Raw genomic sequence first — 235,894 nt, forward strand, 5'->3', positions numbered from 1 at the left:
TAATTGAGGAAAAAAATGTAACCACATGTTTTTGCATGATGTGCTGCTGCACTTATCATTTATGCTTTTTACTTTCACATCGTTTTACTGAACAACCAATATGGCAGTGGTCTGTTAAACTAACACCTATCGCCATGAATGCAAAGATATATTTTTATTAGCTTGGTTCAGTTAGAGATATGGCTCATATAATATATTATAGACCACCAGGAAGGGGAAAAAATGACAGGTTATGTAACTGAATGTTCCATTAGTTTTAATAGTAGGTGTTTAGACCATCAAAGCACCACTAGATGGAGTCCTAACATCATGTTATTAAAACTATAGCCTAATCCCACCAAGATGATTTTTGTCCAGGGAAGTATCATCATGGTTTACGTTCATAGATAAATCAGAGATAAAGACTCTTGAAACTTGTTCTCTCTTCACTGAAGACAGAGTTACCCCACCAGATGGTCCCAGAGATCCTTTTTCTTTTAGGTGTAGGCCTACCAGTAGAACCTGAACGGAGACGTCAAGGGCGTCCTAATCGTGATAGTGTCCTGCGCAATGGACTTCACAAGGTAGGGATGGAGGAATTAAGCCTCTTAGATCTTTGCATCTTTTCTCTCATTGTTTCGGGAAAAGATTTAATTTCTAAGCATTAGAAGTGTTGAAAACAGTGCCATATTTTGGCATGTCAAATTTATAGCAGCCATAAACCCGAGTGCAGCTCCGTTGTTTTATCTATTAAGCACAAATAAAAGCCTGATAACGCTAAATGTGTTCAGTTTCTGAAAATATAATTCACATATTTAAGTAAATTCAATGTAATAATAACAACAACAACAACAACAATAATAGTAATACCAACAGAGTTGTTTGAGGCAAGTATGGTGCATAATATGAAAATGTTACAACACACACGCACACACATACATATAGCCTATTATATATACTTTCAGGTGTTTGCAATGAACAAATCAAACAAAAGTAATTGAAATTTAACTCAACACAACAAATGTTTCAAGTGGTTTCCCCCAAATTCAACTGAAAATGCAACTTTTAATGACTTCTGCAGCCTCAAAATTATTCAACCCCCTGAATAGAATCCCTCACAACAGCATAAATCTGCAAAATAGGTGTTGTTTCAAGCACACCTGATGCAACTAGTCAAGGCCTTCATTAGTTGCACCAGGTGTGCTTGAGCTAGAACACATGAAATATCTGAACTGGCTAGGTTTGACTGCATGTTAGAAATATGGTCAAAATATAAGTCAAAATAATGGTCCAAAAAGTTAAGAGAAGATATCATCGCCCTTCACAAACAAGGAACAGGATACAAAAAGATAGCGAAGGCACCAAATGTTCCTAGAGACACCGTTGGAAGCATAGTTTGCAAGTTCACAGTTAAAGGAACAGTGGTTACACTACCGGGACGGGGCAGAAAAAGGAAACTATCAACGGTTGCAACCAGATTTCTGAGAAGGCAGGTTCAGAAAAACCCTCAAGTGACTGCAAAAAACCTGCAGAAAGACTTGGTGGCAACAGACAATGAGGTTTCAGCTTGCACAGTAAGGTGCGTAAAAAACGCATGCCAGAACTCCAAAACGTACACCACTACTGACCCAAAAGCACAAGAAAAGTCAGCTCCAATTGCTCAAAATCATATAGATAAACCACAGAAGTTTTTGGATTCTATTCTGTGGAGTGATGAAACAAAACTTTTTAAAACTTTGGAACTTTTTGGCCCTATAGCTTCCTGTCACTTGTCACTTGCACTTCATGTCACATGTATAGTATAGCACTCTCTGTCTGCAGTGAGGGCTTCACATGTAATAAATGCAGGGAGATAGTCAGGCTGACGGAGAAGATTTCAGAACTAGAGACACGCATCCAAACTTTAATCGAGGATAGTAAGAATACAAGGGGTTTAGATACTGCTTTGTATGCGACTAGCTTAGTGATCTCTGTACATTGTTCGGTTCTGGCTGTAGAGCCCATGCAGCAGGGCAATTGGGTGACCGTGAGGCGCTATAGTCGTGGGACAAAACACCACTCTTCAGTTCCGATTACAATATCAAACAGGTTCTCCCCACTCAGTGAAACACCCACTGAGAATCCTGTTGAATGTGCCCTAGTTATTGGCGATTTTATTACACGGAACGTGTACATAGAGACACCAGCCACCATAGTCACATGTTTGCTGGGAACCAGAGCGCCTGACATCAAAGCAATTTTAAAAGTGCTGGCTAATGCTAATCGTATTATTATTCACGTCGCGTGTTTGACTTCACCAGTCGACAATATGTGCAATAAAAATTCATGCTCTTATACGCTTATAAGATAATAATTGTGTTGGTTATTAGTGCATTAACACTGTATATGGCATTTTGACAATATTCTGAGCAACTTTGAATAATTTGTATGATGATTCTGTTTCCTTAGCTTTTAAATTGCATTTATTTATTGTATTGTTATGCTAATGGGATACATGGGTTAGTTCACCCAAAAATGAAAATTAGCCCAAGATTTACTCACCCTCAAGTCATCCTACATGTATATGACTTTCTTCTTTTAGACGAATACAACTGGAGTTATATTAAAGGAGAACTCCGGTCAATTTTAACATTGAGCTCATTTTTTTGTCAATTTGGAGTGCTGTCAATACAGAGAACAACGACAAAAATCGGTGTTGCCTACACCATGTTATCCTCTTTTTAAAATTTGCACCCTGTTGACTTCAATGGGGCAATATTTAAACCTGCTTTTAGCCTCTTAACATCCTTGATGTGTCATTACAAGTGCACAGGTCATGTGAGTGATTCCTTCAGAGTGAACACGAGTGAATCTGACTGCAGTAGATGTGAAAGAAATGGATAAAAATTATGTTATTTAAGCCAGCGCAAATACCTGTATTTACATCCTGTTTTCGGTTGAAGTCCAAAGTAGTCGATTGTCGAGTTCACGCGCATAGGTTTAGTTACCTATGATCACGCGCGTGAACTCGACAATCGACTACTTTGGACTTCAACCGAAAACAGGATGTAAATACAGGCTTAAATAACATCATTTTTATCCATTTCTTTCACATCTACTGCAGTCAGATTCACTCGTGTTCACTCTGAAGGAATCACTCACATGGAGTTCTCCTTTAATAAACACCCTGACGCTTCTGAGCTTTATAATTGCAGTAAATGGCCGTTTCTGTTTTGAAGTCCATAAAAGTGCATCCATCCATCATAAACAAACTCTACACGGCTCCGGGGGGGTTAATAAAGGCCTTCTGAAGCACAACGATGAGTTTGTGTAAGAAAAATATTCATATTTAAAACTTTATAAAGTAAAATAACTAGCTTCCGGCCAAACGAACATACATATTCGACTATAAAGTATAAAATATAGTCTAAGCGGAACTTATGCGAGTAATGCGACGTACTGCTGATATTTCTGCTACGCCATGACGCACTACGCAACTTCTGACGTCATAAGTTGCGTAAGTTGCGCTTTATACGCAGTACACTGTGTATGGCCGTTTGGCCGGAAGCTAGAATTTTACTTTGTAATGTGTTAAATATTAATATTTTTATTACACAAATGCATCGCTTCTCTTCAGAAGGCCTGTATTAACCCCCCAGAGCCGTGTGGAGCACTTTTATGATAGACAGATGCACTTTTATGGACTTCAAAACAGAAACGGCCATTTACTGCCACTGGACTGCTGGCAGTAGATCCTTTTCCTATTTAGCACCTAACCTTTGGAACAGTCTTCCTAACATTGTCTGGGAAGCAGACACTCTGTCAGTTTAAATCTAGACTAAAAACACATCTCTTTGACCTAGCATACACATAACAACACAATATCAATTTTTATAATTCAATGTTAGGCTACATAGATTAGATCAGCCGGAACCGGGAACACATCACATAAATCAGAAGAATGGCATCTACGCTAATATTAGTCTCTCTGTTTATCCCGAGGTTTACTGCAGTTCGCCGTATCCAGGCCGTATCCAGATCTAATGAAGGACCTGCGCCGTCCTACAACGACAACACAGTCCTGAAGTGTCAACTAGTCTCTCCCCTATGAAGGCCTCCTTCCATTCCCTTTACCTCTGTACAGATAAAATGTTGTCAAAATGATTCCAGTTCACATTGCTATGCGGAAACGAAAAAAAAAAAATATATATATATTATGAATTTTTAACGCCAGAAAAGTAATTTGGTGAGGTCAATTTGTAAAGAAAGACTACATGCCTGCGTATATACATATATATTCAAACGCGCATACCTATAGACTAAACACGTAATACGCATGTGCACGCCATCAGCGTTTTCACAGATTTGCGTTTTTGAAGTTTACGCGGAGATGATAACGTTTTTCAAAAATTTTCACCGCTTGCACCTGGGAACCTATTTCAAGGTTTGCGTTCTCGAGCCACCAGGCACTGTTGTTGTGCAAATGAGCAGGCTCGAGCCGGCTGAGCGTATTAAGTGTTTTCTGTTAGAACAGTGTTGTATTAGCAGCCCCTTAGTTAATAAATAATGATCTTTGCAACAGAAGTGAATCAATCAAAACTAAATTTAGCTGGACAATTACTTTATTCTAGAGCTGCTGTAAAGCCAAAACAATCTCTGTTACTTTAATTTCCTATTATCACTGTAAATCTGTTTTGAAATAATCTATATTGTTAAAAGCGCTATATAAATGCGCTGACTTGACTTGACTTGACTTGACTTGACCATGGATCAACCATGTATGTCTGGAGGAAGAAGAATGAAACATGCTGAAAAGAACACCCTGTCTACATAGCATGGTGGCTCGGTGATGCTCTGGGGCTGCTTTGCATCCTCTGGCACTGGAAACCTGGAGCGTCTGGGCAAGATGGATTCATTCAAGCATCAGGAAATACCAGGAGAAAATGTCATGCCGTCAGTGAGGAAGCTGAAGCTTCGGCATCATTGGACCTTCCAATAGGACAATGATCCCAAACATACCTCAAATTCCACCAAGGCTTGGTTGCAGAAGTAGTTCTGGAAGATTCTACAGTGGCCATCATAGTCACCTGACTTCAACCCCATAGAAAATCTCTGGTGGGATTTGAAGAAGGTGGTTGCAGCACGCAAACCCAAGAATATTACTGAACTGGAGGCCATTGCTCATGAGGAATGGGCTAAGATTACTCAGAAACACTGCCAGAAGCTGGTGTCTGGTTATACACATTGCTTGTCATGACAGCAAAAGGGTGTTCTACTAAGTACTAAAGATGCTTGCCATGAAAGGGTTGAATAATTTTGAGACTGCAGAAGTCATTAAAAGTCGCATTTGAATTTGGGGAACCACTTAAAACATTTGTTGTGTTGAGCGATTTCAATTACTTTTGTTTGATTTGTTCATTTCAAACAGCTTCATCATCACTATCACAGGGTATAGACCTTATGCGCCACAGAAACAAGAATATTTTTTCCATCTTTAGAATATTGTATTTGAATGAACTTATTTTTATGGCATGGCTGTCTAGGTCTAATCATCTAGTGAACTTATTGTAGAGTTATCTTTTTTAAAGCAAAAATTATGAGCATTGGAATATTTGAAGCTAATGTCATAACAAATGTCAGTAGATCGAGAAGATTTTAAAATTATTTAATTCATAAATCCATCAGATCTTACTTTTATGCTGTGGAAATACAAACCAGAAGACTAAACAACGAGCAACAGTGCTGAAGAGGGGCGGGGCTACACAAGGGCTGCGTCTGAAAACGTAGGCAGCTGACTTGTTTCCTCGTAGCAAAGTGACACGTCCATGAAGTTAAAATAATAAAAGGGGAAAACTTTTTATAAATATGAATTCACAGCAGGAAAATTTTCTAGACCTATGTGGTTTGTTGGCAACCTTTAAAGTACACAAGATGCAACCGTATTTTGTATTGTTTTTATTTACAAATAAAAGCATAATTTTATAATAAATATAATATTATATATAATATATATATATATATATATATATATATATATATATATATATATATATATATATATATATATATATATACATATATACACTCATTACTATTGGTATTTTAGTATTATATACTCAAAATGCAAGGCATTTCAACTTACAATTTTGAGAATAAACCCCATATCTTCACAATAAATGGAAAAAGAGGTGAAAATTGTAAACATTTGATTGTGCAGTAACAAACATTTTGATCCACTTGTCTTAATAGGCTACTTGCATGAGTAATGGCAGGACCAGCCTGCAGGAAGCCCTCTTCAACATCCAAGAGTTAAGTGCCTTGCTCTGGGGCGCAATGACGGTGAACAAAGGAAGGCCAGTGACATTAGAGAAACAGCCGTTCTCGCCTGCAGATCCAACATCTTTATGGGTACACAATGTCAACATCCTCATAGGGCCCATTTGGGACTCTAACTGGTAACCTCTGCTGTAAACTGTATGCTTTGAGGTTAACAGAGAGTGTGTTGGACTAGATAAAGAATGAGAGAATGACGTGTGTAATGATGTCCGCACTTTTGTGTAATCAACCATCTCTTTACATGTGTGCATGGCATGTCTGATTGTATTAGTTATTCTGTGTGTAGTGGCAGTTTAGTAGTTGTATATTTCAAAGTGTAATGAGGTGATGTGTGTATGTTTGGGTGTGTGTGCCTGATGTCTTGAGTTTTGTCCTGTTTCAGACCCACGCTATTGTTTCCTGCGGGACGTCCTCCTAACTGGCTGACTGATGAAGCAAGGGCCTGTTTGCGTAAATATCCATGAAGTCCTGTGTGAAGGGGCAGAGGTCAACCGCCCATTGCAATATTTCAGAATGCGTGCTATTGTTTCTTTTTCTCGTTTACTCTCTCTCCTTCTCCCCTGTCCTCCCTGTTCCTCTCTCCCCTCACTTCTTTTCAGGAAGGCTTTCCTTCTCCTTCTACCCTAGAGACACTATAAATTAATGCATGACTCTAAGTCACAGACATGTTTTTGGCTGCGCTCAGCTCTCAGGTGGACTGTCAAAGGTCATGAAAATGGCGTATGTGTTTGAGTTAGTGTCTGTTTACTTTCAATTTTCAGCCTCTTGAATTCATCCAAGGGAACAAAACAAAAGGTCTTTGTCAGGATAAGAGCTCTTCCAAGTTTATTCTTTAGATAATAGGTCCTAGAATGTTCTAAGGACAGTAAAAAAGAACCAGCCAAAACACAAACCTCCTGCTGACCTCGCTCTTCCTAATGACCAACTACATATTCAGATTGCTCCATTAAACTCCTTAAGTGTTTACAAGCTTATTGTCCTCAGTATCTTTTTACCATTTGTTTCCTGTAAACAATCATGTTTAAGTGCTGAAGTCATTGATTTTTGTCTGTTAGCCCAATCTTCAAAATTTCATGCCTAATTCTGTCATTAAACTCTAGATGCTGCAGGCTGATGGGTCCTTAACACAGCTGAGGATATCTGCAGCGTTAACTACTTAGCACACACTGATTGGTTCATGTCGCATCTGCAGCCAATGAGCTTGCTGCTCAACATTTAAATGGCTGGTTACCATTCACTATATAAGTTTGCAGTGCTTTTTCAGAGTTTATCTAAAACCCTCCACCGGTAGCAAGTTCCTGTACTTGCTCTGCAGCAGCGCCAGCAATAATCAACAGCAGAACTAATTCAGCAGCAGCATAGCAGATCTTTTTCTGCCAATACCAAATACATTAACATTGTCATATCCATTACCATGCTAAAAATCTTCCAAGAGTTGTCATGATAGAAATTATATTTTATTTCTTGGAATTTATCTGCCTCAACCTGCACACTGGGGCCCACTAGGGCCTCAAAAAAACGTTCATGATGACATCAAATTATTTCAAATAAGATAAAACACGCATTGAAATAAACCAAAACCAATAAAAAATATTTATAAATATTTCTCATTTTAATTTACCCCCTTAATGAAAAAAAATATTTGTTTTGTCTTTGAAGAACCAGGATGCCCATAGTCTTGGAAAACCTGAATATATAATAATATTTTTTTATAATTAATTTGTTACATTTATATAGCGTTTTTCTAGGTACTCAACACTCTTTACATATGGAAGGGGGAATCTCCTCAACCACCACCAATGTGCAGCATCGACTTGGATGATGCGACGGCAGCCATATTGCGCCAAAACACCCACCACACACCAGCTTATTGGTGGAGAGGAGATCAGTGTATATGGGGGTGATTAGGAGGCCTGATGGACAGAGGCCAATGGGCAAATTTGGCCTTCTCTTTTTCTGAAGGACATCCTGGGATTTTTAATGACCACAGAGAGTCAGGACCTCGGTTTTACGTCTCATCCGAAGATATGAACATATAAGAATATATATATGGATATATAAGCTTCATTTAAAAAGTGTTATTAAGTCAAGTAAATTAATAAAATCAAACTGCATGAGTATATTTAATATATATATATATATATATATATATATATATATATATATATATATATATTTAAAATAAGTATATATATGAAGAGTTCAGATGCAAAAGTCTCTAAGTGCCATCTGAAATTTTCTTCTAGAATGATCATTTTTATCAAGCTTGTATATTTAAGTTAAATAATTTCACTTAAATGACAACTAATAGGTAATTTTCATTGCCATTTAAGTGAAATTACTGAACTTGAATATACAAGCTTGATAAAAATGATCATTCTAGAAGAAAATTTCAGATGGCACTTAGTGGCTTTTGCATCTGACCTCTTCATATATATACTTATCCAGTAAATCATAAACAATTGGAGTCATTCATGGACAAAAGTCAGTCAAATAAATTAATAACCAATTCTTTACTTCAGGTAACAGCATCTGTATCGATTTAAATCATTATAAAATTATCTGTATTTCATCTATTCTGTATTTCAATTAATGTGTTGGTCAGTTTGCGTCAAAGTCCTGATCACACCTTATTTTACGACAATGACCGGCTGACAGCATTATTCCCGACGTGTTGTACGATTCTGTAAAAATTATATTACGGTCTGCTCGTTCAAGTAGTTTTAATAAACAGTGAGCCAACTGTCCCTCTTCTTGCAGGAGTTCAGTGGGTTTGGGTGTTTTCTGTGTTTTTCGAGATGTGCTGATGACGCGGTCTGTCTTCCTGTAGATTGACAGAAGACAAACAGTACACAGATTCATCTGCCTACAGGTGTAAAAGGGGCAAAGGCCAGTGCACAGAAAGGAAAGGGAGATAAGAGAGGTGTTTGTTGTCTTGAGACTGAGAGAAAAGAAGGGAAGTTCTACCAGTGCTCTGTGTGAGAGAGAGAGAGATAGTTTGAGAGGACAGTGCTGTACTCCATAATTTCTTGTTGACTTTAAACTAATGTGAAACTGACTTTAGGGCAATCCATTTAAGGTGATCTATTACTCAGTTATATAATATTAAGAGTATTCAAGAGCTAGATTATGCCATTTGGCATTCTCACATTTGTCTGTTCTAAGAAATCTCTCCAGTGGGAATTTCTGTCAACCGTTATACACACACACACACACACACACACACACCCTTAACTTCTTTCTTCAGCAACATCACCTATTTATAGGATCTTCAAGTAATTTTTCTTGGAGCTCTTGTGTTGTTTTGCAGTAAGTCATATACTGTGACATCCTATACCAATAATTTGTACGTTTGTGCATTGTTGTAGAGTTGGTGTTTATTAAAATAGTACGTGGCATATTTCAGAGGCGGGTGTTTTACTTCCTGTGTGAATACAAGTTTGTTGCCCGCCAGGTTGGCTTAGGGGATGTGTTGTCATAAATAAATCACTTTGTGCTTACACAGAGACATAAACCATTTGTGTGCTGTATTCCCATGGTTGTTCAGATGTCACCACTGTTTATTCAAAGGAAGAGACTCATCAGCCACCTCACCGTCTGTTTATGGTGTCTCTGACATCACCATCAGTATTTATGGAGCTCTTGTCTGTTAAACGCCCAAGCAAGTTGTGCTGGTGTTAGTGACTATTATTCCTGTCTTTCAAATCTAATCCATCAGAAAGGGATGCATGTCTCATTCAAGAGCATTAAAGGATGTCCTGGAGAATGAATCAGATTTAGTTGGTTTTCAAATCAGAAAACAAAACAATAAAACTTGCTTCTAACTAATTCAAAAGCCATTATCTCTTTGTGATCTTTGTTTATAATGTAATATTTAATTTTCTAATTAAACAGTAATAGTTGTTATAATTATTTTTTTTATATATATATATGGCATGAGTACATAATTTAACATTGGTTATATAATCCAGAAATATATGATTTTGTCAAGATAACCTGTATGAAACATGTATATGAGGAATCAGTGCTGATATTACAAAGCAAAATGACTGGGACTTCTTTATAGTCCCTGTAAAATATTTGCAGTCTGATATAGCCTATGTGCAAATGTAAAAAGCACTCATTTTTAAAAATACTTTGTACAGCAGTAACACAGTATGCCGTACATAATACACAGTATGCTGTACATAATACACAACATGTGTGTGTGCAAGTGAATTTCTTTCCCTGATAAATAAGGATGTCCTGTTTGCTTGAATACACACCTCCATTGTTCAACATAAGTGGTGGCACAGAGGTGAACGACTGAATGACTTTTTAATCCTCAGGAGAGTGGAGTGGATGAGTGTGTGTGTGTGTGTGTGTGTGTGTGTGTGTGTGTGTGTGTGTGTGTGTGTGTTCGCGCGCTTGCATGTGCAATTGGTTATATCATGTCATGTTATTCAACACGCTTGTTTGGGTGTTCCTGTGTGTCTGCATCACATGTATATGCGTGTGTGCCCCTAGAAGGGAAGGAGAGTTCATGACCAAGCCTAAAGGTGAGCAGCACTCCCAAAACAAACACACGGTAGGTACTGACAGTTCCTACAAGCCATTCGTAATGAACGGAACGCTGCTTCTGGGAAATCCATTGTAATATTCCTAAAATTCCGTTGCCGCTATAACAGCCACTGATTAAATTGTCAGATGAAGTAACCTAATTAACTTGTTGTCAGCTGGAACCAAAGGCAAGGATCCATTAGAGAGGGCGGGGCTTAACACTTTAAGGACGAAAGGTTTCTATAGTTTAAACAGCATCATGTAACAACAAAAATTTAGACCAGATCAGAGGTCTTCAACCCTCCTCCTAATATATAATGTTGTATGATTCTGTAAAAATTATATCACTGTCTGTCTGCTAGCGTTCAAGTAGTTTTAATACAGGGGTACACTAAGTAGGCCTACAGCTTTTTTCATACCCACACAAAAACAAGATGCTGATATATTTCCTTTGCTTGTGTACTAAAGTATCAATATTAATAAATCAATAATGTCCAAGTTTATATTTTCCACAATTAGCTCATAATCATAAGGTGCATTTTTGTCTCAACAGTACCCATAGTGTACAGTTGAAACAGTACCATGGTACAGTTGAGACATTTTTAATGCTCTAAAGTTGGCTAACCATTTATTGTAAATGTAATACATTTTCAAATTCATTCATTCCCTTTATTTCAGTCAGATTCAGAAATAAACCAGGGACAAAATATTTAACACTGGAAAATATAAACAAACAAACAGTACAAATGTAAACATAGTTATAAGACTATAAGACTACAGTAATGGTAAACAAGAAAAACTATAGTGGCATATGTAGCTGTGGCCACCAGGAGTACAAGCGTTTCTGTTCCACTCTCAGTATTGTTGGAGCGGGAGCATCCTCCTCTTCTTACTCAAGTGAGTGCTGTCGGCTGACACGTATATCCGGAGCACCTTCCATGGGGGTCAGCTCCATGACCATGTACCACCCACCTATGGACCTCCTATATATATATTTATATACTAGCCACTTTGGCAGGTTGAATTTTATATATAATATATACATTTTTCAAGTGTAGTCTTTTAAAAAGGCATATAAAATAATAAACTAAATGCAATGTAGTGTTAACGATACTGAAATATCGCTTCCAATTCTCATTTTCACAGAATAGATACACGATACCAGCTGCGCTTTCTCGCTTTCTCATCTTTCCGATAGCGAGTTGACACACAAACCCGCCTCCCCTCACTCACTCGTTTCATTTGCTCCAGATGAATATTTTCGTTGTTACAGGGCTTGAATTTTGACGTGGGATTGTGCGTATTGCGCATAATTTTTCTCATTCCAGAAGATTTTGTGCTCAGATCCAAACTGTACACATAAAGCCGCCTCTCAGTACTATTGAGTGCTTTTGCACTGCTTATTGCACTTAAACAGTCAAATACACACAAAATAATGTCAAAATGCCTGTCTTGGTGAGTATTCATGTAAACACAGTCAGTTGTTTTAAGTAAACGTAAACAGTTAAGAAAGAAAATGCTCCGATTACTAACATAACCTCGGTTCCCTGAGAAAACTGGAGCGAGCACTGCGTCTATGACGCATATGGGGAAACTCCATTTTCTCTGAATACTGAAGCCTGATTGGTTCACGTCTGTACTTTTCACAGACAAATGGCTTTTTAGCCCACCAGAAAGGGACTGCCTATTTAAGTTGTACAAAAAGACCATTTAGTCAGAATTTCTTGACTGAATAGCAATAGCGTCAACTCGCGCATATTTGCAGTAGCACGGCAGGTTAAACACTGCTCGTTCCCGTTATCTCAGGGAACCGAGGTTACGTTAGTAACTGGAACGTTCCCTTTCGATACGGTTCACTCGCATTGCGTCTATGTTTGACGCATATGGGGAACGCACTGGAAAACAATGAAAGCGTAAGTGTAAGTTCTACCAGAAAGACTTCACTGCCACGTCATTAATTCATAATTCCAAGCTACCAATCACAGCTTGACATCAAATATAAAAGACTGATCTTACCGTCCTATTTTGTTGCCCGCAGGTGTCGTAGCAAAGTTTTCCCCCATCCTCCCCACCACCACCAGGATGGCTTCCGTCCACTTGTCAGGGGGTAGGCTCCGCCCCTGTCTCTATCATCAGGCAGGACCTACAAGCTAATTTTCAGACCCGGACGGAGGACTGGGCCTACGCCAAAGAACTCTGAGACGGAGCTTGTCGAGCATCTACTTTTATTTTCGTCTGTAAAATCCTTTCACAAAATAAAATCTATTTCATTCGAGAATCCTCCTGAGTCTTTTTGGTAGAACAGTGCTACCAGCGCAGAATGAAAGATGTCCTGTGAAGCCGTAGCCTGGGGTGCTCAGTGACAAGGGAGTCTAGAGTCAAGTACTTAGAATGCCCCGGAATGGCAGGCTCGGGTTCGGGACCGGAGCCTGTAGGTATGGTTTCTTCTTAGAAAAACTCCTGAGGGCAGAGACTGATTTAGACAGACAGAACCCGTTCCTGAAGGGATGGGACATCTAGGTTATAGAACCTGATAAAGGTGGACGGCAAGGACCAGCCAGCCTCCGCACAGATGTCAGCCATGGATATTCTGCTAGACCAGGCGCAGGAGGAGGCCATTCCCCTGGTGGAGTGGGTCCTCACCCCAATAGGGCACTGCAAGTCCAAGGACTTGTAAGCTAGCGCTATCGCTTCCACTATCTAGTGGGACAGTCTCTGCTTCGTAACTGGCAGCCATTTAGAGTGACCTACGAAGCACACTCCTGCTCCGTTTGCCTGAATTGGCTAGAGCGCTTAATGTACACCCTACATTAACATTACAATACACCCTACATTGGCCCGCACCGGGTAAAGAGGTGTGGTGTCTCTTCACCCTCAGCAGAGGGGAGAGCAGAGAGTGAGATGACTTGTGCCCTAAAGGGCATGTAGAGCACCTTAGGCACATAGCCTCGTCTGGGTTCAAGGACAACTTTGCTGACTTTGGGCCCAAACTTGAGGCAGGAAGTGTCCACTGAGAAAGCATGCAGGTCACCAATTCGCTTGACCGATGCTAGAGCCAGCAGAAGAGCAGTCTTTAGCGAGAGAGGCTGAAGGTCGGCTGTCATGAGCAGCTCAAACAGAGGGTCGCTGAGCACCCTCAGGACAATGGACAGGTACCAGGAAGAGACCATGTTGGGGCAGGTTTAGCCTCCTGGCCCCTCTGAGAAATCTGACCATCAGGTCATGTTTCCCAATTGACTAACGTTTTTTGACCAATTTTTAAAGCCGCACCTGCCCGCCATCCGCTGATTGTTTTAAGGTCTATGGGCGATGCAAGGCGCTGCTGACGCGAGCCGCGAGGCTAGAAAGCTCTTGCCTGTTCTAGAAAGGATACTGATCCAATGCAGCAAAGATATTTAAAGGTTAAAGTCCCTACTAGAATTGCCTATTGGCTATGTTGTATCCCCAGAATATCAGCAATGAACTCCGTCTCCGATCGGCGCACAGGGACAAAAATAAATAAATAGCCTAAATAAAACGCACATTGGCAAACCTGACCTTACCTGACTAGGCTACTGTACAATTTTATCATTGTAATAAAAAACGCAATTTGGCACATTTTTTTCAACATGCTGCTATTTAGCCTACTACTAATTAATGCCTATTGCACTTTATTTTTTTTGCAAAAAGAAAGAAAGCTCGAATAAAATAACAAGTCATTCACATTATAGGCTAATTAACTACGCACTGTCAGGTCAGGGTGACGACTAGGACGAGCCTGTTCTGAAGACTCAGGTTAATTTTGACTGCATGGGAAGAGAGCGCATCTTTTTCAGGCAGACAGTGCAATTCATTTTATACTGTCAGCACAATCACCACTTCATAAAACTTATTCCAGGCAGCACTTTTCTGACCTTCTTTTTCCTTGGCTTTTAGTTCTTCTTTATTGAGTTTGTCACGTACCACCTTCGCCAGCATTGCCATCTCTTATGATAAACAAAGCAGCATGAATAGACACGACGGCGACTAGGCCAAATTACTGCCTGATGAAAATTTGACTATTTCAAAGTGTGCTCGTATATTTTTTTTTCATTTGATTGGTTCAACCGCCACCCGCCCGAATTTAATTAAAATATTATTTTTCTTCACATCATCCGCCCGATCCATGGTTTGTCCGCGGAGTCTGCGGCTGTAACTGCTAACCGCGCATCTCTACTGGCCATCTATAGGGGCTTGGTACGCTGCAATAGCTGCCATGTATACTTTGAGTGTGGACGGAGTGCGTCCGCCATCCAACAGTTCCTGCAGAAAAGAGAGAATGGAAGCGATCTCACAAGACATGGGGTCTATATGCCAGGCCGCACACCAGCCGGAAAAGATAGCCCATTTTTGCATATAAAGGCCCCTGGTAGGAGGTGCCCTAGCCTCAGAGATCGTGTTCATGACCCTCTGAGGGAAGCTTGAAATGGGTGGAGGCTCCACAACTCAGGTTGTAGATGCCAGATTGACCCCGACGCCAATTGGCCAACGCTGTTCACGTGAGCACCACGATGCATGCATGTGATGCTGATGCAGGAGCAGGCCAATTGACCCTTCGCAGGGAGCTTGATTGACAGGCGATCTAACCAATCATATTCCGCCATCCGCCATTTTGTCCGACAAAGCAGTCAGGAGAGATAGCAGATTAACATGGGAGGATTTGAACTTGAAAAACGGAATGTACTGACGCCTTTCCGCGGTTTAAAACAACATTCCTTCTTATGTTCATTCATGTTTATTTGATGCTATAAATGAACTAGAAGGAAGAGATGATCGGTTCACGAGCAGCTTTAACTGATGCTCTACAGTGATCTGTCAGACACATTTAAGAGCCACAAAACGGTAGGCTATGTATCGTTTAAATTTCTTTTAAAAAATGATCAAATTTGAAAGGTGAGAATTTGTTTAATATGTTTAATATCAAAAGTAACCGAAAAGTAAGCTGGTCTGTCCTGTCTGTCAGCGTGTTGTCAGTCTCCTCTCTGCTCCGCGATGTATTTTTCACTGCGTGAGAACATGGTGTGGCGTGAGAGCAGCGTAGCTTGTCGGACATAGCGACAGTAACTAAGGGGGGCGGATCTTTGCGAAGGGTCAATTGGCATCTGCGTTCTGACTTATAACCCGGAAGTGTTGCTCTGTGGTTACAACGTAAACAGCAATAGTCGTTATTCGCTTCATAAATTAAGGTTGAACCACTGTAGTCACATGGACTATTTTAACAATGTCTTTACTACCTTTCTGGGCCTTGAAAGTGGTCGTTGCATTGCTGTCTATGGAGGAGTCAGAAACTTCTTGGATTTCATCCAAAATATTTGTGTTCCGAAGTTGAACAAAGGTCTTACGGGTTTGTTGTTTGTTAAAAAACAGCTTTTGTTCAGATTAAGTAATCAGTTTTTGTTAAAAAATAAAATTAAAAATGTATTTACAGTTTATTTTATTGTCTTGACTAAATGTTTAATTATAATGCATAGGTGTTAAAAGGTACAGTTTCTCAGTGCCCAGGTAAATTCAAGAAAACAGCATGCCTCAACATAATTTGAGCAATTTGAGATTTAAATTGACAGTTTAATTTTGAAATACATGTTCTTTAGGGAGCCTCTGTACTCTTCAAATAAGATTCACTGATTGAGCTATCTATAGTCTGATTTTTTTTTTTTTTTTTTTAAATCTGGAATTCAAAGAAAAGGAATCTGCAATATTTTATATTTAACTTATGTGACATTAGAGGAAAATCCTGCTGACTTTAATTTCCTTATTCACGTGTGTCTATTGTCATGAGTGTGTGTGTTCATTACTCTTGACAGCAAGCATGTTTGGGATAAAACAGGGTTGTTGTGTTGAAAAGGAAGTGACCGCCTGTGGTGGTGTGTAGACTTGGCTCTGATAAGGGGACTCGTTTGGCACCTCTCAGAACAACAGGAATAGACCAGTTACCCAAAACATCCTCAGCTGATGGATGTCAGTAGAACTCAACCAGTACAAGTCTTTAATTAGAAGTATTAACGCAACATGTAAAATTTAAATAGTGTAGATTAAAATGTACACTACTGTTCAAAAGTTTGAGGTCTGTACGTTTAAAAGAAAGAAAAGAGATACTTTTTTTCAGCAAGAATGCATTAAATTGATCAAGTGACAGCAAACACATTTGTCTTTTTTTTTTCTTTTTTTTTACATTTTTACAAAAATGTCTTTCAAATAAATGCTGTTTTTTAAATGTTCTATTAATCAAAGAATCCTGGAAAAAAAACAATAAAAAAAACAATAACAATAATACTAAGCAGCACAACTTTTTTTCGACATTGATAAGAAATGTTTCTTGAGCAGCAAATCAGCATATTAGAAGACTGAAGACTGGAGTAATGATGCTGAAAATTCAGCTTTTCCATCACAGGAATAAATTAAAATTTTAAAATATATTAAATTATAAAGCATTTATTTTAAATTGCAATAATATTTCACAACATGACTGTTTTTACTGATTTTCTGATCAAATAAATGCAGCCTTGGTGAGTGTAAGAGACTTCTTTCAAAAACATTTAAAACATTTTACAAACTTTTGAATGGTAATGTATAAAAACAGCAATTTAATTACAATGTAATTAATTTCCCAGTCAATGGGGCTTTATTTCTTTTTTACCTGAAAGAATATCAAATACATTTAATTCCTGGCAGTTTTTTTTCTCAGTAGCTCAGATCTGAACAGTGATTAGACAGGAATGAGATGAACAGAATCCTAAACATTAGCACAAATACAAAATCTCATTCACATTCTTTAAATGTCACAGACAACCATGTTTAACCCATTTTCAGATTTTCACTTCTCAAAATAACACTCAAGAAACGTGGCAGTTTATGCATTGTAGAACTGTACCTGGTGTTTGATACATCATATACATGCATTTGTTCTGTGTGTGATTTAGTGTCAAGCTAAATCAGTGTTCTGAACACAGCCAGCACTAATAAAAATTTCAGCAAGTCCCCACTCCTCTCAAATCATGTGGCTGTTCACACGACAGAGGTCCAGCTACAGCAGTCCACTAGCCTGTTTTAAAGCGAGAGAGAATTATGGACTATTTCCCGTCCTTTGAAGTGTCCACTGACTTGTTCCGCTCCAGCTGTGTACTGAAGGACAAGTATTGTTGTGATTTTACTTTGCTGTCATGAACTCATCTTATCGTCCCTTTTGACTGGGCTCCGACCACATTCATCTATTCTGAAACAACTGACTGAGTAAAAATTGACAGAGCACAATTTATGCCATCTTTAATCTTTTCAATCTCTGCAATCTTTGCTTTATGTTATAGCCTACTGATTTGATTATGTTATATTTGTTGTGATGCTATGTATTTTTAGCATTATTGTGTCGTTTTTAAATATCAGGATGCTATGCGTTGTAGTTATGCTGTATTTCATTATCTTTAAGGTTCAGTAAAGCGCTTTGCATGGCTTGACAGTGGTCTGTTATCTGCATGCTTTTCATTCCGGCTCCTTCTACTCTGGCTACGGCATGGCCGGGCACTGGCGACCCACGATGACACAGTCAGACCAAAGCGGATCAGAACCAGCCCCAGACAGGACATGTCTTTGGCCACGGCAATTTCAGAGAAGAGGGCACGATCTCGGGGCAGATTGATGGAGCTGTCGCTGTTCTCTAAGTCCCGGACCACAGCTAGAATCTCCTGACGGTCCGTCTGATGCACCATCCCACGAACATTCAACACAGCAGAGATATGTCTTCTCCTGTGAGAGGAGAGAATGAGGGTGAGAGGGCATAATGGTTCATATTTTGTGTTGCATAATCAGAAAAGCATATCACTCTAGTTGCTTTTGTACAGAACAAGAACTACATTATTCGTGGTTGAAAACAAAGTATATGAACCTAGATAATAAATAAAAAATGAGAGTAGAGTCAATTAAAATATAGAGCTCACAAGAAATGGAAGAAAAACGTACCAATAATAATCATCATTATCTTACAGCTATAAATGGCTGATATTAAAATTCTATACCATTTATTAATAAAATATATAATTTTTTTATATACAAAAAAAAACAATTAAAGCAGTAAAAATGCTACAAGTGAATTAGAGCATCACAACCAGAGTTATTTCTAACTATTACAGTATTTATTCATATTTTCTAATTAATACAATTTTTGTAATTTTTTATTTAGTAATGTTTTAATTGATTTTTATTTCAGTTTTAGTACTTTTCTAGTACTTTAGTAGAACAACCTTATTTTAGTTTTTTTCTAAGGCAATATTTTTTATTTTTCAGTTTTTCATCTAATATTTAAATTTGGTTTTATCTATACATTACTAAAAATATCGTCTGATAAATATGGAACTGATATCATGCATTTAAAAAGATCATGTTGTCTTTCTCAGTAGTTTTCAACAAATTACCATTTTTTAAAGAATCATTCATACCAATCAATTTCCATTATTTAGATAACTTAAAAGAAACTTTAAGATATACATTATATGATAATATTACTTAAAAAAGTAATTTGAGCAATGTAGTCCAAATGTGTTTCTTTGTAATGATCCCTTGACAGTGCTCATGGCTCAAAAAGCCAACTCAGAGTTAGCGCTCTGTACTAAGATGGCATGTCCTGCCTATAGATAACAATGTGACAGTGTTATCTGTGACAAACTTTAACATAGACAGACAGTAAAAAAACAGGAAACTACACTGCAAAGCACAAAGAGAAGTTAAGTAGCCTCCACTTTTTTGGCTTTTGATCTTTAGTTGGTGTGTGTGTGTGTATTTGATTGGAGTGTGGCACCAGTCAGTCTCCTGTGACCTGGCAGGAACAGGAAGTACTCCACAGCCACTTCCTGTCTGCTGAGGAGGGTCGTGCGTCAGCAAGCAGGAGCACTGCCAGCCAGTGACTGAGCGCACACACTCACACATTTCTCTTCATCCAAACAAAAACACAACTAAAGTGGGGTCACATCTCACCCATTCCCCTGTTTACTGTCTGCTGTTCCCTCCCGTCCACATAAAGGAAAGTTGGCACTGAGATGGAGCATCACGGTAACTATTTTCAGTCAGACATTCTTAGAACGACCTCAGGAAACAGAGAGGTGTTGTGAAAAATAGTTCTCAAGGAAATAAGAGGGGAATTTTTCATGAATGAAAGCACTTTGAGATGACAGAGTTCAGGTTCTACCCTTCCGCAGGTCTAAAAGTGTTCAGTAAAATTGTATTAATGCAATTGTAAACTGACAAAGTTACCGAGTGCTCTAGGAGCTAATAAAACACTTTCCTTCTGGTTCATGCTATATAAAATCAACATCCGGTTCTACATTCGGCTTCAGTTTTATAGCAGTTTTTAAACAACACTTGGTTCTGGACTGGTCATCAAATTTCATTGGTCAAGTAGCTTTCTAAAGGGTCATTCGCATTTTTACTAGACGGATGTGTTTGACCATTGTAGTTCAACTGTTCATGCATTGAGGAGCATGCAGTGAGTGCATTTGTCTAAAGCATGGAGAGGGTTTATGAAAGTCAGAAAAACTGTATTTTCTCTCACTCCGCATTCATTTTGAGCGGATTTATGTCACTAGTGAGGAAAACCTGGAATGGAGTTGGAGCTGATCAGAAGGAGAGAATGTTAGGACCCAACCATACATTTGCCATTTCTTGGTATCCCTGCTAGTGCTTAAACCCTACGCCGTTTCATCACGGGCCTCTGAAAATGGTTTTGATGCTTTTGCCCTGGCGGTCTTACCGTATATCTGGAAATTCCTTCACCAAAAGCCCAACTTCCATCTGAATAGAGGGAGTGTCCTCCAATGCTATGATGTCAGCCAGGTGAACAATCACACTGTCCAACCAGGAGGATGTTGACTCCTGAGAAAAGAAAAAGACAAGAGTGAGGACATCATTTTCATTAACTCATTTTGGTGTTGGCATTTTTGGTTAAAATAAAATAAAATACTTCTGTTTCAACCTGATTTGAAATGGCTTTTCGCAAATCACAAATGCTTTTATTCTATTCACAGCCATGGTTTTATGCTTAATGATTATATACCTAACAGTTCTCTAATGTTGGGATGAAAAAAAGATAGTGTCAGCTTAATAGAAAGTAAACATTTTCCACATAACAATTTAATCATCTATAATATTTGTATTTTTCACACTATAGATGCATCTTTGTACATTATATTTTGAGAAGAAGGTCCTTTGCATCATATTTGGGGGTCATTTGGAGTGATAACTTTAAGATAATGGAAGGCATAATATGAAAGCTAGTGGCACTGACCAGATCTTTAAAAAGAGCCTTCAGCTGTTTGGCCTCATCCTGCAGACGGAAAGCCACTCTCTTCCTCATTTTGAGTGACGTACAGATGACCCGCCCCCTCATGATGGCACGAACATATTCAACCAGGACCCGCCTGTGCACCTCATTCACCAATGCCTGTCAGCCAATCAGATAATCAATCAACCGACCAACCAACCAATGAGCCTGTGAGCATGCGTGTGTCCTAGCATGCATGTACTGTATGTCATACCTGATATGGAGGGCAGTCCATTCTTCTGAACTTTTTAAAGTGCTGTTTAATGGTCATCTCAATGCTCTCATAGGCCTCATTGTTATCCAGCCACTTCCTCTTCACCAGCTTATCGAAGAATGGCTGGAATCATGCCAGAAAATCATCAATGAATGCATTGGGAAACATTTCTAGGCCAGATGTGAACCTGTGCATATGTCTCACCCTGATGTGTTCAAACAGTATGTCTGAAAGAACTCGCACTGACTGGTTAACAATTCGCTCCAGAGAGGATTGAGCTCGCTGGGAGGCGTCCTCACTGCCAAGGGTGTCACACAGATGACAGCGCTCCACAAAATTCCTACACAGTTCAACACAGTTAAGTCATCTTATAATTTATTTCTTTTTAATCTCTGTGCTATTTCATTGCATTATTCTTTCTATGGTATTTGTATTATTCATTGATATATTTTACAAAGTGAAATCCTTCACAAAAATGTTTTTATGAGTTTTATATGTACATTTGGTTTACTGATGATTTGAGTTATGACTGTCCTGACTATCTACAGAATCATGATCTATTATTTTCTTTTTGTTATAAAAATACACATAAAAAAATAACTCCGTATAGCATTGTCTTTAAACGAACGCTGAATATCTAAGATGTCAGATGTTTTACCTGTATTTTGAATTATACATTGCATTGTGTTTTACAGTTAAAGGAAATGTCCTGGCAGAAAATTACCATTTCTGTTTTTCAAGTTTTTTTTTTTCTTACAGTGTTTTTTTAGAAAAAATCTAACAGATATGCCCAGTGATTTCTAGCCTAGCAAGAGATCTGCATCTCTCTGAAGAACATCCATCTTTAAAAATATAAAATGTAGAAAATATAAATTCTAAACTTATTTTCTTACAGTCCTCAAATTAAAAAAAACTCCAAGTTGGGAGAGATTGGAATAAATAGACATGGTGAATAAGATGAAAAACCTGAATGGTGGAACACAGTTGACAAGAGAGATGGTCCTGGAGACATAACCATCCCCATGATCCCCAAACTCTGACTGGGTGTCATGAAACATCTCAACCTTTCTCTGGAAACTAAATACCACACAGACACACAAACACACACAACATTCCATTATTTTTAGATTTCCCCTATTTAAAACAGAAATGAATAAGACACTTATAGAATATAACAGAGGAACTTAAATGGTTAGTTCACCCAAAAATGAAAATTCTGTCATTAAATACTAACCCTCATGTTGATCCAAAAACCGTAAGACTTTCGTTCATCTTTGAAACACAAATGAAAATATTTCTAATGAAATCTGAGCAATTATGTCCCTCCATTGACATTCTACGCAACTGACACTTTGACCCTTCGAAAAGATCGTAAAACTAATCCATATGAATAGAGCAGTTTAGTCGATATTAAGACATGATCACTTTATATGATGAACAGATTTGATTTAGGCTTTTATTCACATATAAACATTCATCAATTCACACATCATTTATGGTAAAATGAAGCTCAAGCATTTTCGCTTGACGTGCAAGAATCAATGAGCTTAAGTCGTGTGTGTTACGTACACTGATCTATTATTAAATATTATATAGATCAGTGGTTACGCAGCATGGTTGAGCTTCGATAGAACCAATGAGTTTTGTTCTTGCGCATCAAGAACGTATGGTTAAGCTTCTGTTTATGTTCGTTGATCAATGTTTATATGTGAATAAAAGCCTAAATTCAGTCTGTTCTTTATATAATAAAGAATATTATATAATATATATATTATATATAATATATAATAAAGGATAATGCCAGCAGCCATATCACCCTGTAGCCCAAGGCTGGTTGCCCACTGAAGCTAAGTAGGGTTGAGCCTGGTCAGTACCTGAATGGGAGACCTCCTGGGAAAACTAGGTGGCTGCTGGTAGAGGTGTTAGTGAGGCCAGCAGGGAGTGCTAACCCTGTGGTCTGTGTGGGTCCTAACGCCCCCAGTATAGTGACGGGGACACTATACTGTCAAAAAGCACCATCCTTCGGATGAGACGTTAAACTGAGGTCCTGACTCTCTGTGATCACAAACAATCCCAGGATGTCTTTCGAAACGAGTAGGGGTGTAACCCCCGCATCCTGGACAAATTTGCCCAGTGGCCTCTGTCCATCATGGCCTCCTAATCATCCCTATATATATATATATATATATATATATATATATATATATATATATATATATATATATATATATATATATATCCTCTCCACCAATAGGCTGGTGTGTGGTGGGCGTTCTGGCGCAATATGGAATGCTGCACATTGGTGGTGGTTGAGGAAATTCCCCCTTCCTTGTAAAGCGCTTTGAGTGCAAAGAAAAGCGCTATATAAATGTAATGAATTATTATTATTATTATTATAAAACGATAGAGTCTCTTTAGAAAGTTTCGACAAAACCGATCAATTCATATGGATTAGTTTTACGATCTCTTTATGAACTTTTTGAACCGTCAAAGTGGTAGTTTGTGTGGACTGTCAATAGAGGCACAGAAATCTCATAGATTTCATTAAAAAATATCTTAATTTGTGTTTTGAAGATGAACAAAAGTCTTGAGGTTTTGGAACAACATGAGGGTGCGTAAATGGTGATGGAATTTTCATTTTTAGGTGAACGAACTCTTTAAGACTAAGACACAAATTAAAAACATTTTACCTTTACATTTCTGAATTTGGCAGACTCTTTTATGCAAAGTGCTTTACATTTTTTAAATTTATACATTTCAATCAGTTCTGGCAAGTTCCTGGGAGTCAAACCCATTACGTTGGCATTACAAACACCAAGCTCTACTGTTTGAGTTACTAGAATGCAAAAAAAAGTGCTCAACCTTAGAAAGTTAGTTATTATTATAAAATTATTAGTTATTGTGTTGACCATGTCAGATTCTCTTATGAAATAGCTTTAATTGTGTGGTGAAAGGTTTGACTACAATGCATTCTAACGTGAATATATTTTAGGAGCTTTATGAAGTAAATATAATTTAAACATTTACTTATAAGATCAATTAATACGAGTAGCCTACTTAAACATGATCATAATTTTTGCCATGGGTTTTTCATCATCAGCATCTTTATGATCATACTCTTACGTCCAGGGGCGCATTAATGCATGGGCTTCCATGGGCTGAGTTTTGTGGTCTGTGCGTGACTCAAATTCTCCGCTCTCACAAAAGTATTAAAGCTGTTAATTTGATGGATGAACTTGCGCCTCGACTTTTGTCGTATCAAATATGATAATAATTTACAGTTTTATTTATGTCACCATCTTTGATATTACTTTAGTCCCTGTCACAATGGTTAGAGTTGATAGATCCCGTTGTATGTTCATACAGACAGTTTAGGAGACATTGTAAACCACTGTGTGAACAGGATATTTCGACACTCAAATTCTCCATTTTGGACAGACATTCTCCAAAAATGGGATTTTACTGACATTATCAAGGACTTTTCAGCTAGAAAAACAAGGAAAAAAACATTTCCATAGCTATGTCATTTGAATTTATTCATACATGAGCACAAATCTATGTCTATGTATTGAACAATGGGCCTAGTGACATTTTGTTGGGGGGTCTCTGGTTATATAAAGGCTCCCCTGCTCATGTCCCCATCTCACCTGTGCAAGAAATCTGCAAGTCCATTCAAGGTGCAGCGAGCAACACGAGCTCCTAGTGGCTGACTGACAGCTGTCGATCTGTCCAAATCTACCTTCAGCCTCTGAAACACATAAAAACACACACAGATGAATGAATATAATAAAACATTTTTATAAAAAAAATATAAAAAGATATTCACAAAGACCGTATAAACACACTCACTCGCATTCACCAATATTGCTAAAAGTACAAAGTTTGAAGGCATGCATACAGTCAGACCATATTCAGAAGAATCCAGTAGGCTAATACTTGTACATGTGTAGGATTGTGAGTATGTTACCTGTATAACAGAACGGGCGAGGCCAGACTGATACTCTTCAATGTGCAGTGTCTGAGCCCATCGCTTTTCTTCATCATCCAAAACTTGTGAGAGCTCCATAGTCATCTTGTCCTGCAGAAACACACACAAAGTGGATATTATTTTAACTCTTTGTTTCCAGAAATTAATAATTAATGCATAATTTGATTATTGATAATCAAGTGTTACCCAAACAGTTTCGACACAGTCCTGTTCCAGCCGGTCTATGACATCTTCAGGCAGGAGAGGATCTAACGCTTCACACACTATCGTGCCCATTGCTCCAACTGTAGCCAAGACGTCCCTATGAGACACTCACAGTCAGAACTAGTGCACGTTTGTGTGTCCATAAGTGTCTAGCATGTCTAAGCTATAGCGTATTTGTGTTGTGCCGTGTTGGGGAACCAACAACTAGACACCGGTCAAGCTACTGTTTTAATTTTTTTAAGAAGTTCGTCCCTACAAGCAATAAAACAAAAAGCTAAGTAAGAGGACATATATAAAATTCATTTTACTTCATATATAAAAAAATATAACTACCTAATGACATTTAATTGAATCAGAGCTGTATGTTTGCTGGTACTAAAACATGAATGAATGAGCAATCTCAAATAGGGTGACATTATCAAACTAGAAAAGGTAAATCTATACTAGTAAACAACAACTTCCTATTTTACATAACTGACTCGAAAATATTGTACAGGTATTTGTTTACATGAATGGTAAGATCAAACCGATTCACTACAATAAATCACACTTTCCAATGCTATACAAGGTCATTAACTGATTCACTAGTCCAACAATCATATGTGGGTGTTAAGGGGCTTATTTCCCTACATACAATTTAATGACACTGTGACAAGCTCTTCTTTATTACTTTAATCTATTTTTAATTCTTTTTGAAAACTCTTCGATGGCCCCTGCACTTTCCGCACTCAATATAATATTCAACAATATATTCCATTACTGAAATACAGGATCATTTCTTTACTTAATTCCAGCAATATTTACTCAACAACACAAACAATATTTCATGTATTTAGCTCTTCATGCATTTAACTCTTATGCTACAAATGAGAGAGATAGAGATATGACCAATTAGATGAGATGTACTGTTTGGTCACGCTATACAGTCACTCATTAGGATACGTAGCTCTAAAAGATTAATTACTTAAAGTCACGATGAAACGGAAGTAGCGACTTCCATGGCATATTGTGACACATCAGAGTAATGGATTTTCAAAGAATTTAAAATGTAGGGCTTGGTTCTATCCATTGGCTGTTGATTGGATTTTGAGATGTGGGTGTCGCGCTCCAAAATAGAGGCAGATGAGCGTGAGCTTGCAGGGGCGGGTTTTAAGCAGACTAAATGATTGGAGAAGTCCTGCATACATCATCAGAGAGAACGCTGTAGTTTTCACCAGAAGGTCCAAAAATTACGAGGTCAAATTTTTTTGAAAGTGGATAAATAGAGAAATACATAAATCGTTCACAATATGGTCTATAACAAGCGTTTAGAAAACAGATAGGGTGAGTACCAACTACTGTCATGCTACTGAAAAATTTAGTTAAGTTGATAGTGTGGCTACTTTTAGTACACCAGACCATCCATGTGTGTACAGTAATTCTCCCAGGTATTCTGTACCGGTGTTGTTCATTCTAATAAACAATGCATCTCATATTAATAGACGTGAGCTCATTCTTCCACTGGGTCATTAAAGCAAGAACCGTGTGAAATGTGATTGCAGGAAAGGTGTGTGAAAAAACAGAAAACACACCTCAGTGTCTATATACATGTGCATATACCTGTTGTAAATGTTGTAGATCCAGTCAAGCAGCGAGTATGTATCTGTGATTTGAATCGGGCCACAAGTGACAGTCTTCAGTCGTTTGGCAACAGCCCTGTGATAGCTCTGCATGTAGACCTGAAACACAGCAAACTCCTCGGGATAAACCGCCACCACATTCCGACGTGCCGCGTCCATATCCTCCACCACCCTGCCCCTCAAACGCTCCAAGTACATGCCCATCTGCCCTGCAGCGATGCCCCCCGGTTGTGGAAGACACCAGTCAGCTGCCTCTCCCACAGCCTCCACCCACCTTTGACGCAGTCTCCTGGGACGCTTGGAGGGCCGGGAATGGTCTTCAGATTGGTCACTGGCTTGGGCGTTGGATTGGGCCTCTTGTCGCAGGGCCCAAACCTTATCAGCCTGCTCTTCCTGTTGAATGACCAGCACCACCAGGCCAAGCTGAGGCCCGCTGCAGGGCTGGCGTAACGACTCCCTCACCACATCCCACATTTCTCTCTGAAGAGCCTCGTAAAGCAGCTCTACATCTTTCACTTTACGCAACCCAGCATCCCACATGCTTGGGCCAGAATCCTCACTGCCTGAACCAGGCAACAGGGGGAGCCAGAGAGGCGAAGTGAGTGTGTGAGGAGTTACATTGTTGGGCGTGGTTGAAGTGGGTGTGGTTTGTGTCCAGAAGGAGGGGTCAAGTTCACACTCTCTCTCCAGCTCTTGGATGTGCGTGTCAGCAAACAGCAGGTCTCTCTGATTAACTAATTGTAGGATCTCCAACACTGAGTGAGAAAGAGAGAGATTGAGTAGTGTTTCATTTCATTTACAGCCATGTGTTTATTCGCTTGATGTGTTGTTGCCTTTGGAACAGGCAGTAGATTAACACAGTTTTTTCTCCTTGCGGTGAGCTTATCAGGTTGGATCTTCTGTACAAAGAAAGTATGTAATTTCCTGTCTCTGTGAAAGTGTTTGTTAATTGGCCAATGACTCACAGGGACCTTTGGACCTTGTTACTTCTCAAGCAAGGTGTTATGGGTCAATCATGGAGACTCTGTGAGCATAATAGTTACACTCTGTACGTGCCGTAAAATGTACAAACAATTACAGACAATAATAAAAAAAACAGTTGTACCTGATAGTGGCTCCCTGCGTTTGACCGGCTGTTCTTCTTCTACTAACTCTTGCTCGTCTTCCTGCGAGCTGCGGTTTGTTAGCGAGTCTCCTCTGAGTTTGCTCAGACTGACCATGCGTAGGAACGAGGGACGCCTGCGACTGTCTTCATCAAATTCAGTGGTCAGATCACCTGTAGGTAGACTATCTCTTCGCTCACTTTCCTTACGACGACCTGCCAACCTGAGGGTTAAAAAATGGGTTAAGTAAAACTCCCTCTACAACAACAGCTGTGGAAAAGATCTAGTCTCAGAAATAATGATCTATATAACAGTGATTCTCATCTGCTGGGTTTCAGGACTAATCTGAAAAAAGATCACACACACATCGTTAGCCTCATAGCATAATTGCCTAAGTTATATTAAAAAAAATGACTTAGGCAATTATATATTATTATATATATATATTATATAATTATATAATTATATATATATATATACACACACACACACACACATACAGAATATATATGTATAAATATATATATATATATATATATACACACAGTACAATGTGTTTTGTGTAAAATGCAAAAAGAATGATGGCATCAAAATTAAAGTCGGCATTAAATGGAAATTCACCTTTTTTTCCAAATGCATGTTACTCTGCATCTTTAACGCACCTCTCTGGTGACATATACTGCTGATTGGATTTCTCGAATCATTTAGTCTGCTTAAACCCTCCCACTTTCTTATGGTCAATTGCAAGCTCGCATTCAGATAAAATCAGATCTGCCTGATTTTAATCATATTTGAGTTTAATTTTGTTTGATACACAATTGTAAAGACCAGTTGAAATGCACTGCTATAATATGCACATCCTAAAACACGTCACAGTCGCATTCTCACCTCAGTAAGGTCATGATCTCCTCAGAGGCACGTCGATAGTTCTTTTTTCCCTTTCCTGAGGAGGGTGTTGCCGGGAGAGTGGCACTCCGTAGTGAAGGAGTGGCACCCCACACATTTCTTCCGGTCATACGCAGCCCTTTGCCTAATTTGCCAAGGGTCTTCAGTGGCGATGAGCCACAGATTCGCTCCAGAGTTCCTCTCTTTTCTTTTGATCCCTCGGTGACCTTTGACCCTCCACGCTGCTCTGCGTTTGCCTCATTCTCTAGTGCTTCGCTCACCTGAGAGGACCTTTGGTAGTCCTGTCCATTCTTCCAGACCTCGTCCTCTTCATTATTCCACCCTTTGCCTGCCCACGCCCCTTCAAACGGATTCAGATCGGATGGTGGCAGAATGAGTTCCCCGTTGCTATGGCTGCTCTTTAGGATGAGCTCTCCATTAGTTAAGTTACTTTTTTGGAGATCACCATTGCTGTGGTTACTCTTGAACCTCCTGGGCAGCCTCTTGAGGATGGGCATTCTGGCTCTGGTTAACTAGAGGACGAAATGGACATCGTTACATTGGTCATAATTGTCTTGTTTCTAATTTTATTGAAATACTCATTCTCTATCTCACATTACAGGTTTTTCCAAACAGTTTGTCACATCTGCAGAAATAACGGGTTTTTTTTGTGTGTATTTATAATTTTAAAGTGTATTTATTTATTTTTTAATTTTTTTCCCCAATGAAATATATTTACATTTTAATACATTCATTTTTTATTATTGTTAAATGCATCTAAGTCATTCCAATTTGCAAGATTTTCTTGTATATTGTGCCATGTCACCAAGCATGTCCGTAGTCCATGTGTCCAGCTTAAAGGTAACCAGAGTTGAAACCCGTTTAAACCGCCTTCATCAGGTCTGTCTTAAATGACTTTGCCTTGTTGCATTCTCATTGTTCAGTATTCCGGTGAGCGGAGTGCATTAACAGCATATGTATGTGTGTATGTGTGTGTTCTTTGAAGACGTTAGCAGTTTTTAAGCTCCTATAATGGAAGCTCCCATCCAGATGTGTCAGAATAGTTTCCTGTCCTCAAAGTTTCTCAAAACATACACACTCTTTACTCAAACACAAAAACTACACGCACTCACTTTCTACAAAGTCTCTTGTGGGATTAAGAACGTATCTACCAACATATTCTACGCAATCTGCAATCTATATGTTAAAAATTGACTACTTTAGTAGTAAACCCTATCAAGATGTTACTATTGTGTTTAAGAATTTCTCATGCAATTTGAACAAAGCCTCTTAAAATATATATGAAGAAAAATAGGTAAAGACAGAGCAGGGAGGAAGGGAGAGGGAGGAAGGTGCTGTTGTGTAGCACACAGTGACCCCTGTGATTGTGTTTCAGCATCCCTGCCTTGCATTATTTCTGAGCAGAGTTCCCCTGGCGTGGCGGTTAAAGATCTGGGCTAGGAACCAAAAGGTTCTAGGTTCAAATCAATCACGAGCCATTACCATTGTACCCTTGAACAAGGCATGCGTGTCAGCTAAAATGACTACTTGCACCCCTAACCTATATTAAACTGACTAATTTGGTTATTTACTGTCTGGGTTCCAGGTGGACCTTCTGTCAGTATTTTTGTTCTTACATAATTCCCGGTAACAGAGGAGAAAACATCACTTGTAAATGTTGTTGTTTAGAACGGAAGAGATGTGTATTTCTCGAATAATATGTTTATGTTTAGAGACAGATAAACATTAAACAGACGGGGGAAAAAATCATTCGTTTTTTCGATAAGCACTGTAGAAACAGGGCTGCAACAAAATCTAATTGTCTGGACCAGATCTTTATTGCCTAAAGGAAATGAATTTAAATTAATTGCTGAGTTTTATCAAGATAAAAATGTGCCTGGCAAAGGATTTCATCATCATTATATAAACATCATATATATATATATATATATATATATATATATATATATATATATATATATATGGATTCTTTGATGAAAAGAAAGTTAAAAAAAAAAACAGTATTTATTTAAAAAAAGATATATTAATATTATATTAATATAAAAAAATAAAAATATTACTTTTTTTTCAGCAAGGATGCATTAAATGTATCAAAAGTGAGAGTAAAGACATTTATAATGTTACAAAAGATTTCTAATTCAGATTTTGAACATTTTTTCAACATTGATAATAATAATAATTAATGTTTCTTGAGCAGCAAATTCCCATATTAAGAAGATTTCTTAAGGATCGTGTGACACTGAAGACTGGAGTAATGATGCTGAAAATTCAGATTTACCATCACAGGAAAAAATATTTTCAAATATATTAAAATAGAAAACAGTTATTTTAAATCTTAAATTGAATCACTTATGTAACTTATCTGTATTAAGAAAGAAAATTGTAAAACTGAATTTATGGACTCATATTTCATTGACTGGTATGAAAAAAATGATAAAAATCCCAATATATGTATTGATTATAACACAAACGTACAAGAATGACATGCATCTCTTACCTTCTGCTGTAGTGGGCAGTCAGTTCAGGGCAAATCCATTCCAGTGTCTGTGCGAGTGATAGAGAGCCTATCAGTAAGAGAGGGCCGAAGTGTTTGTGTGTCTGTCTCCAAGAGTTTGGGGCCTTGTATTGGAATGTTGGAGGCAGCCGTTCAGTTTGCTACCAGATGATGATGCATTTTCCTGAGGAAAAAGAGACACCCTCCCTAAACAAACACACACACACACACACACACAAACTTGCCTACACACATAACACTTCATATACACACACACACACACACACACACACACACACACACACACAACAAATAACATAACACAAGTACAGCTTCAAATACACAGACATGTACAGTACACATACACTCATATATACTCGAGAGTTGAATGCACATAAACATGTTTAATTGAATGTATATGTGTGTATAGCAATGTATGTTTGCTTATTACATTCAGGAGATTTTAACTCTCCTGCTAGGCTGTTGTTGAACATAAGAACTTGTTCTTAAGTGACTTGCCTGGTTAAATAAAGGCAAATAAATAAATAAATTCACAGAGATAATGTTTTGACAACAGTTTTGATATCCACAGTTACTTGGTTTCACTGAGGTCTCAGATCAGTACAGTGTCACTAATCTTAAGGTTAATAATCTTAACCTTAAACAGTTGACATAGTAACTGAAACTTTTAAAGGTATCCTATTAGAACAGCTGGAATAGGCTGTTCCTGTGATTCTCATGTGTTACATTCTAATTATGTGAATTTATGAATTAACCATCAGGTCTTGTACAGCAAATGCAAGATTTCATTAGGGTTGGGAATCACTGCACTAGTAGATTCATTTAGTGTTGGGGTTTTCTTATTGATCCTGGGACTGCACATTTTGGACGCTCCAGAAACAGTATGAAAACCCCTGATTAAGCACAAGCTGTGCAAAGGCTTCCAAATACCCAAAAGGCTTCTTGGATGAGTGGTCAAACACAACCAGTTGTCCAGAATGAATCTAGTAGAACAGTGGTTATTTACCAGGGGGCCGGACCCCACTATGGGGCCTCTGCAAAACTTCCAGAGAGGCTCTAATAAGTCTTACATATATTCAAATTTATATATGTTAAAACAGTATTAATAAAATTTTGCAAAGAAAACACTAAGGCCTGGTTTAACAGACAGGCGTAAGATTAAGCAAGGATTAGGCCTTAGTTCAAATAGGACATTTAATTAGCTTTTATAAAGATGCCTTAGAAAAAACATTACTGGAGTGCATCTTTTACATATTTTAAGATCAGTCATTTAACGTCAGTGCAAGTTCCTTTCAGTTAGAACAGCTCAATAATTCACTTTAGTCTGGGACTAGGCTTAAGCCTTGTCTGTGAAACCAGGGTAAATAAAAATGCACAATGTTTAACTGGCATCATATTTTATTAGTTTATTTTAATTACAACTGAAGTACCAGAGGTACATTTCAGTTTAGACAGGAGGGCCTTCGAATATTGTCTTGAAAAGGTTGAAAACCACTGTATAGAACATTCTAATATGAACAGGATAACTAAGAATCTTTAGCCTTTTCACAGACATTTTAGCATAACCTAAAACAAAATTTTATATATATATATATATATATATATATATCTTTTTTCTAATTTTGCACTGAGTTGTACAAGTAAAAACACAGACATAAATAAAAGCCACCCCCCTTTAATACCTGCCTTCCTCATGTAGGTCTAGTTGTTTAGTCTGTATACAGATGAGAGGTACTAACGTAAAATACAGAGAAAGTGCACATCTTGTATTACTTCTCCCTCTGGTGGACAATACATTGTAGCGCACCTACGATCAATGTGATGCTCTGTTCACCTGCCATTAACGCCACACACATTCAAAAACTTGTTACATTTATTAAACTTTTATTTTATGAAATCTACCAGTTCATAAACACCATTAAACTTAATTAGTATGTACTTTCCTGTGATTGTTAACATGTTAGTATATTATTGTGAATTAAGCTTTAAATGCAAGTAAACTTGCATACTGCAAGTTCAAACATAACCCGGTCAACAAGCAAGAAAGAACCAAATATTTACCATACCAAGAGTGATGGCAATTTGACAACTGAACACTATTAAATGTACTACTCTTATGAGTTTGTAAACAAACACCTCACAGTTACTGAGTTGCTAAACTAGTTGGATACTGCACGTTGCATGTGTGTCCTGAGTGTGTTAGGGAGCTCAGTCCAGTGACCGCAATAATCCGGAACAGATACAATCACAGTGTCTGATGTGTTGGATGTTGATGGTTGCCTCTGTCATGATGGATGTTGCCATGGTGATGTGGGTATGTGTGGAGACAGGGATGCTCAATTCCTTCATTCTGCAACTGTTCCTGTTTGTGGAGACCATGCAGCTTCTGCAACAGCTCAGCAATGAAGGCCTGAACACACACACACAGCTTAATCTAGCTGTACACACTTAAAGTAATTGTGCTTAAGCATGTAAATGTTTGTTTTTTTGTTAGAAAAAAATATAATTTATGTAAAATATATTACCTGATTACATATTTTTTTTAATTGCTTATACACAATTTCTATAAACTACACAGGACACTATAGACAATAGTGGATTTAACATACAAATTTTACATCTAATGTTAAAATGTATTTTTTTTTATGTAACCTTCTCCCTAGTTCAAATAGTTGTCAGTTCAAAAATAATTTATGCAATTTTATAATATTTATTTTAAAGAATTAAAAGAGCAGTTTCAGGTCTATCCTTGTATTGTTCAACTGGTCGAGGTTTAAATGGGATTTAGAAAGTAATTATTAATAAGTAATGCAATACTTTTTATAGAGAGTAATTAGTACAGTAATCCAATTACACTGCTGAAGATGTAATTAGTAGCTAAAAGTATTAATTACTTTTTAGAGCAACTTACCTAACACTGAGGACAACTTTCTGTAAAACTTTATAAATACTTAAGATAAAGTGTTCCTATTATCTTAAAAAAGGGTCAGTGCAAAATACTGGTTTATCATAATCTTGTGGTCTGTTAAAAAATTAGAGAATATTAAACAAAATTAAACAATACTTATTATAAATTAAAAATGTATCTACTGGTTGTTGTGTGTAAACTATATAAAGCTCGTAAATATCTTCTGCAGACTGTATGTGTACCAGTCAGCAGTTTCTATGTTTACTCTTTTAAGCTTCACAATCTTAAACAATCAAATGAAATTCTCAAAATGAAAATGGTGAGAATTGTGCCCTGGTGTGTATCACACATGAAAATTGATTACGTTTTTCAGATGTCAGTGTTCTGCGAGTGTGAGTGTGTGTGTGTGTGTGTGTGTGTGAGTGTGAGTGTGAGTGTGAGTGTGAGTGTGAGTGTGAGTGTGAGTGTGAGTGTGAGTGTGTGTGTGTGTGTGTGTGTGTGTGTGGTAAGTGCCACATTCCTCTCGACTGATTCTCCATGATGTGTCAGCATTTCAACACTAGCTTACCCAGAGACACACAATCTTCAGCACATACACACACAGTAACAAACATGTACACACACACACACTAATCAAAAGGCTGAGAGTGTACATTGTTAAAGAGCCCCGATGAAAGAATGGCTTTGTGCTAACAGAGAGCAATAGGGGCAAAGGGAAAGAGAGAACAAATCAGTCATTGACAGTGATCATTGTGAGAAACGCGTGGAAGGGAGTGTCAGCCACTGCAGTGTCCCTCAGAGAGAGCAGGAAAGAGGATGAGAAAAAGTCCATAGAGGGGTAATGAGGGTGAGTAGACAAAAAAAATTGAAAAGAAACAAGAAAAATGTTAGGATAGAAAGATGATGACAAAGAGAAGGATTTAAAGATGGATGGAATGATGAAAGTACCTCAGTGTTCCTAGTGCAGGTTTGCAGAAGAACCTGTAAAACAAATGAAAACAAATTAATAATTTCTAATCTTTAAAAAAACAAAAAAACAAAACAAATGCAACTCAATTAAATGAGCCTAAAAAGTCAGTAATACTTATATTAACAACTGTGTAAACTAACATGCACTTGTGTGCAACCAGTGGAGAATATGAAGCCTTAAATGGTTATATATTGTGTAGAGCATTCAGACAAATGAGTCTACAAAGTTCTCATTTCTGAGAAAAATGTGGAGTCCCTGCAAATACTTAGGTCAAGGGACATGGTATAAAAGCTCTGGCATCCACTCATCATCTTCATCTAAAATTAAAATGGCAGACAGTCCTCAAAGTCAATGGATCTTTTACAAGTCATTTTCATGTGAGATACAAACTTTAAAATTTGAATAATTAAAAAGAGCCTTTTTTTTTTTTTTTTAAATGTAAAAAAAAAAAAATGTTAATGTATTATTTGAGCACTAATGTATTGGGGCGGAGGAATGCTTACTAATGTATTTTCTTCTTCTCTAGAGGGTCATTTTATTTACCTGACATTTGTAAGAGATTTTCCCAGTGCGCAAAAAAATCTAGTTGTCTAATAAACCTGCCATTGTATATTATGAATATTACTGTCTCTTTAACAAATTGCTTGTGTTCCTCTTTTATAAGTTGCTTTTAAAAGCATCTGCTAAATTCATAAATGTAAATATGGCTAGAAATACAAGCACAGGATGTGGTGTGAGTGAGAGAGGAGGATTATGGAACCTGTAGTTTGTGTGTTCGCTCTTCATCACTTGAGAGATCCAGCAAATCATCAATGTTCACTTCCTCTGGCATGTCCTCCAACATAAACACACACACACACAAAAAAATTAGTAAGTGTGCTAAAAGAACTAACTGTTTCAGAAATACACAAGACAAAATACACAGGTATGAGAATTTAAAAATAAAACACTGCAGAAAGTAGTAGACCTATGAGAAGCTAAAACCATATAGGCATAGGACAAACTGTAAATCTGACATTGTAGACATGAAGTCCAATGTAAGACATCTCCAACAATTACAGCATACTGAACCAATTATGGCACCGCTGCACTGAACCTCATTTGTTTATTCCACTTCACATCTCCACTGCCTATTATATCTCAACTCTTCAGCAGCCTTCAGTTTCAGTATCTCAGAATATCTTCAGTCTCAATATTCCATAATCTCAGTGGGAAACTTTTGCGTACACATAAGCAAAAGAACAAATCGAGATAACAGATCGCATAACACAACTCCCGAGAGACATCTCTGTCGTCTCTTACTGTGGGACAGCGTCTCACAACAACACACAGCTTATGTTTAAACTTCCTGCCTGTTGCTGCCGCAGACGGGTTCTCAGGGGTGCCCATGTAAGGTAGCGATAAAACCAAGTGATCCCCCTCTGTAATTGAGGGACATTAACAAAAGGCTGTTGTTGTATATAAACTTGAGACTCACAGTCTCCTCTCACACCATTTAAAGGTGTATGAGGAGATAATTGCATTTAATCTGCTTTATACAACCATATTATATATATATATATATATATATATATATATATATATATATATATATATATATATATATATATATATATATATAACCATATTATATATACATTTTGTTGGATCTTTGATTAATTGCTTTTGTTTCTATTGTAAGTAGCATATAAAAGTATCTGCTAAATGCAAAAATGTGAAATTTTCATTTGGGAAAATGCAAATACAGACAGATAAAACAGAACTGTGTTGTCAACATAATGATATTGAAAATATTTAAATGCAGAAGCAGCCTTTCATTGAGTGGTGTAAAATATTTCAGAATTATTTATTCAAATGCATAGTGTCTCATTCTTATTATTTTGGTGCTTCTTCTGTCTACAGACACTTTTTAAAACCAAAATTACCAAACATTCATGAAAGATGATCCATAAATTCATGTTTATGGACAAAATAGTTAACTGTCTATACACTACTGCATTCAACTATGCAAAAATCAACACACCTGTTTACAATAAGAAACCTGAATTAAAAGTACAAAGGTGAATATGCATTTTTTTAAACTGACATCGAGAGTAGTGTGTAAACGTTTGTGGTCAACTTCTTAGGGAAGGAACTGTTACACATTCAGCAGTCAAACATTTCAAAATAAAGCATGAGACAGCAGAGTTTGGAAATGCGGCGCCCTCGTTCATTTTTCCATCAAAATTGACTTAGCCTATTTTTTCCGAACTCACCAACCTGTAGTTTTGAGCGTCAACACTGCACCTGTGAGGAGGATGAGCATGAACACTCACCTTGCCCTCGTACAGCCTCTCAAGACCTTCATCGATCCATTTCTCCACGTCCAGTCTTTTCTGAAGCTGTTTGCGGTTGTATTTTACAGTAACGCGCGCTTGACGCTTATGCATGTTCATCCCGTGCTCTGGACTAGTATCTAAATCCGGGGAATGACCGGTATGTATCTCCTCAGTCATGTTTGCATGCGCCTGTGCTCGTCTGAGAATGAGCGCGTGGACAGAAGAAGCTGGACGCTGAGTGGCGCGCGCTCTCAACTTGATTGGAGGTAACGTCAGACGCTCGTGGATTTATGGGGTAGGCCCACATTTAATGTTGTAACAGAAAAAAATGTTTAAAAATAAATTACATGATATTACAGTTTTGTAATTGCTTACACACAATTTCTCTAAAATACACACAAGACCACAAAACATCACACACCTCTTGCAAAAGCGAACACTTCATTCAAAACTCTTCTAAAAATGGTGTTTTTGCACAGAAAGTCTGCACACAACCCATCAAATGATTAGCCATAGGGTGAATGCAGATAAAGTGGGCCGTTTCAGTTTGGTTGTACTGTACTCAATGGGTTTAAATTTTACACTTTAAGCGCATGACAGTGGTCTTCAATCAAAGAGACACTATTTCTTTAAATGATAAAATAGTTTTGGTTGATTCAATATGACACTGGTGGGTGTGGCCACACCTCAAAAGGAGGACACCCTCAAGGTTAAATGTAGAAACCCCTGATAAGGTTGCTCACTAAATGTAAACAAATATTATTGTGACATTTCCTGTTTTGTTTGTTACTACAGTTAACTGATTCCGGCCCACTTTATCTAACACATTGAGACTGAATGTGTTAGATAAATGGGACAGTGGGATTCCGGTAAAGTGGGCGGTCTTTAACCTTCAGTAATTATACTCAAATTTATTATATAAATTGACATTCACTGGTTAGATGATATGTATAATCTACTTTTTTAGAAAACAGAACTGAGTGTGTCAAAATTCAAGTCAGATATGGAAGAAAGGAAAGAAAGAGCAGCAAATAAGATGAGGCATTAAGTTCAATCTGTGGGGTGAAGAAAGGATGAGAAGAGCAAAATGTAGATTCAGAATATAAAGCTTTTAAATATGGAAACACAAAGTTCCTTTAAAGTGCTTAAAGAGAAAACAGATTTTTACTAAAAGTTTTACTCAATTTTTACAACTATTTGTTGTAGAGGTCATTTGATCAAATTTAATGTCAACACAACATGTTCTATCAGTTGTTTTGAATTTTGCACATGCATTGAGTATGAATTTTACTCATAGTCTAGGCTATATGCTTTTGGGTTTGTTAAATATGTTGTTGAATATGTTTGTTTGATAATATGTTTTAATAAATCATGTGTTTTTACAAGATACAGGATAATTTTTGATAAATCAGGCATGGCCCACTTTAACAGACCAGCTGGCCAACTTTACCTGAAAATAAATTTGTCTGGAGCGCATGATCTCAAAATGTGTATTGTATATACCTTTCAAATACAGTAACACATTATATCAACTGTATTCAAATTGAATTATTACAGCTGGACCTTAAAGTTAACAAAAGTTAAAAAACAAAATAAAATAAAAACATCTAGGCATCTAAATTGCACGTTTAACAAAAAATGGCCCACTTTACATTCACCCTACACGCCAAACTACACACAGATGTGAAAAACGTGTCTTTTGCACATCTGTGCACTCACACGTACATGTATTTGCACAAATACACTGTATATAGCCTACAGTATGTATGCACAATTGATTAACTTTACAGTTATTGAATTGAATCAACTCTGAACTGACTTGAGCTGAATAATGATAATAGAAATAAAGGTGACTTAACTTGTATGTATATTCAGTACATATTTACAGAATAAACAGAAATGCAAAAATGAGTTGTTTCTCAAAACATTGAGTTTTGATTTCGAAGTAGGTATATTTACAATATTAACAGAAATGCACAGAGGCAAAAATCATTTCATTATTTTTCAAAACATTGAGTTTTGATTTCTAAGTGAACAAGTTATGTATAGTAAAGTGTTTTCACACATGATCATTGGGTGTAAGTAATTGGTAATTGATTGTGGCATTTGAATGGCAGCGTTTTCAAAATGAAACACAAGAGCTGTTAGTTTTGAATAACGTGTCTAATGTAGAGAACTGTTTGTTTAACAATGGTGTACAGCATGCTTGCAGTTTTGCAGACTTGGTCTGAAGATTAGGTACATGAGTGAATGGTTTCTCTGAGTGTCTCTTGAAGTGTGTAAGCAATTAAAAAAAACTAATCCAGACATTGTAGAAAGAATAGAATTGAAGAAATTTGGTGTTTTTCTCATATAATTTACTTCATTTCATTAAAATAACAAACACATATACAAAATAAATTAACATAAAATCTTTACAAAGATAAGACAATGATTGAAAGCAAAAGTACAAAAATGCAAAATAGAAACTTAGGCGTAAACTTAGGTTTAAATTAATAGGAAACATCTGGCAAAAGAAATAAACATTCATTAGACAAACCCCATTGAAGAAAATCTGATTTTTATGTAATTTAACATAAGAACCACTGACACATATTTCCCCATATCATCCGAGGAAAAAAAACACACTGCTTAATACACAATACAAAACTGGAGCAAAATCTTCCCATTTTGGTCTTAAGAATATCATTTGATATTCCTGACTGTGTTCTGCTTGCTTTCTCTTATTTATACCTTTTTTATTATTATTAAACCTGTTGCTGGCAACATCCTAACAAATGAACAAAGGTGATACTCTCACCCTTATGCAATAAAAAAAGTTATTGTTTTCATCAGTCTCATACAGAGCCCAGAGTTTGACAAGAAAGCACCTAACTTCAATGCTCTTCAGTTGAACTTACTTCTTTCTCTTTCAATAGAGGTATTTCCTTACTTAGTTCTCTTTGTATAGAGCTATTTTTCACTTTTTTATCTTTGTATAAAGATATGAGTTCTCTTCATATAGAGTTCTGTAACCTAAGTCTGTTTCAGCTTTCAGCACTTGTGTCTGTCTTCATATGGAAACAGATTGACAGAGCCCAGCACACAGTAGTGTGAGTGTTTGTTTCTTTTAGTTTTTGGTTTACGGAGTCTTCCACCTTTACAGATGGCAAAGGTCCAATCCCTTATTCAGCTAAGACATACTTCATTCTTTCATTCATTCATTCATTCATTCATAAAAATTAAGACAAAAGCAAGTGCTACATCCAAATTCTCATCCCTGCATATGCGTTTGTGTGTTCGTGTAAATGCTCATGTGTCTACATCAGTGTATGCATGTGTTTGGGCATTTACACATCTCATCTAAGCCCTCCTCCAGCACTCCACAGGAAGTCCTGCCCAGCAGGCAGCGTGTGAGAGGCCGCCAATGAGATGCGGCTCTCAGTGTTGCTGGGTTTCACCTGACTGAAGTCTCGATCATAGGGATAGTGCTGCCTGTCGAAATTATTCACTGTCTCCAAATCATTAAACACAGAATCGCACAGCTGTTGTCTGCGCAGTCTATGCCTCCTCCTCCTGATCACCACCAGTCCCACACACACTCCCAAAAACACAGCCAGCACACCTAACACACATGACACAGCCACAGCTGAAGGCGAGGTCTGCCCAACCCGGGGGGCCATCATCTCCAGACCTCCCTGCACAGGAAACTCACAGGTCGAACCCATGAACCCAGGCACACACTGACACACTGGCCCTGAGAAGTGTGTGTAGCACGTTCCCCCGTTAAGGCATGGGTTCGTGAGACAAGCGTCTGCTCGGAGGCTGCAGTTTTTACCCATAAAACCTAGAGTACAGGTGCAGGTGTAGTCGTTAATGGCGTCTTGGCAGGTTCCGGCATTTTGACATGGATAGCGGGCGCAGTCGTCAATGTTTGTCTCACAGCGAGGGCCGGTGAAACCAGGGCGACAGCGACACAGAGCACTAGCACCCAGATCCACACACTCACCACCTACAACAAAAGAGAGAGGAGGTTACATATGAGTAGGTGTAGAAGAGAGGAACTGTAACAGTAGCACATGAAAAAATGTTTAGAACTATGCTCTTTTCAATACAATGAAAGTGAATGGTGACCACAGCTGTCAAGTGAATTAAATGTAAAAAAAATTCCATGCATAAAACTTCTATGTGTTCAGAAGACTTAGTGCATTTGTCATATGTAATATGTTTTTTATCTTTTTAATGTGCTTTTACTTTTTGGAGCATGAGAGGCTGTAGTTGCCATCCACTTTCATTGTATGAGCAGCATTAGCATTCTTCAAAACTTCTTTTGTGTTCCACAAAAGAAAGATATCTAACATGAGGGTTAATACATGGTAAATGTGGGTGTTTTGTTCACAATTCTGTTATTGCATTTTTTCAATCAACACAAAAACTCACCATTGGCACATGGTTTGTGGCTGCAGCGGTCCAGTCTTTTCTCACAGTTGGATCCGGTAAAGGCTGGGGGGCAGCGGCAGACGTAGCCACCGGTGAATTTCTCCTCACATGTCCCTCCGTTAAAGCAGGGGTCATCAGCGCACGTCATCGCAATAATCTCACAGTTCTTCCCATAGAATCCCTGAGGACATGTGCAGGAGTAATCGTTCTCCAAATCCTGCAAGGAAAAATAGGTATCAAATCATTTTTGATCTCCACAATCCATTGATCTGAGCATACTTATTTATCCTAAATCACATTCATATAGTTTGGAAAAATGTATCGATAGATAGATAGATAGTTTTATTAATAAGTGAGCTTAGACTTACGTTGCAACTGCCACCATTCTTGCAGGGGTTGCAGTCACACTCATTAATCTCCAGCTCACAGTTTGTGCCCCCATATCCCGGCCGGCAGGTGCAAGTGTAGCTTCCCTGTCCAGTGTTGGTGCAGGTGGCGCCATTAGCGCAGGGTTTGTGGTTGGTGCAGTAGTTGAGGTCCTGGTTACAAAAGAGGCCTCCCCATCCCTCCTTACACACACACTGCCACGGCTGCGAGCAGGTCCCATGCAGGCATCCTGGGTAATGCACACACTCGCTGCAGGACGGCCCCTGCCATCCCAGACGACACTTACACTCTCCGGGTGACTCGCAGTAACCGTGTCGCTCGCTGCAGTCTGAAGAGCAGATGGCTGTGGGGGGAGACAGAGAAGGGGGGTAAGCACACCACACACACACACACACACCACGCCCCCCGGAGAGGGCAGATGAATGGGTGTGTTAAGTGTAGGGGCCAGCAGCTGGTGAGCTGACAGAGGTAATGAACTCTTTTGTATTTTGAGCTACGGCAAGCGTGCACACACACACACACACACACACACAGAACGACCCTCTAACATGTATCTGTTGGGTTTCTTTGTTAGGCTGAACAAAAGAAGTGCAGAAGCTCTGAAGGAGCAGCTCAACTTCCATCAGACACACACACTAAGATATGAGAGATAAGAGGGACGTAATGCTGCTGCTCAGGTTCCAACACACAAACCACAATAGCACATAAATACAGTGATCAAGAAAGAGATAGGACTGCTTCTTTAGGACCCAGACATACTATCCCAAAGGACTTAACAGACCTCTGACCATCTGACACACACATAGGTTGTAGGCTACTCACGATCGGAGCAGTAGTCTCCCTGCCATCCCTCTTGGCATTCCCTGTTCCCGCTCTCATCGCAGGTGTAGTGTCCCAGCGTGTCGTCACGGGGACGGCAGTAATCCGAACACGCCTCGCCGTAGTAAAACTCATCACAGAAAACGTGATACGAGTAACGGAGCTCGCTCTGATCGCCGAAATGAACATCCTGAGACCAGTCTTCCCCAATCGCCAAGCGCCTTCGCGTTGCTAAACGACTGATCAGGTTGTTTTGATTCTCTGTTGGGGAAAATTCAAGGAAAATGAAAAAGCTGTGAATTAGTTAATTAAATAAATAAAAAAACTATTAATTTAGTAATGCATCATGTCTGTATCTTTATTTTGAATTAAATTGCTACAGAGTCTCTGAAACAGGGCCACTCACCTGTGTAATCATGATGCTCTTTGGGAGACTCTGCATTCCATGCCTCAATAATAAGAGAAAATGTCCCCTGAAAAGAACAAGAAGTTATTCCAGATCCAAGGAAAACTTTTTTTCGCTCAAACTGAGAAGCTAACAATCTCTCTGTCTTTTTTTTCTCTCTCTCTTTTCGACTTATAGGCCTATTTGTTACATTTTCAGATTTTTGCATGGTCTTTTTTATGGTCTTTTGCACTTATTTACATGTAAAATGTTTAGTTAAACTTAAGGGAACCTGAATAAAAATAATAATTTTGCAGTAATGCAAAAAAAATCAAAATAAAATGTAAAGGCAGCATTTGTCTAATTAGTTATTTTCTCAGATCAGCTTAATTATTACACAATGAAGTAATGAAATATTGTTTGCTAGTGTTAATCTAGTGTAATGTTACTTTACCGGCCACTTGAAGTGGAAAGGCACCCGGATGGCTGCGCTGCCGGCTATGGAGCTCTGGTCCGCTCGCAGGACACTCGTCTGACCGGTTCCGAAGGTGCACGGAGGCTCGGCGGAGATGACGTCCTCGGAATGCTTGAGACAAATCCTGAAAAAGATGTTGCAGTCTCGCGTCCTCCTGCACAAGCGCAGTGTCGTGCTGAACGAGTGAACTTTCAATTCAAACACACCCGATGAAACCACCTGTTCAAGAACAGAGAACCCGTAGTGTGACTTCTACATAGCCTATTTTAATTAAAAAAATAAACAATGCTAGGAGACAAATATTCATACTATAAAAGGCACATTAAAGAGAAAATTAAAATATAAATTAAGTATAGACAAAGCCTTAAACTGGCTCCTTACCAACTGGAAAAGCGACACAGACAGCAGGCAGTACAAAGACAGATGCGCCATCTCGCTCGGTTAATCCTAAACTTTATTACAATAAAACGCACGTATCTTCATCCGAAGCTTTAAAGTGTTTAGGGCTACAGAAGAAGAAAAAAACAGTTAGATGTCCTGGTAAGAAATCTCTGGTACGTCCATGAAAGTCCACTGTGTCTTCAGAGGGAACGCGCACTCGTCTGTCGTCTCCGTTCTTCAGCGCGTGCGGTTTTACTTCATTGAATGTCTTGATGAATGGACGCCGTTATATAGGTCTTGCCCCCCTCCACGTGACGTCAGAGGGGACATATGCCATAATATTGGCCTGATTAAATTGATCTGCTGCTGCGTGTGGCAGTTGTGTTGATGGAGTTGAAGGGTCAGGGTTGAAGCTAGCCACACTGCTGTCTATATCATTTAATATTTTTCAACACAGTGATGTTGGGCAGATGTGCACAGGAGTTCTCAAGTATGAAAACTTGATGAATATTTCTTTATTTTGCGAAATAATAAAAGTAAATTCAGCAAACAGGCGCATTTGTCACTCGACTTTCAGAATTAGCTTATTATTCGCACTACTTGAATTATAAATGAAAACATCTGTGATCTGTAGTGATTTAGATTTGATTTGTTTACTTAAAGTTTGTCCAAGCAGGCAGAATAATTAACGGGAATTTTAAATGACACGGCTATTAGACTATTCGTTGAACCAAAAATCATATGCGGTGCAATATTGCCTTTTTAATTAGGACTATGCTTGCATCCTTCATAATGCGAGCAGTAGTTAGTTATGATATATACTCTCAGAAAAAAACAGGTACAAAAGCTGTCACTGTGGCGGTACCTTTTCAAAAGGTACACCTTTGTACCTAAAGAGTGCATTTAAGTCCCTCAAAGGTATATATTGGTACCAAACATGTACATATTAGTACCTAAATGGTACATATTAGAACCTTTTTGAAGGGTACCAGTGACAGCTTTTGTACCTTTTTTTCTGAGAGTGTATAATAAAGGAAGTTTGTGTGAAAGTAAAACTTATAGTCTAAATCTCTGCAAATATTTTGACAAATGTTTTGACATTGAAAAAAAAAAGTTTTCTTATTAGGCTATTTTTTATATCAATAGGCTATATATATATTAAACATAAAATAACGTTGTATTAAAACATATTTTTCATTTAGTAAAAATATATTTTTCCAATTATGGCTACTGTTGTTTCCACCAGAGTGGTTATAATGTAGGCTACTTTTACATCGAACTCACGTTTCAGTTTTTAATTATTTCCTCTGCACCCAAACACACACACACACACTCACACACAACCTTGGACTGTGTGGTCGATCTGACGCGTGCGGGCAGTGGGAGGCCATAAGTGTTTGTTTGTTTGTTTGTTTGTTTGTTTGTGTCAGTCAAAAGTGTGTGTGTGTCCTACTACATGGTAAACACGTTATTGGGACCAGACAAGGATATAGAATCAATTTTTGACCTTATGGTGATTTTTTTTTTTTTGAACATGTAAAAATGCAGAAGGTTTTCTGTGATGGGTATGTTTAGGGGTATATTTAGGGTTAGTGTAAGGGGATAGAATAGGCCCTATACAGTTTGTGCTGTAGGCCTAGGCTATACAAATCATTACACCTATAGATTGTCCTCATAATGACAGGAATAGCCTACCAGGTTTTTTTTGTGTGTGTGTGTGTGTGTGTGTGTGTGTGTGTGTGTGTGTGTGTGTGTGTGTGTGTGTGTGTGTGTGTGTGTGTGTGTGTGTGTGTGTCTTTTGTTGTGCAGTATGCAGAGACGCGCAGGCTGCTCTGTCTGGAGGATGGGTGGGGAAATATCATGATGACGCTTTTGTGTGGGTCAACTCCAACAGCTGTATGTTAACATGCGGCACATGGTCACTTATTGTCCGCCACAAACCGCCCGAACTCACCCAACCGGCATCTGTTGCGGTCGGTAAAACACTTGCAGCCGTTCCACTCATATAACGTAGGCCTAATAGCCTAATATGTTATTACATGCCTGTAAATTATTTTCCAAAGTAGGCCTATTAGGTCTGCGTGATTAATATAAAATAAACGAACATCGAATAGTAAAGAACACTGTACCTACAGGCTTATGTAATTCAGTGTTATGCGAACTGAATGGAATTTTCTTTTTTTATATCAATTTATTCACGAGAAGAGCAGAAGTTGTGACGTGTGGTTGTGTGCTTTTGTGGTCTCGTCTCGCTCGAGAGCTGTTGTTATGGTAATGAGTGACGCGTGCCTCAGAATCCTTTCATTAAGCCATAACCACAATGCACCACTTATAATGTATTTTAAAAGACCTCATAAATATTGTCTCTAAGACCCCAGATATATGCTAAGTGTACATAAATCTAGAAAGTGTGTCAAGACAACAGTCAGGAAATATTAGCTAGCCTACTTGACACTGTAAGCTAACAAAATCACTTCATTAAACCAGATTCTTTATACTTGATAACTTGTGATTCCTGTCAGTGATGCTGGGTACTAAGACACATTGTATGCCACACAATGTGTTGTATCATCTGTATTGGCAGAGATAAACTCTTGTTGTGGGTTAGAGCAGCCATTCCCAAACTGTGGTCCGCGGACCACTAGTGGTCCGTGAGGGTACTGCAGGTGGTCCGTGGAAAGGCAAAATAAAATATAAAATAATATTTATTTTTACCTTCATTTTACCAGGAAATTCCCATAAAAAAAAAAAAAAAGTAAAAAGAATATGTAGGCCTATATTGATATACCATTTTAATTAGCACACAATTAGTTCGGTGGATAGCAACAGGTTCTCTGAAGAGAAAAGGGCAGAGGCAAAATGTTCTCATTATCACATCACACGCATAGCCTTTAATGGTGCGTTCACACCGGACGAAATTTCGCTTCAAACTTTTGTTTTTACGCGCGTCAATTTCGCTCTTGACGCGCGAATTGATACAAAGTGGTCAAGCGTATCACTAGACGCGGCAGGCGCGAATTTGACATATGATCCCTTTTTGAATTTGACGCGCGATCGCGTCCGGTGTGAACGCACAGTTAGGCATAGGCAGTTTATATGAAACGAAATGTTTATAACATTAAATGGAATGAATAAGGCTTGTTATTATTTTAATTTCCAGTTAGTTTCTTGATCTCGCGTTTCTGAAATGTTTTGCGGATGTGCTGAAGTGGACAAACTCAAGCCTAGGTACTTTTTGAGGACTTGTAAAACTCTGAAGATTAATAATCCCCTAAAATCGCCAAAGGTTTTGATATGTTGACTATATTCCAGTGTTCTTATTACTGTATAGATTTCATACTCCATTGCTATGGAAATAAGCCTGTTGTTCAAATGAACCTGATTATTTGAACCTTTGCTTGAGTAAATAAATTAATTAAATATGTGGCAGCCGTTGTGTGCAGTAAACTTTCTTTTAACAAGCCTGTTGTACTGATGTGCTGACCAATGATAGTTTTAGAGCTAGCAAGCCTATTTAGAGGTGCAGATTAATTCAGGTAGGACTCTGTGTAGACATATTTTATTATGTGTATTATGAGGTGGTCCGAGAAAATTCTTGATTACAAATTGTGGTCCACACACACAAAAAGTTTGAAAACCCCGGGGTTAGAGGACAGATGACCTGAGGAAAAACAACAATAAGCGTATTGCATGCAAGCTTGAGATAATGGTCATGTCAATGATATTCTACACTTGATACAACATAAGTTTCAGTAGCCTATGGTCAAGGAATGGAGTATCTAACTTTAACCTCAAGCTGTTGTCGGTTAGCAAAAACATAAGCGAAAGAGCAATTCAACAATTAAATACCTTCCCACATAATGTGCTGTCCAAACATATGTGCTGAAAAAGCATACAAAAGTATTCATTCAGTGTGTTTTTTAACCACAGTAAAACAACTAAAAACAACTAAAATTTTATTAGAAACTGTTGTGGCTATGGCATGCAAGAGCTTCCTTAAACGAAAGCTTTGCGAGTGCTAACAAGTTAAGGTTCAGTTAAAAGCAACTGACACATGGTCTGGGCTAAAGGCTGTTAGCTAGATTTAGGTTTTTGAGAGCCCATCTGCACAGAGAGAGAAAGAGAAGCACTTATCCAAAGAGAGAATCTCAATATAGCATTCACATGTAAAGGTAAAGAAGGCAATAAAACAGTAAACACTTTCTTCAGACAACAGTGAAATGAGAAAAGGTTTTTTATAACAGTTAGGACTTTTTTATGCCTATATAATGGAAGTCAATGGTCACCAATACTGTTTGGTTCCCTATACATTATTCAAAATATCTTCTTTTTGTGTTCGGCAGAAGAAAAAGTCATGCAGGTATGAATCGACACCACTGTGAGTAAATGATGACAGAATTAAAAAATTTGGGTTAAGTATCCCTTACTGCCTCGGGTCAAGCAAGGTGACACAGACTCTGTTAAATTTAACAGAGTCTGTGTCACCTTGCTTGACCCGAGGCAGTTAATATATGAAAACAAAAATGAAAAAAGGACCTTCTGGATGTGACTGTCAATGATATTGCCTGACTGTTTTCATAAATGTTTGGCAGTAAGAAGTTAAAGGAGAACTCCGGTCAATTTTAACATTGAGCTCATTTTTTTGTACATTTGGAGTGCTGTCAGTACAGAGAACAACGACAAAAATCGGTGTTGCCTACACCGTGTTATCCTCTTTTTAAAATTTGCACCCTGTTGACTTCAATGGGGCAAGTTTTAAACCTGCTTTTAGCCTCTTAACATCCTTGATGTGTCATTACAAGTGCACAGCCATGTGAGTGATTCCTTCAGAGTGAACACGGGTGAATCTGACTGCAGTAGATGTGAAAGATATGAATAAAAATGATATTTATTTAGCCAGGGCAAATACCTGTATTTACATCCTGTTTTCGGTCAAAGTCCATAGTAATCGATTGTTGAGTTCACGCGCATTGGTTTAGTACCTATGATCATGCGCGTGAACTCGACAATCGATTACTATGGACTTCGACCGAAAACAGGATGTAAATACAGGTATGAGCGCTGGCTGAATAAACATCATTTTTATTCATATCTTTCACATCTACTGCAGTCAGATTCACCCGCGTTCACTCCGAAGGAATCACTCACATGACCTGTGCACTTGTAATGACACATCAAGGATGTTAAGAGCCTAAAAGCAGGTTTAAAACTTGCCCCATTGAAGTCAACAGGGTGCAAATTTTAAAAAGAGGATAACACGATGTAGGCAACACCGATTTGTGTCGTTGTTCTCTGTATTGACAGCACTCCAAATTTACAAAAAAATTAGCTCAATGTTAAAATTGACCGGAGTTCTCCTTTAAGGAACACCTGTGAAATTGATATACTGTATTTATTTTCCTCTTTATTTTGTCATGACATAGTAGTATTTTTACCTAACATATTTATAGTATATTACCATTTTAATTTGATATATTTATACTTCTGTTTCTCTTAAGTTTAAAATGTTTTAATCAATGTGTAGTCTCTGGTCTAAGAACAAGTTAGGATAGTGAGTGAAAATGTCATCATTTTTATAAAATAGTAATTTTAAGTCATTTTTCAATTTTTTCACGATTTCAAGTAATCGTGGGGCATGTTTTGTCATATGTCTCAAGAACCAGTGACTAATCAAAAGATGAATTTTAATATCATTATGCACATTTTTCTTAAACTTAATTTAATAGTAAGGTGTTAATCTTGTTATCTGAGTAAGAGAATGTTGTGTGTTTGCAGTGAATTATTGCATGTGTGAGTGTGTTGACTCATCGTCTGTGAGATGCTGATGCAGATGGGCAATGACTGATTTGTGTCTTGTAACATGGGGGGGATGGTGGTCCCTTGAGGTGGGACACAAGCGTGGCAGGAGCATGGGAACCCCAGAACACCCTTCACTCCACATGCATATATACATATTTATGACCCCGCACCCACACCTCAAATCTCACATATGTGCAATCAAACAGGCCTGCATAAAGGGACATACACAAAGACTTTCCTCTCAGTCATTTGTAGTCATTGTCCAGTACCTCAAGCACTATTGTTTCCATCTCAATTAAGATGATTTCTTTAACTGATTACAATTAAAGAAAACATTTCACAAACAAAATGAGCTTGCACATTCATACAAATAAACAGACTGATGTCTTGTCAGACTTTAGGTATTCGACTGTACACACATACAACTTCACACATTCATTTACTCACATCGCCATATCCTTATTCGAGCCTATATAGATGACACCCGACCCAGGATTTCCACACACGTCATGACATCTGCTCGCCCTGGAGACCAGCTCCCATAGGACATAGTTCATCTGCCTACATTAGTGACCCACACCAGACCAGCATCCTGAGGACACACACTCTCTATCTGCATCTGTTGAGCCTTGAGCCCTTTGGGACGGCAGACCAGTCTTTCACACACACACATGCATATACACGCGTCCAAAATCAGCATGGCCTTGAGGAAAGTACTCAAGATACTCTGCTTGATGGTCAAACTATGTTAATGTGTCGGAGCTGCTCATGTGGAAATGACAGCAATAATCTCACAGAAACAGATCACACTGGAAAACACATTAAAACAGAGCAGTGGTCTTGTGGTCCGCGTAAGTCCTCATGGGAGATTCGCTTTTGAGTCTGGCCTGGTTCATGTTCTCAACCTATTCCCTTGTCTCTCTTTCTACATCTGGGCCCATCAAAAATAAATCCCAACACCCCACCCCACCATCTATATACCTTAATTTTATTTTACAAACCATACAATAATAAATAAATATTATTAATTAATATTTATTTGGAGTGTTTAATGTTTTATTCCAAGGTGCAGACATCTCATGCAGATAAAAATAATAAATATTATAATTTTATTAACAACAAAGTAAAAAAAAAAAAATATATATTAATAATAAGAGTTAGACATTACATGTCAGAACAGGTGCACAGAACACACCGCAACTACACAGCCACACGCCTGGCTCATGCAGTTGAATAGGGGGGATTGACACGGGCCCCACGGTGAAGCTCTGAACCTCTGAAGAGGAAAAGAGGGCCTCACAGCAGAGGTAGCGTTATGTTATTAGAGAACCCAGAGTGACAGATGTAGGATAAAAGAGAGGGCAGGAGAATCAGCAGGGGTGAAAGAAAGAGATGAAAAGGTGAAGAGGTCAGCAGACCAACAGAAGAAGGGGAGGAAAGACAGAGTTGTACTTGAAAAAAGAAGGATCGATAAATCTATCCGCTGTTGCTTCACAGTCTGCTTCTTTTGTTCCAGATGGCAGCTGATGTGTGGCAGGTCCTACAGAGAAATCACATCCAAATACACATACACTACCGGTAAGATTAAGAAGGAAAAAAAATAATTTTTTTGAAGGAAATCTCTTATGCTCACTGCATATATTTGACCAGAAATACAGTAAAAATAGTAAAATTGTGGCATAATATATAATAACTGCATGTTTTCTATTTTTTTTAAATAATATTTTAAATGTTCAGCATCATTACTCGTCTTCAGTCACATGATCCTTCAGAAATCATTTTATTATGTTGATTTGTTCAAGAAACATTTATTTTTATTGTTATTATCAATGTTTAAAACAGTTGTACTGCTTAATATTTTGTGGAAACAAATATTTTTAGAAATCTATATTTAAATCTATTTTTCTTTGATAATAGAAGGTTCAAAAGAACAGCATTTATTTAAAATAGGAATCTTTTGTAAAATTATAAATGTCTTTACTGTCACCTTTGATCAATTGAATGTTCTTTCTTATTAAATTTCTTTCAAAAGGAGAAATCTCTTTCTGACCATAAACTTTTGAACGGTAGTGTATACGTACACAAAATCACAAAAACAGTAATTTAGTCCTGGAAACTTGTCTTTTCATTGTTTTGTTTTTCTTCCCTCAAAAAAAAAAAAAAAAGGTTTCAAGACCAGCTTTAACATGAACTTAAAAGTTTAAAAATTCAAGCGTGAACAGATAATCAAGTAATCTATCTTATCTATCTGCCAAATAACAAAATAAAAGCAAGACAACTAAACCTGTTTTCAAATAATCAAATGTAAAAAAAACCCCTGCAGTTTAATGTAACCTAAACCAAAGACAAAACCCGATATTGTGTTTTCTGGTGCGACGCCCGGTGAAGATGGCTAATATGATAAATGACTGATACATTATACAGACATATTCACAATCTGCAGACAGCCACAATAAAGTACATTTTTTTCAGCAGAGGTCCCTAAACCACACAATAGGGCTACCAGCTGCCGTCTTACACATGCACAAAGCATTCCCCAACCACAGCTCTACATCAGCACACACACATACACACACATATACACAACGGCAGCTGTTTAAGCAGAGCTCTTCAGCCCTGGAGAACCGGAGAACAATACTTGAGCTCTAAACACTCCTGTCTGAAACTTAGTGAGAAGCTAAGTGTCCATGCCAGTATCTCAGTAAAAGCACAGGCATAAACATGTACGAACATAATATCAGCAGAACATGAAATAAACACTAGTCTAACCATTCAGTTCAAATTTATTGAAATATCAGGCTCACTTATGGAGCGGTTTTCATTCATAAACCAAACATACACACATGAAACTCACACTGCTGAATGAAAACCCAATGATTTTGAAGAAACACATGCAGTAAAATAATCATTTGAGGAATACACTGTGTGAAAATTAAAATACACACTGCCCTCTAGTGACAAGACAACAGCATTAACTTGAAATATGAAGAAAGAAAATCGGTTCCTGAAAATGTACATTTGTCCCACTTTTTTAAATCAGTGAACACAGCATAAAAAAATAAATTGAAAAAGTTCCACTGGAAAAGAATCAGACAAAATATGAGACCTATTTTAATGAGATTCAGATGCCTTCTTTTACACCATATATACTGGTCCTAGAAAGGTTTTAGTTGTCCCTGAACACCATTAAATGTGACTGCAAGTTAAAAACAGTTAATATTACAGAGGCATCGTCACTCACATAGCTGTAATAAATATGAAATGTACGTGTTTGTGAGTAAATTAAAAACACGCTCCTTACAACAGCTTTCAGATGATAAACTCGCTACAAATAAAATAGAAGTCAATGGTCACCAAAACTGTTACCAACATTCTTAAAAATACCTTTATGTTCCACAGAAGAAATAAAGACATAGGATTGGAAAGACATGAAGGTGTGAGTAAATGATGACAGAATTTTCATTTTTGGGTGAACTATATCTTTAACTCATCGACAGACGTTGCATAAAAGCATGTAATTTATACATTTTAAAAGTAGGTCCTCTGATGTTAATCTCAAAATTTCCTATGTGACTATGTTGTGAATGAAGAAAAAAAGTCATATTTTGTTGCGGAAGATCATATTACTTTAGGCACAAACAAAATCTCTTTCGTGCACGGTTTCAGCTAACATTTTTGGAGTGGCACTTCACTATAAACAAAAACCTTAAGTGTGCCCTATTGATATAGAGAGACCAGATACAAAAGCATCTTCTCAAATAGTTGTCTTTGTCCTTGCACTAAATCACAGTATTTTGACATCTTGACATTGCGCCCTCTGATGGTCACCAACGTTCCAGTGAAAAGTTCCTCATGATTGTTGTCTGACTGCAGTTTCTTTTCAACAACGGGTCATGCTCTGATGCTTGTTGGTCATCATCTGATTGCTAAACACACATTTCACAACGCAGGTTTGCCGTTGACCTTTTCATGTAGTATCGTTAGCGCGCCGGAGGCAAATTCTCGCATCACCTGCACGGTATCCCTCTGTATCTGCAATGACTCGCGTGCAAACTCCTGTTGCGTCTCTGCTAGCTGCTGCACTGACTCTGCAAGAAGCTCAAGCGAGCGGGAGACCGTGGCCAGAAGAGCGTTAGTGCTGTGCTGCTCCTGCACGCTAAGGCTTGCGTTGTGTGCTAATTGCTCACGTGAACTGTCTGGCTCCGCCCCTGAGAAAGTCGAGGGTCTTTTAGTAGAGGCGGTGGCTGTGGAGGAGACGTGTCCAATATTGCCTCTAGTTGCAACTCCGTCCTCCTCAGAGTAAGAGTTACTGACAGATGCCATAGAGGATGATGGGAAGAGGTCACGGTTGTCTTCATCTGAGTCTAAGTGGGATTCGGGATCTGTGATCAAACAAGTAAACAGTCGTATCATAAGTTAAACTTCATATCATCACAAGTTTCCGATACACCATTTTTTTTTTTCTTCTTGAACACATGGGATGTAAACATTATACACAAATTGTTTTGGGACATTCAGACATTACATTTACAACTTGGTTGGAACAACAAACACTACTTTAATGGCCGGTTTCACAGACAAGGCTTAAGCCTAGTCCCAGACTAAAATGCATGTTTGAGCTGTTTTAACTGAAAGCAACATGCACTAACATACATCTTAACATCTTAAAATATGTCAGTGCCATAGTTTTCTCTCAGAATTCAAACAAGTAATGTTTTTTTCAAAGGCACGTTTATAAAAGCTACTTAAATGTCCTAATTTAACTAAGGCCTAATCCTAGCTTAATCTAAACTCTGTTTGTGAAACCAGGCCTAATAGTGGAGTGGCTAAGTGATATAATCGTTCAGTTTATGATACAAGCGTGAAAATTGGCATGAGCAGTCTCCATGGGTCACTTGACAAGAAAATTGTCCGAGCCACTTGAAATTTCAAGATGGCGGCCATTTTTTAAGATGGCCGACACCTTAGTGGAGCAGTTAAGTGATATAGTGGTTTATTTGGTGATACAAACATGAAAATTGGCATGAGCAGTCTCTGATGGTCACTAGACAATAAGCCACCCACAGCTACTTGAAATTTCAAGATGGCGGCCATTTTTCAAGATGGCCACCACCTTAGAGGAGCAATTAGGCTCATGACAATTTTCATGCTTGTATCACCAACTAAATGATTTCTTAAGCCTAATTGCTCCACTAAGGTGGTGGCCATCTTGAAAAATGGCCGCCATCTTGAAATTTCAAGTAGCTGTAGGTGGCTTATTGTCAAGTGACCCATGGAGACTGCTCATGCCAATTTTCGCGCTTGTATCATAAACTGAACGATTCTGCCAAACATAAGCACTTAGCCGCTCCACTATAAATGTTTGGGGTCAGTTTAAATTATAATTTTTTTAAAAGATATTCATACTTATTCTCTGAGGATGCATTCAATTTATCAAAAGTTACAGTAAAGACATTTACAATGTTACAAAAAATTGTATCTCAAATAAATGCTGTTCTTTTGAACTTTCTGTTTACCAAAGAATTCAGAAAAAATGCATCATAGTTTCCACAAAAATATTAAGGGGCACAAAGGTTTACATTGACAATACTAATAAATGTTTCTTGAGCAGCAAATCAGCATATTAGAATAATTTCCTATAGCCTAGGAATCTAGACGCACCCTAGCGGCAGCAAAAATGTGTTTTGCAGCCAGGGTAGTCTAGCAACTCTCCGTTGACTTTCGGAGCTGTAAAACCCTAAATTGGGTCAGGCCAATCACGTCGTGTATAGAGTAGGCGGGGCGGGCTTAACATAATGACGACAGAGTTGCGACGGTTCCCTGCTAACGTTACTTGAAAACAAAGAATGGCGGCTGCTGCTGGCGAACAGTCTTTCGAATCGGCTTTGGCCGCGACTCTGGAGGACTTGGAGTTATGGTCCAATGTTTATGGTGAGTTGCGAGACCTAACATCTTGATGTAGGTCTGTAGCCTGGCAAGCCAGACCTACATCAAGATGTTAGGTCTGGCAACTCACCATAGACACGGCTCAATCCGAGGGGCGGGATAAACGGCTGTCTTTCAAATTCCCTCTGCACGCAATAGGAGCGCTTCAACCAACCAGAGCGTTTTCCCAACAGCGGAGCTAACGTTAGTTGATAGATTCAACTTTTGAATCTGGCCGGCAAAACTACGAACACATCTTCCTTTATAAAGAATGACTTAGGTGCCGTTCTTTGCTCTTTTCTCAAAGAAAAACTTAACTCCAAGTCCTCCAGAGTTGCGGCCAAAGCCGATTCGAAAGACTGTTCGCCAGCAGCAGCCGCCATTCTTTGTTTTCAAGTAGCAGGGAACCGTCGCAACTCTGTCGTCATCATGTTAAGCCCGCCTTGCCTACTCTATACACGATGTGATTGGCCTGACCCAATTTAGGTTTTTACAGCTCTGAAAGTCAACGGAGAGTTGCTAGACTACCCTGGCTGTAAAATACATTTTGCTGCCGCTAGGGTGCGTCTAGATTTCTAGGCTAGTAGGTCTGGCTTGCCAGGCTAAATTTCCTTTGGATCATGTGACACTGAAGACTGGAGTAATGATGCTGAAAATTCAGCTTTGCCTCACAGGAATAAATTACATTTTATAATATATTAAGAACGGTCTAATTTTAAAGTTATTCTAAATTGTAATAATATTTCACAATATTACTATTTTTATTGCATTTCTGAGCAAATGCATCATTAGAGAGCTTAAGAGACTTCTTTCAAAAACATTGAAAAATCCCCAAACTTTTGAACAGTAGGTTTTGAAAACATAGCTGTTTAATTTTTGAGATCAAAGCAAAATATGTATATATATATATATATTATATGTATATATATATATATATATATGTATATATATATATATATATATATATATATACAGTGCTATGCATAAGTTTAGACACCCATGCTAAAGTTGACTAAAAAGAGGAATAAAAAATCATCTTTTGGAAATTGAACTTAATGCCTTAATTTAAAAAATGAGGAAAAATCCAACCTTTAAGGACACCAATTTTCTTTGTGAATGAATAATGTATGGTAAATAAATAAATGTTCTTCCTTAAAATACAGGGTGCATAAGTGTGTACACCCCTATGTTAAATTCCCATAGAGGCAGGCAGATTTTTATTTTTAAAGGCCAGTTACTTCATGGATCCAGGATACTATGCATCCTGATAAAGTTCCCTTGGCCTTTGGAATTAAAATAGCCCCACATCATCACAAAGCCTTCACCATACCTAGAGATTGGCATGGAGTACTTTCCATAAGATCATCTCTCAATGCAAATCAAACTAGCTATTAGGCTAACTGAAATAAAACCATGCCAATCTCTAGGTATGGTGAAGGCTATGTGATGATGTGGGGCTATTTTAATTCCAAAGGCCAAGGGAACTTTATCAGGATGCATAGTATCCTGGATCCATGAAGTAACTGGCCTTTAAAAATAAAAATCTGCCTGCCTCTATGGGAATTTAACATAGGGGTGTCCAAACTTATGCACCCTGTATTTTAAGGAAGAACATTTATTTATTTACCATACATTATTCATTCACAAAGAAAATTGGTGTCCTTAAAGGTAGGATTTTTCCTCATTTTTTAAATTAAGGCATTAAGTTCAATTTCCAAAAGATGATTTTTTATTCCTCTTTTTAGTCAACTTTAGCATGGGTGTCTAAACTTATGCATAGCACTGTATATATGTATGTATGTATATATATATATATATATATATATATAGTGCAGTCAAGTTTCTTGCAGTGAACTTTCACTAAAATGGATCTCTAGTGTGTACAAAACCACAGTGCAGTGCTAAATCTAATGAAAATTCTAATGGTCCAACTTGAGTATTTTCAGTTTGTTTACCTCCAGCTTTGGATCCGTCATACTGCATCTCACTAGCACCTCCAGCTCCGCTTGTAGTAGCAGGCATTCCTCCCACATCCATTCCTCTGCTCGGGGAACTGTTGACCGACCCCATCCCCACAAACCCCCCATCCTCCTCTTCCTCATCCTCACACACAGGCTCTTGTTCGTCACCATGACTGCGAGATCTGGACCGCTGTGTAGCTTCCCATGGTTTCTTGTCCAGTTCAAGTATGGACTCCACGATGACTTCCATCGGGGACAGTTCAATATTGGACCGTGCCAATCGCTGGGACACTGTAGCACCAGTCCGCAGAGCAGCCACTTTGCGCTTTGTGTCGCATTTGAGGTCGGACCATTTCTTGATCACCTCCATGATCTCTCTGTCACACTCTCCGATCTCATTAACACGCGCCGTGATCTCGGCCCATTTCCTGCGCTTCACGTCAGAGGGAATGCCTGCGTTAAACTTGCCTATGCACAGACACAGAAAAGTATCGGAACATTTATTTATGTACAGTTTGTCCATTTTATAGGGACATGAAACACAACCGGTGGTTGTCTGATCTGAGCAAACTTATTTAGTTTATAACAGACTGCTTACTTGCTAAGGAAGGTTTTGCCTGTCAAACGGAGGTAAAACTCACCCACAACAATGTGGCGATTCTTCCGCACTTCGTCCAGCAGGATGTGCACTTCACTGAAGGAGAAACGTGCTTTTCTCCTCTTGAAGCGCACCATATTGTCTTGTTTGAGGTAGACCGAAGACACGGACATCTTCACGGCAGAAGGATTCACTCAGTCCAATTAGGAGTCTGTGTAAAGTGTAGAAATTAACATTTACATTTTTTTTTTTTTTTTGAATCTGATTGCAGTATTTACTAAAAATGTCATTTGTCATTCAAACTTATTTGTTTCTACAGAACCCTGCCATTTAATTAGCTTTACGAACCGGATTGCAGCAATATTTGAGTGCTGGGACAAAACAGGCTGCATAAAAGAACTGTTAGATTAATATGTTCACACAGACGTTTGGGTGAAACCTCTTTAGCTTCTTTCTTTTTTCTCACAAAATGTGTATTTCCTTGTCACTTAATATGAGGCAATGCCATCAGAAATGAAAATATTTGTATTATAAATATGGACAAATGTTGCATTCATTTCAATAAATGAAGTGGTTTCAAACTGATTTGAAGAGCAGCTATGCTCATTTTCTATTTCCTGTTTCTACCTCAGGAAGCACAGATTGCAAAAATTTCAGATGACAGCAACACTTGTGAAACTGGATAATGCCAACTTCAGATCAACATAGAAAACTGTTAGGTATTATCCTCATATTGTAATCATTAAGAGCACAAGCTGTAATCGCTGCCTAACAAATTCCTTGTATCTGCTAAACTGAATACATGATGTCAGATAACCACATAACCTGTATTATCTTATAGCTGTATATTACAGCCATATGGACTTTATTTTGACACACTCAGAATACTTCAAAATTGTAACACTGAAACAAGCATTTTCTGTAAAGCTGCTTTGAAACAATACGTATTGTGAAAAGCGGTATAAAAAACTTGAATTCATTTTTAGCTCCATCTATTAGGGTAAGTGTACCTACTAAGCCCACCAAAATCTATTTTTTTCCTATATATTGACATGAAAAATCATTTGTTAAAATGCAAGATTAACAATTAGTTTATAATTAGTTGATGTACATATCAGAATATAAAATTAACATATTTTATGAATAAAGTCAGAGAAGTCTGGCATGGGCTTAAACGCACCATTCAAGCCTCCATGTGTGCCAAATAAGAGTGTTCCACATCATGATTGATTCACAAAATATGAAAATGTATTTAAGTAAAACATCAATATATTTATTCAGTGACAGGGAAGTATTTAAAAAATTACTTTTACAAATGTTTGATTAGAGCCCTGTGTGGGATGGGTTGGTGTTAGTGGCCGGTGGTCAGGAGCCAAGCCGTCCTAAGGCTCCATACTCTGGGCTTGGGGGGGGGGTCTCCTAGGTCCCAGGGGCTCGGGACTGTGGGGAAAGTAGGGTCCCTCATGGCTCCCAAGTTATGCCAGGTTATACATAAGGGACTTTAGGACAAAACGGGCTCTATCTCATTTGAATTAATGTGTAATTTGTAGGCCTATCTAAATATAGGCTAGTTCTAAATTAAGGTAGTAAGGTAAAAGGTTAGCAAGGTAAAAGCACACAAAGAAATGCTATCATTAAACACTTTCACCTCAGAAAATGTATCAACGTTTAAAATTAGAGGGATTCCTCATTGAAACACATAAGGTGGGTTTATGGTTCCGCAGTGAGTAGGCCTAATGGTGAAAGAGACCATGTTTTGTTGTGACAATGTTTACAAAGTCCCCTGAGACAGGATGCACACTGACTACAAACAAACTGACTATGACACTGAATACAAACAATTATGTTAAAACACATAAATAACACTACAGAACTTATAGCAAATTAAATATGGAAAGAGGACTCAGCTTTTTATTTCCTTCTGTTAGGAAATGTTTCTTTAAAATACAGACATTTTTGTTTTTCTTAAGCTCAATACATAAATTAATCAATATGAAGTTTTGTGGTCTGGTTTTAGGGATAATTGCATTATTTTGCACTCATTTAAATTGTACATTCATGTTAAAGAATTCTATTGACCACCTCTGATTAATGTCAAAGTTGAAAGGTTGCCATTTTAAAAACTACTGGCAGGCAAGGTTATGAGACATGAGACACAAGACGTCTCACACACCAGCTGGTGAACGTCAGCGTCACCGTGAGTGCGAATTTCTTTTACATTTCATTGTTCAGATCGACAACTCACTTGATTTCCATCTAACGTTACAAGATGATCTTAAGTAACAACACACGATGGATGTCCCGGAAGGAAGAGCAACTAAAACGCCGGCTCATTCATTCATCCAGCTATTAGCTCCAGACGAAAGAGCGCATGTTTCCATCGAGGTGTAGTAGCTACAACTGTAGTTACATAAACACATTACGATCACGCGTTCTCTCTCTTTGTGCCGCGAGGAAGCGCCATCGTGTTAAAGCAACTGATTAAAACCAAACACATAACGTTACATCCCCAAGCAGCACACAACTGTTGTCGAGCGAACATAAATAGAAAAATGAAAAGAAAAAGAATACCATTGTTATCATAACGAAACAAAACGCTTGAATCGGAAGAACATTTCGCCCCCATTTTCTTATTACCTACAATCATCACTGACTAGCTATTTAAGCTAGCTAACGTTAGCTATTTTACACGATGTGTGCGATCACATTCACTTTAACGATCAGTTTGTAAACTCCAGGAAAGCCGTAACCGTATAAAGTACTTTAAGACTACAAAAGCTTGGAAAATACCTCAGAATGGTCAAATGTAATCAATATTTTGCGTTGCGTCCAGATATCCAGAAACTTCGTAGAAAGCGGCGTATGCGCTGCGCAAGCGCACTTGCTAGCCTGTTCTCCGTGGCGTAGATGGGTGGGTGCAGTTACCAGGTCTGACCACTCCTGTATCCGTGGCGCTGGTGCTCACCTAACAGCTTCAGCACACACGCTTTAGCTAACGCTGACGGCAATGTCCTCCTATTAGCTAACATTTTCGCGTTTTTATTAATACGTTTATGCTTTATTTATAGTAATTGGAGTTAACATGCTAGATTGATATATAATATATATAGAAACATGGAAAATATTACTGCATCAAAACATACATCAATGATGATGGAATTAATCAATAAACAAACTGATGAAGAAAACAAAGTGTATCACTATTTTTTTTATTCAATATAAAATTGTATTTGACACCAGATTTTCATGATAAATTCGTGGCACTATTTTTATCCCTTGCATCCCCCATTGGCTTCGTGCAAAATTGGCTCCAACTGACAACATCAATATGTAAAACAGTTTTGCATATTTGTGGCTGAACCTAAACCCTTCATAAAGGCATATTTGTTCATTTTGACACATTTCTTATAATTTTCTTTCTTTGGTTAGTTTTCTGTTGAACAATGCTATTAATGGACTAAATGACTAAAAATGGTAAAAGTAATAATAAAAATAAAAAAAAACGTATAGAGAAAGAGAATGGCATAGTTGAGTGACACTCATAACCCCAGAGGTTGAAAAGCTCCATGCTGGCATTTCACTAGAATTAGTGCTATAGTGTGTGGAAAAACAAGAGAGGGAGCTGTGTAAAGCATAAAGTCATTATTGCATATAACTGATTTGACGTCATCGCAGACCTTCACATCACTCAGGAGTACATTGTCAGCTGCAGCCACTGTGAACAGACAGAATTTCATTTATAATTATATATTAGAGAACCTTTTATACCCAGTAAATTTGATACTATTTTTAAGAGAATGTAACTTTGTGTCATTAAGTTGTAAAGATATCAACATTTTCTTACCTCCTGAATATTGACCTTGATTGTGCCATCATTGTCTTTGTCAAGAGTCTTGAAGGCACCTGAAGTCAACAAAAAAACACGGATAAGTATCTTTAACACTTTATTAAATAAATAATAATTTATTATTCTGTATAAACTTACTGACACATAGCTAAAAGGGGTTGTATAATTAAAAAAATACGCGAACACTAACTATCTGTAACTTTTAGATAGTAAATAGTCGTTTTTGACTCTAATGCTGGGTACACACCAAAAGATAATCGGGCTGATTTTGGGCCGATTTCCCCCCTTCCGACAATCCTAGCTATGTCCCGATTATCTTGATGGTTCAACAGATTATCTTATCAGATTTTCCCTTGGTGTGAGGTGTGTTAAGAGTGTCCGAACCTGCTCGGAAGAACGTCGGAGCCGCCCCGATCGCGAATCGTAAATATTAAACATGTTTAATATTTACGATCAGAAATCCTGATGTGTGGGGGGAACCCCGAGGACAAACGTGCGAACGTTCTGGAGATTATCACGTGAAGCGAAACAATATCCAATCAGAAAGTGAGATGATGGAAGACGGTCATTCTCACACACACGCACACACGCAGGAAGCTGAGTGTTATAGGCTAAGGGTTCAGTGAGGGATTAAATAGGCTAACTTTTTCTAAAGAGAAAATAAATACAATAAAGAATAAATTAAGACAATAAAGAATGAATATATTTCTGTATAAAAGGTTATATATAATGGTGGGTACAATGTTTTTTTTGTTGTTGTTTTTTTTTTATGTGAATTTTCTGTGAAAATCATTCATCAAACACTATCATCATAATTTCTTCCTGCATATCATCCGACATGCTTATTCTGAAGTCTCGCGAGCTTTTGTGAGATTTCCTGTGTTCACAGTCGAGAATCTGGTTGAAAATCTGTTTGTGTGTGGTGTGCTGTCTTTGTCGCATCATGGCACACCACACACTATAGGAGCAAAATGCTTAAATCTAGGATTTTTTGTCCTCATGTTTGTGGTCTATCACATTTTGAAAATCTTATAAGATGTAAAAAATCTTTTGGTGTGTACCCAGCATAAGTCAGCTAAAAAATCTTATTTTGAACTTGTTTGCTCTGAGACATCATATATTATTGATGATCTTAATATATATATACTGAAGGAATTCACAAAATGGCTGAATTTTCCAATAGCCTACAGGGGGAGCAACAAGTAACCAAACTGAGTAAATTTGATAAAATACCTTTACTCCCTCAACAGCTGCTCATATAGCTTGCATGAAATGGACTGATTAACAATGTTTTCTTTCTTTATTACAGACATCCCACCTTGCAAAAAACTAATTTCCGGAAGGTAGTGCATATGAATGCGTAAAAATAAATAATATAATATTCACATAAGCCGCGTGTTACGGGTTAATAAGAGATTTCAATGAAATCAGAATTTGAAACGCATCTTAGCACCAGATGTCACCGATAATGCGTCTTGGCCGACCACTTGATCGGATTACCAAAAAACACATCTTAATGCTGGGTTGAAACAGGGCTTCTCTCTCGCTTGCTCGATCTCTGGGATATTGTGAATAATTTGCGGGCATCAGGGAGCCACTATCAAAATGCTGGGAGACTTCCGGAACTTCGTGGAGAGGTGGGACGTCTTTTATTGTGCTGATATTTTCCAGTACCCTTCAGGTTACACACCACACTCATGTTTTGATATTTGCTTTTACTAATCAGAGACGTGGTATTGGGGGTAGGGGGAATTCTTATTATAGAAAGCATTTTATTGGACAAACATTTGTAGTGCCTGTGAGTGCAAGCTGAGTCATCTTCCAACTCAAGCAGTGCACTAGCACATGGCTTCAAAGCAGACATGGACCAAAGGGCACAAAATAAGAGTAAGAGTAAACAATAAACTTGCCTTGTAGCTGTCATTTTATTTAATGACTACTAAACAAGCCATCTTTCAAAATAGGGAAAATAAGATCAAGTCAGTGTTTACATTTCCAGACCATGTTACTCATTTGTTTCCTCATTATTTCCTGTACTCTACTCTGTGTACTCCTAGAGCTATTACACACTAAGAAAGAAACCATTTCACTCAGCTAAAACTATTTAAAAAGTATTTTTTCCTTCATTATCAACTTACGGCACATGGCATCAAGTCTCACAAGGCAGCCGATGTAATTGTCAAAATCCATGTTTCCACTCTCATCGCTATACCTGCGAATAAGCATCTGAAAGAGTTGCTCATTCAGTGGGAAACCTGATGGAGGCACAAGAGATAGATTATACAGAGGATGAACATACAGTTCAAATGTGATCAGCACAATGCATATATATTAAAGGACAAGTGTGCCCATTTTTAATCTGTTTCATGTCGGTAGTATATGAAGTGTACTCCTCCATGTTACTAGCAACCTAATCTCCTGGTTTATTTGAAAGGAAAAGCAGACTTCTAACAGCTCCAGGGCTACTGTTAAAACTACAGACTGTACTTCCACATTTTGTATTGCTGCTCACGGATGGTCAGATCGAACCCAGTGCATTATGGGTGTTGAAGTTTCTTTTTGGCAAAAGGGAATACCACAGCCCTATTCTCTGTTTTCTATAGTCATGTAGCACCAGTTTTTTTCTACTGCATAGACAGCAAAGTTTTTATTAAAAACCTATCTTGTCAGTGGTGAATTACCCCTTTAACATCACTGAAAACAGAGCTATTGTGCCAGCCTTGTTTAGGGACCAGTTCCCACTGGACTGAAAATAGCACAGGACTAATATTGGCCAAGATAATTTTTCACCAACCAATTCCAATCAGTCCTATAATCAATACAGCGTACATCCATTAATTGGGTTTTGTTAATGTTATTATTACAGGTGAGGATGATGTAAATCCACAATGGGTGTTTACCTGCAGCTTTGAAGGCACCTGGAAGCTCATCTGCTCCAATAGTTCCTGAGCGATCCCTGTCATAAGCCTTATAAACTGCCTATAAAACAGACAGTAGCTTAGATATGTTAACTTCGTTCTCTTGTTTTTTTGTTAACTGTCTCAATGTTTTACTCTTAATGCAGAGTTCCTTTTTCTTTACATTCATAAGAAAACATGTAAATTCAATCAGCAATATGAATAGATCAAACACAACAACAACATACAAATACACAGCGTAGTTAAATCACATCTCTAGTTTAAAAGCCAAATCTTCAAGCTGCCGTTGTTACATTCTCTACTCACCTGCCATTTCTTGATGTTGTTCCAGAGGTGTTTAAACTCATGGAAGCCCAATTTACCTGTGCTGTCACTCTGGAGCACAATGTCAAGATTAAACACCATAAAAAATCTGAACATCAGACTCAAAGATTTAAAAATAATAATAATGGTATTGTACATTATAATGTTGTGATGCCTAAATTCTCTTGTACCATCTAAAATAATTGACTTTGTTTTATTTTTAGTCAAGACAAAATTGTATATCCATTTACAGCCAATAAAATAATTATCGCCCTGTCAGTATCGGCCAGAATTATTGTAATAGATTTTCCACTAAAATCAGCGATTTTGTATTAAAGCAATTGTTCAGATCAAACAAGGAAGGATACATCCATGACAGCCACCATACTTCTACATGACTCGATGGTAAAGCCATCTGTCTTCAGATCACCATCTGCAATAACATACAGGGCAGAGGGAATCAGCATTACACAGCAGCAAACATCTGACACACACATACCCCCACATTCCACTCACGTTTGGAGATGATTCTGTTGAGGATGTTCATCAGTTCATTGGGGCTTACTTCCATGTCCTGAAACAAAAGGAAATGTTTACAACAGCCAGCGTTTATTGTACGTATCGGTGTATAATATATGAATATTTGTTCGTGTAATACTAACATCGCCAGCGAGCTGCTGGAACACTTTCCGGAACTGCTTCTCTTCCTCTGACTCGTTGACCTCAGCATAAGCCAGCGGTCTGCGGGGCGGGGGCTGGGGAAGGATCTCAATACTATCAGCATCTCCAATGCAAATATGCCTTAAAATTACTAAAATATTTAAAAATTACTAATATATTACTCTAGAATGGTCCTAATATAGAACTCTCCATCGTTCATGTTTTAACTAAGCTACCAGATACACACTGTACAGTGTCTTTTATGATACAGGTAACACTTTGATTAATTTTTAGCAGTTGGATTTATTTACTAAAACATAAAAAAGCATTTGACAAAGAATAAATCATATTGGATATAGCTCTTCAAAAGTCTAAAAGGTTTTTCAAGCCCAGTTTTTCAGGAAGCAACGTAAATAGGTGACACCATAATCTTTTGGGAAATTGATAAATGAATAAATTAAGAAGATCAACAGAGAATTAAGCACCATTAAATCAAATTATGAATACATAAATGTAGCAATACTAATATAGTTATAACTATATAAATTAACTAAAATATTATTATTACTAATAAATAATTCAAACAAACAATAGCTATTATTAATATGTGATTACAAAGTGATTGACAAATGCATTTTCTCAATTTGTCAATTGCCCTATAATCTGTTCCTCGACAAAACATTACATTTTTTTAATCATTATTGTCCGTAATTGCCAAACTGAATATATCTAATATTAATATAATATGTATGTACTTTAAATGATTTATCTATTAATCGATTTTTTTTATCATTTTGTTTTTTCAAATAATTCATCAATTACTTAGTTAATTGATTTATTAATAACCCAAATGATTGAGTGCCACAATTGAGCCCCAAATATATTATTGCTTTCCATTCATAATTCACTTTTCAAAGAGTTCTGTAGAAACAATACAGATATTTTTATTATTATTGAGTGTACACATCAAAAATAAGGGCACTACACTACACAACACTGCAGGATTCTTTCTATTGGCTTTTTTTTTTTTTAAACAGATCAGAGATGACTGACAACCATCAGAGACTCTCTCACACTGAGAGCTCCTGTTACTCACAGGATCAGAAGGCACAAACTGGCCGGGGTCGATGTTGCTGTGGAAACAGGATGAGAAGGCATAATTATGATTTCTAATCAACTACACATTTACAAGAGGTCACAGTTGTACACTTTGGTACAGTGTTTCCATCTTATTAATAAACAAATATTACTACCATGACAGCAGTACTACTGATCCAAATTCTAAAAAAATAAATAAAATATTACCGCAAAGTTACAAGACTGTGTCCTTATTATGATTTATAAAGGAATGAACTACAATCCCACAAAGCACTTAAATTAATTAAAATGGCAGTCAATTTAAATCAATTGATTTATAGTCATTAGATAAAAGTTAAACAATAACACATTTTAAGAAGTATAACAGAAGCAGTAATTTAGCCTCTCTTCCATTCTTAAGTGTTATAGACAGAAGAGGATGAAAAAACAGTAGATGTGACATCAACCCATGTGTGGTTTAGAGCAGAGCTGCACGATATATCGAACTAAATTTGATATTGTGATATGGTATAGCGTGATTGTCAAATTGCCCAGGCTACCATTTAAATAAATAAATATATGTGCTTTTCAGAGTGAGGTACATCATGTATTTCTCAATTTTTTGTTTTACATGTTTTTTGTTATTATTTAGTTTAATATATTTAATAATCACAATAAAATCATAATTATTATTTTATGGTCATATTGAAATGGTCAAAAACTGAATGTGGCCTATAAAATTCACGTGGAAAGATTTTTCTTTTTAAAAAAACTCTGTTCATGGTTTGAGTTGGTTCTTGTAAACCCAAGTACGACCACCCAAGTTGTCAAGTTTCTCAATCCGCCCTCAAAAGGAATTTTCAGCTCCTTTTTAAAATTATTTTTATTTTAAATGCAGATGCATGTGAGCTGCTCTTGTCATTGCAATTGGTATCTGTGGCCCAACTTATCTGGCATCGTAGCTTTGTGAAAGGGCTGTAGAGGAATGTGTCTATGTTTATTGTTGATCAAACTTGTCCAGATTTTGTTTTTTGAAAATGTAATGTTTGGTTATTTAAAGCAGTGTTTCTCATCTTCAGCTACCTACCAGAATGTTTTAGGTGTCTCACTAATTTAAACACCTGATTCAGAAAATCAGCTTCTCAGTGTGTTGAACAGGAAGACATCTAAGCGATTGTGTTCATATCAGCAGCAAACTGTACCGGAGTTCATAGGAACCGAACTCTGGTGTGCACCAGAAGTGCTAGTGTAAAAAGCATCCTAAAACATTCTGGGAGGTGGGTCCCGAGGACTGGAGTTGAGAAACACGGTGTTAAAGTATGATAACAGTGTTAAAAATCAGGGATATTTAATTTTATAATAATTTTAAGTTAAATTTTACATGCATAAATGTAAACTTTCCAACAAATACCAATTTTCTCCCTACAGGTACATGTGTTTCAAAGCACTAATAGGAAAGCTATAAATATTAGCTTGGTCTCTTTTTAAGATCATCTATAATACCATAGTTGTGTTTTTATTTGTAGGATTTATTTATTTTTTCCTGTTTTTGTTGTTTGAAGCATAATAATAATAATAAAGCAAGATTCCAGCCTCAGAGGCTTGCTTGCATATGGATGAAAGAGAGCAGGTTTGTGGTGAAATATTGCCTCACCTGACCACATCAATAATGCCTCCAAGGAATTTCTTGGCTAGGAACATCTTGTGGCACAAATGGTTCACTCACTTCCTGAGAGGAAGAAGAGAGCAAGAATAACGTCTCTGAATTGTTACATTATAGTCACTAACAGAACCACACCAAACTTAAATACATTAGTATACACACATTATTCATAGCAACACAAATTACATTAAAAAGCACGTTTGTTGAAAGGTTTCACAGAAATATGAGCTCACATGGGGTTTGTGTATGTCAATCACACAATGTTAAAACAACTGCGGACACACCTACTACAAGTATGTCCCCCATCCATCCACCACCCACACTAATTAAACCGCAAGAGAGAAAAAAACTCACACATGTACCAAGCGAAGTATGTATAAAACGACGTTTAAATAGAGTTTAGATTCAATCCAGGGGCGTTTTCATCTTGGCAAATCGCATGAAATTCGGACGATAGGTTTGTTTTCTGACTGTGTTTTTTTCGTCAGCAGAAAAACTTCTCCTGGTAACAGTATTTGTTAGTCCTCTTTAAAAAATAAGGCTTGGCAATAAAATAATAATCAAGCATGAGTGTGTTTTTAGATGCTCAACCACATTTGGAAGCGAGTAAAACATGCTAGCACGCTAAACAAGCTAACGTTACCTGGCATGTATCCGCATTAATCAAGTAAAACCCGCAAATTACTTACATTTACTGGGCAACATTTTTGCTAGTAAACGTGTACGAATATTTTTAATTAGCTGTTAAACGCGTAGAAAGAATACTTACCAGAAAAGAGAGAATGGGGTAAATGTAAACTGTCGCCTGTCACACGGCAGTACAGTTCGCATCTGACAGGATACGCGGATTCTAAAACGAGTTACGCAAACAGCGTAAATGTCAGAGTGAAAACCAGTCTATGGTGAAAACACAACCCACATTCCAAAAGAGCTAAACGCAAACATCGTAGAGAAAGACCATCCCATATTTCCCAGAATTTAAGGAGGGGAAGGCGCGACACTTGAGCGACTATTTCTAGTTTGCAGGCCAGACCGGTACAGGATTATACAAAGAGAGTTAAAACACTACAACAGTCAGAAAATACAGCAATACGCTTCATTTATTTAGTTGTAAAATAGCCATTTGTTTATCTTTTCACTGAAAATGGTCAATGTAGATGTGTTTGTACAAGATTAGATAACCCTGTAGACCAGGGTTTCTCAAACTCGGTCCTGGAGGGCCACTGTCCTGCACAGTTTAGCTCAAACCCTGATCAAACACACATGAGCAAGGTAATCAATGTCTTCATGATCACTAGAAACTCACAGCTAGGTGTGTTTGATCAGGGTTGGAGCTAAACTGTGCAGGACAGTGGACCTCCAGGACCGACAAATATTTCAAAGGCTGCTGCATAAATGGCACCCATTAAGATATCTACAGTAAGATATCCTTAAAGACACTACTAATGCTTTGCATGGACAATAATATATTGTAAGTTGTAGCCACTTCTGTGTATTGCATTTACACACTTTGCTTTAAGGGTGTGAACATGAATAACCTGTTTGTCTAGTTCAAAGTTTAGTCAAGTCTTTGTATGTGTTACTTCTTGCCAAGCAACAGATTGGCCCGGACAACTTTGGGAACGTGGCGGATGGTAAGGGAGACTCTGGTGCTTCGGGGCAGGGTGTTGCCCACGTGAGCACCCGTTGATGAGAGATTTACCACATGCTCTGACAAAATATCCTCAGAAACTCCTTGAATACCGTGCAGGTAACACTTGTACATATCATCCTGGAGAATCAGCAGACTTTTTCGTTGTACCAACAACGATAGTATGTAGCGGCTTTTTTCTGTTTGAGGAACTTCAGACTGTAGGGAGAGGAGGATACCATTAAGAGACTGCTGTTTGATAGTTAGATGAGATTGATTGTGTGAGTCTGTCTGCTGCTACCTGAGTCTCACAAACAGGCTTGTAGAAATCTAGAACCGTATGAGAACCTAGACTGATAGTTGTTACCGTGGGGTGATACAGTGGTCCATCCACATGAGGCTGAGGGAGAGAAGGTTGAAATGAAAAAGGGTGGGTTAAAAATGATAACTACAGGAAATTAAAAAGAAATCCACTCACTCTCCTTACCATAATTCCCTCCCCAGGCTTGTATTCATTTACAAGCACATGATTAGCTGCCTTTCCAGCAAAAGCTCCAAGAGCAGATATTTTCTCTGTGTACTTTAGCAGCCAATCAGGGAGCTTTTCAATGAGCATTCCTTTGGGATTTGGCAATCCACCTGTAAAAGAAAGAAAAAAAAAAAACATCATTTTTTATATATATATCCCATATTTTTTTTAATGTCATCAAACAGAAATAAGATAAAGTATATCTGACTATAGTGATTAACCCTATGAAGTCTATTGTGCAGTTGTGTCAACCTTGATTTATTGCAATATTTATGTGTTCAGTTTTATTTTGATTTTAGAAAATAAACATGTGATTGCTCTCCTCACAAATAATCAGTTTCTTGTTTTTCACTGGCAAGTCAAGTGCATATTTATTGTCATTCCTCCATATAACAGGTATACATTGGAACGAGATGGCATTTCTTCAGGATCATGGTACAACACGGAACATTTCACAAGACTACATAAGTGTATGTATGTATGTATGTATATATATATATATATATATATATATATATATATATATATATATATATATATATATATATATATATATAGGCTCCCTCGCGCCTCAGACCAAAGAGAGAGAGAAGCGAGTGCGACCGCCGGACACCGCCCCCTTACCTGGACCCATCCCATCTCTTCACTACCCGTCCTTCACGATTCCCTGGCACGACGAGGACACCAGATCCCCTTTTGTTTTAACACATTATTTCCCCCATTTTTGGACATTTTTATGTTTATTTACTTTAATAAATGCCTCTCTGAAGCCTGACACCACTCCCACTGTGTCTGTCTATTGCTCCTCCCGCAACAATATAAATATATACATACACACATATATATATAAAATAAATAAATAGTAATACTGAATATGACTATAAATTGTAAACATGGAATATGAATATTTTATGGCATAGCAGCACAAGTATAGCAGCAATACTAGTAAAGTGACTGATGCAGCTACTTTATGCAAGTGCAGTTTGCAGTAGTACTGAGTCTTACTGGGTAAGTGTGTGTATAATGATATGAATGTTTAATGGATTAGGTGTTCGACTAACCCAGGTATGAACCTTACTAGGTATGAGTCTTATTGGGTTAGGTGTTCAACTAACCCAGATGAGTATTGGGTAGGGCTGCACGATATTGAAGAAAAATGCGATAACTCATTAAATAATGCGATATTCGATATGCGATGATGCTTAAAGTGTGTAAAATAAACTTAATTATCTTTAAAATATATTAAAAATGATATAACCTACATACTTGTTTCACATTCTTTTTGTGACAAGAAAACATCCCTACAGCTTCTGAAAGTGAACAGCAGTGTTTTACTGTAGCATAAGAAGTGTTATTTTAACATCAGTGTAAACCACGGGGTTCAGGGTTTCAGGTTATCCTATCCTAGAGTTTAGGGTTATTTAACAACAGAAATTGAATAATCAAATAAAAAAAATAAAACACTGCTTAGTTTTTTTAATGTATGAATTAAATATATACTGATTCTTATTAAAGCTACAAAAGTTATTCAGCCAAGAGCAGTGAGCAGTGATTTTCTCTTTGTCTTTTCTTCATGACCCCTGTTATTGCAAGCCATTGCAATATGCATATTACAATTTACACATTTGCAATATTTCGATACTTTCAATATATTGTGCAGCCCAAGTATTGGGAGGCAGCCGGGTGTTCTGAGTAATCTGACTGTCTCAGGGAAAAAACCAGATGGCAGAAGGGTGAACAATCCATGAAAGGATGTCTCATAGTTGTTGAGGACAAGTGCATCTTTGAGCCTACATTCAGTACAAGTAAATTACTGTCTAACCCTGTCTGTGAAACCAGGCCTAAGACTTTTCTCAAGTCGTATTGTCATTTTTTCTGTAAGGTATCTGTACATTTACTCAAGTATGGTATATCATTTACTCTTTAAACCTCTACTATTGTATCATATATTTTAATACATTAATTTTTAAGGTCTCTAAATTATTAACTGGATTGAAGCTTTGCTGAAAATCCTGTTCTGCATAATATACTACATGTCTTTTGCCCTCTGATTGATAGATCATACTACTTTTTTTATAAAGTAGAAGGCCTTTTAGTATAATTCTTAAAATGGCCACCTTCTAGTCATGATACATGTCTTTTTGCTGTGAAATCTGTAATGATGAGTAAACGTAAGAATAACTTTTACATTGTTAGTAATATTTCAAAGTGAAAATTTACTGGACTGAAGCAACTTGTTTACTTGAGTATCCATACATAATGTTTTAGAAAAATGTTAAAATATATCAAATATGATACTACAGGTTTTTGAGGAATGTTTGTTTGTACATCTCAATCACCATCGTATTGTATTCCCTTATAGGTTTGTGCCCCACAATTTTAACTACAGAGCTTTGATAATAAAAATAAGCATTTAAATATCATCTTACTAAGACATATTATTGGGAGATATATAGTAAGTGACAACTGATATGAATATGCATTTTATGTAGTAGTCTGCTATTCTGCTGTAAAAATCTCATTGATTTACATCACAATCGATCAGAATTTGATCATAGTTTTTGGACATATAAATAACATCTGCGCCAAATTGCATAGTTTGGGCCTCTGAAGAAAATTGAGTCCATATTATCTCTAATTCTCTATATCATACTATATAAGGGTCAAAAACACCTGATGCATCAAATATGATACAAATCTTTAAACACATAAGCACTTATGTAATAAACTGCACATAATAAACTGTTCCATTAAAAAGTGCGTATGTAGTGTGTGTCAAACAGCCTATACTGACCCCAGTTCTGTAGCCTCCTCCCTGACAACTGTGTCCACTTGGGTTTGGGAGCTCTGTATACCTTACAAAAGAGACAGGCCAGAGTGTAAACTACAGATGACATGTTATGTAGGTGTAGAAAGTAGGATTGCAGGCAGTCCAAACCATTTTAAAGTCCTACCTGCTGCAACAGATACTCCTCCTCAGTCTCCGTTATAAAATTTGGAATATAATAAATAGTTGGAGGAGCCTAAGTATTAACATTGAGTAAAAAAATTAAGTAAAAAAACAATAATATGCGTTCATTCAAACATTACATTCATGACAAATTACCTCTTTCACAATGAATTTTTCCAGGTCAGTAGCAATGTTACATGGATTTGCCATCGTTCTTGTGAATATTTAACCATCGCAGATTTATTGGCAATGCAAGCAAATGACTGTCATTCCACGAGTATCTAAACAAACGCTCTTCAAAAGCAACTACGTCTAAACATAAGATGACAAACATAAAAAAAAACATTCGTTAATGTTTACAGTGGCATCTAAGTTTTAAATCACTGAACTGTTGCTGAATGAGCAGGATGTGTTTGGTATGAAGTTTCCTCGCGTACTGTCGTGAGTAAAGCACGTGACTTCACCGTCGCCGCCTGGAGGTTCGGAGCGGTACTGCGCATTCAGAGGAGGGCGCTGTGACCATTGAGATGAATCGCCAAGAATGTACGCATAAAGCATAAATCTTCTCAATAGAAGACCATGATATTTAAGTGAAAAAAGTACACGAACGCCTCCAAGACACCAAAGACAATACATATATATATTTATTTACAAAAACAAATAAATTCATTAATACAATTAGAAAGCCAGAGATGTTTTGCTTAAGTAAAGTGATAAAAGGATCATGAAACACTTGCATTTGTGTTTGTAACTATCTATATGGGGGAGACTACCTTTCTCCCCCATTCCAGTTGAAATACCCCCTCCTTCTCTATCGCTTTTTTTCCTCTCTTTTTCTCCCAACTCCCAATTTGAGCCTGCAGCGCTGCAGCTCCGGTTTCCATGGCAACGGCAGAGCAAGAGCCACATCTTGAATCAGCCATGGTTTCCTTCATTAATAGTTATTGATCAGGTGTGATAATGCTAACAATATCAACTCCAGGAGCACAGCGCGGACTGCATAAGCCTTCATCACTCTTGACCACTGCAAGCAGAGAGAGGAACAGACCAGCATGTAAATGGGGAAACCGGCCACTGCAGTGTGTGCTGCATAAACTGAGCGAGACCAACAACTGTGAAACACATCATAAAAATCGGAAGCATAATAAACATCATGTAGGCTACTCCTTGTCTTTAACCAAAGTGCATTATAGAAATGCTAACAGCACACAACTGTTCTGATTTATGAACCGTTATGGTTGAGTGTTGTAACGTGCATTTACCTGGTTGTAGTATTGCGGTTTTTGGGGAGTTTGGGTTGCCAGGGTTACGCAGAAATAGTGATGAATTCGTGACAGGAATACGCCTGTGTTCTTCTGACACACTCTCCTCAAAGCCACACTCCACACAAAGTTGTCGCCTTGACAACATGGTTTAATGATGAGATCCTCCCCTATACAACTATCTTTGAAAAACAGACACATCTATAGGAGAAAGCAGCAAAGCACAGTAATCTCACAGATTATATCCTTCTCCTATGATCAGACAAGACACTGTTCTGCCATTTGAAACGTGGAAGGCTCGATATGTATTGCTCACATTTTTCCATAACGGTGTTTTCATGCAATTCTGATGTCCTTGAATGCCAATTAAGGTGACAGAGCATTACATTTGTTTAAATAAGTTGCATTTACAGCTGAGCTCTCCAGATGAAACTGGACTGCTAATGGCACTAATGTTATAAATCATTTATTTTCTATTATTATTGTGGTCTCATACAATGCGCTTTAGATGCCTATGATGCGTAAACAATATTTTATTATTCACATATATTTAATGATGTCTTTGAGATTTGAAGATGCTGTATACTGTAAAAACAAAGTTGCTGTAAAATTTATTTTTTAAGTACAATCAACTTGGATGTTTAAGTAATTTCAACTTAATATAGGCAACAATAAACTGACTTAAAGATTAGTTGAATCTGGTATAACTTTAAAAAAAAAATTGCTTCACTTATTTTAAAGTTAAAGCAAAAAACATATGTTTTCGTAACTTATTGATCACACAGAATGCATTTCTCCATTCCAGTGCGCTACTTTTCCATTGTTTTTCTTTGTAAAAATGCGGCTCTCATGTTAAAATCATTTCAACTTTTTTTTCAAAGCAAAAGCATACTGTGAAAGAGCCCTAATGCTGCACTGAGCTTTCCTGGGTTGCTGCTACAACGTACACGCTTGATATCCCAATGTGTCTAATGAAGTACTGATATATGTGACATGTTCAGTAATGACTGAGATGTGTAAGAAAAAATGTAAATGTTTTGTACTTTAAAAAATCATGTCTTATGCTGCCAATATTCTGGGCCCTCTGTATTTGTGTCTGTGTAAGCATAAAACGTGGAATGCATGGAAAAGTGATCATCCCATACACCTTCAAAGGCTTTACCCATTAGAGCTTTGGAGGGTTCAACACTTTTAATGCATCATTTATGCCGTTTGGAATGGCTGCAAGAGAGACTGATAAAGAGAGACATAAAAAGACTGACAGATGGTTGTGGAATCAACATAATCAAAAATCATCTTTACAAAAAATGAAATACAAAATTCTTAACACAGATATGAAGAATGAGAAGAATTCATCTTCTTAAAAAAAAAAAAAAAAAAAAAAAAACACCAATTTGACACCTAACCAATTAACTGTCTTCCAATACAACAGGTGTTGAAATATCAACAAGTTTAAAAATTCATGTCTGCGAAACATTACACTCTCTTGTAGGCCACTTTTCTGTCACAGATAGCAGATGCCTGATTTATCGGGTGAATAAGACATGCTTTTAATGAGGGGTTTTGTGCAGAGAAAAGATGTACTTGTCTCCTGTGGGACCTATGAAGTCATTGTACAAGACATAGTAAAATAACACATCGGCATATGTGAGTTTGAGCCCTCACACTTTGGCATTAGGCCACCAACCTTTTACATTCATTTTTGTCTGCATCATGACATTTCTGCATGTAGAAAAAGATTGACTTAACAGTGCATGTCTTATCACAAAATACATGCTGCGGTGAGACCAAATGTAGCCTATCCAAAAGTATTAATGACTGAAGTCTAAATTCCTGAAGTTCTGAAGGACTGGAAACACTGGGATCCTTAACTAAATTTCATCATGATAAAGAACCCCCTATGATCTTTTATTTTCATCATACATTGGATTTAATAAGTTGTCATGAGCCTTGTGCAGAAAAAATGAGCCCTTGGGTCTGTTGTAATGAAATGTGCCTCTAAACACCAACAAAAAAAACAATTGATTTTATGACCCACAGAGTTAGTACCTCTGGGCCTCTAAATTAATTTTAGTTGTCCAGTGATGTCCCACTAGATGACACCCAGGCTTATTTGGTTAGTAGCCTAACTAGGAATAATAATTATTATTAAAAATGCAGCATACATGCAGCTATAATAGTCAGTACAATTCAAGTCTTATAACTGGTAAAATCTTAAAGAAAAAGAAAGAAAACATCAGTATTTTTACTTTCTTTAGACAATGCGCAATTTCACTCAATATTACTATTAAGTACTATGGTAATGCCGTAAATGAGTCCTACCTGTCCCAATAAAAGTATTGTTTAGTGTAAAACATGTTGAAGATTAGTTGACAGGCAATCGATTCATTAAATGATAAGCTATTTCCTCACAAAAGCAGTTTGTTCAGCGTAGTGAAGCCTCTTCTCCATTCACATCCATTAAAACAAAATGGCATCTGGTCTCCTTTCCTGCGTACCACCCATAGACAGTAAAAGAAATGGACACAGCGACCCCATTGGATTCAACGGAGAAAAGTGAAGTCAATTAGAAGCACTCACTTCCTGATGGCTGAGCGTACTGCGCAGACTCAAACTGACCTTGGGGACGTAGATGTGACGTGAGCAACCTGTCTGTCTTCTAGTAGCTGTGCCAAGAGAAATCTGAATCATTCCCTTCCGAATCTTGCAGAGACGGAGAGTGTGAGTAGGAGGTGTCCATGAGCTAGGAGCAGGAGCAACTTTTGCTAAGTATTCTGATTAATTATTTTGTCATTTTGCCTCCACGTCCACCCGATTGCCTGCGAGCTTCTCCTCCTGTCTATACAGTAATTTCTCTATACTGTGCGACAGAGAGTCGCGTGATTATGACGCAATCGTTAGCCTATTTTTACAAAAACTGCTTCTAAGGGGCCATAACGTAAGATACAAGGTAATGGAGCCTTTTATACATTTTCATGTTTCTTTAGAAATAAATAATGGACAAATGGAGTCTTTAAACACCTCAGATGTAAAGTTATTCGCTGTCAAAGTGACGCCAAAATGTCAATGGAATGCTAACAGCAGGTGATGGTCTGCTAATCAATGGCGGCCCCGGGAAGCTTCAGTTTTTTCTGAAAGATTACCCCCTTGGTACCACCCTATTTTTTACAGTCTATGGTACCACCACAGCTGCAGCGTTAGCATTAGCCGTTACACTTTTTTTGGCTAAAGGTTGCAGGCTTGTCTTCTAGTGCTTTGATTGGACCCTTTTCACATTTTATCATAGTTGGGTAAATTTCTAAAGCGGTGAATGAGAGACTACTTTAATATATTTTTCGTGTTCCCATTTGCTCAAATAACAAAGGAAAAACTCCAAAATAATGTTTTCACAACTTTCAAAAAGAAGAATAAATAGAGAGAGATTGATAACGCCAGTCAGAAGAGAGAAATATGTAAATTTTACCGTCACTTCCACAGCCGCTGTATAAGAAACATCCAGCAGCGTTAGTTTCTTGTATTTTGATGCAAAGGTAATTTAATGCAAATTATAGTGTTATAAATGTACATACAAAAAAATAAAAAATAAATTAAAAAAATTAAAAAACTGGATGGATTTAAAACTGGATGTTGGTGACTGTTAAAACGCGTCATCACAGTCTGTGTAAACTGAAACGGTTAGTTTTTAGCAATACTACTGTATACAGTGTTAGGGAGTAATTAACTAAAACTAGCGCCACCAACATAAGTAGTCTAGTCTACAATTTTAAAGGCATGTTTTAATAGGCCTTTGTCTGAGCTCAGGGAAGAGTCAAATCCGCTCACCTTGATGGTCCTTTTCTCTTTCTTATTTGAAGCGCTAGAAAGTCAGTTGATTGGTTCATCCTAAACGACCGTCTTTCTCGTAGATATTGTTGGGAAGTCAGGTTTATTATAGTGAATCGATTTATCCTAAACGGGCAGCTTTATTCTATGTTGGTTTGTAAATTCTTATAGTGAATTCTTCACACACTCGCACGTTGGAAAAAGCCCTATGCATCCTATGAAAAGCGATTCAATAATCCGAGTCACTCCATAGCCTGTGTAGCTACCGTTTTCACCTCAGTTATGTAAATTAGGCTGTTTCTGTTGTAGGCTATTTAGCGCAAGTGTGATAGTCTTGCCCTTATAAAGATTTTTAATACATTGATTGAATAGCTACTTATTAAATTAGATTATTAAAGGTGCAGTAGGTGATCTGGAAAATGTTAACTTTAGCCTGCTAGCATTGAAAACATAAGCAATCCCTGCAAATCGCCGTCCAAAGCCACGCCTCCTCTAAAACACGTGAACGCACACAGACCAGAAGCGAAACGACCAGAATGTACGGATTACATCCATAGCAATTCGGATTACATCATGTGTCATTCCCTTGTGAGAAAACATTACAGTACAGTGAGGGGAGAAGCAAAGCAATTGCTTGCATACATAAGTATGTGACTGTGAAATGACTCCAGTTCAGAAGATGACCTGTTGACATAAAGGGAAGAATGCACTGTATTTCAGCTTTATTTAATATGCAATTTCAGGACATAGCGGCAACACACTCGAATATCACTGAATTATCTGCATAGGGCAATGTCAGCGGTACATAAAACTACTGTCTGACCTGAAATGTAGGTAATTGCCACTTGTTGTCGGTTCAGATGGAAAGGTTGTTAGGTTGTCGCTGATTGCCTGCCATCTTCGCTTTGTCTGCACAGTGTACGTGAAATGTGCTGATGACGTATGATGTCTGAGTGAACAGGCCGTGCAGTGGTAAGCAAATGCACGCTGATTGACAGGGAACACATGGTATCATTTCTTTCGGACCGAATGCAATGATTGAACGAACATTTTATGGTCCCATGCCTTCCACAGACGATATATAGCCTATTTATAAAAATACATTTAGACCGGTTAACATAGTGATTGCTATCAGGATATACAAGGAGACGTTCAAGCAGCATAACAATTTATTTTTCTAGAGAATCACCTATTGCACCATTAATTAGGTCTATATCAGTTTTATTTATAAAGTAGCCTAAGCTTAAATTCAGCTATAGCTACTTTTTGCTTGTAGCTTGTAGCGTATCTAACTGTATTTGCAAAACAGTAGCTTGACTGAACTGTAGTGTAATACAAATGATAAGTTTGGCAAGATAGTCTACAGTTTCAATGTAGCCTCCCTCCCCAACACTGCAGAATATATACACAATCAGTATCTGAGATGTGTGTTCATCATAGGCTTATATAGCAGGCTGGCACACTGCAATCCACTTTACAATCTATAACCACTGATGTCTAGAATTAATGGCATTCTGGGAAACATTCTTTTGATTCGTTATTTACAGGCATAATCAAGGAAACATACCACGTATAAGGATCCACAGCAATTTACAGCGGACTCACTGCCATGGCAACTGCTGGGGCGGTCGAGAACAAGTGATCACCTTAAATTCTTACCTCACGGATATCTCTTCATTACTATATTACAGATTTGGTAAAGCTCAAATGGACGAGAAAATGTAATTAATAATAATAATACTAATAATAGTGAAATTGAGGGACACTTTTAACTGGTTTCTTTTATGATCATATTATAAGTAGCCTATAAAATAGAAAATCCCTTTACAAACCTCAATCTTAATATTTATTTTCAATATCTTTTTTATTTTCAATATCTTACTACATATTGTAGAAATGTGTAATTTCTAATAACAAGAGAGAAGATCTAGGAATAGTTTGGCATTGAGTAGATATGTGTGTGTTGAAGAGGAGGGTTAGAGCAGGAAACAGGACATTTGAGGTTTGGCTGTAAGAGGTATCCAAGGCAACCAGGTAGCCACTTCAGCTCAGCAGTTCCTATATAAATCTTACATCATTCACATAGTCCCTCCTGATACTGCGTATTGCCTAAATTTATTAAGCTCAGTCTTTAACAGCCATACAGTTGTTTTCTGGGCTATGATTTGTTTGTTAGTTCATTACATAAATGTTGTTCATACATTTCTTATTCTTTATGAGTCTCAAGCGCACACACATTTTGGCTTTTAGCGACCTAACAGCGTCACAGGCAGGCGTTATGATTCACACTGATCTTGCTATTCATCATAATGACACTTCAACCATGCCGTCAAACTGCTGCACTGCAGGACTGCACTGCTTCCACACAGCATCACCACAAACAACTGTGTGTGTGTGTGTGAGAGAGAGTGAGTGAGTGAGAGAGAAAGAGAGAGCTTTAAAAGCAGTAGGTTTTGGCTTTGCAGCGAATGCAGTATGCTATGTGAGATTTGGATGGTTAAATGGATAAATTATGTGTTTGCGTGTAATATATTGGTTAAATATACAACCATCCTCAACTCCATGAATATTACTGCTATAAAATTATATATATAATTAAATGTAAACATGTATTTAAATGGACAACATAATTCAGTAATTCCAAACCAGGTTCAATTGGTACAATTGCTTTGTTAGAACCTATAGAACAGACAACTGTTAAAAGACAACTAAAAGCATTATAAATTAATATATATATATTTTTTTTTATTAGAATTTTTTTTTTTTTTTAAGAAGTTTGTTCAAAACAAGTATAAAATAACCCTATTTTCCCGAGAGAAAACTATGTGTGAAATGTGTGTAAGTTTTATACATTTAGATGACAGAATTTGCTGCTTGGTGTGGCTATTTTTACCCATTAATTGTCCCTTTTTTAACTAAATTAGTGACCATAGTAATATTAAATGGATAGTTCACAGAAAAAAAGGAAATTCTGTCAGTTTATTCACCCTTGTGTCAATCCAAACCTGTATTCTTTTCTCTGTGGAATGCACACACACACAAAATATATTTTGAAGAATGTTTTAAAGAATGTTGACAATGCAATCTTATTTTGTGAAGAAACTAAAGTCCTACAGGTTTGGACTGACATGAGGGAGAGAACATTATGACAGAATTGAACTATCCCTTTAATGATAATACTAAATAAAATCGATGTAGGGATACTTGAATCTGTGGAGTACCTAAGGCAGAAACTGTTGGAAAACACTGTTTCAATTAATTGAGAACACAAACTTTTCAGAGGTTTCTGCAATTTATTTTCCATTCCTCTAAACTGAACAGAACGTACAGTTTTGAAAATCAAAAATAACACCTTTCACTTTCAAAGCACTTCAGCTTCACACACAGTTGGCAATTACAATGGTAACAAGAGTGTCTGTGTGTCATTATCTAGACACTCACAAACAAACACCCATGCAAAAGGATCTCGCGCGCACACACACACACACGCACACACACACACACGCACACACACACACACACACACACACACGCACACACACGCACACACTGAAGGGAATGTAGTAGGAATGCAGGACAGATATCATACACACACACACACACACACACACACACACACACACACACACACACACACACACACACACACTCTCTCTCTCTCTCTCTCTCTCTCTCCTTCTGACCTCTCCTCCCCAAAATGAACAGAAATACAAAAATAAACACACTTTAAAAAATTACAACTCATTTACAAACACCAAAGGAGGAAAAGAATAAAAACACAACAACAGGAAAAACAACAATATATCTGTCAAAGTTTTCCATGTTAAAAACAGGTTGCTTGGTTCAGGTTTGCATCCAGTAGAAGGTTACACTGTGTGTGTTTGTGATGGGACCTAATGCTCAGTAAAGTGCATTTGATGCATCAGCAGACAGGAAGAGAGAGAAATGAATTTGGGTGCTAATGTGGCTCTGGGCCTTCCTAACACTGACAGATATGATCGAGCTACATGAACTTTACAACCTCCGCCGTAAACATCACACCTAAAAGACATTTAACATTGAAATAACATTTTGTTTCAGTTTATGCAAATGTAAATACATTCATAAATTACATGTGGGGTTAGGAGAATCAAGCTGAGAAACTAGAGAAGTCTGAAAGCGATGAACGCAACTCCTCGTATGAATAAACACGACCGTAGCCAAAAAACTGAACTCATATGACGTTTCCATGCATGGGTATGTTCCCCTGAAATTAGAGGCAGGGAGATGGAGTCTCACACGTAAGTACGAACACATTCCGCCGTCGTAAACTGGAATCCTCTCGCTTTTATGAATTCCTGAATGACTCCAGTTCCCATGGTTATGCTGCAGTTCTTAGGCCTATATGTACTGGCCTTTAGAAGACCACACCCATCTGACCGAGAAAAACAGTAGCGGTACAAACCAGAGAAAAACAAATGAAGTGGTAGAAAGAAAGAGCGCTCCGTTCGTGACACATGCAGAAGTGTGTCTCGGAGCGACACAAGACGTTTATTTTTTAAAATGTTTGTCTGTTTTGATTTCCCACCCCTCAATAATTCACTTGGATATCATGCAATAGAGACGTGCAAAAAGATAACACCTAAATCCACAAAACACACTTTCATAAATGGCTGTGTTATGAATGCGTATAACATGTGTATGCCTACTCCATGCCGACCTACAGAGACAATATGACGTAAAAGCAGTGCGGAAGCCACAGGTCAAACGAATGCACAGGATGCCTCTACTGAGTGCATTAAAACCATATGGATGCATAAAACAATTTTTTCTCTTAGTCTATGCAGCTATGGGGTCAAAACAATGCTAACGTTGCGCTATGTCTTTTTTTGTTCCTTCGCTGATTATCTTTTCATTGGAACTAAAAGATATTGATTAATTGGCACTTGTTCAATGCTTCTAAATAAGTTATCGATATCTAATGTTTCATCACACACCTACATGTCGAGAAGCTGTGAAGGTCTAGTTTGGCACAGGTTGACTATTATTACTGCGTCTATGTAATTAATATTGATACACCTCGTTTATACCCCTGTCGAAAAAACGAGCACAATCCTAATCAACAGACCAGACGTTTTTTTTCTCAACTAAAATATTTCTGTATATTTCACTTATCAAATAGCAGCATTTTTTACTTATTTTTTTTTAAACTTACGGTATTACAAAAAAGTACATGTAAACCTATTAATTCAAAATTTGTAGTAAATCCAAAGGCTCATACAACAGACATAACAAAACACAAAACTTGACAACATGCTACAATATTGCTTCCAATAGTTCTTTACATTTTAAGTCGATCTAAAATTATCAATGACGTAGATATGGACACCAGCACTCCAAAGAGAGCAACTCTAATGCACAAACAAATTGCAAAGCTAATCTTAACCAGGCTTGATTGGCACTTTCATCATCCACACGAGTATAACGGATAATCACACACTGAAACCAACAGCGCAAGACTGCATTTAGACCACAAACTAGAGGAACTACACCAAAATACACAAAGAACATGAGACGCGACGGATTCCACAGTTTCATTTTTTTTTTAAAAATGAAGGAAAAATGCAGAAATGATCTTCGATAGTTCTCAGAGAGAGGAAAGAGAACACAGAGCACAAACGACGGTGACGTCATCGTTTGAGTTTGAGGTGGCTATCACATCCATCTCCCTTAGGTTATTGTTTTTTTGTTTGTTTTTTTAACCAGAGTTCTTTTCTCTGGGTTTACACCTCTATGTTCTCACAGAGCACAGATTCCCTGTTCTAGCTAGTTTAAGGTAGAATACTGAATCAATCAGGCAGAGAGCACGAGAATCTGATCACATGTATTAATGTTAGACTATGTCGTGTATTAGTCCAGAGGTACGGTGTTCGCGACACGGCAGAATACCCATCAGTCGCTGTGCAGACACACACACCCTCTGTGATAAACACACACACACACAACACATCCGTGGCGACCGGCAGCCTGGAGGGGAAGAAAGCGAAAGGGGAAAGGAGAGACAACAGAAAGTGGGAAAAGTGGTGACAGAGCAAGACATGTGGGGGTCTAAGTCAGAGCACAGAAAAAGGAAGAAAAAGAGGTAGTGCAAAGACAGAGGGAGGACACGGAGAGAGCGAGAGACAGAATTAACCCTAATGTCATGAGCATCAACAAATTTGACCTGTTTTACTACAAATATAAATGACATCTTTGACTATAATCATATTACCCTCATATTGCTGCACCAAGTGCTTGTGCTTCTGAAATCAGGTACAGTTTGATCTCCAAACAGTATTGAACAATTTATACTTTGAGAACTTGATATCTCACGGCTGGTACTGAAATACAGTAACTAGTTTGGAAGTAGATTAACTGAGTGTATGGCATGTTAAACTTTGAATGGCATTTAAACAGCAATCATGAGAGATGTGGAAATGTTAATATTCCTCACAATTATGCAATGGATATAAATAGGTTACTCTCTCACCCCCTCTCTCTCCCTCTCTCTCTCTCTCTCTCTCTTTCCTTCTTTTTCTACGTTTCCGCTTCGCCTCTAGCGAGTAGATTAGAGGCCTGGTAGTTGGAGGGAGATGATGAATGACTTTTAGAGTGTGCATGTAGGTCAGCAGTAGATTGGGCTGTGCAGTGTTGTTATATATAGAAGTCCAGGGTTCAAATGGAGATCTGCTAATTAATGACAGGTCTGGGCGCCGCGGGGGGGATCGGACCCTCGATGACCTCTGGTTTGGCGAAAGAGCAAGGTAAACTACAGGTAGACGTTCCTACAGCGGAGCCTCGTGGCCCGTGTTCTTGTGCTCGCTTGGTTTCATTGCTTAATTCCGTCATGCCGTGTCTCAGTGGACACACTCTCGATGGTGTGAAATATGTACAGTACATTCCATAGTTGCGATGGCGTCAGGCCGCTGGATTCACAGTGTGGTTCAGAGACGATTGCTCGCCCTGTACGGGAGCTCCTGCTCACTCTCCATGCAAGAGCCAATTGCTGGCAAGACCGAAAATGCTGTTAGCAGCAAACGTTTTGATGCAGTGTACAACTGTGGAATTAACTAATGAGTAACTATCACCACGTTCTGTGCAACTGATGACCTGTTGATCAGTGAAAAAGGTGGAGGGCTCGTGAAACTCTCCAGCAATGGTTTAGAAATGTTGGGCAAACGGAGCTGTGCGTCTGACGCTACGGCCTGCAGTTTGGTTTCTCAAAGGAAGCAGAATTACGATCAGTTAGCCTGCAAGAGTTTGCCTCGCAGTGATGCCGCTTTACAGAAGAAGGCTGAAGATCGACAGTAGTATCCTCCGGCCTTCAAATAAGTTCAGACAGGTTACAAAAACTGTGTGTCATTTTATTCTCTCGTTCACTACCTCAACCGCACCTCTGCTGCCATCCTGCCAAACTGCGATGTGAACGAGGTGGAATCTGTAATGCACCCAAGACTTTGCTGCACTGCATACAAACTGGAAATCTTTCTCCTTCTTCACAAACATGAGGTATGACAACCTGAGCTCCTTTCAACCGAAACAGGCACGGACATTGCCTGGCTCCTCCAATCAGGGGAAGAGGAGGAGTTAAGAGGTACATCTGTCTAAACAGGTCCAATTATTTTTCAAGTTCAGGATTCTAAGGACTTCAATTCCTTGGTAGTGTGTCCAAAGTTTTTCTGTAGTAAGAGTTAAAAGTCAGTGAGACAAAACAAGCTTTTAAGATCCTACCGTCTCTTCTCTAGCAGGATCTTTTGAATATGCACTCTGTCTCGTGAGTAAATTGCAAAATGCCCCCTAATAATTCACAAGGGCTCCCGAGAAACTCTCCCATAAATACTAAAATCAGTATGTATGACAACAAAATCTCTTCAAATGTGTTTTCTTATAGCACCAAAATGGGATCCTGTGACTAAACTGCACTTGTATGTATGTGTTACATTCCAGTTCTCTAATGCAGAGTATCTGAACTTTGACGTATGATGTCTGTCTCTGTCTGTCTGTGGCTGAAGATTAGCTATCTACTTTTGACAGCATCTCAATTTGATACTCTATTTACATATAAAAAACGCCAACAATATCAGGAAGTCTATACATTCAGGTCAACCTGGAAATCACAGGTTTGAGTAAATCTAAAAGAGACTGAGTGTGAACTGACCATAATGGAGAATAATCACAGAGATATTAGTAATGTAATGCAGATCAAAAGCTTTCAGCAAGTGTTTTGGATTAAGTCTCAGTTGAAAACAATAAGGGGGGAACCAAGAGTACCTAAGGAAATGGTTCACAGGTATCTTTGTTTTCATTTCAGGCCTACACTTGTGGAGACTGAATTTACTGATATCAAAAGGGGGACCGCTTCAAACTCTAATTCTCCTTGCTCAGGGTGAGGATCAGGTATGAACTAAACTGTGAGGGTTTAGCAATGGAAGCCAAAAGCAGAACATAGAATTCAAAAGACCCTGGCTAAGAGAGAGGAAGTGAGGTTTGAGCTCCTCCTCCTCTGAGTGCCCCAGGGCACATTACTCTGACCTACACAACGTAACAACTTTAAAAATACAGCAGAATTTCAATCACAAAATATCTTTTCCCACTCAGATTATCTATCCACAGTTCCATCAGATCTTTTTTTCATTTGTTTTATAATTGTCCTTATTTTGTGTTTAAATATTTGGACACGTTTCTTGCTCCAACTCATCCTGTTCGCCATCGATTTCATTCATTCAGTCATCTATCAATTCTCTCTGGTTTCCTTCGCTTTCGTCGTTCCCCTCCCCACTCCTGTCCATCCCTAGCCCACCTTCTGAGGGTTGGTGGCACGGACGCCTTGCTCGTATGTGATTCGCTGGCTGATGAGATACTGGGCGGCCTGTGTCGCTGCCGGCGACCCCGTTATGGTCACCTTGCGATTTCGTGTGCCTGGAATGAACTCTCCCTTTTTGGAGATCTGAATTCGTGCCCCCGTCAGCTCCTGATACTCCACCAAAGTCTTGCCGCCTTTTCCCAAGATGGCACCGACCAAGTTCTCAGGCACAGCGATCTCCACCACCTCTTTTCCACCTTCTGCCAGCTTCTCTGTGCCCAGCAGAGATGATGCCACCAGCGGTGATGAGGGATTCAGGTACCCATTAGAAGCCCCTGTGGCGGCCGCTAGAGACCCCAGCGTGAAGCCTCCTAAACTAGGTCCGACAGGGTGACCGCCCCCTCCAGAGGCCTCGCTGGCATATGTAGCAAGCAGATTGGCGGCAGCTGCAGCCGCTGGATTGGCGCTAGCCGCAACGGCAGCGAGCACCCCAGATGCGGCGGCCGGGTTAAGGCCAAGCCCCAGTGTATTGGTATTGTAGCCATAACTGGCCAGAGTGTTCAGGGCAGACGTAATGGCAAGCAGATCATTACCGGAAAGACTTGACATAGCCGTAGGGAACCCACCCATGCCTGCAAGACCTGCCTGGCCAAGGAGTGTGGAGGCTGTAGCTGCTGCGGCGGCGTTGGGTAACACCTCTGTAGAGTTGGCAAAGGGGGATCCTGTCGGGTTGGAGTTGGCCACGGGGCCGGTGATGTTAGAGTAACTGATATTCAGACAACTGCTGCTCTGTGGGTCCTCCTGGATCTTCTGGACAATGATCTCCACTGCTTTGCGGTTCTGCTCTGGCTCCCCGCTCACTGTCACAACGCGCTCCTGCAGATTGATGCCCTCAGGCTTCTGAGAAAGCTGTACCCAGGCTCCTGACTGCTCCATCACAGCCTTAACTGTTGCCCCACCCTTACCGATGATAAGTCCTGCTGTGCTGTTGGGCACGATCAGTTTAGCCTGTGGAGGAGGGGAAGTGTCACTTTGATTGAGGAACAGAATTACATGCATGAGACTGCATACAGCCCCAAAAATAGATGCTGCAATAAGCTCAAATGCATCTGTGCTGGTTTTATAGATGTTTGTTTTCTGTCCACACTTACACAGTAAAAAATGTTCGCAATATATTAAAGAGAGTTGCATTTACAATATCGAACCCTGCATGCTCGTATATGTTTAAGAGTGTATAATAGTGTATGTGTGTGTGTGACTGTGTAAGGTCTGGCTTATAAGTCAGTGCTTATTTCAGCCATTTGTTGATCCCCGGTCTTACATTGCAGCTGCTCGCTCTCACTCCCTCTCTGTTTCTCATTCTGCAAAGATCAAGCAGGTAAAAATAACCCACTGCTCTCACACTTTGCTGCCCCTCTCAGCCACTCTTTCCCTGGGGAACAACCACCAGCCTGCCCTGCCCTCTGCCTCCTCTGGGCTGGTATATTTTCCTGTCTTAATTGTTGCTTATCACTGTCAGATAGCTGACAATAAGTACATTTGCATGCACCTTAGAAATTGATTTCAGTTAGACTAAAATAATTCACCTTTTTGAAATGTCATGTAAACGCTCTTGTACACATCCAAACTGCTTGAATAATTATAACTGCACATGTAAAAAGTACTCACTGTCTTTGCTGCCCTTCTATTAGCAAAATAATCACAATATTACAAATATTATAAACTAAGCTATGCTTCAGCGGAATAACTGATTTGCATGTTTAATTCCTAAACTGATACGTTCAACTCTTCATCACCCATTTAATAACTAGGAACTTCGGTGTGGATTTGGTGGTGTAGTAGTAAAGCAACCTCCCAAACTAACCTGTTTAACACGGTCAGGGTTAACAGTAGTCTGTGGCTGGAGAATGCTGACAGGTTCGGTCTTCTGACTGCTCTGAGGCATCTCACGAACTTTTTCAGCGATGAAGTTATGTACTCCATTCAGAGCTTCCACTGTACCCTGAATCAAACAAACACGCTCTGTTGTACCTGATCACGCACACACACACACAAAAAAAACACAATGTTAGCATATAGACAAAATGCACATGTAAAATTAAAAGTATTAGGGCTGGTTATTGATATAAATTTCACGACTTGATTTCGATTCACAAGCTTGCAGTTCAATTTGATTTCGATTCATATCAGATACAGTACATGGCAAATTTTCCCAAGGGAAATAAATCTCATCTAATGCTATAACCAGTGTTTCTCAACTGGTCGGTCGCAACCCAAAAGACAGTCTTGCGACCCTGTTTTCGGTGGGTTGTGGAGTGTGTAGAGAAAGAAACAACAACCGGAAAAAAAAAAAAAAAAAGTTTTTCTGAAGCAAGACTTTTATTTTGAAAGACGTGCTTGAAAGCTGTTGACTTTTCTGTCAGACGCAGTTTAAGTAAAGAGTGCCAAAGAAAAACGCGTTGTCCTGATTCAGTATCTGCTGTCAGATGAGATGTTGTCAGGCTATATGTCAGTGTCATTATTCTAACATTATTTTCATCTTGCTATAAAATAAAAAGTCTCTCACCTCAGAAAAACAAACTGCCCTGTCCTGTCAAACATTATTACAAGAGAGGTGTCAGTCAATAAATGGGAAAACAAAGTAACTTGTGTTACTAATTAAAAAAAAAATTTGTGACATTACAATGTCACATAATGTCACATTTACCTCAGAAAAGCCATTTTCTGTATAAACTTATTGGTCAGCTAGAAAAATGAACTCTAGAGATGAGCATTTTGCTTAATATTTGCACTATATTGCATATTCATTCCATTGATGTCTTTCCACGGCTAAAACACTGATTGAGTGATTACCTTAGACACGATACGTAAGTTGTACTTTATATTTCCAAATTAACTTTTGATGTTCAATCAATGTTTATTTGCTGCTGTAACTACTAGTAAAGAGGAAGAGATTATCAGTTCTTGTGCCGCTTGATCTGAGGCAGCAACAGCAATCTGTCACGCCACATTAAAGAGCACCAAAATGGTATTTATTGTTTGAATTTCACAATAAAATGGACAGATTTTGAAATCTGAAACTTTCAAAAGTAACAAAGCACAAAGCTTTTTCGATTTATTGGATCGGAGGCAACGTTACAAAGTTCTGTTCTTCATCAACTGAAAACAGCATAGACTAAAAGATTTATTCTTGGGATTTAAGAATTGATATCGGTTCATAAAAATGAGAATCAATTAAAATTGAGAAATACATATTTTTATCCAGCCCTAGAAATTATGTATGCATAGTACACTACCATTAAAAAATTGGGGTTGGAAACTTTTGCTCACCAAGGCTGCATTTATTTGATCAGAAATAGAGTAAAACAGTATTGAGAAATAACATTGTGAAATATTGTAACAATTTAAATAACTGTTTTCTATTCTTATATATTTTAAAATGTAATTTATTCATGTGATGTCAAAGCTGATTTTTCAGCATCATTACTCCAGTCTTCAGTGTCACATGATCCTTCAGAAATCCATTCTAATAGGCTGATTTGCTGCTCAAGAAACATTTCCAATTATTATCAATGTTGAAAACAGTTGTGATTTTTGGGGGGATTCTTTGATGAATAAAAACTTCAAAAGAAAAGCATTTGTTTGAAACAAATCTTTTGTAACTTTATAAATGTCTTTACTCTCACTTTTGATCTATTTAAGTATTATTATTTATTTATTTTTTCAACTTACTGACACCAAATTTGTGAACGATAGTGTATATGTATAAAATCTGGACATATATCAATACAGTACAACGATTTGTTAGTAAAGCTTAATATCAATCAAGTAAATACAAATACAGTAGATACTGTACATTCATGTGTTTAAATTAAATGTATGCATTTGGCAGAAACTTTTATCCAAAGCAACTTGCACTGCATTTGAGCCAAGGTGTACATTTGGAGTTGCAAGCACCACCATACTCACCAAACACACATTACATTTTCAAAGAAGCAATTTCTCCTTTCAGTATAAATGTAGATTGAAAATAATAAACCAAGATATTTGAAATGAACAAAGACATTTGCTTTGCTGTTTTCCACCCCCTCTTTCTACCACAAGGATCATTTGGAGTTCCCAAAGGCACAGGGGGGCTGATAGTGATCAAGGCCTGTAGGTCAAGATGTGTGTACTTCAGGGGTCTATGAATTGTCACACCTTTAGTACAATGGGGGAAGGTGTAATTATCTGATTGGTCAGTTTAAACGTCTCACATTTGGGTCAAAGTCACATGGTCAGGGAAAGGATAAAACAAGATTGTGTAACTGTTTCTCTGCCTCTTTTATTCTCTGGGTCCCTTTCTTGGGTCTCTCTCTCTTTACCTCCTCTTTTCTTTGTCTCTCTCTCTCTCTCTCTATCTATCTCTCAGGTAACATTTTACATGCTGGGTACAATTAATGGTATAAGTTATCATCTTTTTATTCATGTTTCCACCGAAATTACCCGGAACAATTTGTCCCAGGAACTTTTTTACCAGGAACTTTTTTTACCCCAGACCTGTTGCTAGCCGCGTTTCCACCGCGGTCTAAAGTACCGTGAAGATTGGGCAAATAGTCCGGTGACGTAGGACTGCACGCGACTTTATAGTTCCCACTGGATTTCATCCTCTGAATTTAAGCTTAATAAAGCCTGAACCTCGTCGTCGGTCCATCGGAAAAAATCCGTCGGTATTTTTTAAACTCCATTGGTGATTCGAATAGCAGACAACTGTTACTGCACGCACCGCAACAGATGGTAGCTGAATGAAATGCATGGAGTCAACCAATCAAAATGCGGCATGAACTCGACCAATCAGCATGTTCAGTGCCCAAGTCCCACCCCTTAAAGTTCCTGAACTTTGAAAAAGTATTTCTAAATAAATATTTACCCAGAACTTCATTTAGACCCTGGTTCCTGCGGTGTAAACAAACCGAGTGCCACCCCAAAGTTCCTAGTTTCTGGGGAAAGTTCCTGCGGTGGAAACGCGGCTTATTTTGTAACTATTTTTAGTGTAACCATAACCATATTTTGTCATTAAACCTTTTCAATTACAAAGGATGTGCTAACTAGTTTTGATTTGTTATTGACTTTAAATTGCTATCTATTGCAATACAATATTGTCACTCTATATAGCAACGCTCTCCCACATATTAAGCTATTGTAACTGCGCTTATTTCCGTCGTTGGTATAAGTAGCAGTGGGTGGTAATAGACAAGTTTGCTACCATCTACAACAAGTGCATCTATTAGAAAGAATGAAAAGGGCTGTTGTAACACAGGGGGAAAAGACAGATGAACTTATGGCTGCATGATGTAATTCATTCAGAATGCATTAAATTCTGAACCTGTCCTCTCTAACCACATCACTCCTGTGGGACACCCCACAAAAATGTCTAGGACACACATACAATCTCCTAATCTCTGGCATCTCACTGCCCTGAAGTGCATGGACTGTCTGAAATACTTTTGTAACTGTGAGAAACCAAAGAGCTCACATTGGACTGGACCCTGTTCACTATGACCAGAGAGATGAAGTCTACAATGAGTTAATGTTACAAAATCATCTGTGTATTGTGTCAACCTGAATTCAAGTTTGGATTTGTTCAGTCTTGTGGTGGAAAGTATAATTCAATGTCCTAAATATACTGTCATGATCATCTATTTTTTTGGAGGGAGAGAGATGTGCGAAGCGGGGGCATGTAGGTTGTTGGTAGTGTGTGTTTGTTTCTGGGCAACAGTGCATTGATATTGCCTTGGATGTGTGTGTGTGTGTGTGTGTGTGTGTGTGTGTGTGTGTGTGTGTGTGTGTGTGTGTGTGTGTGTGTGTGTGTGTGTGTGTGTGTGTGTGAGTGAGTGAGTGAGTGAGTGAGTGAGTGAGTGAGTGAGTGAGTGAGTGAGTGAGTGAGTGAGAGAGAGAGAGAGAGAGAGAGAGAGAGAGAGAGAGAGAGGGAGCTCCAACACTGAGTGTTTGTTCCTCGGCTGTGTTTTTTTTACCACTAGATTGAGTATCACACACTTATTCGTATCTGAAGCACAGCACAGCTTAGCACAGCACAACACACACACACGCACACGCACACGCACACGCACACGCACACGCACACGCACACACACACAAACAACCAGTTTCTACATTCGCGCTTCAAGATGTTGAAGACCTACAAATAAATCATCCTTGAATAAAGCACACACTGGTGGTCATTTCAGTCCTGCCCTCTTTGAGGAGGTGTGGTTTGTGGTAAGAATCTGCGTTTAAAAGACTTTTAAGAAAATACTGAATTGTAATTTACTTGTGACAGACTACGGTGTGTGTTAAAGCACTGCTGGCTGGAGTGAAACCGCTCAGCTGTAGGTGAATTCTTTTTATAGCTCTCTTGCGAGCCAGAGAGAGTTTAAATGTTTCCCTTTCAACGTCTCATAAGATAAATGAGGTTTGGAAGAGAAGCTGCTATTATATCAGAGACCAGAATGATTGAGGATGTGCTGGTGTTTGTGCCAGAGCAGCACTGCTTGTTATACGCAGGGTTTGGCAAAATTCAGTATTTTATGAATTAACTCAGTTTAAATGTATGAGTTGGAATTTGAATTGAATTGTCCACAGCACACAGGAAGCTGAATTTGAATGGGAATTACAGAAAGAGGAATTTATTGATGATTAATTTAGATGAAATCAAGTATCTATCCATCCATCCATGTATTATGAACTTTCAAATTTCAAAACATTTTTTTTTTATTTAAAAGTAAAAAATAAAAACAAATCTTTGTTAAGACATCTTTACATTAAATTCAAATTTCAAATTTCTGCATCCAGCTTGCTACCTCAATTTAAATTTAGGATTCAATTCAAATTCAGGAAATGAAATTGAACAAAGTAATTCTCATTTCATTTCTGATTGGTGAATAACTGTGGTTGTATCATATTGTGTGGTACTACAACATTGTGCAGTTAGAATAAACACAGTGAAAAGAAATGATTTGAAATCTATAAAATATTTTTAAATTGGTGGGATGATGAAAGGTGAATTTGCAAGATAAAAAAACTGCAAAAGCAAGTGAGAAGGCAAATGAGAGTGAGAATATGTGTTTGTGTGTGTTAGTAGAAGGGTGAAAGGCAGAACAGGTGGTCTCAGGATAGTTTGTAACAAGTGTGTTTAATGAATGAAAACATAGCTATTCACAGACAAATTATGTTCACATATTCAGCTGTACGCTTCACAGCTGCGACACACACACACACACACACACACACACACACACACACACACAATTTCTCACATATTTCCTCTCCCTATGGGCACATTTTCCACTGTCATTCTCAGCCATTTTTATTTTTCACGCTACAACATAAAGCAGCTTCTTAATGACACATGGTGGAAAAGACACTATAGTCATTGACACAAACCAGCCAACATCTGTAAACGTCCTCGTACACATTAATCTACCTCCATGAGACCTTATGCATAACATTGAGAACACTTCCAAGATTGCTGTTTTCTACAATTCTAGAAATTTTAGCTCTCAGTGAGAGTAAAGATTGTTTATTCTAAAAAAATGCACAACTTTTATCCTTCATTCCTAAAAATAAAAATGGTTTTACAGCTTGATGGCATAGAAGAACTTTAAGTACCTTAGAACCGTTTATTCATTAAAAAACACCCATGTGCTTAAAAGAACCCAGAAACCAAAATACTGAACTGAGGAACCAATCATCATCATCAAAAATAAATAAATAACTGTCTCTAAGAATCCTATAAAGTGAAAAATAGTTACTGATAAGGAGAAGAATAAAACATTGAAGGATCTTTATTTTCAAGAGTGTTTAGTCTGAAAGAGAGTTATGCATGGCACTATTAACTCCACCATTTGTTACACAGTAAATCAAATGATTTAACTGTGAGGATTTATAACACAGATCTAATAATAGACAGATCATTTTTTTATTTAAAATAAAATAAAACATATGTGCTTAGCACTGAAATAAGTAATGTTCATCATCATTAAAGCCAGACGGAAGATGTGATGCATACCTGGGTAGAAGTCTTTAGATTTGGACAGTTTGATGGTGGCTCCAGTCTCTTTCTGAAGCTGGACGATGGTTTGACCCCCTTTACCGATGATTGAACCAGCAGCATAGCTGGGAATCAACACCTTCAAGAAATATTCACCCTCCTCTGCACACGCACAAAAAACAAACACAAAGTTAGAGATAAAAGGGGGGGGGGAAAGTAAATTAACAGCATCATTGTATATGTAATAGTAAAATTATTTATAATTGTACAATAATAATAATAATAATAATAATAATAATAATAACAGTCTCTGAAGTCTCTTTCCCGAAATTCAGCCTTGGTGCAGAATTACAGCCACTACGAGCCAGTCCCACAATAAGCTTTCCTTAGGACGTGCCATTTCTGTGTCTGTAGCTTTAAATGCTAACGATGAGGAGAGAGGTGGGGCAAGGTGGAGTGTGGGGGTGTGGCCTTGACCAGCCTGCGGCCACGGTACCAAGCGCTAATGTTTACAGTGGATGTATCGCAATGGCTCGTAGACACGCAGTCGTTCAAGCTTTCCAGTGTGACCCAGAATCTGATCCGGATGGAGAAGCACCTGCAAGTTGCAACTTGGACGTCTCCGAATGCTTAGTTTAAAATATTGTGTCTGGATACGGTACTTTAGTTGGTTTGTTTATGTATGCTGTTACAGTTATTATCATGTAGCTAACGCTAGCCTACGGTGTTGTCTTTTCATGTTGCTCTGATTTGCTATCGTTTTAAATCTGCATTAGCATCTATATCAGTAATCTTTGTAGAGAAGACTGTACTCTGGCTCATTTTTTTATGACAAAGTTCTCCATGTCCACGTATATTGAAGTCATGTTTTCCAGAGAGAATAAAATTAACCCACTGGTTCTTCAGAGGCTCGGATGAAGGAACTAAAAAAAGACTTTTGTGTTCATTTGTACATCCAAACACTGAGCAACTGCCATGCTTCGCTCATTTGCAAGCCATGATGTCTCTCGAGGAAAAACCAATATCGCGCTCGCACGGTCATAGCTAATTTTCTCATGGGCGGGCCAAATTCTCTGGGCGGGCAAAGCAGAGAAAGGGGAGGCAACCTTTCCCCATATGACGACATATAGGGAAGATTCCAGATTGGCCCATCTGAGCTTTCATTTTCTCAAAGGAGCAGGATACCCAGGGCTTGGTTTACACCTATCGCCATTTCTTGCCACTGGGGATGAATGGGACCTTTAAAATATCATAATATGTCTTTTTGTTGTTAGTCATGTGCAATCTGTAGTCATATTTAATGCATAGTATTTTTGGGATGCGTTGCACATTTCTTTAAAACTGTAGTAAGATTATATAACAGTTTGAAAACCTCATGAAGCCAACCAGAGACCACAAGAGTGCACCTCACTACGGCGACTCCTTCTCAAACAATATACAAACAAAACATGAAGAGAGACACGTCTGGTTCTTTTCTTCACTTCCCCTCCTTTTCCATTAATATTTCTTTCTTCACTTTTTCCTCACTCTCTTTCTCTCCCTGATGAGTTCCTACTGATTCTGCCTCTGTCCCACTTTTTCCCCATGCAGAGATAAAGTGACCTGCTTTGGGTTGGTAGAGGTCTAAATTTAACCAAACTATCTCTGTGTTTTCTGTCCTTCACTATTTTTTGTTTGGCATCTCTCTCTCTTACACACACACACACACACACACACACACACAGGGTCGGCCAGCCAACAAACAGCTCAGGTCCTCAGCATGGAGGTTCTGTGTCACAGTCAGAAGTTGAGGTTTAAGTGAGAATATGTGGCGGGTGGTGTGTAGGCAGTAGCACTTCACTATACTGAGGCTGTGGGCTTGTGGGTAATTGCCTGGAAGGCTGTTCAGACAGGAGCATATGGATGCTAAATCCTCAGATTTGTCCAGAAGAACCCAGCCAACGGCGCATAAGTCACTCAGAGGTTCCCAGGGGGCCAAGGCTTCCCTCTCCCACCACAAAATTACACATCCTAAACACAACATATGGACCAGAGTCCATTGCTAAAGCAAGGAAAGTACCAGAAGGTGACATCACAGTGACATTATATAGCTCAAGTAATGGTGAATACTTGATCTACCCTTCTAAATGTTATTGTTGGCACAGCTAAAACAATTTAAAAACTATTTTGATTTGTAGCAGAAATGGGATTTAAGGTCATTTTATTAATGTATTGTGTGACAAAATGGAAGCAGGTACAAAAGTACATTGAGTTTGTGTACTATATCAGTGTCTTTCAGAGACTGTAGTAAATACGAAAGATAAGATGGATTTCGCAGACTCAAATGCCCCCAATCTCTAGCAGCTGACCCTTTACCACTGCAGAGAGGAGGAGGAGAGAGAGAGTCAGAGATACAAGGGGAGAGAGAGAGACTGCAGAATAAGTGCAAACACACTAATAATAAATAAAAATAAAACATGCAAAGAATGAAAAAAGATTTGAAAGCATCAGCTCAGATGCAAAAGATCTGTTAGGAATAAAGAAAGGAATATTCTACAGAAAGGAAAAGACAGGGAATGGTAAAGGAAAACAGCAACTAGGAAGGGAAAGGACAGATAAGGGGAAGAGGAGAGGGGAGGGGCAGCAAGGAGAAGGTGAAAATATTATGGTCTCTAAGCAACTCTGATTGACTCTCCTATGGGAAGGCTTGATACATTCCAAATCACAGCAAACGTCACCTGTACACTAATGCTGGCGTGAAGCATTTGTGCAGTTCTTCCAGAAATGCAGCACACACTCTCACAACTGGAAGGCCAGTCTGGTCGATATGTGATCAATCGTCCTATCCAGACAATCCCATTAATACCAGTAAATCTAGGAATCTGGGAAATCCAATGAAATGTAATTGTCAGCCCAGGCATATATAATCAAGCCACGAGTGGGAGGGCCAGTTAGTAGATGGCACCAGGATCAAAGCAAACATTAGCTTCAGTTGTAATACATTATAGTCTAACAGACAGAAAGAAAGAAAGAAAGAAAAAGAAAGAAAGAAAGAAAGCTCACATGCAGTATAAGTCGCTTAAGCGCAGTTGAACGTGCAATGCACAGTTAGAAAGATACCCGAGCAGAATTTAAATTGAAAAGACAATTCGAGAAAAACACAGAGCGACCCAATCACTCACATTTCCACACATTCCTATAGAAACGGGAAAGGGAAAATAAAAACTGCATTCCCATCTCACTTATACAGATCTAAAAGCGGTTATCTGCAGCATTGCTATTCTTTTGTTCATCCCTCTCTTTTTTCTCTATCTCTCCCTGACTGACTGGCTTTGCTCTGAGCTCAGTCACTCCAGAGAAAATAATTTGTTAAATGAATGTGTGCAAATGTCAGAGGGTGAGAGATTTTTTTATTTTAATTCTCTGCACTGGACTGACATCAGGGTTTCTCTATAAAACACATGCAGCGTCCGACAAATACTTCATCTTGTGACGACGCCATACACAAATGCTCACACAAGGACACTAGCTCCCTTCGTAGGGGCTAGTAGACACGATTGAGGTCTGGATAGAGCAGTGCAGAGTGGTTCAATCTGTACCTGTCCTCTGCAGCGCTCCAGGTGCGCAGTGGGATATGCATTACATCATTGCCTCACCCGACTCAATGCTCTCTGCCACACACACACATTCAAACACACACACATGACTGACAGGTAATGATAGGATTCCAGTCCATGATGCTCGCTGCAGCCGAGCAAACACACACACATAGCTAGGCAGATCCCGATCTTATCAATGACCGGTCTGTTGAACGGGAGGGTGCGAGTGTGAATGGAATGAATGCAGACACTGTTAGAGGGACTGTTTAATGAGGGCACTTTGCAGTGAACGGAGGAAGAGGACAGGACACAGTGGACACACGCTCAGGAATCAATGATGGAGGTTTTTGAAGAGTGCAGCCAGAGGAGAGATAAGAAAAGAGTGAGTGCGTTCATATGACCGGAAAGGATATAGAAAGGGCAATCAGAGCTCTCGCAATCATTGAAGTATGTCGCACCAGCACGCCACAGCATCGCAGAAAAGCGAACCTCCGGCAGCCGTTTTTTACAGAGCGGCAGTGTCGGCGTGTGGAGCGTTTGACCTTGGCCAGCGAGGAACGAAACTTCGCTCTCTCCATCGCGACCGCCTCACAATCCTTTCCAAGATGACTTGGAGGTGACATTCTGAAGGCACAAAGAGCCAATGGGAAGGTCTGCTGTCGCTTACCTGTTGTTAAAAGGAAAACCTAGAGCACATTCTCATGCAGCAGTGATTTGAGAATGACGAGCGCTTTAGGAGCGCTCCTCACCCATGCGCTCCTGCTTGCGGTGATGATGTAAGGAAAGCTGGTGTAACAGGTTTTCAGCAGTGAGTGTCTGAGTAAATAATACAATCTGTTGCTGCTGTTTGCCAGTGAGCCATACTTACACAGCCGCTAACACAGGCAGACGGTTACGGGCTCAAACCTATGATTACACACAGCACATAGAGTGTGAACAGAGTGTCATGCAAACACACAGAGGGAGTGGGTTAAGAGGGATTGCATTGTTAAAAAACCCCCACCCCCAAGCAACACACACACACTCTGCATGTGAAAAGGAGGGCCTGTCCTAGGCACACTGCAAGGACAAGCAAGCCTCTCCTTCCCACAGAATGAATGAAGAGACGCCAACGAAGGACGGGAGAAGAAAGGGCGAAAGAACAAAAGACGCAAAGCGAAACGGTCAACTCATCCGCACACGCGCATTCAACAAGTCAACAAAAGGGGACCGAATTTCTTACCCATTCTGCTGTAGCGTGCTGGAGGTGGGGTTCAGATAGCCATGGACGCCGAGAGGCTGGACCTGTGAGCGATGCCCGATTGCAGGCTGATCATAGAAGCTCTGCCGCCGTCAAGGAATGTGGCCAGTCAACCTTTTTCCCCAGGTTCGTATCCGAGAGGGGGACAACGTCAGCGCATCCTCCCCTCCATACCCGCAGTCAGCCCCCGTCTCTCTCTCTTGCTCTCTTTCCCTCAATTTCCCTCTCTCTCTTTCTCTGATTGTGTGTGATGCCAATGCAATTGCTGTGTGCTGTGTGTGTATGTGTGTGCTGTGTGTGTATGTGTGTGTGAGTGAGTGAGTGTTTGAAGCAGAGAGGTTTGGTATTGTTCAGACAGAGGCGGACTGACGGGGGGAATCTTCCTACTGCATCACCCTCTGCTTTCCTTCTCATCCATATTCAGCGAGAGCTCCAGCCCTGTGCTGCATTCTACAGAGAGGCACCTAGCGTGTCCAATCACCCCGCACCCCTCCCCAGCGTCACACATACACACACACACACACACACACACCAAGGCTTTCTTTCCCATCGCCCCCCCACCACCACCACTTTGACGCAGCACTATAAAAGACGTAGCGCCTCGCTCACGTTTGGGTGAAATATGAAAAGGTACGATGGAGGGAGGTTGCGGAGGGAGAGAAAGAAACGAAAAAGAAAGACAAAAAGAAAGTGCGAGGGAGTGACCTTGCATGAGCGGAGAGGAGGTATAGAGCGAAAGCGGGGAGGCAGTGGGCTCCTTGGACGGCCATGTTGGAAACACAGCGAGAAAGAGAGAGAGAGAGAGATTTTTGAAAATGGCAGAAAGGATCTGCCGCAGAGCGCCAAGGGGCCGGCCAAGTAAATCACTGCCTATAAATCCAGCGACGCTATACCCAACCAGCGCAAGCGTGCAGGTGCGCGCAAATACGGCGCCTGGGGGGGGGGGGGGTGTCTGAGCTCAGTCCCAGGGTCATACTTAATTTGCATAGTAGCTTTTTTCAGCTGAGCTTGATAAATTCCCTACATATCCATACTAGGTATATCGATGTGCTCTGCTGGGTATCACAGATGCAGCATGCAGAAGTATAGATGCTTCTGTTCAGGCAAACTGATCACGTTCAACACATCCACTGGACATTCTAGAATACATGAGCCCTCTCTCTCTCTCTCTCTCTCTCTAGCCCCTCCTTTCCCCACCACCTGCCCAATTCACAGTCAACTCACGTCACCACACACTGCAAGGGCACCTGTGTCCTTCTCTCGGCTCACTCTCTCTCACTCGCACCTTTTGATCTAATACCGAACTGCACAAAAACCCACCAACATAAATAGCTCTGCCAAAACCTCCATTAGCAGCATTAACATGCCATTTCAATTACAACTGGTAAGAGGCCACACACACTCTAACTGTGTGTGCACTGGTGAAATTAGCATCAGCAAGCAATGGCTGTTTACAAAAGGGAGGGCATAAAGAAGATCTCAATCACTGACCATCCTCTTCGTCACCCTCTTCAGGTCAAAGGTCATGTAAGGGGGAAGGGTGCGTCATTGATTGGATTTGTTTTAATTAACAAAGCCAGATAGGTGGACAGAATTAAAGATGGTCTGAACTGCCAGTGAACAAAGAGATAGGCTAACTAACTTACTGACTAAATAAAAGATGGATCATTAAACTGTGCTTAATGAGATGCGTTTACAAAAGCTGTCAAACACACTAGTCAAAAGTGTTCATCATTATAAAAGCCTCTTTCTTTGTATAATTTGCCACAGCCTTTTCTGTCATTCCTACTCAATTTCAAACTCAAAGTTTTCTGAATTGTAGCTAGATTTCCATCATTAATTGTAGTTAAATTAAAAAATAATTTAAGAAAAAAATAAATAAATGAACTTCTCATTGCAGGTTGTAACTTTGATTTCAATTTTATTAAAGTTTTTAATTTGTGTGTTTTACAGAGCATATTAAGCCTTCAATTTATTACTATTGTATAATTCACCGAACTCTTAGAAGATTATAACACATAATCCTGTACAGTCCGTATTGAAATTATAGAAACAGTTTTGAATCATTAGTATATTAAAGTATCTCATTATTTAACAATGATAATAACAATTTGTGTTTAATAATAAAATAAAATGTGAAAAGAAATACAATGTTAATTGTGCCATTGCATTACTATGAAGCATATTGTCACTAAGTCAGAATCAAAATCAAATAGTGTGAATTATTCACACAAATAGTGAGCAATGCACTAATGATCAAATTCGTTAGGTAATAACGTTTGTCTAAAGTCAGTAGTTTAGTTGTGTGTATACAAGATTCAGAAGTTTCGGTCTCAACGAATTCAACTTATAAACCCTTCATAACATCCTCATCTCATAGCTCTGAACACTGAAAACCATCAGTTGTGCATAATCTAAAAAACGCGCGCGGCAGTGAGTGTGTGTGAGAGAGAGTGTGTGTGTGTGTGTGTGTGTGTGTGCGGGGGTGATGTTAGTTAAAACACTCGCTGGACAGCTGCACCGGGTCTCCACAGCGGGAACTGCCGCCCCGTGCGCAAAACTCACATAAATGTAATGTTCACACACAACGTTGCTGAGATTTTCTTTTCGCTTCCTCCCAATCTAACATGCCCAAACACTCACGTTTGGTAAAATACGCGCTCTAGAAAGTAATTGTTTGTATCACGTGACCTTCACAGCTATTATTTAAAGAGCAATGACTCAGACCACCGTCTCAAGAAATAGCCTATGGATCACTATCTAAATCTACTAGCAAAACCCAACCTAGAAAATAAGCATACTAGTAAATTGTCTAAGATGCTTTAAAAAAAGGAAGAAAAAAAAAGAAGAATAATTATTGTGTTATGCGCACAAATGATTTACATTATCAGCAACACCTGAAGGAAACTAAATCAAAATGGACCCTATTGCTCTTTTGGATATGTAGAGCTCCAAAAGAAGCTATAGAGGGGAATTCAATCTTTTGTTTCCATTGGAGTCTGTTACTGCATATGAATAGAGATTAAACTACAGCAGCATGTGTTCTCTCCCCCTTTCATTCATTTTCTGCTCAATTTAGCTTCAGATCCAGAGGGGCGACCACCACCACACATCATAACCACGGGGTCATGCAGGGTCAGGCCTCTTTTAATTGTAGTAGCCTATTAATTATTTGTAGCGCAGCTGTAGTATTTAATTTCACGTGCTTAAAACAGCTCTTACGAACTAAAAAAATAAATATATATATAAATATATATATATATATAAAAAAGGGCAATTCTCTCGAATCTTACCATCTGAACTCCCGTAGAGTAGGCTAAAAGAGCATTTATAAAAACAAACAAACAAACGTAAAAGTGGACTAGGCACGCGACTCGTTTGACATGACTTTATTTAGAGCAGCAGGCCCGAGTGCTGCCTGAACACCCGCGAACTGTCGATCGGATCTTACCTCCGGTGTTGGAGCGCTTGGTATTGCTCGCCTCGGTCGGTGTTTCCAGGGGTCTCTTTCGGGAATCGGAGAGATCCTGGTCCATGTGTGGCGACTGAGAAAGGTGCTGAGGGCTGGAGAAGACCCCGTTCTGCTGAACTGCTCCGCCAGCCATCATTTTGTCACCGGCAGGAGTTCACACCGCGTTAGCACACCGAAAATCGCATACAAACCAGTCAGCGTCTCCTCTCCGACCTGTCCGTATGTTTATTGGAGCTTTAAATGTCATAAAAATGCCATGCTGCAGGGTCGCTGCGTGCGTCCTTTTCTGCCGCGCTGTCCACTAGTTTCCGTTGGGAGAAGAGGCGCATTAAAGCTCTAAATATAAAAATCAATTCAGTGTAGTCTATTCATTAGCGCGCACCCGACACTTGAGACGTCTGTGTGTTTAACGAGCCCTCACACACACGCGCAGCGCCCTCTCCAAAAAGATTCTCGCGACCATTGCCTCGCGCTGGCAAACTACTAAAAGATAAACAAATCAAAATTCAAGCTCAGAACAAAAGACAAAAACGTCACTGTCGCTCTTGTTTTTCCGGTCTCCGCGCAGCGACGTTTGGTTTTGGAAGTAGTGTATTGCTGTCGACGCTGTCAGTCCGTTTGTTTTGGGAGTGTAAAAGAGAATATTTTGTTTGAGAGATGCGAGAGTCTTGGCCAGCGCGCGGCGGCTGCTCGGGTGACAAGAGCTCTCGCGCAGCATCCCTGGACCAATTGTGAGCCAGAGCGCGAGAGCGTTCCTGACGTCACGAGCCGCATCTTCCAAAAGAGTTTTCAACGGCAGCAAGTTTCAGAGTCCAGACTCACTCACTAGTTTAACAACTTGAACTTTAACTAAAACTGTCCATGTATAGCTAACTGTGAACATAATAGCAGAATGTTACATATAGGGATTATTAAATACGTTATTTTCAAAGTGCTTCAATGTGGAATAAATTGCATTTTGCAGACGTCGATTAAAAGGCAAGCTTATTTACGTTTACAAAGACAACAAAGGTATGGTGAAAACGTAAACATAATTATGCAAATTATATGTACTTTTCAGAGCATTTAATCACTATGATATTTCAAGTAATTGATAACGTTAGTTGCCACATGATTATTAATGGAAAATTATAGCTTTTTTTAAGATTGAACATTTTAGAAATAAAAATAGCAAGTACGTTATGGTACAACAACCAACAATAACTGGGAAAAAAACACAGATTAAACAGTTAAACAGATTGTCATCACAGATACCACATGGGCTCTTACATGGAGTCTTTACATTTAAAAGAAGAGAACTGTATTTATAGTCTAATTTCAATTTCACAAATGAAACTCAAAAAGGACAAAACTCTGTTAAAAAAGTTTTACAATGTGCTTACTTAAGATGGAATAGCTCATATGTTCAGTCACAAAACAGCCCCAAAAGCAACTAATTCCAGTACAAAAGTGTTCTAGATTAGAGTTTTGGGGTAATAATTGCATAATTCAAACTCTGTATTAGATTAGATTACAATCTTATATAGCCTAACAGAAAAGATTTACATAGAGGTTATATGTAAACAACACCACATCCCAATACCAAAGGCTAAATATAATTAAACATGTTAACTATTAAATAGTTACCAATCCACATAAGAAAAATCACAAAAAGACAGTGTAATCTTGTTGGAGTGTACACAGGCCATTTCACAAATTCAAGGCCGAAGAACACATCACAGATTTTCAATAAAACAAAAACAGAAAACAAACCAATCATGAAACCAATGTTTATATAAAAGATTGTTTATAATCTTAATTGTAAGTATTTGATATGTTTTGGATCAAAGGTAATATCACTTTAAAAGCAATATTCTCTGGACCCATGTAAACTTTTTAAAGGACATGATTATGGTTTAACTGACAGTACAACTAGCAAGCCCTAGTGCTTGTAAGGAATTAATTATGTACCATTTTCCTTCCCAGAAGTATATGGAATTGCAAGTATTAGCGCATACGGCTAACCACATACTCAGAGCCAGACCTCTTCCCGTGTCAGACAGGACTGCCGGTTTCACGGAGTGCCTCTTGAGCTCCTTGCAGCGTCTCTCTTTTTACACATTTCCAATAACCAGAAATACCCAGCTGGGGCTGAACCTACGCAACACACAGGTGCAATCTACAGTAAGTCTACCGGTTGCAGCTTTGAGCCACTTACACACATTCACATAGATAGATTAACAACTACTGTCACAAGACTGTCACTATAACTGCTCTTCAGATTAATGTCCATCATGAGTATTATTATCAGCATCGACATTAGAATTTATGTCAGAATTTACTACCAATAACTCTAATGATTTTTATGAAATGATTAATTTTAGCACAACATTGTAAATGAAATAAATACAATTCTGCAAATTAATAATTAATTATCAATTAAAGGGCTAAATGGTTTCTCACCCTGAGTCCACGAAGTACTCTGTCTTTCATCACAGCGAGGAACTCTTTATCACTCAGACAGTTGTCCCCGTCCAGGTCAAAGATCTTAAAAACGGTGTCCAAAACGCTCTCTGAAAGGTCGTGGCCTGTCGCTATCTTCACCGCTCGCTTAAACTGAGCTATAGAGCAACATAGTGAGGGAGATTGCTATGCATTTTAATGAGTCAATCAACACAACTTGGAAAATGTCAAGAAATGTATTAATGACAATCAGTTATGTCTTATTAGAAGTTAAAACTATTGTCATCCAGATCAGTCTTACCCATTCCTATTGGCTTGTTGGCATCATTAATCATTTTTACTGAGAAGGCGAAGTCTTCCAGATTATTGGTAAAGAGACAGAATGCTTTAAATTCATCAAAGGTGATGCTCTGACAAAGACAAAAAACAGACACTTTCACAAAGACATTTTAAAATAAACTAATGGAATTATAATGTTACAGGATGCTACAAATGCACAAGATCTTTATTTGATGTCAAATCACGCTCCTTATGTTATAAATAACGTTTTCTTTTAAATTGATATTACAATTTAAATGAAATGTATAATGCAATGTAATCACCATGTTTTTCACAAGATATTTCAGCCAGTTGATGGTTTTATTATAAATGGCAGTTGGCATTCAGGTAAACAGGTTCCAGAGTTCTCTAAATCAGTAGTTCAACTTTTTTGACTCGAAGGCACTGTGTACTGTTTGCATGACACAGAATTGACCTTTTCTTCTTAGGACAATCGTTTTTTACGAAAGTTATCATGGGCATTGTAATGTTTGAAGCTGATGTCATAACAAATGTCAGTAGAGCGAGAAGATTTTAAAATGAGTGGTTTATTAATTCATTCGTAAGATCTTACCTACATGCTGTGGAAATAAAAACCAGAAGACAGAACACAACGAGCGAAACGCTATAAAGGGGCGGGGCTACATAAGGTCTATAGCAATCAGTCTGCTCTTTTAATCCAATCAGAATGATATAGTAATTACACCTGACTAGTACTCGTTCACACTTTCCCATGTGCTGATGATATGATTAGTGAAATGATGTTAGCTGGTCAGTTTGTGCCAGGGTTTAGGTTGTGATAAAGTTCTTTTTTTTTTTGTCCAATGAAGCTTTTTGCAATAATTTAAAATGCATCTGACTATTATGCACAATAATGTACAGTAAACAAAGTGAATCAACACCACAACAACTAAAGCAGCAAACTTTACGAAACACCAAATTAATGTCACTGCCAATTATTTTGGCCAAGGCTGTATTTTAATAATATTCAGGACTATAAGTATTAGAGTTTAAAACATGTTACCTGTCCAGTGGGGATCCTCTTCCTCATGTTGTCCCAGTATGCCTCATTGTCCTCTTCATTGGTGTAGTGAAGCAGCCATTCAGCAAAGTCCTCCCGCCTCATGGTCTTCATCCCTTTAGAAAACCGCAGGAACTCAACTTCTTGAACCTCCGCCTGCAGATCTTCCATAAAACTACACAAAACCAAAACAAAATCCTTGAAATATCTCTCAAGGCTAAACAAAAGTTAAAACACAGGATAGTTGGTAGACAGGAGATGAGTTACCCGGCTTACTTTGAACAATGTTTGTTTTAAATTTACTCTACTGTTCAGAAGATTTTTTTTGTGAAGAAAATTAATATTTTTATTCATCAAGGATGCATTAAATTAATTTCTATTTTAAATAAATTATGTTCTTTTGAACTTTCTATTAAATAAATAATCCTGAACATTTTTTTTATATTTAAATAGTTTCCTCAAAAATATTATGGGCCAGATTTACCAAACAGGTCAAATTAGCGTGAGAGCACAATCCCATAAAAGCGCCGATGGGAGTGATCTACTAACAACGTGCAAATTAAAGAACACGGACGCAGCCGGATCATTTCCATAATGACCAACGCAATCTAGAGAGCAGCGCAAATTAGCGTCTGGTTTAAGTCATGCTTTTTGGGGGCATTGACTAGCACATACTTTAGCAAATCATGTTGCGTAATTCATTTAAATACTCTCCTCCCATAAATTTTGCATCTGAAAGGGAAAACCCTACAAATGCATATGCAATAAGGTCAGCCGCAAAATGTGTCCACAAATTTTTCACTGCATATCTTTAGTAAATCCTGACAGTAGCTTTTTAACGCCAAAATAGGGTTTGCGCTGGCACATGCTGTTAGTAAACCTGGCCTATATGTTTAACATTGATAATAATTAAGCATCAGTAAATGCTTAATGATCACCAAATCAGCATTTTAGACAGATTTCTGAAGGAACATGTGACACTGAAGACTGGAGTAATAATGCTGAAAATTCAGCCCTTCCATCACAGGAGTAAATTATATTTTAAAATATAGGAAAATAGGAAAAAGTTGTTTTAAATTGTAATCATATTTCAAATATGACTGTTTTTTTTATCAAATAAATGCAGCCTTGGTGAATATAAGAGACTTCTTTCAAAACATAAAAACAATCTTATAGACCTATCGATCTTATGTTGCTGTATTCTGCTATTCTCATGTCTACACTTAAAGCTACACTGTGTAACTTTTTTAGTTGATTCTTAGCAAAAAACACTTAGTTCTTTCAAAAATATATGTGCTCATTAATGTATATTTACTTCTTTCAAGTAATAAAGTATTCTCTTAAGTTTATAATCTGCCATTGAAAGTACATACGGGTGAGGGGTTCGAATGCTGGTCACCATGTTGCCCCTCCATCTTGAAACTACTTTAGCCAAAGAGGGACATACCAGTAAATTAAAGCTTCGCCTTTCGCGCTTTACACTCAGTGACGCAGAGACGAATGCGAGGGGGAGATTACTCGCGAGCTCGCGAGTGCCGGCAGATTTGAAAGATAGTGTGGTGTGTGTGTGTGTGTGTGTGTGTGCGTACTCACATTTGAAAGAGAGAATTAAAACGTCAACGCGACAGACAAATCAGCAAGACCATAGTCAATATTGGAGTAACTTTTCCCAGATGGAAAGAGCTCATGAGGAGAAAAGATTTTAAAACGGACGCCGAGGTTGCCTGCTTTCTTCTCGACAGGTAATTCAGCCTGTTGTAATTCATTTGTGTAAATTCGAAGTTTTATAGTTGCTTGTCTAACCATAGCATGGTTGTGCATAACGCCAGATCGACCTCTAGTATAACTTCATCCTCGCGTCAATGGTGAAAAAGTATTGTTTACCTTGTAACATAAATCTGTGCTGCGACGGATCACAGGTGATGAATAGTTTTAAAGGCGCAATTTTTTAAGCTATATAAAAAAAAGGACACTGTAAATTTTAGTTATTTTTAATTGCTTTTACTTTGTACACATTGTAACGTTAGCCTAATCTGATTATGCTGGGATAGCCGATTCCAAGGGTGACGTTTACCTCCTGACATCTGTCCTGTAGTTTTATTCATTTTAGACGTATTGTTTATTATTGTCATGGACGAAGTGATAACTGGAAGCCATGTTAATCTTGGAATAATACGGCCACCGTAGGAGTTAAAACGCCCTCGAAATTGAGAGGAACAGAAACTAATATTCACTGGGTAGTCATATACAATTTCACCACTAGATGGGGGTAAAAATCACACAGTGTAGCTTTAACACTATTCAGAATCAATTATGTTATTTTTGTAGCAATACATAAAGGAAATAAGTGAGTGGAAACATCATAGTAAAGGCAACAAATAACCTCTGATTATAACTGATCATCACTAGTGAGAAGTTTACAGATTTATATTATAACGCAAATTTAAGGTCAAATAGCCTAATATTACAGATACCGCACAATTATAATTTTTAATAATCACACAGTCACTTAAACATGCTAAAGTAACCAGAGGTAGTGTGCATTTTGGCTAATGCTGCTTTACCTGCAAAAATCTTTGTAGTGGAGTTTTTTCTTTCCATTTTTCCCAAAGAAGAAAACTTGCAGTGTAGTGTTGACCTCATAATCACTGTCTGAAATCTGTAGAGAAAGAGACAATGCTAAAATTGCCTAAACATCTAAATGTAACACGTGTTTATAAAGATATTCAACAACTGAACTTTGATATTGAACACAACTAAGAAGTGTTTCTATACAGAATATAAGAATAACAAATTCTAAATCTCCCATATAACATGCAAAGTTGCTGAACTTAAACATGTACCCACCTCTGTCCCACCCTGCCTTAGCAGCTCTTTCCTCGGTCGAATAACTTTCTTCAGCTTCAAAAAGAGAGTAAAGTTTGTAAAAGAAGTCATGCACATTCAAATAACTGATTTACTTAGATATTCTCTAGTGTTTATGCATGTGTTTGTGTGTTAAGGGGCAGTGGGATGTAGATATGCTCTGAAGAAAAATGATGAGTCTATTCATATAGCTATTTGAGCTTATGTGAATCTTCTGCACCACATGGCACACTGATCCATGTTTGTGAATAGACCAAACATTTAAATCAAACTAAATTCAATTAAAACATTTTTTTCTGACGCTCCAATCATGCACCAATCATGCATCAACCATTCCCACATACCTGGTGCACATTGGTCTCATCTCATGCCAGCATTAACAGAAACACAAAGCAGACAGACCCTAATGACCACACTACTTACATTCCATAATGAATAAATCCAGTCAGGAGAACTTTCTTAGTTAAATTCATATAAATTTACAGGAAAAAAAGTTGTTTTTTAGTTTGTTTTTTTTCACATTTGCACTTATTATCAATTTGAGTATGAGAAAACGTGTGACGAGATGTCATACCTTCTGAAATTCCTTCTTGTCCACATGCTCATTGCCATCAATGTCAAGCATTTTGAAAGCAATATGAAATCCTGTTTGAGGTTCTGGAATCACAATGCAGTTAAACAGTTAAATACAGTATATTCCAGTATAGTTTCACAGCAAGCACTGAGTGAAGATGCAGTATTTTTGGCTTTGCCGGCAAAGTAGCAAAACTTTATATCAAAAACAAACATAGGGCTCTAAACCTGTAGAACTGGACTAAAACTGCTGGTACTTAACAGACTTTTTGTACACCAAATGTGCATCTATTCAAGTACAGACCTACTGCAAACTCACCAAAAATAGGATTGTTAGATTTTTAGACAATATTCTGATTGTACTCAAGCAGTTTAAGAACAATGGGTCTCAATCACTAATAGCTGCGTGAATTATTCGTTTTTATACGCACAGGAAAATTTCACCTAATTCATTGTGTTCGTGTTGTGTACATGTCAATTCATGCAAATTCTCTTTTTAAACCCTTCCAAAGGATGAGGATGTGAATGTTTGCTTTTGATTGCTTCTCAAATCTCTGTGAGGTCTAAATGGGATTTACAAAACTCTTATCCATTAAAGAGGGGACAGTACCCACATTATTTGGACCAGCTTGACCCTCAGAGTCACAACCTGTAAATAATGTAAGTATGATTACTTATCGATTTATATATTTTCTACCAGGTGTTAAAAATATGTAGTTTTTAAAAATATTATCTTTTGGTGTGTACCCAGCATTAATGATTTTGTCTCCCACATTTTTTTTTTTTTTACTTGTGAGAAAGCAAGTCATCAAATCTCTCAAATTATTTTTGTTCCCAAGTTGGACTATATTGTCATACTGGATGTTTAATGTAGCATGCAACCAGCAAGGACAATGATGCATTGTCTAATTATTGTGCATGTATTATTTCACAAAGGCCAGTCTCTCTTTCTTATCGCATTCAAATAATACTGCAAACTCAGCTAAAATTAATTTTGCCATGATGCTGTGAATTCATCAGCAGTGCAGGATGGTGCAGACAAATTTTGATACAGGGTCAAAGAATCAGACTTCAAGAACGTCACAAAAATAACTGGTTCCAAGGACGGGAAAGTGATGTAGCTGATAGAAAACTCTTTATGAAATGATGTAAAAAAAAAAAAAAAAGGCCAGGAATACTTACTTGTAAGAATAGTGAGGAGAAACAGGTACTCTGTGTAAGAGATCAGCCCTGAAAATAATTGTTCAGACAAGGATATTCAATGTTAATTTTGTTAATTAAAACACTCAATTATGTAAACAGAAACAGCATATTCAAAATTACATTTTAATTGTGACATTTCCTCAATGAGGCATGTGTTCGCTCAACATATACCTTTGTCTCCGATTCCTCTTAACAGGAAATTTCCTGCCTCAGCCCTGGAAGCCACCTTTATCATATCGTCCACATCCTGTGAGTTGACCAATCAGATAAGGCAAAGTTTTAATTGTATCTGTAAGACTTTCAGCACAATCACACATCACATATGATCATATATTAATGGTATTCGTTTAAAGCTAGTATATTTGTCTTCGGAGCAACATTCATGTGAACTAACAATATGAACTTACTGCTTTGGTCAGGATCTTTTTCTTAAGTTTGCCTATAAGAGGAAGATCACAAGTTGTTGTAACAATATTTTGCAGCATAGTGAAAATTAACTGAAAAAAAAAATAGCTTTGAGGTCTGTAGTGGTGTTTGGAGAGATCCTGGAGTACATTATGCTTACTTTATGAATACAAGGCCTAACACGCAGAGGTGATTACTTCCAGATAAACAGCGTTTTCACTCAGATGTACACTCAAACCAGAAACATGTTAATATAAATGAGAGTGTAAGTGAAAGAGAGAGGAAGGCTGCATGTGTCAGCAATTTGGGGTCTTGGTGTATTTTGATAGTAGTCCACATAAAGAGATACATTTAAACAGAGAAATATTAAAGTATGCACTTTTCGTAAAGGTAAAAACTGGCATCCTAAAGTAAACATAAAAAGCTATATTCCATTTAGTCCAATAGAATAGGAATGCACAATATCACATTCTAATTTATACATAACAGTGCCTCCCTAGTGCATGTATCTTTTTGAGTGTTTGCACATTCATATGATGGTATGTCACTTACAATCCACTTTCTCCATCAAGACTGAATGGAGGAAGTCTCTGGGTGTCATGTATGGCTCCTCTTCATAGATCATGGAGGCAAACTGGTTAAACCGCAGTCGTCTCATTGACACTTGTGGCACTCTGATCTCCTCTTTCTTTACAGACATACCAAAATGAAAAGAAAGAGTACAAGTTGCATTCATGAACTGTGCAAATGCATTGTGTCAAGAGCTTAACCTGGCCTCTAGAATATTTTGAGACATTAGAATTATGACCCCTTATCTTTACTTGAATAACTTGAATAGTGTTTAAATAATGTCTAACTGGAAAGTTCAGTATCATTTTACACAAAGAGCAAGAGGCAATTCTATGACTTTTTAAGGGACAACAGGGGAGCAGTGTTGTGATTGTTGAAAATCTTAACCTTATAAAATGGAAACAAAGTTGCCTTGTCAGCTAACTGAAATAAGTTTATGTTGAAGTACTAAAATTACCAAAACAAACTGAAATAAAAATAAGTTAAATGGAAATAGAAAACTAATAGAAAAGACATACATGCAAATAATACTGAAACATAATATAAAATGAAAACAATATGAAAATGTAAAAAAATAAAATCTAATTTAAAATATTAATAAATACTATATTATAGTATACAAATAATACTAAAATAACAGCAGGGGGGGACAAATTTGCACAGTGGTAAAAATGATTGCAGCAAATATGATTTGATGATCTTTAAATGTGAACTCAAGATTTATTATTTCTCTTTAACCAATGTAAACACTGTGATTGTAAGATTACCTTAAACCGGTTTAAACTGAATCATGATGAAATGATAACATGAATCATCATGTTATGAAATAAATATTTTTCTCCAAAACAATTCCTCAATTATTGGCACCCCCATGAAATCCTTATGAGGAAAATATCTTTGAAGTATATTCCTATTCATATTTGCATTTTTTTTAGCACACCAGGCCAGGGTGACTATGAACATGAAATTGTCTAGCCATGACTTCTTGTTTCATATGAGTATAAATATGAGGAAATGCAAAGTTCAAATTCCCTTAATCATCCATTACAATGAGAACAACCAAAGAATATAGTTCTGATGTACAGCAAAAGATTATTGAGCTTCACAAAATAGAAAGTGGCTATAAGAAAATAGCTAAAACACTGAAAATCCCCATTTCCACCATCAGGGCAATACAGTTCCAATCAACTAAAAATGTTACAAATCTGCCTGGAAAAGGACGTGTGTCTATATACTGTCTTAATGCACGGAGATGAGGAAAGTTTGAGTGGCCAAAGACTCTCCAAGGATCACAGCTAGAGAATCCACAGCCATATCACCCTGTAGCCCAAGACTGGTTGCCCACTGAAGCTAAGCAGGGTTGAGCCTGGTCAGTACCTGGATGAGAGACCTCCTGAGAAAACCAGGTTTCTGCTGGAAGAAGTGTTAGTGAGGCCAGCAGGGGGTACTCACCCTGTGGTCTATGTGGGTCTCTCGTGAAAGATTAGGGGTGTAATGGGGTGTCCTGGCCAAATTCCATCTATTGGCCTTTATCAATCATGGACTCCTAATAATAATCCCCATACTTTCAATTGGCTCTATCACTCTCTCTCCTCTCCACCTATAGCTAGTGTGTGGTGAGCGCACTGACGCCGTTCTTTTGTGGCTGCCGTCGCATCATCCAAGTGGATGCTGCACACTGGTGGTGGTCGAGGAGAGACCCCTGATATGACTGTATAAAGCGATTTGGGTGTACAGTAGTACATATAAAGCACTATATAAATGCCTCATTCATTTATTCAATTGCAGAAATTAGTTTAATTATTTTTTAGACAGAGTGCCTAAAAAAGTCAAAAATAAAAAAAGTACCTACATCACCACATATTGTTTGGGAGGGTTTCAAGAAAAACCCTCGTCTCTCATCCAAGAACAAACTCCAGCATATTCAATTGTCAGACACTACTGGAACTTCAAATGGGACCAGTTTCTGTGATCAGATGAAACTAAAATAGAGCTTTTTAGCAACAAACCCACCAGATGGATTTTGGTGCATACAGGGATAAAAAAGTACCCCATGCCCACGGTTAAACATACAAAGGATCTGTGAAATTTTGGGCCTATTTTTCTGCTGGTGGTTCAGATACATGGCATCATGGATTCTATCAAATACCAACAGATAAAAAATCTAAACCTGACCACCTCTGCTAGAAATCTTATAACGGGCCTTGTTTGGATCTCCCATCAGGACAATGATCCAAAACAAACATTAAAATCAACACAAAACTGGGTCACTGAGCACAAAATGAAGTTTCTGCCATGGCCATTCCAGTCCCCTGACCTGAACCCTATAGAAAATGAGTGGGGTGAACTGAAGAGAAGCACCAACATGGATCTGGGAATCTGAAGGATCTGGAGAGATTCTGTATGACGGAATCTTGTCAGGTGTTCTCCAAACTCATCAGACATTATAGGAGAAAACTCAGAGCTGTTATCTTGCCAAAAGGAGGTTGCAAAAAGTATTGAATAAAAGGGTGCCATTCATTCTGGCCAAAGTCTATTGGAGAAAAACATTTATTTCATAAAGAGATTTTCCTCACATTTTCAATTATTTTACTTCAATGAAAAGTTAGATTTTTGTGAGTCAAAATGATCAAAATGATTAACAATGCAAATTTATTTTTACAGGCTAGCTACTATGTTCATATTTACCAAGGGTGCCAATAATTTTGACCATGACTGTAAGCTACAGTTTGCTGTGACAGCATACAGACAGAACGTGATGGCAACAGTGTAACTATCCAAACTATTCAAAAAATGTGTACATAAACGAACATTTGCAACATAAGACATATTAGGCTTTTAATGACTCTCCATGTTCAATTTACCATACTGCAAAAAATAATAATAATAATAGTAGGCTAATTATCGGTTGGTCCCATTTTAATAGGCTAAGTTACTTAAACATCAAAAAGATGACAGTATAATTTTAGTGACTACGAACAAAAAGACAGTGAGCCTGTTATGTTTTTAACTTCTCGGACAGCACGACGTTTTAAAAAGTTACGAGGTTGTTTTAAAAGTTGTCTCTGATTAGAGAAGTTTGTTTACCTTCGTGACCTCCTCCGCGTACACGATGTGTGGCCAAAGTGTCCGTCTGGGTTCATTGTTATGGTGAATAAATCCGCCAGCTACAACAGAGCCTAGTAGACCCGCTCCAACAGCACGACTATACCATACACTTCTGAAAGGCCACAAACCTCTCACTGCGTTCCGCCAACTAGCACCTAATCTGGCCCAAGTCGCCATTGTTCTACTACGGGAAGTTTGTTTTATCAGTCTTCTTTGGTCAATAGTGGAGTTAGAGTGATAAGAGTCGGTGATTTGTCGCCCCTATCAGGCGCATATCATAACTACATTTTGCTCGCGAGCTCGTGGAAAGTTGATTATAATGGAAGACGCACCTTGCAGTGCAATTAAACATTGATGATGCTTTAGTCATTTTTACTCATAGTCATTTTAGCCACCCTGTGTACATTTTTACGAAACGGGACATAATCTCCGGTTAATTTAGGAGAAGTGATCTTAAAGGGATACTCCACTTTAAAATGAAAATTCTGTCATCACTTACCCTCATGTTGTTTCAAATTCAAACCTGTAAGAATTTCTTTCTTCTGCTGAACAGAAAGGAAGATATTTAGAAGAATGTCAGTAACCAGACAGTTTCTGGTCCCACTGACTTCCATAGTAGGGAAAAAATGTATAGGCTACTATGGAAGTCAATGGGACCAGAAACTGTCTGGTTACTGACATTCTTCTAAATATCTTCCTTTCTGTTCAGCAGAAGAAAGAAATTCTTACAGGTTTGAAACAACATGAGGGTGAGTATATGATGACAGAATTTTCATTTTAAAGTGAACTATCCCTTTAAACAGTATTCTTCATACGATCAGCTTCCTTAGAAGTTTCAGGCAAGGCAAGCTGAATTTATAAAACATGATATCATGGTAATTGCTCAGCTTTAATGAAAACAAATATTTAAAATATTTTGTGCGGCTTATGGGACAATAAAAGAGGCCAACTGTTCTATAAATAGAAATGTATGACTATATAGCTATTGATAGCCATGATGGGAGATAAAAGGGAGGAAAGGATGGGGAGGGGTGAAGTCCACATTCTGAAACATAGGTGAGCCTATAGGTGAGAGAACAGGTAAATAGGTGACCTTTTAATCACTTCATGCTACATCCTAATTTTTATTTATTTATTTATTTTTGCATGATTAATTATTAGTTGATAATTTGGGGTCCTTAAAATAAAGTACATCAATCTGTAAAAATATACGTTTTAGCTTTTATTTTTATTATTAAGTAAAGCAATTAAGAACTAGGCTATACGTTTAGCCCTATTCTGCTTACTCTTTGAATAGCCTTTAAGTTAGCAGTAACACTTTTTTATTATAAAATATTTTATTTAGTGTCCTTGTAACACATGTTAGATGTAACATGTGCATGTTAACACATGCTACATGTAGCCTAGCCTACTTGTTATACTAATAACAGTAAATTATGCATAATTACATGCAACTAACCCTAAACCAAACCCTAATCCTAACCCTAACCCTAGGCTATGTAGTTGATTAATTTTAGTATTTAAATGTATAATTACACTGTAACAAGGAAACCTTAAATAAATTGTAACAAAGTGAGATTTAGCTAGTGGTGAACTGGCAAATATACATTGCTCTTGATGTAATACGTTTATATAGTACATTTAATTTTAGTTGATTCAAAGCATTTATCAAAATGAAAGACAAAACCTCTACACATATGTAATGTTGTGTAGTTATTATTACTCTGAAACTACAATGCATTTCCCATTAGCCTTTGCAACATATGTTGTAAGTTAATGAGCTAGAGAAAGAAAAGGACTGCATTCATATTGAGATCTGATTTAATTACATATGTGACCTACAAGTGGATAATGTCATAAAAAGACACCTAGAAGGTAGAACGTGTTGAAACCATTATACAAGTTAGTAAATTATATCCAAATTAGTAAAGTAATACCATAAACAATACTTGTGTTAATATTAATTGTATTCACATTTTCATTATTAATCATAAGCATTTATGACTACATAAATGTAAATACAAAAATGTGTAGTTTTTACTCTGAAACTACATTTCCCATAGGCTTTGCGACATGGGCGTGTTCCTCTATGTCGTCTCCGTTTAGTTGAAGAATGAGCCAGTGAGAGAAAAGGACTGCGATACTCACAGAACAATTTGCCTTAATTACAATAAATGGTGTTCATATGAAAGTATTTCGAGACTTTCGATGTGTTTCAGGTTTTAAGCGGTTGTGACGCGTAGTTACACACCTTCAGGAATTGTTTGCTAATGTTTAATAACTGATTAATGTGAAGCTCATCCGCTAGTCGGTTAGCAAAGCGCCTTTGCCGCTGCGATGATGGAAACTTGAGCAGCTCAAAGCAAACACTCATCCAGCTCTCCAGACCACCCAAACACAGTGAGTTTTACTTTAAAAAATATACTTTTAACAACGAGTATGTGATGCTGCCTTACTGAACCCCATAATGGCCGGTTTTATTTAACAGATCAGCTGCTAACGTACTAGCTGAGCAGATTTTTTACTTTGTTTTGGGTCTTTGTTGCTGACAGAGGTGTAACCTGGAAAATCAACTAATATGAAGTCAACTTATACAGACAAACTGCTATTTAGTATTCCCTGCTGTGTAGTTATCTTAACATTATCTGCTGTTTTACCATCTGAGCTGTTATCTGCCAAGTCTTGTACATGTATAGTGAGGTATGAAATCTCTCTCTCTTACAGGGACCCCTGTGCCAGGCAACAATATGCAGACCATAAAGTGTGTTGTCGTTGGTGATGGTGCAGTGGGAAAGACCTGCCTGTTGATCTCCTATACCACCAATGCCTTCCCAGACGAGTACATTCCTACGGTGTTCGACAACTACAGCACTCAGACCTGTGTGGATGGCCGCGCCGTCAGTCTTAACCTGTGGGACACGGCCGGTCAGGAGGAGTATGACCGCCTGCGAACCCTCTCTTACCCACAAACACACGTGTTCATCATCTGTTTCTCTGTGGCAAGTCCTTCCTCTCATGCCAACGTCAGGCATAAATGGCACCCGGAGGTGTGCCACCATTGTCCCGGCGTGCCCGTGCTGTTGGTGGGCACTAAGAGAGACCTGCGGGGGGACAAGGAGACCCTGGAGAAGCTGAAGGAGCAGGGCATGAGTCCCACCACTCCGCAGCAGGGCAGCGCTTTGGCCCGAAGCATAGGTGCCGTGCGATATCTGGAGTGCTCAGCCCTTCTGCAGGAGGGAGTGAGAGAGGTCTTCAACGAAGCAGTCAGGGCCGTTCTCTACCCCAACGCCAAGAAGCACACTAAGAAATGTGTGCTGTTATAACTACATGAGGATGTGTGTGTGAAAGATTTTATGAAGGGTGGAATGTAAGTTAGTCATGTGATCGTGTGTTGCTACCATTTTTTGTTCGTATCTCTACACTACAGTTAGCAATAGGTGCACAGTCTGATAATGAGAAAGATTGAGACTGTGCGTGCTTGTGTGTTTGTGTTTCAACTTTACATGCATATCACCTAAGACATAAATACGGTTTTGTAATCTAAAATCAGGCAGACGGAGTGGATTTGTCTAAAGGACTACAGGCATCGGCAACTTCTGCCTTCCCATAATGCCTTAAAACCCCAGCATATTTTAATCACTCAGAGGATATTTCATGCACCAAAGTGTAAATTCAGTCTAATGTGACCGAAGGTCTTATGAAGGTGCTGTCTTTCCCTTACTGCATGAGTAGGCTAACACAATTATGAGGGCTTGCAATCCCCCTAATTTGCGTGCTATGTTAATGTGAGACCCAAAGGACTATAGGTTTGATGGCCTATGCTTACCACAACATGCCATTTTTCCTGTATTGTTGCCTGTTAATGATCTCTGACCTTTGTAGGGTCGATTGACAGCTCAGGAAGTGCTGTGTAATCCCACCGTGCCTTTAGCGGCTCAGCCCGTACATCTCACAAACTCCTTCCTCTGCTCATTTCATTTAGGGTGCTACTTTGGGTGCCAGTTGACATTTATTGCTGGAAAGGGCTGCTGAAAATGTACTGAGAGCTGCTGTAGCTCACCTGCCTCCTACTAGAGCTGTAAATGAAGGGATATAGTGCTGTTTTGTAAAACCCTTGGGGTAGAAATGAAGATCTTTGTATTTGGCTTGTTGTGCCTGAATCCTCAAATTTACAACCCTGTTATTGAATCTGAAGTGCCACTAATATTTGTATTATTTTGTATTTTATCATGAATGTTGACACTCCAATGAAGTGCCCTAATAAGAAATATTGGAGGAGATATACTCTTTGTCTTACATCTCTGTTATACAAGGAACATCCAGACTGTGGTTAATGTACACAAACACTCCAAACATTCAGGCTTCTATTTGGGTCAACATTTACATTTTATATATTGAATGTCTACCTTTTGTATAATAAACATCAGCTGTTTCTTTTTTAGCCAAAGGCTGCTTTGTCAACGATTTTGTTTTTAGGACATCAATACCACACTAATTTCTTTTTTTTTTTTGTATTAAAGCTGTTTTTATTTCTTGAAACTGTCATTATTGTTTAAGAATATACCTCCACTTGCATGAGAAAATAAACCAGTTTTAAAGTAAAACAGAATGGTTCTTTGACCTCAGATTTGTTCATGACGCTCTGTATAAACGCAGAGAGAACAAGTGGGAGAAAGAAAGAACAGCTGCATCTCTCTGACGTTCTTCACAATGCTTTTACAGATGAACAAAACCGTCAGCTGTGGATGTGTAATTTGTGTTGAGGCATTGTTCTTAGAGTAATGATCTAATGTTTAGGCCTGAATGCTTAATTTATTTTGGGACAGGTCCTTTACAAAAAAGTAGGAGAGACCGGGGTTGGTTGGCACACGGTTCATTTCTCATACATGGATGATGTAACATTTCAGTGTTTGCTATCTTATCTTACAATACAAGATTGAAACAAAACATCAAAAAATTTAACTTCTCAGGAAAATGCTGTGAAATTAATTAAGAGATATTTGATTTTTTTTAAATGAATGTTAGTAGAGGTTATATTTTGATATTTATTTGATAATTATTCCACTATCCTTTATGGAAAAAGTTTGGTAGTATATGTGTAATATAAGAATAATTAATAAATACTAATATGTGGATAATGTCATTAAAAGACTGAAGTGAAAAGCAAATATTGTAAAATTATATTAATATTTGGATCTGGTCTATTTTATGTGCTGAATTCACAAATGACTATTACAACAACTAATTAGGGGCCAAGCCCCGAAGGGGCTATGGCACCTATTGTATCTGTTAGTTTTCTTATTATTATTATTATTATTATTCTTCTTCCTCCTCTTGAAGTCTATGGCAGCCCTATGAACCATACATAGGAAAATGATGAAATTTGGCACACTTGTAGTGATGGTAATGAAAAGTAATTGTAGCAATTTTTGAGTCTCTAGGTCCAACTCTATAGCGCCACCAGCAGTTCAAAAATTCAACATTGAAATGGTTATAACTTTTGAACCCTTTGATCTAGAAAAATGAAACTTAGTACACCTGATTCATCTCATCATGCTGATTAGAACCAATATCTTACATTAAGACTCCGCCCATTACAGTAGTGGCCATTTTGAAAAGTACAGTATGCAGTTTTTTTGCTACTCCTCCTTCAAAATTGGTCTAATTTTGTCCAAACATGTACTCAAATGATCTTCGGACTGAGCCGCATAAAAGTACTGTCCCCGATTTTTTTTATTCTTCTCTGATCAAAAGTTATGACGTCGCAAACTTAACGAGGTCGACCCAAAATTGGTTCAGAAGCTATAGCTCGGCCAAACTTTGATCAATCGAAACGAAAATTGGTACACTTCATCGGAAGCATGATCTGAGGTTCCATGCCAAAGTTGGGAACAGCGCCACCTACGGGTCATGAGATATGGAAAATGCATATTTTGGCCAATAACTTATGAACAGTTTGTCAGAAAATTATAAACTTGGTGTCTATCGATTCCTTGGGTCATGACAAATCCGTGGATATCGATTTTGCCATGATGGGATGTACCACGTGTCCGCCATTTTGAATGATGTCATAATTTGCAATATCTTTTAAACTATTTGAAATTTCTTCACCAAATTTGGTATGGATCATCATTAGCATGGCCCGAAGGTACCTGAGAAATTTGATCACAGCGCCACCTAGTGTTCCAGAGATATCATTGTTTTTTGAAAAAACGCTTATAACTTTTGCTAACATTGCTTGAAATTTGATTTCTTTATGTCAATATATTCCTTGGCTTATGCCGATTTCAACGATATCTCATATGTTATTTATCAACAATGTGACTGGCCGCCATATTGGAGTGAATGTAAAACAGTTTTTTCGCTACTCCTCCTTCAAAATTGGTCTAATTTTGTCCAAACATGTACTCAAATGATCTTCGGACTGAGCCGCATAAAAGTACTGTCCCCGATTTTTTTGCTATACTGGAAAAAAAAAGTTATGATGTCGCAAACTTAATGAGGTCAACCCATAATTGGTTCAGAGGCTGTAACTTGTGAACAGTTTGTCACAAAATCATAAAATTGGTGTCTATCGATTCCTTGCGTCATGTCGAATCTGAGGATATCTATTTTGCCAGCATTGGATGTACCACATCATAAGCTATATTAGCATTAAGTTAGCTTAGCATGCTAATCTCGTTAACATGATTTTGTGTGCTCATTCACACACTGAAGCCTCTCCTCTGCAGCTTTGTAAAACATGTCCTCTGGGTGGCGCAAGTGGTTCAACCATGCGTCATGAATCCCGAACCATTGTGGTCGTGGGTTCGAGACCAGTGTGGGGCGACTTTGAAATTGTGTATAAAATAATAATTTAAATTCCTTCCGGCTCTGCACTGCTGTTGGTGCTTAAATGCTAGCTGTGCTGCTGTAATTGATGTGCTTACTGTGCTTGATGTACATTAAATTTCTGATGTTTTGCTCTTCTGGCTCCGCATTGCGCTACAGCGGCTGTTGCTTGCTCTGCCTTGCAGGGCTTGGCCCCGTATTGCTGCTTGCAGCTATATTAGCAATTGTTATTGTCAAAATAACAATTCTTCTTCTTCCGCAAATGGGAGTCTATGGCAGCCCTATGAACCGTAAGTAGGAAAATGATGAAATTTGGCACACTTGTAGTGATGGCCATGAATAGTAAATGTAGCAATTTTTGAGTCTCTAGGACCAACTCTATAGCGCCACCAGCAGTTCAAAAATACAACATTGAAATGGTTATAACTTTTGAACCCTTTGATCTAGAAAAATGAAACTTAGTACACCTGATTGCTCTCATCATGCTGATCACAAACAATATCATACATTAAGACTACACCCATTACAGTAGTAGCCATTTTGAAAAGTACAGTATTCAGTTTTTTCGCTACTCCTCCTTCAAAATTGCTCCAATTTTGTCCAAACATGTGCTCAAATGATCTTTGGACTGAGCCACACAGAAATGACTGAACAGATTTTTTTGCTATACTGGAAAAAAAAAAGTTATGATGTCGCAAATTTAATGAGGTCGACCCAAAATTGGTTCAGAGGCTGTATCTCGGCCAAAAATTGATCAATCGAAACAAAAATTGGTACACTTCATCGGAGCCATGACCTGAGGGTCCATGCCAAAGTTGGGAACAGCGCCACCTATGGGTCATGAGATATTGAAAATGGCTATTTTGGCCAATAACTTTTGAACAGTTTGTCATAAAATCATAAATGTGGTATCTATGGATTCCTTGCGTCATGCCAAATCCATGGATACTGATTTTGCCAGGATGGGATTTACCACGTGTCCGCCATTGTTAATTTTGACATAATTTGCAATATCTTTTAAACTATTTGAGATTTCTTCACCAAATTTGGTATGAATCGTCATTAGCATGGCCCGAAGGTACCTGAGAAGTTTGAGCACAGCGCCACCTAGTGTTCCAGAGATATCATTGTTTTTTGAAAAAACGCTTATAACTTTTGCTAACATTGCTTGAAATTTGATTTCTTTATGTCAATATATTCCTTGGCTTATGCTGATTTCAACAATATCTCATATGTTATTTTTCAACAATGTGACTGGCCGCCATATTGGAGCGAATGTAAAATAGTTTTTTCGCTACTCCTCCTTCAAAATTGGTCTAATTTTGTCCAAACATGTACTCAAATGATCTTCGGACTGAGCCGCATAAAAGTACTGTCCCCGATTTTTTTGCTATACTGGAAAAAAAAAAGTTATGATGTCGCAAACTTAATGAGGTCGACCCATAATTGGTTCAGAGGCTGTAACTTGTGAACTGTTTGTCACAAAATCATAAAATTGTTGTCTATCGATTCTTTGCGTCATGTCGAATCCGAGGATATCTATTTTGCCAGGATTGAATGTACCACGTCATAAGCCATAAGATACATCAGCATTAAGATATCTTAGCATGCTAATCTGGTTAACTTGCTTTTGTGTGCTCATTCTTACACTGAAGCTCTCCTCTGCAGTTTGTGATTGTACGTCCTCTGAGTGGTGCAATCTGCTAAACCGTGTATCTAGAATCCTGAACCATTCTGGTCGTGGGTTCGAGTCCCATGTGGGACGACTTTAAAGTTGTCATTTAAATTCCTTCCGGCTCTGCACTGCTGTTGGTGCTTAAATGCTCGCTGTGCTTCATTTACATTTATATTTAATTTCTGCAGTTTTTGTTCTTGCGGCTCTGCACTGCTGTTGGTGCTTAAATGCTTGCTGCGCTGCTGTGCTTGATGTACATTTACACGTATATTTAATTTCTGCTATTTTTGTTCTTCTGGCTCCGCACTGCTGTTGGTGCTTAAATGCTTGCTGTGCTGCTGTAATTGATGTGCTTACAGAACTTGCTGTGCTTTATGTACATTAAATTTCTGATGTTTTGCTCTTCTGGCTCCGCATTGCGCTACAGCGGCTTTTGCTTGCTGTGCCTTGCAGGGCTTGGCCCCGTATTGCTGCTTGCAGCTATATTGGTAATTGGAATTGTCAGAATAATAGTATTCTTCTTCTTCCGCCAATGGAAGTCTATGGCAGCCCTATGAACCGTACATAGGAAAATGATGAAATTTGGCACAGTTGTAGAGATGGCCATGAATAGTAATTGGACCAAATTTGGTGTCTCTAGGGCCAACTCTATAGCGCCACCACCAGTTCAAAAATTCAACATTGAAATGATTATAACTTTTGAACCATTTGATCTAGAAAAATAATACTTAGGACACCTGATTCCTCTCATCATGCTGATCAAAACCAATATAGACCATTAAGACTCCGCCCATTACAGTAGTGGCCATTTTGAAAAGTACAGTATTCAGTTTTTTCGCTACTCCTCCTTCAAAATTTCTCCAATTTTGTCCAAAATTTGCTCAAATGATCTTTGGACTGAGCCGCACAGAAATGACTGAACAGATTTTTTTTTATTCATCTTTGTTCAAAAGTTATGGTGTCACAAACTTGACGAGGTCCACCCAAAATTGGCTAAGAGGCTGTATCTCGGCCAAAGTTTGATCAATCGAAACGAAAATTGGTACACTTCATCAGAAGCTTGATCTGAGGTTCCATGCCAAAGTTGGGAACAGCGCCACCTACGGGTCATGAGATATGAAAAACTGCTATTTTGGCCAATAACTTTTGGACAGTTTGTCAGAAAATCAAAAATGTGGTATCTATGGATTCTTTGCATCATGCCAAATCCGTGGATACCAATTTTGCCAGGATGGGATCTACCACGTGTCCGCCATTTTGAATTTGTCATAATTTGCAATAACTTTTAAACTATTTGACATATCTTCACAAAAATTAGCATTGATCATCGACACAATGTCCTGAAGGTACATGAGAAGATTGAAAACAGCGCCACCTAGTGTTCCATAGATATAAGGTCTTTTGCAAAAACGCTTTTAACTTTTGAAAACATTGTTCAAATTTTTATTTCCTTACGTCATTATGTTCCTTGGCTTATGCCGATTCCGTTGATATCTCATTTGTCATTTTCCAACAATGTGACTGTCCGCCATATTGGAACAAATGAAAAACAGTTTTTTCGCTACTCCTCCTTCAAATCTTGCTCAATTTTGTCCAAAATTTGATCAGATGATCTTTGGACTGAGCCGCACAGAAATGACTGAACAGATTTCTGATATTCGCTACCGTTCCCGAGATATTCATCTTCAAAGTTGACCTAGCCTGTGTTTTTTGCCTTATGCTAATTAACTTAGCATAATAATTGGTTAGCATGCTAACCAGATGCCATTCTTTTTAATGTGGCTCTTCAGCTATCAGGATAACCATAAACTACATTAGCATTAAGCTAGCTTAGCATGCTAATCTCGTTAACATGATTTTGTGTGCTTATTCTTACACTGAAGCCTCTGCTCTGAAGCTTGGTAAAACAAGTCCTCTGGGTGGCGCAATCTGTTCAACCATGCGTCATGAATCCCGAACCGTTCCGGTCGTGGGTTCGAGACCAGTGTGGGGCGACTTTGGAATTTGTGTATAAAATTGTCATTTCAACTCCTTTATCATCTGGGTAAAAGCTGTACTAATGTTTTTAACACTGGGATTAGAAATGTGTTTTTTCTACATTCTGTGTTTGTTCTCATCAGAACTTTTGTTCATTTTGATTTCATCCTATCTGTACCTCTGAACCCATCTGTTCTTCATGTACATTCTATTTCTGCTGTTTTTGCTCTTCTGGCTCCGCATTGCGCTACAGCCCTACTGTGCTACAGCGGCTTGGCCCCTGTATTGCTGCTTGCAGCTATATTTGGCTGTTGTTTCCAATTTTTACATTTTATATTGTGTATAGTACCTTTCACCTGCCCTGTTTATGTAACACTTTACAAATCAGCAAAAGGGTTTTATAAATAAATTGTATTATGAAACAAAGGGCAAAAAACTATTATGTACATATTTTAGTCCTATTCAGTGTCTTTTCGGTGCTTCTTGGCTTGTCTCTTGCATTAATTAAATGGAGCATCTCTTGTCACCATCCAGCAATAGTCTAGAAGCAATGATGGTGTGCTGGTGAAATCGCTCGCTGTGCTCGTTGCTCACTGATCTGCAGTTCAGTGAAAAAAAATCTATGAGATGAACATTGCCATTATGCAGAAAAACAGCTTTAAGACATTGTAAATGTCATTTATACTGACCCAATAGCATATTTTATGTTCTCAGTGACCCAGAAGAATTAGTCAAATTTGACTACATTTATTTCAAAAGCATTTTGGCTGTAGACCAGTGTTATAAACCAATAATTTATGATATATACAGAGGTGGTCAAAGTACACAACTTCCTTACTTGAGTGAAAGTACAGATACTGGTCAAATATTACTCCAAGTACCCTGTACTTTGTTATTGTCCACTTCTGAGTACATATAAATTATATCCAGTAAATTAAACATTCAACATTTTAAATATCAGACTAATGTGTGTTAGTTAAGTGGTTAGTTAGTAGTTAGTTTGGTTTATTGCTTTTATTTTTTAACACTAGCTTTTACTGTACAAATGTCACAATCAGTGTTGGGACAATTGCAAAACATATAACTTTATAGTCACTAAAGGGATAATTGACTCAAAAATAAAAATTATTTTATCATTTACTTACCCTTATGCAAACCTGTGTGACTTAAAACATAAAATAAGACATTTTCACATTTTGTCTCGTTTTTAATTTTTTATTTACAACAATATTCAAAATATATATTTTTTTCTTTCTTTTTTTCTTTTGTAGCAGTAAATGAAGAGATGTCTTATTGATCAAAAGTTCAGTATGGCGTACCAAAAGGCTCAGTGCTAGGACCTTTGATGTTCACACTGTACATGCTACCCTTAGGAGATATCATTTGGAAGCATGGCATTAGTTTTCACTGTTATGCTGATGATACTCAGCTCTATATTTCTTCACGCCCAGACGAAACGTACCAATTCACAAAATTAACGGAATGCATAGCTGATATAAAAAATTGGATGACTAGTAATTTCCTAATTATTGGACAAAAAACGTCCTCACGTAATAACCTAGAATACTGTCTAACACTTGATGGCTGCTCTGTCAAGTCTTTGTCGTCAGTTAGAAACCTGGGGTGCTCTTTGATACCAATCTTTCATTTGAAAGTCACGTGTCTAGTATCTGTAAAACCGCATTTCCCCATCTTAAAAATATATCTAAATTACGTCATAAGCTCTCAATGACAAATGCGGAACAATTAGTTCATGCGTTTATGACATCAAGGCTAGATTATTGTAATGCTATTATGGGTGGTTGCCCTGCACGCTTAATAAACAAACTACAGCTGGTCCAAAACGCAGCAGCTCGAGTTCTTACCAGAACCAGGAAGTATGACCATATCAGCCCAGTTCTGTCAACACTGCATTGGCTCCCTATTAAACATCGTATAAATTTTTAAATATTGCTGATTACTTACAAAGCACTAAATGGTTTAGCTCCGCAGTACTTGAGCGAGCTCTTAATGCATTATAGTCCTTCACATCTATTGCGATCTCAAAATTCCGGCCAGTTGATAATACCTAGAATATCAAAATCGACTGCTAGATCCTTTTCCTATTTAGCACCAAATCTTTGGAACAGTCTTCCTAACATTGTCCGGGAAGCAGACACACTCTGTCAGTTCAAATCTAGACTAAAACCCCATCTCTTTGACCTAGCAAACACATTATAGACTTAAATAATTCAATGTTAGGCTGCATAGGTCAGCCGGAACCGGGAACACTTCCCATAAATCCTGATGTACTTGTTACATCATAAGAAGGATGGCGTCTACACTAATATTAGTCTCTCTGTTTATACCGAGGTTTACTGCAGTCCGCCGGATCCAGGCCGTATCCAGATCTGATGAAGGACCTGCGCCTGGACACGACGACAACGCAGTTCTGAGGTGTCAGCTAGTCTCTCCCCTGTGAAGGCCTTCTTCCCTTCCCTTTACCTCTGTACAGATAAAACTTTGTCGTTAAGGGTTTGCGTTCTTGAGCCACCAGGCACTGTTTTGTGCGGATGAGCAGGCCGGAGCGCGTTAAGTGTTTTCTGTTAGAACAGTGTTGTATTAGCGGCCCCTAAGTTAATAACTAATGATCTTTGCAACAGAAGTGAATTAATCAATCAAAACTAACTTTAGCTGGACAATAACTTTATTCTAGAGCTGCTGTAAAGCCAAAACAATCTCTGTTACTGTAATTTTATATTATCACTGTAAAGCTGCTCTGAAACAATCTATATTGTTAAAAGCGCTATAAATGAAGGTGACCTGACCTGACCTATTTTTTGCTGACAGAAGAAACAAGGTCACAGGTGTGGAACGACAAGAAGGTAAGTAAATTATGACAGATTTTAATTGCAATTTAGGAAATATGAATGTGTTTGTTTTTGCTCAAGAACATTAAGATATTTAATAAAAAATGAACATTATACAGGCAGCCAACATTCAGGTATGGTATAGGCATATGCTATTTCCATAAACTATATGGAAATAAACATCAGAGCAACTGATATTCTATAATTCCATGAAACGGACTGGGTCTCCAGGAGTTTTTCTTTTGCTTTGTTCAATTTTAATTCAGTTAATTAAGCAAATTCTCCTCTTCTTATCAAATTAAACTGAACAGAGAACAATGCCGTGTGCTGCTCTACTCTCCGGTGCGGAGCTGCGTCTTTAGGCCTGCAGGGGGAGTCAGATAAACTGGATCAGCTCCGAACACAACAAACAGAAGCACTCACAGCTGCTGCTACTAACCGCGCATGCAGCAGCTCATTCATTGCCAAAGATGTTTGAGGGATTTATATCTACATATTAAATAAACTAAGCTTGCATATAATATTCTTGAACGTAATTTTTTTTTTTTTTTTTTGCGCGTATGCTTTTACGCGTTCCCTCTGGCTGGCTGCTAACAGCTAATCGACCGGGGACAGGGAGCTCCTCCTTCGGTCAGATTTTTACTCGAGCCCGAGGATCCAGAGGCCTTCGAGCCGGAACAGCAACAGAGGAGAAGGTACATGTTCGCAAAGATTAATATGCTGAAGCCATAACAGTGTCTAAAAAGCAGGATAATAGTAAAATAATACCGAGGTGGAACATAGAGGGAGGCGTGTGAAAAATTAAACGTGTCAACATCTCCTTTCTCCTATCCTATCTCCATTCTCTTGAATTGTCAATTATACTCCATTAATTCTGCTATAAACTGTTTAGCGGTGTATTTGTGTAAATGTATGTGTTTTATTTAAGTAGTAGTGTTATAGTCAGAGGGTGGTGTGGTTAAAGAACTTAACGTTAAATCCGAAAAGTTGCAAGTTCGAGTCCCACAAAAGGGAGATAATAAAAGTAACTGGTAAATGATTGCTGGCTTAACTTACCTGACATTGCTAGTAATAATATCCATGAAGTTTCTTAATGGATGCATTAGATTTGGTGGGCTCATGAATGCTAGGATATCTTGTTTTTGTATGTGTAGAATGTCAGACTCAGACAGCGATGAGGACCAGGACCGGCCTTTCCACTTGACAGGGTTTCTGTTTGGCAACATCAATGAGAATGGACAGCTGGAAGATGACAGTGTGCTGGATACAGTAAGAAACTAAATCCCTGCTCTTGAATGTCTCTTGATGTCGGCATGAGTTGGAAATTCACCATCCCATTTTTTCCACCTTTCTATTTTCTGAATGCTTGTTATTGATCTTATTTTATACATGCATATATTTCACATGTTTTAGTTTTTTTGTGTAATTTATAATAAAAAATGTACAATTCAGTCTTCCGGTGAAATGCCAGACTTCTCTCTGGTGATGTATGCCAGACTTCTTCAATCATTTAGTCCCCACTCCTTTCATACAAGCTCACATTCAGATCTGCCTCCATCTAATCAACAACGAATGAATAGAACCAAGTTCCCTCATTTTTTCTCTTCAATAATCCATATCATTCAGATGCACGTCACAATATGGAAGAAAAGATCTGTCGCTACTTCCATTACATAGCAACTTTAAGGTCTTTTTGTTGTTGCAAGTCATTGTCAGTGTGAATGCCGTTAGTGGAGTGAGGCTAAAAAGGAATGATGACCTTCATATTGTATATATGCCTGTCAATTGTCTCTTTCTCTTTATCAGGAGTCAAAGAAGCACCTGGCTGGTCTGGGCTCTCTGGGTTTGGGTTCGCTCATTACAGAGATCACAGCCAGCGAGGAGGAAACCGCTGAGCAAGAGCAAGATCAGAGCAACACTGATGCAGAGGGTCTGTTTCTGTCTAATTATTAGAAAAAATGTCACTCCAAGCAGTCGGATATGTGCAGTTGTACATTTAGAGGAGAAATGTGATAAAATAACCTAACTTTGTGCAATATTTGTGTTTGTTGATCTAGGATGGGTAAGGAGCACAGACGATGCAGTTGATTACTCGGATATCAGTGAAGTTGCAGAAGATGAAACCCGCAAATACAGACAAGCCATGGGCAACCTGCAGCCATCACGGAAAATGGGTACACACAGGCACAACTGGTGCAGAAAACACTGACGTATATGCACAAATGTATTACTGACGTGTGTATTTTGGTGTGCAGATGAAGAGGATGATTACGATGCTGATTGTGAGGATGTTGATGCCAAACTCATGCCTCCTCCCCCTCCCCCTAGTCTGTCAATCCCTACCAAGAAAGAAGACACACCCACTCAGAACAGCAGTGGTAAATGAGACAGCGTGATTGATAGATGAATCAGTCAATATTGTGTGGATGTTCTTATTTTTGAATCACCTCTTTTTGGTTCTTGCCTTTTAAACTCTTTATTCTTTGTAGTGACTGATGAGGCTGATGGTATCATCCTACCTTCCATTATCGCTCCATCATCTGTGGGTGATAAAGTTGATTTCAGCAGTTCATCAGACAGTGAGAGTGAGAGCGATCGACCTTCTCAGGGTTCAGGGACAGGAGGACAGGCAGGATGTCTCACCCTACCTCTTGCAGGCATTATGCAGAAAGATGCTGCTAAAGCCCTGCCTGGAGTCACAGAACTCTTCCCTGAGTTCAGACCTGGAAAGGTGACTGTAGCACACAGTGACCTGGTTTTATAGACAGGGTTTAGATTAAGCCAAGATTAAAGGAGAACTCCGGTCAATTTTAACATTGAGCTCATTTTTTTTGTAAATTTGGAGTGCTGTCAGTACAGAGAACAACGACAAAAATCGGTGTTGCCTACACCGTGTTATCCTCTTTTTAAAATTTGCACCCTGTTGACTTCAATGGGGCAAGTTTTAAACCTGCTTTTAGCCTCTTAACATCCTTGATGTGTCATTACAAGTGCCAAGCCATGTGAGTGATTCCTTTAGAGTTAACACGGGTGAATCTGACTGCAGTAGATGTGAAAGATATGAATAAAAATGATGTTATTTCAGCCAGCGCACATACCTGTATTTTCTTCCTGTTTTCAGTCTAAGTCCACAGTAGTCGATCTTCGAGTTCACACGCATAGGTTATCACGCGCGTGAACTCGACAATCGAGTGGACTTCGTCCGAAAACAGGAAGAAAATACAGGTACAGGTAAATTTTAAAAAGAGGATAACACGGTGTAGGCAACACCGATTTTTGTCGTTGTTCTCTGTACTGACAGCACTCCAAATTTACAAAAAAATTTACTTTTTTTTCTCCTTTAAGCCTTAGTTCAATTGGGACATTAAAGTAGCTTTTATAAACATACCTTAGAAAATAACATTACTGATGTGCATCCTGAAACAAAACAATGGTTTTGTTTAAGCAAACAGAACAAAACAAAACAAGAAGTTTATTTCATTTAAAACAGCTCAAACATACATTTTAGTCTGGGACTAGGCTTAAGCCTTGTCTGTGAAACCGGGGGAATATGTCTTAGAAATAATCCAAAAATTAGATTACACACTTCATCAGATTGCTAACTCATTTGCACTCCAATAGTAGTTTGCAGTTTCATAGTGTGTTAATTTTTTTATCTATCAGGTGTTGCGTTTCTTGCGGTTGTTTGGTCCTGGTAAGAACATGCCATCTGTCTGGCGAAGTGCCCGCAGGAAACGGAAACGAAAGCAGAGAGAGCCACAGTCAGACACTGCTACAGGTGACAATGAATCGCAACCACCTGAGCCAGGGGCTAAGAAAAAATCAGGATGGGACTATGAGTATGCACCACCTCCACCACCGGAGCAGTGTTTGTCTGATGATGAGGTAACCAGACAGACAACATTTCATGTCCACTTTGACCGCTTCAGGAAAAGGACCGCTTCAAGAAGAAAAAACTTTGTGTCTGTCTCTTTGTAGATCACCATGATGGCTCCGGTGGAGTCCAAGTTCCTGCAAGTGTCTGGTGAAGGTGATAAGGTGTCTGAGGTGAGGCCAAAGGTGGCAGAGTGGCGTTATGGTCCAGCACAGCTTTGGTATGACATGCTTGGCGTCCCGGAGGATGGCAGCGGCTTTCATTATGGATTTAAACTCAGAGATGACCAACAGCAAGACAGTACTGATGCAGCGGAAAAAACTGCTAATCCACCAGCTTCTGAACCAGTCAGTGAGCAGGAACCACCCCAAGAAGCACAAGCTGAGGTCAGTGTTTTTTAACCTAAATGAAAATGAGAAATGTTGCTTTTGCGGATAATTCAAAAAGAAATGAAACTAATAATAAATGAAAGCTAAATAGAAATAAAAATAAATAAATAGGAAAAAACACACAAAATGACTAAATTTTAAACTAAAATAATTAATTCAAAATATTAATAAATACTATAATAGTATATAAAGAAGTAAATATAAAGATAACACTGGTTGCAGCCATTTGTAACTTGAATGTGCATGGCTTCCAGTGTCATAGACTTAAAAAAAACTGATAAGCAGTCCATTATGGTTGATGTTGCAAACTGGTATTTGTAATCCTATTATTTAAATTTTTTTTATCATAAATACAGTGGTTTGTTACAAATAGTTTTACCGTTTACTGCACTTTGTTAAAGTTATTTAAATAAAGCAGATAAAGAAGTCTTGCACATTTATAGAAAATACCTCACTTCCGTGTTGCAAAAAAGGGGAATAGAAACATTGGGTAAATCAGCGGTTGTTTTTCATTCACAATAAAATGACACGCGCAGTAGGAACAGTCATTAGTAATAGTTACAGACAGCTCAATTACTTGTATCTGTACTTTCATCTGTGTGTGTTAGCAGGGGGATGAGGTGTCTCCGATGCAGGATGAGTTGTTTTTAATGGTGACCCAGCTGCAGTGGGAGGAAGACATCATCTGGAATGGAGATGATGTGAAACACAAGGGCACTAAAACTCAGCGTGCCAGTCTGGCCGGGTGGCTTCCTACTAGCATGACCCGTAACGCCAATGCTTATAATGCTCAGCAGGGTGAGAGAACACAGCCATAATGCAACAAATAAACAGAGAAGGTCACACATGCACATTCACAACACTGACAGTGCATCACATCAATAACATATTTTTATGTCCTGATGGAGTATTGGTCTGTGGAATTAATGTTTTCCAGGTCTAAGTCGCAGTAATTCGCAGTTGGTGCCCCCGACCCCTCCTCCTTTGGTCAAAACTCCATCCATAACAGGTTCCAAAAGAGACAAACATAATCATGATCATCAAGGTACTGTCCTGAGTTTAATGAAGCATATCTACTCTTTTGGGCTTAGAATAGAAGAAACTGAAATTTTTTTTCTTACAGTTGCTCATGAGGATGACATCCCTTGGTTCTCCATATTCCCGATTGATAATGAGGACCTTGTGTATGGACGTTGGGAAGACAACATAATCTGGGATGACCAGAGCATGGACTGCCTCCCTTCTCCTCCCATTCTCACCCTCAACCCCAATGATGAAAACATCATACTCGGTATTTTTTAACATTTTATACTTAATTTTAAACCTTGAGAAAGTTCACTTATAGTCAGTCATTGATAGTTGTTATTTTAATCAAATGTACTTAACAATTACTTTGTGCTAGTGATCTGTCTTTACAAAAGTGTTTCTGAACCTTTTTACTCCAAGGTCTCCTATTGTTTACAACAATATTCAAAGGCCCCATGACTTTTCCTGTTTTTCATGATGTAGTGAAATAGAATTAAGGATAAAAATATTTAATATTATTTCTACCTGATAAAATATTTTAGAGTTTTGCATAACTAGAATAAACTATATCCATTATAAAAATAATCATGTGTTAATTTACATGACTTCTCGAGGTCTAGAAATAACAAATATGCACATCCAGGTTTTCCAAGACCTTAGGAACCCTGAACCTTGAAAGAAAAAAAACAAAATGTTAACAAGGTGAATTAAAACCAGAAACATCTTAATTTCTAGTTTTTTTAGTTTATCGTAATGCTTGTTTTGTCTAATTTTAAATAATTTGAAGTCATCTTGGGCCCCCTTATTGGGTCCTGGTCCCCTGGTTGAGAACCATTTCTTTACAAAATTCTTTACAAGTGTACATGGAACCTTGACCTTGATCTATATTTTCAGAGATCCCAGATGAAAAAGAGGAGAGAGCCTCTCATTCTCCTTCCAAAGAAAACAAAAAAGAGACAGCACTGAAAAAAAGTCGCATTCTGCTGGGAAAGACGGGCGTCATCAAAGATGAACCTCAACAGGTGAGATGAAGAAAAATGAAATGTGGAGTGAGGAAAAGAAGGCTGGGATGTGAAAAGTAGATGATGTGTGTAATGTGTGACACTTTGTTTTACTCTGATCTAGAATATGTCCCAACCGGAGATTAAAGATCCCTGGAATCTGTCTAACGATGAGTTCTACTACCCTAAACAGCAGGGGCTCAGGGGCAGCTTTGGAGGAAACATCATCCAGGTGGGGGATTAGGGATGTGAATAGGGACCCAGAGTCAAATCTGAATAATCTGGTCTCTGTGAGCCAGCAGCCCTTTGTATTTTCTGAGCATGTGCACAGGCTTACTGTAAAATGACCATCTAAAAATAGTGTAATATTTATTTAGTGCCATTGTCCAAAACATTAGAACAGAATAATACAATGATTGAATTTAATCATTCGATTTACTTCCTGGTTTTGCTTTGCCAGTTCTCTTTATTTAGTTCTTCTGTGAACGTTTCTTTCCTCAGCACTCCATTCCTGCTGTGGAGTTGAGGCAGCCATTCTTCCCAACTCACATGGGACCCATGAAACTACGGCAGTTTCATCGACCCTCCCTGAAGAAGTACTCATTTGGAGCACTGTCCCAGCCCGGCCCGCACCCAACCCAGTCTCTCCTCAAACACATCAAGAAGAAGGCTAAGGTAGACTGACACAGCCTGAGAATTCATTTGTGTGTTTGTGAATGTGACAGTGAGTGTGTTTGTGTGTAATGTACATTGACATGGTAAAGTTTATACTTCAGTCCTTCATTTGTCCTTTCATATATTAAAATCTCTGTCAGATGCGAGAGCAGGAGCGTCAAGCATCGGGCGGAGGGGACATGTTCTTTATGCGCACAGCTCAAGATCTAACGGGCAAAGATGGAGACCTGATTTTGGCTGAATATAGTGAGGAGTATCCTCCTCTTCTCATGCAAGTTGGCATGGCGACCAAGATCAAGAACTACTACAAAAGAGTAAGTCACAACTTCACACAGGCCACAATACTTAAGACATAAATGTGATCTTAATGTAGTTCTGGGACTCTAGTGGGACAAGTCTGAGATCTGAGTCTCAATAATGTGAGGTATTGTTGTGGATCTGGTTCTCCAAGTCTGGTCACTGCTGATGATGGCATTGTCAATGTTTATATCTGTAGAAACCAGGTAAAGACCCAGGAGCACCTGACTGTAAATACGGAGAGACAGTTTACTGTCACACTTCTCCATTCCTGGGATCATTGCATCCTGGACAACTACTGCAGGTAACATCATGGACACCACTTACACAATCCTGTCACCCTCTTCCACCTTCTTCAAGTTCATGTTTTTTTTTATTTTATCACATTGTACATTGTGATTAAATTGTCATTCTTCTGAATTATGTTGCTCTTTTGTTTGTGTGTGTGTCACAGGCCTTTGAAAATAACTTGTTCAGAGCTCCCATCTATCTACATAAGATGCCTGAGACTGATTTCCTGATTATTCGGACAAGGCAGGGCTACTTCATCCGAGAGCTTGTGGACATATTTGTTGTGGGTCAGGAGTGCCCTCTCTATGAGGTGCCAGGGCCTAACTCTAAACGAGCTAACACACACATTCGAGATTTCCTACAGGTAGCACCAGCACCCATCTCTCCCTTCCCTTTTTATTCTGGTTGCATGTTAACAAGTGATGAGAAGTGATGTATGGATGAGTAAAGTTTTGAATATCTAATGGCTGATTACATAGGACAGTATTAATATGAGCAGAATACTTGGTGTATTTAACATCTTCAGTTTCATGGATTGTATTTAAATAGTTTCTCTCTCTGTAGGTGTTCATCTATCGTCTGTTCTGGAAGAGTAAAGATCGCCCTCGCCGTATACGTATGGAGGACATAAAGAAAGCTTTTCCCTCTCACTCAGAAAGCAGCATCCGCAAACGCCTCAAACTCTGTGCTGACTTCAAACGCACAGGTGGACTTACTCTCATGCACACGTTCATCTTAAATTAAATTCTAAAATCAACCTTTAGCACAAGTTTACCTTCTGTCATTTTCATTAAGAAATGTTTGAAATGCACAGGAAATAGAAAACAGGAGGAACTCAGAGAAAGAAAATTTTCAGTCACTGTGTGTGTGTTTTGTCAGACAGGAGAATTGACAGATGCAGCAAGTATTTTTCCTGGTACTGGGAAGGTAGGACAGGAACAGAAAGCTAAGGAAATACACCAGATCACATAATTCTGCCTCGTTTTACACATACTGCGCCCATGTTAATTGGTTACAGCATTCTACAAAAAAGACGTCTGCAAGATTCACAGGGATCTTGCAGATAACAGGTATCCATACAAAATTTCTATGCCAGGGCTCGACAATAAGGACTGCCTGATGGCCCGGGGCCAGTGTAAGCGTAGCTTGGGACGCATCCTAAGCGCACGCCTTTCTTAGACAGCTTGTGAATGCTGAATTGAGCACTTTCAAGTCTTCTTGCGAACATATTCACACAAAATTACATTAAAAAAATGCCAGTCTCAGCAAGTATCTTAGTAAACATAGTCTGTTACATCTTAAGTGAACATAAACAGTTGAGTATTAAAACGCATGTGTAACACTATATTGGATCCGTGCAGCTCTTAAGGTGATGATACACAGGGCAACTTTTTGAGCAATGTTGCTGGGCAATCTTGCCGAGCGATTGTTGCTTGGCCACTTTCCCTTTGAAAATGGGCAATAAATATATATCTGGATAATTTAGATCGGTCGTGGGCCCTGTGTCTCACCTGGTTGCCCGTTGACGGCAACATTGCCCAGCAACATTGCCCAAAAAGTTGCCCTGTGTATCATCACCTTTAAAGTGACAGCAGCCTGATAAACTTGCTGCTGTCTTTGTTTTAATGTTAATCAAACAACGAAGGAAAAAAATCACTCACTGCTCTTGACTAAATAACTTTTGTAACTTTAAATGACTAATCTATATTTAATTTATACAGTGAAGTATGCAGTGCTATTTTTCATTTCATTATTCATTTTCTCTACCTGAAAAACATGAAAAGCAGTCTTTATTTTATTTGTATGTTTGTTCTATTGTATTTGTGCTATTGCTCGTAATTTGATTATTTGTTCTTATTTTATTACTGACAGTTAACTTGTCTTTAACAATATTTGAAATTAAATGAGTTAGGCTAGGAGTTTTTGCTGTCACAACTTTTTTTTATTAAGGTTATGGGTCAAAAACAATGAAGACAATAACTAATCCTTTTTTTGTCGTGGGATGAAAATTCTTAGCCCGACTACGTCAGACTTCGTACTTCCGCTCAATTTCAGTTCGCTTCTGTACTCAGTCTGAGATAGCGACCTATCTCCCAGTTTTCCTCCGGCCTCAAAACAGCCGGCCAATCAACGAACAGAGGGCGGGCTGAGAGCCGTGACGTAGACGCTGATTGTACCGTGGATGCAGATTTACTTCACATAATCTGCAAAAGTCGTTCACAGCCATGTTCACTCCGGTATTTCGCTCGATGGTTTTGTTTTCGCATCATACATGTGTTTACAGTGGAAGTTCAATGCGGCTGAGTCAGTGCATAACACACTTCTTAACCAAAAGTAATGTGATTGGCTTACGAGTAACCAATGATTTTAAACTTCAGACAAGCCCCCCCCCGCGAGAAAGAAAACGCTTTTCAATTATGCCCTTCCAGACTCTGTCTACGAAGCAAAGCGAAGTAGCAGAGTTTGGTATTACCAGGCTAGAAAATTCTGGCAGGGTGAGCAAAAATTTTAACCAAAAAAAATACTTAGCGTTGAGCCCTGTATGCTGTAAATCTGTATAAATCCATGATTTTAGCAGGTTATAGCTGGAATTTGGGTTACATTTTGTAAAATGTAAATGTGGTGTAAATCAGATCTCAAGACTTTTCTTTTAAAGTTGCTGGTCTGTTATGCAGCAGAAATGCTGTCAGAATGAAAGCACCCATGCGAGTCATCAGTTTTTGCGTAGCAGATACAGTTTGTGTTTTGTACTGAAGCTCTTTCATACCTACTATATCAGGAATGGATTCTAACTGGTGGGTGCTGAAACCTGATTTCCGGCTTCCAACCGAAGAGGAGATCAGAGCAATGGTTTCCCCAGAGCAGTGTTGTTCGTACTACAGCATGCTGGTGGCGGAGCAGAGACTAAAGGTTAACACATGAACGCTTCCTATCCCGATGTGCACAATGTTCTTACAGAGCCACACCAGCTAATGTACACTTCTGTCTACCAGGATGCTGGTTATGGTGAAAAGTCATTTTTTGCACCTGAGGAAGAGAATGAGGAGGAATTCCAGATGAAGATTGATGATGAGGTCAGAGGTTTAATAAGTACATTTGAATATTGTTTTTATGCTGGATGGTGTTTGTCTTTTTCATGGTTTGATTATATTAATGTGGTGATATGGTTAGGTACGTACTGCGCCATGGAACACAACTCGGGCGTTCATCGCAGCCATGAAGGGGAAGTGTCTCCTGGAGGTCACAGGGGTCGCTGACCCCACCGGCTGTGGAGAAGGATTTTCATATGTTAAAGTCCCTAACAAACCGACACAACAGAAGGTACATGCTTTCCGACCATTTAGCACAGCTCCTGGCAATTAAGAATGTTTCATATGCATGAGAATGTCCACACACACTCATTATCAAACACTGTTTCCTGTTTTTGCTCAGGATGATCGAGAGCCCCAGCCAGTGAAAAAGACTGTGACAGGGACTGATGCGGATCTGAGACGCTTGTCGCTCAAAAATGCCAAACAGTTGCTCCGCAAGTTTGGAGTTCCTGAGGAAGAGGTGACACTCAACTAATCAAAGATACAGTCTCTGAATAACCCCAGATTAAGCTAATCACTAAATAGTTATCAGAGAATGCTGTGTGTATTTTTTTTCTCAATGTTATTTAATCTCCCTAATGATAATGTTTATTGGTGGTCATTTTGTAGTCTCTTGCCTTTAAATTCCCTAATATGTGTATGTATGTATGTGTGTATTTAGATAAAGAAACTTTCCCGTTGGGAGGTGATCGATGTTGTGAGGACCATGTCTACAGAACAGGCTCGTTCAGGGGAGGGGCCTATGAGTAAATTTGCTCGTGGGTCTCGATTCTCTGTAGCGGAACATCAGGAACGTTACAAAGAGGAATGCCAGAGGATCTTTGACCTGCAGAACAAGTGAGAACCTGAAAGTAGCAGGGCTCTTCTGCATTTCATTCTGCAATATCTCACACTAAAAATGTTTTCCAATACAGGGATGCAAACATGTCACCTTTTGGCAAAATTCGCCATTTTGATTTAATCAAAATTAGGTCATTTGTATGATTTGTGTAGATCCCCTGAGTTTTTAAAATGTTTGGTATATTTGTGTGTGTGGCACAAAGGAAAGAGTTTTGCTTTTGTAGACAATCACAGGCATCTCTGGCCAATCAGAGGTGTTTACTGTAGGTAAGTCAGAATCCACTCTGAATGAGTTTTTGTTTAACTCAACTGCGTTCTACAAACTCGCAAATCCTCTCATTATAGCACCAAAGCTTAGACACGATGTAAATAAGAGATTCGTTGTGCAGTGTGTAGTTAGATTCATTGATTATAATGTGAGTTTTCGCTCGAGTGAGTGAACTCAGTCAGTCGTGCTATAGAGGGAGTACATTTAATTATGCGAGTGAAACGCTCAATTGTTCCGTGAGTCACTCCTGAAATTGCTATGATTGACATTAATTAACCGAAGATGGGACAAAACATCTGACAGGCTGATGTCAAATTAAGCACTTAAAGGTTAAAGGGTGTGTGTTACAATTAAAATTGTGTTTGGGGAGGGTGGGTTGCATCTTTGTCAACTTTTTAACCATTATGAGTTTGCATCTCTGGCCGTAGCACTGTTAATGCTCACCCTAACAAGGTTGTGACAGAATAGAAATATGTGTTTTTGTTTTTTAGAGTACTGGAGTCCACAGAGGTGTTATCGACGGACACAGACAGCAGCTCAGCAGAGGACAGTGATTTTGAGGAGATGGGAAAGAACATAGAAAACATGTTGCAGAATAAGAAGACCAGCTCTCAGCTGAGCAGAGAGAGAGAAGAACAGGAGAGAAAAGAACTGCAGCGGATGCTGATGGGAGAGGACAATGAGAGAGAGAGGGGCCGCAAGGAACGACGCAAAGGCTGTACGTGTGTATGAAATTGAGATTGTCTATGCTAGGGCTGGGTATTGACAAACATTTCACAATTTGATTTGATTCACAAGCTTACTGCTCGATTCAATTACAATTTCGATTCTATATTGATTTATTGGGGTATGTATCAGGTACAGTACATAAGGGGAAAAAAATCTGGAACAACAGTTGGTACATTACTGTAATATTAAAGGTTAAATTAACTGATTTGTATGGGATACTTACATTTAAATTACACATAAGGACGTTATTATAATAATAGCTTATGTTTGATAAATCATTATAATAAAATGATTATGTTTCTACTCGTTTTTTGGAATATAAATATTTAAATGGTGGCTGTCATAAAAACATGACAGATTTATTCAGACATACAATACATATTGAAGAACAGATTATGTAAAAAAGAGAAGAAATTTCCAATATAGTGCATATATTTGTCAAAATGCTCCTCTCTAGTGTTAATTTTTCTCGCTAGCTATCAAGTTTATGGACTTTTCTGAGGTAAATATAACATGCATGACATTTTGTTAACAGGCTGTTTTATTTATGTCTTTGCGAGTTTGAAATACTGATTGAGCGATTACACATGATACACATGAGACATGATACGGATTTCTTTAAGTACTGGAAAGTGCTGGACAATAAGTCTTTGAATATACCTTCTGATGTTCATTCATGTTTATTTCATGCTGTAAGTAGTAGTAAAGTGGAAGAGATTATCAGTTCACGATGCGCTGGCCCTTCGCTTGCATTGAGGCGCTACAGCGATATGTCACAGCACATTAAAGACCACCAAAACGTAATTTTATAAATTGCTAGAATTTGAAAGCTTTTTTTTTTTTTTTTTTCATATCAAAAGTTACAAAGCACAAAGCTTATTGTGTTTTTTTGTTTTCTTTTTGGATGGGAGGCATGCTACAAAGTTGTTCATTCATCAACTGAAAACACCATATAAGTTTAATTTTTGGCATTTAAGAATCGATATCATTTCATAATTTAAAATCAATATTTTTAACCCAGCCCTCGTCTATATCCAGATCTTTGTCTTTCTCTGTATCTAATAACAGCATCTGTTTGTGCATTTTAGCGAGCGCCCTCTCCACCAGCTCTCACAAAGATGATGACGCTTCCTCCGTCACTAGCCTGAACTCTTCAGCAACAGGGAGAAGGCTGAAAATTTATCGCACATTCCGTGACGAGGATGGAAAAGAGTATGTGCGCTGTGAGACTGTACGCAAACCAGCTGTTATCGACGCCTATTTGCGTATACGCACCACAAAGGATGATGACTTCATGTAAGTATCTGTTTGTGTACTTAGTAGTCAGTACTAGTACACAGCGAATATAGTATTGAACACACTTTTATTTAAATCTTTGAAAATAATTATTAACAAATGTAAAATTCTTTATTAGCATTAATAAAAATGCCTGTTTGTATTCTTCATGTGTCTGCAGTCGCAAGTTTGCATTGTTCGATGAACAGCACAGGGAGGAGATGAGAAAGGAACGGCGACGAATTCAGGAGCAGCTGCGGCGCCTTAAACGAAACCAGGAGAAAGACAAATTTAAAGGTCCACCTGAGAAAAAGGCCAAAAAGGCCAAAGAACGACCAGACCTGAAGGTACAAAATTAGAAATATACTCCTACTCGCCACTGATGTGCGCTTATCAATCCTTCTGAAAGTGTTTTGCTGTGAATGAAATGAGCACATGATATTTGTTTGCACAGACTGAAAGTTTTTGGTTTTGTCTACAGCTGAAATGTGGTGCTTGTGGGGCAATTGGACACATGAGAACCAATAAGTTTTGCCCGTTGTACTACCAAACCAATGCTCCACCTTCTAATCCAGTGGCCATGACAGAGGAGCAGGAAGAGGAGCTTGAGAAGACTGTCATCCACAATGACAATGAAGAACTTATTAAAGTAGAAGGAACCAAGATTGTTCTTGGAAAGCAGCTCATTGAGAGGTAATGCAGACATGGTAGTTGCATAACATGTATGTGAACTTTTTAAATCAACGACAAACCTTTTCAAGAGGTTAAAATTGATAAAGTATAAGAGAAAGTGTAAATCATTTAATGGCTTGCCATTTAAATTCCATATTATGTTTCTATTAACCACCTTTTACCTTCACTTTTAAAATGGGCCTGTGGTCAGAGTAGTTATTGTTAACTAAAACCATTGAAAATTATTTTTGTTAATTGAAATAAAGCTGAAATAAAATATAATCACATTAAAAATATTTACCAAATACTGTTCAAAATAGTTTTAGATGATGTATTTCTGGCAAGCCAACTTCCCAAACGTATTGTCAGCTACTTACATCATTTGTATGCTCAGCTGTGTTAGTGTTTGTATTGTTATGATACTTGATTAATATGTTTATAGTGCTGATGAAGTGCGGAGGAAATCTCTGGTTCTGAAGTTCCCTAAGCAGCAGCTTCCTCCTAAAAAGAAGAGACGCGTGGGGACAACAGTACACTGTGACTACCTCAATGTAAGAGTATGTTTTAAGTTTAAGTTTCTTTGTGCAGTAGTTTAGAGATTCTTGTAGACCCTGAATGAGTAATCAGCACATGGCAGCATCTCTATGCCATCATCATTCGTTATACTATCTCTCTGTCTTTCTCTCAGCGTCCTCATAAGTCCATCCATCGCAGAAGGACAGACCCCATGGTCACACTCTCTTCGGTCCTGGAAAGCATCATTAATGACATAAGGGACCTTCCTAATGTAAGACGCATTCACCTATGTTATATACTAGACATAAACACATTCTCTGACACACAGATTGAATATGTTGTTTGTCTCTCAGACGTACCCCTTTCACACTCCTGTGAATGGCAAAGTAGTTAAGGATTATTACAAGATCATCACACGACCGATGGACCTGCAGACGTTACGTGAAAATGTTCGCAAGCGCATGTACCCTTCACGAGAAGAGTTCAGAGAGAGTGTCGAACTCATCTACAAAAATAGCGCTACGTACAATGGTACTTTCACACGCGCATACAGGAACTTAAGGTATTTACTCAGACTAGACGTACACATAATCTACTTTTATGTATAATATATATATTTTTCAGGTGCAAAGCATCCTTTAACCCTTGTTGGTCAAGCGATGCTGAGTCTGTGTGATGAGAAACTGAAAGAGGTAGATAAAAATATTTCAATAGGACTCAAAAACACTTGCAGAGAGATTGAGAAGTAATTATTGTGGCTCTCTCTGCAGAAAGAGGAGCGTTTGGTTCGTTTGGAAAAAGCCATTAATCCTCTTCTGGACGATGATGATCAGGTCGCTTTCTCCTTCATCCTCGACAACATTGTCACACAGAAGATGATGGCTGTTCCTGATGTGAGCGACCACTTACTGTTCTACCCTAATATGTTTTATATTTATACTTGTATTTAAGGACTTAACATGTATTTGAATAATTCTTATTTAATATCTGTCCAGTGTTAGTCACTGCAAATCAAGTTCCTCTTAAAGGTGGTATCAGCGATTTCAGGCCCAAACATAAATGATCACATTCATCTAATATTTCGCTAGCTGCACGCCCCATAAGCATGCTGTCAAAAAACCGCGTCTCTCTAGGTAGCCTAGGCTCTGAGATCTGCACACAAAAACAGCTGTTTTCAGTCTGTTTGGCCAAACAATCAAAACCCAAACAAATAGTGTTCCAACCAATCACCGACAGGGGCGGGTGTTGTGAGGTTTTCGCGTGCAGCCGTCATAGGCAGCCGTGCACGAGCGCAAAACCTCACAACACCCGCCCCTGTCGATGATTGGTTGGAACACTATTTATTTTGGTTTTGAGTGATGTTGATACCAACTGTTTTTGTGTGCAGATCTCAGAGCCTAGGCTACCTAGAGAGACGCGGTTTTTTGACAGCATGCTTATGGGGCGTGCAGCTAGCGAAATATTAGATGAATGTGATCATTTATGTTTGGGCCTGAAATCGCTGATACCACCTTTAAGGGCAATATTGACTTTTTTGGATTTTTTTTTTCTTTATTGGATTTTCCTACATTGAATTACAAGTGCACAGATAATAAACCCAAAAGTTAAAATTAAGCAATTTTATTACCCCAATAACCAAAACCAATAAACAAAACTGAAGCATTAAAATAAAATTAAAGCTTAAATGTCTATAGTGTCAGCCAGTGCATTATGGGACTCCATACCTTATCAAAGAGCCAATGAGTTAGAATCAACATTTTTTTTTAGCTTAGAGTAAACCCCTCTTTAATCCACATATCAAAGTTAGGGCTATTTTGATTTTTACATTAAATTATGAAAGTATTTTGACATTAAAAAACACTTGCTCAGCAGCTTTAACACTGAAACAGTCGTATTTGATGGTTCCATATAGCATGTTCAGTTAGCAAAAACTAAGTGAATTGCCCTTTCTTAATTAGTTAATGTCTCTTTTTCTCTCTGTAGTCCTGGCCCTTCCATCATCCTGTTAACAAGAAATTTGTTCCTGATTATTTTAAAGTCATCATCAACCCCATGGATCTGGAAAGTCTCCGTAAGGTCAGGAAGATCTGTGTGTATGGACACAAGAAACTTCAGTAGGAATGTGGTTTATTTCAGAATCTCTGACCTGTGTGTGTGTCTGTGTGTAGAACATCTCCAAACACAAGTATCAGAACCGGGAGGTGTTTCTTTCTGATGTTGGTCTCATTCACACCAACAGTGTTAAGTACAATGGTGAGAACCAAATTAATATTTTTATTCATCTTGAATAAAATCATGATTTCACATATGTATGCATTCTTTTATTTACATTTTTTGCTTCTCAGGTCCTGATAGTCCTTATACCAAAACAGCTCTGGAAATTGTGAATGTCTGCAAGCAGACTTTAGCAGAGGTACTTCTGTGTGAGAATGAGAGTTCTTTGCTGTTTCGTATGCTCTGTTTGACTTTGTGTTTGAGATGTTTAATGTGTATCTGTTAGTATGACGAACACCTGACTCAACTGGAGAAGGACATCTCTACTGCTAAAGAAGCTGCTCTGGACGCTGCAGACCTTGAGAGCCTAGACCCATTGACTCCTGGACCGTACACACCGCAGGTACATGCACTCATCACACTGAGGGCATGATCTCGGGTGTCTCAAGTGCTCTGTGTGCAAGTGTATTTGATAGCAGGTGAAATGAAGCATGTCATCATAAGAGACTCTGCCAAAACAGAACAGAAGGCTTGTATTCTCTCTCTCTCTCTCTCTCTCTCTCTCTCTCTCTCTCTCTCTCTCTCTCTCTCTCTCTCTCTCTCTCTCTCTCTCTCTCTCTCTCTCTCTCTCTCTCTCGTTCATAGTCTGAACATTCTGTACTGCACAGCTGTTTGATTCACATTTCCTCACTGTTCTTGTCTTTTCCTCCTCCCTTACAACTTGTTTGTCTTTCTGTGTCTGGGGCTTTTTCTTTTTATATTTTTTCTTTTTTATATTTAAATTTTTTATTCTTGCCTTCTTTCTTTCTTTCTTTCTTTCTTTCTTTCTTGCCTTCTTTCTTTCTTTCTTGCCTTCTTTCTTTCTTTCTTTCTTTCTTTCTTGCCTTCTTTCTTTCTTTCTTTCTTTCTTTCTTTCTTTCTACCTACCTTTCTTTCTTTCTACCTTTCTTTCAGCCTGATGTGTGTGAGAACAGTGTGTCTGTGAGTTTGCAGGGAGATTCTAGTCTGTTAGCCGAGGCTACGCTAATCCCTCCCACCCCTGAGAAAAGAGGGGGGCAGGTATTCCTCTCTCCCTCTCTGCATCCATCCATTCCTCTGTCCATCCATCTCTTCATCCATTTTATTGGCTAGCTTGCTTTGCCCTTTGGATACGTCCTTCCACCCCCTCATCCATCCATTTTGTGGTCACCCACCCCTTTACTGTGATGGTTTCTGTTTGCTGCTTGATTTGCTTTCTTATCTATCTTCAACTAAGTATGTTTAGGATGGATTTTAGAACTGGTCGTTAGTGAGCTAAAACCCAATTATTATTTTTTTTATTTTTTTATTATTTCTTTTATATAAATGAGACTCTTACCAGCCAAAAACAATCAATGTAGCTGAAATCTTGCTTACAGTGGTAAATCTGTTGCATTTTCTCCAGAGTATCAGACATTAACTGCTTTAGTTTTAAAACCGCTCTAAGGTTTTAATGTACAAAAAATGTAAAGCCTAAAAAAAAAACTTGATTCCATCGATCTATCTCTCCACCTGTCCATCTGTTCATCCTCTGCTGCATGCATTTTCTGATTGGTCCTCTCCTTCTGTGTGCCTCTACACTGTCCTTAAGTACATTATTGTGTACGTTCCTTAGGGTCGTCACGGCAGAGGCAGAATGGGCGAGGAGGAGTCTGATGTGGACATAGAAGGATTTGAGGAAGATGATGATGGCAAACCTAAAACACCTGCACCGGTAATAAACCTGCTCACAAAACCCTTCAAACCAGGGGTCTTCCACAGGGGATTCACAGTCCCTTTTTTACCCCTTACTGTTTGGTTTGATTTAATTAAATAATTATTGTGAACAAAATAAAAATATGCATTAAAATATGCACGTTATAGGTAACAGTTTTCAATAAGGTCTCGTTTAACATTAGTTAATGCATGAACTTAACTGTGAGCAATATATTTTTACAGCATTCATTAGCATTTATTATTTGTTAATGTTAGTTAACTAATTAAGATTAATAAGTGCTGTAGATGTATTGTACATTTTTAGTTCATGTTAACTAATGTAATTAACTAATGTTAACAAATTAAACCTAATTGTAAAGTGTTGCTTAACTTAACTTAAATCAAAGCAAATGCAATGGTTTAACTGAATTTTTCAGTGTCAGAGACTTGAATGTTATTTGTACTTTCAGGCTGAAGAGGGAGATCTGGATGATGAGGACGAGGAGGATGATGAAGATGATCTCCTCATGCGGCCACAGAGGCGTATGCATGGAGATGAAGAGGAATATGAGGATGATGAAGGCTCCAGGCGGCCAGCACAGGCCAGTGTACTTTACCAGGATCTGTTGATGTCAGACGCAGAAGACGATGCCAGTGAGGAGGAAGGCGATAATCCATTCTCCTGTAAGTGCGTGTGTGTGCGTGTGCGTGCGTGTGTGTGTGTGCATGTGTGTGTGTGCGTGTGTGTGTGTGCGTGTGTGTGTGTGCGTGTGTGTGTGTGTGTGTGTGTGTGTGTGTGCGTGCATTTTGCTGTGTATGTAACATTGATTCTCTCTGCTCTAAATTTGAAGCTATCCAACTGTCAGAGAGTGGCAGTGACAGTGATGCTGAACTGGGGCATCAGGAGAGCACCCGGATTGGAATAGAGCAGGACGAGAGTATGATGTCTTATGAGGGGGAGGGGCATGATGGGGTAACGCACATGGAGGACAGCAACGTCAGGTCAGAATACATGAACACAAACATATTCTTGTTTGAGTAAAGCTGATGTTTTTCCATGTATAATCATGATTTTGTATCATACATATGCTACTGTTCTTCAATAGCTGCAGGATGCTAGAATCCATATTGTTTGGTAGCACAGTAACCAAGTTATTACTAATAATGTTTGTCTTGTACTTCAGTGGGTGTTGTGATTGATTTATTTATTTATTATATATCATTTTTTTTATCTTATATGGTCTCGTAGGAAGTTTGAAATGTGCTTTCTAATTCCTAGTCCTGTCATTCTTACACACATTCACCAAAGGCTAATCTATGTTTGTCACAGGGTTTCCGCGGGACATTAAAAAGCATTAAAAGTCATTAAATGGATTTTGCTAAAATTAGGGCCTTAAATAGCATTAAAAAGCATTACATTTTAATCCTACAGTCGTTAAAAAATTTGATATAGTTTTGAAGAAAATGTTATACTATCAATATATTTGAATATAGCCTTCATAATTAATATTTTTTATTTGCTGTCGCAAAATATGTACGTTAGTGTGATAAACACACGGAACCTGTTTGGTAATTGCTTCCGGCCGGAGCAAAATTGCCTTGATGTGGAGGTGACGCAGACATTTTGTAGAGTGGTGGACAGGAATAAAACTAGACCAGAAAAATGGTAAAGTGCAAATTCCATTAGAAGTGGATATTTAACTCAATTAACGCAGCATCTGTTAATTTTTGTCATCCTTTGGCAAGCTTTACATTATGATCCCGCTCTTATTCATGCAAATACTTTGAACCTGAACTTGGCTTGAACAAACAGTAACACACACAATTATGCCAAAATGTCTGTTTTGTCGAGTATCCTCATAACATAAGAGCAGTCTTGAGTTAAATAAAGTCTTAAATGAACGTGAAGAGTTGTGTGAGAATGAGACGCGTGTGAGAAAAAATTGATCAATTGAGTTAATTTATATATATATATATATATATATTAGACACACACACACACACACACACACACACACACACACACATATATATTATCTGTGGTTAGTGTCATGTATAGCATTAAAAAGTTTAAAAATTGCATTAAAAAAGGCATTAAAAAGCATTAAATTTAATTTGAAGATACCTGCAGAAACCCTGTAGTCAGTCCACTCAGTGCATCTTGGTAATGCCCTCAATCAACTTTTTTTTTCTCTAGTCACGCTCCTTACAGCTGTATTTTATTAATGCACATGCAAAAGTGTGGGGAGGAAATAATTTTTTTTGACAGAAATTTAAAAAAGAAAAAAAAAGCAATTCAATTGATGTTACAAAAGATTTCTATTTTCAGTTAATGGTGTTCTTTCGAACTTACTGTTAATCAAATAATTCTAAAAAAGTATCACAGTTTCTATTTTAGAAACGGTTTCTATTTTTCTGCGACGTCGCGCTGGAACAACAAACACAGTGTGGCAATGATAATCTCAGGTACTGTTTATGTGCTTTATTTAATGTTAAAAGCATGCAATGTGGCTTTGAATATATATATTTAAATATATATATATTTAGTGCTCCAGCTTTGTAGCTGTAAAAGCAACAATGGATAATTCACCTCAGATCTTGAAATTAAACAAATGGAAACAAGAACGTTCAAACTGTGAACAAACAAGTGTATTTTTTGACAAAGATTGTTTTAGTAACTCAGTAGCCTAGGCTATGTATTTGAATAATGTGTAAATGGTGTAATATTTGTGAATTTGATTATGTAGCTACTTATCCATTTTCTTGCGATTGCCGTCAAGATTACTCTCTGGTGCTGTGCACTTGTCGCAAGAGTCCGCCCACACGCTGTTCTGATTGGCTGTGGGTTTTGATTGATTTTGAAGCATCCCGCAGTCGCTGGAATCTTATCGCATCGTGTCTGGTTAGGACACGGTGTAAGACATAAAGGACTCTGTTTACAAGGATACTCACAAAGACTGGCATTTTGACACATAAGTGTGTATATTTGACCGTACAAGCCTAATTAGGCACCAAAAAGAACTCCTTTCAGTACTCAAGCGCTCTATGAGCAGCAGCTTTATGTGCGTGCATTTCAGGTGTGCGCTCAGAGACGATCTCTTCAGTATATGCACGCACTATCTGAATGATTCCTCTTTCCCTGCTTATTACGCTTGAAGGGCTGATGTGATGTCACATTGCACAGACCCCACCCACGACTGCTAACGGACTCTTTCGTGTTAGCATAGATCCCGCCCTGAGTGAGCTTTACACAGTCCGCCATGTTATCTCCTCGCCAGAGCATTTAACAGCAGCATTCAAGTAAAAATGTATTCTTATTTAAGCTACTTAAGTTATTCAATCAAGAGCAGTGAGTGATTTTCTGTTTTTCTTTTGTTGTTTGATTCATATTATCAGCATTTATAGCAGCAGGTACTGTATATTACGCTGCTTTCACTTGAATACACTGATCTAATATACATAGGTGATTTCTTTACTTGCTGTTTTGTGAACTTTGTGTATTTGACATAACCTTGTGTTTATTTGACAGTTTAAGTTCAATAAGACGTGAAAGAGAACTTAGTTTAATACTCACGGGACGCACCGTCTGACATCCAGCTTTCTGTGCGCGTGCTTCGGATGTATGCGCTCAGAAAACCATATATCAGAAGTTTACTGATATGGCTTTAAAACGAATGTAGATAATAAACTTTCATTATCTCGTGACCACGATAGAGATGATAATCAAAACCAAACAGATGTTTTGTTCGTTTTTGGCAGAGCATCGGAGGCACGAGCTGTACAGGCTCCGCCCTCTTCTGGAAAGCGGGACGGGGAGCAGCAGCTCATTTGCATTTAAAGATACATGCATGAAAACAGCATGTTTTTCCTTCCTCTGAAAAAGGGCATTTACAACATGGTATAGTAAATTATCTGTAGAGTATTTTGAGCTGAAACTTCAGACGCATTCTGGGGACACCTGAGACTTATATTAAATATCTTGTAAAAAGGCGCATAATAGGTCCCCTTCAACCCATTCAAATGGTAAGCTTTCGTGACGCAATAGAGATGATAGTCCAAAATCTCTACCAGTTGACAAATTTCTACCAGTTTTTCATGTCTACCAGTATATAATCAATCACCCACCCCTATTTCAACAAAATTCTCTTTTGCTAATTCTTCATTACACTGTGCCTCGTATAAAACAATCTGCAGTCTAATGCTCCGAACAAACCTATAATCATTCCATGTGATTCGAGACTATTAAAATAAACCATCCATTTTTTCCTGACGTTAGGATCATTCTTGAAGTCTGCACAGATGCACAAATTAGCTGTTTAAACTGGACACGTCAAAGCAAACGTTCTTTTACTTTTCCATTTGTCCTGTTGTCAAGACTCAAGCATGTGAAGAATGTCAAAAATTGAACAGGCATCTGTATACCGCATCCAGTGTAGACCACGTTAGTGAAATTTGATTTCTCATGTCATCACCCCTTTAAGGAGCTGTTTTTACTGTATTTTTTATTAATTAAATGCAGTCTTGGTGAAAATAAGAGACTTTTAAAGACATTAAATCTTACAGAATCTTACTAATTTTCCCAGTTTTAGTCTACCCTTATCTACCTTTTCAACCTATTAATATCACACAAAGTTAATCAATATGAAACAGAAGATAGCATCTCTCTACAGTATAACTTCTATAAAAACACACTGAAAGGCAGCAGCAACCTGTGTTTGTCATTAACACACTTTGCATTGGTCGAGAGTTGTCTGCGTGGCAGTTACTGGAGGATCAGCCCACTTAACTTGCAACATCTACAGGATTTTCTTAGGATTTTAAGAATCAATATTGGATCTTTTGGACAAATATCAGTATCAGTTTTTGCCCATCCCTGGTTCTAATGGCTGTTTTAGAGATCAGATATTTCCGTTGCTAACAAGGTGATGTGGCACTTTTATTTGAAAGGAATCACCTTCTTTTCCTACAGTCACCATATTGAGTTTTGTGGTCTCTTGTATTTTTTAACAAATGGCCTGTCTTCTCATAAATTTCTGATTACACTCTTTCACTTGCACTTCCTGTGTGTTATAGTTATGGCAGCTACTATGACGGAGACAGTCAGATGCAAAGGCAGGTGTCCAGCCCCAGGACAGGAGAACAGGACGTAGAGGAGGTGTATGGGATAAGTGAAGAGGAAGAAGACGAGGAGGAGGATGAGCGGAGGCGAGGGCCTAGTGTTCTCACACAGGCACAGCTCAGTGATGAGGAGGAGGACAGTGAAGAATTCAGATCTGTTGGAGGAGACAGTGACATGGATTCTGACAACTAACACACGCTTCTTCCTCTTCTGTCATATGTGCTGTGTAACTGTCCTGGTGGTGATGATGGTGTTGCACATAACTGTATATTTCGTACTATTCTAATGGTTGTGTTTACATGTTATTTTTATATGGCTTATTGAGCTTGTTTAAGTGACACAGACAATGTTTGTGATGAAGAATGTGAGAAATAAATTTGTATGTATCTGAGTTTTGTCCATGCTAAACCTCAATTCACTCTGCCAAACTACTCTTTTAACTATGATCCATCATTCTAAAATGAATTTTAAAACACTGAACTCAGACTTGGGCAGTTCATACGGACAGTTGACATTTTTTTGGGATATAAAAAGCCCCCCCTAAAAAAAGTCCTCCTATTTTTATTACTCAACTGGAATTAAAGCATGCAGATTTGATCAGTAAACAAAAAATCGTCAATTTTTTTTTATCAGTTTCAAGAAAAATGTCAAATCTGTCCTACAATGTGACTGTCATTGTGAAAGTGCAATTCAGAAATGCACTATATGGACAAAATTATGGGGATACCTGACCATTATACAGAGTTCATACAAGGTGCTTTGAAATTTAAGTCCTGCAAAACAGCCATATTTATGAAGAGGTACTTTAAAGTGCTTGACTTATTTAAATACAATATATATGAAATAATTTTTTTTTAGAAAAAAACACAAATACAATCTTTTCATGCAAAATGAACACTGCAGCCCATCTATTCTATTAAACCCGCATCAGACCTTTTCTCGATACGAAGTACGCCAAAATTGAAATATAAATATTATTTATTTATCAATAATAGCCATTATAAACTTTCTATTTAGTATATATTATTAAGTACATTGAATGTTGTATTTTGGATACCTTATATCTGTCATTTGAGTTGAAAAAATCCAAAATTTTCTCTAAATCCTCTGATTGTAGTCCTTGAAAACCAAAAAAGTAGTGCTTGAAAAGTCCTGGAATTTCTTTTTACAGTATCTGTACGAACCTTATACCAACAGGGACTGTAATGTAATCGTGTTCTAAATACATAGACGTTATTACAGAGCTATAACAGCTTCCACTCTTCTGGGAAGACTTTCAACAAGATTTGAAATCGTTTTTGCCAATTCATCCAGCAGAGCATCTGTGAGGTTAGGCACTGTTTTTGGATGAGAAGGCTTGACTCACAATCTCTGTTCCAGTTCAGTCAAGTTCTTCCACACCAGCTCATCCAATCATGTCTTTATGGACCTTGCTTTGTGCACTAGGCCAGGGCCCAGTCATGCTGGAATAGAAAAGGGCCTTCCCCAAACTGTTCCCACAAAGTTGGAAGCATAGGATTGTCAAAAATGTCTTGGTATGCAAAGGTATTAAGATTTCCCTTCACATGTGGGGCCTAGCCCAACCCCTGAAGAACAACCCCATATATCATTATCCCTCCTCCACCAAACTTTACAGTTGGCACAATGCGGTCAGGCAGGTAACATTGCTTGCTGACATGCTTGTTATAGTTGTTCATGAGTCCCTTGTTTGTCCTGAGCAGTTAAACTGAGCATTGCTCCTCAGAAAAATCTTCCAGGTTCCTCACATTCTTTGGTTTTCTTGCCTCTTCTGCATATTTGAACCCTTTTCAACAGTGTCACAACCTGGCTCAAAGGTCATGACAAAAGAGGAACGAGGCAGCATAAATAATCAAAAGTGATTTATTTAACAAAAGAGTCACCAAACATAACTATTTAAATGCAGATGGTAAGTCTCTATAACATAAATAAACCCAAAACAAGATATAACAAGTCGGAGTGATCAGGCCATGGATGACGTCTGGATTGCAGAGAAGAGAGCTCTCGAGTAGTTAGACCAAGTGGAACTTTATCTCCACTGGCTCACAGGTTCCAGGTGCACCACTCACAGGCTCCAGGTGCACCCAATCAGCAATCACCTCAACAGAACAAAGATGATTAACAACCACACAGGGGCCGTCACAACAGTGACTATGATTTTGAGGACAATTGAGGGACTCAGACAACTGTTAGTTCGAGGTGAAAACATTGACTGATGCTCAAGATGGCAACACAATGCATTAAGAGCTGTGGGTTGTAAATGTTTATTTTGTTTTAAGATCTTTTTTTTCCCATTTAGCACTGCCCTTTAGAAGCTACATGAGATAGTTACGTTTCCCCGTAGACAAAATAAATGCAATTTACCCTGATTATACTCTATAAAAAGTTGTTAATGCATATTGTACAAGGGGTTCAATCAATTGAATGGTCAAGTCATGTCACCTTTATTTATGTAGCTCTTTAAACCTCACAAGTTGTTTCAAAGAAGCTTTACGCAGAATACAGGAAAATGATTAACTGATGCAAACAGAGTTCATTTTGGCTGTACAGCAGTTCTAAAAGTAAAGTGTCATTGTTTAGCTGAAGTCAGTTCAGTGTGAGTTGAGTTAAATTAGTTAATTTAATCTATAAAGCAGTTCTGCAGAAAACAGGGTTTTCATCATCCAGCCAAGTTGAGTTCTCATCCAATAGTGTCAGTGCAGTCAAATCAACAATATGTGTCCCCAACTAAGCAAGCCAGAAGTGAGTGTCAAGGAATCTAAAACTCCATCAGGTGACAGAATAGAGAGAGAGAGAGAGAGAGAGAGAGAGAGAGAGAGAGAGAGAGAGAGAGAGAGAGAGAGAGAGAGAGAGAGAGAGAGAGAGAGAGAGAGAGAGAGAGAGAGAGAGAGAGAGAGAGAGAGAGAGAGAGAGAGAGAGAGAGAGAGAGAGAGAGAGAGAGAGAGAGAGAGAGAGAGAGAGACACCTTGGGAAAAACCAGGCACAAGAATAGTAATTTCTTAAAACAAAAAAAAAACAAAACAAAAAAAAAACCGAGAGGTTGTTAAATGTTCTGCATTGTGGCATGATAAACACCATCTAAAACTTATTTAAATATCATTTTTATAATTATTATATTTGTTCACCAGTTCACTTCATGTTAATTCATTAACTTCAATAGGCTATTTAATAATAATTAAAAAAAAAAATCAAATAGTTACACCACAGGACCAAAGTTCACGTCCACACCTGCAAATATCTGCAAGAGTTTCATATCCAATATGTGTATGTGAGTGTTTGCGCATACTCCAGCTCTCACTGTGTTGGGTGTGTGCAAATAAATAAATAACCGAGTCAAGTGCAAAGAGCCTATTATGCAAGTGGCACTGGTGGAATTCAGATGTGCGTGGGAACTAAAAGATGAAGGTCTTACTGTACGTGTGTTTCATCTTATTTTTTACTGAAGAGGCAACTGGACAGGCGATAAGCCGTAAGTGTGTGTTCAAAAGAAGGCTCAAATATGTTCAAATGGTTTTGTATTATCTGTTTTAAATATAATCATGATATATTAGTTGTAAGCTAATACTGTAATTACCATAGTTTCTGTATGTGTGTTCTTCAGCTTTCTGTGTGACCGTTGATGACTTCGATCCATGTTTGAACAATGATCCGTGTGATCAGACAATTAGCAGATGTAGCTGTTTCGAGGGACAGCCGTTCTGTCGGTAATCTACCTTTAGCACTCTACACTGTAGTTTAAACTTTAGCTTGTTCTGAGATTCACTCCTTCTGTTTTCTGTGTAGGTGCAACAGTAAAGAAGGCGAGTTTTACTTGGATGAAAAGTGTTCTCAGAGATGGACAGTAGTGACCTTTGCCCTGGTGGCTTCTCTGCCTGGCCTCACACTTGCTGTGTTGGTGGGGGTGATTGTTTATGTGATGATGCTGCAATTAAATAAGAGCCACACAGGGTGAGAAGGAAAAACACAACTCTAGCTTTAATAGTTGCTTTATTGATTTTGAAAAGCATCCGGTAAATTTTTGTTTCTCTTACATATAGTCTGACTTTATGAGGGTAAAAAATATGACTTACAGCCCATGATGTTTTAAAGTAATTATTGTGTGTTATCATTCTGTCATGTTGTGCATGTGTGTGTGTGTGTGCCCAGTGAAGAAATGAAGACACCCAAGACAGCTTTTAGAGAGCAGGACTTGTTCCCTGGAATTAATTTTGCTTCTGATATGAATGTGAGTCAACTTAATGTGTCTTGTGGTTAAAAATAGTTAACGATTCATATCAGTAGCACTAGGCTGCCATAATCCTAATCAGAAATGTGAAACCATCTGGATATATCTTTGCAAGTCATAAAGTCAGCACAATAAATCATAAACAGAGCAGGTATATCAACTTCCTGAATGGTCTGCCAACTATTAAAAATGCTCATTTACTTTTTTTTCTGTCTTTTGTCTTGCTTTCAAAGGGTCAACCTCCCCCTAGCATGAGACCTGTACAACCAAATCCCATTCCCATGGCAGCCGTGTCCAACCGGCCCTATAGGTGAATTTTTATCTCTCTTCTGATGATTATTATTTTAAGGCACTAAGCCACTGTTAATGCATTTTTCTTCCATTTTGTTCATATATCATTCACATGATTTAAATGACATTTTATTCCAGTGGGAAATACTAATAATTCTTTTGAAATGTATCCTGTGGCATTGGCACTGACCTCTATATATTACAGATCACTGCAATGGTTGGAATGTTATTATTTTTATTTGATCTGCCGTATCCTCATGTATTAACATTTTTCATTAATCTGCATCACTCTTCAGTCCATCTAGTAGTATGCGTCCATCTGCTGGCAACATGGCTGATGCAAGACCCCGTGAGACAAACAGGTATATGGGCAGTACAACATGTGAAGGATGCTTGGTGCCCTGTGCTAGAGGAATGAAACAATGCGATTGGTTGTTCTCCATTGACACAACACTAACTTTCAGATAATCTGGCACGTTTAGCATATAATTAGAATCAAATAACAGTGCTGCATGTAAACAGTAAATGCTTATGAGACTGAAGAATTCAAATGTTTGTTGGATCATGAAAAATTTGACACTTACATTTACGTTGCCTCCACAGCATGTACAATGGTATGCGTGATCCTCCAATGGGAGGTCCTGTACAGCCCTACAGGTAATTCTACATCAGTTGATAATAATAGCTCATACAGTATGTATACATATCTATACAGTACAGTACACACATATATAAGGACCGAAAGTGAAAATCCTGGTATTCCATGTCCTTGTGTTCAATTCAGTGATTTTTGTGTTGTGTATCTGTGTGATTATTAGCAATGGAGCAGGTCGGGGTCAGATTGTTGGCAACCCATATGCAAGAGATTCATCCAGTCGAAATCCCTATGAAGACCACAACCCTTCTGCAGAGCACAACCATTACAGACCACACGCCCCTTCACACACATATGAAGACCTGGTATGGTTCACAAATGTAACAAACATTTCAGTTCCAGGAATAGATTGGTGAATGTTTATAATCTGTTTTTCATGGCATCAGACAGCGTGTTATGATGCACTATACAGCACATGAGCAATTTAGAGGCTGTGTTCTGATAAGACTGAGAATATGAGCTCACTGTGGATGATCAAAGGTCTTCTCTTCAAATAAATAATTCTCCTGCTCTTTATTCCTCCAACAGCCACAGAATCAGCCCTATACTCCTGCTGCTCCACTCTACAGTTCCTCTGAGCATGGAAACCTCCGCAATGGATTTCCACGACCCACATTAAACCTACAATTATAGAACTATTTTTTGTATAATTGGATCTGATCAATTTTGTCATTATTTGTCGAGTTAAAATGTAATTTGTGTCTCTTTTTATATTAATCATTTACATTTATTCATTTAGCAGAAGCTTTTATCCAAAGTGACTAACAAATGAGGAATACAAGCGATTTATCTCAAGCATCATCCAGAGTAGAACATGCTGGAACAGGTTAAGAAACAGTGAAAGCATAGTAGAGTGTATTTATTGTCTAATCAAATAAAAAAATAAAAGGCTTACAAGTGTTGCCAATGTGTGCTCTATACTCTGTTTAGTGTAATATTAATAGTATTTGTTTACATGTCCTGTAATACAAGTTTTACTAAAATTACTTAAAAAAAGAAAACTACTGACTTTCAATTAATCCTGAAAAATAACGTTTTAGGATTTTGAACATGAACAATAAAAAAGTTATACAATTATACTATGTGCCACACAGGATATTAAACAGATAGGAGAGCATGAGGAATTTACTGAACTGCAATTCACAAAAAATTCAAGCTATCAGACTCCTGAACTTCAGCAGTGACTTGGACTGAGTTATTGCAATAACAGTATTTATTTATGTGGAATAACTGTATTTATATGCCACCAGTTAGTTAGTGCTGCCAATTACCATGTGCAATATCATTACTTATATGCCACGGTCAAACTCTTTTTAGTGTTATATTTTAATGCACATTGTAGCATTTTTTTCTTATATTTTTATGAGCCAGTGGAACGGAATTTCGTTCCACAGTTAAATGACAATAAAAACTCTAAATCACACCCACAGACGTTCACCACCCGAACATTTTTTTAAGATGTTTAGCTTTAAAACATTGATCATGTTTATGGTTAATTCCAAGTTTATGGAAAGTTTTATTATACTTTCCTGCATTAAAATACAAAATGCAGTTCTGCATCCCGTTTGCTACCTCATTTAAAATTCGGCAATTAAAGTGAAATTTAAAAAGCATGAATGGCACATATAGAAAAGCGCAGATTTTTGGTTGTCATTTTGTGAAATCATGCTACAATATGGACGTTAGGTTTTGCACATGTAGAGTCGATCGGTGCTGTCATCAAACCCAGAGGACATGCCAAATACTCAAAAACTCAAGTTCATTTTTTAATTCAATGCATTTCTCAAATTGTTATGCTGATTCTAAACTTGCACTGAAATGTTTTGTATGAAACTACATTCATCATTCGTAGACATCATCGCAGATTACATATAATGTGACAGAAATGAGAAGAAAAGACTGTTTACAGGTGATTTTTCTTTATGTTTACTCAAGAACAGGAGGTTGACCGTACAAAGATTTTCCCTAAAGAAAAGCAAAATTGCCTGATAAAGCAATAAATAAATGTCAGAATAAAAAGGCAGTCTAAACAATTTGTTCCAATGTCCCCCAGTTTCTTCAGCAATTCTGATCCACATTAAACAGTGTCACAGATCCATGCAAGTGCTGATACTGGTTGCAATTGCTCTTGCTGAACCGTCTTCGCTGAAGTCGCTCATCTGACCCGACAACGAGGCCTAGCAATATCTGCTAATGGTTAAAGAACATGCAGTCTTAACCGGCTCCAAATCAAACAGCACATAAGGTGTAATTATGCGGGTGACGACATCTTTCTGAGTCGACTGATTTTGACTTTAAAAGCTAACAGTACAGGGAACACTTCTGTAGAAATCTTGCACTCAAAACAACATCCATGAAAAGGCAAACATTTAATCATGTGGGAAAGAGTGATGTGGAGCGATGCAAGGACGCCCAAACATCCATCTCTACAGATGCCCAGGGGCTTAAGGTCTCATTTAAAAAAAAGAAGTCAACTATGCTAAATCTGTTTAGAAAAAAAGTAACCAAATTAACTAACCACTAAAGCGCCACTCTCTGTTGTGTCCATGTCACATTGGCAGCATTGGGATGTTTATTTGTGGGAACTGAAAGATTGCGCGCGTGTGTGTGTGTGTGTCTGCGTGCGTGCGTGCATGAGATTAGATCAGCCCATGTTCTTGCGGTTGCCATATCCTCTCCGGTGTGTGTCCTTCCAGTTGTCCCAGTCACGTGCCTTCTGCAGCGCCTCTTCATCATCGTTCTCTTCCTTCCTCTCTCTTTCAGCTCTCTCCTCCTCCTCTGCATCACCATCTGCTGTGGAGGAAAGACAGAGGTACTGAATTGAGTAAAAAGGCATATCTCTCCTCAGTTTTAGTACTATATAGGCCTGTCAGGGTCATGGATTATTGATCTAATTGCAATTATTTGAGATAAATGCGAATTTCATGATTTTGACAGGCCTACTGAACACTTCTAATTGAAAGTAAATGAAAATTCTATTTATATCTTTTAATAAAAGATTATGTCCTGCAAAAGCACTCAATGCGTGTGTAAGCACCTGCGCTGCGTGGTATGCCCTGGTCAGGTAAACATCCTTGCCGTCGGTGTTGGTCATACCAATCGTCCACTGTCATGGTGGGAAGGCTGGGATATCCCTCACCAAACACTCTGCAATACATTCAGAAATACACACACACTAGTACTGCAGCACTGAACTCCACAGGCACTCTCCAAATGCACACGTACTTCGCCTGCATAGCATCCTTAGTCAGGATAAAAGGCTTCATGGGCGGTCTTTTGGGTGGGGATGGCTGGGGGTTGCTCTACAGAGACAAACAATTATTAGTAAGGCTGTCAGTCAATTCAAAAAGCACAGCTGTAATTCAGAGTACGTGGCAATGAAATACCTGCTTGAAAAGCTCCATCCGTTTCAGTATCTCGATCTCCTGGTTGATGGAGTCGATCTCCTCGAGGGCTAGCGTCACCCACCGGCGCACGTGCAGCAGGTAAAAATCTCTCACCACCTCTTCATCGGCTGAACCCGATTCAACTAGTCCCCTGATCTCACTCAGCTTGGCTTCTGTCTCCTTACGCTGATTAAACCTGGAAACAACTTACAGTGTAAATGTGCCACACGGATCCACAAAAATATTAAGCAGCACAACTAGTTTTCGACATTGATAATAATAAGAAATGTTTCTTGTGCAGAAAATCAGCATATTAAGAGTGTTTTTCTGAAGGATCATGTGACACTGAAGACTGGAGTAATGATGCTGAAAAATCAGAAAATCAGCTCAGCTTTTTCAACCCTTTTGAACAGTAGTGTATATATAATAATAATAATTTTTTTATTGGTGTACCCTGGACATCGGACGATGGATAGATACGTGCATGTTACCAAATATTCAATCCTAACCCACCTCTCGATTTTGGCTTGTCTTTGTGTTGCCATGGCGATAAGGTCTGGCTGTGACATTGGCATGGGGACTGATGGATTCATGCGCTCCTCAGTAGGAGTATCTGTTGTGCTCTCACTGGCTCTTGGCAGCTGAAAGCTACATATGTCATAGTCCTTGCACCTCTGGAGAAAGTCCCTGAAGTAGACGTGGGCCGCCTGCACGTGCTCCAGCCGCTTGCTGGGGTTCACTTGTTTCATGGTGAGCGCTCCCAGCAGAGCCGGCAACAGCAGGTACTTCAGGTCGGTTGTGGAGATCTCCTCCAGGGCCTCATTATGACTACCCGAAAAATAAAAGTCAATTAATACAGCACTTCAGTAAGTTTTACATTGGCTGTTGTTTCATAAGGACCACGATATTTATTTGTGCATTAGTGCAATACACTAACATTACTTACCTAGATTATATGGTTTAGATAAAAAAAACAAACATAAAAATCCATAATGCTTGTAATATCTCATGTGTAACAAACCAAATAAGAAAATCAATGATGACATTACATCACCATGACGTCTTCAGTTCAGAGTAAAACGGAGTACACAGCCGAGTAATACTGTAGGAACTGGGTAACATTACAACCAGTTTTGCAGATTAATCATTAATGCCCTTTTCTGTTTACTACTGTACTGTAAAACTAAAAAGCACATTAATTCTTTTAATTTGCAACGGATGACTAGACGAAAAATAGCTCCCATCATAATCAGCGCGTCGCTCGCTTGTAGTTCTCTGACAGCAACACTGATTATAAAATGAGCATTTGAAGTGATCGCTTCGCGTGCGAGAGTGCGTGTAAGTGTGTGTTGTTCTATCTAACCTGAACAGGTTCAGCTGATTGACCATCCTCGTCGCCTCCTCCAGTTGCACGATGGCGCGCTTCACTTTCACCTGCACCGCGGTGGAGCTGCTCGACTCGTGCGTGGTGTCCACCTCATCGTACAGCTTCCAGCCCCGATCCAGCAAATCCGACAGCTTCGGAGCATCTGAACCACTGGGGTTTTGTGTACTGTTTGTGTCTTCAGCAGCCGCCATTTCTCGAAGCGTTTTTAAGACCCAACTCGGCTTCCGTCTTTTCCTGTTCTTAGAGTTTGTATCCGGTCGGTTTCTAGATGTTGCAGTTCTGACGACTGACTGTGGATGTCAGCAGAGATCAGTGCTTATTATACCTCTTTAGATAACAAACAGCTATTATTATCATTATTAGCACTGTAATAAATAAATAAATAAATAGCGAAATCTATAAAAACACAGTAATATAAAATATAATTCAACTTAACTTAGCCTATTAAGACAGTTTTAAAGCATTCGTTTTTAACTGCTTTAGGTTTAAATTAAGAAGTGCCACAAAGCTTGGAGCAAATTTCAAATATACAAATATACATTTATGTAAATAAAACTTACCTATAATGAAAATATTATTACAAAAAAATTCAGCATCTTTTTTTTTATTTGTTTTATTTTTTTGCATAAAAAGACCAAACTTTACAATGTGATATCAAAAATCAGCTATTACATTATTTATATATAAAAAAAATACTCATTCATTCTGTCCCAAAAGCGCATAAGAAAATGAATTAGCCTACTAAAAAGATGATCCTGAGATCTTTTTGAAAAAAATTACAAACTTACTCTTAAATGTTCACTTCATTAATTGTTTTGAAGTAACGTCCTTAACTTTGAACCTTAAACGGAAATGAAACTTAAAAGGAAACTAGGTCAACCAAACTTTGAACCTTAAAAGGAAATGAAAAATATTTAATTCTTATTTTGATAGAGTCAGCTTTTGAAAACCTTCTAAAACATTTATTTTAACAGGAAACGGAAAATATTCTTTTGTAATTATAGTGACCTAAAAAAACCATTGTTTTTACATTTGCCATGATGAATTGTCAATGAACCGATTAGAAAAAGAGTTGAACCCATCCCTCATCTGAATGTGTTTACAATTATTTTAAATACGAGTTTACCGAGCATATTTGTAACATATTTATGCATAAACAAGAAAATTTTTTTTTTTTTGCCATTTAGGCAAAACAAGTCCCAATATCTTTCGCAAATAAAAAAAAAAAAAACTCTTTACAAAATTAGCTTTTTCACAATGCAAAAACTACATTCCCGATCTGAATTTCTCTCTTGTTCTCCTCTGGACAGTATATTAACAGGGTGTGAGTTCCCACACATATTTTTTCCTCTTTAATTTATCAAAAGGCTAACTTTACACAGTGAAAATATTCAGAAAAATGTTTTCTTCTTAGTTTCCGCGTAAAAATGTTTTGCATGTAAAACTCCTGGTCTTTTTCTGTCAACATGACCATTCTGAACTATATCTTTAAAAAAATCTAAGTAGCAAAAGATCTCCCACAGGGCCACTCAGTTTTCATTTTAGAAAGCTTTACACCCAGTATAAACACAGCCCTGTGACAACATTAGCATTAAGAAACCATTTGTCTCTGTGGTCTCGGTCACTGTATGCATTACCGTGTGCTGGATTATTTGTTTGTGTTAGTGTATGAGGGCAACTTAGCACAAATGGCTGATATTAATGATTTTGCCTGCAGTTAACGGAATCATTCATACCATGTAGCACAAATAAACTTCATAAAGTAACATAGTCCAGGGCTGCTTTAACTCAGAATACTGAGCCTTTGTTAGGACAAAGCGGAAACTCGACTCACTTTCCCATGGTGTTGTATCGCTGAACCTCTGGCATGATCAGTTGTTAGGAAACCAAGACACATTAATGTGATGATACACGGGACAACTTTTTTTGAGCAATGTAGCCGAGCGATGTTGAGAATTGAGAATGGGCAACACATTTCTATCTGGATACTTTAATGTCTCACCTGCTTGCCCATTGATAGCAACATTGCTCAAAAAGTTGCCCTGTGTATCATCACCTTTAGAGCCATTATCGTGATTGACGAGAACTCTCTCTAGGCTGAGGCAGAAGTGTTTATTCAGTTCACTGATCCTGATCCCGTCTTTTCTTAATCTAATGCTTAACCACACATTTAAACTTGCTGAATGCAGCTAAAGGTCTTTGAGCAGGTGTGAGATCCTGTGCACTCTCTAATGTGTATATTTTTTAATCACTTTAATGAGCTCTGAGGTTATTTTGTCTTTCTGGCCACGAAAAGCAAATTCCCCTCATAGTGGAGGACTAACTCTAACCCAGTCATGACCTTTAACCCTGATCTCTACCCTTGGAAAATGCAACATACATCAACTGTCACCCAATAGAATAACAGACAAACCGCATTCAAATAAACACCAGAAAACCCCAATGAGCTGCAGAGAGATGAAATAACAGCATACATGTGAATGTGATTTCCAGCTTGCTGCTTTTTCTTGCCGCATCGATCAAATGGAATTTAAGTTCTAATTTTGTCACGCCAGGCTGTTGATTCTTCACATATTTGGAGTCGCTTGCAGATCTATTCTCAGTATGTGTGTGTGTGTGTGTCCGGCTATGTTGTGAGATTTACAACCTTTTGTGCCCTTTGCTTTGTCATTGCAGCACCAGCAATATGGGGGGCAGAACTGACAGGTGCCACACACACACACACTCTCAAATACACAGTCCAAAAACTGCTTTTACACTACTCACATGAACATGTTAGAAAGCAAATGGACCAAATGTCCCTTCCATAAGGAGGATGACTTAAGAAAGGGACTAAATAATGTTTTAATCAAAACCAAAAAAGCCAAAGGGGTTTTTGAAAGGGGAAGGTTTATGGTCTAGTCAATATTAAAATAGTATAAATTAATGGAAGATGATATAAAAAGATTTCGTCTGTGTGCGCCACTCAGGTTGACGGTAAAACCTGATGCCACCTACACTGTGGAAAGACCATCCCAAGGTCACCACGAGGAAACCGGTTCAGCGTTATAGATAGAAAATATCATCTCTGCATAAAACAACAGAAGTCAATGTAAACTCCCACGGTGAAGGAAAAACAAATGCGTGTTTGAAAAAGAGTCTGTCAGCAGAGATCGGTGGGATCGTCCTGCATCTGTTTTCACAAACAGTCACTCGGCAAACAGCTAAGCGCTAATAGTCTTCCTCAGACTGTGTGTGTAAATACTCTTTCTGTGGGAGTGTGGTGTTGTGCTCTTAGTAAACAATACACGGGACCCGGTTAAATGGAGAGCTGCATTCCACAGAGATTCACACCAGGTGCACAGTCAACAGAGGAAAAGAGAATCATCTTATTTCAGAAGAGATCAATATCTTTTCAACACTCCTTCATCCCTGAGATCTTGAAAGCATCTCACACTTCCCGTGGCTGATGAAGGCTTGGATAAAGTTTAGGAAGTAAAAATAACTGCTGCTGGTTTAGCAACATCGCTGATTCTTCTCTGCCAGTGTATTTTATTTTTCAACAAGCATCTTTGATATAAAATGCAAAGACTGAGCAAAAGCTAACCCCCCTCTGAGGCTCAGACCTGTCCTGCAAAGGGCCCAGAAATCTGTGTGTGCCTTTGTCTTTCTGTAACAATGCAGAGATAAAAATCAGGCAAATCAAAGGACAAAAGGAATCGCAGAACAGGTTAGCCCTCTGTCTCTTTCTCCTGTAGCTGCTGTTGAATACTTACTATCTGGGTTCTTAATCTCTCTATAGCACTGATATCCTGAACATGTCTTTGATGTGAAAGAATGTTGATGAGAGATCAGAGAAAACATGCTCAAGAACTGCTAGATTCTGAGCAACATAAATCTACTCCCCAAAAAGAAACTGTAAGCAAGAAAAATGAAAATATGGTCATTTACAATTAGGTTTCATTTGTTAACGTCAGTTAACTACGTTAGTTGATGCTTATCTACAGCAATGATTAATCTTAGCTTATGTTAATATCAACATGTACTACGTAATTAACACACTGTGAACTAACATGAACATTGAATAAATGTTCAGAAAATATTTTGCTCATTGTAATTTCATTTGAACTAATGTTAACAAATGGAAAAATTCCTCTTCCACATTAAATATTTTTAATAAAATAAATACAAATTTTCATTTTTACAGAAAATGTACAAGTTTTCCCAGGGTGAGAAGCGTGGACTTCATCTTTCTTTTCATTTGTTTTAATTCACAAAAATAAAGGACACTTACTTTGCTATAAAAACAGTGTCATTAACCTTCATAATCAATACTGGGTGCAGAGAATTTCTGAGGTCAACCAAACTAAACAGTTTGCTGCTTTGTAATTCGTGTCATGAAATGTATGTGACCAAAACAGACCAGCAATGTGTGAAGCATTACCGCAGTAAAGTCACAGTCGTACCCTCCCCCCAGTCTCTTTCTCTGAGTTTTCTGCGAGTGGCCACTGCTTATCACTCTGGTTTTCCACAGGGTGCCTTGAGGGCCTCACCGCAGGGTTCTTTGTTTACGGCCATTCATTAACTCTTTCACCACCCCATATTCCTCAACTCCGGCTCTTCTTTCTTCACTTTCATGCCATCCTCACAGCACTTAGAGGATTATCCACCCACTTATGGCTCTAACATGATCATACACATTCGCCCAGCACTGCACCGTGCCTCCTTGTCTCTGTCGACGAAGACAGTCCGTGAGGTGGCTTGTCACTTGCAGACGTATCTCTCAACGGTGCGGTGGCAGGTTTTGCAGGACACGTAACAGCACCAGTGATATTTACACTGGCAGCGTTCCACCAGCACCTCCGTGTAGGCATTATAACCCCGTCCACAACACATGAGTCCACAGCTCTCACTGCCAGTTGCAGTCTTGTTACACTGCCTGCAGAGATGATGTAGAGCAAATTATTTACAAATCATTTACTTTAACCAAATAACTCAAACGGCAGCATTCGAGCGTATTTGTGTCGTGAGAATCAGCATTCATGTGTGATAATGTTTAACCGATTCTATTCATGTGCCTCTTTTCTTTCCGTTGTGCTCTGTCCCATCTGTCAGATCAGTGATAATCCCTCATTCATTACAGTGACTGAGAACTGATTGCTCTCTCTCTCTCTCTCTCTCTCTTAACTCATCAGTAATCAATAATCCTTGATAATGATTGATGATGGATATCTCACCTGTCTGTGGTTCCGAGTGACCCCTGCTTGGCGTTCTGTGAGCAGTAATCCGGCGAGCTGACCAGGTAGACAAGTTCATTCTCTCCGACAGGCCTCACCTCCATCTCCCGGGGGACCAGCTGTCGGCGGGTGCCAATCTGACGCGGAATGACCTTAGTGGCCGACAGGTATTTAGACTTGAGGTCGGCGGAGATGCTGTTGATGTCTTGAAGGCCCTTCCAGCAGGTCTTCACAGAGCAAGAGCCGGAAACACCGTGACATTTGCACTTCATCTCTAGAGCATCCATGAGTGCCTATACAAAAACAACAACACAGACACACAATTAATGAAATGAAATTGCTAAATGATGTCAGTGACGCCGGTAAGCACGTAATTGAAGTTACCTGTCTTCCCACGCCATTGTTGTGAAGCTGCATGAGTCTGAAGGCCTGTGGTCCCGAGCGACGGTTCCTCATAGGCGCGTCTGAGAAAGCAGAGCCCATCTGCAGGCCGTAGCGCACGTTATCCCCACATCCACCCCAGCGGAAGTCTGGGGCCGCCTGCTCCGCCGGTGCTGCCGCACATGAACAGCTGGGGAGTTCTCCAGAAGCACAGGCACGGGCGATAGCATGACTGACCACTGCAGCGGCCAGAGAGAACACAAACGCTGCCTCACGGGTCCCTGCACAGAGACATCACTGTTAGAACACCTGCACTAGCAACCTGAGCTTTGCATAAGGTGTGGACACTGACTGCAAGTTAGTGGTTTTTATTTTTAAATAGCTGAAACTTATATTTAAAAAGCAGGGTGGCTGCTGGTCAGTACAATGCTGCTGAATCTGATAGACAAATCCAGATGTAATCACCTTTCGCCAGGTCCGGGGTGAAGTGAGGGGCGCTCTCGATGGACGAGCAGTTCCAGCGCATGTCGCTGAAGGCGCCCTGGCACGCGCTCTTGGTGAGTTTGGCCGCGTGCACGATGCTGTGCATGAGCTCGAGGTTCCGTTTGCAGAGCTGAAGCTGATCTGGCACGAGCCCGTCCAGGAGTTTACAGTGATGCGTCTGATTCCACCCGACAGAGCTCCCGTTTGCCGTTAAGCCACTGCAAATACACACATATTTGAGCCAGTCTGACGGATTAGCTAAACATACTAACTTTAGTTGACTGAATAATGCTGTCTTGTACATTACTGGACTTGTTTTCAACAAAGTTAGCAAGACAGTTAACAAAAACAGTGAAAATCACGTTATTGCAATAACCACTTGGTTAACTTTTAATGAACTTGTTGTTTCATAAATAAATTTCTTTATTCATTATTCCGATTCATTCTTGAATATAACTTATTCTGTTCTCGAATCAATGTGACATTTAAGACATTCAGACATATTTAAATACCCAGCGACGCCTACAGCTGGAATAAAATAGCTGAAAATCTACTTTTTGGTTAAATGTCAGATATCATAAAATATTTAATTCATTCCCCATGTCGCTTGCCGAATAAAAATAAATACTTACAGCCATGATATTCCTGTGCATGGATAAATTGCGCTCAAATACATAACGAAAAATAGAAGACAATTCCTGTATTCTGTCATATCGTTCTTCCGTCGTTTAGAAATCCTAATGAAGTCCGAATTGTTGTCTTTCACAGTGGTCAAGATGCTCACTACCTGATGGCACCGCTAAAATGTGTCCGAGTCCAAGTGAAGCTCTCTCTCTTTCATAGGTCAGCTATGGGACTCGACCCGCCCCCTCCCTCCCTCCCTCCCTCCCTCCCTCCCTCCCTCCCACGGCGTGTGGGCGGTCTCAAGATTCATATGCAAGAAGCGCGCAGAGGGATTACCTACTACAGTTAATTTATAATGGAGGGAAAACAACATAGGCTACTGGAAAAGAACAAAATTAACCAGATTGTCTAGCCATGCAATTAGAGTTTATCAAAGCTCACTAAAGTGTTGGCTATCACGCAGATCAAACCCAATTGGTAAAGTTTTATGTGTCTTTCTTATCCTTGCAAATTAACAGTAGCCTTCAAGACAGTTTTTTATATTAATTATGTTTTTTACATTAAGACCTATGGTTTGTTTGTTGTTGTTTTTTCTTTGCGCATAGCCTTGTGAGCAAACAACGTTTTAACCGATTTGTCGAGGTTACGGGTTAAAAAAAAGCCATTAAGCAACAGGCTCAGCCTCATCATCTGTAAAGCTCAGCTTTCCAGGGTGTGCGCCTTCCCAAAGGAAACAATTGGGCTTTAGTCTTTTGAAGATTTCTGTCCGAACGGGATCAACAACCCGTTCATTTACATTAAAATATGTTTGATTCGGCTTTTCCCTGAAGATAAGCCGGATTTCGTGTTCCTCAAGCCTTACGAGCACAAACAGCTTAAAACAGCAGTGGGTCACTGTAACCAGGCAAACGCTGCTGAGAGCATTACATGTCAATGATCCATAATTTTATTATAAACATCACATTTCCCCAGTCCTACAGTAAATTCATAGGTTATTCGGGGGCTAAGAAAGGCACAAGTTCTGCCTTAAATAGTTTTTTTTTTTTAAAAAGAAAGAAAATACAATACAATGACCATAAAGTACGTGTTTCCCGAGCGTGTTCACGCGGTGCGGCTCGTTGGTCTAGGGGTATGATTCTCGCTTAGGGTGCGAGAGGTCCCGGGTTCAAATCCCGGACGAGCCCTAGTTTTCCATTTTTTTTTTAAAACGTAGACTAATTTGATTGTGTATTATTAAGTAAACACATATACAATCGCTATATAGCGTAAACACAAATCTATTTTAATCGTACGGTCAGCCGATGCTTATTCAGAGCTGAATGTGCCTCACGTGCGGAATGCAGCATGAGAATGGTGGCGCTGAGACAGTCCTGCCGGTGCTAATCACTCTAGTCTGATCATCACATAGGTGTGAATATTCACAGGTCCCAGAACAGTCATATCTCACCGAGACAATCAGAAATAACATATCCCTCATATGCGAGCAGGCAGCTCGGCCACTTCATGGAAAGGCGAGAAAAGCTTATCTTTCAATCTTCTGAAATGTGTCGGGACAAAACTGCATCAAGAATAGACTGCTTATTGATCTCGCAATGGGCCATCAGTGCCCGAAACTGCAAACTGGAATTTTAATTGATGTGTATGCGAGTGCATGAATTAGTCGGGATTAGGATCAAACAAACCAGTTCTCCTTTCTTTGAATCTTTAATGGAGCTAGAATAATACAAATGCCTCACGGGGCTCCTAATCCGATCAACAAATCCTGCCATAATCGGAGGCCCAATCAACAGGTTTTATGAGCGTTGTGTGCTGTAAATAGGCGCCCTCACTGTAAACAAACCAATGAGATGCTCTTAGGTTAAAACAGGTCTCATATGAATCCATATAGAAGTGGGATGATCAAACACGCTTATGTATATTTATTTGATGTAGCTGTGCTTTTTCAAGAGAGGCTGAGACATGGACTCTTTCCATTTAATTTGACCTTTAGTTGACCTGTTGAGATCTTAAAATCTCAGCACAATACATTTACATGCACAAAATTCACATTAGGCCTATGACAAATGTATTCTTGGAAGTGTAATGAATGAGGAAACATGCAACATGGTGTGTCTGGAAGGTATTCTCTCCAAAATATACAGATGAAGTAATTGCACAGAAACCTAAAAGATTTCTGAATTTACTGTGGTTTTTATTGAGAAATGTTATGATGTATCTTATCTACCTCCATGGTTTCGAAATCAGTTCTTAGTGGACATGAAAGAAGGCCTATAGCCATCAACAGCACATCATACAGTACTGAGCAATAACAGCATCATGAATGACAGTGAGGTGTGAGATGCAGGATGGATCGTTCTGTTCACCTGTTTGAAGCAGTCAGGGGCTTGTGAGGACGAGTCCTTGCTTTCTGTCTCGTGCTCTTTGACTTAATTGTCCTGAGATTTTAGACAAAAGCTTAGCATCAAGAGTGTATCCTGTCTTTTGTATCTGTGCGTGTACAATGTAGACAGTAAGACAGAGGAATGTGGAAGCAGAGGTGACGAAACCTTCATGTTTGTGAAAGAATGACATTTTAAGGTGTTATTAGCCATTACGTCACCCCGCAGACCACTTAACACTGAATACACACAGGTAGAAAAGATGTTACACACATATGGAATAGCAATGAAGCCGACATGCGTTTAGTGAGATGGATTTGGTTCCTCCACTAAAACTTTTAATTAACACAAACTTACACGGATCTGACTTGAACTAAATTAGGCCACAAATATCTCTGCATATCAGAATCATACAGGCAGATACTGATGATTATTGAATTATGTGAGTGAAAAAGTTTTGTTTTTTTTGACACTAGGGGTCACTGTACTCTTTCTCTTGGAACATAGAAAATGAAACCACTGTTTAAAAACAATCTTTCAAAAACAATTTAATAGGACATAAAAAAAAAACCACACAAGAGAGCAAAATATCTTATGTACATATATACAGTCCCTGTATAGTTTACAAATATACATTATCTTCAGTAAAATAAAGACACTTGTATCTAAAACACAAACACACAGCAGAAACAAAAACTAAAACAAGCTGTTGGTTGGATGTGATGTGTAAGGGAAGAAAGAGAGTTATAAACAAATCTGTCAGAACAATCACATTCAGACTCTCCTGCTTTTTTTTTTGTTTTTTTTACATTTCCATGTGGAGACAGAGGAAACCTGAGGGCAGATTACCAGCTCCCTTTAGAAAGTTCCAGATAATTCCCACGGTTTTTTATTCCGAGACCTTTGAACACACAATAAAGCAGTTTGTTCTCACTCTGAGGATCTTGGATCTGATTCCTATTAACTAAACTACTCTCATGATTCAGTCTTTCTCTAAAACCCATCAGATCCACAATCCTGAGCTGTCAGTCAGGCGCTGGAGAAATCAAAAAGGGCTGATTCATGACTTTATGATTCATGGTTTTTATCAGTATGTGTTAGAGTCAAAGACAGAGGCTCAAATGTTCGGAATGGAACAATAGGTTACTGCTTACTGGATACTGTGCAGTATATACTGAATACTGCAACCTATTAAAAACAGTATAACAACGGATTATGAAACGCTAAATGTTTCAGTAGTATGCCACATTGTACCTCATCACATTGCATGCTCAATTTGGCAAGTTATTATCTAATGTTTTTTTTTTTTTTAATTATATTTTGTGTACAATATTATATTTCTCATCAAATCATGAGGATATTGATAGTATTTTGCATTGTGGGATACCAAGTTTGCTTCTCAAGAAACATTACTTATTACAAATGTTAAATACAGTTGTGCTGCTTGATACTTTTTCCAGGATATTTGATGAATAGGAAGTTCAAAAGAACAGCATTTATTTGAAATCGAAATCTTTTGTAACAGTATATGTCTTTACTGCCACTTTTGATCAATTTCAGGTGTCCTTTCGGATAAAACTGAATAAAAGAAATGATCGACCCCAAACTTTTGAACAGTAGTATGTATGTTAGTTATACTGCATGCACACTATATACTGCAGCAAAAGTAATAGTACGACAATATTCTATTCCGAACACAAGCCAAACTCTCAGTGCTACATTTACAATAGAGGAGCACTTCTGCCCTCTACAGGAGGCATATGGTATTGCATAATCAGGATGTCGATGGAAGAAAACATTATGAAATATCATTAATTTCAGTACCTGAACCACTGCCATGATATGCACACACTCAGTTTTTCATACAGGTAATGACAGTTAAAGAACAAACAAATTAAAATAAAATAAAACTGTCAGGATTTCACGACTTCATTTTAAAAATGGGCTTCTTGACTGTGTGTGCGCGAAAGATCAGATATAACTGAACATAGATATTCTGTTTTACATACATTGCCAACATCAGTGCTTATTTTAATAGAATAGTACACAGGTTCACTATTTATGTGGTGTTGAATCAAATGAAGTGTGTGTCTGTTACGACTGAGTATTGCTACTGGTGTCGGTTCCAGTCACTGAAATCACTGTAGGTGCACTTTCTCCATGTGCTAACGCTGGATGGGCAGTGTGTGTGCCTGAATCTACATACACACTGTGACGGCGCTGAGCTCATCCGGTCACACTGTTCATTCAGGAAACCAGTGTACCCATCTCATTCGTAAATAGACTGTTTGATTACTTGTGGTGCTAATGTTTGAGGACTAACAGAGGGTGTTTCAGTGCTCAGAGAGACTTGAATCTTTTTGTCAGTGTTGGTGATGCTACATAAGTCACGTTTGCCTGATGCTCGACAGATATGTTCATAAATTGCTGGCTGTAGATTGGTGGTGTCAATGGGGCGGGGATGGCTCAGTTGAGTTCAGTGGGTGTGGTCTGTGAGCTCATCAGCTCATGCACATCTAAAGAGCGTGATCTGCGTGTCTGATTAGGTGGACCTCAGGTGTGTCCGGCGGCCGGGGCGTCCCCTAGACGGATGCTGCCGAGGAAGGTGGTGTGGTTGCTCATGGAGATGGAGGTGTCTTCGTACACCATGCGAATGGAGATCCTCTGGCGTGCTCGCAGCAAACACACACCCGCGGTGTAGCAGGTGTTGAACTTGCGCTGGCCGGTCTCGATGCTTCGCGTGCAGCGCAAGAATGGAGTCTTATCTACCATCACTTCATAACTTGCTATGTCCGTGAAATTCAGGTAGTATACCTGTTGCACACACACACACACACAGAAAGCGAATTGGGATAATGGTTATTGATTTCTAATGTTAATATTGTTCAAATAAAATGTTTTTTAATTGTATTTGTATGAAATGTATACTGTATATGTTTGTGTATAAGCAGTAGAGTTAGTCCAGGGACTGTACTCACTTCTACCTGACTATATATAAAGTATGTTCCGTCAAGCAGGACTTCCAGCTCTCCAGAGCGCGAGTGCATTTTAAACACTCTCTGATGGATTGAGATCATTCTCCAATTCTTCAACACACCTTCTGACAAATCTCACAAACAGACACCAGTAAATACTCAATCATCTGTTATGACAGCAGCGACACATAATTAACACACATTCCCACTCTAAGGAGTTTTTACAGATTTCTACTAACATTTTCACTGACCCTTACACCCAAAAAAACTATACATTTCACATTAATAATCGAATTCTTAATTATTCATTTCTCTGCGTTTGGGAGTAAATAGTTACATGTAACGGAGTTACGTAATTTAATTACAAAATAAATGTAACTGTAATCTGTTAGACGCTGAGAAAAAAACGTCTAATTAAATCACAGTTACTTATGAAACCATTTCAAAGGGGGCTACATCTGAATATTTTCTGTAAAAAGCTAGAATTTGCTGAATAATATTAATTTGTTGATTTGACTGTTTTTGATGTGCACTATACTTCCTTCCATTTTAAGGCTGTTTAGTAATGCGATGCTATTCTGATGCTTTTGATTGATTTTCTTGATTGAATTTACAGCTCACCACGTCTGCCTATTACATCAATCCACATTGCCACCGAAAGGTTTCGGCTGCAACCTGTCTGAGAGTTGCCACCATGGCGAGTGATTAAAATGCTTTCCAGTGCTGGAAATTTAAAAATCATTTCATTCAAAAATCTGTATTTAACCTCAGAAAAATCTCAAAAGAAAAAAGACTGATTTTTTTAGTGGCTTAAAATATTATAATCTTAATTAAAGTGATTACTGCCAGACTTTCAAAATCCTTCATCAGTGTTGAGTACTGCGGTAAGGTTAACCCTGCCTGGTTTAAATGTTTGAAACAGCTGAAAACATTCGTTAGAAATGTAGACAAGTAATCAAATGTAATCAGTTACATTACTTTAATAAAGTAATTGAAATGGTTACACTAATTATTAGATTTTAAATGGGGTAAATCGTAATCTGTAAACTATTCCATTTCCAAAGTAACCTTCCCAACACTGATTATTCTGAATAATTAAATTATAATTTAATAATGTTATTATTAAACACACACACACACACAGTGTATTTTTTTTTAGTATCAAGGTTAAAAACTGTTGTGCTGCTTAATATTTTTCTGGATAATATAACGAATAGAAAGTTAAAAAAAACAGTATTTACCTGAAACATTATAACTGACACTTTTGGTAAATTTAATGTGTCCTTGCCGAATAAATATATTAATTTCTTTCAACAACAACAACAAACAATTACTGACTACAAACATTTAAACAGTAGTGCATTATTTTATCCCATCAAATGTTGCTTTTTTTTTTTTATACAAAGGCCAGCCGGCCATCCTTATAGTTGAACCCTTCGTACAGCCTACAACACGTCATGCCAACACACAATATCAATAAGCATTTTCACGAATATGGATGTAGGTGTGTGTATGCAAGGGATCATTATTTAACTCTTACCTTCTTTCACTTGGATAGTGGTTTCCTGACCTTGAAGATGCACCACAGCTGGCTACAGAAACATCACAAACATTCACAAATTCAAAAGCACGTTTAATGTACAGTCTTACACATGCTCATTATCATGATCTACACATCCAATCATCCTCTTTTTTACTGAGAGAAAGTAGCATGGCGAGATGAGCAGTGTGGTGGTGGAGGTCAGGACATCGCACATACCTGGGTCTCTCTGTGCTTGGCTTTATCGGCGCCACCTGTTGACACAAAGGGGAAAAGAAATTTGTTGCTTTTGGATAAAAAGCATCTACTACGTGACAAATTATTTACAATACTCTAAGTTTGAATCGTGTAATCGTAATGTGCTAAACAATCTTGAATTAACTGTAATTGTGGGCACTGCTTATGTCTTGCGCTATGATCTGTTCACACCAAGAATGAATGAATCTTTGCAGCAACAAGCCTTTCCATTTAAACACTGAATTCCTATGGATTGTGCAGCAATAAAGCAACATTTAGGTTGTCTTTGAAATGTTGTGTTGCTCTGTTGCATCGCTCTTGATGTGAACAGCCCTTTAAACAAGCAGCTTGCTGTGACTGCTTGTAGAGGCAAGTGTCTGTGTTAACCTGAAGGTCCCTGTGGTCCAGGTGGACCTTGTGGTCCAGGTGGCCCTGCGGGTCCAGGAGGGCCAGGTGGACCAGATGGACCCATTGCGTTACTGCCTGGGATCCCCGGGATGCCTGGAATTCCAGGTGGACCTTGTGGACCAGGTGGGCCTGGAGGTCCAGGAGCGCCAGGGGGCCCTTTCTTTCCTAAATAGAGAGAAAGAGAGAGAGGAATGCAATATCATTCTGACATAAATTGAAACAGTTAAAGCACTCAAAAAAAACAAAAAACTAAAAAAGAAGCAAAACAAACCACCTCAAAACTGCCACTCAATTTTCAAATAACAGTGAAAATGAAATTACCCTTTTTCCGCTCTCCTTTCCTTTTTCCGCTATTTTCTGCAAAAGGGATAAGTGATGATCAGTTGGAAATGTATCATTTTACATTCACAATTGCATTTTCCCCCCTCCTGAATGTCTGCTTCAGATTCCAGAAAAGATGATTTATTCAAAGAGACTGTTTATTTGCTTCACACACACACACACACACACACACACACACACACACACACACACACACACACACACACACACACACACACACACACACACACACACACACACACACACACACACACGTAAGTATGTGTATGCATGTATGTTTTGCTTAATAACATTTTTCACTGAACAACAAACTATAATACAATTGAAGCAACATATGTAGACCCAACAGTCAAACCACATCTAGTAAGTGTGTTTGTGCGTGTGTGAATGTGTAACAAATCGTAACAAACCTACACACACACACACACACACACACACACACACACACACACACACACACACACACACACACACACACACACACACACACACACACACACACACACACACACACACACACACACACACACACACACACACACACACACTCTCAGGAGACAGATCTGTGTTCCTAAGGCCTGAGGTCACTCCTGTGTTTGTGTTGGCTAGTATTCAGGGGTCTTTTTTTCGCAATAAAACTACTTCAACTCATTTGTAAATGACTGCTGCTTTAAGTGTGTTGTCTGGTGAGCTTCGCACGCGATATCTATTTTTCTCAAAACACAGAATATCAAAAGTGAAGAGAAACAACTTGCTGGCTTTAATCTTTTCCTGTAATCTTCCTTTTTTCTCATTATATGAAAAACAACAGAAGGGGAGAGGGAGCTTAAATTTGAATGAAGACCAACAAGCACACATGTGACCCTGGATCACACAACCAGTCATAAGTCGCACGGGTATAAGTGTGGCAATAGCCAACAATACATTGTATGGGTCAAAATTATCGATTTTTCTTTTATGCCAAAAATCATTAGGATATTAAGTAAAGATCATGTTCCATGAAGATATTTTGTAAATTTCCTACCGTAAATATATAAAACATTTGTTTTTGTGAGTGAATGCAGCAGAATCGCAAACATAAATGGACAACTTTAAAGGCGATTTTCTCAATGTTTCTATTTTTTTGCACCCTCAGATTCCAGATTTTCAAATAGTTGTATCTCCCAAACATTGTCTTATCCTAACAACCCATACATCAATGGGAAGCTTATTTATTCAGCTTTCATATGATGTATAAATCTCAATTTCAAAAAATTGACCCATGTGACTGGTTTTGTCATCCAGGGTCACATATATAAAATAAAACATGCACAACAAAAAACAAACATGACACGTAATAAGCATGCAAAGTCCCTGTGTCCTTTGATGAAAAATTGATGTTTTTGTACATTTTTAGTGATCAAGGAAGTTCTGTTTTTTTTTTGCCAACCATATAATTTTTTACTTAAGTGTATCAGTTGCCAGGTTTTAAAAGCTTAAGATAAAATAAACATGCATATAAATTTAATTGAATTTCGCCCTCACAAAATATTCCAGTCTGCTTCACAAACCCTCAGTTTGTGTTTGCAAAACCTTTGTTATTATCTACATAATTCTTACTACTACTCGAAAAAATGTCTTCATCAGAAAATGTTTAAATGAAAAGACTCCCAGATGTAATGTTTGTTTGACAGAGTGAATGTACTCCCTCTGGTGGTGACGGTGAGCTTCAGAGAAGCATCAGGAAAATTCCATTTTTGTAGTTGCAACTTTTGACTAATTTTACACAAGAATATAAATGCAACTGAGATCATATTTTAGAAGTATTTTAATCATATGATAATCACAGTAGTAAATGCTTTTTACTGTTGAAAAACATCCATAAAAAAGAATTGGTCTGCATGTGTGCACGCGCATGTTTGCACGTTCGTCAAAAGAATTTCAAGGGAGGGTTACTTGACAGTGGGTATGTCTGTGTTTGTTTTAAATAGGAGGATAAAAAACGAGTGTTAAAAGTCTTTAATGAATGGAACAAATTAGCATCAAAGACAGACAGTATTGGAACCATATTTCACACCAAACATGCAGCTGCACACACAAACACACTGAACACCAGCTGTACATTCACAAAGTGCATGTTTATGAGGCCACAAAGTGAGTGAGTTTGTGTATGTCCATGTGCAAGTGCTTTGACCCATGAATCTGAGAAGTGGGAAGAAATTAGTGTGACTTTTGATCACAATAATGGATTAGAAATGGCTTCCTTATTAAATAATCATGCGCTTCCATACAGTTTGGCACTAGAAGGAGAAACTCATGCATCAATACTTGTCTAACAGTCTGATGGTTTGGTTTTTACACTAAAATCTAACCAGTTAAAATTTGTTGTCAACATTTCATGGAAATTTAGTGGAACAGAATTAGAACTAAGCCATAAAAATCAACTTTAACATGAGTTATGTGTGTGCACGCTCTTCAAAATGAGCTCACGGCGATGAGTGAGGTCTATAGTTTCAAACACGCACATTGAGCTGTATGCAATATCCTATATGTCTACATAACAGTATGTAAGAGATTTATTAACATCCATACACTGCTGTCAAATATACAGAGATTTACAGCTCAGCATATTACAGGCATTGTTTCCTGAGGTCATCTGCGGCACACTTGAGTGCGCCATTCTACTAGTGTGTGTAAGAGAATTTAATGTGCAATTCAGTGTTAATTTAGTTGACAAATAAGTCAAAGTTGACGTCAACAACATTTTGTCACTGACGAAAATGAGATGATAACTAAATAAAAAAACAGTTTTTGATGGCAAAAACTATAACGAAAATCTATTGACCTTTTCGTCAATAAATAAGAATGAGATGAAAATGTTGAGCATGGATGATTTGCGAAAAAGTTTAAATCCTACAATTAATCTCTTTGCATGGTAGGGAGGTTAAATGTGCATATTTGAATGGCAAAGTTCCCGACGGGTTAATAGCATACACTTGCTGCATGTCTTATAAAACGTTTAAAAATATCTGTGAGAAAGAGAAAAACAAACATATGAATAAATTTCACGTCAAGAAAAACAAGACCATTTATAAACCGTGTCGAGCGACAAGCGTCGGGAAAACAAATAAATGTAAAATACAATACAATAAGGGCTCGAAAATAAGGACTGCACCATGGCCCGGGACAGTTGAAGGAATTGACAAAAAGTTTATCATGCATCTGCACGTGTTTTGCTCATTTAATCAATAAAGCAATTTTAAGCTATTCAAGTGCAAGAAGACGTAAAAGAGAACTCAGTTCGGGACGGTTTACTGTGTGCTCACACAAAGCACTCTCTTGGACAGTGCGCGAGTGCTGAATTGAGATTGTGCTTGAAAGGACAAACACAAAAAATTAGGGCTGTCAAACGATTAATCGCGATTAATCGCATCCAAAATAAAAGTTTGTTTTTACATAATATATGTGTGTGTACGGTGTATAATTATTTTCTATATATAAATACACACACATGCATGTATATATTTAAGAAATATTTGCATGTATATACTGTGTATATATATTTATATTATATATAATTTATATTATATATAAATATTTTATATATAAATAACACATTTTTCTTAAATATATATGCATGTGCGTGTATTTATATATAGAAAATAATTATACTCCATACACACACATATATTATGTAAACACAAACTTTTATTTTGGATGCGATTAATCGCGATTAATCGTTTGACAGCCCTACAAAAAATATATCAAACTGTGAGAATTAATTTAAACATTTGGTTATGTCTTGTTGTGAAAATAAACAGTTGGGAGAAAATCGGATGTGTATCTTTGGATCCGTGCATTAATTCTTAAAGTTTTAGAAGCCTGAACTAGCTGCTGTCTGAGTCCTTAAAGGAGAACTCCGGTCAATTTTAACATTGAGCTCATTTTTTTGTACATTTGGAGTGCTGTCAATACAGAGAACAACGACAAAAATCGGTGTTGCCTACACCGTGTTATCCTCTTTTTAAAATTTGCACCCTGTTGACTTCAATGGGGCAAGTTTTAAACCTGCTTTTAGCCTCTTAACATCCTTGATGTGTCATTACAAGTGCACAGGTCATGTGAGTGATTCCTTCGGAGTGAACGCAGGTCAATCTGACTGCAGTAGATGTGAAAGATATGAATAAAAATGATGTTTATTCAGCCAGCGCTCATACCTGTATTTACATCCTGTTTTCGGTCGAAGTCCATAGTAATCGATTGTCGAGTTCACGCGCGTGATCATAGGTACTAAACCAATGCGCGTGAACTCGACAATCGACTACTGTGGACTTCGACCGAAAACAGGAAGAAAATACAGGTATGTGCGCTGGCTGAATTAACATCACTTTTATTAATATCTTTCACATCTACTGCAGTCAGATTCACCCGTGTTCACTCTGAAGGAATCACTCACATGGCTGTGCACTTGTAATGACACATCAAGGATGTTAAGAGGCTAAAAGCAGGTTTAAAACTTGCCCCATTAAAGTCAACAGGGTGCAAATTTTAAAAAGAGGATAACAAGGTGTAGGCAACACCGATTTTTGTCATTGTTCTCTGTATTGACAGCACTCCAAATTTACAAAAAAATGAGCTCAATGTTAAAATTGACCGGAGTTCTCCTTTAAATGTTAATTCAAACAACAAAAGAAAAAGAGAAAATCACTCACTGCTCTTGATTGAGCAACTTTAGTAGCTTTAGTAGCTTCCACACTGGAGCCGAGGGAGTGCAGAGTTGGGGCGGAGCCGACGGGCTGACAGGTAGAGGTGGAGTCAAGGGCCTGGGGGACCGAGGTTAAAGGGATAGTTCACTTTGAAATAAAATTTTGGTATGTTTTAGCTTACCTCAAGGGCATCCAAGATGTAGGTGTCTTTTTTTCCGCAGTAGTTTCAATTTTGATATTTTTAGGTCAAACCGTTCTTGTCTCTCAGTCATTTCATGCAGATCTATGGATACTGTCTCAAAGAGCATGCACAAAGTCCAAATTAAAACAATTCCCCATCGTCCAAATCAAACAATTCCCCATCGTAAGTACACATTGATGGCCTAAGACACGAAACGAGCGGTTTGTGTGAGAAAACGAACAGTATTTATATCGTTTTTAGCTCTTATAACACAGCCGCGTTCAAATGATCTGAGGGCTCGGGCGGGTATAGATATATACACTAGATGTCGCCTTCGCTACTGCAGTTCATTGGAACGAAACCGTAGCCAAGGCGACATCTAGTGTATATATCTATACCCGCCCGAGCCCTCAGATCATTTGAACGCGGCTGTGTTATAAGAGCTAAAAACGATATAAATACTGTTCGTTTTCTCACACAAACCGCTCGTTTCGTGTCTTAGGCCATCAATGTGTACTTACGATGGGGAATTGTTTAATTTGGACGATGGGGAATTGTTTTAATTTGGACTTTGTGCATGCTCTTTGAGACAGTATCCATAGATCTGCATGAAATGACTGAGAGACAAGAACGGTTTGACCTAAAAATATCAAAATTGAAACTACTGCGGAAAAAAAGACACCTACATCTTGGATGCCCTTGAGGTAAGCTAAAACATACCAAAATTTATTTTCAAAGTGAACTATCCCTTTAAGCTGGGGAATCCACATCATCGGGAAGCCCGAGATGAAGCTGAGCTGCTGTATGGAGTTAGCGGTGGGGTCAGAGCACAGGAGCTGGACGACACCAGTGGAGCCGGCGCATCCAGGGGACTGGACTGGACTGGACGGAACCAGCGAAGGAAATGGGACCAGGAAGTCGGGCGGAAAACTTTGGAGGAGGAAGGTCTCAGGATGGGAACGGAGCATCCAGACAGCCGGATGAGACCGGCAGGGAAGTCGTTGAATCAAGGGTGGGGACTCGGGAGGGAACTGGATTCGTGGACCTCAGGTCCGTAATGCAGTGGTTCACTACTGCCTCTGGGATGGATTGGACAGCACACCTCGACTCCGGGATGGCCCAGGTGGTCGGCTGTAGTGTGTGGTCTGAGGTAGGCATGGGCTTGGGCTCCTTTTCTGTCTCGCAGATGGTGATAGAGGAACCGATGTGCAGCAACACCCACCCCAGGTACTCCACCAATGTGCTCCGCTCACAGAGGAGGAGGAGACGCAGTGCTGGTAAGTCCATTTATTTTTGTGCTTTTAAGGTTGGTTATACTGTTACGTGTTGTAAGCACATAAACTTACAACATTTACAGTCTTTAATGACGAATGCTGGAAATTGTTAATAAACTCAAGGAAATAACACATTACATACAGGCAATAACCAACAGAGGAGTGAACTGAACAGGGAGTGTATATGCAGGAGATAACAATGAACTAAATAAGACACAGATGATAATTACAAGTAACCATAGAAACAAACAGGGAAATAATCAGAAACCAAGGAAACTGAAACTAAACAGAGCAGGAAAACAGGAACTAAGGGAAACAAAACAGAACATCAAAATCCAAGTCCATAACCGTGACACTTACTGTGTTTTTGACATGCACAACAAGAGTAAAGCCAATTTTGCTATTCTCAATACCAGCTGAAACACAATAATTGCCTTTTGTGTTTATATTGATAACTTGCCAAGATAGGCATTTTGACCAAAAAGTGCATTAGACTGTTCACACGCGGTCACATTACCACAAGGTAATATAGCACAACTGTCTAGTGCTGAAATGGGGCAGTTCATGACAGTTTATGGGGGTAAAACAATACCAATTCCTCTCAGACTTCCTTTTTGTAATAGGACAATTACAGTAAGTGTTGTCTTGCTGACCTCCGCACCACAAAAAAGTTATTATTATATAAGAGCCCATATTTTAATTTGTAGGCTGTTATCTCAGAAAAGATCTCAGGCAAAAAAAGACACACTAGTCACACACACATAGTCAAGCTCTTTTAAGCCAGCGAACAATAATAATAATGTATAATATATAATTATAGTATAATAAAATAGTACTATTACTAGTATTGTATGATAATACTAATGATAAATATAACAATTATAAATGTAATTGTTTGAATGAAAAGTTGAATACGACAAAAGTGGACCAAAGAAAGATTTGTTTTATTATTTAAAATATTATTATTCTTGTCATTCTACCAATGTGAAATATAAAGCTATACCACATAATCTATAGTATAATTCCCTTCCTGATCCACATTCCACATTCATTTAAAAGAAGTACATATTGTTAGTTAACATGAAACTGCTTTATATCATATACTGTATATCGTATCGGTCATCAGTAACCTTGCTCTCTAGACATCTGCTTTAGCAGTGGTTGCGATGGCATCTATGTCTAGTATGCATGCATGTTATCTGTGTTGTGTCGGTATTTGCTTTGGCACATGACGCACACAGGTGCAAAAGCTGAAACAGTAGAACTCCCGATTAGAGCCAGTCACTGCACAGCACATAATCAAAGCCAAAACCACCTGCCAATCAAACCGCTGCCAACTGGAGCCAATCATGGCAGTGGAAAGCGGAGTAGGTAACCAAAGCTGGAGTCGGCAAATGAGAAAGAGAGAGAGAGAGAGAGAGGTGCAATATTGCTTTGTTAGAAGCTACTAGAATGGAAAAAGGAGAGGGATTTCACATATAAACTACTGGTGTGCGCAGCATAGCCCAATAATGAGTAAGATGGAAGGAATGAACGAGGGGGAGAGAGAGAGAGTGAGAGGTAGCATGATCAAATGAAGGAAATGCATCTCGTTCTGAACTCTAAACCACATCAAAGAGAAATGCTGGCAATCTCTCAGGCTTTATACTTTACACACACACACACACACACACACACACACACACACACACACACACACACACACACACACAATATAAGCTCTGAATTTCATGAATACCAACAACAGTTTTTTTTTACCTGAACGTTTGGTACGATGAATGACTCTCTCCAGCCCTCTTGTGTGCTCATCCCTCCATCTGCTCTGTGAAGATGAAGGAATACGTTTTTTTTTTAATACAGTGCAGAAGAATAAAATTAATTCATGGAGCCATTTCAAAGCATTTTACATTTTAACTCCAGCTTGAGTTTGGGCCAAGACATGATCAATGACATTAATCCACTTCTTCATAAAATAAATGTCACCATGTAAATTAAACTACACATGCATACACACATACACACACACCTCTGCTAAAAAGACAACATATTATGAAGAATGTGTGTGTGTGTGTGTTGAGAAACCCTGTGGATTTACAGCAGTAAGACATTCCATTTGTATGATCTAGCACACAAACACACACACACAAAATCACGTAAACATAATGAATTATTTAGAAAGGAAATACTTTTCTTATCATTATCTCACATATGACCAGAATAATAGCTCTGCATGCCTAAAGCACGCACACACACACACACGCACGCACGCACGCACGCACACACACACACACACACAGCTTATCATAGATCCTATATTCAGGGATAACTATCAGGTCAGGATACTTCAGGTCAGTCTGGAGTTCCCATGTGTGTTTATACACAGTGAATGAAAGGTTGAGAAAAGAGAAACTCTGGGTCAGTTGCAGTAGCACATATCTGTGTCTGTGTCAGTAAGACAGAGAACATAACCCTGTTGCGCTTCACAGTAGAGTCACGTTACAAGACCTAGACTGCCATTGTCATCTTCATTGCAGTATTGTTGAAGGGAAAGGAGTCTGAATTCACACACACAGACTCATTGAGCGGGGTTAGCGGGGTCATGCAGCTGTGTCTGGGTAAAATTTGTGTTATTTATGTGATTAGAGAAGCCACTAAATCACAAAGTTCAGCCCCAGAGTGCATTGGGTGTCATGTGTATTCACGTATCCATCTAAAACATTGACGTGCGAGCGTGAACATGAGTTTGTGTGTGTTTTACAAGTAAGATGACACTTTTAGATCTGTAAACACCTTGCTGTGTTTTTTAATCCACTGTGTGTTTGAAATCAGACACTGTACACCCGTCTTCCTGCCAGAGGATGTTCCAGCCTTTGGACATGATGTTCTGGCTCAGAGTCTCTATGTGTGTGTGTGTGTGTGTGTGTGTGTGTGTGTGTGTGTGTGTGTGTGTGTGTGAGAGAAAGAGAGAGAGAGGATTGAAAACATTTCTCCAAGCTTACAATGATCTGCTTATTTACGAATACGATCAGCAACAAAAGAAAGAGTACGCAGGTTAAATTACATGTACTTTAGGGACCAAACAGACCCTAGAAGTTAGCCAAATCTGACAAAACCTGCATTTGGGGACATCCAAGTCGCCATCCTAACTAAATGGGATTTAAATAATGTGTTTCTAATATTAAACATGCAAAATGTTTTCTTTTAGGCGTATGGTTTGGGTTAGTGTGCAGCAATTATAATTAGCTTGAAATATAAACAGTAGAATTCTATGGTATGTCCTCATTTAGCAAGACGTGTGTGTGTGAGAAATAGATTTGTGCAGTCTAGACCTTGTAACTCGAGTCTAGTGCGAGACATCTCATCTGTCTCTTTTACACACACACATACACACACACACACACACACACACACACACACACACACACACACACACACACACACACACACACACACACACACACTAAATGAAATATTGTACCTCTTTTAACTGCACACCAACCTCTTTCTCTCTTAACGTAATTACAAACTTTGTCTTACTGCATTATCATGAGAGATGCACAGTGGTATTATTTTTAAGGTAACACTTTACAAAAAAGTTGTTCTTTGTAAATGTAAAGAAACTGATCAAACCTTACAGTAAATACATGTATAATATTACAAAAGATTTCAAATAAATACTGTTTTGAACCCATTATATAATCCAGTAACATTCAAAACATGGATCACAGCTTCCACAAAAATATTAAGCAACACAACTGTTTTCAACACTGACAATTCTAAGAAATGTTTCTTCAGCAGCAAATCAGCATATTAGAATGATTTATGAAGGATCATGTGACACATGATACAGTACAGCTTTGCCATCACAGGAATACAATTACATTTTAAAAGATATTACAATAGAAAACAGTTATTTAAAATTTCACACTATTACTGTTTTTACTGTACTTCTTTCAAAAACATAAAAAACTAAATCTTACTGACTACAATCTTTTGAGTGGTAGTGTACCAAACACATGAACTAATATGAACGAATTGAACCTTATTGTAAAGTGTTACCAAAACACACTAGAGGACACAAAAGCGAGAAAGAGAGATTTGTCTTTTCGACCACCCACAAACCTGATTGGTCAAATGCTCCATCAAGCTAAAATTGCTTCCCTCAAACGTGTGTCCGCATGTGTGTACATTTCTTTGTGCTTGTAAAACATGAGATTGTGAACAGATAAACGCTGCTGCATGATGAATACGCGCATGTGATTAGTTTGTCAGTTGTCACTGAGGACAGATAAACTCACACCCTCATCCGTACACACATGTAGACTCACACATACACATGTGTTGCTCTGTAACAATATTTATAGTAAGGGTACACACTGTATGAGGCCTAATTTATTTCTGTTTGAATTGTATGACATAGCGTGTTGAAGAAGTTGTGTATGTGTGTGGTCTGAGCTAACGGTAGCATCTATTCCACTCATACTTATTTTGACATTTTCCATTCTTTCCGCTGACAGCCAGAGAAAAACGACCTTTTTAATCAGTCTGACCACACACACATACTCGCAACACAAACACAGCACAACAAAAGAAAGCGTGTGTATATCACATTAATACACTGCACTTTATTTACATTTTTATTATTTTTCTGAAACACTAGGGGCAATTTTTTTCCAAAAACTTTCCCTCTACATAAACAGTTATAACCTGCTGTTGACCTGTTCAGACAATCTTCAGATTTAAACACTTCTCACAATGTAATTAGGGCTTCTTATTCCCCTGCAGGTCACTTATTACTTGGCTATTAACTGGGTCCAAAATGCTATATGTTTGCATCAGAACTCTGGAGTAAAGCACAGCAACATCTCAGTGTTAAATATTTGATTTGATTCTGATTCCCAAGCTTTCTTTCAATTTGATTCTAATATTTAAACTGGGCATATTTTGGATATATTGTCAATTTTGCTTACATATGGAGAAAAATACTCTCTCATCTAATGCTGTAAATGATTCATGGACCCTTATAATTTGGTACATTACAAAACTACTATTAACATTTATTCATACATATTAATCAACAACTAAAAACTGCTATGTAGATATGGATGGACTTTAAATTGCAAATAATTTCTTGTCCAAAACTATAATTGTTGTTGTTGTAACGGGTGGTTGCAGGAAGCCAGATGAAGATGAAGAATAAAGTTCCAATACGAAGTTTAATGAGGATAATAAAAATAATAATCAGACAGGCAGGAGCAACACACACTAAATGTAGCATAGACCGAACACTGAAGGACTGTGAGGGAAGAACTTAAGTAGTGACTCGAAGAAGATAATTAATGATGTGCACCTGAACAGAATGAACTAATAACAGTAACCATAGAAACAAAGGAGTGGCAGAAAAATCAAAAAAAGGAACACATGATGTGAATGAAAACCAACTAAAAGTCCATGATAACATAACTGTGAAAGTTAGCTATAGATGTAAAATCAATAATGAAATGAAATCAGTTATAAACCCACATGAACGAGTAAAGGCCCGGGTGTAATTCCGCTCAGTCTCGTGCACAGTTGAGTGCGCAAGCCTTTCAAAGTATACTACTCTGGCCATGAGCGCAGAAAGACGTGTCCGGCACTTTGTAGAGTATTTTGTTTTCAAAGCGCTCAAGCCACATGCGCTGCTATAAGTCACACTCACAAAAAATTGGGCTGCACGCAGACCCTCTTGATGATGAAAAAGGGTAAAAAGTCTTAAAAAGTCTTCTAGTACAAGTCTACTGGGTCAATGTTTACCGGATGTAAATGACTCATGAGTTGTACAGGTTCAGCAGTCTTTGCTCTGCACTGCCACTGACGAGACGATATGGGTAAAAAATGAAAGCGCACATCTCTGTTGCCAGATTCACGCTGCTTGCATTGCCATAAACTGTGATTCAGACTTGACTGTTTTTCGTTTTTTTCTGTCTGTCTTTGTAGGACTTGATTAGTTTCAGGGTGGTTTGCAAAAATTTTGGCTTGTATGCGAACACTTCTTGTGAATGCAAATCCCTCCATGTTCATTTTTCACTTTCATATGATTACAAAATTTATGTGGCTATTACAGGTTATTACATAAAGCCCACGGGTGGCTCACTGATGCGCACTTGAGTTTAGAAAACCACTTTCACTCCAACCAAGCAAACTTGGATCCGAACAAAAGATCTATTATTAAAGCACTCAATTATTGTTTTTATCAGTACGAGTTTGTTTTATTGCAAATCATATCAATTATCACTTCAGTGGTGAAACCCTGAAAGATCAAATGGTCAACCACTACACAAAACCAGATGTACAATAAACGACATTAAAATATTTCAATAAACCATCCATATTGTTGATTGTCCATTAACACAAATTAAACACTGATGGGCAGAGATCTGCTGACAAAATGGTGTGATAAATCCTGAATGTTCTAGAAGAAGAAGGGAAAGAATTGTCAGGATGGATTAACATGTTTGATAGTTTGACATTATGACCCAATCACAGAGCAAGACAGCACTCACTTTGAGCAGATGTTCTCATTGTTGAGAATAACCACAGTCCTCCTGGACCAATGAAGCTCACTTGACATCATACAATTAAACTCCTAATGAGAGATACAATCCTCCAGAGACACACACACACTCAAGTGTGTGTATGAAATGTGCATGCAAGTGTGAAGCTGAATCAGAGTGTAATCAAATAACATTACATATGAATATGTTTCAATGACGTGGACAAAAGAGACATATGCCTAGAACCGACTGGAGAATCTGACAGACTGCAGTGGTAGTTTAGTGGTTAAGGATCTGGTCCTCTAGCTGAAAGATTGGAAGATGTATTCCAGGAAATGGAGAGTTTCTGAGATCACAGCCAGCTCTATCACAATTACAATATTGTGAGAGGCAGTTAATCCTACGTTGCTCCAGGGAGACCATCTCACGACCGGTCAATCATAAATCACACGTCATTACCATCATTAGACAATCATTTGCAGCTATTTAAGCCAAGAGTTTAATAATAAAAATTACACAGCTAGAACCTCCATAAATATTGGCAATTGAGTTGTCTTCTCTCCTTTTCATATGAGCACAAAAGCTTCCAGCACTTCAAGGACATTTACCGCCGGTTTCAAAGACAAGCCTAGTCATGGACTAAAATGCATGTTTGAGCTGTTTTAACTGAAAGCAAAACAAATACTGTGATGCTCTTTTTTGTGCGGATCTATCAATTTATTCAAAAATGCATACAAAAAGCAATTTATACATACAATGACTATGACAAACCTAAATGAAATTATGAAATATTTTTTGGGGGCCACAATGTCAAAAATGTCAACTATCCTAAAACCATAATGAAGAAACAAATGCCTGTTGACTTAATATTTATTATTATTTTTGACACACAGTAACAACATACACTGTTTTTTTGTGATTATCTCACACCTAGAGCTATATTATATGTTGTTATGGTTCATTTACGTAAAGCAAATGGTTTTAAACAAGTTCGATGAAGTTCTAAAAGGGTTTAAAAGAAAGGGCTCTAGAGTTTGAGCAAAGTATGCCAAAGTTGTCGAACAGTTTGTCAGGTTGCGAATGAGAGTGAGAGACCTTCACAACAGTTAATGATGTCACTCCCTCAGCGGAGGGATCTTTTTACCGTGGCAATCTGATTACAGCTCTGCTTGCTTTGGCTAAAGAGCACATCAGAAATCAAATGTTCTCTGGCAAGAGTTATATTTTCTCAAACACACACAAACACAAAGTGTCTCTCCGAGCACACGATACTGACTGGCAGGTCAGAGCGGTGTTTGACCTGATAGGAATGTGGACTTGAGTTTGATACAGGACGACTTTTAAAGGAAAGCACACACGTCCATCTTATAATGTGTGGCTTGAACATGCGAGTATGTCATTTCTCAATATGCTAACAATGGTTACAATGGCTTATTATAACGATTACAACAATGGTTAAATGGCTGGCAGTTTTGTAAAAGACACACATAAAGGAAAAGTGCCAGACCTTATGTGACAGTGGTCTCAACATGTTCTCACCTCATAAGCGGTGAGTTTCTCCAGTTAGAGGCCAGTGTGACACACACACACACACAGCACGGACAGCTGGATGTGGCTTTTTACTCGTACAGCTGGAGCCCATCTGGGACCAACACTGGATGAGATGTGCATACACACTCACAAACACACAGGCACGAAAGATGCAAAGAGTGATAAACTCCTCATCAATAGGCCCTTCTCTTCTCCTCTCCTGTTATATCCTCATGTCACCTTTTCTTCCTCCAGGAATGCTCTTATTATCATTATGAAGATAAAATAACCAGATAGTCTATTAATATGATTTTATTCATAGGTCTGAAATCCAAACTATGAGCAAACCTTTGGAGATATCTGGATAGATGTACAAAAATGGAAACACAAGACAACCTTCTGATGACCTACTTGCTCTTCGGTCTGCAGATTTCAGTGTTGAAGCTGATCAAAGCATGTGTTCCTGCTTTGATACTGCTGTTAGTGTTGGATTCATTTCCATCTGTCTTTTCATCTATTATTGCTCTATTTCATGTTACATCCCACGGGAGAAAAAAAGCATTATATCATCATTCCATCATGCAAATAATAAAATAAAATATAAAAAACCCTAATCTCCAATGCAGGCTGATCACTATAAATGTGTCATGGACATGGCGATGATAGCTTGACACAAAAGAAAAGCTATCATATCACTTCAGAATATAGACTGATAAAAAAGTTACAATAGATTAAACAAAAAAATATGGTCCATTTTTCATTCAAAATATACATTCTGCTGATTTTAGGGTGAAGTATATTTTAAGGCTGGGTATTAATACAAATTTCCGGATTCAATTTGGATTCACAATCTGATTAAATTTCAATTCCAAAGTAGAGAAGGATTCGTCAGACTAATTAGCCTAAAAGAGTAACTCCTAAGTTTGTGAGTCATTCTGAATCAAAAGATTTGTTCATGAACCAGACTTCACTGGTTGTGCTGTATGCTTTTGATACACTAAACATAATCAGTTCATAAGAGTCATTTGTCTGTCAATCGAATGACAGACTTTTGTGTTGTTAATTATTATGCATGGCCTGCAAGGACAACTTAAAAGAAAGATGCATTTTGCTGACATTATTTTGTGGCATATGCTCTGTTTATCAGGAAAATCAGGCAAAACATGACTGTCGCCATGGGGCTGTATTCAGGCATGGAGATGTGACACCTTTGAGAAGCGGTGAGGTAAATACTGGCATAGATTTACCAATAAAATATTGATCTGAGGAAGTCCTGTAGCTTCACTCTCCAACACACACACACACACACACACACACACACACACACACACACACACACACACACACACACACACACACACACACACACACACACACACACACACACACACACACACACACACACACACACACACACACACACTTCAGTGCAAGCTTTAACATCCTGAACATTAAACAACACACCTACGTGACCAAAACAATACCTGATATGAACAGTATGCTTCTGAAGTGAATCGCTGCGGTTTAAACCGGAAAACACACAACCCCAATTAGAGCTTTGTTCAGCAGCAACTCTTATGATTCAGAGGACAGATGCAAGAGGTGGAGAGGTAAAGAGACAGAAAGAGACTGAAAGATGTAAAGAGCTGTTTTGATGATGTAGTCAACAAACTGACATAGCTGCCGTTTCTGAAAAACACCCATCTTACTCAAATTCACACAGACACACACACACACACACACAAACACGAGAAGACGGATGCTTTGGGTTCCACTGATATTGTTAGAAATAAATATACATTTACTCACATTACACACTCTCACAGAGCATTCTTGTACAGTACATCGAAACAAACCACACAAAAGATTTATTACTGGGCTGCATAGTTGTGGCCAACCAAACATCAGAGTTCATAACACAGTAACAAAGGAATGAGAGGAACATCCATTATGCCCTCTATTATAGTGAACAGACTAATATCCAATTTGAAGAAGTCTGTTCTTCTTAAAAAATAACACTCAGCAGAAATTTGTGGTTCTGCAAATACTGTTACAAAGTAAAATAGAGCTGATTGAGAACTAATGGCTTGGTCCTAATTTTCCTTATTATACAACCCATATCCAGAAATCCATTTTCGATGGTAGCCTGCACCAAAGTCACTCCATTGGTTGAGCCAGAACACTGTCTGAAAGCGTCACAAAGCCACAGTGTTTACAGAAAGGCAATCTTGGGAGTTGTATATTATGTCGGGATAGTAGAAAGTGTGTTGACACAGCAGCTTTAAGTAGTGATGAAAGAAATATTCAAATGCATTTATGGCTTTTGCACAGAACTGAAAACTGCAACAAAGGCTCATAATCGTTAGTTATTAAATTGCCAAAACCACAAGATATGGGTTGACTTACAAAATGTACAACTTTTGCTCCCAATCCAATCTGATCAACTAGCCTAACACAATTTCAAATAAATACAGGAAATGCGTAGCAACATCAGTGAAAAAACATGATTAATGCATTCCATATTTACGCAAAACAAAACACAGATGTGTGTCAATAGCCTATTGGTTCCAGTGTATCAGACACACTCTCTCCTTCGTATCATATTGCATTTCACTTGCAGTTAGATTGTCTGTGCATAGCATGCAGCCCTGGCCTGCACAAAAATGAAAATTTTGTTATTTTTATCACTGAAAAAAATTATTTGTTGAAATTAATCAATTTTTTTATTGTAAGTGGTTGCATTCAATTGATTTTATCTACATTTAAACAAATGCATTAAGTTGAACTAAAATTGATTAAGTTCAGCTTAATGCATTTGTTTAAACGTAGATAAAATCAATTGAATGCAACCACTTACAATAAAAAAACTGATTAATTTCAACTAATCATTTTTTTCAGTGTTCTCACATGCAGGTTATTTTGCTCTATATGTCCTGGCATCTTTTTTACATAGTTGAATGAGAACCAAAAGTGTCAAGCTATATTCCAAGTCATCAATACAATAGCTTCCATTATAATAATAAAATGAATTTTATATAATAATTATATAAATATAATAATTTTGTACATATATTTTACAAGACAATACACACAAAAAGCTAAATGAAATTGGTATTCTTTATTATATTTTTAACCTGTGGTGTGGAGTGAGAAACACTTCTAGTTTATTCTAAAGGCTAATTCACACTGCACCAACAGACACTGACCAATGGCAACAGACACTTTGTCGGGAGTGGTTGGATACCCTGCATCTGTTGGTGTTGTCTGAAATGTCTGAGAAGTGATGTACTGTAATCTGGTGACTGTCACCGTTGGTCGGTGTCTGTCTGAGCCGTGCGAATTGGTCTTACGTAAGATCTTACGGAGCATGACAGACCCAGATTGTATTCACATATTTGAATAATTACTTTAAATAATTATTTAAAAATTGTAAATACATTCTTTGAGGCCCAGCTCAAACATGAGCTTGTTCAGAATCAATACAGTCTTTAAAATGTTCCTTTCTTTGGGTGCATTCTGGATCTTAAAAAAAAATCGAATAGTTAAAGTTGTGCATGCCTACATTTAAAATCGAGGTCAATGTGAGATCTGGAATCTTTTTGACAAAGCGCACTGTAGAAGCAGTCATCCCTGCTCCTGCTTCTATATACAGAGCTCGTAATGGAATCCTCTGAGACCTCCGCTAAACTTGAGCAACCTCTAAAAACTGTTACACCCTCCCATGAATATTGCCAAAATGAGAGCAGCATGTGCTCCAGAGGTTGCAATCAGATCAGGCCATGACATTAGAAAAGGCTTTCTGGATTCACAAAGAAGCATCCCAGTGAGGTTTATGTGTGAACACCGTAAAACATCAGATCATGAGCAATCCTAGAGTGAAGACAGAATCTAAATGTGAATCTAGAAATGTGACAGGTTCAACTAGCAGCCTTACGCAATACGCAGTCTCTCAAATTGGGTTAGTTTGTCACTCGTTGCTGAATAAATGGCTAAAAATGGTCCTTCTCCTAAGCATTGACACATTAGTTTGATATCTAGAGATGGCAAGTGTTTAACCTTTCAACAAAACTGCAAATTAGTGTGTGTGTAGTCACATGCCCATTTCGCCCCTGGTAACTTTGTCTCATTTGCAATTTCTGCCTGTCATCACTGTAGCTAAGCGACAACTGTTCAAGTGAGCATAAGTGTGTGCATACGAGTTTGTATGTGCTTGGATACAAGTATTTGCCCTCTTAACTAAAACCAGACCCTGGGCTCCATTTCCTCCCTATCTCTCTCGCTCGCAAACTCATACTCTAAGGGTCGTGTGTCTGGTGCCATAAGTGGTTTGTAAAGTGAGGCGTTCCCGTTTGTCTGAAGGGTCCCGAGTGTTTGGAAGGATTAATACCATCTGATGAACAGAATACAACAGAAAAACTAACAGCTGCAAAGGAGGAGAGAGAGAGAGAGAAAAAAATCAAGGACAGCTCAAAGAAGTCGGTTCTGTCATCTGTTAGTCTTCACCTCTGAGCCCCATCTAAAGCTCTCTGGGTAGTGGGTACATGGTCTGTTTCTTTACAAGCTGAATCAATAACACACCACAAAACTACACACGCCACAGTATACAAACATGCACATATGCTAATACAGACTATTACAAATGTACACACACACACACACACGCACACCAGTCTACACTAACACCAACCACTTAACCATAGTCACACTCACTTTCCCCCCAACAAACGACATGAGACAGTGTAATCTGTGTCTGTGTGCCCAGACTGAACCCAAAGGCTATTTTGGCGTAAAATTGCGGAATTCTGCAGAATGCATTTACAATGTACTACACTCATACTGGTAGCTGAAAGCATAATCATATTAGCCAAAATATTTAATTAACAAACATGACATGAGAGGGGTGAGGAATGCGTCAAGCTTTTGTCAAAATTCTGTGTAAATCTGCAGAGTTCTGCAGGCTCAGAGCCCATGTGGGCCTGGTCATCGGTAACAAACTCTTGCGGCTTGGACAACACTCACAGACTCGTATGCATACATCACAAATATTTATCCTGGACTTAAGACGGGAAACATGTAAGCAAGAGATCACACAGGCCTCCACATATTTTTCAAGGATTACACGTCTCAGCGTGTGTGTTGTGCTGTGTTGAATGCAAAACATGACAGCTTCAAACAAAAGGCTTGGCTCATCAAGCACACAGAAGAAAGAATGTCCCTCTTTCTCGCTCCTATTTTTGTTTTTCCTAAATCGTTCTCTCATTATTTCTCTTCTCTGAGACATTTTCCTCCATATTCATCCTTCTCATTCTCATGTTTGTTGCGTGAGTCACTAGAGCTGGCTTTAAACTAGAGAAAAATTAACCTTTGTGTAACACTGAAATCCCAGTATACATACACACAGATGAGGTCTCATAATGAATTCATGAGTAATGGTTGTAATACAATAGATATGGTAACAATAATGTACAGAGCAAATCAATTTGATTATACTCCTGTGAGTATAGAACAGTTCAACTTTCTATACAATGTTATTTTATTACAATCCATCCATAGCCATTTTACATATTGAAGTTCTATACAGGTTTTGTTTTAAACACATATTTTTCTTGAATGCATACATGCTTGAATGTTCAAAATAACTTATTTTTTTTACATGGTTGTAGCAGCTTTCAGTAACGCTCTGTTCAGCCCCTCCTTCTGAAAAACGCAATGTGCTCTGATTGGTCGGATGGATCAGTGTGATTGATCAACCACTTCGAGTTACCATAACCGCATTAGATCCAGGGTGGAAAAAACTGCATCTCTTGGACATGGTGACAACTAGGGCTGGGTGATATGATAAAAAATATGACCACAATATCGATATTTATCACAATATATAATTTGGTTTTGGCTTTTTCTAGAAATTTGAGTAAAAAGTGCAGTTCTAAAAAGTGTTATTCTATGTAAACATGCTAGACGGACGCATTTGTCCATTGCGATTGCGTCTTTAGTAGCGTCTCTAAGAACGCGGCACTCAAGTAAAAAAAATTTTAACTTTTAAAAACGAGTCTCAAGAACTTGCTTTTTTGTTCTACTGACCTTTGTCTCATGTTTTCCACCGCAAAAACGTGTTCTGTGCGAACCGGCTCTTAATCTGCACTTCGTCGCTTTTAAGAAACCCAAACGGAGGCATTTTAGTGTTGTCAGTGGCACTGAGCGGCACTGTGGCTGTCTTGTCGTGTTTATTTCTGCTGTGTTATAGACTGGAAGGGTAATCCTATCGAGTGAAAATGTCCAGAGCTAATCATCATTATTGACATAATATTTATTGATGATCTTGATATGATATAGTTACTAATGCAACTCAACCATACCTTTATTTTGCATATGCCTTGGGCAGGAATTGTTTTAATGATGAATATTGTGACGTGTACAGTCCCGGAGGAAAACTTAAGACTACAATCAAGATGATTCAGGGAGTTCAGAAACAGTGCTTAATTATACAATTAATGAACTGCCTTTGGTGTGGACTTTGTGCTTTTATGTGCATTTTTCATGCTCAAACAGCAACAATACACACCTAAGAAAGTTGAAAATGTAAAAAAGCATAATAGGTCCTTTTTAAGCAATTTGGCAGCAAACCTATAGTGAATTACTTAAAGGTATAGTGGAGGATTTTCTTTTTCCGGGTGGATCATCAAGACTATTGGTCGTCCTAATTGTCAATCATTCTGGTGATATGTTTACGTAAGGCCGTCGTACGTGCTCGTCCCAAGGTAGTTTTCGCTTTCTGCGCATGCGCACTTTCAGGTGTATATGTGTGGTGAGCTACGGTTTCAGCCATTCGTTGAAGCTCGCCGTTCTCACCGGGTTTTTTCAAAATGTCTGAGGGTCGCAAGAGAAAAAGTGTCTACGAATTGTATGACAAGAAGAGAAAGGCCTCTGAAGAAAGAAACAAGACCAGAGTGTTTTTGGGAGAATATTTCACACGCTGGCGTGCACTAAAAGCACAGGTTGGGCTTCCCACTGATGCCTCAGTCGCAAAGTTTCTACTCGACAGGTAAAGTTTGGCATGCTATTTGGAGAAATCCATTTAAAATCACAGCTAGTAAAAGTTAATGTAAGCTATGATTAGCGATGCTAGCACTGGCACAAGTCACGCAGGCTCGTGCATGCTCTCTCGTGCACACGTTTAATAGGCGTTCCCTCTCGGGAGCAGGTAGAGTGTTGCGCATGTGCATTTTTTCAAAAAGTGGAGAGGGCGGTTCTTTTCTAAAATTCGGGAAAATCCTCCGCTATACCTTTAATGCAGAGCACCAGCGCAAGTAAAAAAATAAAGAAATAATAAAGATTTTATGTATGGGATACAACATAGGACATCGTAAAGAGCAACTGGACAGTCCTCAGAATTTCTACAACTATTTTTTCTTCAGTGGAACACAAAAGAAGGTGTTCGGAAGGACCTGAATGCAAGTAATGACAGAATGCTAATTTTTGGGTGAATTATTCCTTTAAAAAGAGACAACGACTGATATTACCACATACAAAAGTTTGCCTCAGCAGCAGACCCACTTTTTATTGATGAATATATCATTTTGGAGATGTCATTTGGTTGTTGGAGATTCTTTTTAAACATGCCAGACGATTTCTGCACTAACCACCCACCAACATGCATGCATACACACACGCTTTGGCTATCGTGATCACTCACAGATTCACACCATCATCATCAGTCTGGCTTTTTAGAACAATCATTAAATTAACATGAGATCTAGTGCCTTTCAAGAGAAATGTGTGCATACGTTCACGCACATACGCACGCACATGTGCATGGAATGTGTTCTGCATATTGTTCAGTACTGGAGTTGCTGCTCCACCTTTCAATAGATTTGTTTCAATAGTGTTGTTAATGCCAGACTTTAATGGCTTCATTAAAACACCTTAAAAAAAGAAACATTCTTTCCTCTTGAGACATAGTGGGGGACGGGAGACCTCGGGGATAAAGCTTCATATGTTATATTTTTCCAAGACATCCAACTTGAAAGAAAAGTGCCAAAAGGCATCATGTCAACCAATCATAGGAAGAGAAAACCCCAAAAATCAACAAATAACAGAAGTTTCCTTGTTCGTCCTCTAATCAGACAGTGGCTGCCCTGACCCCTGACTTGAACGGGTGGATTATGCTATTGCGGGCTTGTCAAGCGGTCAGAAAGTGCGGCGCTGATCAAGTGGTTAGTAGTATTTTACGTGCGAGGACAGCGAGTGTATGGTGATTATGTCGAGGCTGGGCCGCACCTGTCTGCAATTTGGCACATACTCTTCTCCACCTGCTCTCTTGATTTATTCTCCCTCTCGCTGGCTTTGTTCCCCCCTCCTCTGCTTTGCCTGGTGTAAAGGGCTTTGTGTTGTGGCTTTTAAACAATTCCAATTTGGGACAAACCACAAACCACATGAAACAGAGAGAGCAAGAGATAGAGAGGCTAGTAAGTGAGTGAGAGAGAAAAAGAGAGAAGACATCTGCTCAACAGCTTGACGAGCACTCAAGTGAACATACAGCTTTTGGATAGAAGGGAAGGAGAGAAAGAAAGAAGGTGAGAAAAAGAATGAAGAGGAGAGGCAGACAATGTTTTGTGTTCATGTATGAATGAGTTTATAAAATCAGTCAGTGCATCAGTTTTTGATTTCACCATATCCAAACCACCTGAAAAAACATGTCATGATTCCTTTATCAAAAGACGACAATACTTCTTTGTCAACTAACTTTTACTTTAATACCAGCCTCTCTTTTAATATCAGAATCATTTCATATGGCCTACATATTTATACAGCAGAGAAACTTCCTTATATACCCAATTTATATTCATTTCTGGAGTCTTGCTAGATATATGACGTAGGGCATGGATCTAGCCAGAAAAACATGAACAATCATCTAAGCCGTCATAAATCAGTGATATAATCTTAAAGGGCACGCCATCCATATTCAGATTCATATCATTACCGTCAGCCTCACTCAAATGTCACCATATGTAAAACAACTTCATGATAATGTAAGTGAGGCCCCTTGCAAAGTACACAGTGCGTTTGTAACAAAAGGTTAACCATTACATTTACACTAATTTCCTTAAGCTATCCCAAAATGACCATCTCAGGAGGTGGTCCAACTATATGAACAGAAAGTTTACTAAGGCCCTAAGTAAAGTGTAGGGGTTGACCATTGATATATATCTACCGATCATGCACACACGGTTTACACAAGATACAATGCACACTTCAGAAGATCTAACATTTATATATAATTTAGTACTATAACAGTTCTGTCTAATCATACAATGACAAATGCTAAACAAAGACAGTAAACTAATGAAGATGGAGAATGGGAACTCTGGTGCTGTCAATATGTCTATAGGTGGCACATGGACTTCATTTAACCAACTATGTTAGCTTCATTAAATGGAAAATCAATAAAAAAAAAATGATTGATTACAGTTGTACTGATTAGAATAAATTGAACACTACTTACCATCAATACGACTTCTAATAATGCATGATTTGAAAAGAGTGCTTTGTAATTTGTCTTCACATTAGATATTTTAAGTGAAGCAATTTCAGATTTACTGCTGAACAGATTCAGATTGCTCCACAAATGAAAATTCCTACAGACAGACTGCAAAAAAAAGAAAAGATACCCATCGTCATTTTTTCTTTTAGCTATTTTCATCTTGGCTAAACACTGCAAACAGACGGTGTAGTTTTAAGAAGCTTCTCTAAAAGTTGAAACAGTGAAATTCTTAATATCAATTCCAATAATTCCTAATAATGTTACATACATTTATACTTTGTATTGTAGCACAGAGTTTAGTAAGTGCATTTATTCAGAAACCACAACCACAAACAATATGTTAGAGAATCATGTTTAGATTTATTACAGTTTGTCACAGAGAAGGTCCGCTCGCAGATTTAGTAGCAAACAGCAGATCACCAGCACTTTTTTTTGCAGCCCAGAGAGAGCATGTGCGTATGGTGGTGGTCAGATTGGCAAGAGTAAAACGCTTGGCAGAAAATGTATCTTTTTAAGAAAAAAAATCTCAGTTTGGGGTTTTAAAGCTTTTGACATCTGGCAACCTCAAGCAGGGAGCGTTCCATTTTGCTTTTAGACTGACACTCATGAACTTCCCTATAAGCCATTCCCCTCGGGGGAATCCCTGCCACCATTTTGAAGTGAGTTCCACTTTGTCAAGTGGGAAAGGGAAGTTTATGTGGATAGGCCCTCGTCCCCTCAATTTTGACAGAGGGAGTAAGTCTACTCCGATGTACACTTCAAGCAGCTCCCACAATTCAACTTGATTGTGACGTCACACAAGATCGCACTTAACTGTAGTGTATGATATATTAATTATTTTGAGAATTAATCGCATAATAATGTATAACATATTAATTATGTTGAGATTTAAAGGTGCAGTAAGTTATTTCTCAAATTCGTTGCTGAACATTGTCAATATTTGAAATCAACCCAAACAAACACACCCCAAAGCTCACCCTCCAATCCTAGAGTCGGTATCGAACCCCGATCATTGGTATGCGAGGCGGGTGTGCTAACAAGGACACTAAACAGTAAACACCACATTCTCTGTACAACTCTCACTAGGTGGCCTGCATTACACACGCAATGCAAGAGTGGATGTCTATTTATCGTAGCAGAAGCGCAACAAAATAATGCTTCACGAAAAATAAAGCGTAGATGATGAACAAACGACAAGGAAGCACAAAAAATTAACATACATACACAAGAGTAAATACAAACAAGAGTTTGTTGTTAGTTGCCAACAGCACAGCAGCTCCAGATAAACAGTGACACTCAAAACCAGTGTTACTCACGTATTTTCAGGCCTTCCCGCTTTTCTTAAGCTCTTTCCTGATTCATTTTCCAGTGATATTCTTGTGAGCTTTTGTCTTTTGTAATGTCTCTCAGCTATCTCTCTTTCTACAGTCTTTCTTCATATCTCCCTCTTGCTTGTTCTCTCTTCTCCACCATCATATGCCCCCTAATGCTGATTGGCTACACGTTTGTTGTTGGTTGTTGTCTGGTGTCGATCCGACCAACTTTCAAACAGCGTTTTTCAAATATCGTTTACCCCACCTTTAATTGCAAATTACTTGTAGTTATGTTCACAGTCAAAGTTCATTCTATTGATAATTTTTTCTTTTGTGTAAATTTATTTTTCTCCAACAGCTCATATACCTTTTATATATATTTTCTCAAACGACTTACAGTATATGCATATAAAATGGTATATAAAATAAATTCATAAGTAAAAAGGGGGTTTAAATAATAAATCAGCTCCATAGTGAATTCCAAGTAATCAAGGGCTTAGTGCGTTCCATTGAAACCTTGTGCACGAGTTCCGCCAGTAGTGGGCAGTCGTGCAAGGTAAGCAATGACACACACCCGAGTCCATGAGACGGAGGGAAGTTAGCGAGTGAAGAGCATACAAATTTGGAGTGGAACGCAGCCATAGTGGTGGCTTGTTACCTATGCTAAATCACATAAATGAAATTTAAAAAAAAAGTTCTCAGGACAAATAAACAGCAGGCCAATATTGCAATGATTATTTTTAATTAGTTGAGAGAAGCTGTGAAATCATGATTAAAATACAATTAATCGTGCTGCCCTAATGGTGAGGATGATCACAGTGGATGGAGTGATTGTACAGAAATACAGAGCTGAGACACTAGAACTGCATCTCTGAATCAATAAAATTCACCTTTGACTGATTATTAATAGAGATACTAAATTTCTCTGCAGATACTGATAGCCATTTATTTAGAATATCTGCTGATAGGCCTACTGATAGTTTGATTTTCTTAACTCTTTCCCTGCCATTGACAGAATTTTCTGGCTTTCCACAGTTATACAGTAGGGGCCGCTCTTATGCATCTTCTGAAAGATTACAGAATCCCCAGATCCAAACACAAGCAAAAAAGGAGCAGAAACAAGTGAAAAAAGCATTGCTTATGCACATTTAGTCTTAAAAAAACACGATTTTCTCAGCTTTTTGTTCAAAATGTTGCTTTTTTTATGAAACTTGCCCACATTCAAGTGTTGATAAAAAAAGAATGCATGAATCTAGAATAAAATGTTTGTTTTTGTTTTAAAAGCAAAGGCTGTTTTTTCTTTTGATATATTGCCTGTTCAGATATTCATACAACAAAATATTCTGGGGGCCATTACATTTTTGTGAAAATTATCAAAAATGCTGCCGGTGGCTGGCAACTTTTTTACAAAAACCGCTGGCGGGGAAATGTATTCATTTATTCATTCATACATATATAATTTACAGTAAAGGAGCTCTTCTCTAGTGTTTTTGAACTGTGAACATTGGATAACTCTCAATGTTTAGTGACATATTGTTCACAAGCTGTTTTATTGACATCTTTCTGCAGTTGAAACATTGTTTGTGACATGATTCATTTCGGTAAGTTGTACTGTGTCTTTCAAAATACCTTCTGATGTTCATGCGCTATAACTTGTATTGAAATGGAAGAAATGACCCTCAATGACTAAGGCACTACAGCGATCTGTCACATCACATTTAAGAGTGTTTTATTGTTTGAATTTTGGGATAAAATAGAACGAATTTAAAAGCTGAGTAAAATAATTGCTTTTACTGGCCAATACCGATCATTGGCCGATACATTGGTGCATCTCTAATCATTAATGATATGCATATCAAGGGGACACAACACTGAGCATTGTGAGCAAGAAATCAGAATTAAGGGCACAAGAACATAGTAATAAAAGAATATATCTATGATTATGAATGCCACCTTCATCACTCTTACTCCAGCCTCATCTGGATCAGAGTATTTTCAAACACACCCCATACAGATGTGCACGTCCACACATACAGATTAGAGCAGGTTTAGATTATGAGCATGTTATCACATATGGATTACATTATTGAGAACAACATTTCATACGATTCTCAGAGGACCATCAAGAATATGCTGGTAATGACTCCAAAAACAACACAAGCCTCTGCTCTCATCTCAAACCACAGGGAGGTTCACATATCACAGTCATACACCGAGATAGATTGTCCTGTTTAGTCAAGCTTTCACTCATCTTCCCTTCTTTTTGTCCTCTACCTCTCCAAATGGATGGAGGTTTCCTTAAAGGCAACAAATGATCAAATACACCCACCCAGCTGTGCTCAAATTAATTTAACATACAACATCTAAACTGATTTTATGGAGGAGTCATTTCAACGGAGTGATAACAGGAGGACTTGTCAAAATATACACACACTCACACATGACCTCTTGATCTCTAAGCTTAATGACAGATCATATCCTGGTCACAGAAAATGATGTTTGTCTGGAACTCTCTCAGTCTGTAAACCCCAGGGCGAACCAAACTCGTTTAGGATTCAACAGAGGGAATTACATTCCAGTGTAAAGACACACACACACTGATGTCAACAAGGATGGAAACCACCAGGAAACACAAACCGCTGCGAAAAGTTGAAATCACCACAACAGAGACAAAATACAATATTAACAGATACAGACGCGTACACACATACACACACCACAACAGAAAGACAGAGCATTCCTCACAAATGCCAAGCAGGACCAGAATAATGGGTGTTATTATACGTACAATGTCAAACATACACACACAGGCTCTTATAGACAGACTGATATGCACATTGCACACCCAAACAAATACAAATAGAAACACACACAGGCCAGCAGAAACACATGCTGGGTTACTTGGGGACAGTCATGCTGAAAATGGGGCAGTCTGTTCAGACTCCAGTCACAACCATTTTAAGCTCACATTAATCACACACACAAAAAAACATTTTCAATTTAAAAAGCTTTGTTTATTGACGGAGAAGCCATTGAGGTGTTTCCAGTTGTTTTTGAGGTGGCAGTGCCAGAGGGGTCAGAGGTCATGGTTTAGGGCTCCAGACTGCGATCAAATGGTCACATTTTACGACCTTTATTTACAACTGTATTTATGATTAACAACTGTATTTTCCTTTGGAATGTGACAGTTGTACATCTTTTGCTAGCAAATAATTAAAATAAAAGCTAGCAAATCATTTTTTACAATTAAATGAGGATAAGACTGAGTTTATTATGTTTGGGAACAAACAGCATGGGAAAGGCCTGGTTGAAAGTTATGGACTATTGGCCAACAATATGTATGGTTATGTGAAGAACCTAGGAGTAATTTTTGATTCTGAAATCCGATTTGATCATCAAGTTAAAGGAGAACTCCGGTCAATTTTAACATTGAGCTCATTTTTTTGTACATTTGGAGTGCTGTCAATACAGAGAACAACGACAAAAATCGGTGTTGCCTACACCGAGTTATTCTATTTTTAAAATTTGCACCCTGTTGACTTCAATGGGGCAAGTACTAAACCTGCTTTTAGCCTCTTAACATCCTTGATGTGTCATTACAAGTGCACAGAAAATGTGAGTGATTCCTTCAGAGTGAACACGAGTGCAAAGGATGAAAAATGAAATGCAAGAAATGTATAAAAATGATGTTATTTAAGCCAGCGCAAATACCTTTGTTTACATCCTGTTTTCGGGTGAAGACCAAAGTAGTCGATTGCCGAGTTCACGCGCGTGATCATAGGTACTAAACCTATGCGCGTGAACTCAGCAATCGACTACTTTGGACTTCACATGAAAACAGGATGTAAACACAGGTATTTGCGCTGGCTTAAATAACATCATTTTTATACATTTCTTTCACATCTACTGCAGTCAGATTCACTCATGTCCACTCTGAAGGAATCACTCACATTTTCTGTGCACTTTTAATGACACATCAAGGATGTTAAGAGGCTAAAAGCAGGTTTAGTACTTGCCCCATTGAAGTCAACAGGGTGCAAATTTTAAAAATAGAATAACTCGGTGTAGGCAACACCGATTTTTGTCGTTGTTCTCTGTATTGACAGCACTCCAAATGTACAAAAAAATGAGCTCAATGTTAAAATTGACCGGAGTTCTCCTTTAATAAGGTTGTGAAAACATATTTTTTTCAGTTAAGGGCAGTTAAGTTATTCAAACGAGGATTTGGAGACTGTTTTGCATGCTTTTATTTCCACACTGTTGGGTTATTGTAATGCTCTATATCTAGGCATAAGTAAATCTCTGGTTACTCGTTTTCGGTACTTCCAAAATGCTGCAGCGAGAATCTTAACAAACACCAGAAAACGGGATCATTTAACACCTGTATTGATATCTCTTCACTGGCTATCTGTAAAATATAGAATACAATACAAGGTATTAATGTTTGTCTTCAAAGCATTGCATGATCGGGCTGAGTAATCTCAAGCATGGACATTTTAAAAAGGACTTGAAGATTTACCTATTCAATTTTAATGTTATTTTTAATGTGATGATTTGTAAAACCAAACGTTTAAATATGTAGGAAAACAAACACTTTAGTTTAAAAAAAACAAACATTAAACTACCACTATAACCAGTAGATGGCGGCAAAGGAGAACTTATTGACTTAATAGCCATTTCCACTCCCTAATATATGGAAAAGTAGAAAAAGTCAGTCTCATGAAAAACAAAAACTTTATTACACTTTATTTTAAGGTGTCATTGTTACAGTGTAATTATACATTTAAGTACTGAGTAACTTAATTAACAACATGTACTTACTATAGGAATAGGGAAGGATTAGGATTTGGTTGAAGGTTAGTTGCAGGTTGTCATGCATAATTTACTGTTATTACTATGGTAAGAACATGTAACATATGTATAACAAGGACACTGTAAAAAAAAGTGTTACCAAAACTTTTCTTCAAATTGCGACTGAATTACACAGAAAGCAAGTAAAGAGCACTCCTTTTATAATCACTAAAGCTGTCTGTCATTTCAGTACGATACTATAGAAGAACAATGGTACATTTATTAAGAGTAGAACATTTAAATTTTCCCAATTAAAATGAGTTTTTTTGCACGTTACTGTTGTTACCAAAAGTTCATTTTATCTGCATCTCAATTCAAGATCAGTGCTTTATTATCAAATTTCCAATACATTAAAAAATGATTCTATTATTAGTAAATGCACTTATTAATGCAAAACAATAGTAATATAATTAAATTGCCTTTAAGATTAAAAATGCACCCAGCACTACCAAATCATGCGCTGGCGCCACCATCTGTAGAACTGCTCTCAAAAGTTAGTCTGGAGCCCTGAGGTAGCACGTGATGCGCATATGAAGGGATCACGTTTAATGTAATTGTCAATCAGTGTTTCAACCGCGTAAAGACATCAATAAATAAGCTTGTAAACAATGTCACATTTACATTTACCTCAGAAAAGCCATTCAGTGACCATAAATTTGTTAGTCAACTAGAAGTGGAGCATTTTGCTAAATATATGCATCATATTACATATTCATCATATATATATATATATATATATATATATATATTTTTTTTTTACTGTTCTTCAATATTTAATGTATGTTTGAATAAATCCAAGTTTTTATGACAGCCACCATTTAAATGTTTATATTTAATAAAAAGAAAAATAATAGAAACATAATTATGTAATTACTAAGAACTGTAAATAATAAGCTAAATTAAAGTAAATAATAAACTATCATTTTATTATTATAAAAACTTCCTTAATTAAGCGTTTGTATACAAATCAGTTCATTTTAACCTTCAAAATAGTAATGTAGTACCAACTGACTCCCTGCATTAGTTGAGATTTTTTTCCTTGAGAAAATATGCCATGTACTGTATCTGATACATATCCAAATGAATCAATATTGAATCGTAATCGAATCGCAAGCTTGTAAATCGTAATCGAATCATGAAATTTGTGTCAATGCCCAGCCCTACAGTGAATATTTACCCATTTATTAATCTGAAAATAGTATTTTCAGAACAGTATTTATCTGCTACAAAGGAGAGAGAAAGAGATAAAGAACATTTGTTATATTTTCTTTAATTATTTGAATAAATACTATAATATTACTTTAGAAAAAAAAAGTGATTAATGTTGTCATGCTGTAATCTAAACAAGGGCTGTGCTTAAATGAAAAAAAGGTTTTGAACTGGTTTATTTAAAAGAATCTAAAATGAACTGATTGCCCTTTTCAATATTTTATGAGAGAAAGAGAATTTTAGACAAGCATTAATCAGTTAATTTAGCTAAAAAGCCAGACTTTAAAAAAATCAATGTCACGTGACATCGATACATTGCAACTTGTTCAAAAAAATGAGCTTGTCACTGAAAAAGCCATACTGTTATGAAAAGAGTTGAGCTACTCTGATACCATAGAATTCCATTCATTTAGATCTGACTGACCCTTAAAAAAGACTTTCATTGGTGTGACCTAATGTAGTCAGGTTGATTCAGTGATCTTGATCTATCTACATTCATCCATCCATCCAATCATCATGCCGCTCTAATGTGTAATTTTAAAGCTTTGGTTCCCAAACTTACGCACACATCTGTGTGTTGGCTGTTGTCTGGGACTCCTTAAATAGATCCAGCTGTTTAAAGTAAAGCCATTAAAGTCGTGCAAACATTCTGTTTCTTCAGAGCACAGCTCTCTAACACCTGTTTGGCTGAGGTGAACTCGCTCTTAGATCCCTCATTAGCACACACATACACACACTTTTGCAATCAGTCAGACAGAGCAGCGCTCTGGGATATATAGTGTTAGCCATATCAGATCTAAGATGCTGATCAACAAGCGCATTCCTTACTGCTAACTCCTCACTGCTAACTCGAAGGACAAAGGACTCGGGCTAACACACCGAGAGCATGTGAGAAACTTGTCTGTGTATTAGTTACGGCGGTAAATAGTTGAATGGAGAGTAATTAGAGTGTGGCTGACTCCATCCGTTAATGTAATATCCTGTCGAGGAGGAATCCCATACCTACAAAGCTTAATAAGGAATAGTGTGTGTGTGCATTAGAGAGCTCACACTGCGATCTGGCCACATGCCATAATGCCTGAGAGAGAAAGGGGAAAATATTCCCTTCATTTTCCCATGCTCTCTCTCACACACATAAACTCTAACAAAGGAAAGGTCCGATCTACACTGTAAAAGAAAAGCAGGTCTGATCCACTGTAACAGGTATGACCATCACTGGAACACAAAATATTGACTGTGTGCATTAGAAAGCAAAAAAAGGTCAACTAAACATAAAAATAGGGGGAAATGCGCATGCACAATTAAATATTCAATTTCGACCGAGATATATATACAGTATTGACAGTACCGTTATGCAGCTTTACACCATTGCACTGGCACTGAGTAATGCTATTTTGTCATAAAAACAACATCAACCATACCAAAACAAATTTAAAAATGATTTTGTTTTCCTAAGGAAACTATATTAATTATAGCAGTGGTCATGTTGCACACACACTTTCTCTCGCTCTGTGGTTTCTGTGCATGTCATCTTTACTCTGACAGACTAACCACGCTCACGCCTCCCTCCATCAATCAGAGTTGTCATGGTTACACGCCTTCTTCTGACATGCCTCAGCACAATACTCACAGACACATATTTGCACGCACATGCACACAATAACACCATGCCTGCCTAGTAACAATATTTCCTACATGAGTGTCCATCCCACACTGATGCCGTGTGTGCCTATGTAGGGCTGCTCCATACACTCTAAAATCACATATGAAAATTGTGAATGTAAACATGTACAGGCTTACAAACAAGTAATGGACAATTAGGATGCCAACATCTATATAAATAACACAGTAAGCAAACAAGACAATTCCTACTAACTTTTACTGTATTGTTTGTGTGCACCACGGACGAGATGTCTCTGCACCCTGACATTCACTTCAGAAAGGCCATAGACGTACATTAGATTCATTCATTCATTCACTGCAGGAATTGGTCTGTGTGTGTAATTCTACCTCCAGTTATGTCTAATAAAACGCATCCCTGAGCCAGGCGCTCTGGATTCAGCACTAACGCACTGCCCGCGGGGTGAACATCAGGAAATGCTGCGACGAGCCTGGCCTTTTGCCAAAGGAATCAAACACGAGTCCGGGCCAAACCGCAGCGAAGGCTAAATAAACAGCGACCTGTGCCGCCTGACAGTAAAAGTGCGTCTGATGAAGAGAACTCGTAAAAAGGACAGATGTTGTTTAAACAGAACAAATGTCCCCTGCAGGTGAACGATTCACAGTTACGAGAAGCGCGTCACTCGCGGGCTTTTGACGCACAATGTGAGTGGGGCGAGAGGCAAAAGCTCATCTAAATCAGTGACTGAAGCTCAGCTCACAAACTAGGTGGTTGTCATACCTAAAGGTTTAAAGGGTTAAAGACCCCTGCAAAGTGTGCCTTTGAGCAAAACCCCTAAACTTAGATTGGGGTCTGTCCTTGTTGTATGTGATAAGGTAATATGAATGAAATAATAGCAAATTTGGTATATGTGCATATTATAATAGTAATATTATATTAATATAATACTAATAATAGTTGTACACAACAACTGATTACAACAAATACAGTGTAAAAATCATTTTTGTTTTTACATTATCACAATTTTGTCATTTCTAGTCAATTTTATGAAGCTCGATTTCCTTCATCAGTAACAAAGTGTCATGAAAAAAAAAATGCAATGACCTAATAGCTACAGGCACTAGTTTGGGTACTAGGCTATACGGTTATCCGGACCACACGTAAATGTACTATACGGTTAACCTAACCCTAACTCTACCCAAATAGGTGTGGTCCGGATAACCGTATAGTTCCCTAGTTTGATTTTGCTTAAAGCTTTAAGCTTTGCTTAATTGCTGCTTTTAAGTTGTTTTATAGTGGAGTGATTTTTTGTGTGTAAATGTAAAAGTGATATGGCTCATGACACTGACTTTAAATGGACAAATATATCATTTTACAGCACTCACTCAATGAGAGACTTTCTGTCTCGCACAATTACTTGTTTTTCAATCCTGGTCCTATAGAAGACCAAAGCACTGTACATTCTAGATGTTTTTACACCTGATTCCCCATCAGCTCAGTAGATGCTCAAAGACCTCAACTGGGTGTGTCAAATAAGACCTCTAAAATGAACAGTGCTGCCTGCGACACTTCAGAACCAGGATTTAGAAGCACTGACCTAAAGGAAGTGAACTCTTAACAAAGGGTCTCCAAACACACACACACACACACACACACACACAATAGTCTGGGTGGCAAGACATTAAGAAATTCTCTTCTCAGTAACAGAAGCTGAAGCAAAAGTGACAAGAGAGCAGGAAGCAAGTTTTGTTGTCTCCCTGCCTGCTCTTTGTGTAGAACAACAGATAACTCAGTTTACCTGATCGTCTATTGTTGGGTGGTCGGTGTCCGGTAACCGGAGCACTGGCGCTGTGGCTTCATAGTGCGGGATTGGCCCCGTTGGTGGCACCTCATCTTTGTTTTTCTGTGATATTTCGCGTTTGAGCTCAGAGCGCAGGTCCAGGTAGCAGAAGAGCGTGACGAGGTGCAGAGAGAGCGAGAGGATGAATAAACTCAGGAAGATTTTGCAGTTGTTGCATTGGCTTTGGCACTCACACGCCGCCTGCGTGCGCTCGCGCTCTTCCAACTTCGCCGGCTCGCGCTTCGGTACCATGGCTGCGTGCAGGTCAGTCAGCATTGCCTCTCATACCGAACTTCCTCGTCTTCTCTCAGCGACTGTTGGCTTGGGCTGGTCGCGGTGAGCAATTGCGTCTCTGCGGGCTCATCTGGCTTCCTGACCTCGGACTGCGAGGATTCAGGCTGATAACCTACTGCGGCCAGTTCCAGAGACCGACCCCTAGCAGCTGATTGGCTGCCGGCCTGACGTCAACTCATTGAAAATCCTCCCGCGGAAAAGAGCGCGAGGCACTACAACTACGACATTCATCAGAGGACGCAGACAAACACAAATCATCGAGGCGCTAACAATAGTGTCACACGTTCGCGGCCGATTACACAATATTTCCCATTTCGTAACTCCTGGAAGGAACAATCTGTGAATAAGTTAACTGATGAAGTCGAGAGTTTACGTTTGTTTGTGTCTCTAGATCAGGGGTTTTCAAAACTTCACAGAACTACTCCCAGTATATAGACCTACTCTTACATTTTAAATAACTAGCAATATTAAATTATATAGGCTAGCTATGCTTAATAAATCATTAATTAGAAAGTTAGACATTAGTTCAATTGGTGTCATGAAAATCTTTCAAAAGACCCCTATAGACCCATAAGGGACTCCCAACTTCCAGTACACTTGGAAAACCCTGAACCGATCATGATTTATTTAGGCTATTTATTTTTTTTACTCTTAAACAATCTTTATCCTTCTTGTCAAACTTTCCCTAACCACATGCTTGTATATGAGGCTTACTCAGTGAGAGTGTGTGTGTGCATGTGTGAGCGTGCAAGTTTGTGAAGTCCACATCTTTAATGTGTTAGAACTGAGGACTGGTAGTGTAATTGTGCATATGTTGAGAATCAGAGCAGACTGAGTGTTAAAAGCAGGACAGGACTGCCAATCAAACAAAAACATCAAATGACACACACATGCACAGAAACACATGAGCACACACATGCTTTTCAAACAACAATTATACACATATATGCACTCTAGCTTACACACATTTATCATACTGTCAAGCACCAAAGCGCGCGCACACACACACACACACACACACACACACACACACACACACACACACACACACACTAATCTAACTCCAAAATACACAGTTATTTATTATGGCATAACTCATGCTGTGAGTTGTTTGAGTAATAGTTTTCTATGGAAACCTCTTTAATCTTTCTCTTGCTTTTTTCAGAGTTGTCACTCTCATCCAATAATTTGGAAAACAATGAAAGTGGCAGTAAAAAGGAGGATGAAAGTGGTGGTATGGATGGTTTACGAAGAGATTAGCAAGGCCGCAAATTTCTTGCTTTCTTTAGTTTTTTTATTTTATTTGAGTAAACACGGTGCAGTATCATAATCTGAGTCAGCATTACTGCATGCATGCTCAGACGGAAAGTCTATCTATGGAGCTCAACAATGTAATTCAGAAGAAAAATCCAGTCCAAGAAGGTTTGTGGATGCTATCTGAGCTCACTGCTTTCTCTCTTTCTCTTCCTCTGTTCTCGCTCCACTCACAGCTGTGCTCTGTGTACTGCAGATCCTCTGTGACCTCATAAAGCTGAATCTCTTTAATATGGGTTTATATTAAATCTGGGCCGCTTTTATTCGACTCAGACTCTTTAATCTTAAATCACTTAAATATTAACAGCTACACTGCTGCTGAATCGATTCAGCGCCACACACACATGCACACGGTCTATAGCTGTCTCACACTCAGGCAATGTCCTCTAACAATCCATGATGTATCTCTAAACGCAGACATTACTAAATAATGTAATAAAAGCATCATTACAATAGCGAACCCACCCACAAAGTCTGGAACAAGTTCTAAAAACAGGCACGCATTTACGCGCACGCGCAACAAAAACATGTGCCAAAAACACACGCACGCAGGCGCACACAAACACACAAATGCATTAAAAAAACACTGCAGTGAATATTCAAGTATGGGTCTGAGGCCCTTGGGCAGTTGAAATTAAATTATACAAATTAACTTAACAGAGAATCCAGCCCATACGGAGCCCAGAGAGGCTGGAATCAGGGTGCTAAGAGTTTAAGAAAACAGCAATCACACACACACACACACACACAGAGAGAGAGAGAGAGAGAGAGAGAGAGAGAGAGAGAGAGAGAGAGAGAGATTCAAGTCTGTGCTCATGCAGAACATCTCTCTTTAGGAGTTTAGATCGTGGAGAAGATAATTTCAGGGGAAAAAAGGCCCAAAGAAGCGGCAACATGGGAACAGATCTAGTGACTTTATCTCGAAGACTTCCACACTCAAACAAAAATGATGAATTCACTGAGATAAAGGGCTACATCTACAACAAATGGATAAACAAGCCCAGCTGCTTTTTAGTAAATTCTACCTGACGATTAATAACGGCCTGGATAACCGAAGAGAGAGAGAGAGAGAGAGAGAGAGAGAGAGAGAGGGAGAGAGAGAGAGAGAGAGAGACGGCACTGAAACTAAATGTTCTAGGTTTTTGAGGAACAATTATTATTAGGCTAGTAAGGCTAGTAGCTTACAAAATTCAGCAAACGATATAGGCCTAACAATGGCCATAAAAGCATTAGATTAGCTGAATGTTAAAATATGATTGCTTTATTTTAGTGAGTGAGAGAACGTCCCTAAACTATTTTTTTTTTATATAGAAGATTAACTAAAATGTTTCGATTAGTCGCTTGACCTTTTAAAAATAGCTATTCTTTTCACTACAAAAAGTATTTACAGTATGAAGTAGAGATATACAGTGAAGTGGGTAAACTGATGTTGATTAATCTGCAAGATACATACATTCAAACCCAACGCACAATGAGAAAACACTACCTCCTACTGGCCAAAACTATCACCACACAGGCCTATGAGGTGGATATGCACTAACATAGTTGACCGGTAAATGAGAGAAAATTATATACACGGCTTATTGGTTTGCCACAGTGCAGTCTCGAAGTCCATACATGGAGAACTGGCATCAGAATCTGAAAGATTCAAGTCTGTGCTCATGCAGAACATCTCTTTTTAGGAGTTTAGATCGTGGAGAAGATAATTTAAGTGGAAAAAAGGCCCAAAGAAGCGGACACATGAGAACAGATCTAGTGACTCAGCTCGCAGACTTTATCTCTAAGACTTCCACACGCAAAAGAAAACTGATGATTTCACTGAGATAAAGGGCTACATCTACAACAAATGGATAAACAAGCCCAGCTGCTTTTTAGTAAATTCTACCTGACGATTATTAACGGCCTGGATAACTGAAAAAAAAAAAAAAAAAAAAAAAAAAAATCAGAGACATGAACACTCACATGAGCAGAAGAAACAGTTTGATATGTTTAATCAGCTAATCTATTAGAGTAACCAGACTTCCCTTTTTTGGTTTACCCATTTTTTGGTGTGTTGTGTTGTCCCTGAAAATGTCCCTGTATTTCAACATGCATGCAAATACTGAGAAAAGTATTTAGAAAAAAAGCCCAACAAAAAATGGCACTGCAACTACACTGATTACATGAAGAACTTGAAGGTGTAGTAAGCGATTTCTGAGAAACGCTGTTGAACATGGATCGGACCGAGCACCACAATGCACTTGTGGCCAATCAGCAGTAGGGGGCGTATACACTCATGATGGGGGAGGAGAGAGAGTGAGCAAGAGAGAGATTTGAAGAAAGACTGTAGAAAGAGAGATAGCTGAGAGACATTACAAAAGAGAAAAGCTCATAAGAATATCACTGGAAAAAGAAGGGTTATGATCAGGCAAGAGCTTTAGAACCCGCGTTAATATTAGAAAAGATTTCCAGCACTGGAGTGACGTTAGAGAGCGGGAAGACCTGGAAACAGACTCCAAGGTTGCATTGTTTCTGCTCCATACATGAATAACACTGGTTTTGCTATGTTTCACCAAGATAATGCTGTTGTATTGTAAGCTATACAGGAACAGGGAGCTGGTGTGCTTCTGGCGACTAACAATGAACTCTTGCTTGTATAGCCTACTCTTGTGTACTGTATGTTAATTTTTTGTTCTTCGTTTGTCATCTTCACTTTATTTTTCACAAAGCATTATTTTGCTATGATAAAGAGACATCCACTCTTGCATTGCATGTTCGTGCAATTTGAATGGAAGAGCATTGGGTGCGTTTTTTTGATTGAACGACTCGCTCATGCTTAGTTTCTGAATGAATCTGCTTTTTAATGAATTGTTTAAATTAATAATTTGGTGACTCACCGCATACTTCACATACAAAACGCATAATTCCCTACTATATAGTAGGCAAAAAACAGCATGTGTCAAAAGATGTATGAATTCACAGTACTCTTTAAAGAGTAGGCAAAAAGTACCGGGATGACCTACTACTTCAGGCGAGATTCTGAAGTGTGCACATGATGGACACTTTACTATCCCATGAGGCCACGGGAGAGGAGTTGTGAATGGCAATGAAGCGACGTAACTGGCACTGGTAGGTCACATGATGGCGAATGTAGTACGTCCAGATTACTTTTTTTGCGGTCGTAAAGAAATGACTTATCCAAAATAAGTGTCTACTAAAGAGATTATGCGATTTTGGACACAGCCAATCAACTGTTTGATTCCTGAATTAATGAATCGTTTGAATGAACAAACCACTGACTCACTCAAAAAGACAGTCACTTGACGCCACCTACTGACGTAACGATGTAACCTGCCGACAGAGTCTCAATCCTCACCACTAATGCAGTCAGTCTTTCTGGGACAGCTGATTTTTCTCCCACAACTGCTTCTCAGTCTGACAGCGAGAGCAGAATGAAATATATTCATTTACTAATAAATAAAAAACATTTCACTAACCATTATTTCAAAGTTGTAAGTTGCCAAATCCACCCCGTCTGATTGATGTAATAATTTTAAACTTGTTTTCATGTTGTTACTGAGGAGTTTGTAGAACTGTGACCGACCACATGGAGTAAATTTGTAATGTTTCTGAAGTTTTTCCCACAGTATTTTTTTTCAATTAGTGCACTTTGAGTTGTTTTGGAAGAAAAGCATCTGCTAAAAGCCCCTTAACAGCCCGAAACATCAAGACCAACATAAAACCCATGAGTAAATGTGAGAGGCGTTAACAGCAGTGTGTGGAAGCCTTTAAAGAGAAAGAGAGAGAGGAACAGCAATGAACAGAGCATGTAAGAGAAAATAATACTGTTAAAAGACCTACAAAAGAACACGTCATAGAAAATACCAGCAGAAACCACCCTAAATTCAGATGCAACCATGCTCCTGTAATATATAAGAGAATCGTAAATATGAAAAACGTCTCCAGTAGAGTTGGTTTTATTAGGGGAGAAATGTAACAATGTCATCCATCCATTCTACATCCATTCATTTTTGTCTCCATGAATGTTGTCTAAAACAAAAGAAGATTGACAATCTTCTTTTGTTTTAGACAACATTCATGAACTGTTTTGTAGCATGTGCAGTTAGTCCTGATAAAACAAAGGGAACACTGAAAAACAGTTAAAAACATTCACTTGCTCAAACAAACACACGCTCAGATCAAGCCAGATGTTCCAACCCTCAAAAAGACAGGCACAGACGCTTCAGCAGTGCTGAGACTTCCTGTGTTTTCCAGGCATTTGGTAAGGTTCGTCTCATGCACAGCAGACAAAAACACTCTGACAGTATGTGCGTCTTTCAATAGGGGGAGATGTTCCAGCCTCTTACTCCTCCCTCAAGGGAACTTCTTCTAGAGGTACTATGGCCTCCAAGGAGCCAGTGCTGCAATGCTGCAATGTTGTTATGGAGATGACAGTGTGCAGTAAGAAGAGAACAAGCACACACAGTTTCAATTTACTGCCATGAAGACGATTTGTACACGACACCGCTCCTGATGAAAGCCTCCTATGCAAAGAAAATGAGCCCGGGAGGCGTGTCAGAGCACATGCGGCGCCTACAGCGGAGTCACACCTACTCCATCTGACATCACAGCAGTCTGGTCCCTGACTGCTCAAATACTCCTCTTCAAGCCCTGATGAGAAAGAGAGAAACGCTGGCTTAGAAAAGGACAGAACACTGCACACAGAGCAAATGGCGCTTAGGAGGTGACTAATTTTTGTGAATCAAAAACAAACATTTCTGGACCAATATCTCCAATAAGCTGGTTCTTCTTCATGAATCACAAACACTTGCGAATCAGTTTTCCCGACTCACTCACTGAGCAGCACGTCATTCATTTCGTCATGTCCAGCTCCATCAACCCAATGTTATTTTAGTATTATTTATGTAAATAATACTACTCTTTATATATTTTCAGTTCTTATGCAACGTTTAGTCAAAAGACACACATTATGAGTTTTATCAGTGGTATTTTATCAAAATAAAAGAATTGTTCTTTGTTTTACATTTATTATTCAATTTCATTTGGCAACAGAGTTTGTATTTTCCATAAGAATTCAGCTTCATTGTTTTCTTCAACTTCAACATTTTGAAGAACGCCCTTTTCTATTCCAGCATAGCAAGGAGCCTGTGCACACAGTCAGGTCCATATGGTTCTCAACTTTTCTTTTAATTGGCTTTCAGTGAAAAATAAACACATTTATTCCTTAGTTTAAAAAAAATATCTTGTTTTTGAAGAATATATTGAATGCCCAGTTTAATGATGTCCTGATTTACATATTTAAGCCCATTTCATTTCAAATCTTGCTTTTTTGGATGTTAGTAAGTGTGGTGTGACTTATGATAAAAGTATGCTCTGTTCCGCTTTGTAAATGTTCAAAACGTGCAATGCAAATTTGAAAAAGACAGTTAAGATATTTAAAATGCCAAACATTTAAGAATTCACATTTCTATTTTCCATTTCATATTTCTATTTCAATCTTTCTGTTCATCAAAAAATCCAAGGCCTCCACACATTCCACATTTCTATAAGCAGCACAACAATTTTCAGCCAATTGTCACGTGCTGACTTGACGCAGACGAATGAATATAATTGAGGTTTTAGGGAAGTTTTTCCTTTGCTTTTTTGTGTAAAGACGACAATGTTCTCAAAACGATCCCCGTTCTCACTGATCCGCGAAAATGATTAAAAACGCTGTGTTATGCTGTCACGAGCCTATTGCAACAGGAACATAAACATGTAATACGCACGTTAGCGATGTTACATTTGACACTGAAGCTTCAAAGCGTGTATCGAGTATGCAACGCAATTTCTCATGAAGCTCCGTGCCGGAGCGGGTATTGTTTTCAGAGAAACACGTGATCACGAAAAACGAAGCCTCACTTTTTTTCCAGTCACGTGAATCCTTCACTTTGCGTGTCGGAAAGTTTGAACCCAGACCACTACTCTACAGGTTTTTGGAAGTTTAATTCCATTTACTAACATTTTTTTTTTATATAAATAAGCCTATAGCCTATGTTACATGATCATATATTCTGACACATAAACAGCATAGAAACCATAAAATAACTAGACCAACATTTACTTGCATCAAGCAACTCTGTTGGAATTTTTATAATTAGCATTAATATAATTGTTACATTTAATTTATTGCCACACTTTAATATGTGAATTATATTATCAGAAAACTGAACATTTAGCGTTGTCAGGCTTTTATTTGTGCTTAATGGATTAAACAACGGCGCTGCGTACTCAGCTGCTCATAAACATGGCTGCTATAAATTTGACCTGCCACAAGATGACGCTGTTTTCGACACTCTTGATGCTTAGAATCTTTTCCCAAAACATTCAGGGAAAGCCTCAGTGCTTCATGAGGCTTCATATGACCATCCCTAACGCATGTGCATGAGGTAACCATTTTTACAAATTCCTGTTTTTGTTGTTTAAATTGATGATAACAGTATCATTTTCAAGTGCACTTTGAAACCTGATTTTAAAAGCTTCTTGTTTCAGGCCACCAAAACACTGTTGCCGTGTACATAAACGGCTAAAACGCATAAAAAGTTTTCCGTTTTTAGTTGAAAATGGTGTCGGTAAACAACCCCTTATATACACAAGATGAAAAGTGGCTAAATGAAGGACAGGTGTAGGTGATATGTTGTCATAGTAACAAACAAGGGTTGCTATGGAAACTAACAAGACAGCAATGGAAACAAGAGAAACAGGAACTGAACATAGGCACAACAAGACAAAAGAATATCAAAATAAAAGTCCATGAAACAGAGATACAGGGAATCATTACACTAATAAGACAATATACATTATATATTTATAACATATATTTTGGTGTATATTGTTATCATTAATATTATTATTACTAGTAGTACTATTATACCCCAATATATCATTTAAAAAGGATGTCAATGAATGCCACATAACGAATTTGATTTGACTGGATAGTTAAAATATAATTATCATTAGTTTCCCAAGGAGCACAAAAAGCATGCGAATAGAAATATTTATGAGTGTTAAAGAATTTTGTCATTGAAACTTTGATTTAAATTGCAGCCAATCAGCAAACAAGAAGCAGTCATATTAATTTTTCTAACTGGAAAACAAGAGCAAAAAAAGCATAGCATGTTATATTGTGTCTGAATGCTAGACGCAGCTCGGTGTCTAGTCCTGTGTGCTAACCGGCTTTACAGTACTTGAAATAGCCTAATAAATTGAAACCAAACTGGACCAAGGACAAAAAAAAGCTATTCATTTAGAAAACGAGGGAAAAGACCCAAGCCTGCTGTTATAATCAGTCACTCTTGTGCACAAGACGAAAGCCTGGCATGAGATTATTAATTCAAGCACACCGTGGAAGTGATGAAAAATATGAAAACGTTGTTGTTCATTTGATTGGATTTTTGACAATACACGCTGTTGCACTCTTCTGCCAGAACTAGACTTGTTACCGAAGCCAGTAATTACAGTTTATAAAGTGATAAATATGGATATTTTTCTTACAAAAACGGATCGCTTCGCTTCAGAAGGCCTTTCCCTGGAGCCGTATGGATTACTTTCATGATAGATGAATGCACTTTTTTGGGTTTCAAAATCCATTCACATTACCATTCACTCACATTATGAAGCTTGGAAGAGCCAGGATATTTTTTAAATGTAACTCCAATTGCGTTTGGCTGAAAGAAGAAAGTCATATACATCTAGGATGGCTTGAGGGTGAGTAAATTATGTGATAATTTTCATTTTGGGTGAACTATCCTTTAAATGAAGGGAAAATACTTAAAGACAGACTTAATGTTCCTTAAGTGGATGCTTAAGTTTTTTCTTCCAACCCATGTCTAAGGGTACCCTTAACCTTAGAACTTTACCACTTATGGGCTTTCATGCAACCAGGATCAGACTGTTGCAACAAAGTTGGAAGCACACGATTCTGTACAATTACTGTAATAGAAGGGGTTGTCCATACAGTTTTGAGCCTTATAGTGTATGTACAGTGTTACCTGCGTTGACTGACGTTTACCTGCGCAGAGAAAGCTGGGCAGGCCGGCATACAGCAGACGGTCGTTGTCAGGTAGGATGAAGGGGCAGCTAGCAGTGACCTCGCCGCAGTAGCGCCTGCACGGAAGCCACCTTGCACACTGCCGTTGGGGAACCGGAAAATATTCCGCACAAAGCCAGGCTTTATACACTGCCTGAAACACAAATATTACCATGCTCACATTATTTATGCTGAATGTTTCACTCAAGCTTGTGGGTGGTTGGTATTAGCAACTACGTGCTTTCTGAAGAGCATTTACATCCATGTACACAACCTCATCCAAAGTGTTGATGGTAGTAACTAAAAGCGCCTCTCACCTGACACAGGTGTGTTTGCGAGCGCACTGAGTAGTCATCCGCCATGAATTTGCGCGTTATTACGTCAAACTCCTCATATTTTTCCTGAGCGTGTTGGTCGAGTCGGATGTACGCGTGAACACAAGCGCTGCACACGTCCCCGTCCTCCGGTCCGCCGCTGAACAGGTCATGAATGACACGCGCCAGGCTGCAGTTGAGCCCGTCCGGACTTGTCATGCCTTCCAGCAGGTCCGCTATTGTGAGCGCGTCGCAAAACGACAAGCTGAAATTCCGGAAGTACTCCAAAAACGCGTGTGGCGACACCGTGGGCACCGGTACAGAATAGGAGGAGCTCACCGAGCCGCTCTTCTGTCGGTAAAGCGTAGAGCACGCGGACTCCAGAGGCGCGCGGCGCCGCGCATCAGCCTCCACGCACTGTGGCCCGGTTTTTGTCAGATTGCTCAAGAGGACCCCGCAGTCCTCATCGCGAAGGCCCGTCTGGGCGTCGTGACTCGCGTTGCTCCGGTCTCTCGGGTGGAGCTTGCCTCCCGCGCAGAGCCAGAGGTGATCGGACAGGAGCGCCGTGAAAAAGAGCAGCGATGCGAGGCTCATGCGCCATCTCTGCACCTTCTCCGGCTCACAGCACGGTTTGTCGATGGGTTCGGTCACGCGGCAGATTTCTAACTCAGCGTCAAGTTTCCTTCCACACCGCCAGGCGCCCGTGATCATATTTTAGAGGGGGAGACAAAGCGCGAGCTCACACGGGCGGGTCTCGTCCGCAATATTCCCCACCGCGGCGTTTACATGATGGCTCGAAGCATCCCTTTCACCTGCTGCTCAAAATGAATCTGCACTGCAAACACCTGCGACTGAATTACCGAGACAGTGCATGATAAAGCACATGCCGCTAGACTCCATCACCTACCCCGCATCTCCTTGACAACACATCGTACGCAGCCGTGTCTTACTTATTCACGGGCATGTCTGAGGCGGCGGGGTGAAGAGCTTGTGCGCGTTTGTCTGTCTGTAGGGGGCTTGTCATCTTTCCGTGGTCTCCTTCACTCTGTCGCCATCTTCGCTCGCACTCAGCCGAACCCTGGGATGTTTTAATTAAACGCGGGGGTGTGGCGCGTGCGCTGTCGCGCGCATCCTTGCCTCCTCCATTGAAACTTCATTCACTATGAGCTCACCATTCAATAGCGCGCATCGTTGCCCACCCCTCGAGGAATCACCCCTCTCGCCTTCCTCGGGCGGACAGACACGGTTATGAGCGCAGAGCATCGTCAAAGCACTGAGGGAATGTGCCTTCTTTTGTTTTTACGCTGTGATTGTGAATACCACTTGGTGTTAGCATTGGAACCATGCATTGTGACATGTTAACCGACACATTTTTTCATTCTTATTTTATAATAGTTTTATTATAATTTATAATTATTGAATATTGTATTATAATTTTTTTTTTCATTTGGACTGGTAAATCTATTAATCCGTTTAATATTAGGCCTACCTAAATATATCTAGCCCCCCACACATACTGTTCTGATAAAGGAAATAAAACTGGGGTAAAATACTAAACTAGAGTAGCAATTTTTCAACATGGCAATAAAACAACTACAGCACTTTCCTCAACCCCGGTAGTAGCCTAAAAAAAATGTTTTGGAGAAGTGTGGATTAATGGATTTCTTTTAAAGGATGTGCAAATTGAAATAAGCATGACCTCAAATGGTTGCTCTAAGATTTACAGTTTACTTAATGAAAGCATAACAATACAGATGATGTTAAATATTCTGAAAGTTGATTACATTTAACCTGGAAAAGGGACACCTTTTGTCAAAATTCAAAAGGTAGAGAGAGAGAGAGAGAGAGAGAGAGAGAGAGAGATAGATAGATAGATAGATAGATAGATAAGCTTGTACACTTTCCACACTAGATGGCGCTAAACCCAAATAAGAGACTGCAGTGCGAAATTTGGCAGCAGTAGAAGAGAAACAAGTGGACTGAGGGCCTCTGGAAAGTGTTGAGAGGAGAGGGTGGGATTTATCATCTGGACTTTTGATACTGTGCTATAATAAGCCTTGAGGGGCTAGGTGTGTTTCTGGGGCAGAGCTCTTTCCAGATCTTTTACTGGTTTTAAATAAACTCTAGAGCATTTGCAAGCCCTGCAGGGCTTATAAAAGGGTTAGTATTCTCCTCAAACAGCATGTGTTTTGAGTGCTTTTGTAAAAGACGGGGGCTCCTCTGACTTCTTTTAAACCGGAAATCAGTGTTGAAGTTTGAGGTCATGTTAGTTTGTAGCAGATGCTAAATAGACTTTATCCAAAGCAAAATACAAAACACTAATTACAGGGAGAATCCACTAACTTTTTTTCACGTTATCTTGGTGCAGTGGCCCTCAAACTTTGTCTTTTCACAGACAAGCAGTTTACATGCCTTTTTTCTGTATCTCTATAGGCGAATAGGATGTCCCTCTCCATTGTGATTAACTTGTCTGATCTTAACTACAACCCGAATTCCGGAAAAGTTGGGACGTTTTTTAAATTTTAATAAAATGAAAACTAAAGGAATTTCAAATCACATGAGCCAATATTTTATTCACAATAGAACATAGATAACGTAGCAAATGTTTAAACTGAGAAATTATACACTTTTATCCACTTAATTAGCTCATTTAAAATTTAATGCCTGCTACAGGTCTCAAAAAAGTTGGCACGGGGGCAACAAATGGCTAAAAAAGCAAGCAGTTTTGAAAAGATTCAGCTGGGAGAACATCTAGTGATTAATTATCAGGTCTGTAACATGATTAGCTATAAAAGCTTTGTCTTAGAGAAGCAGAGTCTCTCAGAAGTAAAGATGGGCAGAGGCTCTCCAATCTGTGAAAGACTGCGTAAAAAAATTGTGGAAAACTTTAAAAACAATGTTCCTCAACGTCAAATTGCAAAGGCTTTGCAAATCTCATCATCTACAGTGCATAACATCATCAAAAGATTCAGAGAAACTGGAGAAATCTCTGTGCGTAAGGGACAAGGCCGGAGACCTTTATTGGATGCCCGTGGTCTTCGGGCTCTCAGACGACACTGCATCACTCATCGGCATGATTGTGTCAATGACATTACTAAATGGGCCCAGGAATACTTTCAGAAACCACTGTCGGTAAACACAATCCGCCGTGCCATCAGCAGATGCCAACTAAAGCTCTATCATGCAAAAAGGAAGCCATATGTGAACATGGTCCAGAAGCGCCGTTGTGTCCTGTGGGCCAAGGCTCATTTAAAATGGACTATTTCAAAGTGGAATAGTGTTTTATGGTCAGACGAGTCCAAATTTGACATTCTTGTTGGAAATCATGGACGCCGTGTCCTCCGGGCTAAAGAGGAGGGATACCTTCCAGCATGTCATCAGCGTTCAGTTCAAAAGCCAGCATCTCTGATGGTATGGGGGTGCATAAGTGCATACGGTATGGGCAGCTTGCATGTTTTGGAAGGCTCTGTGAATGCTGAAAGGTATATAAAGGTTTTAGAGCAACATATGCTTCCCTCCAAACAACGTCTATTTCAGGGAAGGCCTTGTTTATTTCAGCAGGACAATGCAAAACCACATACTGCAGCTATAACAACAGCATGGCTTCGTCGTAGAAGAGTCCGGGTGCTAACCTGGCCTGCCTGCAGTCCAGATCTTTCACCTATAGAGAACATTTGGCGCATCATTACGTCAAAGACGACCACCAACTCTTCAGCAGCTGGAAATCTATATAAGGCAAGAATGGGACCAAATTCCAACAGCAAAACTCCAGCAACTCATAGCCTCAATGCCCAGACGTCTTCAAACTGTTTTGAAAAGAAAAGGAGATGCTTACACCATGGTAAACATGCCCCGTCCCAACTATTTTGAGACCTGTAGCAGAAATCAAAATTGAAATGAGCTCATTTTGTGCATAAAATTGTAAACTTTCTCAGTTTAAACATTTGCTATGTTATCTATGTTCTATTGTGAATAAAATATTGGCTCATGTGATTTGAAAGTCTTTTAGTTTTCATTTTATTCAAATTTAAAAAACGTCCCAACTTTTCCGGAATTCGGGTTGTATGTTCTAGGCGTTTTGTAATGGTACATCAAGACTCAGTAGACATCAGGGAAATGCTGCTCTATTGTAAATTTCACAATCAAGCCCACATGAAATCTGTGTGCATTGACATCTATGGAACCTTCTGTGGAATTCATTGTGGCCATATTCCATGTTGTTTTGCGTGTATGGCATCAGAATGCTGGCCATTCAAAAAGTTTTACACATCCCTGCATCCCTTTTTTTTTATTTATCAAATATTTTTTATTAATTCTATATTGTTTTCAGCTCCCAATTTATACTTTTCATTCATGTGACTGGCGCGGAAAAAAATCCATAAAACTGCAGCACAGGCCTGTCAATTTTCCAGTTATTTAACACCTCTCAAAAGAAGAAAAACAAACACATGTGAACAAACTAAACGCTTAACACATAAAACGCTTAATGTATAAGACAGTGATATTGAAAGTCCAAATTCACTTTGACAACTTATTGATGATCCATACAAGAAAGCAGATGAACCCAATATAGTCTTTTACATTAAGCAATATTTAGCATTTTCATTTGAATGGTTTTCTATGGAAAAACACATAATGTGCAATTTAGCACATTGCTTTCATATTCTGTTTGCCTGTATATAGTATGCATCATCAATAAGGTGATGGATTGGCCCCCTGTCCAGGATGTTTCCCTGCTTTCATCCTCATATGCTGGGATAGGCTCCAGCCTCCCACGAACCCTAGAGAGGAAAAGTGGTACGGAGAATGAATGAACGGATGGATGGATGGATGGATCATCAATAAGGTGTATATTGAATTTGGACTTTTAATCAAGTCTATCAATTTTAATCAAGATGAAATGGTGAGAACTGAGGGATTTGAAATGTAAAAGCGACGCTGAGATGATGTTTTTATTACTCAACAGCTCAATAAGGTATTTTTATTGAACAGATATATTGCCATTGTTCATTTGGGAGTCACACTTGTGTTGTCACGGTCAAAAGGTCTTGAGTCCCACAGAGGAGCGCCGGAAGGATAAAAGAAGGAATGCCGACAGTGCAAGTCAAGAGAGGACCAGGCCTGGACTTTATGTTGTTGTTTTGTTGTAGTTTAAGCAGCAGTCATCCGTAAGGGGCTGCTGCTTTACTTTCGTTTTGTTAATTATGTTTATTATTATTAAAGATGTTACGATGATCGTTTGCCAGTTCCCACCTCCTTCCCTAAGCCCTGAACATCGGTACAGATATATATTTCGCAATTCTCAAAGACTGCTTTTTGTCAAGAATTTTTTTGTTTTTGTTTGAAATGTTGATTTGAAGTGTCAGTTTTTCCATTTATTGCACTGCAGTCAAGCCTGAATACAGAGAAAGACATTTTATTACATTTAACATCAAAATTCAATAAAATGTATGAAATTGAACAGGAATTTATTAGAATGTAATGCAGTTCGTTGTTATGAGAAGAAGCAGGCGGGAACCAGCGTACATTTACAGACTTTAAAGGGATAGTTCACTTTGAAATTAAATGTTGGTAAGTTTTATCTTACCTCAAGGGCATCCAAGATGTAGGTGTAGTTTCAATTTTTATATTTTTTAGGTCAAACCGTTCTTGTCTGTCAGTCGTATAATGCATATACCATATACCTGGTCACTATCTGAAAGAGCATGCACAGAGAAGTCCAAATTAAACAATTCCCCATCGTAAGTACACATTGATGGCCTAAGACACGAAACGAGCGGTTTGTGTGAGAAAACGAACAGTATTTATATAGTTTTTACCTCTTGTACACAACCACATCCAAGTGATCTGAGGGCGCGCGCGCTTCCGGCACTTTTTTCTTGTTGTTTTTTACGCCGGATCGCAAACAAATATGTGCATTACCGCCACCTATCTCAGAAATGGACCATTGACACTTTCCTATACTTCTTTAACCTATCAACCGACATAAATTCCCCTTATTTACCCGCATAGAGGCTTAATAGAATTTCATCTTGGATGCCCTTGAGGTAAGCTAAAACATACCAAAATTTTATTTCAAAGTGAACTATCCCTTTAATAACGTAAAATAAACAAATACAAAACAAAAGTAAAGGCAGATATAGTAAAACAGAAACAAAATACAACATTAAGTCCTGGCCTGTTCTCTCTCGTCCTTCACTGTTGTCGCTCCTCCTTTTATACTTCCGCTCCTCCGTGAGAGATACAAGACCGGTGCGTCACGTAACCAGCTGAGAGACTCACTCGCGGTGCCATGCGGTGGTACTGGACATCCGTTGGGGGATGGCTCGACGCTCCTCCGCCCCCTGGTGGACGGCGATGGCTCCTCCGGTCGAGAGCAGCCGGTAGCGAGTCCCCCATTCCCTGCTCCGTCCCCATCATGGTGGACGGCAGGGATGGGCAGTATTTCAGATACATGTATTTAAAATACGTATTTGAAATACAAAATACTATTTTGTATTTTAAAGCCTTTGGAAAAAAATCAAATGTAATTTGTATTTAAATACATTTAAGATGAGTATTTTTGTATTTTCAAAATACATAAAATACTTTTTGCCAGTCAACCTCTTTATCAGGGTACTGATTTTGTGCATCAACCAGTTCAGACATTCACTAGCTCAGCTTTTCTTTTTTTTTTTTATAAGGTGAGAATGTCATGATCAATTCTACTTGTTGATTAAAGTTAAAATAGTGCATTATTCACTTCAGTTAACATGAAAGAATAAAAGAACACAGACAAGTGGGAAAATAGCGTAAACCAATCAGTCTTGACCGGTTGTTGATTTTTATCAACTAGCTTGTCAAATGTGTTTAAAGCATTACTACATGTTAGGGCTGGGTGATATGTAAGGGATAATGTAGAGCGAGGCGGTTGTTATAGCGAATACAACACCGACAGGCTGATCAGGACCCCGATGCGAAGCGGAGCTTGAATCAGCCTGAAGGGGTTGTATTCGCTATAACAACCGCCTCGCTCTACATTATCCCGCTTATTACATGGCTACCTACCAAATAAATCAATAATTTAACACAAAATATTGATTTAAAAAGGAGTTTATTGATTTAAAAACGATTGTATTGCTTCCGCTAAAGAAAATAGTGCGTTCCGTCTCTACGCTTAGAATCCTGCGTCCATAGCAACGCTCTGTTTTTCATGGCAAGGTGTGTTATACTTCGCAGCGTTCTGATATCAAGAAATAACACCGCATTCTACATTAGAATTCAACCAAGCCATGTAATAAGACCATAGACTGTAATTAAATATGGACAAAGCGTCTGTGACGTCACCCATAGACTTTCTGAAGAACGGTTTTGAGGCCGTTTATGGGAGGTATGGGCATCTTTATAATAGAAATGTTCAGAAAGGATACAGAGGTGGTATGATGTGTTGTGTCAGATCATGGCCGAGACGTCAAATGTCAGGAATTCCACTCGCCGCAGCCTATGCTCGTTATCAGCTGTCAATCAAGCTGTCAATCAAAGTTAACCACGCCCTTATTTGTCATAGATTTTCGATGTATTGCAGTTTTTCGCACTTCCGGGTAGGCTTCGTTTTTCAGATTAGAATGTTGCCGCTTGAATAAGACACTACATATCATAGCGATGATATAAAGTGTGAATTGATGGAACTTTTTCTAAATCGTTTACGGGCCTATTTGTGGGGTAAGCAAATATATCCGTGCAGCTTTTAGTGGGCAGGAATTACTGGAACGTTGGAGTGGAAAAACAAACACTGATGAATGATACACCACAAAAATATTCAGCTTTTAGTTTTATCGTACATAAAAAATAATAATCAAAAAGGGGTAAATAGTGTCAAATTAATCTAAATTAATTCTAATTAAAAATTTTAGATACACTTTCTAATTTTAATAAACTTATAGAATCAAATCAACTTTACATAAAATAAACATAAAATTACTTAAAAAGCATTGGACTACCTGCAAAATAAAAATAAAATAAAAAAACTCAAAAGAGTTTGAAATTCAGTTTATGCTGTGGAATCAAAACTGATATTGAGAATTGTGAAACCATGATATTGTTACTGTGAGGTAAAATTGAGCATTTGGTCATATCGCCCATCCATATTCTTTGCTGGATAGCAGAAAAGGTTCCCAAAGTTTTACATACAGTATGAATTTTTTAATAGTGTTCACCACAAGTAATAGACTACATTGTAACCAGAAATAAGTAGCCTATATAAATGGCTGCTGTTTTGCATAAGTTAAAGAAAGAAAGAAAGAAAGAAAGAAAGGGCAGAGATGTGGTTAGGAATGTAAAGTCAGTAGCCTATGTAGTTTCTTCATTCACTGTGACCTATACCTGCACTGGATGGCCAATTTCACATGCATTTTGTGTATTTTCAAAATACAAAATACTGTATTTGTATTTAAATAAATTTTTTCACACAGTATTTTGTATTTGTATTTAAATACATTTTTTCACACAGTATTTTGTATGTGTATTTTAAATACATTTGCATGTATTTATGCCCATCTCTGGTGGACGGCAGCAGGTTCCAGCCCATGGCGAACGGGAGCGACTCCTCCGCTCCCTCTCGGGTGGCAGCCAGCTCTCCTCGACCCAGGAGCACGGCAGCGAGCTCTCCGTCCCACCTGCTGTTCAATCACTCCAGCACCACCGGTCACCGCTCCTTTACTGCCAGACCTCCTCAGCACTTGTTCTAAAGCTCTGCGTGCAGTCCACATAAATAAACAGGGCATGGATGGGACACCAACGCAAGGACTGGGTCTGCCTCCTCCAGGGGCAACGCTTGCAACTTAACCACCTGGTCCCACTCAAGGCGCGATTCGTTGACCGAAAATGCCTGCAGGTCCCCTACCCTCTTAATGGAAGTGAGCATGGTCAGGAGCACTGTTTTTAGAGACAGGATCTTAAGCTCAACTGACTCCAGTAGCTCAAAGGGAGCTCTCTGCAGTTCAGAGAGAGAGATCCCAGGAGGGGATGAGGCACGTTCTGGGAGGATTTAACCTCCTGGCACCTGTCAGGAACCAGGGGCCTCATTTATAAAGCTTGCGTACGCACAAAACGGGGCTGAAAACATGCGTACGCCAGTTCCTGCGCAAAAGGTGGGATTTATAAAGAAAAACTTGACGGGAAAATTTGCGCACCTGCACGCAAACTCTGACCCATGCGTACGAACGTTTTGGAGATGGAGCACTTTGGTGACACCGATGGTGAGCTGGAGTTAAATGTATTTTTGGTCACTTTTATACAGAAAATCTAAAGAAAATTAAACATATACAGAAAGATTATACAAATACAATTTCAATCACCAAGCCTGTCACTTGAAGCAAATATCCATTCCTTCTTAAATGTCTGCGGCAGCGAGCGTGTTGAGCCGTTTAGTGAAACTGACGCAAATAACAGTTTAAATAAATAAAATACTTCTGATATAAACATTTATATTAAATATGCCATTCAAATTAATGGAGTTAAACACTTAAACATGAAATCATTACTGAAGTTACAACATTTTTTTAAATTCAATCATTAGAAATATTTGTTGTGGATTGCGATTGTTTTTGAACACTTTTCCTGTGGCGTGCTTTAATGTTTTAACCACAGAGATAATTGCTTATGATAATACCAGATTGTCTGAGAAAATAGTTTCGTGCAAATAATGCCCAAGGCCTATCTGTTTCCATTAAAAATATAAATCAATTAAAAATACAATTCGGCAAGTGGAAAAGGTTGAGAAAAACTTTCTCTGAAATGTATTTTACACTATTTGATTTATGTAGGCTATTCAAAAACAAGGCAAGGATAGACAACTACTTGATTTGTATTAATGTAATGTTTCTTGTACAGTTTATATCATTTGCATATGATTATTCATCCACGTGATAACGTTTAAGTTATCACGTGGATGAATAATCATATGCAAATGATATGTAGATGAGGATCTGCAGGCGTTGTAAGCTCCATATATGGTTATTTCGGGTGGAGACGCATGTACGCACAATCTTCCGCTGACTGGGATTTATAAAGTGAATTCTGCGCAGGTTCTGGCGTACGCACGGTTTTATAAGTCTGAATATTTTTTTGCGTACGTCATTTTTGGCTTTCGGGCACACGTACACTTTTAGTAAGGTTCCTATGCACAGTTTTATAAATGAGGCCCCTGATGACCAGGTCGTGCTTTCCTAGTGACCTACCATCAACTGTAACTTGCTGTGCGGCAAAATATGGCGGCAACATACACCTTCAAGGTGGGGGAGGACAGCCTCTGCTCCAACAGAAGGAAGGAAAGCACAGAGCTGATCGGGCATCTCCGGGGGTCTTCTTGGCAGGAAGAGCACCACTCAGCAAACAGACTCCACTTCAAAGAATTAGCTCACCCAGTAGAGAGAGCTCTGTCTTGAGGGTTAGTGTCTACCACTGCCGGCTACTTAAGTCCTCCACGTCCCATCCAGAAGCCACGTGGAAGTCCCAGAGATCTGAACGCGGGTGCCATGTGGTGCCCCCTACCTGAGAAAGAAGGTCCTTCCTCAGGGGAATCCGCCAGGGAGGGCCTCTCACGAGGAGCATCAGGTCCAAGAACCAGGTCCGGGTGGGCCAGTAAAGCGCAACCATCAAGACATGTTCCTCTTCCTCCCTGACTTTGCAAAGCGCCTGTGCAAGCAGGCTCAAATGCGTAATTACGCAAGCCCTGGGGCCAGCTCTGTGGCATTGTGTCTGTGCCGAGTGGTGCCTCGGTCAGGGAGTAAAAGAGCAGGCACTGGGAAGACTCCTGGGAGGCAAACAGGTCTACCTGTGCGTCCCCGAATTGACTCCAGATCAGCTGAGCCTCAATTCTAATGAGAAGTGCGAGCTGTCATGACAGTGCGTCGGCCACACAAGTTGTGACATGCGACGTGTGTGTACACCGCCTTTGTGGTTGATGTATGCAACTATCGCAGCGTTGTCCGTGCAGACCAACACATCCTTGCCCTAAAGCAAGGGCGAGAGCGTAGGGCAAGTGGCACTTCCAGCAACTCTAGGTAATTGATATGCCACTGCAGTCAAGGTCGTGTCCAACAATAACGTGCCTGGACACTTGTTCTAAGGGCACTCCATACCCTAAGAACCAATCATCTAACTGCGAGTGCTCGGGACAAGGTGGAGGGTTCCACACAAGGTCCATGCCCATGGTGGCTCGGGCAAGCATGGGCGTCAACTCTGAATCCGATTCAGCATGAGTGACCACCCCAGAAGGGGGAAGCTCAGCTTCATCTTCCTCTCCAGTGGACAATAGCCCACACTCCAATGCAGCAATTGACATCTGGTCCTCACCTAGAGTACCGAATGACACGCTGGATACCCCTGAGAAGGGCCTGCCCCATCATCTGGCAGCTCGATGGCACACAACACACTGGAGGAGCAGGAGGTGCATTGGCCATTTTTCGAAAACTCAAAGTGAGACCCCATTTTTCAGTCGACATAACGTTGTAGTGACCGACAGATAGGGAACCATATTCATCTGAAGCTAAATCAAAACAATGTTCTTCCACAAAATTCATGCAGTTTTTTTTAACCACCAGAGGGACAAAAGTTTATTGTACCTTTAAAAAATAAATGGTGGGTAGTGGATAAAAGCCTTGTTTTGCCCTCCAGGTGGATCTTCTAAGAGTGTGACATATCATGAAAACTATGAATAATCTTAGCTTTATTTCACACATTTGACCATGTATATATCCATTTTGCAGAAATTTGAAAGAAGGAAAAGACACAAAACACACTCTTGCTAGTTCTTTTTGTCTCTGCACTATTTATATCAATCTTCCTCTGTTTCTCTCTTTTCTTCTCTCTTGATATGCATACTCTTTAGTTTTGTGCTGTGCTGTTGAGAGGCCTGAGAGAACTTTTGTGTGTTCGTTTTGTGAATGAATTACCCGGCCCCTACGCAGCTTTATCCAACATGGGGTCACAGTTGAGAGGGCATAAGTCAAACTTCAAAGATGAGATAAAGATCAATTGAAACGCACACCAACTAAGAACACTTGCTGGCATTTACTTACAAACGGATGCAGAAACTCTTAGTTTCACATGATATACACAG

The 235,894-nt window shown here is 38.5% G+C and overlaps 15 protein-coding genes and 1 long non-coding RNA gene across 29 annotated transcripts; 4 read left to right on the forward strand and 12 right to left on the reverse strand.

Moving 5' to 3' along the window:
• Positions 1 to 342: 342 nt before the first annotated feature.
• On the forward strand, positions 343 to 7,257 carry LOC307158852. 2 transcript variants are annotated; one of them, XR_013821287.1, is made up of 3 exons: positions 343 to 563; positions 6,208 to 6,413; positions 6,677 to 7,257. It is a non-coding gene; the product is annotated as an uncharacterized lncRNA (long non-coding RNA). The 2 variants fall into 2 exon arrangements; XR_013821288.1 differs by having other exon boundaries at positions 6,208 to 6,366.
• Positions 7,258 to 17,264: 10,007 nt separating this feature from the next.
• exoc3l2a (exocyst complex component 3-like 2a) lies at positions 17,265 to 31,812 on the reverse strand. The gene is made up of 13 exons (XM_079871289.1): positions 31,689 to 31,812; positions 29,174 to 29,703; positions 28,288 to 28,508; positions 27,163 to 27,937; positions 25,546 to 25,660; positions 25,339 to 25,449; positions 25,019 to 25,119; positions 22,338 to 22,448; positions 21,576 to 21,711; positions 21,372 to 21,494; positions 21,122 to 21,277; positions 20,588 to 20,709; positions 17,265 to 18,591 (listed from the first exon to the last, which is right to left on the reverse strand). Exons 2-13 carry the CDS (start codon positions 29,686 to 29,688, stop codon positions 18,270 to 18,272), a joined length of 2,808 nt encoding a protein of 935 aa, XP_079727415.1. The 5' UTR covers positions 29,689 to 29,703; positions 31,689 to 31,812; the 3' UTR covers positions 17,265 to 18,269.
• Positions 31,813 to 33,352: 1,540 nt separating this feature from the next.
• ppp1r14aa (protein phosphatase 1, regulatory (inhibitor) subunit 14Aa) lies at positions 33,353 to 38,181 on the reverse strand. Its single transcript, XM_079872080.1, has 4 exons — positions 37,900 to 38,181; positions 36,345 to 36,419; positions 35,563 to 35,595; positions 33,353 to 34,116 (listed from the first exon to the last, which is right to left on the reverse strand). The coding sequence occupies exons 1-4, from the start codon at positions 38,077 to 38,079 to the stop codon at positions 33,952 to 33,954; spliced, it is 453 nt and encodes a 150-aa protein (XP_079728206.1). The 5' UTR covers positions 38,080 to 38,181; the 3' UTR covers positions 33,353 to 33,951.
• Positions 38,182 to 40,249: 2,068 nt separating this feature from the next.
• dlb (deltaB) lies at positions 40,250 to 45,030 on the reverse strand. The gene is made up of 7 exons (XM_079870457.1): positions 44,769 to 45,030; positions 44,367 to 44,606; positions 43,934 to 44,000; positions 43,531 to 43,788; positions 42,690 to 43,051; positions 42,322 to 42,538; positions 40,250 to 41,893 (listed from the first exon to the last, which is right to left on the reverse strand). Exons 1-7 carry the CDS (start codon positions 44,817 to 44,819, stop codon positions 41,241 to 41,243), a joined length of 1,848 nt encoding a protein of 615 aa, XP_079726583.1. The 5' UTR covers positions 44,820 to 45,030; the 3' UTR covers positions 40,250 to 41,240.
• Positions 45,031 to 53,333: 8,303 nt separating this feature from the next.
• Positions 53,334 to 61,960, reverse strand: LOC307158973 (uncharacterized protein). Its single transcript, XM_079872016.1, has 4 exons — positions 61,842 to 61,960; positions 59,095 to 59,262; positions 58,448 to 58,921; positions 53,334 to 54,949 (listed from the first exon to the last, which is right to left on the reverse strand). The coding sequence occupies exons 2-4, from the start codon at positions 59,222 to 59,224 to the stop codon at positions 54,507 to 54,509; spliced, it is 1,047 nt and encodes a 348-aa protein (XP_079728142.1). The 5' UTR covers positions 59,225 to 59,262; positions 61,842 to 61,960; the 3' UTR covers positions 53,334 to 54,506.
• Positions 61,961 to 62,244: 284 nt separating this feature from the next.
• Positions 62,245 to 70,389, reverse strand: capns1a (calpain, small subunit 1 a). The gene is made up of 11 exons (XM_079872017.1): positions 70,289 to 70,389; positions 69,511 to 69,585; positions 67,876 to 67,912; positions 66,782 to 66,874; positions 66,636 to 66,693; positions 66,488 to 66,552; positions 66,123 to 66,191; positions 65,799 to 65,877; positions 65,037 to 65,153; positions 62,896 to 62,954; positions 62,245 to 62,766 (listed from the first exon to the last, which is right to left on the reverse strand). Exons 2-11 carry the CDS (start codon positions 69,555 to 69,557, stop codon positions 62,740 to 62,742), a joined length of 651 nt encoding a protein of 216 aa, XP_079728143.1. The 5' UTR covers positions 69,558 to 69,585; positions 70,289 to 70,389; the 3' UTR covers positions 62,245 to 62,739.
• A 207-nt stretch (positions 70,390 to 70,596) lies between these two features.
• On the reverse strand, positions 70,597 to 75,075 carry alkbh6 (alkB homolog 6). Of its 3 annotated transcripts, none has more exons than XR_013821317.1 (7): positions 74,785 to 75,075; positions 74,633 to 74,701; positions 74,473 to 74,533; positions 71,637 to 71,788; positions 71,451 to 71,549; positions 71,006 to 71,368; positions 70,603 to 70,742 (listed from the first exon to the last, which is right to left on the reverse strand). XR_013821317.1 is itself a non-coding variant. In XM_079872018.1 (6 exons), exons 1-6 carry the CDS (start codon positions 74,836 to 74,838, stop codon positions 71,099 to 71,101), a joined length of 705 nt encoding a protein of 234 aa, XP_079728144.1. In that variant the 5' UTR covers positions 74,839 to 75,075; the 3' UTR covers positions 70,597 to 71,098. The 3 variants fall into 3 exon arrangements, 1 of the variants encoding a protein (XP_079728144.1); XR_013821318.1 differs by having other exon boundaries at positions 70,603 to 70,747; positions 70,911 to 71,368; XM_079872018.1 differs by having other exon boundaries at positions 70,597 to 71,368.
• A 10,354-nt stretch (positions 75,076 to 85,429) lies between these two features.
• Positions 85,430 to 105,741, reverse strand: nova1 (NOVA alternative splicing regulator 1). Of its 2 annotated transcripts, none has more exons than XM_079871023.1 (4): positions 104,832 to 105,741; positions 96,581 to 96,724; positions 90,398 to 90,564; positions 85,430 to 89,541 (listed from the first exon to the last, which is right to left on the reverse strand). In XM_079871023.1, exons 1-4 carry the CDS (start codon positions 104,986 to 104,988, stop codon positions 88,522 to 88,524), a joined length of 1,488 nt encoding a protein of 495 aa, XP_079727149.1. In that variant the 5' UTR covers positions 104,989 to 105,741; the 3' UTR covers positions 85,430 to 88,521. The 2 variants fall into 2 exon arrangements, with proteins under 2 accessions (XP_079727149.1, XP_079727150.1); XM_079871024.1 differs by lacking the exon at positions 104,832 to 105,741 and adding an exon at positions 101,363 to 101,935.
• Positions 105,742 to 105,895: 154 nt separating this feature from the next.
• Positions 105,896 to 117,618, reverse strand: micu2 (mitochondrial calcium uptake 2). Its single transcript, XM_079871025.1, has 12 exons — positions 117,337 to 117,618; positions 114,232 to 114,367; positions 113,682 to 113,713; positions 113,446 to 113,521; positions 113,254 to 113,301; positions 112,073 to 112,155; positions 111,481 to 111,534; positions 111,198 to 111,292; positions 108,637 to 108,808; positions 107,596 to 107,704; positions 107,295 to 107,452; positions 105,896 to 106,988 (listed from the first exon to the last, which is right to left on the reverse strand). Exons 1-12 carry the CDS (start codon positions 117,532 to 117,534, stop codon positions 106,887 to 106,889), a joined length of 1,263 nt encoding a protein of 420 aa, XP_079727151.1. The 5' UTR covers positions 117,535 to 117,618; the 3' UTR covers positions 105,896 to 106,886.
• Positions 117,619 to 119,454: 1,836 nt separating this feature from the next.
• On the forward strand, positions 119,455 to 121,440 carry rhogc (ras homolog gene family, member Gc). Its single transcript, XM_079870420.1, has 2 exons — positions 119,455 to 119,757; positions 120,082 to 121,440. Exon 2 carries the CDS (start codon positions 120,105 to 120,107, stop codon positions 120,678 to 120,680), a length of 576 nt encoding a protein of 191 aa, XP_079726546.1. The 5' UTR covers positions 119,455 to 119,757; positions 120,082 to 120,104; the 3' UTR covers positions 120,681 to 121,440.
• A 9,636-nt stretch (positions 121,441 to 131,076) lies between these two features.
• taf1 (TAF1 RNA polymerase II, TATA box binding protein (TBP)-associated factor) lies at positions 131,077 to 155,071 on the forward strand. Of its 9 annotated transcripts, XM_079871582.1 has the most exons (42): positions 131,077 to 131,384; positions 131,844 to 131,958; positions 132,496 to 132,619; positions 132,747 to 132,863; positions 132,945 to 133,067; positions 133,179 to 133,420; positions 134,353 to 134,574; positions 134,668 to 134,949; positions 135,561 to 135,750; positions 135,890 to 135,997; positions 136,076 to 136,243; positions 136,873 to 137,000; positions 137,104 to 137,211; positions 137,481 to 137,654; positions 137,795 to 137,968; positions 138,151 to 138,255; positions 138,406 to 138,606; positions 138,807 to 138,948; positions 139,122 to 139,169; positions 141,022 to 141,152; positions 141,236 to 141,316; positions 141,414 to 141,563; positions 141,675 to 141,794; positions 141,996 to 142,171; positions 142,934 to 143,160; positions 144,260 to 144,467; positions 144,628 to 144,793; positions 144,928 to 145,139; positions 145,561 to 145,669; positions 145,807 to 145,905; positions 145,988 to 146,165; positions 146,259 to 146,326; positions 146,405 to 146,527; positions 147,618 to 147,710; positions 147,803 to 147,887; positions 147,980 to 148,047; positions 148,135 to 148,251; positions 148,803 to 148,907; positions 149,482 to 149,580; positions 150,032 to 150,245; positions 150,413 to 150,563; positions 154,635 to 155,071. In XM_079871582.1, exons 2-42 carry the CDS (start codon positions 131,845 to 131,847, stop codon positions 154,870 to 154,872), a joined length of 5,988 nt encoding a protein of 1,995 aa, XP_079727708.1. In that variant the 5' UTR covers positions 131,077 to 131,384; position 131,844; the 3' UTR covers positions 154,873 to 155,071. The 9 variants fall into 9 exon arrangements, with proteins under 9 accessions (XP_079727708.1, XP_079727713.1, XP_079727714.1 ...); XM_079871587.1 differs by lacking the exon at positions 148,803 to 148,907 and having other exon boundaries at positions 145,561 to 145,675; XM_079871588.1 differs by lacking the exon at positions 148,803 to 148,907.
• A 2,878-nt stretch (positions 155,072 to 157,949) lies between these two features.
• On the forward strand, positions 157,950 to 160,858 carry LOC307159566 (uncharacterized protein). The gene is made up of 9 exons (XM_079873020.1): positions 157,950 to 158,167; positions 158,300 to 158,402; positions 158,482 to 158,646; positions 158,845 to 158,923; positions 159,157 to 159,233; positions 159,511 to 159,576; positions 159,818 to 159,871; positions 160,033 to 160,174; positions 160,398 to 160,858. Exons 1-9 carry the CDS (start codon positions 158,098 to 158,100, stop codon positions 160,500 to 160,502), a joined length of 861 nt encoding a protein of 286 aa, XP_079729146.1. The 5' UTR covers positions 157,950 to 158,097; the 3' UTR covers positions 160,503 to 160,858.
• Positions 160,859 to 161,771: 913 nt separating this feature from the next.
• igbp1 (immunoglobulin (CD79A) binding protein 1) lies at positions 161,772 to 164,892 on the reverse strand. 2 transcript variants are annotated; one of them, XM_079873019.1, is made up of 6 exons: positions 164,619 to 164,892; positions 163,769 to 164,083; positions 163,256 to 163,451; positions 163,095 to 163,171; positions 162,907 to 163,016; positions 161,772 to 162,659 (listed from the first exon to the last, which is right to left on the reverse strand). In XM_079873019.1, exons 1-6 carry the CDS (start codon positions 164,831 to 164,833, stop codon positions 162,514 to 162,516), a joined length of 1,059 nt encoding a protein of 352 aa, XP_079729145.1. In that variant the 5' UTR covers positions 164,834 to 164,892; the 3' UTR covers positions 161,772 to 162,513. The 2 variants fall into 2 exon arrangements, with proteins under 2 accessions (XP_079729145.1, XP_079729144.1); XM_079873018.1 differs by having other exon boundaries at positions 161,772 to 162,662.
• A 3,887-nt stretch (positions 164,893 to 168,779) lies between these two features.
• Positions 168,780 to 171,534, reverse strand: wnt11f2 (wnt 11, family member 2). Its single transcript, XM_079872410.1, has 5 exons — positions 171,355 to 171,534; positions 170,705 to 170,940; positions 170,243 to 170,520; positions 169,859 to 170,151; positions 168,780 to 169,560 (listed from the first exon to the last, which is right to left on the reverse strand). Exons 1-5 carry the CDS (start codon positions 171,432 to 171,434, stop codon positions 169,386 to 169,388), a joined length of 1,062 nt encoding a protein of 353 aa, XP_079728536.1. The 5' UTR covers positions 171,435 to 171,534; the 3' UTR covers positions 168,780 to 169,385.
• Positions 171,535 to 174,255: 2,721 nt separating this feature from the next.
• eda (ectodysplasin A) lies at positions 174,256 to 214,258 on the reverse strand. Its single transcript, XM_079871594.1, is given in 10 exon segments — positions 174,256 to 176,538; positions 176,703 to 176,833; positions 178,240 to 178,291; positions 178,459 to 178,493; positions 178,864 to 179,049; positions 179,206 to 179,241; positions 187,125 to 187,188; positions 213,763 to 214,086; positions 214,092 to 214,112; positions 214,115 to 214,258. Coding segments are annotated over 10 exon segments (1,164 nt in total). The 5' UTR covers positions 214,169 to 214,258; the 3' UTR covers positions 174,256 to 176,277.
• A 5,088-nt stretch (positions 214,259 to 219,346) lies between these two features.
• Positions 219,347 to 224,859, reverse strand: nalf2 (NALCN channel auxiliary factor 2). The gene is made up of 3 exons (XM_079871593.1): positions 223,798 to 224,859; positions 223,463 to 223,634; positions 219,347 to 220,062 (listed from the first exon to the last, which is right to left on the reverse strand). The coding sequence occupies exons 1-3, from the start codon at positions 224,503 to 224,505 to the stop codon at positions 219,755 to 219,757; spliced, it is 1,188 nt and encodes a 395-aa protein (XP_079727719.1). The 5' UTR covers positions 224,506 to 224,859; the 3' UTR covers positions 219,347 to 219,754.
• Positions 224,860 to 235,894: the final 11,035 nt, after the last annotated feature.

Source organism: Squalius cephalus, assembly GCF_949319135.1.
Source record: "Squalius cephalus genome assembly, chromosome: 5".
Classification (NCBI taxonomy): domain Eukaryota; kingdom Metazoa; phylum Chordata; class Actinopteri; order Cypriniformes; family Leuciscidae; genus Squalius; species Squalius cephalus.

Coding starts and splice junctions, on each gene's coding strand:
- micu2 (XM_079871025.1), bottom strand. CDS start 117,534: ATGGCGACTTGGGCCAGATTAGGTGCTAGTTGGCGGAACGCAGTGAGA. Junction 114,368..117,336: donor ACGCGGAGGAGGTCACGAAG/GTAAACAAACTT, acceptor ATGTCTGTAAAG/AAAGAGGAGATCAGAGTGCC. Junction 112,156..113,253: donor TCTCCTCACTATTCTTACAA/GTAAGTATTCCT, acceptor TTGTGATTCCAG/AACCTCAAACAGGATTTCAT.
- LOC307159566 (XM_079873020.1), top strand. CDS start 158,098: ATGAAGGTCTTACTGTACGTGTGTTTCATCTTATTTTTTACTGAAGAG. Junction 158,168..158,299: donor AACTGGACAGGCGATAAGCC/GTAAGTGTGTGT, acceptor TGTGTTCTTCAG/CTTTCTGTGTGACCGTTGAT. Junction 160,175..160,397: donor CACACACATATGAAGACCTG/GTATGGTTCACA, acceptor TTCCTCCAACAG/CCACAGAATCAGCCCTATAC.
- LOC307158973 (XM_079872016.1), bottom strand. CDS start 59,224: ATGTCCGTGTCTTCGGTCTACCTCAAACAAGACAATATGGTGCGCTTC. Junction 58,922..59,094: donor GAATCGCCACATTGTTGTGG/GTGAGTTTTACC, acceptor GTCTGTGCATAG/GCAAGTTTAACGCAGGCATT. Junction 54,950..58,447: donor TGACGGATCCAAAGCTGGAG/GTAAACAAACTG, acceptor GTTTGATCACAG/ATCCCGAATCCCACTTAGAC.
- ppp1r14aa (XM_079872080.1), bottom strand. CDS start 38,079: ATGACTGAGGAGATACATACCGGTCATTCCCCGGATTTAGATACTAGT. Junction 35,596..36,344: donor AGCGAACACACAAACTACAG/GTTCCATAATCC, acceptor TTTGTTTTACAG/GTTCTTCTGCAAACCTGCAC. Junction 34,117..35,562: donor CCTGCACTAGGAACACTGAG/GTACTTTCATCA, acceptor GTGTGTGTTCAG/GCCTTCATTGCTGAGCTGTT.
- rhogc (XM_079870420.1), top strand. CDS start 120,105: ATGCAGACCATAAAGTGTGTTGTCGTTGGTGATGGTGCAGTGGGAAAG.
- nalf2 (XM_079871593.1), bottom strand. CDS start 224,505: ATGATCACGGGCGCCTGGCGGTGTGGAAGGAAACTTGACGCTGAGTTA. Junction 223,635..223,797: donor CGCAAACACACCTGTGTCAG/GTGAGAGGCGCT, acceptor TTTGTGTTTCAG/GCAGTGTATAAAGCCTGGCT. Junction 220,063..223,462: donor GCCCAGCTTTCTCTGCGCAG/GTAAACGTCAGT, acceptor CTTTCTCATCAG/GGCTTGAAGAGGAGTATTTG.
- nova1 (XM_079871023.1), bottom strand. CDS start 104,988: ATGATGGCTGGCGGAGCAGTTCAGCAGAACGGGGTCTTCTCCAGCCCT. Junction 96,725..104,831: donor CAAGCGCTCCAACACCGGAG/GTAAGATCCGAT, acceptor GTGCGTGTGCAG/AGGAGGGTGAATATTTCTTG. Junction 89,542..90,397: donor ACCCTGACCGTGTTAAACAG/GTTAGTTTGGGA, acceptor CCTCCTCCACAG/GCTAAACTGATCGTGCCCAA.
- wnt11f2 (XM_079872410.1), bottom strand. CDS start 171,434: ATGACAGAATACAGGAATTGTCTTCTATTTTTCGTTATGTATTTGAGC. Junction 170,521..170,704: donor CACCCCGGACCTGGCGAAAG/GTGATTACATCT, acceptor GTCTCTGTGCAG/GGACCCGTGAGGCAGCGTTT. Junction 170,152..170,242: donor ACAATGGCGTGGGAAGACAG/GTAACTTCAATT, acceptor GTTTTTGTATAG/GCACTCATGGATGCTCTAGA.
- alkbh6 (XM_079872018.1), bottom strand. CDS start 74,838: ATGGCAAATCCATGTAACATTGCTACTGACCTGGAAAAATTCATTGTG. Junction 71,550..71,636: donor AGCCTGGGGAGGGAATTATG/GTAAGGAGAGTG, acceptor TCTCTCCCTCAG/CCTCATGTGGATGGACCACT. Junction 71,369..71,450: donor AGCCTGTTTGTGAGACTCAG/GTAGCAGCAGAC, acceptor CTCTCCCTACAG/TCTGAAGTTCCTCAAACAGA.
- capns1a (XM_079872017.1), bottom strand. CDS start 69,557: ATGTTCCTAGCCAAGAAATTCCTTGGAGGCATTATTGATGTGGTCAG. Junction 66,553..66,635: donor CAACAGAATCATCTCCAAAC/GTGAGTGGAATG, acceptor ATGTTATTGCAG/ATGGTGATCTGAAGACAGAT. Junction 65,878..66,122: donor ACAACATCAAGAAATGGCAG/GTGAGTAGAGAA, acceptor TCTGTTTTATAG/GCAGTTTATAAGGCTTATGA.
- dlb (XM_079870457.1), bottom strand. CDS start 44,819: ATGGCGCATCTGTCTTTGTACTGCCTGCTGTCTGTGTCGCTTTTCCAG. Junction 43,789..43,933: donor AGAGCATCATGATTACACAG/GTGAGTGGCCCT, acceptor TTTCCCCAACAG/AGAATCAAAACAACCTGATC. Junction 42,539..42,689: donor AGAATGGTGGCAGTTGCAAC/GTAAGTCTAAGC, acceptor TTTTCCTTGCAG/GATTTGGAGAACGATTACTC.
- exoc3l2a (XM_079871289.1), bottom strand. CDS start 29,688: ATGCCCATCCTCAAGAGGCTGCCCAGGAGGTTCAAGAGTAACCACAGC. Junction 22,449..25,018: donor CTTGCAGATTTCTTGCACAG/GTGAGATGGGGA, acceptor TGTGGTATTTAG/TTTCCAGAGAAAGGTTGAGA. Junction 21,495..21,575: donor TACTGTTTGAACACATCAGG/GTGAGACATATG, acceptor GCATGATTCCAG/CCATTCTTCGATAAGCTGGT.
- igbp1 (XM_079873018.1), bottom strand. CDS start 164,833: ATGGCGGCTGCTGAAGACACAAACAGTACACAAAACCCCAGTGGTTCA. Junction 164,084..164,618: donor AATCAGCTGAACCTGTTCAG/GTTAGATAGAAC, acceptor TTTTTCGGGTAG/TCATAATGAGGCCCTGGAGG. Junction 163,172..163,255: donor GGATGGAGCTTTTCAAGCAG/GTATTTCATTGC, acceptor TTGTCTCTGTAG/AGCAACCCCCAGCCATCCCC.
- taf1 (XM_079871582.1), top strand. CDS start 131,845: ATGTCAGACTCAGACAGCGATGAGGACCAGGACCGGCCTTTCCACTTG. Junction 135,998..136,075: donor ACATAATCATGATCATCAAG/GTACTGTCCTGA, acceptor TTTTTCTTACAG/TTGCTCATGAGGATGACATC. Junction 146,528..147,617: donor AGATGATGGCTGTTCCTGAT/GTGAGCGACCAC, acceptor TTCTCTCTGTAG/TCCTGGCCCTTCCATCATCC.